This window comes from Enhydra lutris, unplaced genomic scaffold (genome assembly GCF_002288905.1).
Source record: "Enhydra lutris kenyoni isolate GAN:26980312 unplaced genomic scaffold, ASM228890v2 scaffoldscaffold3, whole genome shotgun sequence".
Lineage (NCBI taxonomy): Eukaryota > Metazoa > Chordata > Mammalia > Carnivora > Mustelidae > Enhydra > Enhydra lutris.
In genome coordinates, this window is record NW_019154087.1 from 71,954,261 (window position 1) to 72,235,875 (window position 281,615).

The 281,615-nt window shown below is 44.5% G+C and overlaps 3 protein-coding genes across 5 annotated transcripts; all 3 read right to left on the reverse strand.

The window, feature by feature from the left end:
* Window positions 1–4,613: 4,613 nt before the first annotated feature.
* Window positions 4,614–30,191, reverse strand: LOC111155419 (PDZ binding kinase). 3 transcript variants are annotated; one of them, XM_022515565.1, is made up of 8 exons: window positions 30,042–30,191; window positions 23,988–24,065; window positions 19,650–19,743; window positions 15,159–15,301; window positions 14,484–14,653; window positions 12,475–12,604; window positions 5,949–6,122; window positions 4,614–5,457 (listed from the first exon to the last, which is right to left on the reverse strand). In XM_022515565.1, the coding sequence occupies exons 2-8, from the start codon at window positions 24,043–24,045 to the stop codon at window positions 5,258–5,260; spliced, it is 969 nt and encodes a 322-aa protein (XP_022371273.1). In that variant the 5' UTR covers window positions 24,046–24,065; window positions 30,042–30,191; the 3' UTR covers window positions 4,614–5,257. The 3 variants fall into 3 exon arrangements, with proteins under 3 accessions (XP_022371273.1, XP_022371291.1, XP_022371282.1); XM_022515583.1 differs by having other exon boundaries at window positions 4,614–5,460; XM_022515574.1 differs by lacking the exon at window positions 30,042–30,191 and adding an exon at window positions 29,423–29,452.
* A 40,882-nt stretch (window positions 30,192–71,073) lies between these two features.
* Window positions 71,074–198,046, reverse strand: LOC111155460 (scavenger receptor class A member 5). Its single transcript, XM_022515626.1, has 9 exons — window positions 197,693–198,046; window positions 193,547–193,664; window positions 169,031–169,159; window positions 125,504–126,178; window positions 115,989–116,069; window positions 113,815–113,913; window positions 111,951–112,007; window positions 81,504–81,701; window positions 71,074–72,847 (listed from the first exon to the last, which is right to left on the reverse strand). The coding sequence occupies exons 1-9, from the start codon at window positions 197,744–197,746 to the stop codon at window positions 72,711–72,713; spliced, it is 1,548 nt and encodes a 515-aa protein (XP_022371334.1). The 5' UTR covers window positions 197,747–198,046; the 3' UTR covers window positions 71,074–72,710.
* Window positions 198,047–224,071: 26,025 nt separating this feature from the next.
* LOC111157424 (nuclear GTPase, germinal center associated) lies at window positions 224,072–269,361 on the reverse strand. Its single transcript, XM_022518814.1, has 18 exons — window positions 269,337–269,361; window positions 265,675–265,779; window positions 264,740–264,848; window positions 263,697–263,919; window positions 262,983–263,213; window positions 259,762–259,971; window positions 254,969–255,144; window positions 253,558–253,576; window positions 253,185–253,274; window positions 244,568–244,673; window positions 243,185–243,318; window positions 238,682–238,846; window positions 235,303–235,460; window positions 233,418–233,556; window positions 232,238–232,346; window positions 231,401–231,537; window positions 229,270–229,360; window positions 224,072–224,211 (listed from the first exon to the last, which is right to left on the reverse strand). Exons 1-18 carry the CDS (start codon window positions 269,359–269,361, stop codon window positions 224,072–224,074), a joined length of 2,367 nt encoding a protein of 788 aa, XP_022374522.1.
* Between the last annotated feature and the right edge of the window lie 12,254 nt (window positions 269,362–281,615).

Consider the following 281,615-nt stretch of genomic DNA (forward strand, 5'->3'; position numbering starts at 1 on the left):
CCTGAGCCAAAGGCAGAGGCTTTAACCCATTGAGCCACCCAGGTGCCCCAATATATATATAGATTTATTCTTAAGCATTTGATCCTTTCTTTGAAAGGATCTGGAAGTAAAGTTGTTGAAGTTTCATTTGTTTGCTGATAAAATACAACTGACTTTTCTATATTTGACCTTGCATTCAGCAGCCTTTCTAAACTTATTTAATCCAAAGATTCATCTGTAGATTCTTTTGGATTTTCAGTTTTGAATTAATGTCTCATTCCATTTTTCATAGGAAAAGCTTTCAGCATTTCACTCTTGTCTTAGTTGGGTGCTATAACAAAAATACCATGGCCTGGGTGGCTTAAACAATTTATTTCTCACAGTTCCTGAGGCTGCTAAGTCCAAGATCAAGGCACTGGCAGATCCAGGGCCTGGGGAGATCCTACTTCCTGCCTTGCAGCCTTGCTGCAGCCTCACAGGACAGAGATCATATCTCTGTCAAGGACACTAAGTCCACTTCTGAGGGCTCTGCCTTTATGACCTAATGACCTTTCAAATGTCCCTCCTTCCAGACATTAGCACGTTTTGGATTGATTAGGCTTCAACCTGAATTTTAGGGGGACATAAACTTTCTATCCATAGTAACTATAAAATGTTAACTTTGACTCGTTAGATGTAGACACACTTAAGGAAGCTCCTCTTCTCTGTTTTTAGGGGGTTTTTTTTGTTTTGTTTTGTTTTTAAATTTATTTTCAGCATAACAGCAGTATTCATTGTTTTTGTACCACTCCCAGTGCTCCATGCAATGCGTGCCCTCTCTAATACCCACCACCTGGTTCCCCCAACCTCCCACCCCCCGCCCCTTCAAAGCCCTCAGATTGTTTTTCAGAGTCCATAGTCTCTCATGGTTCACCTCCCCTTCCAATTTCCCCCAACTCCCTTCTCCTCTCTAACTCCCCTTGTCCTCCATGCTATTTGTTATGCTCCACAAATAAGTGAAACCATATGATAATTGACTGTCTCTGCTTGACTTATTTCACTCAGCATAATCTCCTCCAGTCCCGTCCATGTTGCTACAAAAGTTGGGTATTCATCCTTTCTGATGGAGGCATAATACTCCATAGTGTATATGGACCACATCTTCCTTATCCATTCATTCGTAAAAGGGCATCTTGGTTCTTTCTACAGTTTGGCGACTGTGGCCATTGATGCTATAAACATTGGGGTACAGATGGCCCTTCTTTTCACTACATCTGTATCTTTGGGGTAAATACCCAGTAGTGCAATTGCAGGGTCATAGGGAAGCTCTATTTTTAATTTCTTGAGGAATCTCCACACTGTTCTCCAAAGTGGCTGCACCAACTTGCATTCCCACCAACGGTGTAAGAGGGGATGTGGAGAAAGTTTTTTTTTTTTTTTTTAAGGTTTTATTTATTTATTTGACAGAGATTACAAGTAGGCAGAGAGGCAGGCAGGGAGAGAGAGGAGGAAGCAGGCTGTCCGTGGAGCCAAGAGCCTGATGTGGGGCTCGAACCTAGGACCCTGGGATCATAACCTAAGCCTAAAGCAGAGGCTTTTAACCCCCTAAGCCACACAGGTGCCCCTGTTTTTAGGTTTCTAAGAGGCTTTTATTTTTATTTTCTAAGCTTTCAAATGTCTTTAACTGGATTTTTTTTTTTTTAAAGATTTTATTTATTTGACAGAGATCACAAGTAGGCAAAGAGGCAGGGAGAGAGAGAGGAAGGGAAGCAGGCTCCCCGCTGAGCAGAGAGCCCAACTTGGGGCTCGATCCCAGGACCCTGGGATCATGACCTGAGCTGAAGGCAGAGGCCCTAAACCGCTGAGCCACCCAGGCGCCCTTTAACTGGATTTTATCAAAATTTTTCTTCTTTGGAGATCACTGAATTTTCATTGGGCGAATATGATGATTACATTGTTCTTTGAATGTTAAGTCAATCTGGTCTTGCTGAAATAATTCTCAACTTGGCCTTGAAGTTTTTATATTACTGGTTTTGGTTTACTAATACTTTTGGATTGTTTTCAGCTGTTCATGAATGAGACTGAGTATCTGTAGGGTATGCACTGTTTCCTTTTTGCATTAGTGATGCCTTTTTTACTCTCTGATGACTCTTACTAAGGCTTATTAGGCTTACGAATTTTATTTGTATCTTCAAAGAACTTTTGACACTGTTGATTCTATTATAGGTTTGTTTTCTGTTTTATTTGGTAGATTCTGTTTTTAAATTTATGCTCATTTCATCCCTTCTATTGGGAGTTTTGTTTTTCCTATGTACTTAGCTTCCCAGTTTTTCAGGGTTTTAATAGCATTTAAGACTATAAATCTCTATAAAGCACCACTTTAGCTGCACCCTCAAGTTTTTAGGTATAGTATATGACTACTTAAAAATCTCTTCTAGGGACGCCTGGGTGGCTCAGTGGGTTAAGCCTCTACCTTCAGCTCAGGTCATGATCTCAGGGTCCTGGGATCGAGCCCCATATCAGGCTCTCTGCACAGCAGGGAGCCTGCTTCCCCCTCTCTCTCTGCCTGCTTCTCTGCCTACTTGTGATCTCTCTCTCTCTCTCTGTTGAATAAATCAATAAAATCTTAAAAAAAAAAAATCTTTCCTAGTGGGGTGCCTGGGTGGCTCAGTCGTTGGGCATCTGCCTTCGGCTCAGGTCATGATCCCAGGGTCCTGGGATCGAGCCCCACATCAGGCTCCCTGCTCAGTGGAGAGCCTCAGTGGAGACCCTCTCCTTTTGCTGCTCTCCCTGCTTGTGCTCTCTGTCAAATAAATAAAATCTTTAAGAAATAAGAATTTGTAAAAAAATGAAAAATTTTCTAGAGGCACCTGGGTGGCTTCATGAGTTAAGTGTCTGACTCTTGGTTTCAGTTCAGGTAGCGATCTCAGGGTTGTAGGGTTGAGCCCCAAGTCTGGCTCTGTGCTCAATAGGGAGTCTGCTTGAGGATTCTCGATCTCCCTCTGTTCCTACCCCTGCTTTCTCTCAAATAAGTAAATCTTTTTAAAAAAAATCAATTTTATTTTAAGCAACAAATTGTGGATAAAGTAGGAATCAGGAGCCAATGAATAATCCACATTTCTTTTTTTTTTTTTAAGATTTTATTTATTTATTTAATAGACAGAGATCACAAGTAGGCTGAGAGGTAAGCAGAGAGAGAGAGGAGGAAGCAGGCTCCCTGCCGAGCAGAGAGCCCGATGCGGGGCTCGATCCCAGGACCCTGGGATCATGACCTGAGCCGAAGGCAGAGGCTTAACCCACTGAGCCACCAAGGTGCCCCAATAATCCACATTTCTTGAGCAGCTACTGATCTCTATTTTCTAGAGGTGCAAACCGGTTCTTGGAGGCCTTGCCCTGATAACAAAGGGAAATTTTCTGGGAGGTGAGAAAGCTAGTTGGGAGAAGGCTGTGTAGAATTGCCAATTATAATTAATTCAGCAAAAAGATTAGTCCTTCACTCAGTCACATTACTTTTCTGAGAATAAGGCAAATGGTCCCAAACAAGGTAACATCTGAGACTTACAGAGCAAGTTCCAGAACAGGATAAAAAACTTTCTTGGAGTTGGCAGCAGATCACCTACAACTTTGTGTTGAGGACTTTAAGACCCCCATCCAGACACAAAATGCCAGGAACATTTTGCATTGTCTGCCATTGACAAGTGACAAGTGCTGTGAATTTGCTGACCCAGTTCTTGGGTATTAGTTTGTTCCCATTTAGATATTCCAACTATAGCACCCGAAACAAATTTCTCAAGGGAAAAAAAAGTTTTGGATTATGTATTAAAAAGAAAGCTGCAATTCATGAGAATGGACCAAGAGACTTGTCAACTTGGCAGACCTAATGAGATCATATAAAAGTCAACGTGAGGGTAGCTACATACAGCGTGTAAACTTGTATACTAGATTTTTCTATGAGTCAGCTTTCAATTTGCTTTAATGTCACTTTACTGGTATGTTGATGGAACATACACCCATTAATATCTGTGTACTATGGCTTGGTACAATCTCATTCTAAAAGGAACCTCCAATGAATTCTAGAATTGTTTAAAGCTCAGTGTGTAATGGTTCTTCCTCTGTCCACAAGAAGGGACAGTAACTCTTCCAACTCTTTGTATAGTCAAGTCCAGGTGTATCACCTGGAGTCACAAACACAGCTCAGTAACTAAAAATGCCCAGGCAGGGGGCACTGGGATGGCTCAGCTGGTTAAGTGTCCAACCTTGATTTCATCTCAGGTCATGATCTCAGGGTCCTGGGATGGAGCCCCATGAGCCTGCGTTGGGCTCTGTGCTCAGCGGGAAGTCTGCTGGAGAGTATCTCTCCCTCTCCCTCCGTCCACCCCCTTACTGTCTCTTTCTCAAATAAATGAATAAATCTTAAAAAAAGAAAAAATGCCCAGGCAGCTGTGGCAGAGAAACTGCTGATCCAAATCACCCTTGTTTTATAGGCCACAAGAAACTCACATTCACTCAATACATTTAATGATGACACTCAAATTAATTACGTATAAAATAAGACAAATTCTGGTAACTGAAGTCTCCTTTATTCTATATCATCCTATTCAAATTTTATTGTTCTTACACTGGAACTATGAAATGCTTAAGACAGATCACTAAATAAAAATAAAAAAGGGATCTCCATGCAGAAAATACATTTAATAAATTAAAGCAAAAGCGAAAGACCTGGGGAGATCCAAGAAAGCAAGACAAGCCTGAACCAAAAATACCTATAAATACCCAAGGAGCCAGTCTTTTGAGCCCCATTCTCTCAGCTTCTGGGGACCATATTTAGTAATAATCACATCAGCCAAAAAGGCCAGGAAAAAGTTTAATGGTTTAAAAAAATAAGCAAACATAGACTTATTTTGTAGTGCGCAAAGTGCTAATCTCAATAGATCCATTAAAATAAAGAATTTTTGAGCATTAATAAAAGTAATGGTCACTCATCTAAATTGTTAGACATAGAGTTTATAGCATTGTGTTATTGCTTGTGTTTTAAACTGTACAAACAAGTTCACATACTTAAGTAGCTAGTTTCTTAAACTTAATAGAAAACTTCTACAATCTCAAATGCTTACCATCGTAAACATGTTAAGTATAAATAATTGTTTAAATGTTCTAGGAGCTATGGTCCTAAAGCTGGTCACTTCAAAAAGTATAGTAATTACAGCTTATCACAGTAACTATATAATGTATTACACTAAACAGAACAGTTATATACATGAGCCAACTTTAAAGCTCAGGAGTCACAAAAATGAGGGGATCACTGGACATCTATTTCCAAAGCTTCCACGATGTGTGCGGCAGAAGGGCGATCTTTAGGATCTTCGTTGGTGCATACAGAGAAGAGTTCAATTACTTTCTGGTACGTTTCATCTAGTTCTTCCATATTAACAGGCGGCCTCGTCCCCAGAGCTGCATAGTATGCTTCATCATCAAAGTCACTTTCATCAAAAGTTTGATCTGCTCAAGAGGAGTTGACACAAACAAATTAACACTAAGTCATGGAAAATCTTAGCATCTGCTCAAACTCACCCTCCAAAACGAGAGTTCATCACTTGGGAGGCAGGTGGTCTCTTCCATTACCCAGCCATGGCAGAGATCAGCTATCATCATAGTTTACAGGTCACGAACCCCTCCCTTTTTACTATATGACAGCTCTCCAGTCATTTCCGTAGGCGAGGGGAGTTTCCAAGGAAACTTTCTGCTCTGCAGGATCTTCTCAATTTATCTCCCTATTTATTGTCAATTAACATACATCTCATTTGTAGGAGATTAAACTGAGATCGTGCCAAATTAGTCCACATTAATATAATCCATTATCTCATGCACTAGATCAAACAACTTCCTCTTTTAAATTTTAACTTAATAGAAAGATGAAATATAATTTTACCAGCTAATCTTTAGTTCAAAATGAAGAGACTGGGGTTTATGGTAAAAATATGTAGTTATACCTTCATCGTCATCATCTGGGAGATTAATGTGTGGAATAGACAAAGTCATCATTTCCCACAGAGTCAGGCCAAAGGCAAATATATCTGCCTTGTCAGTAATAATCCCATTCTCTTCCAAAGCTTCCTTGGGTTTCCAAGGCTCAGTGCCAATGTAACAGGCCTCAGGGTCAGTCACTGAAACAAGTAAAATACAAGAAAGTCGGTCTTTAGGGCAAGCACTAGAAATCACTAAGAAAGGCAACCAACCTAAAGAAAACTGGATAAATGTTTTAACAGGTAGTTTAGAGGTTACTAAATGTAGGTAATAAACATGAAAATACACTCAATCTCAATAAGAATTACTTTTTGCTTATTAAATTGTAAAATATTCAAAAAGCCGGCCAGTTGGCAAGGGTGTAGAGAAACAGCATTTCTCTTAGAAGGTGGCAGGAATTGGGGTGCCTGAGGGGCTCAGTCACTTAAGGATCTGACATGCCTTCAGCTCAGGCCATGATCTCAGGGTCCAGGATCAAGCCCCAAGTGGGGCTCCCTACTCAGCAGGGAGCTTCTTCAGATTCTCCCTTTCCCTCTGCCCCTCCCCTCTCTTAAAACAAAACAAAACAAAGAAGAGAAGTGGCAGGAATATAGACTATAGATACCACAAAAGACCTCAAATAGCCAAAGCAATCTTGAGAAAGAAAAACAAAGCTGGAAATACCAAATTACAGATTTCAAGATATACTATAAAGCTCTAGTAATCAAAACAGTACGGTACTGGCACAAAAGTAGACACACTGAGGGACAGAACAGAGCCCAGAGTGAAACCCATGCTTATATGGCTAATTAATCCATGACAAAGGAAACAATCAATATATGGTACTAGGAAAACTGGACAGCTACATGCAGAAGAATGAAACTGGACCCCTTTCTTACACCATAAACAAAAACAAACTCAAAATGGCTTAAAGACCTACATGTGAGACCTGAAATCATAAAATTCCTAAAAGAACACACAGGCAGTAATATCTTTGACATTGGCCTTAGCAACATTTTTCTAGATCTGTCTTCTCAGGCAAGGGAAACAAAAGCAAAAATAAACTACTGGGACTACAACAAAACAACGTACTTTTTTTGTACAGTGAAGGAAACCATCAACAAAACAAAAAGACAACTTACTGAATGGGAGAAGATATTTGTAAATGATATATCCAATAAGGGTGAGTATCCAAAATACATAAAGACTCATAAAACTCAACATAAAAAAACCAAACTATTAATTAAAAAATGGCCAGAGAATCCGAACATTTTTCCAAAGATCACACACACACAGCCAATGGGCACATGAAAAGATGCTCAACCTCACTCATCATGGGGAAACTGCAAATCAAAATCACAAGATAACCCCTCACACCAGTCAGAATAGCTGGTATCAAAAAGACAAGAAATAACAAGTGTTGGTGAGGACGTAGAGAAAAGGAACTCTCGTATACTACTGGTGGGAATGCAAACTGGTGCAGTCACTGTAGAAGAGAGTACGGGGGTTCCTCAAAAAATTAAAAATAGAATTACCGTATGACCAGTAATTCTACTACTGGTATTGACCCAAAGGAAATGAAAACAATAATTCAAAAAGAAATATGCCCCCCTCAGTTTACTCTAGCATTGTTTACAATAGCCAAGACCCAGAAGCAACCCAAGTGTCCATCAATAGATGAATGGATACAGAAGATGTGGCTTACACACATGTACATATATGCCTGTGTGGTATGTATGTATGTACACACACACACACAAACACACAATGGAATATCATGGAGCCATTAAAAAAAAAAAAGAGATCTCACCATTTCCAACAGCATGGAGGGACCCAGAGGGTATTATGTTAAGTGAACTAACTCCAAGAAAGACAAATACTATAAATTCACTTATATGTGAAACCTAAAAAACAAAACAAATGAACAAAAGACAGAAACAGACCTATAAATTCAGAGAACAAACTGATAGTTACCAGTGGGATGGCAAAAGTGGATAAAAGGGAGTGGGAGGTGAAGATTTCCAGTTATAGAAAGAATAAGTCACAGGATGAAAGGCACAGCATAGGGAATAAAGATGGTACTGTAACAGCGTTGTATGGTGGTAAGTGTAGTTATACTTGTGGTGAGCACAGCAGAACATACAGACTTGTCAAATCACTGTTGCATACCTGAAACCAACATAATATTATGTGTCACCTATACATTAATTTAAAAAATACATATAAAAATTTTAAGAAGGGGTAAGAACTGTGTCCATCCATTTTCCTCTACATTCATAGTACCTTGCACAATACCTGACTGCACTCAATACAAAAATATTTGCTAAATCAATCAACCAATCTAGAGATAACCATTGTTAAAATTTGGGCTTGTCACAGAATACCTCGTGTATAATTGACGTGAATATGTCTCCTATTAAAATACAAAACTTAGGGGCACCTGAGTGGCTCAGTGGGTTAAGCCTCTGCCTTCAGCTCAGGTCATGATCTCAGGGTCCTGGGATCAAGCCCCACATCAGGCTCTCTCCTTGGCGTGGAGCCTGCTTCCCCCTCTCTCTCTGCTTGCTTCTCTGCCTACTTGTGATCTCTCTGTCAAATAAATAAAATCTTTAAAAAAAAAAATACAAAACTTAAAAATAAGTTTTAAAGATTTAGATGTATTTTTTCCAAACTTGTCTTAATATATACATATTTAAGTGCTATTTTAGAATGTGTTCATTTCACTTAATATATCTGGACATACCATTCTTACAAATATAAACCTATGTAATTCTAATGAAATTCTATTGTGTGGTGGTACAGTAAATTAAATCATCCCTTACTGATGGACATTCACTTAAAGTTCTGCAGTCTGTTCTGCTACAACGCATATTTTTGTACGTATATTAACACAAATTAGTGCAGAAACAATGAGGTATGAAAAGATTAATTTTGTTTTCCCATTACCTGTTATTTTTAAACTTCCTCACAAAGAGAAAGCCTTAGCTCAAGAGAAGAGAAATGCCTTCTCTTAATGCACGGCTGGTCTAGCAGCTTTAGGAACTGCTAGGCTGACTCTAACCTTAAATTGTCTCGTGAAGCTGAGAGTTCCTTCCAGTAAAGGAGCTGCCCAGACACTTCCCCTAAGCTTGCCAATATTTTTTTTTTCTTGAGAAAGCCAGATCAAATTTTAAAATTTTATTTTTTTATTTTGTAAAGATTTTATTTATTTGACATCACAAGTAGGCAGAGAGAGTGGGGGAAGCAGGCTCTCCACTGAGCAGAGAGCCCGATGCGGGACTCCATCCCAGGACCCCAAGATCATGACCTGAGCCGAAGACAGAGGCTTAACCCACTGAGCCACCCAGGCGCCCAAATTTTAATTAAAAGTATCTATTGAAAATAAATGCCCTCAAGGAAGCGCAAACCCGGGTTTATGTTTACACAGGATAGACTGAGGCTGAGGGTCGGCCAATATTCCAAGTGTTCGTATTTTTATCAGGATAGTTACTGTTTTTGTTTCTGCTTTGCTTTTAAAGCTACATGGGTTTTGATTCTTCTGTCTCAATTCTATTTCTTCTATAAGCCTATGTCTCCTTTGGTTTTGCTAAGTTAATATATCATGTCATTATTAAAAATACCTACTCTGAAAAAAAAAATACCTACTCTGCCCAATTATTTTTTTGGAATACGTTCTTGGGAATGAATTATAGGATCAAAGGGCATTTTGAAAGGGTTTTCTTCTTTAAAAAAATGCCCCTTTCCAAATTGCCCAGTGTAGCAGTTACCAGTGCCGTTCATCAAGTAGTTCATACTCTCCCCCCTCAGGACACATGTAAGGATTGCACTCTCTGGCCTGTCAAGCTCGGATGGAGCCATCTGCCTGGTCCTGGCCAGCGAGTTGTGAAAGAGGGGACCTATGTCATTTCTAATCTTGAGCATCTGTTAACACAAGACTTTCTAGGGCGGCACTTTCCAACAGAAATTTCTGTGACAATAGAAATGTCCCATATGTGCCCTGTCCAATATGGTAGCCAGTAACCATACATAGCTACTGAGCGCTTGCAAAGTGGGTGGGTGGGCTGAGAATGGAATTGTTTAAAATGTTAAAATATTAATTTAAATAGCAAGATGTAGCTAGTATCTACTGCAGTGCACAGCCAGAGAGCCTTTTTTACCCTCCATACATACAACGATGACAATATTCCATACAATGGATGTTCGAGCAGCTTAGGTCCTCAAGTGAGCATGCGTGGAACGCAGCCATCTGGACGTGCAGCCTGAAAAAGCCTTGGTTGTTGAAGCCGCTGAGTTTTTGAGGGTTTGCCGCCACAGCACAACTTAGCCTAAACTGAATGGTACACCAGTCGCGCTTCTACATCACATGAGAGTACACATTAAAGCTATCCTATCACTCGTAGTAGCATTGAGAAATTTTTTAAAGAATTTTTCATAGTCATGGCTTTTTTTTTAAAATCGTGTCTAACTTCGGTGTCCTTCTTAAGCCCAATATTAAGGAAATATTTACTTACAATTTTTTTCCACTATTTTTTTTTACATCCTCAATCTACGAGGATGAGCGTGAAGATGGAAAACAGCTTTATTTTTCTAAAACATCCAGACATCATCATTTATTGATTCAAACCACCTTTCTCCCACTAATACTAAATTGTCACTTTTATTATAACAAATTTGATATATTTGGGAATACCTGACTTTATATTTTTCTGCCTTTTTTCTCATGAGTATCACTGTGGCTTTATAATACTTCTTAACATCTCCTTGGGAAAATTCCTACTTGTCATTCTTTCATAGAATTTTCTTGGCTCATTTGAACATGTATCAAGGATGAACTGTTAATATGTTTATGAACTGTTTTACATGTTTATAAACTATAAACTTTGACATGTTCTAAAATAAAATAGATCATATTGGAATAATGCAGAATTTATGTGTTAATTTATTCACTTTCTGCTTTCTGTTTTTTAGGGCTTCATTTTTTTTCTGATGAGAGTTGAATACTCAAACTTAACTTCATAAAGATTAAATAATGAAAATGTTTTAATCTGTGTAGTGTTGACAATATCAAATAGGTTTTGGTTTGTTGTTACATTCTCATCATTTTGTAAACATTTGTGTAGGTGGAATTTGATTTCAGCTAAGAATTATTTACAAATATTTTGAATTCCTAAAAAATGCAGGTGTTTTGTTTCTAATCATGTCATTAATTTCTAGATTTTTAGTGCTAAGGGATAATGAATGTCAACTATTAGACCACTTACACTTTTTTTTTTAATTTTTTTTTCAGTGTTCCAAAATTCATTGTTTATGCACCACACCCAGAACTCCATGCAATACTTCCACTTTTTGTAATCTGAGGTTTTCTCTTATAACTTAATACATGTTCAATTTTAATAAATACTTGGATACATAGAGATTGACCTTATTATCTACTCAGAACTTCTACATCTGAGTTTTGTCTATTTGATCTATTAAGGACTGAGAAAATTATGCTAAAAAAATCTTATTTTTATTGTTTCACAATTTCTCCTTTAATATTTGAAAGTTTCAACTCTGTAGCAGTTATGTAACCTAAAGGCTCATAATAGGCCTACCTTCATGAATGATTACAAACATCTTTATAAAGGTGCTCTATTCATCTTGGCTTTTTCCTTCGATCTAACTCATAGATTATTTTACCTTAGCTAGAAATTAAAGTGTGCAAAAGTTCTTAACAGCATTCATTAATCTTTCTTTTACCTTATATTCATATCAAGAAGCAAATTTAAATGTTATTTATTAAATAACATGTTGAAAGCAAAGGCTTTCTTTACAAGGCTGGCTTTCAGTTCTCATGGAGATCTTAAATTTTCTGAGGATGTCAGTATTTATATTAGAGAGAAAAGAATGAGTAAAGACAGGCCAAGGGACAAGAAGCAGAAGGCCTTTAGTAGCACCCCACTTTCCTACTTCTACCCCGTTTCTATCAGTTTCTCCAATCTTGTCCTAAATGAATTCCTTTATAAAACCTTATTAAAAGAAAACTTAGTTTTCTAGTCTCAGATCTTTTACCACATAAAAATCCCAATCCTGGTTAGAAATAGTTCCTAAAGTCATCTTCAGTTAAAGTAGATGTTAATAAAAATGAAGTAATTTATATTATGGGTGTAGCAAGGGAGAGGGCTGGAGGCTAAGTGGAAGAAAGAAAGGAAGGATATTGTTTACTATACACTTTTTATACATGGTTTTTGATTTGTGAAGTACGTAAACTTACCTATTAAAATACATAAAATTAGAAATTTAAAAATCGCATAAGAATAAAGTTTAAAAATTCAAATATTACTGGGGCGCCTAGGTGGCTCAGTCAGGTTAAGGGCCTGCTTTCCGCTCAGGTCATGATCCAGGGTCCTGGGACTGAGCCCCCAGGGAGTCTGCTTTGCCCTCTCCCTACCGGCTGTTTGCGCTCTCTCTCTCTCTCTCAAATAAATAAATAAAATTGTTTAAAAAAATAATAAAAATTCAAATACTACTTACCAGTCATATTTTCATCCAGTGGTAGAGAGACTCCTACATCACAGATTTTAATTGTTTCAAAATCACCTTTAATTACGACATTTGAAGACTTTATGTCTCCATGAAGCAGTTTCTTTTCTTGGTGTAGATACTAAAATAGTGGGAAATTTAACACATCAGAGCAAACACATCAACTGATAAAAATACATATGGTATCTTTCAAACACAAAAAAAACAACTGAACTCCCTTCCTGAACTACACGCAGGATGGTATCTGTCCATCATTTCAGATTACTTGAAGTCAGACAAGAGAACATCCCAGGTTACTTCAGTCTGCCATACTGACCAGTCTGCCATAAAGGAGGCTTTGGAAATCAATGTCTGTTTATAGATAAGTTAACTTTTCCTTTTCAAGTGCATTTCATACTTTTACAGCAAAAGAGGATACTGTGGCTTTTTTTTTTTTTTTAAAGATTTTATTTATTTGACAGAGAGAGATCACAAGTAGAGAGAGAGAGAGAGAGGAGGAAGCAGTCTCCCTGTCTAGCAGAGAGCCTGATGTGGGACTCGATCCCAGGACCCTGAGATCATGACCTGGGCTGAAGGCAGAGGCTTAACCCACTGAGCCACCCAGGCAACCCGGATACTGTGGCTTTAAAAATTTATCACAATTCTATTTGAGACTAGTAAGTTTTAGAAATGAATTTGGAATCTTCAAAACGAGGCACACTTTTCACAAACAAGTTGTCAAGATAATGCAGAACAGATAAGGGCATTAGTTACAACAAGAAGAGGAAGCAGAAATGTCATCTAAGACTAATAATTTATTTTACACATTAACCCTTAGTAATGATACTCATTCATAATCAAAAATAATCCTATCGGGACGCCTGGGTGGCTCAGTTGGTTAAGCAGCTGCCTTCGGCTCAGGTCATGATCTCAGCGTCCTGGGATCGAGTCCCACATCGGGCTCCTTGCTCGTCAGGGAACTTGCTTCTCCCTCTGCCTCTGCCTGCCATTCTGTCTGCCTGTGCTCGCTCTCTCCCTCTCTCTCTCTGACAAATAAATAAATAAATAAATAAATCTTAAAAAAAAAAAAGAAAAAAATAATCCTGTCAAACTCTTATTTGTTCATTCATCGGCATTTGAGCAACTACTCTGTGAGCTGCTTGAAACTAGTACAGAGACAATTTTTGGTATATACTTCCAAACACCTACTGTGCTTAATTTAAATGTTGATCATAAATTGAGTATGCTCAAATATATATATAGTGAAATTTATTAATTCTACTATCCATATATAAAGTTGTTATTTATTAAATAATTCAAATGATTAATTTAGCTTATCCTATCCTAAAATCAGTTTTTCTACATACATATGAAAATATGTACTTAGAAATATTGCTTTTATGCAGTTTCATATTTCACAAGTCAATTTTATATGAACTCTTAACATGCAACTTTGACGTCAACACCAATACATGCTCCACTTTGCAGTCATCCAACAGTGTTCCCAAGCCGCTGTTTCTCCTGTTCGGTTACCTACCATAACAAATTCTTTTCCTTTTGTTGTATGTATTCAAAGGCACAACAATTTATCTGACAACACTAAAAGAGCTTTTTTTTTTTTTCACTTGACCTATAGATGTATACTGATATCCAAAACTTAACATCTCACAAAGCAATCTTTAAGAAGTTTGTTTACATCCACAGAGGATTAGGTTACCCCCCCAGGAATAATTACTAAATTTGTGTTAAACTGATTAATCCTTTTAACCAAACCTAACATATGATCTCTATAAACAAAACTACCTGACTTGGATTATTTCAGGCTCTGTAAAGGCCTCAAACAATACTCTGCTCATCAGATAAGGAAGCCCTGCTCGCAGCAGTATGAGAGTCAATGAACACTTTCACTTAGCACATCTACTTCTTTTGGGGGAAAAAAAAAATCCCACCTTGTAATTAGGTATATAAGGTAGTTCTTTTATGTTCCACAAAAGCCATTTAAAATATAATGGCCTGCTTACCTTTAACCCTCTCGCCATGTTCAAAGCAACTTTTAAAATTATGGCTGCTGGAAAAGGATCTTGGCTGTCTTTATTTCGTTCTTCTATTAAGTCATTTAGAGACTTTTCACCTCCATATTCCATAGCAAGACAAAGACTACCATCACTGGCTTCAGTGAAAGCACGATAACCTTAAAGAAAACAGGACATTTTCTTACAGGAATAGGAAAAAATAACAGTATTTGAGTTTTTTTACAGTGATGTGATTGGAAACTGACAAAATACAATGAAACAATTATTTATAAAGCTAATTCAGTAGATACAATTTAAAATGACTTCAGTGTTTGCCAACAGTAACACAAATTAAAATATTTTTGAATGTTCTATGCCTTCCTAAATATAATGGTTTCACTAGTCTTATTTACATTAAAGATGAAAATAAGGAAATTACCTAAATGAAGGTCATTTTATATTCCTGAATTCTCTACAGTGCCAGCATCATAATGAGTATATCTAGTCCCATTAAATTTTAAAAATACATAAGCATCTAAAAATATAATTCTTATTTTAGAACATTCACAATAATCTAGTTCTTGCCAAACTCCACCACCACCTTCATTTTGACACTGGTCAAGAGACTTTATAAACTGTTTCTGAATAAACACATGCACTGCTACAAGATAAATTTAAACTTACCTACAATGTTTGGATGATGGAGGTTTTTCAAAATCTTAGCTTCATCTATTAGTCTCTTTTGATACATACTTTGATAATGATCATTACATCTAGGGTTAATCTTTTTCACAGCCCAAGGAGAATGAGACAAACCTCTGGGAGATCTTAAAAAAATAATCAAACAATGTATGGAAACAATAATAACACAATGCATTTCAAATAACTAACAAGAACATTCAGATTTTGGAAAGTGTTCAATAATAATTTGTTTAAAATTTTTTTACAAATATTTTCCACTACTTGGACACCTGGGTGGCTCAGTCACTGAAGCATCCAACTCTTGGTTTCAGTTCAGGTTATGATCTCAGGGTCATGAGATCGAGCCCTGCATTGGGCCCTGTGCTCAGTGCACTGTCTACTCAGGACTCTCTCTCCTTCTGACCCTCCCCCGCCTCCACGCACGCTCTTTCTCAAATAAATAAATCTTTAAAAAAATTTTAAGATAAAGTATTTTTGATTATCGACACCTCTGCTACATATTTTTTTTAATTGGAAGATATATAGCTCATATATCTATTAGTTACAAGAGAAGTCTGATATCTATTGCTGAAAGGGAGGGGTTAAAAAGAGACAACTAAAAGGAAAAAGATGAACATTATAAATTCTAAACTTCAAAATTATTATACTATTTTCTAATTTTTCCATTTCAGCATGTCAGACTACCAACTACTTATCAAACATTGAACTATGTGTACCAGAGGTAAGTTATAGAATGCTAAGTAATAAAGACTACTATTCAAGAAGTTTAAAGAAGAGATGTATGAGAAACATTTGGCCCATATACGATTGTGCAAAGAGTAACAGAATGCTCCTTACCAACAAATATTGTGCCTCCACAGTAACCAATCCGTCCTATACCTTCCACCATATACTCAAAGACACAAGCATAAGGAGATAATAAACATACAAATGAGAAAAAACATAAACTGTCTGTTTTCTAGGAAGAGTCAGTCATTTTCAGAATATTTAAGGGGAAAACATTCTAAGGCTTAAATAAACAGGTAGAACAAAGTCAGGGAAAAGGTTACCTGATAACGTAGGTAGTTATTCATGGGACAACGGCAAATTAAGGACAAAGTGTATGCAGCATATGGGCAGGAAAGCTAATGAAAGAGCCTCGAAAGTTAGAGATAAAACATTTTACCATAAGAAGATAAAACAGACTGAACAAAGAATCAGGAATCCACTTAGTTTTTTACTAACTCATGAACATGGCTCCACGATTGCAGGATCTTTTTTTTTTAATAATCAAAAAACATGCACTCAAAGGATCACTAGATTTCTTAATTCACATCGATCTATCATAAGTCTATCCAAAGTATTCTTAAACCTCCAGTTTTAGATAACAATAGCATTGGGGATGACCTCTTCCATGTGATTTTATTATGAAAAATATATTTTTCAAGTTTCAAAGGGTACCCCTCAGCTTCTGAGGATTTAGAATTCAGTGAACAAATCCATCTTCACCTTTTCCACAACATATCTGAATCTACCGAACACCAAGAACATATTTACGAAATCTGAATAAAATATTTTGCCAAGCTAAAAATTGGTTCATTGAAAAGACAAAACAGGCAGATTTTTAAATGAGATTGCACAAGGGAAAAAAATGAGACCCAAAAAATATTGCCAGCAAAAATAGAGACATAACCACAGATTTCTCAGAGATAAAAAATTATAAGTGAATAAATACTAAAAATTTTACCCCAATAATTTAAAGGACAAAATGGATAAATTCTTAGAAAAATCTAAGAAACCTGACAAAAGAGAAAATGTAATCAAGAGTTTAAAATATTCCCATAAAAAAATACAAAGCCTAAATTTTATAGGCCAGTTTACTAAACTTTCAAGGAACCTATCATTCCATCTTATACAAATTGTTCCACGGAATAGAAAGAAAAGGGACTATGAATCTAGCATAACCTTAATAAACAATTCAAATAGGGACAACAGAAAAAGGAAAATCACAAACCAATTTCACAGACATAAAAATCTTAAATAGCAAAATGAATTCATCAAGTTTATTAAAAAATAATAATGTGTCACAACTAAGTTAATCTAGGAATGTTAATTTAACATAAAAAATAGACTTCTAGGGGCGCCTGGGTGGCTCAGTGGATTAAGCCGCTGCCTTTGGCTCAGGTCATGATCTCAGTGTCTTGGGATCGAGCCCCGCATCAGGCTCTCTGCTCAGCAGGGAGCCTGCTTCCCCTTCTCTCTCTGCCTGACTCTGCCTACTTGTGATCTCTCTCTCTGTCAAATAAATAAATAAAATCTTAAAAAAAAAAATAGACTTCTAGGTTAAAAATATAGATTTCTAGCTTGTACTTACACAATTATGATCCGTCCCAAGCCCCATTAAAATAAGAGAAAATGGGTATTTTAAGACCTATACCCAATGAGAGGGATAGAAATAATGAAAAGGAGACAACAACACACTTTCGGAAGCTTGGAAGAGCATGGGGAAGCCCATGAAAGTAACAGACTAAACAGGCCTACTGACCTTCTTGAAAGTCTCTTAAAAAGCAGGTGAATTTCTAGACACACCCTCCCCGATTCTGCATCAGCTGTCCAGCTACTTCCCCAGCTTCTGAACACTGGAGACCCACTTTGGAAGGGTTAAAGCAGAGGACTTTAGCCTGAGGTTTACTGCCATAGTTGAGAACTCGTGAAGCACACGGGAAGAGTAAGCCATGACCATATGCATATTAAATGCTGAATGTGTTTTCACATGTGTTATACCAGTTTAACATCCAGACCAGGATACAGAGCATTTACAGCACCCTCAAAAGACTTAGGATGCCATCTGAAAATGGAAAACGTTAAGATAATTAATGAAAAATAAGACAGACAAAAATGAAAAAAATAGAAGTATCAGAAGATGAAGTTGGAGAAAGCTCCCAGAAAGCAGAGCAAAAAGAAAATCAGCCCCGCACTCAAAAAAGAATAGGAATTCCAGATAGAGAAGAGAATAATGGGGGTGAAAATTATCAACAAAGTAATTTTAAAAATAATTTCCAAAGATTTAAGAGTAAGAATTTTCAGATTCCAGAAGGCCCACACCCATGTATGTCATTGTGAAATTTCAGAACACTGGTGACAAACAGAAGATCATACGAGGTTCCAGGGCAGTGGGAGGGACAAATAACCTAAACCAGATTACATAAAAAGAAGCAGCAATCAGAAAGGCTTCAGAAATCTCAATAGTAACACTACAGGCTAGTAAACAATGGAACAATGACCTCAAAATTCTAGAGGAAAATTATTTCCAAATAAGAATTCTGACTCAGAAAAACAAAAAGGCCCATTCAAGAATAGGAGTAAAATGAAAACATATTCATAAATGCAAATTTGCAAAAAAGTTATTTCCTGTACATCTTTCAATGGGGAGCTACTACGTGCCCTCAGTTAAAATAAAATATAAATCAAGAAATAGTAAGATAGAAGATACAGAAAAACAGAGGGCCCAATTCACCAGAGAAGTGAAGGAAATCTCTATCAGTAAAAAAAAAAAAAAAACCCAGGTGCACAAGGCTATGTTAGGAGGAGTGGTAGGTCAGTAAGTGACTACTATTGTTCAGTATCAACAATGTGAAGTTTTCTAATTAAGTCTTGCCTACAGTAGAACTTTGTTGGTAACGCACACTTTACATTTAAGGATATTTTTTTAAAGGGAGGGAAAAATGAGACTAGCCATAAATCTGTGAGAATTTTTTCTTACAAAATAACAAGCTTTTAGACATTAAAAAAATAAAGGTCTAAAAACAAATAGCACAAGGACACACGAAGGGGGTGTTTAAACTACAAATATTCAAGAATAGCCATTTACTAAAATAATTGCTATGCTAGTCTCAATTCATTACTTTTTTTATTGAAGAAAGCATTTCTATTTGGAAACAATATAAACCTAGATAAAGCTAATGATATGCTGGTAGTCAGGCTGATTCCAAGAACGCAGTGAGGAATATATACTGACTTAAGTTATTTGCCACTTAATAAATAAAAGTACAGAGTAATGGATAAAAGAAACAACTTTAAAAAAATGTTTATTGACACCTATAATTTCATTCTTCTTTTAACATAATTTTCCTACTTTAAAATCATGCGTATACCCTTTTTTTAAAGGTTTTTATTTATTTAATAGAGAAAGAGATTGTGTGTGTGTGAGCAAGAGAGCACAAGCAGGGGGAGCAGCCGAGAGGGAGAAGCAGACTCCTCACTGAGCAAATTCCTTCTCCTTTAATAATCCATCAGGAGGAAGTTAAGAGAAAAGTTAACCAGGCAAAACTCTGGCAAAGTTATAAAAGGTTCTAGGACAGGAATATAGCAGTCAGATAAGATCAGGAACATATCTGGGATCAAAATATTTGAATTTTCATCTTCCTTCTTGTCTTCAATTACAGAGCAACTAGGGTTCCATGTGAAAAGTTTACTGTGGAATGTTATACTCACCTTTTCATAAGGTAGACATTTACCCCAGTGCCAAAGCCAAGCTTCTGCATAAATGGAGAGGCAGGAATATTTATACATGGAGTTGAGCATAATGCTAAATGTCAGAAAGAGAAATAAAAAATATAAAATGAGTATTTGAAAAGACCTCAACAAAAGCATTAATTGGCATAATCTTCTAGAGAGCAATTTGATACTAACTCCCCTAATTTTAAGTGGAAGCCCTTTGACCAAATCTACTTTTGAGGCCCTGTCTTACAATAACACCGAAGCAGGGGTCAGCAAACAGCCTATTTTCGTTTGGCTCACAAGCTAAGATTTGTTCTTAGATTATAAAAATGTTGTTAAAAAACAAAGAATAATAATCCACAGAGTCCCTATGTGGCCCACAAAGCCCAAACTATTACTGTATGTTGTTTGCCAACTGTGTACTACAGCACGTGTGCAGACATCATACACATATGCATGCACACATATATATTTGAATATTGGTATCTGATTTTGTGACTGCAAAAAAACAAACAAAAACCTAAGTAGGCATCATTAGGGTCATAATTACACTGTATCTGTATTGCAGAGCTTTATGTAGTCATTAAAGAAGATGATATGGAGGAGTTCTACTTTTGTTCATGGAACAACTGAACAGCCTTCTTGCCATGAATAACTAAAACACTTGACAAAATGTAAGTTTTCAGACATTTGACGACAGGCAGAGCAGGGTTGTGAACTCTGAGTGAAGAGAACAATGATGTGAACCCTATCATAGCCCTAACTTGCTGTTTTAAGGCAGTTTCTGGGCTGCAGTGTAAAGAAACACAGCCCAGAAGTCTTGTCAAACTCAGGAGACAAAGATCAGAAGTCCAAGAGACCTAAGTAGCTAGAATTTGTGGAGTAGAGAACTATAGAGAGCCACAAAATGAGAGAGAAAGCTCCAGAGACCTGAAAAGAGGTCTCCCTCTTTTCAGTGTTGGTTATAAGCACATCCAATGGATAGACCCCCCCGCCCCCTGCCAAATCAGGGAAGACACCAAGTGTAAGCAGTAAACTAAACAGCTGTCAGGGAGCACACGGGTCCAGGAATGGTTCAGTTACCAACAGCCAGGGTGTGGTAACTCGGTTAATACCCAGGGCATTGAATAAAGTCCTCTAAACAGTCCAGCTAAATTGTACCCCAAGGAAAAGGTTTACAGTAAAGCTTAAAAGCAAACCTCAAAAAAAACAAGCTAATGTGCAGGTAATGTTAACTGGACCATCACAAAACCACACAGTCCTCCAAGGAATAACGAAATCTAGCACTCGACAATGCAAAATGTCCAGCAGCCAATAAAAGAACTACCACGCATGAAAGAAGAAATATGACCCACACCAGGAGAAAAATAAATCAACAGCAACATACCATAAAATGACAGTGATGTAGAATTAGGGGGTAAGAACCTTAAAATAGAAATCTTAAAAATATGCTCAATAATGTAAAGGAAAATGTGAGTGTAACAATAAAAAAAAAAGATGTAAAAAAATCTTCTAATGGAACTACAAGAAATAAAAAAGACAATGGATAAGAATTAGAGCATCTAGAGATGCTGTTAGAGAAGCATCTAGAGAAGAAGGTAACTAAATTTTAAGACAAAGCAACAAAAACTACCAAAAATGAAGTACAGAAAAAAAATATTAGAAAAAACACAAAGAAATCATCAGCGAGCTTTGGGACAATGGCAAAGTAGTAGATTTGATCCAACCACAGAGAATTACATTAAAGGCTGTCTAAATACTATTGTCCAGTAGAATTTTCTGTCATGATGGAAATGTTCTCTATCTGTGTTGTCCAGTATGGTAGCCACTGGCCACATGTAGATACTGAGCACTTGAGAAGTACCTAGTACAACTAAGGAACTAAATTTGTAATTTTATTTTTAATTCATTTGAACCTAAATTTAAATCACCACATGTGGCTAATGACTGAACAGTCCAATTAAAGGCAGAAATTGTCAGAATGGATAAAAACAAAACAAGACATAATTATCTGCTATTATAAACTCACTTTAAATATAAAAACATAGATGGATTAAAAGTAAAAAGTTGGAAAACATCCTATTCAAACAGTAATCAAAATAAAACTGGACTGCTTTTATCACATAAAAGTGAACACATATCACATAAAATGAACTTCAAAGAGTACAACACTGGATAAAGACATTTCATAATAGTAAAGTGGTAAATCATCAAAAGAAATAACCATCCTAAATGTCAAAGTATCTAATAACAAGCTCCAAAATATATAAACAATCACTGTAGCACTCAAAGGAAAAAGTAGGTAAATCCACAATTGTGGTTGGAGATACCGCTCTCAAAAACAGAATAAGTAAAATTAGTAGAGATACAGAAGACCTGAACAAAACAACGTACGTCAATCAGCTTGACCTAATGATAGTCATGGAACACTGTACCCCTAAGCAGCAGAAAGCATGACCTTTTCTCTCTCTTTTTTTTTTTTTAATTTGACAGAGATTACAAGTAGGCAGGGGGCGGGGGGAAGCAGGTTCCCCGCCAAGCAGAGAGCCAGATGCGGGGACCAACCCCAGGACCCCAAGATCACGACCCGAGCCAAAGGCAGAGGCTCAACCCACTGAGCCACCCAGGCGCCCCAGCATGACTTTTCAAGTGCCTGAAACGTTCACCAAAATAAATAAACCTCAAGTCAAGAAAGAAAATGTAAAATACCAGTATCAGACATGAAAAAGGAGATATCACTACAGATCCAACTGACATTAGAAGGGTAATAAGGTAACAAAGAGTATATCACAGGTAACATTTTGCCAGTATATTTGACAATTTTAAAGTGAAAAACTTTCTTGAAAAACACTAGCAAAGTTTACACAAGAAGAAATAGATAATTTGAAGAGCCCTATGCCAATTAACTGTGAAGTCACAGTTAAAATCTTTCTCCTAAGAAAACTTCAGGCCACATACATGGCTTTACTATCAGTAGAAGAGGAAAAACCAGTTAAGGAAAAAAAAAATTATCAACTCCACATATACTTTCCAAGGAAAGAGAAGGAAACACTCCCCATCATACTTTATGAATATAAAATATGCTGATATCAAAACCAGAAAGACATTCCAAAAAAAAAGACTATACAGTCCAATATCCCTTATGAACACAGAAAATATTAGCATACTGAATCAAACAATACATAAAATACACCAGGAGCAAACTGACTTTACCCCAGGAATGAAGGTTGGTTTAACATTTGAAAATTAACATAAGTTACATTAAAAGATTAAAAAAACCAAACTATCTCAATGGATTCTGAAAAAGCTCTTGATAAAGTTCAACATCCATTCATAATAACCTTCAACCTGATGAAGGATAATAAAAGGAAATCCCTCACCCTGATAAAGGATAACTGAGGACACCTGGGTGGCTCAGTGGGTTAAGCCTCTGCCTTCTGCACAGGTCATGATCTCAGGGTCCTGGGCTCGAGCCCCTCATTGGGAGCCTGCTTCCACCCCTCCCCACTACCTGCCTCTTTGCCTACTTGTGATCTCTCTCTCTCTGTGTCAAATAAATAAATAAAATCTTAAAAAAAAAAAAAAAAAGATAACTGAAAAACCTACATCTAACATAAAACTTCACTAGGAACAAGGAAGGTATGTCTAACTCACACCTCTTCCATTCAAAAATATACTAGAGCCAGTGACATAGGGAAAGAAAAAAAGAAACTAACACAGACTGGTAAAAAAAAAAAAAGTAACATTATCTTCATATATTCATCTACAACAGTACCAACTATGTATGTAATAGCCTAAGGAACCCATAAAAAGCTAATAGAAGAAGTGACTTTAGCACGGTTGCAGGACACAAAGTCAGTACACAAAAATCTATGTCCTAGAAATGAACAAGATAAGATTTTCTCCTAAATTATCTTCCAGAAAATGTATAATTTTAATCATTTTTGTATGATTAAAGTGGAGATCAATTTGCATATGAATATCCAAAAGCTTTTATTTGTTGAAAAGATTACCCTTTATTCACTGAATTGCCTTAGAAACTCTTCCCCTCACAAGAGCACTGCATGTACCAGAAGGAGAAAGCTAAAGTACTTCAGGGTTCAAATTAATTCTTTACCAGAGAGAACCTCCAAATCTGTTAGAATATCAATAAAATTACCCACTAGATGGCCAAACCCTGGCCTACAAAACAAGTCTTATTAAAATCAACATTACAAAGAGGACTTACGCTAAAATTGTATGTGTATGATAAATAATAATTAAAGGATCAAACTCTAATAATGCTAAGACATTTCTATAGCAATAACAATGAAAAAAGATTTTATATCTTACCTGATTTCTTTTTTTCAGATACTTTGCTTGGTGTCTTGAAATTATTGATTTCTTCCATTGTAATCAACACTTTAGGTCCTATTTGAAAATAAATTGAAAATTACACTGCAGTTATACAGAATACAACTCTCGTTCGTGAAGGAAAAAAAACCCTGTAACACTAACTCATTTTATCATATAAACATAAAATTTGAGAACTGAAAAAAACCATGACAAATATTTAGTCCAATTTTATTTACAATGAGAACACTGAGACCTAGAGAAGTAGAACTACTTACCCAATGTCATACTATTAATTATTAGGTTTTTATGCTTGTTTGTTATTAAAAAGTAATATACACACTAGGGAAAAAAAAGTTATATATGAACTTGGTTAAAAAAAAAAAAAAATCACCTAGTACATAAAGTTTCCCTCTCACTTCCCGGGGGTCATTGTTAACAGGTCTTTCATACATTTTAGAGAAACCATCTGTGCAAGCAGCATTTATTCATAACAGCCAAAAAGAAGAAGCAGAAGTATTCATCAGATGATGAATAAACAAAATAAGGCATACAATATACACAACAGAATATTATTCAGTAATAAGGAGGAGTCCTGATATATACTACAATATGAATGAACTTAAAAAGATTATGCTAAGTGAAAGAAGCCGGACACAAGAGGCCACATATATGATTCCATTTACAGAAGATGTCCATAATAAACAAATCCACAGACAGAAAACAGATTAGTAGTTGACAGGGGCTGGGGAGAAGGGAGAACACAGAGTGACTCCTGGTGGGTGTAGGGTTTCTTTTTGTGATGATAAAAGTGTTCTAAAATTGGGTAGTGATTTAATATACTCAATTCAGACTATTCCTAAAGTCGCTACATCATATATTTTCAGAAAGTAAATTTAATAATATGTAAATTATATATCTCAATGTTATATAAAAATTACCTATCAACAAAAAATATACATACTGTGTATACAAGCAAGTTAATCCAAGCTTTTTATTTCTTCTGTAATATATCTGTTAAAGAATCCTTTTTAATAAAAATTTTAAATATTACTTTTTCTTTTTTAAAAATAGTTTGGTTCATATTAGATTTATTGTAAAGCAAACTGTCACTACATGTCTGTAAGATTGTTTGGTTTGCCTATTAAAAAAATTGGGAGGCAGATTAAGGGTTTGTATTCAAAATATATAAAGAACATAAAAAAATCCAATTAAAAAATGAGAAGACATGAATAGACATTTTTCCAAAGAAGACATAACAGATGACCAAGAGGAACATGAAAAGATGCTCAACATCACCCCATCAGGGAAATGCAAATCAAAATCACAGTAAGACATCACCTCACACCTGTCAGAATGGCTAAAATCAAAACCACAAGAAACAACATGTGTTGGTGAAGATGTGGAGAAAAAGGAACTCTCATGCACTGTTGGTGAGAATGCAAATTGGTGCAGCCACTGTGGTAGACAGTATGGAGGTTCCCCAAAAAAACTGAAAACAGAACTATTCTATGATCCAGTAATCTCACTACTTGGTATTTGCACAAAGAATACCAAAACACTAATTCAGAGGGATATATGCACACAAATGTTTACTGCAGCATTATTTACAATAGCCAAATTATGGAAGCAGCCCAAGTGTCCATCAATAGATGAATGGATAAAGAAGATGTGGTACATATATATAGTGGAATATTACTCAGTCATAAAAAATGAAACCTTGCTGTTTGCAACAACATGGATGGATCTAGAGAGTATAATGCTAAGTGAAGACAAATACCATATGATGTCACTCATATGTGGAATTTAAAAAACAAAACAAACTGGAGGTGGTGAAACAAAGACAAACCAAAAAACAGACTCTTAACTATAGAGAACAAACTGATGGTTACCAGAGAGGAGGAAGGGATGAGATGGGTAGAATAGGTGAAGGGGATTAAGAGTACACTTATGGGGGTGCCTGGGTGGCTCAGTGGGTTAAGCCTCTGCCTTCAGCTCAGGTCATGATCTCAGGGTCCTGGGATCGAGCCCCACATCGGGCTCTCTGCTTGGCAGGGAATTGCTTCCCCCTCTCTCTCTGCCTGCCTCTCTGTGATCTCTCTGTCAAATAAATAAAATGTTTAAAAAAAAAAAAAAAAAGAGTACACTTATGATGAGCACTGAGTAATACACAGAACTGTTGAATCACTATATTGTACGCCTGAAATGAATATAACACTGTATGCAAACGACACTGGAATTTAAAAAATAATAATAAAATAAAATAAAAATTGGCAGGCAGAGAGAACATATGTTTAAATTTTGAATAGAGGGAGCGCCTGGGTGGCTCAGTGGGTTAAAGCCTCTGCCTTCGGCTCAGGTCATGATCCCAGGGTCCTGGGATCGAGTCCCGCATCGGTCGGGCTCCCTGCTCGGCGGGGAGCCTGCTTCCTCCTCTCTCTGCCTGCCTCTCTGCCTACTTGTGATCTCTGTCTGTCAAATAAATAAATAAATAAATAAAATCTTTAAATTTTGAATAGAGCTCTTAATAAATAGTATTTTTAAAAACTCTGCCAAGAAAAATCACCTCAAAGGCCTACCTTTAATTGTCTATTAATGAGAAGTTTGTTTTTTTTAATTAGTTACAATCACCACTGTTTTCAGACTTGCCTGAATTTTGAACACCAAAGATCTCCTTTTCGTGCAAAAGTACACTAATTTTATCAAGTGAAACATTTGACTAAAAGGAAGGAACACATTTTTGAGGACATTTCAGGTCTTTCAGGAAGGATAAACCATTTTAACAGAGGGGTTGGAGGAGCTACTTCTACTTGGGAAATAATTTCCCCATATGGTTCTGATTGCCCTTCTTCCATCTTCATTCATTTGCCCTCAAAAGAAGTTGTGAAGGAGCACTCAATGAGCTTCTAAGATTCCTATGTACCTATGAGAAGCCATTCTTCATTCACTCAGTTAACACACATACTTATTGAACATGTACTATGCACCAGGCACTTTTCTAGGCACCGGAAACCCAACAGTGAACAAGACCCAAACAAACAAGAACACAAATACAGAAGATAATGGTATAGAAGCTGGGGAAATATACACCAGTGAGGTGAGATGGGCTGAGACAGGAGCTCCTTTCAAGGAGCTTGAAATTTGAACTGGGGTGGTCAAGGGAGGTCTCCTTGAGATGTTGTTTTAAAAGAAGTAAGGGAGCTAGTCCATGCAAATATCTAGGGGAAGTCTGCAGGACAAAAGTAGTAAATACAAAGGGCCTGAGGCTGAAAGTATTCAAGGGAAAGCTAAGAGGGCAGGGCTAGCAAAAGGGAGAAAGAAATGAAGTCACAGAGATTGGGCATGAAGGAGAGCAAACCAAGTGCAGCACTGAAGCCACAAAGACCTCATCTTTTCTTCATAGAGCTTCGTTCCACAGTAAGGATTTCAGCTCTTGCTGAGAAAGGGGAAGATATTGGAGGGTTTTACAAGGAGGAGTGATATACTCCATGTTATGTTTCGACAGGATCACTCCCACTTGTGTTTATTAACTGAAGGGGAACAAGGACAGACACAATACTGCAATAATCCAGGAGAGATATGGTGGTTTGGATCAGGATAGTAGCAGTAAAGAGATGGTGAGAAATGGTTGGGTTCTGGACGTATTATGAATCTGGAACCAAGAAGAATTCCTAATGTTTGGATTTTTGTTAGGAATGAGAGAAAAGTCAAAGACAGCTCCAAGTTTTCAGACTGAGCAACTGAAAGAATAGAGGTACCATTACTCAGATCAGGAAGTCATTTTTTCTTTGAACTTTTTTAAAAAGGTTTTATTTATCTATTTGACAGAGAGAGAGCACAAGTAGGCAGAGCGGCAGGCAGAGGCAGAGGGAGAAGTAGGCTCCGCTGAGAGGGAGCCTGATGAGGGGCTCAATCCCAGGACCCTGAGATCATCACCTGAGCTAAAGGCAGCCGCTTAACCAACTGAGCCACCCAGATGCCCCAGGAAGTCAATTTTGAATACCTGATTAGACACCTGAATAAAAACGTGAAATAGGCAGCTGGATATAGGTCTGGAATCCAATCTGAAGGTACAAATTTGTGGCATATCAGTATATATATGGTATTAAAGCCAAGAGACTGGTTAAGATCATCTAAGGAGTAAGTAAAGATAGGAAGCACAGAACTCTGAGGAATCTCAACATGAGAGATGAAGAACAGAGTAAACTGACAAGGAGCCAGAAAACTAGGATGCAAAAAATCCCACAAAGTGAGGTATCCTGGAAATTTTACTGCCTCTTAAGTCTCATTGCCCTTTCCCTCAGCATAAAGAGGATCTGATACTCAGAAGCAGCATAAAATCTTCCTCCAACTAAAAACATCTAAGTTTAAACAAGCTTTTAATATTACATTCTAGAACACTCGAGGACTCTGTCCCAATTCCCGCTACAGCCTACTTGCACCTAAACACACTACACCCTCTCCATCTCACAGTTGCCTGAGCACCTATTGTTATGGCAAAACAGTTCAGGCCTCAGGCAACTGAGAGATGGTTTCTAGCCACTAGTCCAAACTCACAGATTTGATATATGTAATCTATATACATATAGATCTATCTCTTTCTCTATATATAAATTGCTAAATAACCATAGTGCTCCGAATCACAAGGTTCTTACAAAGGAAGCAGCATAAAACTGTGAATATCTTACATGACGATACATTAGAAATGAAAGTATTATGACTGTGCAAAATTTCATTGTCTATGGAGCATTTAGGAGATTATTTTAATCAAGTACTGTTTAAGAAGCAATATTTAAAAATTAACAGAGCTCAGCAAGTTAATCAAAAGATCTATTGGATCAGGGGCGCCTGGGTGGCTCAGTGGGTTAAGCCGCTGCCTTCGGCTCAGGTCATGATCCCAGGGTCCTGGGATCAAGCCCCATTGGGCTCTCTGCACAGTAGGGAGCCTGCTTCCCTTCCTCTCTCTCTGCCCGCCTCTCTGCATACTTGTGATCTCTCTGTCAAATAAATAAATAAAATCTTTAAAAAAAAAAAGATCTATTGGATCAGATGTCAATAACTTTGGTACCTGGAGCCACTGTAGGACTAAACACATGGATACTACTAGGCAGAAATGAAGTATATAGACAGGCAACAACAACAAAAAAACAAAAAAGAAACAAAGAAAAAAGAAAAAGCAGAAATAGAGAATTGGTAAGGATAATGAGAAAAGGAAATAGAGGGGGAAAGAAGCCTGAAAAAGAAAGGCAAAGTTCTGATCGGATTATTTCTAAGGTCCTGCACGCTTTACATCCCAGAGCTTCCTGGAGGTAGAAGCACAAACCGTTTAGACACCCCGCCCGTTCCCTGCACCGCCCCCACCCCTCCCCACCAATCCAGGGGCTTCCAGAAGGCTGGTAGTTAAAATCCTTCTTCCACCAGCTCAGTCACCTCACCTGAAAACTGGAAGCAACATTAGACGTGAAGTTCAAAGGAGGGAACCGTACTTTCTCAAGAACCCTCTTCCTCAAGCCCTACCCTCTCTGTTCCCACCAGAAATCCCTCGCCAATTCCAGCCGCCCCTAAGAGCTGGAACTGAAATTCACTGGGCGGCGGTAAGAAACCATCGTTCCCACCAAGCGCAAGCCTGTGCTCGGATCTGGTGCATCTAAGATGTCCCTAAACCCTGGGGTCTCGCCTGGAGCAGACACCCGGGCCTCTTGGCGTCTGTCTGTGAAACCAACCGTAAAATAAGGGCAACCCGCTAGATCCATTATCTTGTCCTACGGATCTTCCATAAACAGTACAGACTGTTAGGCTTCACTTCGAGGAAAAGGGGAATTTCTTTCTTGAAATCCCCACCCTACCCTGCGATTCAGATGCGCACGCGGGTTTGGGTCGAAAACACTTTTCCTAAGGGAATTCCCCGTTGAACGCCACATTCCCAACGTCACCTTTCCCTCTGGGCCCCGAGCTGTCACCAAGCAAACACAGAGGCCGCGGCTCCGGGGGGAAGGGGGTCCTGCGCCAAGCCGGGCCCACGCGCGGTTAGGGGTCCACCAAAGCTCACCTTACCTCAACCACCCCGGGGTGGAACAGTCCAGGCCAAGGCTGTCTTGAAAACGGATCCCGAGTGGCCCTCAGCACAACCCGGGCTGCCTCAGGGCCTGCCACCAGCCAACACAAGTACTCCGTAACAGTCGTTGGGACCGCACCCTCCCCGCTTTCAAACCCGCGCGCGCCGCCCCTGCACGGCGGCAAACTACGGGGCGGCGCGAAGGACATAACAAACCGTATTCTTCGTTCTAGGCGTTCCCTCCTCCACCCCACCCCCCGCTGGCTTTTCCTATCTCAGCGATTCCATCTTACTATTAAATGCGGACGCCTTGAAGACAAACGAAAGAAAGAAAAGACAAACTGATTTTTATACCTCCTGTCAGCCTTTCAGAGGGACAACTTCGGTTAAAAAGAGTATTTATCCATGCATGTACTTAAGGCCGAAATTCTTCCCCAATTACAAACACCATTCTCAAAATGTGTAATGATAATTATATAAATTTTTATTAGAGATTGATTTGGCCTTGACACACTCTAAAAACACATTAGCCTAGGGTAACAATCATTTTTGGCTACGAAGACAAACAGATATTTGGTAACTCTTGCAATTACCACATTCAGTTCAACATTTGTTCATCTCTTTCTAGAGCATCATTGGGAGGGCAACTACCATTGGCGAAGTGTGTGTTGACTGTCCACTGCATGGTATGGACTATAGTAGTTATACAAGAGGCACAAAGATGATGATCAAGTCATAGAATGACCTCCTGCTCAGGAGGAGCTTGGACTCTATGGGGTGGGAGAAGGGGAGGGTGAGGAAATGCCCTAAGAAAACACGCACACGCATATGCACACAATATAATACAAAAAAAGACTATTTTGTAGGTTATTATGACCATAAACCCCATCTTTCTTTTTTTTTAATTTAAAATCAATTAATTAACATGTAGTGTATTATTAGTTTCAGAGGGGGAGTTTAGCGATTCATCAGTTGTATATGACACCCAGTGCTCATTCCATCATGTGCCCTCCTTAATGCCTATCACCCAGTTATCCTATCCTCACCCACCTCCCCTCCAGCAACCCTCATTTTATAAACCCCATTTTTCAAATGAGGACTCTATGGCACAGAAAGGGTCATTTGCCTAAAGTCACAGAGCTAGTAAGCAGTAGGATCAGAATTTGAACCCATGTTGAGCTTAGACTTCCTCTTTTTTTTTTTTTTAATTTATGTATTTGACAGACGGAGATCACAAGTAGGCAGAGAGGCAGGCAGAGAGAGAGGAGGAAGCAGGCTCTGCTGAGCAGAGAGCCCGATGCAGGGCTCGATCCCAGGACCCTGGGATCATGACCTGAGCCGAAGGCAGAGGCTTAACCCACTGAGCCACCCAGGCGCCCCTTCCTCTTTAACAAATGTACTCAAAATCTCTTCCAACACATACACACGCAGACACACACACACACACACACACACACCCCTCCACCTCCAGCGCCTTCTCATTTGGGCATCCTCTCCTAAACATAGATGGTCTTATTGAAACTTCCCTCAATTTGCGTGCTTTTTCTGTGGAGGTATAATATAAACCTCATCACCTTTTTAAAAAATCTATAATTTTCTTTTTGGGGGCATAAAGATTTATTTATTTATTTATTTGAGAGAGAGAGAATGGGGGGTAAGGGCAGAAGGAGAGGGAGAAAGAATCCCAAGAAGACTCCCGATGAGCACAGAGCCCAACGTGGGGCTTGATCTCACCACCCTGAAATCATGACCTGAAGGGAAATCAGGAGTTGGATGCTTAACTGACTGAGCCACCCAGGTGCCCCAAAATTTATAATTTTCTACATTTTTAATTTAGTCCAACATTTTTACAGTTCTCTATTTTCTATTCTTATTGGCTAATAAAATCCTGCCTAAATCCTGAGACTGAGAGACACTTAATTAACCAGTTTTTGTGAAAAGAAACTCTAGGGAGATGAGGGTATTGACACAGATGTAATACCAGGCAGAAAATATTCACAAGAATGAAGGCCCTTGGGTAAAAACTTATAACCATCTTGTTCCCCATCTTGTAACCAAAAAAGTATCTCCAGAGATTATCCCTAGAACCATCTGAACTTTATAAGCTTAATGTCATTGCCTGTGAAATGGAATCATTAATCTCAAAGTCTTGCATGCCAGTCAGTTGTCATGGAAACAGCTGCCAAATTGGATTGGCCATTTCTTCCATAAATGGTCTGGAATCCTTGGTTTAGGCAAAAGAACCACAAACTCTATTTGGCTCTGGGATGGTTGTGCCCAAAGGAATATCTCTATTGTCACCTTTTTTAATGGCATAAACTCCAACTTCTGCTCTAACGAGGGCCTCTCCTTCTGGCTTTCAAGAGCCTAGTTTGAAGCAAAAAAAGAAAGAAAGAGAAAGAGGAAAGAAAGAAAGAAAAAGAATATTAACATTTTTTCTTCTTTTCTGCTGCTGTTACATTTGCATTTTTTTGAGGCCATATGGATCTACTGATTGACTAGAAGAATGGTAAGAATATTTTAGGACAAGAAATAAAAATAAATTTCACCATTTCATCTTGTTATATTTGTATATACAACCAGTCAGCTCCACATGTCCCTCAGGTGCTGTCAGGCTTCTTGAGATGTGAATATGCCTCTGTGTCACCCCATTCCAGGGGGAGGACTTCAGATATTCCAAGCAACCTGTTTCTTCTCACACAGGTCTAGTTTTTGGGAAATTCTTCCTCATTTTGTGACAAGAATGGACATATCACAAACTTTAGCCTAATGACAACATTTAACTAATATATATTTTTTAAAGTCCTCTCTACACCCAGCATGGTGCTCGAACTCACAACCCCAAGATCAAGAGTCACATGCTCTACTGACTGACCAGCAAGGCGCCCCTTAACCAATATTTTTGATGCAACTACTGTATGCAAGCCACAGGGCTACATACTGAGGAAGCAGTGTGGGCAAGATCAACAACTTGGCCCCTTTAAGGGGGAAGGCAGACAATAAATAAGTAGTTAAAGCATTTGCAAATGTTGATCAAAGCTGTGGAGGAAATATGCAGGCTGCTGTGACAGAGAATGATGGGCAGTTGTGTAGAAGGTTCTACTCTCACAGGGTAGTCAGAGAAGTTTATCGGAGGAGATGATTTTAAACTGAGGCTTCAGGGAATAGAAAGAGCCTGTCTCTTGTGGAACCAGGGAAAGATCCTTCCAAGCAGAAGGAAAGGTGAGCTCAAAAGCAATTGGATTGTATAGGGGGCTGAAAGGAAGGAAAGCTGCCTGGGATATAGTGGAAAGGGGTGGAAGTTGGTACAGGATGAAGCTGGAGAGGTAGGTGTCCTCTTAGTGCAGCAAGAAGCCATTGCAGAATTTTAACAGGAGAATAGCATGGTCTGATTTTAGTTTAGGAGGATCTATTTGGCTGGAACATTAAAAACACCTGTCCTGTTTTTTCAAAAAATGGTGCTGGAACAAGCAATTGGACATCCATAGGCAAGGAAGGAAAGGAAAGGAAAGGAAAAAGAAAAGAGAAGGGAAAGGAAGGGAAGGGAGGAAAAGGAAAGGAAAGGAAAAGAAAAAAGAGAAGGGAAGGGAAGGGAAGGAGAAAGGAAAAAGGGAAAGGGAAAAAAAAAGAAAACTTTTTTTTTTTAAAGATTTTATTTATTTATTTATTTGTCAGAGAGGAAGAGAGAGAGAGACAGCACACAAGCAGGGAGAGAGGCAGACAGAGGCAGAGAGAGAGAAGCAGGCTCCCTGCTGAGCAAGGAGCCCGATGCGGGACTCGATCCCAGGACCCTGGGGTCATGACCTGAGCCGAAGGCAGCGGCTTAACCCACTGAGCCACCCAGGCATCCCAAAAAAAGAAATCTCTTTACCTAAAACTCACCTTATAAAAAAAAATAAAAATGTCACTTTATCCACACCTACATATATACCCAGCTAAAATGCACATAAGTGTCCCAAAAGACATATACATAATTATTTATAGCAGTATTATCTGTAATAGTCATATTGGAAAAGGACCAACCATCAACCGTAGAAAGGCTAAAGACACGGTGACATATTTATACTGTGGAATACTATGCAGCCATGTCACTATCTGCACTGTCTGGATTAACATCACAATGCTGAACAAAAAACTGGACACACACAAAAAGGCATGTCACTTTATAAAGTTCAAATGCAGGCAAATGAAACCATAGTACTTAGGGATATGTTACTTTAACTGGCATATATATATATATATATATATGTATATATACATATATATATTTTAAACCACCAAAACAATGACGAAAACAGGTTTGTTGTCACTTAGGAGGAAGGGAGAAGTGATTGGAGAACCGGAAGGGCTCTCTAGTGCTGATATTCTAGCTCTCACCTGGACGATGCTACATGAGGGTTTGCTTTGATCAATCATTGAGCTCAACATTTTGCTTGAGTACATTTTTGTTCTCTTTTACCATAAAGGAGCTTGGAAACAAGAGTAAAGGAAGGAAAAGAAAGTGTATGATGGAAGGTGGGCCTGAGAAGTTTGGTAACCTGCTGAGGGACTGAGTGATTGGGCTCCGATTATGCATTTGACTCCCCCGACCGGATGTACCCAGTGTGGTCTGGAAGGCAGAAATGAGATGGATCCTCCTTCCCGCCCCTTCGCCTATGTCCCCAGGCAAGCAGAGCTGTGGCATTTGGGAGCTTTGGCAGCTGTGTTCTAGTGTCTAGTCACTCACTCACTCACTCACATTAAAAGACATCTGCCTGGCGATGGCAGTCTCTACACCTGTGGGTTACAGCTTGGGTGGTTATCCTTGAACCTGACTTTCCCAGTCTCAATCTCCTACCCGGCAATGGGCACAGATCCTCATAGAGGAAGGAGGGAGAGCGAATAATGCAAACAACAATACAGTCCACTGCGGTAGAAATCTTAGAAATCTTCATAACTGGGTAATAAATTTCATCATGGCAAACAACAGGAAAACATGGATTCAAAGGAAAAATCAACAATGCTAAAGCTTTTAGAAAAAAAATGTAAAACGTAAAACCATGAAACTTCTAGAAGTAAACTAACCGGTGCTCCTTGGGAAAAGAAATCCAGAACCAAGGGCGGGATGAAGGGTTGGTGGCTCTGACATTAAAAGCGTGCTTTGTAAGGGGAAAAAATGATCAACTGACCATCATCACAATGAAAAACTTTTGTTCTTCCAAAGACCCCGTGAAAGGAGTGAAAAGACAAGCTAGAGAATGGTGAAAAAAATATTTGCAAACCACCTATCTGCAAAGGATTTGTATCTAGACTGTTAAATAGAACACTCTCAAAATTCAACAGCAGAGAAAACAATCCAGACAGAAAATGGGCCAAAAGCATTCTAACAGGGCTAAATAACAGCCTCCAAAGCCCGCAGGTCCTAATCTCTGGAATCTGTAAGCGTGAGCTCATTTGAAAATCAAGTCTTTGCAGATGGGATTAAGCGAAAGGATATTAGATGGGGAGTTTATGCTGGATTATCCAGAGAGCACTAAATGCAATCACATGTGTCTTTATAGGAGGAAACAGGTGACTTCACACACACACAGGGAAGGCAATGTGAAGATAGAGCCCTGTGGACACAGACCAAGGAGGCTGGGAGAGGCAAAGCATGGATTAACTCTCCTCACTCCCACTGTCTTCCACAAGGACCCACAAACCTGCCAAAGCCTACCGCTGCCTCTGAGACAATGTTTCTGAGGACCATGTTTGCCCTTTGCACTTAATCTCCCAAAGAAACCACCATGGCCTAATGGTTGTCACCTGCTTTTTTTTTTTTTTTTAGGATTTTATTTTTTCATTTGACAGAGAAAGACACAGCGAGAGAGGGAACACAAGCAGGGGGAGTGGGAGAAGGAGAAGCAGGTTTCTTGCAGAGCGGGGAGCCCAATTCGGGGCTCAATCCCAGGACCCTGGGATCAGGATCTGAGCCGAAGGCAGACGCTTAACCCACTAAGCCACCCAGGTGGCCCATGTCACCTGCTTCTTGGATGCATCTATGGGAAGTAGGGAAGTGATAGAACATGGGGCAAGTATAACATGTTAGTGCAGTTTAATCACTTTTTGGCTTCATAGTCTGCCCCGTCTCCCTGAGGACAGTAAAAGGGCAAGTTAGTGCAGATGGCTTGTGATCAAGAGATGGAAACGTTTGAGGAGAGAAAAGAGAAGACAGGAATGGGAGTATCAGCAAACTCTAAGAGAGACTGCTTGCCCAGAGCAGCGCCCTAACCCTGGGGATCTGGGCGAGGGTGCAGCTGTAGCCTTGGAGGCCAGCAGGAGCTGGGAAGTCCTCCACACAGCGGCCTCCTAGCAAGGCTGAACTCCACCAGCATTTCCTCATCGTCAGTGGCTAAAGATTTCCACTTGCAACTCTCTGATTTTTTTTTTCCTACCGCCCAATAAGAAGGGAAAATTGGCTTGTTCTGGGAATATGAGCTTGAAAAACAAGAAGGGCTTTGGAAAAAAGTGCTGGGATCTGAGTGGCCTATAATTGATGAGTTCCTTCCTCCACTGTGGTCCAGAGAACTGAGAAGATGTGACAGAGAATTCTAACCTCCCTCAGGGAAGACGCCTACTTCAAGCCTGACAAAGATGAATATTCCAGCCTCGGGGATGGTAGGAGACTTCTGGGCTGGCCCTGACATCTGGCCATAGTTTGGACACCCTGACACTGTTTTTGCTTCACAGTGTTCTTTGCTTTCTAATGCAGCCAGAAAACACTTTCTTGACTCTCGGCCTCTTGGGAATGAATCGATACAGGGAGCGGCAGGAAAGAGGTTTTGGTGGTTTTTATTTTACTCACTCAATACTCCACCTGGAATGTATCGGGAACTTAGAGGGAATGGAAGTCCTGTTCCTTTGTGCTACTGGAAATTATCCCGACTCTAGGGCCACAGCATCTACTGACCAGATTGTGTCGTGAGAAATAGACCAGATGATCTCAAGGCATCTAAAAATCCTAGGTTCAGGGCCTTTCCCCCAGGAAGACAGTTACATGGAGAGGCTGGTCAGTCTGTACACACATGTGCTATATATTAAAACCAGTGAAGCAGAACCACAGAAACAAGCCCAGAGCTTGTTACCACCAGAACACCATTAACCAGAGATCACTTTTCCAGTAATATGATACACCCACTTTTTGCAATAATTATTCCTCCAGAGCTGTGAAGAGCTAAGTGGGTATCAGAAGGGAAGGACCTCCCCCTTCTACCCCGAAATCCCCAAAGCTATGACGCTTCATGGACCTATTAATATTCTCAGCACAAATTCAGCAGTCCTGAATCTGAGAACGGCCCTAAGCTAGATCTATGGCTTATTAAGAAGTGGCCATTGTAGTGAATAGGAACTAGTTGTTTATTTATTTATTTAAATTGTAAAGGGGAACTAAGTAGACTTTGATGAGGCTCCTTCCTATGTGTGGAGAGATTACACTTTAACAATTGGTTATGAAGGGGACACCTGGATGGCTCAGTTGTCTGATTTTTTTTTTATTTACTTTTTTATTTTTAAAAAAATATTTTATTTATTTATTTGTCAGAGAGAGAGAGCACAAGCAGGGGGAGTAGCAGGCCCGCTGCTGAGTGGGGAGCCCTATGCATGGCTCGACCCCAAGACCCCGGGATCATAACCTAAGCCAAAGGCAGACTTAAGGGACTGAGCCATCCAGGGTGTCCCTGTCTGATTCTTGACTTTGGCTCAGGGTTGTGAGGTAGAGTCCTGTGTGGGGCTCCGTGCTCAATCAGGGAGTCTGCTGAAGATTCTTTCTCTGCTCCTTCCCCACCCTTGCTGGCACACAGAATTTGTCCCTCTTTTATTTTTTTTTTTTTAATTTTCTTATTAATGATTTTATTTATTTGACAGAGATCACACGTAGCCAGAGAGGCAGGCAGAGAGAGAGGAGGAAGCAGGCTCCCTGCTGAGCAGAGAGCCCGATGTGGGGCTCCATCCCAGGACCCTGGGATCATGACCTGAGCCGAAGGCAGAGGCTTTAACCCACTGAGCCATCCAGGCACCCCCGTTCCTCTTTTAAATGAATAAATCCTAAAAATAAATCTTAAAAATAAAAAATAAAAAAAAAGTATTCATGAGAATTCCAGAAGTGGGTGAACTCATTCATCCCCTACCTCCTTCCCTTATTCATTTTATTTCTTCATTGAACACATGATCCTGAGCCAGATGCCAGAGATTAAAAAGATGAAAACAAAACCCAAAAACACCCTGCCTCCAGGGAGCACACAGACAACGGGTTAAGTAGAAAACTAAGAGCCTGACTGTGCTTGAGGTGTGGGGAAGACTTCACTGATGTGGTCTTGCAGAATGCAAAGTTTGGGTGACCCTCCTGATGGGTGGGCAGAAGGGGCGTGGCAGGGATCTGCCCCCAGAGGACAGAGCATGTGGAAGATGATAAAGGCTGTATAGTATGAGGACAATAAATAGCAGGGAAAGTGACTGGGAAAATAGGTAGAGGTCAAATCATGGCCTTTTCTGATGGTAGGAATTTGGTTTTGTTTTGTAGGTAGTAGGGAGCCACAGAAGGATTTAAAGCAGGAGAGTTGTATGATCAGAATCACATGTTAGATGGAGAGATCTCCTTGGTGTGCACTGGTGGGGCGGACAATGGGAAATTCTTTCGGAAGTCCAGGTGAAAAAAATCAAGAGGGTTAAACTGGCTGGTGATGGTGTGCCCGGAATGGACAAAATTAATCTGCAGTGTTTGCAGCGCAGAATCCACTTGCAAAATTTGTGAGACTTTCAGAAGCCTATTGCCAAAACAAAAGGAGGTTAGTCCCTCGGGAAGAGTATTGGAAAATGGTCAAACGAGGGAAAAAGGCCAAAAGGGCTTTCCCAGATATTGCTCCCCTGTGGTAGGGAGAGACAGAAAGCTGGAAGGAAAGGAAGCTAGGAAAGGCATCCACCAAGCTAAACTGACATCACATTGAATTCCCTTTGTGGTTTAGGTCAAAAAATCCATTAATATATAGTAGAAATTCCAGGCAGGATCAAGACCGAAAGCATGCCTTTTTGCATCTTCTTTTAATTTCTTTCTTTCTTTCTTCTTTCTTTCTTTTTTAAAGATGCTTTGAAAAATGCGTTTATTTTCATTCATGTTGAATTGAAATTCACATACAGTGAAATGCATAGATTTTATGTGCACAATTAGTAAGTTTGACTTATCTCTCATACAATATGCAAATGTCTACCTCTGGGTAATAAATACTACAATCAAAATAATATACATTTCCATCACCCGGAAAGTTCCCTCAGCCCCCTTCCTGATAATCACCACTATCCATAGATAACCATTGTTCTAATTTTTATCATTGGATTACTTTTACCTGTCTATGAGTTTCACATTAAAGAATCATACACTATTAACTTTTTTTTTCATTTTTTTGTCTGAATGGATATATGACGATTTGTTTCCCTAATTTTCTCTTAGAGCTGGTTTCAGTTTGGGACTATTATGAATATAACTGCTATAAACATTCTAGTACAAGTCTTTTTGTGGATATATGTTTTCATTAGTCTTGGATAAATATTGAAAGTGGAATTTCTAGGTCATGAAGTAGATATGTATACTTAACTGTATAAGGGCTTGCCAACTTATTTTTTCAAAATTGTGCCATTTTACACTTCCACTAACAATGCATGATTTTGTTTCTAGTACAAAGTAGTATCATATTGTGGTTTTAATTTCTATTTCCCTGATGGCTAATGATGTTGAGCATCCTTTCACATGTCTATTGCTCACTCACATTCTTTTCTAAAGTGTTTATTAAAGTGTTTAGTCCATTTTTTCAATTTGATTGCTTGCCTTTTTATTATTTTTTTAAAAAAGATTTTATTTATTTATTTGTCAGAGAGATAGAGAGAATACAGGCAGGCAGAGTGGCAGGCAGAGGCAGAGGGAGGAGCAGGTTCCCCGCGGAGCAAGGCGCCCCATGTGGGACTCGGTCCCAGAACGCTGGGATCATGACCTGAGCCGAAGGCAGCCACTTAACCTGCTGAGCCACCCAGCCATCCCTACCTTTTTATTATTGAGCTGTAGGAGCTGTTTATGTACTCTGAATACAAATCAGAATACAAATCTGAATACAAAATACAAATACATGATTTACATGTAACGGAAGTACTTTCTCCTAGTCTTTGACTTGCCTTTGATTGTCTGGACACCATTTGAGGAACAGATTTTAAATTTTTTTCTGAAATTCAATTCAACAGTTTTTCATGGTTAGTGCTTTTATGTCCTTTCTAAAAAGACTTTGCTTAACCCAAAGCTGCAACGATATTCTCCTAAGTTTTCTTCCTTTTTTAGCTTTTAATTTAGGTTTCTGATCATCTCAATTTTCGTGTATGACATGAGGTAGGGCTCAAGGCTCGTATTTCCCATATACATATCCAGTTCTTCCAGCACTGTTTACTGAAAGACTTTCCCCCATTGAATTACCTTGGTGACTTTGTTGAAAATCAATTGGCAGTATGCATGTAGGTATATTTCTGAACTTTCGAATATAGTTCATGGGTCTGTTGTCCTTATGCCAAAATCATATTGTGTTGATTATTATTAATATTATAATATTATAGCAAGTCTTTAAAAATCAGATCATCTGATTTTGGACATCTTCTACTGTGTTTGTTCTTTTCAATGTCGTTTTGGTTATTCTAGGTTCTTTTCCATATAAATTTCAGAAATATCAATTTAAACAAAAAAAAATCTTAGAATTTTGATTGAGATTACATTGAATCCATAGATCGATTTGACATCTCTAGTAATATTGTATCTTCATGTGAAGATTTACTTCACAAAGCATCTCTCTCCATTTATTTAGGTCTTCTTGGCAATACGCTATAGTTTTTTTGCATAGAGGTTTTATATGTTTCTGTCAAACATGTTCTTAATATTTTATGTTTTTTGATGTTACTATAAGTGATTTTGTTTTCCACTTCAGTTTCCATTTTTTGTTGCTAGTATAAACAATACAGTTAATTTTTGTATGTTGAGCTCATAACCTGCCACTTACCTTATTTATTAGTTCTAGTAGGGTTTTTTTTTTGAGATTCCTTAATGTACACAAAACAAGTACATGTATTTCTGAATTTAATTTGCTAGTATTTCATTAAGGATTTTTCTACCAATATTCATGAAGAATATTGGCCTGCAATTTTCTGTCTTGTAACATCCCTATTGGGTTTTGGTATCCAGGTTATGCTGACCTTGTAAAAAATATAGGGAAAGTATTCCTCTCCTTCTTTATTTTCTGAAAGATTTTAAGATGAGTATTATTTCTTCCTGAAAATTATAAATTTAACTCTTAGCAGATATGGGCTATTCAGATTTTCTATTTGTTTCTGAGTTAGGTTTGCTAAACGCATCTTTCAAGGAATTTGTCTATTTTTCTAAGTCCTCAGATTTACTGAGAAGAGAGTTGCACATAACATTCCCTTATTATTATCTGTAGGATCTATAGTGATGCCCCTCTTTTTTTCCTGATTTTAAAAATGTAATTGATGTTTTCCCTCTTTTTTTAAAATCAGTCTTACTAAGAGATAATAATCAATTTTATTCTTTTTTTCAAAGAATATACTTTTGGCTTTGTTCATTTTCTCTGTTGTCTATCTTATGATTCATTATTTATCACTCATTGTTTTAAAATTTCTTATCTTCTAGTGGTTTGGGACTTAATTTTCTCTCTTTTTAAAAATTTTAATTCTTCTTCTAACTTCTTAAGGTGGAGATTTAGATCATTAATTTTAAGTTTTTTTCTTTTATTATGTGAGTATTTAAAGCTATATATTCCCTTTAAGCATTGCTTTAGCTGCATCAGATAGATTTTGACATGTTGCATTTTCATTATACTTTAGTTCAAAATATTTTCTAATTTCCCTAGTGATTAATTTTTTAATTTAGGCTTATTTAGAAGTATGATTTCTAAAATCTTCTTAATTTGTTTGAGAGAAAGAGAGAGAGTGTGAGCACACAAGCAGGGGAAGTAGCAGAGGAAGAGTGAGAAGCAGGTTCCCTGCTGAGCACGGAGTCTGACACAAGACCCAGTCCCAGGACCCCAGGATTGTGACCTGAGCCAATGGCAGACATGTCAAACCAACTGAGCCACCCAGATTTCCCAAGAAGTATGATTTTTAATTTCTGAACATTTGAAGACTTTTTTGATATCTTAGTATTATTGATTTTTAATTTAATTCTATTTAGTCAGAGAACATACTTTATAAGATTTTTTTTGTAATTTATCAGAATTTATTTTTATGACCCAAAACTCAGTCTGAATTAGAGAAACTTTCAGGTTCATGTTTAGAAACAGTACATTTTGAAGTTTGGAGTGTATTACCCTATGAATGTCAGCTGATGAATTTGTTCTAAATGTAGAACAACATATATTCTATTTATATAATGGCTTCTAAATCCTTACTGATTTTCTGTCTACTTGTTCTATCAGTTATTTAGAGAAGGGTGATAAAATCTTGAACTATATAGATTTGTCTCATTTTTCTTTTTTAGTTCTGTTAGTTTTTGCTTCACGTGTATTAAAACCTAAGTGGTTGCAGGTTTTTTCATGAAGAGGCACAGAATGGGGGTATCTTGGTGGCTCAGCTAGTTAAGCATCTGACTCCTGATTTTGGCTCACGTCATGATCTCAGGGTAGTGAGATGGAGCCCCATTGGGCTCTGTGCTCAGTAGAGAATCTGCTTGAGGTTCTCTTTCTCCCTCTTCCTCTGCCCCTCCCCACTGCGCTTACTCTCTCTCTCTCTCTCTCTCTCTCTCTCTCTCTCAAATAAATAAATACATCTTTAAGGGAAAAAAAGAAACACAGAATGTCTGGTTGTATCCCTCTTTATGTTAGTAGTTATTGACGTCCACTCCCTAGATCCACTAACTTCTTGGAAGTTACATAAAGGTCACTTTTAATTCTATCAGTTCTTTTTCATTTAGTAGTTTCTTCTCAGCTATTATTTTTATGTAGTTATACCATTTGTATAAATGCCTCATTTTTTCCATTTGTTTATCAATTTTCAAAGTAATGAGTTGGTTGAAATCATCCTTCTAAAGTGACCACTTAAAGTTTTTCTGAAAATATCATTATAAATACATGGATTCCAACAGATCTGATGGATTTTTAATCCACTGCAACTGTTGTCCTTACACACTCATCCTGTAACATCTTTGGCTTGCAGAAGCCGCTTCAAGTTGGCTTCTGAATCTTACTTACATGACCTTAATAGTTTTTGGTAACTTCATCTCTAACTGATGTGACAAGATGTTTCAGATTCATCTTGTACATTTCTCACCCAAGACTTGATGTTGGCCATTTTTCAAAAAAACCCCTGTGTTTTTCTTTTTAAAGTGGGAAACAAGGGGCACCTGGGTGGCTCAGTTGGGTAAGCATCTGCCTTCAGCTTAGTGCATGATCTCAGGGTCCTAGGATCGACCTTGGGTCAGGTTCCCTGCTCTGCAGGGAGTCTGCTTCTCCCTCTTCCTCTGTCCCTCTGCCTCTGCCACTGTCCCTTTGCCCCTCCCCCCAGTTCATGTTTTCTCTTTCTCTCTCTCTTGCGAATAAGTAAATAAAATCTTAAAAAAGTAAAGTGGAAAATGATGTTTCAATGCCACAATCTTGGTGCTCGGGATGATCTTTTGATTTGGTCACTGTTTTAAGTCTGTTTTTTTTTTCTTTTCTCTTTAAAATGATTTTTTAAAATTTTATCTATTTATTTGAGAGAGAGAGAGAGAGAGAGAACTAAAGAGCACAAGCAGGGGGAGCAGCAGAGGGAGAGGGAGAAGCAGGCTCCCCACTGAGCAGGCAGCCCTAGTTGGGGCTTTATGCCAGGACCCTGGAATCATGACCTGAGCCAAAGGCAGACACTTAACTGACTGAGCTACCCAGGTGACCCTTTACTTTTTCTTTTCTTTTCTTTTCTTTTCTTTTAATTTTATTTTTAAGTAATCTTTATGCCCAAAAGGGGCTAAAACTTACAACCTTGAGATCAAGAGTTTCATGCTCTACTGACTGAGCCAGCCAAACACACCCAGGTCTAACTATTTCTTAAATAGACTTAAACAGTCCTCTAGTTTAGCCCACCTTTATCCCCTCTCCAAAAGTATCTACTACCACAGAATCCTAAGTTTTTTGGGAATTCTCCATTTCATTCAGCCTTATATTTGGCCTTCTCATGTCTATTAAGTCAGTCACTACTTCCCCATCAGCTTTCTGATTTCAAAAATGGTGTTGCTTTTGTCTCCCAGCCTATTATCCCACTCTTGTAGGTTTGTGTCTAGAAAAGACAAAATAGCTTTATTCTTATTTCACTAAGATTTGGGGAGGGAGTAAAAGGAGGTACATAGGTCCAATCTACCATTTTTTTTAGTTCTGAAAGTCTCTCCTGGTATTCCTGGTCCTTTGTATTCCTGGTCCAAGCATAGGCTTCATCACTCCTTGGTAAGTATTTATAAATGAGAACTATCCTCTCACAAGCCTTGCTAGTGGCAAGATAGGCTGGTCCAGGACACGCTGGGGACAAGATGTCCCTAGACATTTTTCACTTCAGTCCCTGACTTTACCTGGCCTCTTCTTGGCAATCATCCCATCATTTAGGTTTTAGATCCTAGACTTGTGTTCCCCTGAGGACTCCAGGTCTCAACACGTGTCTAGTTGATCTAGACTTTCTGATTCAGTCAGGGTTAGAGACTCCTTTCTTGCTTAATAACCTTGCTAGTGACTGTCTGATCACCAAATCTTGACCCACAGCTCTTATTCCCAAAGGATGCCTCTTGTGAGCTGTAAGTTGCAACAGAAAGGCTTATGGAGAACAAGCCCTGATTACACTGTCTTTTAAGGCAGTTAGGCTTTCTCAAACAGGAAAACACTTCAGGAAAGGACTGTTGTGATCTGTCTATGAGCATGGAATATCATCAGCCCAGATCTCCCTTTGGCTTGATGGAATCTGAGCTTTCTTTCCCACCCTAAAGTCCAGGGAAGAGACTTCTTTCTGTCAGAATTATTATTTATTTCAAAACATTTTATATTTTGGAAAGGGAGGGAAAAGACACTTACATTGTTTGTTTTGGAAGATATTTTGCTCTGCCCCCAGGTTGTTTCTCATCTTCCAAATAATTTGTGGGATGAATGGATTACCTGATTTCTCTTGTGAAAGGAAAAAAAAAGGAAGAGAAAAATAACTCCTAATTCTCTGGAGAAGCAACATGGAATTAAAAATGGAAAAAGAGGCACCAGTTATACATTCCATTTACCTCCAGCAAACACTGTGTAGGGGACGCCTTGACCACAGAATCCACAATGCCAGAAATGAAAGCCGGCTCCTTTTTTCAAATGTGACATATTTTCCACAGCATTCGATTCTGATCTTTGCTATTACTGCCTGTGGCCGCTCAGTTACTGGAAACCTGAAATGCCAGCTCTTTGCTAAGTGGCTTTGGCAAGGCCTTTCCTAGCATTTAATCTCAGTAAGAAGGCTCCAGAGACTTTATTAGCTGTATAAAGAATTATAGAGATATTAGCATAAGTTGGATGAAGCCCAGAGCAGCTGTACTGCTCTTTAAGTGCAGGAAAATGTCTCAGAGATATATTGTGCTAAGAGAAAAGTATCCTGGGACTTAACCATAAATTATGTGACTAATGAACATAAGTACTCTTAAATTTTACAAAATAGCTATATTCCTGAAAATCGTTGTGTTAAATCTAATGTTTCATACCCAACCCTACTTCCTCATTTAATACTTTATAATTTCAAAATTGCTTAATCTCCATTATGGTTGAATGTTAATGTCACACTGCTATCTTTTAATCCCTCTATTCTCCAAGTTTCTTTGACAGGTACTTGAGTATAAAAAATGTAAATATAGGGCGCCTGGGTGGCTCAGTGGGTTAAGCCGCTGCCTTCAGCTCAGGTCATGATCTCAGGGTCCTGGAATCGAGTCCCGCATCGGGCTCTCTGCTCAGCAGGGAGCCTGCTTCCCTCTCACTCTCTCTGCCTGCCTCTCTGCCTACTTGTGATCTCTCTGTCAAATAAATAAATAAAATCTTTAAAAAAATGTAAATATACTGTGATAGATAGCTATGTATTTAGAGGAGAGTTTGTTAAATATTTTGGTAAAGAGAATATTCACCCAGAATTTTGTTTTTTATATATTGACAAGAATTAAGTCTTGGCTTCGTCCAAAATATACAAATGGGGGAGGGGTAACTTACCAAAACAAAGTTTGCCATTTTTATTTGTTTAGCTTACAAATTTTGATGGTTCCAAAATGCCAATTTTCTAATCTGCCTGTAACAAATTTCCCACATGAATACCATACTTGGAGAAAATAAGGAGAATAAATATTTTAGAAAACTAAATGCATTTGATTTAAAAGATTATGCTTCATAATCCTGAGATTATGACCTTTTTTCTTTATTGATGCTTAAACACCCTCTTCGATCTGAAATTGTGCTGGTTTGTATAGAAGGTTTTTCAATGATGTCCTTATACGACAAATATTAAAAGTAGGCAACTGTATGTATAACAGTCTCCTGATTTGAGGGGCGGGGGTAACTAACTGGTCAGTAAAATTCCAAAGTGTGGAATCCACTGGCTGGCTTAACTTTCTGAAATGTATTTTCCTGTGATGAATATGTACTGTCATGAGGTGGTGATAACACTTTGGCCATGCATACTTTATCAAATGACATAAATAAGCTCTTCCTTTTAAAATCCTATATGAATCATATTTTACTGTTGAAATAGGTATAGTCTATATGTTTTCCATTAATCATTAAATACCATCACTCTCATCTTACTCTAATTCTCTGTTTATTCCAATGCTTGATTAGCCTATGTCAGTGTTTTTCAAAATAAATTTTGTATAGCACTAGTTCCTTGTATACTGAACACATTACCAGAATCCTAGCAGCTTTAAACAACAAACATTTAGATTTTTACTTCTGGAATGACCTCTCGAAGAGCTCCACAGTCTCCAGAAAAACAAACATAACTAGTGAGAATTATTCTTAAAATCCAATATTTAAAGCCTTAGAAAATTGTCCTTAGGGTATAAAAAAAATAGATATTCATTCAAGAAAATCCAGCAAAACTTGGGTAGAACAGTGAGAGTCTGTAGCATTTGAACAGTGACTCATTGGCTCCCTCCTTACTCCTGGCTCAGTGTGACAGAAACTCCACTCCAGGCAGGTGAAGCCAAGAACACAGGGCTCTCTCTTCTCCTAGTTTTCACTTAAGGGATATGGATCTTCCTGGGAGGGGGAGACCACCAGATTTTTCCAAGCACCCCAGCTACATATTGGCAAAGATCTGGAGAATCAGAACTCTTGTACACTGGTAGAAATGAAGACGGCGCAGCTGCCTTGAGAAAGAGTTTGGCAGTTCCCCAACAGTTCAGTCACACAGTTACCGTATGACCCAGCGGTTCTACTCATGCATATATTCCCAAGAGAAATAAAAATATCTGTCCCCATGAAAACTCGCTCATGAATGCTCACTGCAGCATTGTTTATAATAGCCAAAAGGCAGAAACAACCCAAACATACAGCAGCTGAAAAATGGATACCAAATAAGGTGTTATCTATACCATGGAATATTATTCAGCAATTTTAAAAAGTTAGGTACTCATCCATGCCATCACATGAATAAACCTTAAAAATGTTTTGCTAAGTAAAGGAAGCCGGTCACAAGACACTGGCTTTTACATGATTTCATTTATGTGAAATGTCTAGAATGGACAAATTTGTAGACACAGAAAGATTAGTGGTTGTCTAGGGCTGGGGGAATGGGAGAATGATGATTGACTCCTAAAAGATGTGAAGTTTCTTATGGGGATGGTCAGCATATTATAAAATTGATTGTGTGATGGTTTCACAGTGCTTGAATAAAAACTACTGAGTTATACACTTTAAATGGGTGAATTGTAGGATATGTGGCTTGTATAGCAATAAAGTCGTTACCAAAAAATCTACAAAAACCTACGCATTATCTCATATTTTCCGTGGATCAGGAGTCTGGGCATGGTTCAACTGGGTACTCTGTTTAGGAGCTCACAAAGCTGCAGCAAAGGTGTTGGGCAGGGCAGTGATCTTATCTGAGGTTGGGATCCTTGTCTAAGTTCACTGGTTATTGGCAGCATTGAGTTCCTTATAATTGTATGACTTAAGTCCTCAGCTTCTACAGGCTACCTGCCATTCCCTGCACATGGCCCTCTCTGTAACAAGGCCATTTATTAGCTTTTGTGATTTTGAACAATTACTCTAGCCTATATATTCCATATTCTTTATTTGATATGGTAATAATAATAATAACAACTGCTTATTATGTTTGTTGTAAAAGTTGAATTTCATATCCAGTCAATTAATCTTAGCTAATACTATTAATAATAGTATATTATATATTATATTATTAATAAGATATTCATAGATGTTGCGTAAAGAGTTCTATTAAAAAAAAGTTTGAAGAGTCCAACTTCTAGAATGATGTATTGAAGATCTACAAAAACCCAATCCTCCATAAATCAGTGAGAATACTGAAAAATTGCCAAAATCAACCTTTTTATAACTCTGGATATTAAAGATTTGCAACAGTCTGAGGAGATTTTATTAGGAAAAAAAAAAAAGACAGCTGAATCTCAGTAAAAAGAGTGAACTGTGTAGCACTTTAACTTGCCCTATCCCATTCCCTTCTCCTCAGCTCCATGGTAGCCTTGAAAACCAACAACCTCACAATGATGGTATCCATGAATCAGCAGGCTAGCAACCACTGAAGGGGAAAATGTGTTTGCCTCCCCTTAAAGCCCCATTCCCAGAGCATTGTCATTATTTGACCTGACTGGAAGTTCCCTGGAAACACCCACTTGCAGGGCTTGTCTTTATTTGATCTGACTCAGAGTTTGCTCGGTGTGAACAGCCTTTTCCCTAGGGAATTTGTTGAAAACAATTAGTGGCAATTGCTTAACATCACAGCTGGCTTTGGCAGCACTAACAGTTGGGGCAAACAAATAGCTGACCAAAAATTATAAAAAGAAAAGCTGGGAAATGAAATTTCCACAGGGGCTTTGAAAAGCTCTGACACATTCCTGGGAATCTAGAAAACCACATACATACATGTGCAGGGCTGTGAACATGCTCAGGAAAGTCCTGTGAAGACTGTAATCTCTCACCTCTGCTTGACCTTGAAGCTCCATGCAAGCAGGGAGTGAAGGCAGAGGCAGTGTTGCAAACTGCATGCTAGAACACTGAAAGCATTTCCCAAATGCCACTCAGAGCCTCTGGGCAAAGACTGGAAGACTTGTTGGTTCAAAGTATTCCTATCTGTCCATTAGCTGACCACTAAGGTAACCTACTAGAGACGTCCATGGTTACACACCAACTGCAGGCTTTACAGAATTCACTTAGGAAAGTCACTAAGCAAACGGTCACAATAACAACAAACAGCAACAACAAAAAACCCTGTGGAATGGAAGGTGGGAGATCATGTGAAAGAATTTCAATTTAAAATAAAACTAAAGAATATAAAATGGAGAATTTCACTCATGTGCCCTCAGAAAGACAAAAGTTAAGCATTAAGATATTGATTTCCTATATATGTCTGATTTACAGAAAACTGATAGTGTTGGAATTTTCTTAGATGGTGAGAGGGTGATCAGAGGTTGTCTTATGTCAGAGTGCCTGGATGGTTCCATCACTTAAGCCTCTGCCTTTGGCTCAGATCATGATCTCAGGGTTCTGGGACAAAACCCTGTGTCAGATTCCCTGCTTAGCTGGGATTCTGCTTCTCCCTCTCCCTCTACCCCTCCCACCTGCTCTTGCCCACTCTCCCTCCCTCTCTCTCTCCCTCTCTTTCATAAATAAAGAAAATCTTAAGCTATATCAACCTTGGGAAGTTTTTCCAGGGCATGAATGGGAGATGACCCAGGTCAGACGGATCTCACAAAGTGGGCTGAATTGAGTTTTTAAAAAGATTTTTATTTATTTATTTGCCAGACAGAGATCACAAGTAGGCAGAGAGGCAAGCAGAGAGAGAGAGAGAGAGAGAGAGAGAGAGGAGAAGGCAGGTTCCCTGCTGAGCAGACAACCCGATGTGGGGCTATATCCCAGGAGCCTGAGATCATGACCTGAGCTGAAGGCAGAGGCTTAACCCACTGAGCCACCCAGGTGCCCCCTGAATTGGGTTTTGTATGTTTGACTGAACTGATTCTGGCTGCTTGGGAAATTTTCAAGGATGGTCTCCACTTGTTTTTTATTTTTTATTTTTAACTGACTCTAAGTGAACTGTTCCTTTACATTCCCTGCCTTAGTGGACTCACCTATAGCTTGCTGCAGTTCACTTGTTCTGAAATGCAATTCCTCTGCAATTCCCATATAAACTCATCTTTTTGAGTTTGCCTCAGTTTACCTCCTTATTTAGGTCAGCACCAATTTCCAGAGTTGCCGTAGTGTATTACTTAAATGTCCAATTTTCAAAAAGAAAAAATTGTGAGGAATGCAAAGAAATGGGAACATGTGGTCCATACACAGGGGGAAAAATAGCAGTCGATAGTAACTGTGAGGAATACCAGATGTTGGAATTACTGGACAAAGAGTTTAAATCAGCTATGATAAGTATTTTTAACCAACTGAGCCACCCAGGCACTCCCAGTTATTATAAATATTTTTTAAAGAACTAAAGACAACTGTTTAAAGAACTAAAGGAGAGAATGAGAAAAATGCTCAAGAAATAGTGAGCATTAATGCAAAGAAAATATAAAAAAGAATGAAAACAGGAAGAGAGCAAATGTGGTCTTCAAAAAATACTGAAGGAAGTGAGTCTTTTAGGCTGAAATGAAAAGACACTAGACAGTAACTTGAATAAAGAGCACTGGTAAAGACAACTGCATAATTAAATGTAATGTGGCCTTTATTCATAAGTCTTTCTTTTTTTCTACCTGATTAAAAAAAAAAAACAATTGTATAAAGCAATACAGTTGGCCCTTGAATAGTGTAGGGGTTAGGGGTGCAGTCAAAAAATCACATGTAACTTTTGACTCCCACAAAACTTCACCACTGATAGCCTGTTATGGACTGCAAGTCTTGAAGATAACATAAATGTTCATTAACACATATTTTGTATGTTATATGTATTATACACTGTGTTCTTACAATGAAGTAAGCTAGAGAAAAGAAAACATTATTAAGAAAATCATAAAGAAGGCATGCCTGGGTGGCTCAGTCACTTAAGTGTGCAACTCCTGGTTTCTGCTCAGGTCACGATCTCAGGGTCCTGGGATTGAGCCCCATGTTGTTGTCGTGATTGTCCTGTCAGGTTCTGTGCTCAGCAGGGGGTCTGCTTGAAGCTTCTCTCTCTTTCAAATAAATAAATACATATTTATTAAAAAATAATAAGAAAGGGAAAATATATTTATAGTACTGTACGGTATTTATAGTACCGTACTGTATACTGTATAATCCCCATATAAGTGAACCCACACAGTTCAAACCCATGTTGTTCGAGGGTCAACTATAATTATAACTCTGTACTGTGAATACACAATATATAAAGATGTAATTTGTATGATGACAATAACAATACTAAGAAAAGTGGAGGAAATGGAGTTGTGTAGGAGCAGTTTTTGTGTAATATTGAAATTAAGTTGGTATTAATTCAAACTGCATTGCTGTAAATTAAGATGTTACTTATAATTTTTAGGGCAACCACTAAGAAAGTAACTTTTTTTTTTTTTTTAAAGATTTTATTTATTTATTTGACAGACAGAGATCACAGGCAGAGAGAGGAAGGGAAGCAGGCTCCCTGCTGAGCAGAGAGCCTGATGTGGGGCTCGATCCCAGGACCCTGGGATCATGACCTGAGCCGAAGGCAGAGGCTTTAACCCGCTGAGCCACCCAGGCGCCCCAAGAAAGTAACTTTTAAAAGAGTAAAATTTTTCAAAAAGGGAGTTAATATGGTATACTAAAAAATATTCAACAAAAAGGCAGTAATAGAAGAATAGGAAAACAAAAGACATAAGATATGGAAAACAAATATAGCAAAATGGCAGACTTAAATCCTGTCTTATTAGTAATTACATGTAAAAGGATTAAACAGCCCAACCAAAGGCAGAGATTGGCAAAAACAGACTTTTTTTTTTTTTTAAGTTTGGGGAATAATGGCCAAAATAAAATTAAACAGATTTCTTTACTTTTCTGAACCTGAATAAGCTTTAGGATATGCTGGTCTGCATCATTCTCATGAGTAACAAATCCTATCTTGGAGTCAAATTTTTTGCACTTCTGGTCAATTTTGAGTCAGAAGTGGTTTGTACACAGCATTGCAGATTTTGTTGTCAAAATTTCTTTAGTTTCTCTAACATGGTGATTGGGGTTCTGGATTTTTTTCCCTTGAAGCTCCCCCATTTTAGCTACTAGAAAAATATTTCCTTGAGTGGAACACATTATGTCTCTTTTTAAAGATTTTATTTATTTATTTTTCAGAGAGAGAGCGAGCACAAGCAGGGAGAGTGGCAGACAGAGGGAGAAGCAGACTCCCTACTGAGCAAGGAGCCTGATGTGGGACTTGATCCCAGGACCCTGGGATCATGATGTGAGCTGAAGGTAGACACTTGACCAACTGAGCCACCCAGGCACCCCACAATATCTCTTTTTAGTTCTCCTAGTTTTCTTTCAAGTGGCATAAATAGGAGAGCAAAGAGTCACTTAACAGTATAATACTCTTGATGATGAGAATAACCTGGAGATAATCCTTAACTTTTCATGTCTCTATTATAAAAAAGTATTTTCAATGTCAGCTACCAAGGTATCATTGTACATGAAAACATTTCTCTACAGCTCACTGAGACAAGGTATTAGACTAGAAGCCAGAAATCTTTTATTCTAATTTTGTTATTTACCAGCTGTCTCAGTTCATTTGGGCTGTTATAACAACACACCATGGACTGGGTACCTTATAATACCAAAAACTTATTTCTCACAGTTCTGGAGGTTGGATATCCAAGACCAGGGTTCCAGCTCTCTTCAGGTGTGCAGATTTCTTACTGGGTCCTCACATAGGGGAAGAGGCTGGGGAATTCTGAGGGGTCTCTTTTATAAGAATACTAATCCCATTCGTGAGGTCTCTACCCTCATAACCTAGTCACTTCCCAAAGGCCCTACCCTCTAACACCATCACGTTGGGCATTATGATTTCAACATGTGAATTTGGGCAGATGAGTGGAGCACACACAAAAATTCAAACCATAACACAAACTATGTAACTTTAAGCAATTCACCTAACATTGCTGTGCCTCAGGGTCTTTACATAATGGAGATCATAACTGCCTCAAGAACCTCACAGGGCAGAGGGTACCTGGGTGGCTCAGTCGATTAGGCATCTGCCTTTGGCTCAGGTCATGATGCTGAGGTCCTGGGATCAAGCCCCACATTGGGATCCCTCCTCAGCGGGAAGCCTGTTTCTGAACCCTCTCCTTCCAGCTCCTGCTCCCTCTCCCTATCTCTGTCTCTCTCTCTCTCAAATAAATAAATAAAATCTTAAAAAAAAAAAACCTCATTGGGCAATTATGAAAACAAAATCAAATAATACACATAGCTGACTTAAATTAGGTTATACTGTAACCTAATAATACTATAAGGGTTTATTTTTATTGATGATGATAATCATGATGATTAATCACTGATTGGCTACAAATGATTGAATTAGCTTTAGAAAGCATGGTTATTCCAGTGAGTTATCCATTTTTAAAAAGATTTTATTTATTTATCGAGAGAACGTGAGCATGAGTTTGGGAGGCAGGGAGGGGCAGAGGGAGAGGAAGAGAAGCAGACTCTCTGTTGAGCAGGGAGCCCAACAGAGGACCCTGAGATGATATCTGAGCTGAAGGCAGACGCTTAACCAACTGAGCCACCCAGGTGCGCAAGTGAGTAATGCTTGATTAAACAGGTTTAACCCCAGTTCTTGTGGTTATTCACTAGCACCGCCATAGAATAGTCACTTATTTACTAAGATAGTGGCTCTCAAGCTTTCGTGTGTTTTGGAATTACCCGGAGAGCTTGTTGAAACACAGGGTTCAAGACCTCTTCTGCAGGATTTCTGATTCAGAAAGTCTAGATTGTGTCTGAAAATCTGCATTTCCAGTAAGTTCCCGGGAGATAGTGATTCTCGTGTTCCAAAGACCACAATCTGAGAACCATCTTAGGAGGATAGGAAATTTTCATTCTTGTTACAAATTGCTAGAAGTGCTCTGAAGGAGAATGGCAGGGTAATACGAAAGCATTAAAAAAAGAAGCTGGGTGCCTGGTGGCTCAGTTGGTTGGGCATCTGACTATTGATCTTGGCTCAGGTCTTGATCTCAGGGTCATGGGTTCAAGCCCGCTGCTGGAGCCTACTTAAAAAAAAAAGCTCCTTCATTTAGAGGGATCTCAGAAGTCTTTAAGAAAGAAAGGACATTTGAGTTGAAATTAAACAAATGACTAGTAGTTTATCAATGCGACAGGGTGGAGAGTGGGAAGAACTGCTAGCCTCAAGGAAGAGTGAATCAAAGACTCTGAGGCCTGATAGAGCTGATGCTGCTGGTGAAGGGAAAGGTCAGCATGCTGGAATGCAGGGGGAGTGGGGAGGAGAGGCACCAGCTGAAGCTGGGGAGAGAGGCACAGGCCAAACCAAGCAGATTCTGAATTTAATGGTAAGAGCAGAGGGAATTTGTTGAAAGATTTTTCTCAAGGGAATGAACAGAACAAGTGTGTATTTTTTTACGTTCTCTCTGCCCACTGTATGGGAAAATGGTTGCAGGCAGGCAAGAGTAGAAATGGTGTGATGAGCTGGGAAGGTACTGAAGCTGCACAAGGGAGTTGGGGGCATGGGCTGAGGAGGTCTAAGTGCGGGGGGTGGGGGGGGAACGGGGGGGGGGGGGGGGGCCGGGGGGTTGGTAATGCACTGGATGTAGTGGCAGGAGAGGACTGTCAGCATGCCAACTGGACAGTGGTGCGATGTTCACTGCACTAGAGAGTCCTAGAAGGCAGTGGGCCATCACGTGATGGCAGTCACAGATAGTTGTGGATCCTGGATTCGATTTTAGAATTATTATATTATAATTTTAAAAAATTGACATACATAAAATTCAGGGATTTTGTGGGGGGAGAATATACATTTCTATGAATTTTGGCAAATGGCCAGATTCACATCACCACCACTAGTATTAGGATACATACTAATTTCATCTCCCCAAATTCCTGCCTGTTGTCCTTTGTAGTCAAATCTTTCTTACTTCTAAAACCTGACAACCACTGATACAGTCTTGGGCCTTATAATTTTACCTTTTCAAGAGTGTCAGATAACAGGAATCATGCAACATATAATCTTTTGGGCCTGGCTTCTTTCAGTTGGCGTAACACATACGTGATCCATCTGTGGAGTTGTGTGTATCAATATTTCAACTTAAAAAATTGCTTTTTTTTTTTTTTTTCAAAGCAGGTTCTACACTCAGCATGGAGCCCAATGCAGGGCTTGAACTCACGACCCTAAGACCAAGACCTGAGCTGAAATCAAGTGATGGGTATTCAACTGACTAAGCCACCCAGGTGTCCCTAAAAAAAATTCGTAAGTTGTATTGCACTCTATGGGTATATCACGATCTGTTTAACCACTCACCCACTGAAGGACATTTGGGTTTCCAGTTTGGGGCATTTATGAATAATGCTGCACGAAAGATTCGTGTGCAGTTGTTTATGTGAACATAGGTTTTCATTTCTTAAGTAAATTCCCAGCTTGGTGTTGCTGGTTTGTATAAGGGGATGTTTAACTATAAAAAACTGCTAAGCTATTTTCTAAAAATGTTGTGTCATTCTTCATCCCCACTGGTGAAGTTTGAGAATTCTAGTTATACCACATCTTCATCACCGTTTGATATTGTCATTTTTTGTTTTTAAAAAAATTTGGCCACTATAATGGGTGTATAGTGCGGTGATTTTCTTGACATTGAAAGTCTTTCCATGCATTTATTTCCATATGTTTATCTTCTTTGTTGAGGGGTTTGTTCAAATCTTTTGCCTAATTTTTAATCAGGTTGTTTGTTTTCTTTTGGTGAGTTGGCCATCCTGCTGGGCCAACTTTGTGACAGGTAGGTGATGGTGTAGGCCATTGGATATATAAGATATATTGGAGTTCAGAGGAGACATCTGGTCTGAAGATTTCAGTGGCGTATAGCTGCTTGAAAGTCCAAGGAGTGCTTATAGGACTGAGTCTTGAGGAATTCCAGCACTTAGTGGCCAGGGGAAAAGGTGAGCCTGCAAAGGAGACTGAAGATAAGCAGCCACAGAAGTTGAGGGAAACCTGGAAAGTGTGGTGTGAAGGCAGCCAAGTGAACATGTCACAACAAGAAGAGTGAACAACAGAGCTGGTGAGTGACCATGCTTAATAAACACTATAGAAGACCCATTTGGTTTACCAACTCTGTTCATAGCCCTTCTGATATGAAACATGAGGGTTTTCCACACCATGCAGTTCTTGAATTCTCTGTAGACACCAACGGGGGGTCCTGCAATTTAATTTGATTCTGCTAACTACCTGGGGTTAACACAGACTCTGCAGGTTAGGGGCTTAGGGTGTCAGTCCCACAAGCTGCCCATAGCAAGTCTTAACCTCCCATATTCTGACCAACTGGCTACAAATCAGGGGTTCCCGTGACTCTCTCCTTTGGACTGATAATTTTCTACAATGGCTCACAGAACTCAAGGAAATACTTTTCTTACAATGAGCAGTTTGTTCAAAAGCATGGAACTCAGGAGTAGCCAAATGGAAGAGATGCATGGGGCAAGGTAGAGTCAAGGGTCCTGGAGCTTCCATGGCTTCTCAGGGCATGCCACCCTCCAACCCAGAAGCTCTCCCAGTCCCATTGTTTAGAATTTTTATGCAAGTTCCATTATTAGGCACGATTGATTGAAATCATTGGCCATTAGTGATTGACTCAGTCCCTACCTCCTCTGCCCCTTCCCAGAGATCAGAGTAGGGGTAAAATTCCCAACCATCACATCAAATGGTTGGTTTCTCTGGTAACCAGTCCTCATTTTCTAAGAGTCACCTCATTAGCATAAACAGGTATGGTTGAATGGGGTCTTATGATGAGTACCAAGAGACTCCTCCTCTCATCCTTATCACTCGGGAAATTACAAGCATTTGGGGAGCTCTTTCCCAGGAACCAGAGACCAACACCAAGTTTGCCTATTTCACAATATTGTACCAACTTGGAAGCCACTGGTGAGCTTCAGATTATTTCAGTGTCCCTAGAAGGGTAAATGTCAGATTGGAACATGATGAGAAAGGGAGTGGGAACTGAGGAAATGGAGTCAGCAGGTCATTTTTTCTTTAATTGATTTTTTAATTTGAGTATAGCTGACCCACAATGTTACAAATTGCTAGAAAGGTGTATGACATTGCAACTTAACTTCTAATACATTACACTGTGCTCAGCACAAGTGTAGCTACCATCTGTCACCATGCATCACTATTTTTTTAAGTTTTTTTTTAAGATTTTATTTACTTATTTGTCAGAGAGAGAAAGAGCACAAGCAGGGGAAGCAGCGGGCAGAGAGAGAAGCAGGCTCCCCGCTGAGCAGGGAGCCCACTGAGGGACTCAATCCCAAGACCCTGGGATCATGACCTGAGCCAAAGACAGACTCTTAACGAACTGAGCCACTCAGGCTTCCCAGTCATACATCACTATTATAATATAATTGAAGCAAGTCATCTTCTCAGATTTGATTTTGAAGAGGATCAAGGAAATTGTGTTCTTACACTTTGTGAGAATTTTAGGATTTCTAAATTAAGACTTAACTCTTCATTCACTTACTCAACATTTCTGAGGTCCCGCTCTGTGCCAGGCACAGTGTTGCTGATGCAGGCAGGCCGGATCCCAGGGGGTCCCACAGGACCAGTCAAGAGGGTCCTTCGCTACATGCAGGATAGCAATCAAACCCGAGCCAGCAAGAAGTGAGAGCAGTGTTTATGGAAGATGGAGAGAGAGCAGATAGAAAGAGAGCATCTGGGAGATGCAGAAAGGAGGAGTCTCATCTTTGTTTGGGCTCTGGGGCTTTTATATATGATGACTGTGCTCCAGGGCTCATGTCCTCTCAGTCATCCCAGAGGCAGAACAAGAACAAGTGCTCAAAGGTCTAGCCCCCTCGGTCATGTATGCCCTGGAGCCAGGGATCTTGGGTTAAGGTGGAAAATGTACATGATGACCTGGCCTGATCACTCCTTAGACGGTATCTGTTATGCTGGAGGACTCCAAAGAGATCATTGACTTCTTGACCTCTATAAGGAGGACATTTTATTACAGGTACTATAAGCCACATGTGGGGCAGGGGTTCATGTCCTAGCAAGAACAGAAGCAGGAAAAGGAGCAAAAGAGCCATTTTTTTTCAGGGCGCCCTTCCACTTCCCTGTCTCACCATTTGCCAAGGAAACAGCTAAATATGATCAAGGTCCCAGATGACAGGCAACTGGCTGTGTAGACAGTTCTTGGGCAGAATAGACATTTCTGTGCACAGCATCAAGGTACAAGAGTGCTCTTACTAGCAACGTTTTTCTTGTGTAGAAATTCCGAATTGTCTTTTGCAGGTTTTGAGGTCTGAAATTATTGGAGCTGGAAGAGAACGGAGAGATCATCTAATACAACCCATTTGCCTCACAAATGTAGTAGATTTGAGCCCCGGAGAGGCTAAAGAGCCTGCCCAAGGACACACATCTAGTAAGTGGCAGATTCAGGGAAAGAGCCCTTATCTTCTGCTTCCCAGATCAGGGAATTTTCTACGACCCACGCCAGATCATACACACAAGTGTCAACTTCTGCATTTCTGAATTCATAGAGCTTAACCGTTACTTTACATGATAATGTTAATGAATTTCATGAGTCAGTGCTTCTTTTCCATGTTCTGCCAATTAACTGTGGTCTGGGGGTAATCCATTCCAAGGTCCTGGATTATAAAGTGCTGTGTCAGCTGCTTTCTCAAGGTAATTCATTCCAAAACTTGGACCAATTACCCCTAATACAATTGAGAGTTTGCTGAATGTGTTTCTAAATGTCCTTGAATTAAAAATCAATAGTCCTATTTACCTCTCCAATAACGAGGAGACAGAGAGCAATTTGCAGCATGAGCTGGGGTGTCCACAAAACCCAGAGAAGAGAATATTCTGGCTGATGTTAAGGGTCAGGCTTGAGGCAACCTGGCAGTTGGTAGATGATGCTTTGGAGTGACTGTTTTGGGAGTTCGTCTTCCTTTGTTGTTGCGGTCAGAGATGACAGCAGGAAGAACCTGTGGTGACTTCTGACCTTGACTCCCCTTCAGCAAACTGGACTGGGCTCTTGCCATCTGGGAAATAGCAATTTCCTTTGGAACCAGGAGCAACTTCTACTTCATCTAGAACTGGTTACTCCCCCAGCCAGGAGCATGTCAAAGAGAAATGGAGAAAAAGGCATCCTTCGTACGAAATAGCTGTTTTCATGTCTAAATAGTGTAGCTTTGGGCAAGTGATATTGTCATTAAATATCATAGCTGGAAAGTCTTTCTCAGCTCCATCATTTGCCAGTACAGACAAGAGAGCCAGGTGTAGAGAATGGAAACATCTTAAGTTATACACATTTGTGGTGGTGCCTGCCTTCTCTCTCTGTTCTCAGCTTCCTCACCTGTAAAATAAGGAGATTGAAAAAGAGGACCTTTAATATCCTTTCCTCCCCTGACACTCAATGTTCTCAAAGTCCTTTGGAGCCTTGCTACTTGACATGGTGGTGGCCAATCAGCGTCGCAGCGTCACCAGGGAGACGGACCTGCAGAATCCTGGGTCCACCCTAGACCTACCGTATAAACAGCCAGGTTTGAACAAAACACCCCAGGGGATTCATGTACACATGATGACGGGCTTTAGAAGTCTAGTGGATTTTGGCTCTAGACATTCCCTTCTTTCCCTCAGGCTTTCAGTTCCCATTCTCTCGTTAGCCTGAAGATGTCACCAGAGAGCCAAGAGTGGTCTCACTGGAGCGGTGGGAACTACAGAGAGCGTTTCTCTCCCCCTTAACTCTCTATCCACTCTATCCTCCAGCCCATCAGATTCCCTTCAGTTCTTTGGCCTGTTACCCAGTAAGCTGCAGTGCAGTGGGCTACCAAGTGTATTCTGAAGCTGTACACACCACAAATTCCCAATGTCTGCTTTTCCAGAAAAGAACCAGACCCTAGAACCCCCCTTGTCTCAAGTAGACTCCCATGGAGTGACTAAAAAAACTCGAAATCCTGTGTTTGCCTAACAATTCTGGTAAATAGGTGATTGATATCACCTCTCTAACAATGTAATACGAGGAAATAGGGTTTATTTAGGTCCCAGAATTTATTTATTTAATAGGGCATTTGTATTGTATCACATTATCCATCAATTTCCTATAATTTTAAATTGGAATGACCATCTTTCCAGTAAACCAAAGGCCAAAGTGTTCCAAGTTATTATATAAATGTCATTATTTGCATAGCCCTTTAGAATTTGTAAAAGACTTGCGATTTAATGTGTATTTCCGAATCTTCATAATATAGGGTGTGTAAGAATATCCCGGCTTCTAGATGATGATCCTGAGGCTGGAGGTTCATTCAGTAAGTTGAGGAACTAAGACTTGGATCCAGGTCTTCTAATTCCATATTCCATAATCTTTCTATTTTACCAAGTGGCTCCCCTAATTATAGTCAAATTTCTGCCCAATGAATGATGTCAAACTGTAGTTATTCACCATTGAGATATTTTATTTGGGAATTTTAACATTTCTGCCTACCGATATTTTTTTCCAGCAGTGCAAGTCACCAGTAATAACAAATTAGATAATGGAATTTCTAGAGAGGATCCCATTATGTCTGTGGTTGGGAAACTGCTACTGGGCAATATGGACTTTAGAAATAATAATATTCTAAAATACTGTGGGATGAGAATGTTTCCCCAGAAGGTAAGCCCACACTGGCTTCCCCCGCCAACCATCTGCCATCTGTCTACCCAGCCCCTAACATACAAGTTCTCTTTCTTCTCTCTCTAGTGCAGAAAGGAGATTTGTCTTCCTTCCTCTCTATCTTCCTTTCTTTCTCAGGTAGTAAGCATCCAGTGTTTGCAGGCCCTCTAGCAGGTGTTCATGACCTAGTGGAGAACTAGTTCTTGCCCTTGTGGAGTTGACGGTCTACTGAGGGAATTAGACAATGGACAAATGGGAACAGGAGTATGGAAGGGAAAGAGCTGGGGAGCAGAGTAGCTGATTATAAAGGGGGCATACTCTAGTGTGGGGACCAGGGAAGCCTCCTCGAGAAGTCCTGCATAGGCTGAGACCTGAAGGACAGTACTAGTGAGGGTTGGGAGTGGGGCAGGGGAGGAAGAGCTCTCTCTGCAGAGGCAATGGCATTGAGCCTGTCAGGTAGAGAGAGTGGAGGGGGTAGGAGAGTGGGCAGTGGACCATGGCACAGCTAGAGAGATGGCCTGTGCTCTAAAGTTATTGGCGATAAGTCCATCTGTTTAAACATTTCATGGAAGCAATCAGCTGCTACTTGTATCTTCCGAGGAGCTTAACAATTAACACTGGATTATAACTTTTCATTTCTGTAAAATTTCAGAATTAGGAGTACACCTGAAAGTGAACAGACCACAGAACAAAGGACTGCACGTTTACCTCTCTTTTGATCTCCATTTGACTCCCATATTAATTCTAATGATTCAGCCGTAGTCTGGGTTTTCTGTGTAAAGATCATGTCATCTACAAATACTTAGCTTTGTTTCTTTCTTTTCAGTCCTCACACTTTTTATTTCTTTTTCTCTTCTCACTGCGCCGGCTAAGAGGTCTGTTGTGTTGCTGAGAGTTTGCAGAGATAGCTGACATTTTTACCTTATTTTTGATGTTTAAAAGGAACCTTACCAATATTTGCATCTAAGTATGTGTGTTACAGGCTTCTGATGAATACCTTTAGGAGAAGTTCCCATCTATCCTTGTTTGCAGAGAGTTCTCATTATTAACAAATATTGGATTTTCTCTCATCTATTGAGATAACCATACACATTTTCTCCTTTAGTCTGTTGAAGTGATGATTACAGTAATGATTTTCTAAGGTTAAACAAAGTTTGCATTCCTAGGATAAATCCAACTTGCCATCATGTAGAATGTGTTTTACATCCTGCTGGATTCCATTTGCTAATATGTTGTTAAGATATCTGCATCTATGTTGATGGGTGAGATCGGCCTGTAATTGTTCCTTTTTTCATACATTTTTGCCTTGTTTTTGTCATGAAGGTTGTCCAATTTTCATCAAATGAGTTGAGGGAATGTTCCCTCTTTTACCCTTCTCTGGAAGTACTTGTATAAGACTTGCAAGCTCTGTTCTTTGAATGTTTATTGGAGCTTACCTATTAAACCATCTGCAGATTCTATTCCTTTAGAGGTCATTGCACTATTCAAGTTCTTGATGGCTTTTTTGGCACTGAAAAATTATCTCTAATTTCACTTCAATTTTCATCTATATTTCATCTGAGTTTTCCAGAAACTTTAAAGCAAAGGTAGAGGAGTCCATACCATGTGTCTGTGTTCTCTCATTGGTTCCTCTAGCTTGGCCACAGCTGATTAGATCAAGTAGTGAGTGGCTCATTTGAGACCTGGCTGGAACAGACTGTCTTTTATAACTTTATGTTTCCAGAACCTGGCAGAGTGCCTGTCTTCAGGAAAAGGTCCAATAAGCATCTGGATGTGTTATTTCCAGCTATTACACAAGTTAAGAAACCTAAACGTAGACCATAATTTAGTTTCTTAATATAAATTAGGCTTCTCAATATACATGAGGCACAGCATAGACTGTTTAAGGGGAGGAAGGAAAAGAAAAGAAGGGGAAGGGTCAATTAACTGGCTGTTAAGAGGTGTAAGGAGCTCTTGTTATATACCTTGAATAGAGACCTACATGACCTTGAATGTATTTGTTCGGGAGACTGTTCATTTACTAACAGGCCTGCCTCACCTATGCAGCTCAGAAGTACTACTATCGCAGGGTGGGGTTTTCAGCACCTCCATCCCCTTTATTCCTCCCTGCTTTCCCTTCTGGCAGGGAGGGGATCTTTTAGCATTATGCCAGCATAGTGCTATGAGAGCGAGTCGAGATAAACAACAGAGATGTGTTGGTGTTTATTTACATTCTCTGTGAACAGAAGGCATGAGGGGGACCATCCAAGATAGCCTTGGCCCACGCATCAGCAATCAGAGGCAGTGAAGACAGGTTTTGCAGCAATATTTGGATTCGGGGTGTATTCATGATGGGCTATGAGTAAGAGTGGGACAGATATACCATAGGTTGATAGACGTACTCTTCACTAGTGTAAAAGAAGATTTCAAAAAGGAGCAAGCAAGCCCAGCTAAGAGAGTCTTTTTAAAAGTAGGGTCAGGAGGCCATATGGGAACAATTGATGCACATCCTCATAGGAAGAGTTAGGAACTTTTAGAACTTTAAAGACAGCCACAAGCCCTCAGTCTGGACTTGACCTCCTCTTTACCCTGGCAATTGGATCCTCCCCATTCTTCACTCTGAAAGGGGTCAGTTCAGCTTAACAAGCTTCAGTCCCTCATTTGCATATTAGCCCAAAAAACCCCACTTGATCTAATTTCAATCCCTGTTTTGCATAGTGGACGTCAAGGAGAACTACTCTTGTAACCTTTTGCCTTATTACTCTACCTCTCTCTGTCATCCTCAGACACAGTTTAGGTTTCTACCTGAGTCTCTGTCTCCTGAAATTGCAATTCTGATTGCCCAAATAAATGCCCATTTGCTTAAATTTTCAGCAAGTTCTTCCTTATTCTACATTCCAAAGCACCGAAGAACAGACAGTCTCCCCCTTCCTAACTCGGTAACACAAATGTCAGCAAGAGACTGAATCTAATTTTCTTACCCTAAGGAACTCCTATCTCCTTCTCTGTAAGCATCAGCAGTGTGCCTGAGGCATCGATGAGGCATAAGATGCTTGGTTTATCAACTTCCTATCTTCCATCTTGCTTTACGGAGAGCCAGAAGCACCAAGGGTAAGCATCATTTCCTAAATCTCTCAGGTTCAACATCTTGTCTCGAGGCCTGTGGCTCCGGCCTTCATCTAGATAGGAGCTTAAAACCCAACTCTACCCCTTTGGAGTTACATGACACCAGGCAAGTTACTTGAGTCTAGTGAGCTGCAGTTTTTACATCTGTAAAATGGGAATAATAATATTTTACTCCTTATAGGGTAGCTGTGAGGATTTATTTAATAAATTAAATAAATAAACTTATGTTTCACATAAGTGAAACATGTAGCACACTGTCTGTCAGCTATTAGGTATCCAATAAGTAGAGTTTCCTTTCCTTTCTCGATTTTCTTTCCTTTTCTTCCCCCCTCACATTCCACATTCTTGATATTCCATATCAGAGTCAATTATCGACTACCGAAGAAGAGCTGGTAATGACCTGTTTGTCCAAGGATCACTGTTCCTCACACCAGCCAGAAGAGAGGTCCGTTATTACCCCATCGCAGTTTCCCCTACTCCTTGGGGTTGCACTAATGAAGACCACATGGGCATTATCTTGTTTTTCCCACTAGAGTGAGAGCTTTCTGGAGGCAAAGAATGCTGTTTTCTTCATTGTTAAGACCGGCTTTCCTGTGTTCTAGAACTGTACTATATGGATTCAGTTTCAATTAACTCATTTCCTTGCCTTTGAGAAGGGACGGGTCCATGCCATCTAGCTTGTGGAGGCAACATGGGATGCCTTTGGATTTAGATCTTGAGTGTTAAGTCCCAACTCTGCCACTAACTGGTTGTCACCCTGGGGTCGTTACTGCCTTTTCTCAAGGTCGCTCTCTTTATAAAATGGGAAAACTAACCTACAGAACTGGTTTAAGGCCATTGATTGCTTTGCTTTCATTGATTGCTTTGCAATCAATGCAATACAACCTTGCAAGTTGTAAGTACTTCCTGCATTTCAATTCCACTTCTTTGAGTCCAAATGAGGGGAGAGCCAATCTTACTTATTGCTGTTTATCAAAATCTTGGGGTTTTGTGTTTTATTTTTTGATTGTTTAAGTGTTTAAAAATGCAACTTGGCCAGAGGAAATGGTGGCTTTCGGTGGCTATCTTGAAAGGAAGGAGTCCCTGGCAATGATTTTTTTAAGCTTCGATTGCTGTAGCGATCGGGGTCCAGCCAGAGGGCAAAGCCATACCAGTTACTTGAAAGAATATTCAAGATAAAAAGCTGTTAACCAGGAAACTGAAAGTGCTAAAGGGGAATTCTATGAGACCATGGTGGTAGCAACTGTAGGAAGCAACCACCATCCGTTGTAGCTAGGAAAACCAGGGGAACTAAGGGGGACCCTTAGAGAAGGGTCTTGCCAAGCTGCCGCACAGAGCCCTGGATGGGATCCCAGTGGCCAGTGCTGGTGTCTCTGAGAGGCCGTGACGAATTTGGTTCTACAGTCCTGGGAGAACTGTATTCTAGATCCAGCTGACGCTACAGGAAGGTCCCCCAGATGCTCTGGGAAGATGTCTTGCTGGGGTGATGCTTACAAAAACCTCAAGCCAGCAAGAAAAGCTCAGAGAGGAAACAGATTTCTCCCTGGAATGGCAGAGAGGAGCAGACAGGATCAAGTCCTTCTCTGTCCTCCGGCTTCGCAGTCTCCCTCTGGTGCTGCCTACGTGAAGAGGACCACAGGGAGCCCACAAAGAGGAAGTACAGTTTGCCGGGGATCACAAAGGATCCCTAAGCTGAGCGTTAGGATGGGTTTGGAGCTGAGAGAATATGAACTTCATCATCGACACACACGTTCAGAGCGGCCATTGCAAAGTACCAAGGGCTTTGGAGGCCAAGCTGGTCTGATATCCCAGGTCCATAGGTTCAGGGTTTTGCACTCTAAAGGAGGCAAGGAATCACTACGGAATCTTTGTAAAAGGTGAGAGTTTGAGTGGGCATTACACTGAGAGAAGCAGGTACATGACTGGACAGTTCGTCCAATGTTGCTTGTTACGGTCATCATTTTAGTGCAATGAGCAAATATTCTATGTAACTGTTTTAATAAAGACTACTGGTTTGACATTTACTAGAATGCATAGAAAGCTCATGGCTCTGGATTTTATATTGCCAGTGTCGTTCCAATGAAAGCTCATCTTAAGGCGTCTGATGGGAGATGATCCTAAATGAAAGCACAGTGTCCTAGGAGATTAGTCAACTAAGTATACAAAACAATCACCAACCAACATTCTCAAACATCCAGTTTCTTACATGAGGAATCTTGCCATTAGAAGGTATTACTGCCTGAAATTGTAGACAAGAAGTTGACTGTAGGAGAGGGCCTCCTGCTATTTATAATAAGAGCCCTGATTCTAATTGAGTCTCTTTTTTTGTTTGTTTGTTTTTACTTATTTTTTTAAATTTTATTTTATTTTTTCAGTGTTCCAAGATTCATTGTTTATGCACCACACCCAGCACTCCATGAAATACGTGCCCTCCTTAATATCCACCACCAGAATCACCCATTCCCCACCCCCTCCCCTCCATAACCCTCAGTTTGTTTCTCAGAGTCCACAGTTTCTCATGGTTCATCTCCCCCTCTAATTGTCTTTCTATGGGTTTGTTTATACCACTGAATTTAAAGTTTCTGGTTCCTAACTTAAAACTCTAATTCCTCACCAAAAGCTTGGTTTCATCATCTCTAACAAACCCAACTCCTGTTCTGAATTTCCTACTGTAAACCAATTTTATCCCCTACCATTTTTTTAAAAAAGATTTTATTCATTTATTTATTTGAGAGAGAGAGAGAGAGACAGAGAGAGTGAGCATGAGCAGGGGGAGGGGCAGAGGGAGAAGCAGACTCTGCTGAGCAGGGAGCCCAACTTGGGGCGCAATCCCGGAACCATGAGATCATGACCTGAGCCGAAGGCAGTCACTTAACTGACTGAGACCCTCAGGCCCATTTTCTCCCACCATTTAAGCTCATGTTCTACTCTGACACCACTCTCTTCTGGCACACCTTGTTCTCTGTAAATGGGGAGACATCCCATCTGCCTTTTGCCTTCTACTGTCCAGGAATAAGCTATCCGGGAAGGACCTCAAAAGACTGGACTTTAAGAAAGAGTCCTTAACTTTCTGGTTTTCTTTTTTTTTTTTTAATTTAAATTTTATTTTTTAAACATATAATATAACTTTCTGGTTTTCTATGCTCATGCACTATGTCTCAGAAACACATGGAAGGAATAAGATATTTGTCTGATTGCAACTGGATGGCCCAGGAAATCTGTTCAGCATAAATAGTAAATGGTTCTTAATCTTGATTTGGGAAATGATTAGCGTGTGCTGTGGTGGGACCTGCTTGACATTCTTCTTTGCATAAGGTTATATAGTTCCAAATGTCAAACAACTTCCTCTTCAGTCTGATTTGTGATACAAGCATGAATAAATATGTAAAACTAGTGTAAAGAAGGAAGAAATGATACTCGAAAATGATTTGGGTTGAAATCCTTTGCTGTGAGGGAAGATTTTAGGAATCATTTCAGAAAGACCAAAGGTGCTGAGTAAAATGGGTAGAGAAAGAAAGACACGCAAAGCATTTTGGATCACAGATGGACTCCTTTTATGACATAGCAGGAGGACAGAGACTAGGAGCTCTGTAACTTCACCCTCTCTTGACTCCTTCAAAGGCTCTGAAAACCTGAGATCTTCCAGAATCAGCCAGGAAGGAGGAGTCTCCAGCCTCTTGAGAGAGTCCACTGGGGGTCAGAGGAAGTCTGTGATTGCTCTGTGTGGGTTGGTCTTTGTTAAAGGGCTTGCTGTGAGTTCCCTCTGTGGGGGTTTATTGGGATCATTTTAGTGTAGGTAACCAAATAGAGAACTGTGTATTTCAGTAAGCAGGATACTGACTCAAGGGTGGAAATATTGTGTACTCATAATTGAGCTATGATCTCCATTTCCACCATCCTCGGATTAACCTCTTCAAATGCTTGTACCATGACTGCTTCTGTCACATTTGATGTTGTGTTTAAGATTTCTTGGATTCAAATCCTAACTTCTGCATGGGATGATCCTCCCAGGACCTCAGTCTCCCCTCCACCCCCAGAGAATTGGGATGATTAGAACAGAACCAGTGCTTAAAAATTCAGAGAGTTCATTCATTCTTTTTTTTTTTTTTTGAAGATTTTTTATTTATTCACCTGAGAGAGAGAGCACAAGCTGGGGGGAAGGGCAGAAGGAGAGGGAGAAGCAGGCTCCCTGTGAGCAGGGAGGCCGAGAAGAAGGCAGACCACCCACTGAACCACGAAGGTGCCCCCCCGGGGTTCATTCTTGTAAAGCCTTGAAGGTAAATGCTCTAGGGAGGTTTGCCATGGTTTCCGTCATACGATCTCTGCTTATCTACTACGATTTTGAACAAATGGCATGACAACTTACCTTTTACTCTTCCCCGTTTCCTATTGATGATAATTTGTATAACCAGTGTCAGTTGTGCTACTATTATCTCACTAGCAAGGAAGATGCGTTTTTAAACAATTGAACCATATGTGTTCTGTGTTAATAGCTTGGCAAACAACTACTGTCCCTTTCAGCTGCACATTTCTTGTTGGGGACATTATTATTCTGTATGGTTAATGTCATGCCGAAAGCCTGTTAAAAGGATAAAAGCCAGGTGCACCTGGGTGGCTCGGTGCATTAAGCAACTGCCTTCGGCTCATGTCATGATCCTGGAATCCCCAGATCAAGTCCCACATCGGGCTCCCTCCCTAGCAGAGAGTCTGCTTCTCCCTCTGACACTCCCCTTCTTGTGCACTCTCTCTCTCTTTCAAATAAGTAAAATCTTGAGGAAAAAAAAAAAAGGATAAAAGCTAGAATGTAAGCTCCTTTCTGAGGGCAGAACCAAATGGTCTGGTCCACAAAGACACCCCTGTGTGGACATAGGTGGGACTGAGAGGGAAGTGGGCCAGGCAAGGAGCCCAGGGAATGCTTTTCAGCTCTTTGGGACTACAACTCAAGTGGTTATTGAAGAGACCAAGACTTCTGTTTTGGTGACTTGTCTGTTTTAAGGCTGTTTGTTATTTTTCTGTAATTTTATTTCTTCGTTGCTCCTCTTCAGCTTCTCTCAGCCAGTACTAGGAACAGTCCTCATGGAGGAGGGCAGTGGTCTCTCTCTTTCTGCCCTAATGTCCCTAAGGCGCCACTAATGTCCTCATCTCAAATGCTGGTGAGAACCAACCTTTAGGGCCTATGTGTGCAGTAGTTAAGCCAACCACTCTAGTGGACTCGGTATGTGGAAAGGATCCACAGCTTTCTCCAACCTAAGCACCCCTTAGTGTCTCCAGTTGCATTATGACAGTCATGCTAACATTTCTATAAAATGTCAAATGTGTGAATCATTTGTCTTTCTCTTCTTGGAATGGTTCTCCCTTCAACCCTCCATAGAATACCCCACTCCCTTCCCTCCTTTTCTTCTTTCCCTCCAACTTCCACTCCTTTTTGGGGCGGAGGTGGGGTTTTGACTGCAGCTTTGTTATTTATCCCTCTCTACCAGCTCACCCTCCCCTCCCCCAACTAAAATAGGCTAAAGAGCTTTCAAGAAGGACTTTTGAGTCCCCTAGGTAATTCTCCCACTCAGCCTGGAAGGAACTCAAATGATTCTCAGCTCTGCCTGAGCTCTGATAATGGTACTTTCCTCAGAAGCTGTTTTAGCTGGTCTCATGGGCTTCACACAGATTGTTATTCAGCTGACACCCCGAGGGAACCCTATGAACCTATCTGGAAATTTCTATGTACTGTTCTCTACTCTTGAACACCATGCCCTGCAAACTCCAGCCACCCTGGCCTCCCCTATCTCCAATCTTTATTTCTTCACCTTATTGAGATTCCTGGACTCAGGGCTCCCCTCAAGTATGCCACAGTTGGACAGAGAGCTCAAGTCAGGGTAGGCTTACCTCACTTGTTGTCATTTCTCAAGGATCACAGTCTTGTGTTCCACGTTGTCCAATGTTTGAAATTGTCTCAAGCAGTTTGGACAATGTTCTGGTTACGACAGAGGGAAGATAATTATAGTAAGTACCCTTTCATTCCTAAGTAAGAACTCTGGAGATGTGAGGAAATAGGTGTTCTTTCCTTGACTGAATAAAAATGCAATTCTCCTGTAAGCTGGGCCTTGATTTCTGTTGCCTGGGACACTTTCCTTAGATTACCTACTAAGGCTTGAGACGTCATGTTCCACCATGTTCTTGGTCTAGACTGTGTTTATTGTCCTCTAGAAGTACAAAGATAGCTTCTCTCTCTCTCTCTCTCTCTTAAGAGAGCAACAGAGAGTGAGTAGAGGAAAGGGACAGAGGGAGAGGGAGAGAGGGAGAATCCCAAGCAGGCTCCACACCCAGAACAGAGCCTGACACGAGGCTCGATCTCACAACCCCGAGATCATGACCTGTGCTGAAACCAAGAGTCAGAAGTTTAACCAACTGAGCCACCCAAGGCACCCCTGAAAGCAGCTTCTCATAAGCTGCCCATTCTACCAATCCCCAGTGAGAAATAATTAGACCATCCAGTTTTTACCAGTCCTTCCCACACTCACCAGAATTTCAGGAGAAAGAATGGGACACAAAAGTTGTTAGTGACATGTTCTTAGCTTTATTGAAATTCTTTCTTACAAAAGGTCTTATGTATTTTAGGCCAGGCCTAATTTCTTTTAGTCCCTGAAATCCAGGTCCATGGTTATTTCCATGTCCTTTTAAGTAAATATGTAAACTAGTAGACTTTTCGATTAAAGACTTTTCGATTCACTTATCTTTGTGATTTTTATTTGATGTAAAACGAGACTTGTGTTTCCCCAAATGAAAAGACCAAGTAAGAAAGTTTTATGGGTCTTCATTGATGGGAAAACTGGATTCTTTGCCAGAACTGAGTTGGAATTTATTTTGTTCAACGTGACATCTTTCTACCTTCAGTATTTTTTTTTTTTAACGCAAACTTTGTAATGCTCTGAGCTATGTAGTAAAGAGTGCCGTGTTTATATATGAATACATATATTGGTTCTGGAAAAAGATGCATGAGTACATGCGTGTTATGTAAACATAGCAATTGATCAGGAGAGTCTCTGATCATTAGGACATTAATGGATAACAAGCATATTGTAAGCAAAAAACCACCAATAGCACATATTGGTTTAGTTGTCCGCCAGGAACTTTGCTGGTCCTACACCTGGAGGGTCCCAGGTGTCACTTTCCCCAGCTAAGATGATGCTCACCCCATGTGACAGGTATTTGTGTATCTAAGGCCTGCCTCAGTCTGTGACTCCCCAAGGGAGGTGAGTCTGTGCCCACTTACTACCATGTAACTTCTCTAGTCCTAGAACATGTATATGGCTTGCTTTGACCTCCTCCTCCTGTCAGAAGCAGAATATGATCTCCCTGTCACTAGGAGAATGGAGCCGATTGAGGACTAGCAGAGCCCAATGGCACCTTCTTCTGCCAGAGGTGATAGGGAATCCCCATCTCCCTACAGGATCCACTAGGACACGTGTCCTGATCACAGGAGCACACCCAAAGCATCCTGGAAGCTTCAATACCATCGCCTCCAAACAGCTCCGAGACTCAAGTAACTTGGCCTTAACCCTGACTGCCAGAAGGCTGAGTATTGGTCTCAGTTTAACCCAGACAGCCCCCATGTCACCCTCCAAATAAGCCTTCCTCCTAGGTCAGCGGTTGGCCTGGAAGCCAGTCCATGTCTGATTTTATACTCTGTAGGTTTGGAGTATGGAACCCTGTTGTCCCACATGCCTTATACCCCAAGCTCCCTGCTCAAGCCTAGTAAAGACACGCTAGCATTTGGGTAGAAACAATGGTTATAGTCATTCTCAATCTTCCAGCTTACTGGCCAGGTGAACGGGTCAGCTGAGTGCTACCTAGAGGTAAGGTCTTACCCCAGCTAACAAACCTTGTGGGAATGCTGCAAAGTGGATAAATGAATTTAGCACCCAAGATACTATGTAGTATGCACAATAGTCACTCCGTGGATGTCAGTGTCACTGCCCTTCTCCAAAGCCAGGCTGTCTCCTGCAGAGGCTGTCATTTCCCTCTCCCTCCTACATGAGAGCACGTCCTCTGTCACTTCCTGAACTAACCAATGGTGTGCAGAGGCAAAGAGGAAAGAATGAGTCATTTGGTATAGTCTCTTGCTGGGAAGGAAGATGTTGAAACTCTTGGCCTAACTAAGGGAATTACTCTGAAGAATAAATGACCTGTTGGGTCTCCCTCCTGTCTCCACCTGCTGAATTTCTCTCCAGCAGACTCTCAGCCTTGAAGCGACAGACCAAAGGTGAGCATGGGTATCGGTGGATGCATGGTGCTGGGAAGGCTGGGCAAAATGACTGTCCAGTTGACCAGGGCATCACAGGCAGGGACCCTGGTAGAGGGAGAGACAGGCAGTAGATCCCAGAGTTGCACTTTGGAGCTAATGTCCAAGAGGAGAATGACGACAGGCCACCATGGTCCTGGGACAGGGATATGGGGGTCCGGGGATTGCCAGGCTGGGGAGGGCAGAGATGAGGTCCCAAGTGATGACTCCGCCCCAGGAATGCAGGAAGGAGGCTCGGCAGCAGGGCCCAACCGTGGACCGCGCCCACTCTCAGTGTCTGTTGCACGTCACCCCAGCATCCTCAGCGTGCCCGCAGTTTGTCACCCCCCATTTGGAGAAACTGCAGCGGAAGAGGGAATCTTCCGTGCCCTTGCAGGCGACGTCATCCATCCAAATCCTCCCTGTGCCTGTGGGGACAAGTCAACACGGTTTCTTAGCAGACATGCGGGAGAGCAGGACAGAAGACAAAAAGGGGCATTGCCATGTCTGTTCTTGATGAGAGTGTCCCAGGCTCTGCCAGCAATTCTCAAATATAGTGGTGCCTGCCTGCCCTCTCCACCCCACCAAGATCAGATACTCATTTTCTAGGCTCAGTTTCTTGAGGCCAGGATAACAGTAACTGGGGTGATGGCAGTATTTATCCTACGTGTCAGACATCTCACGCCTGATCCTCCTCCATCCCTATCATGGAGCTGTGGGATCAACATTACTGCACCCATTTTATAGATGGAAGGCTGAGGCTCAGGATGCAACTGGTGCTTGGTTGCTCAGCTCCTAAGTGGCAGGATCTGAAGTCAAGTTCAAATTAGTATGGTCCATGCTTTAGTTGCAACACCTCATGGCTTTTGAGATGTCATTCTCTATCAGGCTTTGTTGATGAGTACTCAAGCATGGCCTACTCTGAGGGACAATGTCCGACAGATCCTAGATGAGACAGAGTCAGTGCCCCATATCCAAATAGGTCAGTGTCAACATTACCTCCGATGTTTTGAAATTTACAGCAGATGGTTCCATCCTACGAGCCCAAAATAGTGGTGCTAGAATGGCAGGGGATCCCTGAATTTAACATTATAGTCAAACATTTATTTAATGACAGGCAGAAGCATCCCTAATCAGAAGGAATTAGGTCAGTTCCCAAAGTGTAAGGTCCCTAAGACAATCTAATGGAGTTTTGCCCACAGCTAGTCTGTTTACCCAGATCTTAAGGGGACACCCTTGCTGGTCTGATAGCACGCTTTAGTTAGCTTTCCCAGGAATGTTCCAGAGCCTTGGGAGCTAGAAACTTGGCATTGAAGTTCTTCATTGAATGTCAGAGAAATAGGACAGCTGGGTGAGGCCCCAGGAGGGAATAGAGAGGGCCTGTCTGGGGTCCGAGGGGTCAGTGGAGAGGGGCGTGGGCTGCACCACAAGTCACCTGGAGCCCCCACTGATCAACTGGCAGGACCATCACTCATGGTTCTGGCGTGTTCTCTGTGCTGAGGGCCATGCTGGGCCCCAGATGAAGGGAGCTCATTTGGGAGCCCTCTGGAAATATGACTGAGCCTTAGGACACCCATAGAAGCAGTGGCCTAGAGCCTGGTTGCTCCAAGTGTGGTCCTGGACTAGCTGCAACAGCATTATCTAGACCTTATTAGAAATGCAGAATTTTGGGGCCCACCTAGGAATACTGAACCAGAATCTGCATTTTAACTAAGAGGTTATGCACTGAAGTTTGAGAAGTAGGGATCTACAATAAGTAGGATAGATCTTGATTCAACTCCCAGCCCCTGGGACCCATTTCAGTTGTAAAACTGGGAAGGGCTTCCCAAGATGTGAGAAATTCAGTGCTAAAACCAGGTACATTCTAGGACCCTAGCTCGTTAGGTCTATGAGCTGGCCTCCAAAAGCATGAGGTCAAAGGTCACAAACTAGCAGCATCAACCCGAGCAAGTCGGATGAGGCAATAAATTGTTCCTGATTTTTAAAGGGCTTTGAAATCTACCAAAAGGTAGATAAAAAAAGGTAGCTCAGGGATTGGCACTAGCCCTGTCTCCTCCTCGCCCCATCTCTCAGCACCCAGACAACTTCTCCTTTCAGAGGCACTGTCCGGACAACTACAAAAACCTTCAAACCGCCATGCTCTCTTGAACTGCATGGGAGAATTCTCTTCACAAAGAACATCCAGGAAACATCGAACCCATTTTGCTGCCCACAAAGTCTACCGTGGGAGCTATGTAGTTTAGAAGAATTTTCATTACGCAGAGATTTCCAGAGTCTGTTGTCATGGGATGGCTGAGCGGTTGGTGAACGTGGGGACAGAGCTGGGAGGGCGAGAGGCCTCCTTCCGCTCTCTTGGCCATTGCTTCATCACAAGAGCCTCTTCGCTGGCCCGGATACCCTGTGCATCTTACACAATAAGCCCTTTGAGGCCCAGCAATAATTTGCAGATTAAATGTCTCCTGGAAAACACATCAGTTTACAAATTACCCAGGAAAAGCCTGCAGGCCCAAGAGCTCTGTGGGATTAGTCACACCCAAAACAAATAAAGAAGCCAGTAAAGGAAACCGACAAATACAGAACAGGCCCAAGGTAACCCACGCAAATGCATACATAGGCTCAGGAAACTTCAAACTCTGGTGGGTGTTTTTGCCAGGGAGTTCGGGCTATTGTTCAGTCATGAAGAGGTCATAAAATAAGAGTAGGGTCATTAAATCAACAGCGCTGGATAGCGATGGCCGGTTAACCTGAGAACCAGCCCCGCTGTTTGCCATGTCAGAGCCTGGAAATCCCACTCTATGCACCGATCGTCACTTTAGCTTTAGAACTGGTATCTGAGGACTTAAAGTGTGGCCCCAAGACCAGGAGCGGTCAGCATGACCTTCGGAGCTTGTTAGAAATCAGAGGTCTGCATTTGCCCAGACTTGAATCAGAATCTTTTAAAGAGGATCTCCATGATTTACACACGCATTCAAGTCTGGGGAGCCATTCTCTAGATGAGGTCTGTAATTCCACATAGATGTCTCCACAAGCTCCCGAACAAAGCCCTGGGATAACTAAGCAGGGTAGGGTGCTCTGCACCCCACTGCTGGGGTCAGAAAAAGGAAACAGTAGGGTGACATTTTATCTTGAGGAGGCAAAGTCGGGATCAGAGGCCAGGTCTTCTGACACTCAGACACTAGGGGCTGCTTGAAGGTGATATTGTTGGGAATGAGTAGGTGGAGATTTTATTTTATCCTCCTCATTCATTCATTTGTTCATTCATTCATTCAACATATACTTGAGGGTTTATTCCAAGCTCAGCGCTATTCTGGGTGTTTGGACTACATCAACAAACAAAAAAAGATGGAACAACAATAAAAATCTCTGCCCCACAGAACTAACTTTTGAGCTTCTACATGTTTATTTGCAGTAATATTAATAGAAGGACTAAGTTCAGGCTCCCCTCAGAGCCTCACACAGAGGTAACGAGGATGGTTTATCTAACAGATATTTAAGAGATGGGAAAACTCAGAAAGATTAAGTGACTTGTCCCATAATGATTAAGGGCTGGACATCATGACCCAGGCCTCTGAGCTGCAGGCAATCTAGGACTCGTGCCTTACGGGGATGCAGTGCCCAGCATGAACACCAGGCCAAGGGTGGCAAACTGTGGGTCACTTTGGCTCACTGCTTTTGTAAATAAAATTTTATTGGAACATAGCCCCACCTGGTTGATTATGTTTTGTCTATGGCTGCTTTCCTGCTACAAGAGTGGAGTGGAGTAGTGAGAGAAACTATTGGCCCACAAAGTCTAAAATATTTATTTACCCGGCCCTCTCATGTTTGCTGACTCATGCACAAAGCCGTCTCCCAGTATTTGGATTTTGTCTTAGAGGTAATAATATGACTGGAATTGAACACTCCCAGTTCCATCCCTTGCACTCTCACCTACAAACCTGTCTGCATCTGGGCCCAACCTCACTTTGTCTTCTGTCTGCTGTCTTCCAGAAAGATTTTCTCTGCAGATCCAAGACTACCTTCAGCTGGGCTATGTGTGGTTCCTCCCCTGTCTTCTTGGACCTCCTTCCACCCATTCCCCCGCCATCTTCTCCATCTGCATTTCTTCCCTCTTCAACTATTCAAAATTGAAAAACACCTTTAGGATTCTCCCACACAGTACTTTCCTTGCTTCTTTCCCCAGAGAAACAGATACTTTGATGATTGAGCCCCATCCAGGGAAACTTCCATGGTGCCAGACCCCTAAGAGAAGGGCCAGGGATTGGAAGTTTCTTGTATTCTACTGGGGAGGACTCAGGTTAGGTGGGCACAGAAGTTCCTTCCTTCTTCCATCCCTTGTCCCCCCGCCCTTCCTCCCTCCCTCCCTTCCCACCCTCTCACATTTAGCAGGTACCCATGAAGTCCGAGTCACAGTCCTGGGTTTGGGAACTGTGAAGGTAAAGCCCTCAAGATGTTCTCACACACATCAGAGCTCAGGAGGTGCCATGATAGAGACAGGACACCAGGGGAGCTCGGAATAGGGTGGGGCTGGAGTCACCAGCAGAGCTCCCCTCAGGAGCTGATGACTGGGCTGATTTTAAAAGCTGAACAAGGGGGCGCCTGGGTGGCTCAGTGGGTTAAGCCACTGCCTTCAGCTCAGGTCATGATCTCAGGGTCCTGGGATCGAGCCCCACATCGGGCTCTCTGCTCAGCGGGGAGCCTGCTTCCTCCTCTCTCTCTCTCTGCCTGCTTGTGATCTCTGTCTGTCAAATAAATAAATAAAATCTTTTAAAAAAATAAATAAATAAAAGCTGAACAGGAATTAGCTAGACGAAGAAGGAGGGGAAGGCATTCCAGACCAAACTCGGGAAGATAAGGAAACGCAAAACAACCATGGGAGCTCAGAGAACACAACTGTCCGTGTGTCGCTGGGGGATGAGAGGAAGGTGGGAGGCAGAGGAGGAGAGTCTCATTTTAGAAAGGATTCTGGCAGCCATGAGGAGGGAGGTGACAGGAGCTGGGCTGGAGGTGGAGGTGAGGAAGTACCTGGCCTACTGGCACCTGACCTCCTCCCAACACAGAGCAGAGGAGCGAGCACACCGGTGCCCGCACTCTGTTTGCTGCTTGACACACGTGATCTCATCGAGCAAGTGCCACAATCCCTCTAACGTGGAAGGGCTCAAGCTGGGGGAGGCAATAAAATCTACTCCAGGCCACCAGCTAGATGGGGCAGACTGGAAATTCTAACCTGGGTTGGACGCACAGCCTGAGCTCCTAACCACTGCTCTACCCTGCTATGGCTCCTAAGGCAAGAACACCGAGAACAAAGAGCAAGGGACAGAATCAAGGGACACTGGAGAGTCTTTACCAGACGCTGGCAAAAATCTGTGGGACCCGGGGACTGGCCACATGAACGGGTGGGGAGAGGGAGAGAGCAGGATGGGGGACAAGCCAGCAGTCCTGGTGGGCAGGGCTGAAAGCATCCAGAGGGCAGAGAGAAGCCAGGCCATGGAGGGAGGGGCCAGGGCTTGGGAGACTGAGGCTGGGGATGGGCAGTCCCAGATTAGGAGTCGGGCCCTAGTGGGAAAGAGCACTGTGGTCAGAGGGGTAGTGCGATCTGAGGCACAGCACCAGCGATGCCTGGAGAGGTGGCATCCCCTCCCCCCACCCCCATAGCCACCACAGCACGAGAGCCCTTCCCATGCTGTTGGGAATCAGTAAATACACCTTCCCTTCTTCCCTCTATGCTGCGTGTGTTGAGGCTGGAGAGGACAGTTACTAGGCTTGTGTCCCAGCACTGAGCCTAGTGCCCACCGAGGGGAGGTGCCTAGAAGCTGCTGAGGAAGCAGGCAGAGCAGTCTGGCTTCGGGCAAGGACTCAGAGGAGCCTCAGCTGGGTCCGCCCCTTCTCTTCCCACCGTGAGTGAGCCCATTTATAACACCTGGCCAGCCTACCTGTCGAGGTCTCCAACATCACATAAGACTAGACCATGATGGGGAAATGACAATGCAGATATGATATGCGAGGGGAAGGGAGTCCGACTTTGCACTGACTGGTTTAAAGTGATGATTTCAGGGGCATCTGGGTGGCTCAGTCCTTTGGGAAGTGAGCTCTTGGTTTTGGCTCAGATCATGGTCTCAGGGTTGTGAGATCGAGCCCTGCATTGGGCTCCTCGCTCAGAGAGGAATCGGCTTGAGATTTTTTTTCCCCCTCTCTCTCTCTTCCTCTGCCCTTCTCCCCCTCAAATAAATAAATCAATCTTTGAAAAAAAAATAATAAAGTGGTGATTTCAGGGCTTCTCCACATGTCACATGCTACAAAGGTCAAGGGGGGTGAAAGAGGCCATGCATGGGTCTGTTTGGGACTAACACCGCCCAAGACCTAACGACCTGTCTTGGCTTCTCTGAAAGAGTTTCTGCCACTTCTTCCCTGACAAGGTTGGACTTCCACTCACTAGGAAGGAGTCCTCAGTGAAGCCAAGAAGGGAAAGCAAGTTCCTGTTCCTCCTGTAAACGGAGATGGCGTTTTTCCTTGAAGCAAGCGGGCGGCAATCCGGCCAGAAGCTTTCAGTGGGAGGAAAGCGCTGCCTCCCCGTGGGCTGGCCTCCGAGGAGCTGCACTCTGGGAGCTCCCCATGCGCCCCGGCCTTGGCCTTGGGTGGAGAGGCCAGGACGGGCGGGGTTGGACAGCTGCTCTCTGCCAGCTGTCACAACAGATTTTACCCAGAGTCACTTTCAGTCACTGGGATCGGCTCCACCTGCTCGGAGGGCGGTAACAAAGTACCATCGACTGAGCGGTTTCTCAACAAGAGACTTGGGTCTCTCCCAGCTCTGGAGCTCAGAGTGCCAGCCGACTGGGGTCTGAGGGGGGCTCTCTTCTGGGGTGGAGACTGGCTACTTCTCCGCGTATCCTTGGGGAAGGAGGAAGAGGGAACTCTTCGGGATCCCTTTTATGAGAACGCAAGTGCCATCATGTCATGACCTGATCGCCTCCCAAAGACCCCACCTCCTCATCCCATCACGCTGGGGGTTAGGATTTCTGTCTGTGGATTCAGGGGAGAGACAAACATTCAGTCTGTAACAGTGCCTGAGGTCTCTGGGCTGAGATTCTGAATCAGAGGGGCAGCAGCCCCTGGTGGGAGGAGGTGAATGCTGACTGAGGAGTGGAGAGTGCCACGTGGCTCTGTTTCTCTCTCTGGAGACAATGCGTCCGACCCGACCCTCATGCCACATTGCCACACCGTGAGTCCGTTTAGTCACCCGACACGGTGGGTCGGGCAGCCATGGTGTTGGGCACGACAGGGAACATGCCTGGCTTCCCTCCATGACCCAAGGAGGCCCCATGGCCGGGCCAGCTGTTCCTCCACAGGTCACAAGGGGGACCTGGCAACTGAGTGCTAGTGGACCATTCCAAATCCTTCCCCACACCTGTCAGAACTTGGGTCCTCCTGACAGGTGAGCAGGAACATTCCAGGTCCCAAGGGGCTTGAGCTGGAAGGCACATCACAGAGTCTGCAAGCCCTTTTAAGTTACAGACGGGGAGGCCAAGACCCACCGTGAAGGAGCAACAGGATCACATAGCCACAGGGTCAGCACACCCTCCTAGGGTGGGTGGGGAGTCCTGCGCGCGGTGCATTTGGGACTGTTGTTTTAGCTGGGAGTCCACACAGCTTTCTTGGAGTTCAAGGTCTGATGGAGGAAGAAGCGTGTGTGAACGTGAATTCTGTATTTGAATGTGGGGGTGTATGTGGTGCCATGGATGTTTAGCACATGTCGGTAGGTGTGTAACGAGTGACCCCATTTTATGTGTCACTCAGGCGGTGCTCACAGCAAGCAGGCCGCGGTACAGAGTGCTCTGTGCTCAGCTGTGTTCCCTTCGATCTTCTGTGTTGAAGTCCTAAGCCCCAGCACCCCCGAATGTCACTGTGGAGACAGGCCCCTTAAAGAGATGATTAAGGTAAAACAAGGCCATTGTCGGGGGTTCTAATCCAAGATGGCTCTGTCCTTAGAAGAAGATACACTGACACACACAGAGGGAAGACCTGGTGAAGACAAGGAGAAGACGGCCACAGACGAGCCGAGGATGGAGGCCACGGGAGAAACCAAACCCGCTGACACCTTGATTGTGGACCCTCCAGCCTCCAGGACTGTGAGACAACAAATTTCTGTTGCTTTAGCCCCACAGGTCTGTGCTATTTGTTACAGTGGCCCAGCGCACTAACGCAGAGAGCTAGCTTGAGGGACACACACGGTGCCATGGGTGGGACTGGAGCTGGGCAGAGCTGTCCTCCTCAAAGCGGGAAAGGGATGGATGGTTCAAATGAGTCATCTGCCCAGAGGAGGTCTGCACCGCTCCCTTACAGTGTCTTGTACCCTGGGCAGGAAGGGAGGCGGGCTTGAGCATATTGAAAGGAAAGGAACCAAGATGGTGAAGGCTTTCGAAATCCTGTCACATGAAGACGAGACAGAGTTACTGGAAATACTCATCTGAAGAAGCAAAGACCCAGAGGCGGTCAGGGACGGCCCGTGGAATGGATGAGAGCCTGGCCTCCTAAGCCACCTGCTAGGGTCTGAACCCAGGGTCTGCCATTTGCTAGATGTGGGACCCAGGGCAAGTTATTCAACTTCTCTGTGCATCTGCTTCCTCATTTGGAAAATGGGGATGATATCCCTATCTACTTCCTAGTGTTGTAAGGGTTAAAGGAGTGAATATTTGTAACATGTTTTGGACCAAGCCCGGCCCACAATCGGCACTATATAAGTATTCAACACTCGCTGTGTACCATCGGAAGAATATAACAGAGCGAAGTGGGAGTGGATTTGGACCTGAGACGCCGGGCTGAGAACTAGAGCCCACAGGGGAATCTGACAGGAGACAAGAAATAAAAGGAGGTCAATTCAAGGAAAGGAAGAATGTTCTAATAAACAGAACTGTGTGAGCACGTGCCAGCTTGCCTGGGGGACAGAGAGCCTCCCACTGCAGGAAGTATGGGGGGCAGAGGCCAGATGCCCCCTGCTGGGACTGCTGTGGGGGGCACTTGGGCTCTGGGAGGAGACCGATGAAGACTCCTGGGCCCTCTCCCAGGGTCCTTCTCCCCCAGAGGGCTTACCTTGCCCAAACCGAGCTGTCCTGTACACCTCCTCCACACCACGGAAGCCCAGCATGCGGCATACCACGTCGCCGTCCTTCTTGTCCCAGCCGTCATCGCACACGGTGCCCCAGCGCCGCTCGTGGTACACCTCCACGCGGCCCTCATGTGGCCCAGAGCCATTCACCAGCCGGATCATCACGGCCTCCATGCTACCTGCTGGGAGCAGCCCATAGTCACTGCTGTGCTCTGGACACTCCTGGGCCCACCCAGCGACCTGCCCTGCTTTCCCTCTGACCCCCCACCCCACCCCCTGCAGGGGCCAGAGGGGACTCAGACCAAGACCAGAACAAACCCGGCTGGGTCTCCCCTGGCCCCTGATCGGCCTGCTTCTTTCTACCATTCTTTTCTCCTTTTAATAGACTTCCTTTTGGGGGACACCTGAGTGGCTCAGTCATTTAAGCCTCCACCTCTCCGTTGTCGCTCCGATCATGATCTCAGGGTGGTGAGATTGAGCCCCGCATGGGGCTCTGTGATCAGCGTGGAGTCTGCTTGAGATTCTTTCCGTCTCCCCCTCCCTTCCCTTCTGCCCCACTCCCTGCTGTGGTGGACATGCCAGCTCGCTCTCAAATAAAGAAATAGATAAATAAACAAATACATACATACATATATACATCTTTTAAAAAAAGATAGACTTCATTTTTTCAGAGCAGTTTTAAGTTCCCAGAGAAATTTCCCATCTCCTCTTCGCCCCTACATAAGCAAGCCTCCCCCCACTATTACGAGCCCATACCAGAGGGTCGTATTTGTCATAATCGGTGAGCCAACCCTGACACGTCATTATCACGCAGAGTCCACTGTTTACCTTAGGGTTCCTTCCTTCTTGGTGGACATTCTATGGGTTTGGACAAATGTCTAAGGACATGTATGCAACCATTACAGTATCCTACAGAGTAGTTTTATTGCCCTAAAAATCCTCTGTGTTCCTCCTCTTCCTCCCTCCCCACTTCCCAGCCCCTGGTGGCCCCTGGTCTTCTTACCCTCTCCATAGTGCTGCCTTTTCCAGAATGTCTGTCATCCAGTTGGAATCACACAATATGGAACCTTTCCAGATTGGCTTCTTTTACCTAGTCGTATGCATTTAGGTTCCTCTATGTCTTTCTGTGGCCCAATAGCTCATTTCTTTAGAACACTGAAGACTATCCCATGGTCTGGATGGGCCCCGCTTTATGCATTCATTCACCTCCTATAGGACACGTGCCTCCAAGTTTTGGCAATTATGAATAAAGGTGCTTTAAACCCTCCTGTGCAGGTTGTGTGGACATCAGTTTTGAACTCATTTGAGTAAATCCCAAAGGAGTGTGATTGTTGGATTTCTCTCCACCTTTTGGGACCTGGTGACCAGCAGTCATACCTGCCAGGGAGGAGAGGGCAGGGGGAACAGAGAAAACCAAGGGAGGATCCAGACCCTCCCAGCAGGTGGCCTTGCTGTACAGCCCAGTAGCTGGGGACATCCCCACGGAGTGTCTTAGCCCTGAGTCCCGGCGTTCATGCCTACTTTCCCACTAGGCTGTGAGCATGAATGTGTGAAGCCAGACATACCTGGGTGTGAATTCTGTCTCTGCCACTCACTGTCTGTGAGTGGGGGACAGTAGTTCCTCAAATCTAAGATGCACTTTTTGGGGCACCTGGGTGGCTCAGTTAGTTAAGCCTCTGCTTAGGTCATGATCCAGAGTCCTGGGATCGAGTCCCACATTGGGCTCCCAGCTCCACAGGGAGTCTGCTTCTCCCTCTGACCTTCTCCCCTCTCATGCACTCTCTCACACACACTCTCTCTCAAATAAAGAAATAAAATCCTAAAAAAAATAAGATGTCCTTTTCGTAAGGCACATCACTACTGTATGTGCTACTAAGAAGGAAAAAGTTCTGCCAGTGACAGTGGCAAGTTACATCAATTGCGAGATGCTTCCAGACTTCAGAGATGTGAAATTGTGTGTCACAGAATCAGTGAGACGTGGCAACAATCCATGAAGAGCTCAGAATAGCACCTGGCACATAGAAGGCTCTTCTTTCTACCTGAATGACCTTAAGAAAGACTCACAGCCTCTCTAAGGGTATGTCCCCAAGTGTGACATGGGGACAACAGGTAGGGCTATTGTGTAGCCCAAATGAAACCATGTGGGGGCGCCTGGGGGGCTCAGTTGGTTGAGCGTTGGACTCCTGATTTTGGACTCATGATCTCAGTGTCATGGGACTGAGCCCCACGTTGGGTTCCATGCTCTCAGCACAAAGTTTGCTCATTCCTCTCCCTCTGCTCCTCCTCCTGCTTATGCTCTCTCTCTTTTATTTTTTTTTAATTTTATTTTATTTAGATTCAGTTATTTAACATAGAGTGTATTATGAGTTTCAGAGGTAGAGGTCAGAGATTCATCAGTTGCAGATGACACCCAGTGCTCATTGCATTAACGCGCCCTCCTGAATGCTCATCACCCAGTTACCCCCCCCCCCCCCCCCCCTCCCCTTCCTTTCTCTCTCTTAAAATAAATACATAAATACAATCCTGAAAAAACTAAGTGAAGTCATGTGTATAAGGCTCGGAGCATGGTGCCTGGCACACTGTAGACCCTCAGCAAACCCTAGGCTGCTCCTCCTTCTCTTGTGGCTGAAACTCTATCACCTTCATCTATAAACTCTACTTAGCACAGAGCTTGGCTCTAGGAAATGAACAGTAAATGTGCTACACAGATGAATGAAGACTCGTTCCTTTGCAGGACGAAGCATTGCGTTATTTCTCCAGGGGGCTACCTGGGGGGCTCAAAGAACACTGGAGCAGCTGAAACAAGCCTTAAGATCATCTCAAAACTGGGGAGGGTCTGGCAGGGAGGTCACAGTGTCGGGCCATTCATGCTGCTAGTGTCAGGGTCTCAGAGCAGGCCAGGCAGAGTTCAGGGTGCCAGGTCAAAATAATAATAATGCTGCTAGTGGGAGCTCGGATCCCCTCATGTGTCTTCTAAGGCCTTTTCACCATCCAGAGCGATCTTCATCCCTCGGGGACCAGAACTTCCTCCCTTGACAAGATATCGGAGTGGTCGTTGGGTCTTAAATCTAGTCACACATCAAAATCATTAAGAATGGCTGTGAAATGCAGATTCGTGGGACCACTTGGACCTACTGGATCAGCAGGTGGGAGTCAGGGATCTGTAATTTTTAGAGATGTCCCCCATGATTTCAAGGTATTACATGTATGCGCACAGGCATCTGGGAGTGACGGGAGTAGATGATCTGTAAGGTTTTTTCCAGCTCCAGTGTTCAGTGATTCTAAGGCCAGGGAAGAGATGCAAGAAGTCAAAGTTGCCTCTTTTTTGTTTTTCCTTTTGCAGCCAGAAACCACTTGGGACATGTAGGGCATGTAGGGTGGTGGTGAAATCATTGTACCCTGACACGGTGACACGTGAGTGCCATGATGGCAAAAAGACCCTTATGTGAACTGCCAGAGAAAACAGCAAATCCCATCAAGTTCCCTGCCCAGTAAGTACTGCACTCTCAGACCATTTTTTTCTTCTTTTTGTGGCCAGGTGGGCTGGGGCATCTCCCCTTCCAATGACTGTGACTTCACAGGCCCCTGGAGGAGATGGCAGGATTGATAAATCCCACGTCTGTACCACATGAGAAAGGACAGGAGTTAGAATTGGCCACAAGTCTGTTATGTGCTGCCTGGATTGGGGAAACCCCAAGGATATTCTGTACAGGGGAACCAAAGAAGTCACCAGAAAACCACAGCATTCTCAAGGCGCCGTAAGATCACAGATGGATGACTCTGGAAGGCTTCTTGAAATGTTAAATGGCATTTTCTACACATCCTTCATCCTCGACCATACTCCTCATATGGATTTGTTGAAAACACAAGCTCATACCAGGCTGTCAAGGCTGAGGAAGAGCAAGAGAACACAGGAGTCCTGGAGAAGGAAAACACGGAGAGAAGCTGGAAGGCAGAGACTGAGTCTGAGACAGAGAAACTCCCCAGGGAGTGGTAATGACAAGCTAAGCTGGAGGCAGCAGCAGCACATGAGGCCTGGCCCCTGGCTGGGGGCTTGCCCTGGGTGGGTTGGCCGAAGCTGAGATGTCAGCCCTGATTTCTCACAGACCTGCCTTGCCTCTGTCAGCAGCCTGTTACGGTGGCAGTGGGCCATGCCAGGCCAGCCTCCAACAGAAGCCTCAGTGTGGGGTCGTAAGTAGAAGAGAGAAGTGAAAGGAGAATGTTGTGGGTCTCAGAGCAGGCCAGGCACAGTTCAGGGTGTCAGGTCAAAATAACAGGAAGAGGCCACCTGCGACCCAGGAAGCCAAGGCTGACGTTCAGAGTTCCCCCATATCCTCCCTGCTCAGGCCAGCCTGAATTCACTTCATTCACGTCTTTGTTTAGAAAAATAAATGATTGGGATGCCTGGGTGGCTCAGTTGGTTAAGCGGCTGCCTTCGGCTCAGGTCATGATCCCAGTGTCCTGGGATCGAGTCCCACATCGCGCTCCTAGCTTGGCAGGAAGCCTGCTACTCCCTCTGCCTCTGCCTGCCACTCTGCCTGTGCTCACTCGTGCTCTCTCTCTCACACAAATAAATAAATAAAATCTTAAGAAAACCACAACGTTTAAAAAAAAAGAAAGAAAGAAAGAAAAATAAATGATTAACCATCTGTTAAAGACTTGGTCCTGTTCTAGGAGCTATGGATATACGCTACCCTCAAGAACTGGTATTTTATTTTATTTTTTTTATTATTTTTTATCATGTTATGTTAGTCACCATTTAGTACATCATTAGTTTTTGACATAGTGTTCCATGATTCATTGTTTACATGTAAAACCCAGTGCTCCATGCAGTACTTGCCCTCCTTAATAACCATCACTGGAAGGGCTGGTATTTTAGTGGAAAGACTAGCAGTAAAGCTGGGGGCAGGGGGAGTAACTATGGCCAGGTAATAATGAGTGCATGGACAGGAATGGAAGCACAGAAAGGGGACAGAGAATGAGAGGAGGTGCTGTCTTGGTTGAAGAGACAAGAAAGGAAATGGAGAGAGAGGCATTATGCCATCTTCGGTAAGGAGATAAGAAAGTGAATGAAGAGGAGTGCCTGGGTGGCTCAGTGGGTTAAAGCCTCTGCCTTCGGCTCAGGTCATGATCCCAGGGTCTTGGGATCGAGCCCCGCATCAGACTCTCTGCTCAGCGGGGAGCTTGCTTCCCTCCCTACCTCTGCCTGCCTCTCTGCCTACTTGTGATCTCTGTCTGCCAAATAAACAAATAAAAATCTTTAAAAAAAAAAAAAAAAGTGAATGAAGAGTGAGGGAAGGCACCATTTTGGACAGGGACACAAGGAAGGGAATGGAGAATGAGGGGATGTGCCTTCTTGGAGATAGGGAAGGGAATGAAGAATGAGGGAAGATGCTATCTTAGAGAGAGAGAAACAAGGAAGGGAATGGAGACTGAAAGGAGGTGCCATCTTGGATGGGAGGGAAGAAGGAAGGTCTTTAGGAGAGATCTGAATGAGCCAGAGAAGTACATGAACTTCCCCATCTCAAAAAAATAACCCCAAACCCTCGTGCTCTAGCCTCAGCTTTTCTTGTCCTTTAAATTTCAGCTTGCATGTCCCATCTCAAAAATCCTCCCTGCATACCCCACACCTGGCGGGGGACTCTTCTTTGGACGTATTTATCACTTCATCTAATAATTGCCTATCTGTCTTCTTAGGACGCTGTGAGCATTCTGGGGAGAGATCACAGGGCCTGATGCAGTGCTTACACGTCAAGATGTCCAAGCTCTGCAAAATGAAGGTGTGCATGAATGAATGAACTCAGATAATAGACCCAGGTGGGCGGGTCCTGTCTATCGGACATAGCTCCTCAGAGCCTAGGGCTTTGGTATGAGCCCAGAGAATCAGGCATCAGGGCATCCCACAGCTCCAACACCCACTTTATGACATCACAGCCCCTTCTACTCACTCATTCACTGATGGCTTCTTCTGGTGGGATGGTCCTAGGTCCTAGGTTCTGGACCCCAGGCCAAGGCTATTGGTACAATGACTATACATTCCCAATGAGAAAATAAGGATGTGGTCTGTCATATGATATGGTGGGTACTGGAAGAAATCTGGAAAATGTCATGTGGATGCTGAAATATTGGAATTCCCAGGAGTCTTCAATGTATATGGAAGAGGCAAAAGAATACTTGGAAACAGGACAACTTCAAAAAATTAGACACATGTGGTAACCATAATTATAAGACTCGCAGCATCAATTTCAAGGCTGTCTCTCTGGTTTATGCCCCCACAATCCGCATAAGCCAAGCAAAGTTGCGGCCCTGAGGACAACCCCACCCCCTATACCCTAGGTTTGCTCCTTGAGCCCTGGAACCTGTCCCCTGTAACTTTTTCTCAGATTCTCCAGATTCAGGGTTTCTCCTCACAATGGAGGCTGAACACAGTCACCTGCTCATGGGATGCAGCATGCCCCAAAAGAATTAAAATGATTCTGAAATCCACATGACCTCCCCCGGACTCATGGAAATGAAACAAAACGAAAATTCTGTCCTAGTTCTGTCTTGTAGAACTTGACACTCAGGCTGGTTTTTGCCTCCTTTTCTGTCATGTAATAAAAGCTCAGCTCTGTGGATAATTCCCTTGGGAAAACCACAGGCTGAGATTTGATCTGATTATGCTACAAACTGCCCCAATGCAGGGCCTTGGACCGTCCCAGGGGCTGTTCTGTGGACAGTATTTCTGGCCTCCCAAGGAGTGGCAGGGAGGCCACAGGCAGGCATGGCCACAGGCCTGAGCGGCCACCTCCTGCAAGGCTTTGGGGAATCACCAAATGACTGCAACAGGGCCCCCCTTTCTGGCCTGGGAAGGATGTGATGACTCGGTGTAAGGTTGGGGTTTCTGTGGGCAGAGGGTTTGAACTCTGCCTTTTCCCAGCAGTTTCTGCCCCAGGGCAAATCTTTCCCACCAAGCAACCAGCCATCCCTCGGAAACACTCTGACACAGATGCGTCAGCCCCCACAGAACCAGATGTGGTGCCTGAGAGGTGGTTTCAGCCTGGTTTGTGACCCCCACCCAGGACACTTCTTGTAAGTCTGGGGAGCGAGTGTCTTCCTCAGACACCTGCCCAGAGTGGTCCACGAGGAGTATGTGGGGCTACTTGAGGTCAAGGAGATAACCTCTCTGCACATGACAGGAAAGGAGAATGGCAGGCAGACATTTTGGATGGTACAAAACTCAGGCACGCCTAGGCCAACAGAAAGAGGGCTCGCCCCAGTGGAGGGCAAAGGGCAAGAGTGCTCCTGGCGACCACAGGCTTTGGTAATTGCGTGTGACTCCCTTAATAAGTGCCTTTGCATTGTCGGACAGGCCCCTTGACCTCTTTCTTTTTAAAGGTTTTATTTTTTTATTTGAGAGAGAGAGAGAGCATGAGCAGGGGAAGGGTCAGAGGGAGAGGGGGGAAGCAGACTCCCCGCTGAGGAGGGACATTGGGCTCATCCCAGGACCCCAGCATCAAGACCTGAGCAGAAGGCAGAAGCTCAGCAGACTGAGCCACTCAGGCGCCATTCCCTACACCACTTACCTCTTTCTTTACATCCCACCTCAGGGGGCCCTGAAAAATCCTTCCTGAGCAAAATGAAAATCAACAACCCCGCTGAAAACCCTGCCCCACACCGATCCTTACGTGGATATCTGATTTTCATTCATAGAGAGAACCCTCTGAGTTCTCTTGTTCTGGGGTCTCTACCCTGCAGACTGGACCCTACCTGGATATGTGCCCATGGCTTGCAAGCAGAAAGGGCAGTCATGACCACAAGTTTTTTGCAAAAGGAGCACACTCTGGAAAATCCGAGGTCAAGGGAAATACCAAGGAACTGTTCCTCATCCAAAACCTGCAGACAACCTGGAGAGTTTTCTGACTTGAGAGCTTGGCCTGGTCCCTGGCCCAGTAAATCTTGGGCAGAATGTATCCTAGTACAACCCCAGAACAGAGACATCCAGATGTTTACAGGATCAGGCCTCTGTGTCTTTTGGCTCTGCTGCCAGATTTGGGATCAGAGGTGCTCCTCTTTTATATAGCCTCTTTTATATAGAGAAGCAGACAGAGAAGAGTGCTTTCAAAAAAGTTCATATTGGAAGTGGTGACTTCTTTGTCTGGCTGTGTAAGCCTAGGGGAGGAAGCTCACGAACAGGAACCCAGGGCCGAAGACCAGCTCCCTCCAGCTGGGAAGACTCCCTGCCCTCTCCCAGATCAAAAGGATCCAACAAATTTTCTAGAGCATCAGTGGTGCTAATCTCTGCTTGGAGCTTTCTGCCTAGCTGCAGCTCCAGATCTCCAGATCATAGAACCCACCTCCTCATTCCCTCACCTGCTCTACTGACCCTTCCCATCACCCAGGCCACTGCTGGGACCTGCCATGTGGCCCTGGTCCATCCTCCTGTGGGACAACCCCAGACCCGCTCCAGTCTTGGCCTGGCCCCTCCATCAAGGGGCGGGGGTGCTGAGGCACAGATGGGGTCAGAGCGTGAAGAACAAGCCATGGTGTCCGGACTGGGAACCTTTACATATTCTGGGGCTATCTCTAGCAATGACTTCTCCAAGCTTAGTAGGGGCTACAGACTACTGCAGAGAGCTGCTTTTAGTCACTTTGTCCCAAACGATGGGGAATCCTAGAATTTGCCAGCTGCCAGGGACTTGGAGATCACAGAGTGCAAACTGTTTGTGTGATACTTGAGGATACAGAGGCTCAGAGAGGTGATGGATCTGGTCCATGGTCAGTCATCTCATAGCTAGGAGTAAGTAGAAGAACTGGGACCTGACCTTGAAACTTAACCCTTGAGCCAATTCTCTGTCTATACCATTCTTTCTTCATTTTTCATGAGATCACTCATTCTTTCTGAGCTCTCTCGGGGGGCCGGGGGGAGTCCCCTGATTCTGCCTTATGACTCTGATGCGAGATACCTTTTGATGGAGAGTCACATTAAAAATAATTCCTTTAACCCTTGAACTATAATGCTTCTACGCTCAATTCGTAGGAACAGTTTGGCTTCTCCTATGCCTTATGGGAGGACCAAGAATGCGGGGATGTCCTTGTGAAGCACGGCAATTGCCGAATTTGTATTTGAAGATGACCGTGTCTCTGTTTCCAGGGCAGGGGAAAGAGAAACCAGCCGGAGGAGTCAAGATGGCGGAGAAGTAGCAGGCTGAGACTACTTCAGGTAGCGGGAGATCAGCTAGATAGCTTATCTAAAGATTGCAAACACCTACAAATCCAACGGGAGATCGAAGAGAAGAAGAACAACAACTCTAGAAACAGAAAATCAACCACTTTCTGAAAGGTAGGACTGGCGGAGAAGTGAATCCAAAGCGACGGGAAGATAGACCGCCGGGGGGAGGGGCCGGCTCCCGGCAAGCGGCGGAGCAACGGAGCACAAAATCAGGACTTTAAAAGTCTGTTCCGCTGAGGGACATCGCTCCAGAGGCTTAACCGGGGTGAAGCCCAGGCGGGGTCAGCGCGGCCTCAGGTCCCGCAGGGTCACAGAAGGATCGGGGGTGTCTGAGTGTCGCAGAGCTTACAGGTATTAGAACGGGGAAGCCGGCTACAGAGACAGAGCCGAGGAGTGAGCTCTCAGCTCGGCGTTACCTTGAACCGGTTGCAGGCTCCGTCAGCTCGGAGTGCGGCTGGAGGCCAGGGTGATGGGAGTAATTGGGCGCTGTTCTCTGAGGGCGCACTGAGGAGTGGGGCCCCGGACTCTTGGCTCCTCCGGGCCAGAGACCGGGAGGCCGCCATCTTCATTCCCGCCCTCCGGAACTCTACGGAAAGTGCTCAGGGAACAAAAGCTCCCGAAAGCAAACCCTGCAAACCTGAGCGGATTACTCAGACCGGCCCCGAGTAAGGGCGGTGCAACTCCGCCTGGGGCAAAGACACTTGAGAATCACTACAACAGGCCCCTCCCCCAGAAGATCAACAAGAAACCCAGCCAGGACCAAGTTCACCTACCAAGGAGTGCAGTTTCAATACCAAGGAGAGCAGCGCAATTCCAGAGGAGGAGAAAGCAAAGCACGGAACTCATGGCTTTCTCCCCATGATTCTTTAGCCTTGCAGTTAATTTAATTTTTTTTTCTTTTTCAATTTTTTTTCTCTTCTTCTGCTAAATTTTTTTAACTTTTACCGTTTTCTTTTTTAACGTTTTTTAAATAGTTTATCTAATATATATATATTTTTTTTCTTTATTTGTTTTCTTTTTTTAATTGTTTCTTTTTTTTTTTTTCTTTCTGAACCTCTTTTTACCCCCTTTCTCCCCCCTCACGATTTGGGATCTCTTCTGATTTGGCTAAAGCATATTTTCCTGGGGTTGTTGCCACCCTTTTAGTATTTTACTTGCTCCTTCATATACTCTTATCTGGACAAAATGACAAGGCGGAAAAATTCACCACAAAAAAAAGAACAAGAAGCAGTACCAAAGGCTAGGGACCTAATCAATACAGACATTGGTAATATGTCAGATCTAGAGTTTAGAATGACGATTCTCAAGGTTCTAGCTGGGCTCAAAAAAGGCATGGAAGATATTAAAGCAACCCTCTCGGGAGATATAAAAGCCCTTTCTGGAGAAATAAAAGAACTAAAATCTAACCAAGTTGAAATCAAAAAAGCTATTAATGAGGTGCAATCAAAAATGGAGGGTCTCACTGCTAGGATAAATGAGGCAGAAGAAAGAATTAGCGATATAGAAGACCAAATGACAGAGAATAAAGAAGCTGAGCAAAAGAGGGACAAACAGCTACTGGACCACGAGGGGAGAATTCAAGAGATAAGTGACACCATAAGACGAAACAACATTAGAATCATTGGGATTCCAGAAGAAGAGGAAACAGAGAGGGGAGCAGAAGGTATATTGGAGAGAATTATTGGAGAGAATTTCCCCAATATGGCAAAGGGAACAAGCATCAAAATCCAGGAGGTTCAGAGAACCCCCCTCAAAATCAATAAGAATAGGTCCACACCCCGTCACCTAATAGTAAAATTTACAAGTCTTAGTGACAAAGAAAAGATCCTGAAAGCAGCCCGGGAAAAGAAGTCTGTAACATACAATGGTAAAAATATTAGATTGGCAGCAGACTTATCCACAGAGACCTGGCAGGCCAGAAAGAGCTGGCATGATATATTCAGAGTACTAAACGAGAAAAACATGCAGCCAAGAATACTATATCCAGCTAGGCTATCATTGAAAATAGGAGGAGAGATTAAAAGCTTCCAGGACAAACAAAAACTGAAAGAATTTGCAAATACCAAACCAGCTCTACAGGAAATATTGAAAAGGGTCCTCTAAGCAAAGAGAGAGCCTAAAAGTAGTAGATCAGAAAGAAACAGAGACGATATACAATAACAGTCACCTTACAGGCAATACAATGGCACTAAATTCGTATCTCTCAATACTTACCCTGAATGTTAATGGGCTAAATGCCCCAATCAAAAGACACAGGGTATCAGAATGGATAAAAAAAACCCATCTATATGTTGCCTACAAGAAACTCATCTTAAACCTGAAGACACCTGCAGGTTTAAAGTGAGGGGGTGGAAAAGAACTTACCATGCTAATGGACATCAGAAGAAAGCAGGAGTGGCAATCCTTATATCAGATCAATTAGATTTTAAGCCAAAGACTATAATAAGAGATGAGGAAGGTCACTATATCATACTCAAAGGATCTGTCCAACAAGAAGATCTAACAATTTTAAATATCTATGCCCCTAACGTGGGAGCAGCCAACTACATAAACCAATTAATAACAAAATCAAAGAAACACATCGACAATAATACAGTAATAGTAGGGGATTTTAACACTCCCCTCACTGAAATGGACAGATCATCCAAGCAAAAGACCAACAAGGAAATCAAGGCCTTAAATGACACACTGGACCAGATGGACATCACAGATATATTCAGAACATTTCATCCCAAAGCAACAGAATACACATTCTTCTCTAGTGCACATGGAACATTCTCCAGAATAGATCACATTCTTGGTCCTAAATCAGGTCTCAACCGGTATCAAAAGATTGGGATCATTCCCTGCATATTTTCAGACCACAATGCTCTGAAGCTAGAACTCAATCACAAGAGGAAATTTGGAAAGAACCCAAATACATGGAGACTAAACAGCATCCTTCTAAAGAATGAATGGGTCAACCAGGAAATTAAAGAAGAATTGAAAAAATTCATGGAAACAAATGATCATGAAAACACGACGGTTCAGAATCTGTGGGACACAACAAAGGCAGTCCTGAGAGGAAAATATATAGCGGTACAACCCTTTCTCAAGAAACAAGAAGGGTCTCAGGTACACAACCTAACCCTACACCTAAAGGAGCTGGAGAAAGAACAAGAAAGAAACCCTAAACCCAGCAGGAGAAGAGAAATCATAAAGATCAGAGCAGAAATCAATGAAATAGAAACCAAAAAAACAACAGAACAAATCAACGAAACTAGGAGCTGGTTCTTTGAAAGAATTAATAAGATCGATAAACCCCTGGCCAGACTTATCAAAAAGAAAAGAGAAAGGACCCAAATAAATAAAATCATGAATGAAAGAGGAGAGATCACAACGAACACCAAAGAAATACAGACAATTATAAGAACATACTATGAGCAACTCTACGCCAACAAATTTGACAATCTGGAAGAAATGGATGCATTCCTAGAGACATATAAACTACCACAACTGAACCAGGAAGAAATAGAAAGCCTGAACAGACCCATAACCAGTAAGGAGATTGAAACAGTCATCAAAAATCTCCAAACAAACAAAAGCCCAGGGCCAGACGGCTTCCCGGGGGAATTCTACCAAACATTTAAAGAAGAACTAATTCCTATTCTCCTGAAACTGTTCCAAAAAATAGAAATGGAAGGAAAACTTCCAAACTCATTTTATGAGGCCAGCATCACCTTGATCCCAAAACCAGACAAGGATCCCATCAAAAAAGAGAACTACAGACCAATATCCTTGATGAACACAGATGCGAAAATTCTCGCCAAAATACTAGCCAATAGGATTCAACAGTACATTAAAAGGATTATTCACCACGACCAAGTGGGATTTATTCCAGGGCTGCAAGGTTGGTTCAACATCCGCAAATCAATCAATGTGATACAACACATTAATGAAAGAAAGAACAAGAACCATATGATACTCTCCATAGATGCTGAAAAAGCATCTGACAAAATACAGCATCCCTTCCTGATCAAAACTCTTCAAAGTGAAGGGACAGACAGCACATACCTCAATATTATCAAAGCCATCTATGAAAAACCCACTGCAAATATCATTCTCAATGGAGAAAAACTGAAAGCTTTTCCGCTAAGGTCAGGAACACGGCAGGGATGTCCGTTATCTCCACTGCTATTCAACATAGTACTAGAAGTCCTAGCCTCAGCAATCAGACAACAAAAGGAAATTAAAGGCATCCAAATCGGCAAAGAAGAAGTCAAACTATCACTCTTTGCAGATGATATGATACTATATGTGGAAAACCCAAAAGACTCCACTCCAAAACTGCTAGCACTTGTATAGGAATTCAGTAAAGTGTCAGGATATAAAATCAATGCACAGAAATCAGTTGCATTTCTCTACACCAACAACAAGACAGAAGAAAGAGAAATTAAGGAGTCAATCCCATTTACAATTGCACCCAAAACTATAAGATACCTAGGAATAAACCTAACCAAAGAGACTAAGAATCTATACACAGAAAACTATAAAGTACTCATGAAAGAAATTGAGGAAGACACAAAGAAATGGAAAAATGTTCCATGCTCCTGGATTGGAAGAATAAATATTGTGAAAATGTCTATGCTACCTAAAGCAATCTACACATTTAATGCAATTCCTATCAAAGTACCATCCATTTTTTTCAAAGAAATGGAACAAATAATCCTAAAATTTATATGGAACCAGAAAAGACCTCGAATAGCCAAAGGAATATTGAAAAAGAAAGCCAAAGTCGGTGGCATCACAATTCCGGACTTCAAGCTCTATTACAAAGCTGTCATCATCAACACAGCATGGTAGTGGCATAAAAACAGACACATAGATCAATGGAACAGAATAGAGAGCCCAGAAATAGACCCTCAACTCTGTGGTCAACTAATCTTTGACAAAGCAGGAAAGAATGTCCAATGGAAAAAAGACAGCCTCTTCAATAAATGGTGTTGGGAAAATTGGACAGCCACATGCAGAAAAATGAAATTGGATCATTTCCTTACACCACACACGAAAATGGACTCAAAGTGGATGAAGGACCTCAAACTGAGAAAGGAATCCATCAAAACCTTTGAGGGGAACATAGGCAGCAACCTCTTCGACCTCAGCCACAGCAACGTCTTCCTAGCAACATCGCCAAAGGCAAGGGAAGCAAGGGCAAAAATGAACTATTGGGATTTTATCAAGATCAAAAGCTTTTGCACAGCAAAGGAAACAGTTAACAAAACCAAAAGACAACTGACAGAATGGGAGAAGATATTTGCAAATGACATATCAGATAAAGGGCTAGTGTCCAAAATCTATAAAGAACTTAGCAAACTCAACACCCAAAGAACAAATAATCCAATCAAGAAATGGGCAGAGGACATGAACAGACATTTCTGCAAAGAAGACATCCAGATGGCCAACAGACACATGAAAAAGTGCTCCATATCACTCGGCATCAGGGAAATACAAATCAAAACCACAATGAGATATCACCTCACACCAGTCAGAATGGCTAAAATTAACAAGTCCGGAAATGACAGATGCTGGCGAGGATGCGGAGAAAGGGGAACCCTCCCACACTGTTGGTGGGAATGCAAGCTGGTGCAACCACTCTGGAAAACAGCATGGAGGTTCCTCAAAATGTTGAAAATAGAACTACCCTATGGCCCAGCAATTGCACTGCTGGGTATTTACCCTAAAGATACAAACGTAGTGATCCGAAGGGGCACGTGCACCCGAATGTTTATAGCAGCAATGTCTACAATAGCCAAACTATGGAAAGAACCTAGATGTCCATCAACAGACGAATGGATAAAGAAGATGTGGTATATATACACAATGGAATACTATGCAGCCATCAAAAGAAATGAAATCTTGCCATTTGCGACGACGTGGATGGAACTAGAGGGTATCATGCTTAGCGAAATAAGTCAATCGGAGAAAGACAACTATCATATGATCTCCCTGATATGAGGGAGAGGAGATGCAACATGGGGGGTTAAGGGGGTAGGAGAAGAGTAAATGAAACAAGATGGGATTGGTAGGGAGACAAACCATAAGTGACTCAATCTCACAAAACAAACTGAGGGTTGATGGGGGGAGGGGTGTTGGGAGAGGGGGGTGGGGTTATGGACATTGGGGAGGGTATGTGCTATGGTGAGTGCTGTGAAGTGTGTAAACCTGGCGATTCACAGACCTGTACCCCTGGGGATAAAAATATATTATATGTTTATAAAAAATAAAATTAAAAAAAAATTAAAAAAAAATAAACATTTCTAAGTGGCTACAAAAAAAAAAAAAAGAGAGAGAAACTAGCCTTAGCTTTTGAGAACAGTGCTAATATTTACTGAAGTCCATGGTGATTCTACCTTCTGTGCACGGATTTGAGGTGCTGAAGATACATTATGTTTATTAGTTTTTTATACATGACTTCATCAATGTATGTATTTCTGTTTTTAATTATTCATTTACTTATCCATCCAGATGCATTTCTGGAATCCTACCACCTTCCAGAATTATACTAGGGGCTAAGGATGGATAAGTGTCATCTTTGCCCTCAAACCTGACTAATGAACCGATGGGCTACGACAGATAAGAGCACAGAATGTCAGAGCTGGCAGAGGTCTCCCGAGTCCAAACCCTCACCTAGAGATGAGGGAACTGACATTCAGAGAGAAGAAGGAACCAGCAGTCACGGGGACATCAGATCCTTTTCTTTCTAGACTACTGCTCCTTCCATCACAGGCCATTTTCAGTACCGCCTAAGCCATAACACAGTTAGCTAGTCTGAGGTTACACCAGTAACCAAGACGGTGGCAGGTTGGCACTCCCCAGACTGGGGCACTGCTTGAGAGAGCTCAAGCAAAGCCTGGTGTCTCTGAGAATTATGGAAACATAGCCCATGTTCCCTTGGGCAGAGAAATGGGGCTTTGTTTGTCCATGATCCCTTCATACTTAATATGGTGCCAGGTTGGCTGAAGATGCTGATTCAGTGTTGGGTGGGATGGAGGGCAGATGGGTTGATGGCTGCATGACTTTGCTAGTGGGTATGATTGGAATCCCCAGCTGAATGCCTCATGTTTCTTGTGTCTCTCTGGATCTTTCTTGAATCTCTGCTTCTAGTACCTTCAGTGCCTGACTATGCAGAATGGGCCTGTGCCCATCCACTGATCCCATCAGCTTGGGCAGGAATGGTGTTACCCCAGGATAGAGGCCATGTGCTCTCCATGCACACACCGACTGGGGCCCCTGGTCCTGGGTTGCATCTACTTGGGCTGTCTTTCTGTAATTCATTGTAGACTCCCTACTGCTGCTCGATCTCTAAGTATTGACCCAGTCCTGGGGACACTGAGGCATATACCCATGCTTCTCCTCAGGGCACAAAAATGCTATGAGGCGATTCCAGGCCATCCCTGCCAGCACCACAAGAGATCCAAGACAAGCAGTGTGGCATGGTGAGGAGGAGGAGAGGACTGATGGGGGCTGATCAAGCCACAGTGCTAATGTTCTTAAGTCTAGAGGCACTAAGATACTTTTTCTTCATGTCTTCACCTGTCATACTCGCTGCCCAGGGTTGTTGAGGGCACATCAGTGACAAAGATTCTCTGCTTGACGAAACCCTAGGCAGGCTCCTAGGAAGCCTCAACTTTGACCCATTAGGTCTTGAACGAAAAAGAACATAATTACTAACAGCTCAAGGCCATATCCCTGGAATGACCCCAGCCTCCTTTAACGTGCCTGCCTTAGAAAACTCAAGGCTTCCAAAAGAATTTAGTGTTTGTTCCAGGTAACACCTGAAGATAGAGCCCTGTCTCCCAGGCTCTGTGGGAGGGAAGAAGCCTAACTTGGATAAGAACCAGTTAGCAAACCCAGATGGGTTTTCTAGGGACCCACCTCCTTCCTGCTTTTTGTCATTTTTCACTTTTCTGACTCTTCTGAATCTCCACTCACTCACTCCCTCTTCACTCTTTCTCTCTTTAAATCACCCAGTCTCCTCTGTACATGTGGAAGTTGAATTCAGTTCCCACTGGCCTCTTTTCCCTATTGCAAGAGTATGTTACTAATTTAAGATCTGTCCTGACCACTTTAACTAGCATCCGGCTTTGTTTAACTCTGACATCAGATGCGATAAGACTGGCATTAGACAAGGTCAAGGTGTACGTCACACTCCCTGCTTGCGAGCACTTCCTTATACATGGGTAATGCCATGAATGACTGGTCTGGCTCAAGACCTTGGACCACTATGAGGATGATTAGCAGGACTACCCAGATTCCCTTAGGAATGTGAGTTGGGGGGATATGGAGATAAATGAGCAGAAGCAGCCTCAAGAAGAGGCTGGGGCACTGAAATTAAGAAGCCATGTTGGAGATGAGACATAGACTAAAGCCACAAACCCCAATTGCCGTGGCCCCCAGAACTGCCTTGGATTCTGGATGACCTTTGCATCCTAGACTCCGCAAGGCCTATTTGTATTATGATTCCTGATCTTCCAAAGTCTTCCCCAGTGGCCTTACTATAAGCCCCCATTACTTGAAGTGACCCAGTGAGTCTGGTCCTTGATACCAAAGATGCCCAAAGAGAGAACCTGGGAATGCCAACCGTCAGTCTAAGGCCTGGTGAGCTACTTGCTTCTTGGATGCTGGGTGGATATGGGAATTAGGATGGAGGAGAACACAGTGGTGATAATCCCCGAGGGGAGGCAAGAGGGGAAAGTAGAAAGAGCCTGGTTCTGGACTCAGGAATAGGGTTCAAATTCTGGCTCCACTATTGGCCAGATTCAACCTCTCTAAACCTCCTTCTTCTTAAAATGGGTATAATGGGGGTGGTTGGGAGCCACATCACATGTGACGACCTTGGTACATCAGGAGCACCCGTCAGTGGGAGCCCCCCCCCCCCCCCGGCTGTCCCATACTTTGCCCAGCAACTTGTCGTCAACCCTGAGAGGTCTTCATGGGCTGCTGAGGAGGGCTGGTAGACAGTGGCCTGAGCTGGGATCATAGCCTTGAAAGCTTCTTTGCGAAGTCAGCCTGCTGTGTGGGGAGTGGGGGCAGCGGGGCTCACCCCTCCAGTTGGATTCATCTCCTGACTTCCTCTGCTCTCCCAGAGCTCAGTTCCTGGCTTCTTAGTATATTAAGGGAGGGGGATAGGGGCGTCAGCAGCAGTCTGACTCCTGCTGTCAGCAACTTTCTGCTCACTAATGCGAGCTGAATGTGACTCTTGAAGCAAAGCAGCTTCAGAATGGTCCAGGAATGCAGCGCTCTGGCTGAGGCTGCTCTGGGGCTCTAAGCACAGACCTTACAAATCTAATAGGTGGGGTTTTGCTTCTTGAAACAAATGTTTCTTTGCTCTCTTTGCCTTATAAATATATACATAGGAAAAGCAATTTCCCAAAGCAGGCTGGGTCTAGTCCAGATTCGCCTGGCTCTGAACCCTTGAACCCCAGAACTGGAAAGAGCCCTGGATGTCAGTCTTGAACCCCTGATCCCACTTTAAACACAGGAATCCTCTCCACTCTGTACCGGTCTTGACAGGGGCTCATCCTGCCTCCCGTGGGAGCCCATTCTAGGAGTTTACAGCCAAGATCTGGTTTCATTTACAGCGTGCTGGCATCTCTGGATGGCTCCAGGGGTTTTCAACCAGATGACTCCCTACCTTGTTTTCCTCTATATGCTTCGGGTTTCACAGTTATTGGGAAGCAAAAGGCAGAGTATCTTCCTCTTTCTCCGGCATCTCGTGAGAGCACAACCAAGGGAGTGGTTTCATCACTGGATCCCTCAGCAGGTCTGAGAGGACAGCTTAATGGCCAGTGGCTGCCATCTCATAACCGGTTTCCAGGGCTGGGCTAGGCTTAGAAATGTCTACTGCCCGTGGAGCTTGTCTGCCTCTGGCTCAGAACTGCCCCAAACCCAAATACGGCCAAGCCATGCTCTAGACAGCACCCCCGCCCCCGGAGATTTCAAATCAAGGATGGGCTCTGAAGGGAACTAATACATACACAGGTCCTATGACATGCCAGACGCGGTACACAGTGATTCATATGTGCATTCTCTCATTGATTCTTCACGACAGATCCATGAGTTTATCATGGATCTCATGTCATAGAGGAGGAAATGCACTCAGAGAAGCCAAGCAATTTGCCCAGGGTCGCACAGCGGATACCAGGGAGAGCCAAGGAGAAGAGCAAAGGCCTTTCATTTTCAAACCACAAAGCCGACTACCAGGCTAATACTTAAGACAAAATTTAATAACGGCTGTCTTACGGAAAGTGCCTTTCACCTACCACCCAGCAGCCCCACGGGGTCTGTAGGAATTAGTGTCTTTAAGAGTAAGGGCAGGTGGGATGCCTGGGTGTCTCAGTTGTTTAAGCAGCTGCCTTCGGCTCAGGTCATGATCCCAGCGTCCTGGGATCGAGTCTCACATCGGGCTCCTTGTTCTGTGGGGAGCCTGCTTCTCCCTCTGCCTGCCACTCTGTCTGCCTGTGTTCGCTCTCTCTCTCTCTCTCTTTCTGACAAATAAATAAATAAATAAAATCTTAAAAAAAAAAAAAAAGTAAGGGCAGGAGCCTTGGTGTTGAGGTGGTTCTAAGGCCTGGGCTGCAGGTAGGAATCATGGGGTGGGGGGGATGCTTTAAAATCTAGCCCTGCAGGGGCTTTGAGCAATTTTTGGGTAATATCTGTGCACCTCGGGGTGGAGGTGCATGAAAGACTGATCGGGATCAAGCCCCGGCTACACAACTTATCAGTTGTCGGACCTTGTAAGACACATAGGAATCACCTCTTCCAGGAGGGCTTCCCTGATCTGTTGCCCCAACACACACTCCCCACATATTAGCAATATTATACCGTCATTCCCTCTTTCAGGTCTGTGTGTACTCATCAGGGTAAGCTCCGTGAAAGGGAAAGCTGTTCAGCACCCTTGTGGTCCCCATCTGTGGGAAATGTGGTCGGTCCTCACTTGTGGGCACAAGGCTTAACCCATTGTACCAAGTGAGTGAGTGATCGGATGTATGAATGGGATTCACAGCTTTCTGCTGGGCTCCAGGAACAGAACTGGGCTGGGCTCCGGGAGACCCTGCTTGGCTGTGCATCAGAAGGGCCCCCTGGAGCCCAGGGCACTTTGCTTCTAAAGACTAGGAGAGGAGGGAAACCCAGCCTGAGTCCAAAACATCACAGCTCTCTTCCGTTTGTTTATCCTGCCTTCTAGGCCAAAGCAAAACAAGTTAAAAGAAAGGAGGTTGTGTAGAATAGAAATAAACACACGGGGCTGGGAAAACAGGCTCTGATTTTCTACAGCTGCAGAGTAGAGCCCCGGGGATAATTTGGACCATCTGCCCATTAAGGAAGTTGAACTTTTCATTCTCTTGTGAAGAAAGAACTCCCCATGGCCCCCGCCAGCCCTCAGCACAGGGGCTCTGCACCCCACCTCCCTGAGGTGGGGGACGCTGGGCTCCGGCCTTCTCTAGACAGGACACTGCTCTCTTCCCTGACATCTGTGGGAAATGTGGTCCTTATGGGAAGGACAGAAGCCATCCCACAAGCAAACTAAGGAATTTCTGGTCAGGCTCTGCTGGAGGGCATCACTTTTAAAATGCGGTCTGGCCTGTGGGTGTGTTTTATAAAATGTTACTTCCCAGCGGTAATCTGCTCTTAATATGGTGCTTTGTGCCTCTTCAAAGCACTTTTATGTCCCTCGTTTCATTTTGATCTTTGCAGCCCTCCCCTCGAGAGGGTGGTATTTATAATACCCATGTTCCAGGGGGGGAAGCTGAGAGTCAGGGAAGGAAGTATTACACGATAAAGTGGCCACACTAGGGTCTGTCTCCAACCCCAGGGGCCACTGTACTTGGGGCTCACATGGGGTGCTTGGGCCTTTGCTTGGTAGAAAGAGTGGCACAGATACTCCCAAGTTAGCACTGAGCTTAGTACACTGGATTTTTTTTTTTTTAAACTGTTTTTAACGTTGGTCTTCCCAACTCTGTTGCCTGTTCTTCTGGAAACTGGGAGCTAGTCTGGTCTGATTTTCTTTCTCCGATGCCTTGCTCATGGCTGCCCAGCTCCTCGTAGAGGTTCACTCTGATGTGTCTGATCAAATAATAAATGCTTTTCCCGCCCAGCCCTGAACCAGGAGCTCACCCCATCATAGTGGGAATGCCCAGAGGGGGATTTATGGGAATTTACTGGGCAGCCCAGTGGAGAGGTAGAGTTCTTTGCCCTGCTTTTGCTGTTGGGCATCTCAAAGGGCAGTGAAGGGTCAGTGAGTGGCAACAGGCCTTTAGGAGGAAAAAGAAATGCAGTTGAGCTGGGAGAAAGTCAAAGCCACCGAACTCTCATTTTATCATGCCTGTAGCTGTAGGAGGCTCCAAAGTTTATATGGCATTCCTCTAAAGTCTTTGTGGACCTGCCACCTTTACCTCCAGGTCCCCTGTCCAGGACGAGTGGCCTTTGTTAAAAAGGTACTTTCCCCTCTGCCCTCACCCACACTGTCCCCACCCTGCCCTGTCTCCTCTCTCAGTTCCATTCTCCAAGTTCAGGGTCTGAGAGTCCTTGGCTGGGATGCTTCCCAGCACTACTATTGTAACTTCTTGAAGGCAGAACCTGCCTCCAGCACCAGGTACACCACTTTCTAGATTTATGACCTTGGGCGAGTAATTTGACCTCTCAGCACAATTTCCCCATCTGGTACATGCTTTAGAAAGTTATTCAGAAATACGTGTGAGCTCCGTGACTGGGGTGCTTGATTCTCAAGAAATAGTTGAACTCAACCTAAGACCCAAGGATCTTGCTGGGGGTAAGGGGGAATGGGGGGGGGGCGAGGACTGAGGCACTGCGGCAAGGGACTGGCCCAGCATTTGAGTCAGTGAGGAATCCAGCCGTGACCCCCGCCTCTACACCACACCATCCACAAGACCTCCCAGGATGTCCACAGGCTTGGCCTCCCGCTTTCTTCTTCTCTTTCTCCCATCAGAACTCTACAACAGTGCGCTTTCAGAGACAGGCAGAAGGCCAGGACTCAGGGAAGTCGGTCCCTCTCGATAACTGGTTCCAAGGACACCCCAGCGGTGTTCGCCGTTGTCCAAGGGCAGGACGGGAAGCAGAGCCACGTATTTAATACAGAGGCAGCTATGGCTGACTCAGTGACGTCACAAAGCCCCCACACAGACCTCCCAGGTTCAATCTGCAGGGCCTTGGGCAGGCTCTACCTCCAACATCAGAGCAGGGAGAGCAGGGTGGTGGGATTAAGAACAATTCCTAAGTTTGTTTGAGCTGCTTTCTCCATAAACAGTTCAACCACGCCTGGTTTTAATGTATGCCTCAACTGAAAACTTCTTCATACAAAACCCACATCAAAGACCAGAACTTCAGTTCTTCCGTGGTTCCAAGGTGGTGTTGTTACAGAAAATTCGCTGTTCACCTTCAGCCTGAGGTTTGTATTACTAAAAGAGTTTTCTTGGGGCGCCTGGGTGGCTCAGTGGGTTAAAGCCTCTGCCTTTAGCTCAGGTCATGATCCCAGGGTCCTGGGATCGAGCCCCACATCGGGCTCTCTGCTCAGCAGGGAGCCTGCTTCCATCTCTCTCTCTATTTGCCTGCCTCTCTGCCTACTTGTGATCTCTGCCTGTCAAATAAATAAATAAAATCTTAAAAAAAAAAAAAATAAAAGAGTTTACTTCACGGGCGTCTGGGTGGCTCAGCCGGTGAAGAGTCTGCCTTCAGCTCAGGTCATGATCCCAGGGTCCTGGGATAGAGCCCCATGTCCGGCTTCCTGCTCAGTGAGGACTCTGCTTCTTCCTTTCCCTCTGCCCACCCCCGCATGCTCTCTCTCTCTTTCTCTCTCTCAAATAAATAAAATATTTAAAAAAAAAAAGTTTTCTTTGGGGCAAATCCCAGAAACCACCATGTGTTTGCCAGGGAACTGGGAATGCCAGTCCTTGTGGGGGCTGCTTCTAGACTCCTCTTGGAAGGACGAAGACAGCAGTGTCAGCTAAATGTGGGTAATAAGAGCAACGAAGGCAGGGCATGTGACGCTCCCTTGCTTGCTCACCGTGAAACAAATAGGTGCTTCGGGAACAATCGACCTCCGCTGGCAGTATGAAAGAGCCCCACACGTGGTCAGTTAGAAGGAGCAAACCTTCCCAAATTTCACTGACACACCTCATCCCAAATTCCTAACATTAGCTGCAAACCAGAGCTTGCTTCTGTTCCAGCTCGCCCTTGGCAAGGCCCCCGGCTGGGTCCTGCTTTCACTTAGCTTGTCTGCAGAATTGGGGTATGGCTGCCCCTTGAACAACACGGGTTTGAACCACGTGGGTTCACTTAAATGCAGGTATTTTCCACTAAATACAATACCATTCCGTGTATATATGTTTATTCTCTTCCTTATAATTTTCTTTTCTTTCACGTACTTTATTACGAGAATAGAGCTTATCGCGAGCCTGCTAATGACCTCTTAGCACCCCTCTGCCTCCCAGAGAGCACCCATTCCTGCAGAGAGGCTCTGTTTCTCCTCACCCAAGCAGGTTTTCCTCACCAGACCCACATTGCAGCTCTTACTCGCTCCCCTTTTAGAAGACACCAATAACTTCCATGCCAAGCACTCCAGCACTTGCAGGCAGCTGCCCCCCAACCTCCCCCCACCACCCCCACTCTACCACCTGGTTTCTTAAAGGAGCCACATCTTTTGTTTTTTCCAGACCCTCTTGAATTTATTTTAAGCCAGTCACACCAAGGGCAGCACGGATTAATCTGAATTGAACTGTTTTCTGCATGTAGCGATTTAAAGCTCTCCTGGAAGGGGTCACTAGGAAGCTTTCAAGAAAAGTCGGTAGATTTGTTTTTGGAAGGCTTAAGATAAACTCTTGGCAAACCAGAATGTCTGGTAGGCCAGATCTGATCCTCTGCAGAGAATAGGAGGTTAAAAAAAAAAAAAAAAAAAAATGAGGACATTGCTGTAGTGGAGGCTGAGGGTCTGGCCTCTGAGCTGCCTTGCCAGTGGGGCCAGAGGGGACTTGGGTCTCAGGCTTGTGACTCTGCAACCTGTACTGCTCCTCTAGAGCTCACGTCTCATCTTCTCCGGAGGACTTTCTAAAAGGGGAGCAGCTCAGCCAAGAGAAGAAGCAAGAGCAGCAGAGAAACGTGGACTTGGAATACGGACTTTTCTAGTGGGAGGGAGAGTATGCCTACTGCGAGCCTGGCCTTGGTCTCAGAGTTGAGGGTTACTGCAGATGGCTGACGCTTCATTTTCATGACCTTGACTTGTGACCCTTTGGTCCCAGATCCAGTGTGCTTCTCCCCCTGGCCAGTCACTTCCTGTTGCAGCCGTGTCACTCCCTGCTTACACCCATTCCGGCTTCCCAGTGCCCAGAGGTCAACCCTAATCTTCTGACCACTCACACCCATATACCTCTCTGGCCATAAATCTCATCACACCAAACTATTTGGGTTGTTGGGCAATGCTGTCCTGTTTCATGCATGGTTCTCTTTACCTCAAATAACTGGGCCTTCCACACCCACCTGTTGGACGCCATTTTGTCAAAGACACCTCATCAAGTGATTCCCACAGGAGCAGGCAGGATTCACCTCCATACATAACGTCTATGCTGGTCCTCACCACACGCCACTGTGATCGTGTGTTTGTGAGTCTTTCTCACGTGCTAGACAGTGAGCTCCTCAAGATGAGGCCAGACCTGACTCCTCTTTGGTTCCCCAGCTGTCAGCCAGTTCCTCAGTACCAGTTTGCCAAAGAAGAGAATAAAGCAATGCTCTCCTCCCTAAATGTTTCCTTCCTGTCACGTTTCTGTCTTTTCTTTACGACGGAAGTGAGGGAGGTCAATCTGTCTCACCTCTGGTCCCTTCCACGGCCTGCTCCACACCAGCCCCAGTTTCTGACCGATGGGCTTCTGGCCTTTGCTGTCTCTGTCATTCCTGCTCAGTTTCTATCCTGTTCTCTCGTCTATCCAGGTCCTGGTTGTTCATTTCTGGCTCTCTGGCGCCTCCCACTCTGTCTCAGCCCGGACTGAAAGCAGGGTTTGCCGTGGGACAACTTTTCCAAGTGGACCCTGTGTCCCTGTGTATTTTCAGTCACTAGACATAAACTTAGAGGAGGAGACACTTGACTATCTCCACACACACAAACTTGTCCCCATCTCCACACATGCATCTGTCCCACCCACGCTGTGTGAGGATAAAGAGAAGGAAGGAAGGGTTATGTGACCTGAACAAGTGTGTGAGGGAACAGGGCCTGCTGTGTGCCGGTGCAGCCGTGGATGTTACGTCAGTCAGGCCCGTGGGCTCAGGTGACCCAGTCCGAGGGAACAGGGGAAACAGGCCAGGGCAGGGCTTTGCTGGTAGATGCAGAACCCCTGGTGTGAAAACTTGGCTCTGGCCTATTGTGGAGCCACAGGTGGCCAAGGTGTGGTGAAAGTAAGCAAACTATGAGACAGGAAAGAAGACCTTCGAAGTGAGAATTAGCACTTTCATATCAAACCCGCTGAGAATAGACAGTGGCCCGGGAGGACCCCAAGCTGTCAAAGGCCAGAGAGAATAAAAGGTAGTCCCAGGAGGCAGCAAAGGATGGAGAGTGGGCTCGAGGCCTGACAGGCCTGACTCAGAAGCTGGCTTTGCCCTTTATGAACTCTGGTGACCTTGGGCAGCTTCCTTCTTCTCTACCATTAGCCTCCCCCTCCCTCAAAAGCGACAGAGCCATGTCTCCTGAATACTACTGTGAAAAGTTAGTGAAATATTGTGCACAGAAACTTGACTCCTCTCCGTTCGAGTTATATGGCTGAGAGTAGTAGTATGTGAGTGGTTAATTTTTCTTAGAAATGCGGTTTACTTTTAGAGTGTGTTGTTGCTGTGGCATTAACGTTGTATAAGGAATTACAGATATGTATGCAGTTACGTTAATAAAGAAATGTATTTGCATATAAAAGGTCTAGAAGCTCTGTCTCTTCAGGCCAGCAAGAACGCTAACTTCAGGTGCCAAATGGATTCCCGGGGCACCCTGGGGCAGCTAAGTGTTAAGTGCAGGGATGGGAAGAAGGGAATTCAGGCACTGTGAAGGACTTTTTGCATTCCTTATTCTAACACAGAGACAGAAATATTTCAGCAGCTGTGGAAAAAATTGCCCAGAAATCACCTCCCAGTTAATTTCTTTTGAGCTTACATTACACAACAGGGGGCTCACTGCTCTTCCCCCCTGCAAACTTACTTCCCTAAATACTGAAAACACGTTACAACATGTTAAATATTTTTCGGGTTTTCTGAGATGCCACTGAGAACTATCAGCAAGCACTGACTTAGAATTTACCCCTGGGTCATTCTGCATATTTTTTTTCCACGGGAAACCAAATTGAGGAAAAGTTTTCAAACAATTGGAACTTATATCCTGCTTTAAATTCATGCTGTGAGACTTAAACAAAACTGGATCCTTAACCCACCCCTGAGCTGCAAAAATATTATTTATTTTTCCTGTAAATGGACCATATATGAGGGTAAAACAAATGTCTTTCTGTCTTGAGATATGTATATGTAACTTTTTTTTTCCTGGCCAAATTCCCAAAAGCCAAACATCTAACCGAATGACTGATATCAGCCTTGCCTAAAAAAAAAAAAAAAAAGAAAAGAAAACTTCACCTCTTATAAAGCAGAAATCAGGAGATCTGGATTCTAGACTCAGTCTGAACCATGACCTGGCCATGGAATGTGGGGATTCTCTCCAGCTCTCCATTCATGGTCCCTGTTCAATGAACAGGGGGTGGGGGAGTGCGGCGGGGGGGGGCGCTCAGGAACAGGAGAGGAGTCGGCCTGAAACCCCATTTGGCTCTAGAATCATATGACTCCAGATCAAAGCATGGGTAAACAATCGCAAGATCCTATTCTGAAAAATATTTTAATATTGACTCAAAACACGGTCCCGAGAAATCCTCTGTAACGCCCTCGTCAAAGGAAAGCCCCCAGTTTCAGATTCTGTCCTGTGGGGTGTGTAACTTGGGTCCCTCATCAATCCCTTTATGTAGTAATATCCCCACCTGCTGGAACTTTAGGTTTTTGCTGCTAAAGGTGGGAGGTGTTTGGTAAAGCTTCCCTAGGCCGGGTTACCTGAGGAAGGTTCCTCTTCCACCGTGTTCCTTTGTGGAGGAGGCCAGAGCTCTGGTGCTGCGTCCTTTCTCCCCACTGTTAGATCTTATGGTGGGGCTGCCCTGGGCTCTGGGAATGACAGAACCTCCCAGAAGCGGGTACTCGGTGCTCATCAGAATTTCCACACTTTCCTGAAAGATGATCCTTGGCTTCCTCCTCAGAGCCTGGGTCCCAGGGATCCAGTTAATGCCTGTTGGGCTGGAGATCCTTAAAAACCAAACCCAGAGTCTGGGTTTGGTGTGGTCAGAAGCAGGCCATGGGGTGGAGGCCATGGGAAAGCAGCACCCCCGCCCCTCATGTGGGGCAGTCTCTAATTAAGTCAAAGGTTTCCTTAAATCCGTATCTCCAGGTTAGGGACTCATTAGGGGCTGACTCTTCAAGATGGGGTCCTAAGATTTTATTCCAGAATTGGAGAAGCCAGAGGCCTGGCTTTTCTGTTCTGCCTCAGCTCCTGCCTTGGGAGAGTTTGCCTTCCACTGAAAGCCTCTGGAAGCCGAGGCTGGCTGGCTGGCCCACCACTTACGTCCTATGCGTCCTATGTGACTTCCATGTTCCTCTGCACCCTGTGTAAAGCCTCCCATCTGTGGAGCTGTCTCTGCCGAGCCAGCTCCCTTTCCAGGTCCATCACCCATGGAGATATTTTTGGGTCCTGTCAGGAGACTGCCATGTAAAGCTTAAAGCTTTGCGTCAAGGCCACCATCTGAGCTCTGGGCTCCAGGGAGGGCGTAGCCTCTTCAGGGCAGGAAAGAACGCTGTCATTCCCTGGGGACGGGCTGTCCTGAGCTGACATCAGCCTCTTGTGGTGCGGTCCAGAGACTCCAGGGCCAAGTGGACACGACGCCTTTCCCCCCTGCTCCCTACCCACGTCTATGGGAGCCCCACACCGCTGTGGCTCAGCTCCCCACACTGTGCCCTCGGCCCCACAGCCCAATCCCATCGCAGAGCCCAGCCAACCTGGCCCAGAAAAGCGAGGTAAATAGTAATGAAAGAGTCTTTTTTGGATTAATGGTGACTGGCAACCAGCACCTCTTCCCAGGCTAGCAGAGACCTCCTCTCTCCTCTCAAGTTGACTGAGGAATAGTTGCCAAAGAGTTGCTGACAAGAACCCCCTGCTATGCAGGCAGCATTGCCGATCTCCCTCTCAAAGGTCATCTTTCCACAGTTCCTCCCTGCCTGCCCCCCCATCGGGAATTTCTTATTTCACAGAGCTAAATGCCACAGTCCTCCTCAGCTATACTGGCAGCTTTCCCTCAGAAAGCAGTCACCACACAGAGCCGAAGGCAGCACCCCAAAGACAAAGTACAGTGCCCAGTCCATTAGATAAGTGTGAATCAGATCTGTCGCAGATGTCTTAGATCACAGCCAGACTCCCTTCTTTTGTCTTCAAAACTCTCCTTTTGGCTCCTAGCAAAGTCCACCAGGTCTCCTCATCAAGCCAGGACACTCCCACTTAAACCCGTGGCTGCCCTAGAAAGGGGCTAAGGACAATACTAGAAAGGCTATACCGCCTGAATTATTCTGTGGATTCTAGCATCTGAGGTAAGGTGGATGCAGTGAGCCCAGGAAGCCTAGGCATAGCTTGTCCTCAGGTATGGCCACCGCTTCAGAGTGACAAAGTGCTATCACGTACATTTTTCCTGTTTGATCCTTTTTTTTTTTAAGATTTTATTTATTTTGTACATTTTTCCTGTTTGATCCTTTTTTTTTTTTTTTTTAAGATTTTACTTATTTATTTGGGAGAGAGAGATCACAAGTGGGGTGGAGGAGGGGGAGAGGGAGAAGCAGACTCCCCGCTGAGCAGGGAGACCCACTCAGGTCTCAATCTCAGATCACGACCTGAGCTGAAGGCACGTGACTCAGCCACCCAGATCACATGACTGAGCCACCCAGGCACCTCTCCTGTTTGATCCTGAATCACTACCCTGGGAAAGAGAAGGCCAGAGGAAGTAGGAGGCAAGTTCAAGTTTTAGGAGATCTTGGAAAAAGGTGCTACTTGGGAGAGAGGTCTCCTTCCTGGTCCTGCATGACTGGGATGGAAGTGTCATTTTACTCCTATAACTAAAGACCAAACTTTGGGAAACGCTTGGTCTGGGTCCAGTGTATGAATGTGCAGTGGCATCGGTCCCTGAGTGTCACAGCAGAACCTGGGTGCAAGTGCTCTTTCCCCAGGCCCGATCTTCCTAGAGAGCCAGGACTGGAGCACAGATGCCCCAGAAGAAGATCATTTGCTCTTGGCTTCACCAGGAATGGCAGCATTCCAGAGTCCAGCAAATACCATATGCTGGTATTTTGTTAAAACTTGGCTAGGAGACTCATTCTTCTCTGATAATATCTTTGAGGTTCTATATGTAGCCCTTTTTGCAGGGGGGAAGTAGGAGGAGAAACCCTAGAAAAGAGTGTCATGACTAGATAGGCTGGCCTCCCTTTCAACATGTGAAGGAGAACCTCATCAGAAAGACCGCCATTTCTAGACTCGGTGCTCTGCCCAACTATGAGATCTCCAACATCACTGCTCAGTTCATGGCAAAGGAGGAAAACAAAAGGGATTCTGCTTTGCCTCTGCACCTTTCCCCATGTAAGCACCAGGGAAGTCAGCATGTCTGAACTAATTTCTGGGTATCACACAGAATAATAATATTCAACACATACAGTCCTAACCACAGTCCAGGCATTGTAATAAGCACTTTATGTGAATTAACTCATTTACTTCTCACAATGATCCTATGAAGTAAGGATTCCTCTTATCCCCATTCTATAGATGAGGAAACTGAGGTGCAGAGATTACTTAGCTATCTCGTGAGGCAGGCAGGAGGGAGCACAGGCAGCCTGCTTCCAGATCATTCCATACAACCACTGGGCTTCCACCAGTGGAAGCGTGGATTGTGTCCCCTGGAGTATAGCTGTCTCTTACTGGGCCAGCAGAGCCTTGAAACTGGGGGTGGGGGTAGGGAGCTCCTCTGACACTGGAGCCCTGGCCCATGGTTCCAACCTCCCATCTCCCAAACGTTTGGGGCTGCTTGGATGCCAGCTGCCCCAGAATCCAGTAACCCCAGTAGAATGTCCTTACCAGCATCCCCTGCTCTGTCCCCTTTGTCTCCTTTCTCTCCTTTTGGGCCTCGGTCACCTGACACAGAGGAGGAAAATTGACATTAGAGTGGAAATAAATCCTGACCATGGATAAAATATTATGTGCAAGAGATGAATTAACCCAAGACCCAAGACCTGAGAAATTCTCACCAGGAGCCCCCAGACCTGGAGGGCCTGGCAGGGAAGGAAAGATAAGAGCTTGAGTCAATTATGCTGCATGCTTTGGTCACCCCAGAAGGAGGCCAGGGGGTTCACCTGAGAAATTTCATTCCCTCTTAATTAAAGTGTGGAAGAGCAGGGTCTACCAGCACAGGCTAGAGTCATGGTATTCAATGGGAATTGACAGGGCAAAGCTATTTCTAGTAAGTAGTCAAGGTTTTAGAAGTACATGGCCAAGTTTGCTATAACAAGCACAGGAGGAAAAGATGGGGAAAGGTCTTCAGTTACTTTGGGAAGACAGAGGTTACAGGTCAGGCAGATTTACCGTGGGGGTTGGGAGAGTCTGGGAAACATGAGAGAGAGCTTCCGGGGAAACTAGAATTTCCTTCTCAGGATATGGTTGAAAGGACAGAGCTCTTTTTCCAGCTAGCATCTTACACTCCAAAGAAGTAGAAGGTCCTGACACCTCTTGAGGGGACACTAAAATGACCAGGGAATTCTATTCCAAGTACTTCCAGAAAGATATCTGCAAGTCAAAATCCTGTGGCATATTTTCTGGTGCACGAAGCCAGCCGGCAAGTTCCGGGGAAGGATGCCTATGTGATCCAAGTTTTGAAAACAGAACAAAACAAAGCACCCCAAGGCAATCATATATGCTTAGAAAAGCAAATATGAATATGCTTAGAAAAAGATCTGGCAGGGTGTGCCCCAAAGTGTTTACAGTAGTTACTCTAAAGAGTCATAGCGTAAGGGACTCAGGGAGGGGACTCCCTTTTTAGTTTATACTTTACATACTTCTGTATTGTCACATTTTTTTAACAAGCATGTGCTACTTTCGTAGTCTATTTTAAAATCATTTTTTAAAAAAATGTCCTTCGTAAAAGGGAGGAAAACCTCAGCCTGTTTAATCACTAGAAAGGAGCCTAAAAGTTCCCAGTGATCCAAGATGCAGAGATCCTCCTAGACACGGGGTGAGAATGATGAATAGTACTCTTTCTTTGCTTTCATCTTCACAAGGGAGGAGATCAACACGGGGGAACCAGCACCCAATTTCCTCATCTAGCCATGCAATTACGGTAGAAGTCTGCGAGTTCTTGAAGAGAATGTGGAAAGCTGGGCACTAATACCGTGGATGCCCCCTAACAATGAACGAGGGGACTGCCTTCAGGAGGAAAACCAATTCAGCAGGAACACTATTGGCAATGCAAATCTGAGAACTGAATTAAACTTTCAAATACTGGGGGAGTCAAAAGCATGGGATGGACTGTTGGGAATCCGGGGGTATGGGGAAGGAGGTGGGTATCCTGGGTCTGCAGCCCCCCATTTCTCCTGTGAGCCTAGTCTCCCAGCTTGGCTTCCTCTGGCTACACCACTGATCCGCAACCCCCAGGGACACTGGCTTGCATTTCTGTTGCACTGGAGAGCGGACAAAAGGTTTTCACACAAACATGACCCATGTCATCCTCGTGACAGCCCTGCGAAGTATGGTATCATGAGGATTTCTGGGTTCGGGACAAAGAAACGAAGGTTTAACAAGGCTAAGTGACTTGCCCAAGGTCACTGAGCTAGCTGGTCAGTGGCAGAGCCAAAAGGCAGACCCTGGCCATTCACTCCAGTGTCCACACTAGTGCCCAGAGGGCTAGTGGCGAGCAAGGCTACATGGGGACTCGGGGATTCGTTATTACCTTTGAACCCACGTATGCCCATGGGTCCTGTGGCTCCCATCTTCCCATCATCGCCCTTGGGGCCTGGAAGTCCTGGGGTGCCTCTCTCCCCTGGCAGACCTGGGAAGACAGAGGACAAGTTGTAGAGCATCAGACTCAGAAGTGGAAGGGTCTTTGCAGGTCATGATCTGGCCCACCAGTCTGCCTCAACCAGACATCCCGCTATAGCTTTTCCTTCCTGATTCCTTTTAGTTAACTTAAAGATGCTACCAAAGCAATTGTCCGAACGGTCAGCACAAGCCTTCCCCACCGGCACCTTTTATCCAGTTAGGCTGGACCTCTCCCTGCCACCCCCTGAAAGGTCCAATTCTATTGTGAGTGGTAGCAGTGGTGCCCTATCCATTTGGGAGACGTCCCTCTACCTCTAGCTATGTTGGAGATTTAAAATCAGCAAACTTTTTTTTTCTTGAGTACTTTCTATGTGTCAGACACTGTTCTGGAGTCTTCTCATAAAGTATCTCATTTTATCCTCACCATAAATTGAGGTATTATTTCACCTATGTGACAAAGGAGGAAACTGAGGCCCAGAGAGGTTAAGTATCCTGCCCAGGGTCACACAGCAGAAAGTAGCAGGGGTGGGATCTGAGCCCTGGCCTTCCTGAACTGAAAGCCTGTGGTCAGTCAGCTTCGCCTCATGCTGGATGAAAAGGACTTACTGGCATTTAGGGTAGGAGGAAGATGAAACAGCACCCCATCCTCCTTAAGAGAAAAACCATGAAGATCCCTTCCATGCTATACATCTAGAGAGATACAGCAAAGGGGATCGTAGGCTGAGGAGGAGGGAGAAAGTCAGCAAGGCCAGTAAATGGGATGGATGACCTGCTGGCAGATCAGGCCCCAGGGCTCCTGGCCACGAGGCCCTGTGGCCACTGCCTGCCTTTCACCACGGAGAGCCAGAATCAACAAATGCTTTCACCCAGTGAGAGCCCTGCGCCCCCAGAGGCCTGACCTAAGCCCACAGTTATCTCTGTAAAGCAGAGAACTCTTAATTAACTGATTACTTGTTCTTTCCTGCTTTGAATGTGAACTTGGCTTCCTCTGGTCTTTTTCCGTGACTTGGAAAAACCTGTCTTCCAGTAATTATTTCTCCAGAGCTAACATCAAATGTCTGGAAGAGGACGCATGGCCCCAGAGGACGGTGGGACCTCAGAGAAGGGCTGATTGGTTTCTTTTCTCCTGCCTAATGCAAGGTACCTGTTTGGAGTCCAGCCGCCTTGTTGCCTTAGAATTCTAAATCTAGTATGAGATATGCCCAGAGCTCCCCATCGTATAATTCAGTAAGGCAGAAAAGGAGATTCCACAGCCCTGTGAGTGTCTAGGCATCCTTGGTTCTAAATTTGGGGAGTTCCCCTGGAGGGGAGCCAGGGCTGGAGGCCAGGTCACAGGCTCTCCTTCCACTATCTTCTGCCCCTTCTCTGGTTCACAACCTCCTCAAGATTTAGGAAGAGGATAGTTAAGAGATACAATTCCTGACATGAACAGATATCTTTCCCCGAATAAACTTCCCCTTTTCTTGCATCGTTTAGAAGGCTTTGCACTCTTCTAGAAAAATGCTGCTCACAGCAGAGGCTCAGAAGTGAACAGACTGGGATGCCAAGTCTGATAGTCACAGGACAGGAACTTCTGACACAATGAGTCAAAGAAGAACGCCCTCTTTCCAGAAGGCCAGGAGCCACCCTCCCTGCCAGCCTCTGGACCTTCAGAGCTGTCACTCGCGTGTTCATTGATCTGGGCAGAATCAGCAAGCAGGAGGGAACATCCAGGGTCTGGTGACTTGGAAAACACTGCAGGAAACAACACACTTGCAGAACACTCTCCAATGCTTCTGAAGGCCTTGGTCATATGAACCCTGACTCTTGTGGTGGGAAGTGGATTCAGGGAACTGTGAGCCTCTCATGCACTCCTTTCCTTCAGATCCTGGTACTTTCTATGAAGAAGTGTTTGCTCCATCCTATTGTCACACCTACAACCTATCAGTCTCTTCACAGAACAGGGCATTTGAAGGTAGGTTGAGTGGGCACTCTCCCAGGGAACCCCATCACCAATGTCAACAAGAAAGTAGAGGGCCAGGTATGGAATGGGGGCACTCTCCCCTTCTTTGTATGTGCAGCTTCCTCCTGGGGCTTCCCAGTCACCTCGAAGTCCAGGTAATCCAGGGATCCCAGGCTCTCCTTCCTTCCCTTCATCTCCTGGATCACCTTTGGGGCCCGGTGGTCCTGAAAGGGTTACAAATGGCACCAAAGTTAGAAGGTAGCTTTCTGGAACAGGACACCTGTAGAAGAAACAAAAACTCCCTCTTCAAGAGAAGAAGAGTCAACATTATGCTTTGGGAGCACACAGGGCTCCACCTAGCCTAGTCTTATACGGGTGCAGGGGGAATCAGGGAAAGCTTCCTGGAAGAAGTGTTATCTAAAATGAAATCTCAAGGAGTAACAGAAGGTGGCTAAGTAAAGGGAGGACTGCATATCTCTGATCTACCCCCCACCCCAACAAATGCACATGCTGAGGCCCTAATCCTCAATGTGATGGTGTTTGGAGGTGGCCCCTTGGAAGTGATCAGGTTTAGATGAGGTCATGAGGATAGGGACCCCAATAACAGACACAAGACAGTACTCTTGCTCCTTCCTTCCCTCCCTTATCATGCTTGGAATGCTCTTTCTCCCTCTCCCTCTCCCTGTGCTATATGAGGACACAGTAAGAAAGTAGCCACCTATAAGCCAGAAAGAGGGCTCTCCTCAGAACCCAACCATTCAGGCACCCAGATTTCAGACTTCCAGCCCCCAGAGCTGGGAGACATAAAGTTCTGCAGTTTAAGCTGCCTGGACCGTGGTATTTAGTTAGAGCAGCCTGGACTGACTGAGACAGAATGAAAGGGAGAGCTCTGGGCAGAGGGAACAATCCCTACAAGAGCTTGAAGAAAGAGACATGTGAGCCACTGTGGGATTAGAAGCTGGGAGAACATGACAGGATGAGAAGGGTGAACAAGTGGGGGTCTTGGAGCCCTGGCTCAAGTGTTAGACTTGACCCTGAGGGCACCAGAAGCCATAGAGGGGCATGAGGGAAACAAGAGTGTGATCAGATCTGCGCAGGAAGAAGATGGCTCAGGCCGCCATGTTGGAAAACAGCTCAGGATGAGAAAGAACACAGACGCAGGGAGGCCACGAAGAGGCTGCATCCGGGTGGGAGGCAGTGGAACTCTGAATTAGGGAAGTGGTGGTCCGGAGGGATGTGAGCGGCTGTGTGGAGGCAGAACAGACAGACGTTGGATAAACATAGGTGAAGGCGGGGGAGAAGACCAGGTTCAGGTTCAGATTTCTAGCTTGAACACCTGAGGGAAGGAAACGGGTCTAACTATTCCTAAGCGGGGCTTTCTTCCAGGGCCAGGCACCACTGTGGCAGGGATTCTAGCCTATGTGACTGGATCCAGTCCCCACAACGAGGCTAAGTGTTGAAGTTACTTGTCTGAGGCCACACAGCTGGGTAATGAAAAAAGGAGCACAGGTTCCAACTCCGGTCTCTCTGGCCCCACCCCTGCTGCCTCACTTGTCACGGGAGATAGCTCCCCATTCCCAAAACACAGTTAGACCTTCCCACCCCCCAGCCTGCTGCCCACCAGGTCAATCTCGTGCACTTATCTCGCCCTGCCTTGTCCTCCACTCATAACTGTACGTGTTCTCTGTTTCCTAACAACATTGCCAGACGCCAAGCTCCCCACTCCTGCTGCCTTGTGACAGAAAAAGACCAAGGAAAATGCCAAAACCGTATTGTGCTGAGTTGAAGAGCGTCCCTCCAAAATTCATGTCCACTTGGGACCTCAGAATGTGACCGTATTTGGAAATAGGGTCATTTGCAGATGTAATTCGTTAAGAGGGGGGTGATCCTAGAGCAGGGTGGGTCCTAATCCAGTGCAGGGAGGGTCCTAAACCAATGGCGGGGCTTCTTAGAAGAAGATAAAGCACAGACAGACATCCAGGGAGAACGCTACGTGACAAGGGAGGCTGCATGTCTACAAGCCAAGGAATGCCAAAGATTATTAGCGACCATCAGAAGTTAGGAAGAAGCCCAGAAGAATTGTGTCCTGCAGCTCACACAGGGAATGTGACCCCACGGACACCTTGAGTTCAGGCCTCCAGAATGGTGAAAGAATCAATTTCTGTTGTTTTAAGCCACCCAGTTTGTGGTCCTTTGTTACGGCAGCCCTAGGAAACCAAAACATGTACGCTCACGGCATAGCAGAGACAGATTGCACAATAAATATTTGATGAATGAATGAGATCAGAGGGTGTTGTGTTAATACATAGAAAACAATCAGGCGGCCAAGATCAAGATGTACTGATACGTTCCAAAAGCTGGCACTGTCCTCAGACCCTAACCCAAGTTGACAGCTCTTTAATGATTCAATAGCACACACACGGGGGAAAAAGCAATCAACAACTTAAAAATGCATGTGTTGCACACACAAATCATTTAAAGGGGACTGGGTTCTGTGGCTATCTTCCTCTCTTCTACGAAGAAAAGCAAAGTGAGCCTGGCTATAGCAATCCCAGTTTTTAGGCGACAGCGTTTAGACACAGAACCGGCTTAGAACACATCTCAGATAACACGGCAAAGGAAAGGCATAGGGAAAGGAGCAGATGAGGTTCCCACCCCTCTTCTAGCAATCTCTGTCAGGTCAGAGGGCTGCCTGGATGTCTGCACTCCACGAGCTGTCCCTGGGAAGGACATCCTTCTCCCAGTGCCCAGTACACTCCACTCCTTGTCACTGTCCTCTGTCCCTCCACCCTTGCCACATGGAACTCAGTGCTTCCAGAATCAAGTAGGTCAAGGAGGCAATGGACTGAGCACTAGTACTCTATTTGTTCTCCTGTGGGCATGATTCAATGTATGGTCTTCCCAGGAGTAATGCTCTGCCCAGGGAATGGCCCTGGGGATGGGGCCTCTCGGGGTGGTGGAGATCCTTTGGAAGGTAGGTGTTGAGTATGAATATGAAGTGTCTTGGGTTCAGGTCCTGGTTCTATGAAATCTAAGTTAAAATTCCTTCCCAGACATTTGAGGAGTCAATGGATTACATGACATGCTGGATATAAAGGGGCTTGGTAACCTTTGAGTGGCAAGGCCATGCTGACCATCTGTACCCCAACCCCCTTTCAAAATGGTTCATCAGAACTATCCCAAGACTACCAGGTATGGTCATCTTGGGCTGCCCCTGAAATCGCCTTGCCAAGCTTAGCTGGCTCTTTCAAGGAGATGCGGGTCTGGAAACATCCTACATGACGTGGGTATAGTTTTTAAGACACGGATGAGTGGTTCCTGTGGGCCTGTACAGGAGATGAACTGGGAGGGAATGGGGTGAACAGCAGAGGTGACTGCTGATTTCTAAGTCATACCCTTAGATGGAACCAGCCCCGCAGACTCTGAAGGACCTAAACGGTGGCCTGTGTGAGCCTCATGGCACCAGGCTGCTGGGGGCTCCCACGACCAAGGTCTTCTTGAATCACTCCTGCCTGTGGGTAACGCACACCTGGGGTCTGACTTCTTATCATTTTCCTGGGAATCCAGGCCAAAAATCTTTTTTTTTTCTTCTTTCCAGGCCAAAAAGCTTGAGCCTGTTTTGACTCCTCCCTTTTCTCTGTTCCCCACACCCTCTTGCTCACCAAGGCTCACCATCGGGGTCATTCCCATGTCATGCCCCCACCTCCTTCCTCTCAGCTACCACACTCATCCGGGTCTTGCTCCCAGCCTTTTTAAAAACCTCCTTGCTTGCAGTCTCGCTAAAACCCATGAATCAAGTCAGAAGCTAGTGAACTCACCGTCTCTGAGCTCCCTCATAGCCCAAGGGGTCATAGCCCCTCTATCGGAGACCCCTGCAGATTCCCCACCCGACCCCTTCTGCAAACTCATTCTGATGCTTCTGGACACAAGCTTCCTTTCACCTCGGCAAAAACATTCTCGCTGCCCCCAGACATCCACCAAATCTTTTCTATTCCAAAAGCCCCATCCCCCTCAGGCCTGACGCTCACCTCCATGCATACCCGTTCTGATCTTTTAGGGCCCCTGGGCAGAGCCCCCAAATCTGAGAGCTGGAAGGCCCCTCAGACATGACTGTGGACAAACTTCTCAAGGGAGCACCCCTGAACCTGGGCAGGCCACCCTGGGCCCACTTCCTGGGACCCATCACTCATCCTACACCGTGGTCCCCGAGGAGTTCAGGCCCTCTGCTTCACTCACGGCAGAGAGTCCACTAAGGAGTTCCGGGCAGTCATAGAAGCTGTTACGGTATCAGCGGTCCTAATGGTACCCAGCTGAGTTTTTTAAGCTCTTGACTCTTGACACTCTGACTTGCTCATCTCTTCTATCACTCGAGCAGGCCAGAGCATGGAGGTTGTCTGGGACAGGGAGGAGCGGGGCCTACTTCTCTGTTGGTCCACCTCCTACATGGGGGATGGGAGGGAGGAAGAGGAAGAAGAGAAGGAGGTGGAGGAGGAAGTGGAGGAGGTTGGAGAGAACCCTCCGGCCCTGTGCCCAGAGTGCCCTCCCAGAGCCCACCCACCAGTCCCGTCCCGTCCTCCCCCACCCCCCTGTCCCTGTACTGTCCCCAGTACAGCTCTGCCCCCTGAGAGGGCTGCCTCTGGGCTACACCAGCTGGAAACTTCTCCTGAACAGAATAAAGCGTATGTGACTGAGCACTGGCTTCTTCTGGGGCCCAGCCAACAGGGAGGGAGAAGCAATCCATTCTCCCTTCCCGGATCTGGGCATGAGCGATGGGGTGGAGGACATGCCGGGGCTGGAAACAGATCAGGGACAGCTGATGAAGTGGGCCTGAAGCCAGCAGAACCAAGACCAAGATCATAATACAGACACTGCCTGCTGCACCACACAGGCTAATCCCAGCGTGGCTGACCAAGGTGGAGTCCCTCAGTTAATTACTCTCCTTCCCCCCTTGACGTCACTGGGGCCCTGGGCTGTCAGCTTCGCCTCTAGGATTTTGCACGCTCTCCCCCTTCCTTCACTGTGTGGGGGCAGTGCCCGTCAGCAGCGTTGCCCAGCCTGGGGGACACTCGGCCCAGACCCACAGGGGCTGCCCCCCACTTCAGCCCACACTGCGGCGCCAGCTCTCCTCGGACCTCACAGACTGAAGCTGAGGCCACTGTTTGCTTTCAGGCCAGGCTCTCCACTCCCTTTCCAGCAGAGAGGCTGATGCGGGAGGCGACAGGACAGAGTCCTCCCGTCCAGCCCAGGGAGCTGCTGCCCAGTCCATGCTTCCCAGGCCTCGGTGGGGCAGAAACGCTCTTTACAAATGACCCAATTCACAGAGATCCTTGATCCCTCCAACATGTCACTGCACACTAGAGGCAAGAGTTGGAGCCCAGGACCCGAGGCCTCCCTCCATCACGTCAGCCCTTTACAAACACTGCTGCGTTCTCCACTGCACGGTGTGCTTTCTTGAAAAAGTAGCTCACACATAAATCTGCCCTGCCAACAGCTTGTTTTCATGAACTTAGAGATGGATTTTTGAGTCCCAGCTGGACCACCGGCTTGGGCTTTGACTTGGACAAGTCATGTCCCCCTCTCTGGGCCTCAAGTCCTCAACTGTAAAACAAGAGGAATGGACTAGCTGATTGCAGAGCCTGTTTCTACTGTAAGGCTCTGTGATTCTGTAACCGTCCATCTAGCAAACAGGCCATCTGAAGATGGTGGAGAGTCCAGCCTTCCTGCCTGGCTCACACTTTCCTCCTCCTGGATGCCTCCCTTCTCTGGTTATTTCCCCCCTCCTGGATGCCTCCCCACTATGGTTATCTCCCCTCTCCTGGATGTCTCCCTTTCCTGGTTATCTCCCCGCTCCTGGTATGCCTCCTCTCTCTGGTCATCTCCCCCCTCTTGCTATGTCCCCCACTCTGGATATTTCCTCCCTCCTGCTATGCCCCCCCACTCTCTGGTTATCTCCCCACTCTGGGAGGCCTCCCCTCTCTGGTTATCTACCCCCTACCCTGGATGTCTTCACACTCTGATCATCTGAGTTCTCTGCTTCCTTCCAACCACAGACAGATTTCAACAGACATAATTAATACTGAAAATCCAAAGCAGAAAACAGAAAACACTGCTGTGAGTGTCCACAAAAGACAAGCCAGAGACAAAATTCATAGAAAACTGTATAACGAAGTGAGAGAATGAAGCCATTTGGGGTCAAATCCCAGAATAATATAAATAAGGTCGTGTTTGAAAAATACACATAGTTGAGTATTTGTGGATTCTGCAGCCAAGGGCAAAAAGTGGAAGAGTGTGAGTATATGTTTGTGTGTGTGAATGTGAGTGTGTGTGTGTGTTTAACGACTAAGAGAGGAACTGAACAAAGTCAGGGCAGAAAGGCCATTCCAGAGAGCAGTATGGAAATGCCTAGAAGTTTAGCGGGTAACACATCCCTTATCCAAAAGCCAGGGTAGAATTCTGTCTCATTAAAGCTGAATGGTAGTTACATAAGGTATGTCAAATAGAATCCTTGGGAATCATACCAGTTGGGTCCCCGACAACCACGAGAGAGGGAGGAGGTGGGAAAGGGAGGTGCCGATGTGGTGGTGATCCTGGGAGCCAGAGGGACTGGGGGGCATTCATCCCCAAAGTCCCGCAGTCCATCGAGAAGGCAAAGCTCGAGGACTGGAAGGCAGGCGTGGGCAGGACTGAGGTGAAACTTCCAGTTCCAGGGAATGGAGTGTGAACCTTAGTCTAAGAACCAAAGAAAGACTACTTGGAGGATCCTGCTGGAAGAACCTTCGTGAATGGATGCCCAGAGCTGCTTCAGTCCAAGCCAAGGAGAGGGCACTTGCAAATTATAGAAGCAGGCAAGCTGTGAGATGCTCAGAGAGGCCCAGGAGGAGGCACCCCCAGGAGGCATGGTGATGTCTGCTGACTGCAAGAGGAAGGAAGGGGCGGGGAGGGGACTACCCCTAAGGACCCCCAAATGGAGTCCAAGGGACCATGCTCTCCTCCCCCTTCATTGCTCAGAGCTGGCAACTTCCCACCACAGGAAGCAGGATGGTCAGTGACAAGAACATGGATTCCGAACCAGAAAGACTCACATTCAGACCTTGAATTTGCCACTTGCCAATTGGGTAAGAAACAGTGGGAAAGTTATCCAAGTTTCTCATCTATAAAATGGGAACAGTAATACCGTTCTACAAGATGTGAGGATCTGCAGTCTTTAACAGCTATTTAAAGAATTAATGTCTGGCTCAGAGTGGGTCATAATTTGGTACCATCGCTATTATTAGTAACTACCTGACAGACTGCTGTGGACAGAGGAGGCGGAGGAAGAGAGAAGGCAGGAAAAACTAAAATCCCAGTGGTGGGGATCTAGAAGAACAAATTCTACCTCCTGTCCTCCTTTGATTCCTGAGCATCCCAAGACAAGAAAACCAGTGCTCTCACTGTCCAGGTTCAAGATCTAACAGTTGCTTCACCAACATTTATGGGGGTCCCAGTTACTGTGCTGTCGGGCATTGGGGGAAGCAGGGGGAACCCGGGGGGTGGGTCGGGGTGGAGTGGAGTGTGGTAAGCACTGGCCAGTGGGTTCAACATCCTGGCCTGATCATTGAATTATACACTTCAATGGGTGAACCCCGCAGCATGTAAATTATACCTCATTAAAACTGTTTGAAAACAAAAAGTCCTGGGTCAGATCATTACCAGCTGTGTGGCCTTATGTAAATCAGGCATTTCCTCCGGGAGCCTCAGTTGTTTTTCTGCAGGAATCCTACCCTGCCCTCAATAACAAAGCCCTCCTTCAACCAACCTCATATTCGGTCATGGGGACCCACTTTAAAACAAAGTAATGTACCCTAAAGCTCTCTGTAGACTGGAAAGGACTACGCGAGTGGGAGACCCCATCATTCCTACTTTCCGCTCTAATACACGGAGAAGCTCAGAGGAGGGAGGCTTCAGTGAGCTAGAGGGACCGGCAGGGTTGTGGGAGGTGGGTTTGAGTGAGATCTGAAGGATCAGTGGGATCTGGATGAGGATGAGGATGAGGAAGAGGAAGAGGAAGAGGAAGAGGAAGAGGAAGAGGAAGGAGGCCCTGCAGTAGGAGGAAGAGCTGGAGTGAAGTTAAGGCTGTGGGAAGGGCAGGCTGTGTCTCTAGAGCAGTGACAAGACGTGTCCCACTGGATCAGATGCTTCCTACGGGGGAGGGGGGTGGAAATTGGCTGTTTATGGACCATACACGACCCACAGAATTAGACAAGTGAACAATTTCTAGAACATTCCATATTTCTGGTTTCTTACGAAAAACGGGAAGACTCTGTCAATGCCAGGTCCATATTCCAGCCTGGCCCAAATGAGGAGGACCTGCCCTAGCTCCTACTACTCCCTGGACACCAAGGTCACTTTACTCACGGGCATTGCTCAACCTGCCCCTACACACTATCCTTTTGTAACCTCTGGTAGATGGGAACAATCAGAGGAGAAGGCAGGGAAGTCAAGCTGGGGTCAGGTGTGCAATAGAGAGCACACCAGCTCTAGGATCAGAAAAGTCTGGGTCCACATCCTGGCTCTGTCACCTCCTGGCATGAGGCTGTGAGGAGCTTCACGAATTAGTACACTCACCGTTGTTTTTAAAAGACATTATATGGTGGTAGCTACACTCATGGTGAACATAGCATAAGGCATCCAGAATTATCTAATCATCATGCTATACACTTGAAATTAATGTAACACTGCGTGTCAACTATACTTCAATGAAAATGTAAAAAGAAAAGGCATCATACAAGGCATGGTTCATACAAGGCACCGTACCTGACACAGCTGGTGTTCGCTGTGATATCATTATTGCCTACTATCAAGCTAAGGAGTATTTATTGAATCTGGCAGAACCTGGGGGGCCATGGTGGAGTTCTGACCAGGGGGGTGAAGTGGGAAACGTGCATCTCACGAAAGGTGCCTCTGATGCGCAGGGCAGATAGCAGCAGGAAGGTATGGGGGAGAGGAGGGTAGGGGACCAGTTAGGCCTGGAAAAGAGGGAAGCTGGTTCTCGAGTCTGTAGGCTTGAAGCAAGAATACCAGTGGAGGCCTACACATTTCCGCCATCATATTTAAGAGTTATAAATGAAGCTAACAAATTGTTAAATAAAATATTTTCTTCCGTCTCGATGAACACACTTCATAACTTGGCCTGGAAGGCCAAGTTCAAATTTGGGAATTCTCCAATTCCTGGGCGCTCTATGCGTTGGAACACCATGACCCTGAAGGAGCGCCTCCCTGCTCCCCGCCTGCACCTACAGCCTGACCCCTGCTTTTCTGCAGCCAGAAACACTTGGAGGCTCTCGTTGGCACAGCCAAGCTCTTAACGACCTGGTCCCCCATTAGCCACCCTTGGCCATTAGGGGTGGAGCGGGGGTGGGTGGACGCTGAGGGTATTCTCCCAGAGGTGGAAGGGAGGTTAGTGTTAGCCAGGGGAGCGACCCACACAGGCTGGGAAAGGGGCATAGGTCATTTGGACAGAAAATTCCAGGGTTCTGTAGGGCAGCATTTAATAGATGGGGCATCCACTCCTCATGGCAAGTGGATTGGGGGAGGTGGGTGGGGGGCTCCAGAGCCCTTGGGGAGGGGCAGGCAGGAAGAAGGTACCAACAGGCAGGGCCCAGGCAGGGACACTGCGTACCTTTGGCGAGGGAGATGTTCCTCAGCGCGATGGAGTGCTCCCAGTCCTTGAGGCGCAGGTCCTCGGTGACCGTGTTGAGCAGGGCCAGCTCCTGCTTGAGCTGCAGCTCCATGCCCCTGTGCACCAGCCGCAGGCGGCGGGTGTCCTCGCTGGCGTTGCTCACCAGCACGTGCAGGTCCTGCAGCCGCGTGGCGTGCAGGGCCACGTCATAGGACAGGCTGTGGTTGAGGCCGCGTAGCGCACCGCCCACGTCGGCCAGCTCCTCGCCCAGGACGCCCACCCTGCGCGCCAGCCCGTCGAGCAGGCCGGCGTGGCGCCGCAACAGCAGCTGACTGCGGTTGCTCTCCACCTGCAGCTGGTACAGCTCCAGCTGCGCCACGTCGCTCTGCTGACCTGTGCGGTCCCGCAGCAGGGCCACCGCCTGCTCCGTCTGGGCCGCCTGCGCCTGCAGCCCCCAGAGCGCGCCCTCCAGCCGCTGCACCGCGCCCACCAGCGCCAGCAGCGAGTCCGACTGGTTCTGCAGCGCGTCCTGGGCTTTCCACACTTGCTCCGTCAGGTCCGCCTGCAGCGGCGCCTGCAGCAGCCGCAGCTGCAAGTCCCGGAAGCTCTCATTCAGCCGGTTCACGTTCCGAGTCAGCGCCTTCAGGTCGTCCGGGGAGCTCCGGGGCCTGGACACTGCAGAGGGGAAGGGGAGAGGTCAGCTCTGCTGGGGAGGGTCCCGGGTCCCAAGAGGCTGGCCTGGCATGCAGTAGGTAATCAAGAAATGACAGATGAAGGGAAAGCAGAGGGGGACTCTTAACAGATCCCAGGCACTGTGCTAAGCCAGTGGTCCCCAAACTTGTCTGCCCATTAGACTCACCTGGTGAGGTGTCCCGCTCACAAATACAGTAATTGAATTGGTCTGGGGTGTGACCTGGGGCTTTGGCGTTTCTAAAAGAGCCGAGATCATTCTAGGGGGCGCACTAATTGTACTCAGCTCCCGTTATGTCTGAGGTCAGTCCCTGTGCTATTGTCATTTCTGTATGCAGAACACGACTGGATATCAGCAGTTTCAGGTGGCTAGCCCTAAGTAAGATACTGAGTGTTAGCCTCTCAACGTTAGGAGGCAGATGCTATTCTTACCCCCCTTCAGGGCAAGAGCTGTTAAAGTCACCAAAGGTAGCACACAGCAAGTCAGTCATGGAGCCAGGACTCTACCCTGCAGGGCTGGCTTGCTTCAGAACCAGCGTGCTTCCCTACAAAGTCTGCTCCAGAACTGACTGAAGGAGCCACGCCCGCAGCGGACTCAGCCCGGTTCTGGGCAACACTGTACTTCCCAGTATCCGGGGTTCAGGGTCCCACCCCCTCCCCCCGTCCCCCCCCCTTGCCGGGGCGAGGGCCCCTCTGTGCAGGTAAAGATGCTTTTATATTCATCCGCTCTCTTTGCCCCCTCCAATCCTTTTTCTACATCATCTATTTCCCTGCTGAAGCAAAGAACCCATCTCAGTGACTTTTCGCCCTTTCCTCTCCAGAGGTTTCCTCCTTCTTCGTGATAAGCAGCTATTTTACAATACTGAGGGGAGGGATGTGCCTCTTGCTAATTGCAACCTGGTGTCTCCTCTAGAAGCTTGTGGACCGCGCTGACTCAGGTATACCAGAAATCCTGGTGCTAGGAGCCTCGGGATGCCTGTGGTCTGTTTGCTGTGCACTGGCCAGACCTGTACCCACCACCACTAGAGAAATGGAAACTACTAGTAGAAGTGGAACAGGGTGGGAGGTGGGGGCAGATGAGGCCCAGAGGGAATTCTGCCTTGGAAATCTTGGAACCAGCACAGCAGGGAACTTCGTCCACAGCCTGTCCAGACACTGAGAAATTGGGATAGGATAGCTCTCTTCCAGAACCCCAGGCAGGGAAGGGGGCAGATAGTTGTTCGGGTGCTTGAGTCACACGAAGACTGGCTGCCCCCATGCTTCTGGAGAAGCTAAGTCATTTCAGATTAGATCCAGAAACCCAAAGTGCTAGGTGGGGCCTCGAAGTCCCCATCTCAGCTTCTCCCTCCCCTGGAACTTTAATCTCCAAGAAAACCACATGCCAAGTGGTCACTCATTTGGCACCTACTTTTCTTGCTCCACAACATGATCCCCAATCTTTACAATCTGCTTATACCGCCTCTCTGTCTTCAATCATTTCTAACTGTTAGAATGTTCTGCATTCTCTTCAGACTGGAAGTTTGCCTTCCTGTAGTTTCTATCCATTAATCCTGCCCTTTGGGGTATCACATAGACATAGTGAAATATTTTTCCATAAGACAGGTCTTCAGAATTTCAAAATTTCTGGTTGAAAATCTGCATTTCCTTCATCTGTTCTCTCCTGACTAGGTTCTAAACCTTCATACATCCTGGCTGCCCTCCTCTGCCCGCACTTCAGGGTGTCCATATCCCCTTAGAGGCGGTGCCTGATCTAACTGTGGTTTTCCAAGATGTGGACACACTGGGCAAAGTATGGCAGAAGGATCGTCTCCTTCGTTCTGGGCATGACACATGTCCTGTGGCCAAAACTGGACCCTGTTGAGCTTCATCTGTTTGCACTTTTCAGACCTTGGCCATTGGATTGGGGTCTATGCAGTCTTCGGTGAAAATTTCCCCCAATTTCCAGTGAAAACACGGAGGCCAAGACAGTGTAAGTGAACTGCCTAATGGCAAGCTTTCTGCCTCCTGGTCCAATGGTTCCTGTCACTGCTCCATGTTCTGGAAGCGTAGCCGAAGCATTGTCAATAAAAGTAGAGGGTCTGGGGAAATGAACCCATGACCCAATCACCACCTAAGTAACCACAGGAACTGTCTGCCGAAGAAATCCTCACAGGCCAGGATTTGGTTTTAAAACCAGTGTGTTTGTCCAGTATTTGACCCAGATTGGTTGGCAAGTGTTAGAGACAGGGTGTCTGGAAAACAGAAAGGCCGATAATTTAGTTACAGTCCCTGCCTGTGATGCCCCTGGAGTTCAAAGAGACACTATAGCTTATCAGCTGCAATAAAGAACACTCTGGGCTTTGCCAATTCTGGTTTGAAACGTGGGATTTGTGAGTGACTAAGGGGAACAGGGCAACCTACTTGCTTTAAGTTCCAGGCCTGCCCACACCATGAAGTAGACAATCTCCTTTACTCCCCCTCTCTGTTGGCTCCCTGCTCCCTCCTTCCCTCCGCAGGTGGTGCCCATGCCTGACAGGTGTTCTGTGCCTTTGGATGGTCCTGGCCTTGCCCAGCAGCCCCCTCCCCCGAAACTGCCAGCTCTGGGGCCTCCTCTCTCTGTCCAGGAAACTGGGCTGACAGTTGCCCACGTGGTAGTGATTGACAGTGGGCTACCCCTGCCCTGAGAGTTCATTTGGGTCTTTTATTATTGTTCATTGCACAACCGGTGTTAACATACACCCAAATAAAAGAAAGAAAATAATTCCTCCACAATCCCACAGCCTCCAACAAAGCACATTGGTTTTCTTTTTCTGGCTCCACCCATAGGCATCCTCATTCTTTACAATTTGATTTCGGAGTTGTTTTTCTTTTTTTCCTAGTATGATTATTTCACAAACATGTTCCCATCATTCTCTCTCTCTTTTGTAATTATGATTTTGGTGGCTGCACCCATAGAGTCCATCAAGGAGATGTGTTGAAATTTACCCATTCTCATACCGTCGAATATTTTTTTTCAGTCATGGACAATAAATGCAGAAAGGTCTCTCCTTGTTTTGAAAATGTTCCTGACGATAAATTCCCAGAAGTTAAATTAGTAGATCAAAGGGTATAAACATTTTTGTGATTCTTTTTTTTTTTTTAAGATTTTATTTATTTATTTGACAGACACAAACCACAAGTAGGCAGAGAGGCAGCAGAGAGAAAGGGAGAAGCAGGCTCCCCACTGAGCAGAGAGCCCGATGTGGGGCTCGATCCCAGGACCCTGGGATCATGACTTGAGCCAAAGGCAGAGGCTTTAACCCACTGAGCCACCCAGGTGCCCCAATTTTTGTGATTTTAAAGAACTCCAGCCAAATCACTTCCCCCAAAGTTACATCTATTCATGTGTCCGTCATAAATGTTCTGGGGTGCCTGTTGAAACAGGCAGATAGAAAATCAGTGCAGCTGAGTACCCCAATCCTTGTATTGTTAATTGCACAGATGTAAAACAGTACCTTGTTATTTTTTATGTTAATATATTTGCATTTGAGAAGAGAAGTGGCCTTTTCAAGGTAATGCATCAGCTCAAAGGAATGGTTTTGATATTTTAGGTACCCATGCTAATCAGAACAGAAATTACTTGGAGGGGTAAATAGTATCTGGGCATCAAATCATGCTGCATAAGCCCAGAGCAGCCTCCCCTTTTTTTTGGGCTCACTTACCCACCCCAGAATGAATTATCTCCTTCCAACGGTCACAGCGTGTTCTCACCCCACACCACCACCACCCACCCTCTTCCCCCATTTAATTCCTTCCAGATGTTTGCTGTCCTCAACAGGGAACAATTCTTCCTTGAGTGTGACTCTCTTAATTCATGTTTATGCAAACAGTTCATTTATCTCTCTGCCCGGCATATTTTCTTTTAAAGTGCTTTCATTGTTCCTCGATGTTAATACTTTCACAAGGGGAACGAGAAATCATAGCGTAACAGTAATAACTGGCATTTCCCGAGGACTTGCGATGTGCTTTTCACATGAGTACACTCGATCACCTAACAACCCTATGAGATAAGTATTACTAGGACCCTCATATTCCAAACGAGGAACCCGAGGCACTTAAGGTTAAGGAGCTCACGAGGTCACACAACCAGGAAAGGGAGGAGATCACCTTGGGTCCCAGGCAGTGTGGTTCCAGAGTTCCTGGCTCCTGACCCCTCTGCAGTACCACTAAAGGAGGGAAGGCACAGAACCATTTTTTTAACAGAGACAGGCAAATGTGGACTAAGCTTGTAAGGTAGTGAGTTCCCCATTGTAAACCCAGGCGGGAGTCAGGCTGCTCGGCAGGAATCAGGCAGACATTCAAATTTGGATTCTGATGCAGCGCTGAGGGCTGAATCCTAATTTGTGTATTCCTGCATGTAAGAGTGTGCTAATATATGATGAATGCCTTGGGGGCTGCCTTAGGCTGCACCTGAGGCTAGGAGGCTTGCTCACACACATCTCCTGCAGCCTTCTTACCTGCACAGCCATCGAGACTTGCCTTCCCACCTATACCCTGGCCCCGAGTCAGCCCTCCGTTCTGTAGTTGTCCTTTATAGTCATGAAAACAAAAATCACATGCTGGTCAAGTGAAGGTGCTCCAGATGTGACTGACCTCAGGGCTGTCTTCCCCAAATGCCTCTGGCATACCTGTCATGCCGGCAAGGCAGAGGACCTGGTGTGGGCCGGGAGGAGAAAGCCAAGCATTCTGTTTGATGTTTAGTGGCCTAAACCTTGGACCACTTTCTCTTTGTATGAAAGTTCACATCCATCACCTCACTTAATTTTCAACATAACTCACCTTGGGAGGTAGGCAGGGCAAGTATTCATAATTTCATGTAAGAATGAAAAAAAAAAAAAAAAAGAGGCTCAGAGAAGTCAGAAGATTGCCAGGGGTGTAAAATACGGAAGAATCGGGGTCATGGGTCCCTTAATCCAGCCCACTGTCCCTCTCCACTTGCTGCTGGGATAGTCCAGCACATGCTGAACTCCAAAAGCTCTATGGGAAGGGGCAGCAGATGCCATTTATTAAGCACCTGCTTCCTGCCAAACTCAGTTCTTATCTCTTATAGGAGATTCTCTCTTCCCAACAACCTCACGGAGTAGGAATTACTGTGCCCATTTTCAGGTGAAGAAGCGCAGGAAGGTAGCAGAGCACGAAAGCAGGCTCAGCCTGCTCAGTCTCTGAAGGTCCTGGGGGCTTTCTCACTTTTCCTTCCTTGCACAAAACAGCACAGGGCATCTGTCCCTTATCTTTCTAGGGGAGCGTAGCTGGAGGGCTCTGGCAGGCCCTCTGGAGGCCCTACTCCAGCCTGCAAGGTGGAAGGACTAGTTAGTGGCTCGGGAGGGCACCAAGTGAAGTGGCATCTGAGCAGTCTGAGGGGAGGTGGCCCATGTAGGGGATGTGGGGGGGTGTTTTGGGGGAGGCAGATGTTAGAACAGGGCTGGAGGCCATGCAGTTCTCCTGTGGTCCTCCCAAGCCTGTGGGCAGGTGGTATCACCATTTTATAGAAGAAAACACCAACACCAGAGACAGTAAGTAACTAGCTCCTGGCTACCCTGCCGCAGGAGCCCACTCTTCTTCCATTGTGCCATGCAGTGGTATTGCCTTGTGTTCATTTAGGCTGGTGACACTGAAGACAGGCCGGCAGGTGGGTATCAGAATTCAGAGATCGTATAAAGCACACACACGGGAAAGGATGGGCTGAAATGAAACAGCAAAGCAAGCATGTGGATATAAACACCAAGGGAAAGAGAAGGGGCCTTCTTTCAGGTGGTCTGCAGAGCTGACTTGAATGTGCTGAGCTCTGGATACATGTGACTTTGACAGAAAATGAAATTGAAAGTGGAGCATAATATTCCTCCAGAATTGCCGAACGATGAGGATCTCAGTAGAGCTTTAGCACTTAGAGTGATGCAGTTTTATTAGGGTTCCCCTGACGTCGTGACGCAGGAGAGAAGCCAGGCCAGCCTCAGGGCATTCCCCCAGCCGGCCCACAGGGCTCCAGGCTGAAAAGGCACTGTGCTGGCGGCTTCATGCCCTGCGGTCGCCATCTTGGAATTTTGAGAATTTTTTCTTGGAGTTTTTGTAAGTGAAGTCTGATGGGGCCTTGGCCCCTCAGCTCATGTGCAGTCCCACCTCCCGCGAGCCTGGGATGAGGCCTTGGCCTCCCAGTCCCACCCCGGGGGACCCTGCAACCCTCACTTCTGCCCCCACGGGGATGCCAGGGTGCAGTCAGTTCCTACGAGGATCTGTACTCATGCCTGAGAATCTTTGCGCCTGTTATTGTCATTGTAAAGAGCACATAAAAACCAACATGACAGGTGGTGAAACAATAGAAGAAAAGAAACAGCTTCCCCCCCCCCCTTTTTTTTTTTCCTGTTTCTGGAACAGGGAACCCTGCATTTTCATTGGTGCCCTGGGCCCTGTGAATTATGTAGCGGGTCCTGGAGAAAACTAACAACCATTCATCTTCTGGGGCCTGTATAGCAGCCCTGAATAGTTAAATCCCAGGCAGGTCTATCTTAGTTGGCTCGGGCCACCATTAACAGAATACTAGAGCCTGGGTGGCTTAAACCACAGACATTTATGTTCCAGTTCTGGAGGTTGGAAGTCTAAGATCAAGGTGCCAGAAGGGTTGGGTTCTCCTGAGACCTCTCTCCTTGGCTTGCAGACATGTGTCTTCTAGTTACATCCTTTTCTCATAATGTGCATCCCTGCTGTCTCTTCCCTCTTATAGGGACACTGGTCCTATTGATTAGGGTCCCACCCTTATGACCTTATTTAACCTTAAGGACCTCCTTAAAGACCCTACTCCAAATGCAATCACATTGGGGGTTAGGGCTTTTACATACGAATCTGGGGCACAGGGTAATTCAGTCCATGGGGTGTCTTTAATATCCAGTTACCAGGAACTACACAGGCATAGAGAATGGGTTTCTGCCACATTCTTGGGGATACAGAGAATAATATTTATGTCCAATCTACTCTTCCAAGCAGCTGTGCAGTGAGAAGTGATCAGAACAGGACAGATCTGCAAGGTGACTATTGAGGGGAGCAGGTTTGGTTTATACTGCGTGAGGTTTCTAAGGTACTTCCAAGCAGAAGTATCCAGAAGGCTGTTGGAAGTGGGCCCCAACCAGGAGAGAGTTTGCAGCTGAAAGTGCAGATTTTGGAATCCCCAGCCCTACATATATGTTGATGTTGCACAAATCAATGAGGTCAACCATGATGACAGGACAAGTCTTGGGGTGGGACTGGTGTCCTGAGGGGAGAGGAGGAGGCCCTGTGCTACCGATGAGCATTAACAGACATTCTGTAATGCCACCTCAGACAATGAGCTCCCTTGATGCAAGGGAGGCACGTGGTCTCCCAGTCTTCTCCATATCTAAGCTCTCAGTTTAAAATACTCCATGAAGGTTTGTGCCAACACAGGAGATAGTCATGTGGTTTGGTCAAATAAATGTCCTCACATTTGTGGCTGGCAAAGACAGGCCAGGAAACAATGCTCAGCCTTTCAAGAGGCTCTGCATGGCTTATGTTTAATGGGCTATCCGCCAGGGACCAATCACTTATAGAGAGATGGGGGACCCTCTTGGCAGCCCCAACCCAGACACCAGGTGAACTGTTTACTTCTGTGGGGAAACTGTGAGGTCCTATAAGAGATCCTGAAAGGATCACCTCAAGAATTATGGCCAAACTGGTCCCTCTTCTTAGAATGCCTTGTCTTTCCATAACTATTTGTCTTAACCATCATTTAGTTCACACTTCTGAGAAGCCCTCCCAGAGCCTTCTCTACTCTCAGCTGGATAGAATTGTCGCTTTTATCTCTATTATACTAATAATCACCATAAAATGCAATGCAGGAGCTAATCATACCCATCAGCCTCTCCCGTTATCCTGAGAGCCCCAGGGGGGCAGGCACCGTATCTGTTCATAGACCCCAGGCACTTGTTCAAGGAATTGAGTGGGGAAGACACAGGCAGGAATTACAACAAAATAACCCCTTTTTTCAGTATAACTTAACATTAGAGTACTGTAGGGGGTTGAATAGTGTCCCCTCAAATTTGTGTTTACCTGGAGCCTCGGAATGTGACTTTATTTGAACCTTATCTGAAGATGTCATGAGTAAAGGTAAAGTCTTACTGGATGAGGATGGGTTCTAAACCCAGAGACTGGCATCCTTAGAAAAGAAGAGGACACACAGAGACACAACATGGAGAAGGTGGCCATGGGAAGATGGAGGCAGAGACTGGGGAGATGCAGGCACAAGAGTAAGAACACCAAGGACAGCCGGCAGCCACCGGAAGCTTGGAGAGATGCAGGAAATTTTCCCTCTGCGCCTGCAGAAAAACCCAACCCTGCTGGTGCTTTGCTCTCACACTTCTCACTTCCTGGGCTTTGAGAAAGTGGGGTACTTTGCCAGGGAGCCGCAGGAGATGAATGCCGGAAGCCCTAATCCTCAGTGGGAGGGCATTTGGGGGTGGGGACTTTGGGATGTACTTAGGATGTATTTTATTTAGTTATTTAGTTATATAAAAGTTATTTATTTATTTATTTGAGAGACAGAGAGTGAGCGAGCGAGAGAGAGAGCACGAGCTGGAGGAGGGGCAGAGGGAGAGAGAGAAGCAGGCTTCCTGCTGAGCAGAGAGCCTGACGTGGGGCTCGATCTGAGGACCCCAGGATCATGACCCGAGCCAAAGGCAGTCGCTTAATGGACTAAGCTCCCTAGGTGCCCCGGTGATTAGGTTTAGATGAGGTCCATGGACCTCATGCTGGGCTTAGTGTCCTTGTAAGGAGAGAAAGAGACCCCATGAGGACCCAGCAAGAAGATGGCCGTCTGCAAACCAGGAAGAGAGCTCTCACCAGAACCCGACCATGCTGGCACCTTGATCTCAGACCTCCAGGCTCCAGAACCATGAGAAATAAATGTCTGTTGTTTAAGCTGTAGCAGCCTGAGCAGTGTGACCCTGGGCCATCAGTGGGTGGTCTCAGCACAGCAGCAGGACCACCGGGGTGGGGAGGGGGGTCTTTAGCTAGCCACATAGGTGTCATCCAAAAGGAACACCTGCAGGATGAGGGCATCTCAGCCATGAGACAAGTCAGTGAGCAGGACTGTACGGCCTAGCCTCGAGGGGGAGAGCTGGGAAGGGCAGGCTCGACACAAGCACCAAAAGCAGGAGCCAGTCCTGGAGCTAGAGGCATAAAGGAATGGAGCCTGCTGAGGCAGAGAGAGTGTGAGGGGCTCAGGATCCCAGGACAGCTGGCAGTACAGTCAGGGTGAGCCCCAAGAGTCCTGGGGCTCTTGCAAGGTCACATCTGCATTCTAGACCCAGCCATTCACCAGATGGTGGGGGATGGGTTGCTCAACAGAGCCTGACCTTGGCCACATGTGGGCATGGGGAAGGACTGAGGCAGGGGAAGTGAAGCAGATGGGGAAGGGAAGTATTGGGGGACACTCATAAGAACCCAAAGAGGAGGGCAGCAGATTGGTACATTTTTGGTGAGATGGATCGATCTATCTATCTTTAAGTACTATATACCCTTGTTTCCAGCTCAGCAGGATGCTCGGGATAAACACATTTACAGGCTGGACATGAAATTTTTCTTTGCTGGTGTCCCCCCACCCCCAGCCCCTACAATACACAAGAGGGAGCCAGGAGCTTCGAGCTGCAGCTCAGAGCAACATGGGGCCCCTTGAGAAAGAAGCCAGACATGCTCTCTGTCCTTGGGCGGGTGGCCTGTATTTTCTGATGCCCTGTCAGGTTGGAGACTCATCAACCAGTGGCTCTCAGGGTGACAAGTTTTGTCTGATGAGGTCTGGTGTCCTGACTGCCTACCTGTACTAGCCTTTATCGGGTCACTGACAGGCAGGAGCAAGCAAAGATAGCCAGTTCTGAGCCTCACATGCAAGGTCCAGCTAACAGGCAAACGGTGAGGACCACCTGCCCACTGGAATTGGCTGCAACCCAGACGTGCAGCCTTTGCAAATAGATCCTGTCTCTGGCCCTTCGGTGAGCCCAAACTGCGAACTGGAGGGTGCACGGACCATGCTGGCTAGTGGCCAGCTAATGGCCACAGATGCTCATATTAGGATGGCCTGGTACAACTGCAAAGGAAGAAAAATATTTTTTTTCTACCAATATGTTTTTTCTACCAATATATTCATTACTTTCCGCAGAGGTGTGGCTGGATACCCTGAGCTCCTGGCACAAGGGTTCCTTTTGGTGGTCCAAGTAGATGGAGTCTCTGATAATTTACCACCTGTTACTGTGGAAATGAGATCCAAGATGAATTATAAATCAAAAGACTCCTTTTGAGGAGACTGTCACCAGGATTCCCATTTCAAGACTAAGAGCATCTGAAATCATGACCAGAGATGTCAGGAAACGCACTGTTTCGATGGCATGCGTACATCTAGGAAAGACTAACTCTTTGTGAATTCACAAGTGGAACTAGGGACTTGCTGTTTAGACAAACGCCTAACAGAACTGTGAACCAGGTAGGCGGTCAGTGAATAAGCTGTCAATGATTGAGTGAATGATTCGGAGGTGGAAAGCATGCACCTGCCTCTCTTCCCAGACATAGAAGGGCTTGGACGAGCAGTGATGGACGGAGCAGCCCTTGGGCCCTGCCTCACACTCTCAGCCCACATTTGATCCACCCAGAGCCACAGGGAGCCACGCACAGGCGAGTGAAAGCCGGCAGCACTTCACTGCATCTACGCTGTCCTCTCTTGCTCTCCTCCAGGCTTCTATGACTTCTCAGAATTGTGAAAACCACCTGGATGGCATCCATGAATGGCCTTGATCCTCAGAGGAAACCTGCCCTATGAGGTCAGGGGCCGGTGGATAAAAGCTCTTCACAAGACAGCACTTCTGCAGCCCTTGCTCATTAGATGTCCTCGCAGGACTGGCCCCCAGTGGCCATGGTGGAGACCAACTCAAGGATGCATCCTTGTATTAGCTTTAACCTTCTTTCTGATCTTCCCCATTCCCCACTCACTGCTACTTGCCAGGATCACTTTTCACAATCAACTTCCAAGCACATATCTCAGGCTCGGATATCCATATCCCAAACTAAGACAAGAGGCATCCCTTTCTCCCTCAGCACTAGGGGGCTGGCTCTCTTCCCATCTTTTTTTGTTTTTTCGTTTTTTGCGTTTTGGTTCCCTGTTGTCCCAAGAGGCCACAGATAAATTCGAAATTAGGATATTCATTTTTCATTCATGCATTACTTCGTTCAATACCTGTGTACAAGGTACTGACTCCCTATACGGGTCTGGGTGATAATAATACAGAGCAGTCTAGAATGCAAGCTTTGCTATCAAAAAAAACTTATCATTTACTTAGGGAGAAAACTGCACACCAAAAGAAACCTGTTTAAAACTCTTCTGTTCTACTGTGTTTCAAAATGTCCCTTGGGAACAGAACATGTTAAACCCAACATAAAGATTATCTGAAGAAGGTAGATAAGATTAGTGTAATCAGCGGACATTCTTCAGTAGTCGGGGGTAGGGGTGGCTTCTGTTTATATTTTTGTCAGATGCCCCCATCAGCAAAGCAGAGAATGAATTGGGGAGGTCAGGAACTCAAGGAGGAAAGCAGGGTAGGAAGGCTGTGGTCCAGGTGACAGAAGAGGGTCTAGAAGCAAGACCATGCCTGTCAGGATGGAGAAGAAGGGCACACAGAAGGCATGATGAAGAAATAACATTGTCAGAACTTGGTGACCTCTTGGAATGGGAGGCTGGCAAAGAGGAAGGCTTCAATACCACTGAATGACTTGGCATCTGGTGGCATGCAGTCCTCAGCCCTGTTGAGCCAATACGGAGCTGATGACCGACCGCAGATGACCAAAGCTGGCAAGAGTAACGTTGCAGATGATGAAACTGAAATCCAAAGTTACTGTAATAGATGTGAATGATTACACATGACAGAGGACTGCATAGAACAGAGACAAATGTGGTATTCTGCCTTTACGGTCAGACTCCAAAAGAGTCTGGAGTCCACATCAGTCCATCTGTATTTGTCAGATTTCTACCTATACCTTGGTCACTCCATACACCACCCCATGCCACTTAGTCCTCAAAACGACCTGTGAAATAGGCATTGTTTGCCCTGTGTTGAAGATGAGATAGCTAAGGCTTACAGAAATTAAATCAATCTTCCCCAAATCTCAGAGCCAGGGAAGGATGGACCCAGGATGGGAGCCTAGGTATTCTGATGCCAACTCCAGAGTTTTTCTCTCTCTACTAGACTCTCCTCTTGGCTTCACATCATGGTGGGGGGAAAACAAACAGGCACCATGGAAAAGAGAAGTGGGATGATGTTATAACCAAGTGTTGTAAGTGAGATTACTGCTTGTGGTTATCCTAACTTGCACCTGAAATCCCCCAGTAAGCTTCAATGGGTCATCTAGGGACAGGCAGGTCTACTATACATTGTCCCTGTGGATGACTTAGTTGTTGTTTCCCTCTCTCTTTCTGGTCTTTGTTTATTTTATTTATTTATTTTTGGTCAGAAAGATCAGTTTTTGAAAACACAAGTAAGTGGTGTCTGTGTCTGCTCAGGCCGCCATCACAAAATATCACAGGCTGGGTGGCTTAAACAACAGACACCCAGTTCTGGAGCCTGAAAGTCTGGGATCAAGGTGTCTGTGGGGTTGATTTCTCCCGTGGTCCCTCTTTTTGGCTTGGAGATGGCCAGGTTCACCCTGGGTCCTTACTTGGTCTTCATTCTCTGTGTGTCTGTGTCCTCATCTCTTATTATAAGGACACTAGTCATATTGGATTAGGGCCCATCCTAGCAACATTATTTAAAGACCGTATCTTCCAACAGAGTTACATTCTGAAGTCCTGGGGGTTAGGGCTTCAACAGAGGAATTTTGAGGGAAACACAATTTAACCTATGACAAGGTTGGAAAGTGAGGCCCTTTACTGGAGATGAACTGGGAGGAAGGCGGGGTGGACCGTAGAAGTGACTGCTGATTTCCAAGCCTTAGTCATACCCTTAGATGGAACCAGGCCCACAGACTCAGAAGGACTTAAACTGCGGCCCTTGTGAGCCTCATGGGCCCAGGCTGCTGTGGGCTCTGAGTACCAAGCACTTCTTCAAATCCCTGCCACCTGTGGGTAACACACACTTGGGGTCTGACAATTCTGCTTAGAAACTTAAAAAATCCTCTTGTGGGGAATCTTCTCCAGACTTAAGTGGTGCTTGTTGGTCCATTCTTGCAGTTAGTGCCAGGAAGTGGCCTTCAAAAACTTCGTCATTGAATATAGTTCTAGAAACAATAAAAACTTCTCCTGACAAACCCAAAGCCTATTCTCAAAGCACACATGGAAAATGGAGTCCCGTTTAGAGAAAGTGACAACTTGCCTGTGATACACTGATTTTTCCTAGTATAGCATTTCAGGGTTTAAGCTAAAGTCCCCACTGATAAACAATATAATCAAGCCGCCAATCTGTAATGACACAATGCAAGAATGAAGGGTGTAAACACCACTCTTCTAGAGCCCAGACTTGCTCTTATCCTCAGCAGTTTTCATCCTATTTGAAAAATAAAGGGACCCCCCCCCCCACCCTTGCTGGATTTCCCTTCACATGATCCTTTTTATGCAAACATGGTACCTACCTATCACAAAGCCAAAGCTCCTCTCTAAAATCTCATCCCATCCCTGAGCTAGCCAACTGACCAGTTACATATTTCTAGAAGCAAACAAATGGCTTGAACTTTATTAAGAACTGACATGAGATAATTTCAGCACTTACTGCAGAAATATCCTCTGCTTATGGAATAATCAGGCACAGAATATTTAATAAGAGGGAACACTTTCACCGAGCCAGCCCTTACTGACCGTCAGGCATCGTGCTAGACGCTTTCATTTTCATTTCATTTTTATAGCAGTCCTCAGAGATAGATGTCATGGGGAAACCTAGAGTTTCTGATCTACAGGCCCAAGACTCACATCAATGTGAATATTATATGCAGGGGGGTACCTGGGTGGCTCAGTCAATTGAGCATCTGACTCTTGATTTTTGGCTCAGGTCATGATTTCAGGGTCATGAGATTGAGCCCCATGTCAGGCTCCATCCAGGCTCAGCACGGAGTTGGCTTGAGATGCTCACTCTCCCTCTGCCCCTCCCCCTGCTCATGTGCTCCCGCTAAATAAATACATAGGTAAATAAAATCTTGAAAAAGTGGTGTGTATGTGGTAGAACAGACATTTTTTGTGTTCCGTGACCTTAAAGAGCATGCCCCTTCTCCTTGCCTCACCCAAGTCTGGGTCCATGGTCAGGAATTGGAAAGAATACTTGTGTGGCTCTACAAAGACTCTCCAGGGCTGGCCACTGTGTCGGAACTGAGGTCTGTGCTTGTGAGGTGTGGCCAATCTCTTTCTCAATCTGATGACATTGTTCCAACCTCCAAGCTCCCTTTGCTGAGTCCCCCAGAGGGACCCCTTGTCCCTGCCCTTCTGACCCACAAATGTGCGTGGCAGCCCTCAGCAGGAATCAAATAAGCAAGGGGAAACATCAGGCCTGAAAGTTATCTTGGCAAGCATCTGGATGCTGTTCCTTACTTCACAGTTAAAAGACAAGGTTCTAGACAGAAGGACCCTCTTGTCCCAGGTCAAGAGAGAGGTAAAAGATGGGCCATCTGTTGAGATGGATGGAGGAAGAGAGGAAGCTACTCCTGAGTACAGGCGTCTACTTAGTACCAGACCATGGCCTGCGTGTTGTTAACTATTTTATCTCATGTGATGCTCTGAGATCATTGTTCGTATGTCCAATTTTAGATGATATGTGTTCTGTATTGTATAATATATTACATGTACACATAATATTATATATGTATAATATATAATTAAATATACAATTATATAAAATATGAACAGATAAATAGATAAAATATTATATATGTATAATGTATACAGATATATAAATTAAATGTATATTATAATTATATAAAACTTATGTATTATATGTATACATATAATTGTTTCCTATAAATTATGTCTTGACATCTTAAGAAACCTTTCTAGGTGGGGAGAAACTGCTCCTCCTGGATCTAGCCAATTCTAGAGATTGCAAAGGGCCCAGCCAGGAGCACGCCTTTGCTATCCAATCTGGAGCCATACCTCCTCTCTCTGGCCCCCAGAAGCAGTATTCCTCTGCCTCCATCACCCCAGCAACAGGGAGGAGGCAAGTAGAGACCACCTCTGTAGCCTAAATTCCACCAAAAAGATCGAAACTAGCCAATCCTAAATTACGTTCCCGGCGCTGCCTTGCCTTTCTCACAGAAACCACAATAAAGGTCTTGCTCTCCCGGTTCCCACCATGCCCACCTTCGGCCTCCTGCTGCTTCCCCATGCGGCCTTGTGTGGGTGCCAGTGCCTCCTATCCCCAGGACCCGGATGTCCACTAAACTCTGCTTTCCTGAGCTTCTCCTCTGTCCCCTCTTGTGTCACCACCTGACAGACCAGTTCAGAATAAAAATACAAAACATGTTCACGTGTCCAGGTTTATAGGGAAAGCCTGTGGAGATTGAGTGGCTCATTGGAGACGACACTGCGGGTAGATGGCAGAGCCTGCTTTCAACCCCAGCTATCCAACTCTGCCCTACCCTAGTGCGCGGCCCACCCCCCTTGCTCTAGCAGGAGCCTATTCCAGGAGTTATGGGAGTCTCACTCCAGCTCCCCCGTCTGCCCCTAGCCAGTCACATGAGGCCCTAATCTGACATTGGTGAGGGCAGCAAGCGTGTTTCTTCGTTTCTATCTTTCTGGACAATTTGTTCCATAAGTGCTTGTTTTCAAACAGCTCCATATCAGTCCCCCAGGGTTTCCACCCGGCTCTTGGTTGGACGATTTTCTCAAATCCATCTTTCTTCCCTTGTTGAGCCTGTCGTAAAGTACTTTAAGGAGGTTGGAAATGATTCTCGCTAAGAGGCATGTAAGGAATCTGGGCCACACTTGCCAGGAATCTAGGCACTTACTGGGTTTCCTCTTCTCCAAACATGAGGCTGGCAGCCCCGTGTCAGATCTCTCATGTTGCTGTTCTTCCAAAATCAGACTCACGGTGCAATAAGATGCTTTGAGCTGAAAATGACCTGAATAATCATTTACTTCTCATTTTCAGATGAGGAAATGAAGGCTGAGAAAGGGGATATGAAATGGTCCAGGTCATCTAGATGTTTGGCAGCAGAACCAGGGCTAGGACTCATATTTCTTGAAACCCAGGTCCCATCTCTTTCTATCAGACCACCTGCTCTTCTACCCACCTACCCGCTCATCCATCTAATCCATCCATCCATCCATCCGTCCCGCATATTGTCACTGACAATAATGCAAAAAGCATTTCCACCTAAACAGAGCTTTTCCAGTGAAAAACCTTGACACTAAGACAAAGAGTTACATTGAAGTATTTATTGGTCCCCAGAGCATCTTGAATTATTAGCTTGGGTATTTACAGTATTGCAAAAGAGGCATCTGAAATCCTGCCAGTGACAATCGTCAGTTCCAATCATGTGAGTTCAGAGCCTTCCTACAATAGGGAAAAATTTTAATAACAACTTTAAACATATTGTAATAAAAAAAAAAAACACTGCCTACATGTCATGTTTACAATGTCAGTTTCAAAAACTGACAGCTTTGTGTGAAGGACAAAAGATGATATAAAAGAAGCAGATTTTAGAATTTCATAGATACTAAGAATTAGGTGGGCCCTTAGATGCATTAGAAAAGAAGGAATATTGAACTTACGATCCAAAGGCCTGCCCATCACTTAACTAAGATTCATCACTCTGAGTCTGTTCCTTTCCATCTAAAAATAGAATTAACATCATCTACCGTAGGGTATTGCTGTGAGGACTAAAGAAAAGAATAAACTTTAACTGAGCACTTACTAGGGGCCAGGCACTCAGTTATGTGTTTTACACAGATATTATCTCATTTGAGAAAAACGCTGGAAAGAAAACCCCACCTATACTGCAAAGCCCTGTTCAAGTTCAAACTATTAGTATTCACATACGCCCTCTGCTCCAGCCTCCCTCTCTTTCTTCATGGACTGTCAGATCTGTGGGCGTTCGTACTCATTACAGAACATCAAATAGGGGTTTATATTTCACAAAGCACTGTCATGCACTTGATCTTTTTTGTGTTTGTTACTTTTTGGTGACCTGAACACACAGCTCTTCACCTTCTTTGCCCACAGTGTCCCCCAGTACTGTTCACCCCAGGACCTGTAATCATTTGGTACTTTTACAAGAGATCCCAGAACATCGACTCCCCTCTTTTCAAACCACCCCTAAGCTTGTTGGGTCTCTCACAACTGATCCTGGTAACTTAACCCTCCTCCATTTGCTCCCCTCTGGCCATACTTGAATCACTGTTGGACCTGGATTCAGAGCTGCTTTCCAATGTCCCAGGCCTCTGAGGGAGTTTACCTACCTTTCTACACATCAATGATAAACCCAACGCAACTGCTTGTAACACCTTTCCTTGCTTTACCTCTTGGACCACACAATACTACTGGAGAAGTGTGCGGACTTAGCCCAGGCTCATGCTGTTTGAACATTCCTGGCATTGAACTACTTTGAGTCGGTTGGTGGGCTGGGAAAAAAATCCCTTAGCTGTCATTCTAAACCTCCTCCAAGCCCCCTAGTGCCCAAGCTGGCTGTAGCCCTCACTGCTTGAGTTAAAGTTGTACCTACTTTACCAACATGAAAGCCACTTAGCATGAACTCTATGTCCTCTGCACCTCACACCTCTCTGCATCCACAATGTTTCCTCTGGAATCAAAGGGTGAAGCATCCAGATCCCTTCTTGAGGTGACCTACAGCTTCTGTGTTCTTTACCACACCACTAGCTTCCCACAGAAAGCATGTGGGGGAGATGCCTGTGATTCCTTCAAGGACTAACGCACAGCTGGAGTGCCCAGTGGGAGGACGGGCGGGATGTGTTATGGAGTTACCTCCCAACTAGGGAGGATTCCTCACAAGAGAGTCATTTAAATATCTGAAGACAGATCTCCTTTCCTTAAGGTTTCTAGTCCCTCCACGAACAGAGTCGTTTTTTGAATGTGTTTCAGCTTGTCTGCATCCAATGTAAAGGTTTAACAACTGGTCCTCCAGGGGAACAACAAAAATCTCACTCTATAGCGTTTGCCAATTTCTGAGGTGTAAATACTCCCACTATGGCTGATTTCAAGTTCCCGACGTGATGTCACTAAATATGGAGTCGGGAAAAGATGCATACAGTGGGAGCCAATTCCAGCACCCCACAGTCTACATCCAGCTATAACTGTGCCCAGACAGGAAAACAACACTGAGGATGGTTAGAAAAAAAAGCCCTCACCTTAGGACCAGCTTTGTAATAGTGGAGTCAGGAAAGCATTATCCACAATGCTAAAATCATTGAGTGAAAAAAGATGGTTGGTATCCACACAATATCAAAGGGAATAAAGATAACTTACAGTAGATAAAGACTTTAAGCAAGTGATCATACTGAATGTTACCAATAAAGGGAAAAAAATGATACAGTATGCCCCCTGATGTGATGCATTGAGCAGGCTTTATGATGTATTTCCACCATGAATGTGTAATCTACATCCAATCATCGGGAAACAATCAGACGCACACAGATTGAGGAACATTATAGCAAGCAGCTGACCTATGTTCTTCAAAATTATTGATGTCTGAGAAACAATGAAAGGCTAGAAGCCATTCTAGATAAAAGAAGACCAAAGAGACATGGTATAACTAAATGCCTGACACTGGGTCGGATCCTGCTTCAAGATAAAACAAAACAAAACAAGCAATGAAGAACATTACTGGAGCAATTGAAGAAAGTTAATTATGGATTATGTGTTTGTAATTATATCAAAGTTAAGTTTCTGAATTTAACAACTATAAGGGGTGATATAAGAGAATTCCCTTGCCCTTGGGAGTAAATACTAAAGTATTTAGTTTCTTTCAAAGGATTTACTTTCAAAGGATTCCACAACAATAGAAACAGTAATAACAAGGGAGGGGGGACTCGCAGAGAGGGAGAGAGAGGGAGAGGGAGAGAAGGGAAAATGTAGCAAAGTGTTAACAGTTGATGGACCAACATGAAGGGTATATGAGTGCTTATTATATGTTTCCAACTTCTCTGTAGGTTTAAAATTTTTTAAAAAATGGAAAAGAAAAAAGACAAATACTGAGAAGTTGTGGAGTTGAGGACTATCACCTCCCTTATTCTCAATACTATACCTCTATTAATATGAGTACTACTGTGATCGCTTTTGGTGAGCAGCCACATCATACATTTACTCATGCTGCCAACCTCAAACCCTAAACCTTGCTTTAAAAACTGCTATCAAGTGCATCTTCCCTCTGCTGTAGCACAGAATCTCATGACTATCCATATTAGATTCGAAGGTCTAAGCTAACTCCCTGGGTCTCAGACTCATTTTGGATTCTGGTTCTGCATTCCTTTGAATTGAAGGCAGATCTCTGTGAACCGCAAAGAACATAAACATATTATCTGGGATTGAACTACATTCAACAAAATTTATTGAGCAAAACGTGCAAAGCAGGGGATCAGGGACAAAGAAATCCGCAATAACTAAATAAGATGTGATCATTGATTGTACGTTTCTGGAAGGTTAAGAACTAGGCCTTACACTTCCTTGGTCACCCATAGCACCCGGGGTAGTGAACAGGTGGTAGATACTTAATAATGATCTGTTTTGGCCTCACATAGGTAAGCAGGCAAAGGGCTTAAAGAGACAGTTCCCTTAAGAGGTGATATAATGAATAATCAAATATATGAAAAACATTATGAGATCATTAGTTATTGAAGAGATATAAAATAAAACAAATGAAATCTCTCTAAAAATAATGGGACAGTGCTACATCATGCTGGCAAGAGGACAGTGAAAACTAGTATGTTTATACATCGCTGATGACAGTGTAAAATGCTCTTGGAAAGCAATTTGGCAAGATGCATCAAGAACCATAAAAATGCTCACATCCTTTGTGAACATAATCTCACCGCTGGGAGTTAACCCTAAGGAAATAATCCCAAAGAAGGGAAACTATATAGCACAAAGAAACTCATTGCCCTTTTATTTGTATAAGTGAAAAATGGAAAAATCATGAATGAACAAATCAGGAATAATTAAACCATGGGTATATCAGTTAGCTGGACTTAGACAAAGCCCTACAAATGACAGCTATGAGGTCTGTTATGCAACAGTGTGGGAAATGCATGCGCTGTTAAGACTGAGCAAGCACCCATGAATACCCCCCCACACACAGCGGATTAAATGAGAATTGGGATTGCAGGGGAGCCTGGGTGGCTCAGTCGGCTGGACATCTGACTCTTGATTTCAGTTTAGATCAAGATCTCAGGGTCTTGAGATCAAGACCCCCATATGGTTCTGCTCTGGGCGTGAAGCCTGCTTAAGATTCTTGCTGCTGCCCCTCGGAACAATTTGTTACTTAAACTGTAACCCCTGGAGGATTTTACTAGTTACCAAGCACATTTAGATATGGCCTTAAGAAATACATGTACTGGCAACAGGTCTTTGGGGAGTAGGACGATATACGACCGTGAAGCTGGGCAGCTGGGGATGCCCGGCTCGCTCAGGGCGGGAGGCCGCCCCTTCACAGAAACCGGGCAGCCGGGAATGCCCGGCCCGCCCAGGGCGGAACGCTGCCTGCTTCAGGGAAGCTGAGCACCCGGGAACGCCGGTCAGCTCAGGGTGGAACGAAAACCGCCTGCTTATCACTCCTTTTCTGTTATCGCTCCTTTCTCTTCCCAGAAGCGCCCGTTGTTGGTTAGATGTGTCCTTTGAATGTGCCTGGTTAACTATAAACTTCATCTTCCTCCTCGCTCGTCCGCAAGACGTGACTGACGTTTGACCTTCATCGGTCCTTCTGTTGGCTATTGTTTCTATCCAATAAAAGTGAGACTGTGGAGTTGCTTGTGGCAGCAGTCCTTTTCGACTGTTGTCCCCCACTCCCAATCTCTTGCAGCTGACTTGTTTGTGCCTAATTCTTCTCCCATCGATGACTGGAAGCTGGAAGCGGCAATTCTCTCTCTTTCTTCCTCTGCCCTTCCCTGCTCCTCTTTCCTACCCCTGGACACAGGTCCATGCACACATCCTCTCTCTCTAAAAGAAAAGAAGGAGGAGGAGGAGGAAAGAAAGAGAAAACGGATTGTTGAAAACAATTGATTTCTTAGAGCAGTGGAATTACGAATAGGTTTTTACTCTATTTCCTGACGGTATTGCTTTGTTTGAGCAATACAAAGAATTTAAGATAGTCAAGAAAGGAATGAAGGAGGAAAGGATTGTGTTGTGGGCTAAAGTGTGTCCTCCCCTGGCAAAAAAATTTTTGTATATTGAAGTCCCAACCCTCAATACCTTGGCATGTTAACAATATTTGGAGAAAAGTTCTTTAAGGAGGTGATTAAATTAAGATGAAGTCATTAGGGTGGGCCCTGATCCAATATGACTAGTGTTCTCACAGGAGGAGGAAAAGACACAGCTATAGCCCAGGATCTGATATCCACGAGGCTGGATGTGCTGGAGGAGTCCTGGATGACACCCTCAGCGTACCCAGAACCAGAGACTCTAATGAGGTCCCTTTTGCCATCTTCATCCCAGTGAGTGGAATGTCCAGTTTTCAGGCAGTAGCTCTAAAACTTGCAATGAATCAGAAAAGTACCCAAGTAACTTGAAGATTACAGCCGGGAGGTTCTGATTCAGGAGCAGGCGGGCTCTGCAAATCTGCATTTCCGAAAGCCACCCCTGCCCCATTCCTGTTTTAGTGATGTAGTCCTGTGAGAGCTGTGGGATAATGGGAGTTCATGATCCCGAGTGCCTTCTTTCCTTCTCTATGCTCTCCCAACCTCTTCTGTCTCTCCCAAGGAAACAGAGGTCTCAGGTTGGTCAGAATGTCCCGTTGGAAATTCAAGTGCAAGCTGATTTAAAAATCAGAAGGGCAAGCAAGGCCACTTCTGAGTATACACCCAAACGAATTGAAAGCAGGGATTCAAACAGGTATTTGCACACCCGTGTTCATGGCAGCATCATTCACAATAGCCAAAAGGCTGACGCAAACCTAATAGCTGAACCAACCCATTGATGGATGAATGAATAAACAAAATGTGGTGTAGACACATAAAGGAATATTACTCAGCCCTTAAAAGGAAGGCAAGCCTGTCACAGGCTAAAATATGGATGGACCTTGAAGATAATAATCATGCTAAGTGCAATTAGCCAGTCACAGAAGGAAAAATACGGTATGATTCCACTCACATGGGGTACCCGGAGTAGTCAAATTCACTGAGACAGGAAATGGAAGAGTAGTTGCCATGGGTGGGAAGGGGGGCAGGGAGGAATGGGAAATCAGTGTTTAAAAATTACAGATTTTCCATTTGGGAGGATGAAATGCACTCTGAAGATGGATGGAGATGATGGTTGCACAGGTGAATGTACTTATCACCACCTAACTATACATTTAAAAGTGGTTAAAACGGTAAGTTTCAGGTCTATTTCACCACAATAAAAGCAATTCTAAAAGGAACTAAAGAGAGGAACTGGGGTAGGGTGGAGCCAGGAAGATGGACCAGGCCTGGGGCTAGGGGCCCCCTAGGGTGAGGGTGGGACTTGGGGGGAAGAGTCTGGCTAGGTCCCGGCAGGCAAGCACTCTGGGCAAACGTTACTGAGGCTCTGCCCGGTCCCACCCAAGGCCACATGATAAATGGGCCCACTGAGAGCCACTCCGGGCAGTCCTACTCCACTTGCACAACTGGAGTTTCAGGACCTGGCCTGGGGCCCGGGGGCTGGAATCTTCTTTCCCTTCCCCCACCTTCTCGGTCATCAAATATCAGGTGGAGTGGTCTGGAACTGGCCCTGCTCTTTGGGGACATCTGGACTGCCCACCAGCCTTTCAGCCTCCAGGAGGAAGAGTGCAGCCTGCGGCTCATGTGTTTGGGGTTTGTGTGTTTGGGGCTTGAACGCCCTTCAAACTGCCCATTCCCCTATGGGGTTTGGTGGGTAACGTTCCCAAGTCCCTCTCCAAGGAAGAAAAACAAACAGCTGAGAGCTCACGGTTCCAGCTGTGGGATGCTTTCCAAGACAGAAAGGAGGGAAAAAAAAAAAAAAAATTCCAGCCCCAAATGCCTTGTTAAATCAAAAGCTTTGGGCTACAGAAAGGAATGGGAACTTCTCCATAACCTCCAGTTTTATCAAGGAAATTTAAAAATCCATCCTTGACTTACTTCATAGTGGGCAATGTGGTACTATAGTCCTTTCTGTCGATCTGTTTGGCTAATATGCACGATGGAGGCCGACATCATGAAAAGCCACATGGCTTGGCTGTGGGAATCAGTATACATGGGTAGAACAGAGAACTGGCTTGGAACTAACCTTCTCTGTGGAAAGTCACCCTCCTTGTCCCTCAGGTTTGCCTCAGTTTCCCTCTCTACCTCTTGCCCCAAAGCCAAGTGTGTGGCGGACAGAACAGGGGACTTCGGAAGACTTAGAGCCAGGCCTGTTTTGATCACATGGGAGCAGAGCCCTTCCTGCCTAGCCCAGAACTCTGGTTTCGAGCTGATCCACATTCCCTCGATGCAGGGGCAGGCAGAAACCAGGCAGGGGCAGTGGGGGTTCGGGGCATGAGCTCTCTAAACCAGAGACTGAGTCCCAGCTCAGACCCTAGCTACAGGTGCCATTTACATTTAATGAACACCTGTTCACCTATGAAGACTATCAGGCTCTCTGAGCCTCGATCTTCTCACCTGTAAATGGGGCTCACTGTCTCTAGCTCACAGTATTACGTGAAAATCGAGTGACATAACAACGTGAAATAGTACTGTGATATCATGGTGGCGGTGGGGGGTGGGGGACAGCAGTTGCCACCTTTGGGAAGGCGGTGGAGGGTGGGGGCGGTGGTGCTTGGGCACTGCACAGAGGGTGGCTGGGGGAATCAGGCCCTGGGGCTGCAGGAGAACCAGAGAGGGAGGGAGGCAAGAAGAGTGCAGATGAGCTGATTCACCCCCAGCTGACCTCCTTCAGCCTCAACCGCTTCCCATTAAAAGTGCTTTTCCCTGTGGAAACTGCTATGCTCCCAGCAACCAGAGCCAGATGGGAAAAGCCCCTGCCTGACACACAGTGTTCTGGGGCTGCATCCTCCCCTGCCAGGGCCTGGGGTAAGGAGAGGCTAGTGGATGTGGGTGTGGCTCCTGAAGGGGAGCTGGGGGCTGCACAGGGGTGGGATGGCAGAGGAGCTGCTGTCCCAGCCACCAGAAGGAAGCTGCTGGAAGTCCTGGGGCTTGTGTGAGCTGGTGCCACACAGGAGGGAGATCAGGCTGCCACAGGGCTGAGCTGGGCAGGCTGGGGAGCAAGCTTTTGATATGCAAACTAACCAGGGATGAGGTTCACTAGGGGTTCCTAGCAGCACACCATCTTCCTGCTCCCCCAGGCCAAGAGCATCACCTTCCACTGGCTGCCCCAGAGCCGAGTCCTTGGAGCAGGGGGAGGTCCAGAGCCCCCAAGGAGGGAAGGGCTTAGCACACTGCCACTGCCAACTGGGGGCCAGCTCCCTGGTCGAGGCAGTGACACCAAACGCATTCATTGCCATTAAATGACCCGTGTCTGGGCTTCGCTGACAAGATCCCAACACTTATGCCTACCCAGAACCTGGTCCAGGCCCCCTTCCATTCCCTGTGTAGTCCTGTACTACAGAGAGCCTTACGGCCAAGGTTAGGGACACCAAGCTTGGCTGCACATCCAAGTTCCATCCCCCTGCCCCCTGACATCTGCCAATGGCTCCCGCTTTGCCGCCCTCTGGCCAGCAATGTGATGGACCCTCGGCAGGATGACCTGGTGTCCCGGAAGACAGCTGGACCTGCAGGACAGCGAATTCCATGGTGCCAGGTCCCCGGAGCACGGCCCAGGAGAAAAGGGTGACTCTGGAAGGGCAAGTTCTCGTAGTCCCGAGGACTCCTCCTCACCTCGTGGGATCGGATGTGGCCAGCTGGGACTGAGGGGGGCCTCTAAAGTATGGGGAAGGGGTAGGGGCTCCAGGCCATTTGCCTGGGTCTCAAGGCAGCACTAACCTTGTCCATCATTGGAGCCTCAATTCTGATCCCACCCCCCCAAATATATGTGAACAGATACCATCTATGCACTCATTCAATCAATCCCATTGAGATCTATTAACAAAAGGCCTACTCCAGTGCTCAGCTCCATGAGAAAAGAATAGGTTTGCATGGACTAAGCCGCTTATTATGTACCTCCCACCAAGCATGACCAGAGGATTCCCTTGTACTGGGATTCCTTTCCAAGAGGAATGATGGTGCTTGAATCCACTGTCTCATTCAAGGGCCACCATGCACCTCAGAGGTTGGCATGAAGAGCCCCATTTTACAGAGAAGCAAACTTTAACTCAAAGAACTTCAGTAATTTGCCCAAAGTCACAGAGTAAAAATGGAAGAGTAAGGGATTAGAACCCCAAGTCTGTGTAATTCCAAAATTGATGCTAGTGTGGATGATATAAAGGTATTCAAAGATGGCCCTGAGCTCAAGGAGGTTGTGGTTTCCTGGACAGCCAGATGTAGAAACCACCGGCCTTTGTATAAGACCAACATGAAAAATGCACCAAATGCACACAAAAGGGGAACAGGGCAGGATCAGGTAGCAAGGATGCTTCCTGGGACCTAGAATTTTCACAGTTGATGGGACTTCAAAAGTCCAGTTCAGAAACTGTCAACCTGGAGTCCCTCTAAAGGGACCATAACCTCTGAAGAGTAGAAAGGGGCTTTGTCGGAGGCCAGTAACTGGTGACCGCCAATGTGCCAGAAGACCAGGTCCTGAGGCTCCCAGAGGCAAGGCCTCCTGCCTGAGGTCACATAGCCAATGGCAGTGCGGGAACCCAGAGCCAGAGGCTGGACCACCAGTGGGGACCAGTGGGGACCTGTCCTCCCTGTGTAGCCACTGACATTCCTGTGTCCACAAGGGAAAGCAGAAGATGAAGTCCCTTCTAGAATGTGAGCATAGGCCTGCCAGAATGCTCAGAAGACTGCATGAGTTTATAGGAGCTGGGGACCGAGGCAGCCAGGTCCTTCCTCTTTCCCATGAGAGAGAGTGTACTGGACATATTTTAAGTTTTCTTGTATATTCTAATGTTCTGACATCTTAAAACACCTTCTTGGCAGGGGAGAGACTGCCTCTCCCTAGGCTAGCCAGTTCTTAGAGATAGCAAAGGGCCCCAGCAAGAGCGTGCTTTTGATAGGCAAACTAATCCATCCAGAGGCACACTTCTTCTGGAGGGCTTGGTGCACCCTGGGAGGCAATTTTCCTCTGTCCTGAGCATCTGCAGGTCCAGGTCCAGGTCCAGGCAACTGGAGACCACCCAGATAGCCAAAACTATTCACACCAGCCAGACCTGAACTGTTGTTCATTTTTTGTTACCTGCAGAAACCCCAGTGAAGACCACAGCCTAACTCCTCCTCCTGCTCCTGTCTTCTACCTCCTGCCCACCCTGCTGCTTCCCCCTGTGTCCTTAAGACTTGTGAGTACTATTAACTCTGTTTTCCCGAGCCTCTCTTCTACCTCCACTTGCCACACCTGACTGACCATATGATGAAAGAATGCAAAACCGGGAGGTTTCTTGAGATTCTGCAGAAGAAGGGCAAGTCCCAAATGCTTTCTTCCTTTCAAAGCTTTTCACCAGGAAAAATGTACTTTCATTCCCTGGTGTACTGGATTGAATAGTGCTCCCCATCCCCCCCCCCCCAACCAGTTCTTGTCCACCTAGAACCTGTGGGTGTGGCCTTTGGAAAGAGGGTCTTTGCAGGTATAATCCAGTTAAGGTCATAATGGATTAGGGTGGGCCCTAAATAATACCACCGATGTCCTTACAAGAAGAAGGGAATTTGGATATAGAGACACAGACACACAAGGAGAAAGCCATGTGAAGACAGACACAAATTATAAAGATGTATCTCTAGGACAAGAGAGACTAAGGGTTGCTGATAACCACCAGAAGCTAGAAGAGATAAGGATGTATTCTCCCCTAAAGTGTCCAGAGGAAGTACAGTTACTTACACCTCGATTTGGGACTTCTTGTCTCCAGAACTGGGAGAAAATAAATTTCTACCGTTCTAAGCCACTCAGTTTGGGGTACTTTGGTATGACAGCCCTAGGAAACTAATACATGAGGACAGTCACTTTCTGATCAACCCAACTTTGAATATGAGGGTCTAGCTAGGGATCCCAGTTTGTATGGACCAAAGTCCTTGGAAAGGTGGTGAACAGTGACTCTCTGCCTTTGCTGCCACCACCTAAGGTCATGGGCTGTAGACCCAGCAAAGCACTGCTGACCTTGGCCCCTGAGCCCTCAGGCTGGTGCCCAGTTTTGCAGAACAAGGTCTGATGCACACAGATATCTGATTCCTGAAGTAGAACTAGTGGGGGATTTTTTTTTTTCATCCTTGTTATGAACTGAATTATGTACCTCCCTCCACCACTACCCAATTTATGTGAAGCCCTAATCTGCACTGTGATAAGGGCCTTTGAGGAAGTAATTAAAGTTAAATGAGGTCATAAAGGTGGGGTCCTAATCCAACAGGACTGGGTCCTTATAAGAAGAGAGAGAGAGACCAGAGATGTATATGCAGAGAGAATATCATGTGAGGACATAGAGAGAAGGTTGTTGTCTGTAAGCCAAGGAGAGAGGCCTCAGGGAAAAAGCAAACCTGCCACCATCTTCTTCTTAGACTTCCAGGCTTCTGATGGTGAGAAAATAAGTTTCTGTTGTTTAGGCTGCCCAGTTTGTGAGACTTTGTTACACTAGCTCAAGGAAACTAATACGATCTTGCTCCCTCTTTCTGCAGCCTAATCCAGAGGGAAACCAGATGGCCCTCAAAGATGATAACCAGGACCAAAGGCTATGAGGAAGCAGTAGGATGAGAGGGGGGTGGGATGGTGAAGTAGGTTGCCAAGAGGAAGGATCTAAAACACCTAGGGGGAAGGGGCCTATGGAACCAGGTAGTCAAAGCAACAGGGAGGCTCTGGCAAGGGTCAGGAAAGGGACCCTTTGAGTGGCTCCAAAGCCCAGAGTGAAGGGGCATGGGTGACATGCCGCAGGAGCCCTTTCCTCTTCCCACACCTTTTCCACTGGACCCTGGGCTAAAAAGGGCAATCCTGCACCCTCCTGGCCTTGGTCAGCCACAGAACAACATCTTCATTAACCAACTGTTGCGTCCCAGCCCTCAGGCTGAGCTGGAAACTTTAGCATCCAACAACAGGAATTTGGTTAATAAATGATAATATATCCGTAAGATGGACTTGAGTTTGGGTTTGGGCGTGTTGAATCGGAGGTGCCCAGGAGTACTGCAAAGGAAGCGCTTCAGAAGGCAGTTGCCCATCTGGGTGGGGGGTCATGGGGAAAGGGAGAGAAAAATGAAACAAGATGGGACCAGGGAGGGAGACCAGCCATAAGAGACTTTAATCTCAGGAAACAAACTGAGCGTTGCTGGCAAGTGGGGGGAGGGATAAGGTGGCTGGGTTATGGACATTGGGGAGGGTATATGTATGGTGAGTGCTGTGAATTGTGTAAGACTGATGATTCACAGACCTGTACCCCTGGGGCAAATAATACATTATATGTTAATAAAAAAAGAATTAGGGACTTGAAGTCCTCAGAACATAATCGAGGGGGCAGGATCTGTGAAAGGAGGTACATACCTGAAAACACGGGTCACAGCACTAAGGTATGCTCCTAACATGGATGGAGGTGGGCAAGTTGTGGGGGAGGGGGTAGTCAGAAAAAAACAACAGTCTGCCCTGTGCACAGCTGATAGGAATGCAAACTGGAGCACCATCTATGGAAAACGACTTAGGGAGGTTCCTCAAAAAAATTTAAATAGAGAACTACCTTCTGGACCAACAATCCTGATGAGGGAGCAGGAGGCTGGCTGAAGACAAAGCAAAAGCTGGCACCTTGGACCCCTCTCCACCCGTTCCCCTTGGTAACGTGTGTGACATTCCTCAGGCACCCCTGACCGCCTTAAGCGAGAAACAAATAGTTAACTTGAAGAGATCACAATCCTGCAAGACCGGAGTCTCCCTTGGTTTACTAATGTCCTAGAGATCTACAAACAAAGAAGTTACCTTATCAATAGCACAAATTTCCAGAGGAAAATAACTCAGTTCCTCAAGCCCTAATGTCTCCCTCCCCACCATAAACAAAACTGGAGGAGGCTGAGGTAGAAGGGAATGTAAATATAGTTAAATCTCTTCTAAACCTAAATCTCACTAACAAAGACGATTGATAGCAGGATTGTGACATCCCACCAAGAATCTCTCAACTATCTTGATGTTAATGGTTGGCCTAAAGACAACATTGATCAAGCCGCAAGGGCAAGGCCTCTGGTAGGCCCTCTTTAGCATATGAAAGTTCCGTTGAAACCTCCCTTCCCCTCCCCTTCCCCCAACCCGCACGGTACAGAACCTGCCATCCCTCACAACCCGGAGCAGCAGCTCTTCCTGCCCACGGGTCCTGTCCCCGTGCTTTAATAAACCACCATTTTGCACCAAAGATGTCTCAAGTATTCTTTCTTGGTCATCGGCTCCGGACCTCAGCCCACCGAACCTCACCTAGGTTCTAGAACTTCATCAATCCCACTTCCGGGCACATACCCAGAGGAAATAAAATTAGGAACTTGAAGAGACAGGTATCCGCAGCCGCATATTTATTGCAGCCTTATTCACAATAGCCAAGATATGGAAACAACCTCAACCGTGTCTGCAGACAGATGAAGGGATAGAGAAGATGTGGTACAGACATGCAGTGGAATATCGTTCAGTCCTGAAAAATAAGGAGATCCTGCATTTGCAACAACATGGATGAACCTGGAGGCCGTGATGCTGAGTGATGTTAAGTCAGACACAAGAAGACAGACTGTAGGGTCTCGCTTATATGTGGAAGCTAAAAAAATCCAACTCATAAAAACAAGGAGCCGAGCAGTGACTCCCAGGGGCTTCGAGTGGGGGACATGGGGAGCTGTTCGTCAAAGGATACAAAGGTGCAGCTATACAGGATGGATAAGCTCTGGAGAGCGAATATATGGCGTGGAAACTATAGTTAACAAGATGTAGTGTATACCTGAAATTTACCAAGAGGGTAGACATGACGTTTTCTCACCACACACCAAAAAATCCTAATTATGTAAGGTGATGGTTAGGTTGATGAGCTTTAACTAGCTTGACAGCGGTGGTCATTTCACAATGCCTATGTAAATAAAACATCACGCCGTACACCTGAAACAGTATCATTTTTATTGGTCAATTACCCAATAAAGCTGGGGCAGGGAGCTAAAGACAGAAAAGAAAAAAGAAAAAGAAAACCAGTTCAGAGAGAAACTTGGAGCATTTTACTTTATTCCCATTACCCTGGAAGAATGACTTCACCCCCAAAGAAGGTAGAAGTTATTAGAAGAAATAAATAATCATTTCGCCAAGCACTGAGAGCTTCAAGAACCAAGGGAAGCTCCAGAAAGCATGTATCTGGGTGGAGGTGACAGCTGGGACCCCTGAGGAGGATGCCTGGGAAGACAGAGGCCTCCCAGAGGAACAGGAGTCTGGGGGCCTCCGAAGCCTGGGATACAAGTCCCCATCAGTCCCAGAAGCAAGGGGAAGGAGGAGCAGGACACTTCCCCGCCCCGGCCTTGGTCTCATTTACAAAGTTGAGGCCAGGACTAATCCTTCCCAGCTCTGGTTTCCTTTGTCATTTGGCCTCTCCCTTTCTGTGTGCCCCTGGGGCACTTGCCCAGCTTCTCCATCTGTTGCAAGGGTGTCCTCTGGTCCTGGACTCGAGGGAGCCTCTGTTGGCAGCACACCCAGGTCGGGGCAGCACATGCACACAATTGGGGAATAAATAAGGAGAGACCCGGTGGCTCCACCTGAGAGTAGGCTGATGGCTCCAGGACAGTGAGAGCCATGCTAGGTGCCATGTTCTCAGGCTTGCAGGAGGATTCCTGTGGCTTTTTAAAAGGATGGCTTTATTAAAACACCAACGTTAGAGGAAATTGAAAGAGAAGAATGTATACCAATAAGCCTCTCACGCCACCAGCAGTTTTCATTTCTCCCAGTACCCCCCTCCCTCCTTCTGTACCGTATTGCACACTGAGGGCACGAAAGCAATAGGGCAGTGTGTTTTCCCCTAACATTACTTCATAAACACTCTCCCATGCTGCTTATTAGTCAGCATTTGGAATGGCTATGTAATATTCCTTTGTGTTGTTTTGTCATAATTGAGTTAAACAACCTGCTGAGGTTGGACATTTAGTTTTTTTCCAGTTTTGAGCAATCATGCATAACGTTGCTAAGAGTTTTATATACATGTCATTTTCCTTCATTGTAATCATTTCCTTCGGGCCAATGGAGTAGGATTTCTGAGCCAAAGGATATAAACTGCTTTTATAGATCCTGACAGGACATTGACTTCCTTAAGGCAATCTGCTTGTTTATTTGTGCTCAGTGGCCCCAGCTAATGGTCAGGGACAGTGTTAATGGGTAAATAAGAGATGCCTTTCCTCAGACTCCTCCCGGAAAGATGCAGTTTTTCCAAAACTCTGGCAGATAATATGCTGAAATGTTTCACAGAGGACAACTGGCCTTCTCATTGTTGACAACAGCAAGAAGGAGCAACAAAGCCCTGTGCAGAAGAAACCCCTCCCAGGGTCACTCAGGGCGGCCCTGTATGAATCCCTGTTTCCCGTCCTGGGAACTGGCACTGTTGCCTCCTGGGAGTCACTTCGGTCACCTTCACTGCCCTCCCCATGTTCTTGCAGATGCTAAGTCAGGGAGAGGGGTTCCAAACACCCCTCTTCGAAATGGGGATCTCTGGAAAAAGGGGGTCTGGCTCCAGGTTGCTACTAGATGACAGCTGAGCTCAGACAGGTGCTCTCATTAGAGAGAAGCACAGCGAGAGACCATTGGGAGAGGCCACCCATGACTCCTGAGCTGGAGCAGAGCCTGGGCCAGCCTTTCTTCTGGGATTTCCCAAGGAGGGGAGGCTGTGGGATAGAACTGCAGGAGGGCTTCCCACCCTCCCACCGAGTTCCCTGTATCCCTTGAATGGCTCTAAAAAAGATCTCAGGGAATGGGGCTCTTGCAAAGTTGCACATGGAAGGGCAGGAGCCCAGAGTTGCCTGGCAGCCATCAGACCACAGGGGTTCCCAGCTGGAAGGGCATTTGGGGCTAAGAAGGCCGGCTTCCCATCTCTGAGGAACTTCTCAGAAATGGAGGCCATGTGTGAAAGGTGGACATTATTCTAAGAAGACAAAACATACCATCTACTGGAGGCCATAACAATGGGCCACCACCAACCTCTCCTGGAACCAGAGAAAGACAGGCAGGGCCATGACCCACCACCAACACCAACACCACCACCACCATCAACATCCCCACAGACTTGAGACTAGCTGGTTATGTGAGAAGCTCTCTGCTTTGCTATTCTTCCTCATGGGTCTGGAAAACTATTCAACATTTAACTGAAATTCAAATTTATTAGGGCATCCTGTATTTTTATTTGGTAACTCTCCACAATTGGGAGGCAACTGGAAGGGTGCAGGTCAGAGATGATGGGGTCCATCAGAGTTTGCTGATAGGGTGAACATGGGAGGCAGGGGAGAGAAATCTAGAAGGATGCCTTGGTGTTTGGTTAATACAACTGGGTAAATCTTGGTGTCATTTACAGAGATGGAGAAGAATTGGGGAGAAACAATTTTGGGAGGGAAAATCAAGAGTTCTGTTCCCATGTTGAGTTTGAAATGCTTATGAAATAGCCAAGTGGGGATGGTACAAGTAGGTAATTGAACATTTTAGTCTGGGATTTGAGGCAAAAGTCAGTGGTGAGGAGAGAGATGAAATATGGAATTTGATGAAAGGCACCAGCAAGAGAGCTCAATGAATGAAGGGAAGAAGGCCAAGGACTGAGCTCCTTGTTACTCCAAGATTTACAGGTGAAACGGGGGAGCAGAGCACCAAAGAAGACCAGTGGATTGCTTCCCTGAATGAAATGAGAACTTCTCTGAATATGTTAGTACCTCTTTTTTGAGATTTATAGGGAAACATTTATTGAGCCCCTGGCATAAGTCAGGCATTGTGCAAGGCATTTTATGTGTTAGCTCAGTGAATCGTCACAATACTGGCAAGCGATCATTATTGTCCCCATTTTAATGTTTTTTTTTTTCAATGAGTATTAAATCATTTCCCCAGATCACAACTCACACGTGATCAAGCTGATGTTTGAATTCTGGTTTGCCTCATTCTAAACCATCTGTTTTTTTTGAACTGCACCATATTTTACAGAGTTGTTTGTTTTTATTTTTTCACATCTGCTCTTCCGGTTGGTAAGGTATTTATGTCAGGGACCGCTCTTTATTTCTCTTCATATCTCCCTGTGCCTCAGTGCCAGGCACATTGTTGGCACTCAACAAATGCTTGCTGTTTTGGATTTAATGCAAGAGGGCTCTAAGCCCTTGGGCAGGGGCAGATAATGCACAATGCCTACAAAATCCTAACAGAAATGCTGAGAGTTTCTATCTTCTCCCCAACAGGGTGGAGAACGAGAGCCTGTGAGCGGCTCGGCTACCATCCCAGCCCAAACCCAAAGTCATCAGTTAGCGACAACATCTACTTGATAGCTCGGGCACATGCAAGCAGAAGATAGAACTATAAGGCAGACAGAAAGGCAGGTTTTGAAAGTATGAAGGCTGAGCCACACAGAGGGAAATGTGAGCTGCAGAAGGAAGCAAGTCCATCGCCATCCACTCTTGCTTAAGTAAGAAAGTTCATCTTCTGAGCAAAATCCGGGTGCTGCATTCACAGTGCCTCCAAAAATCCCTCCAATCCTGGCTCCTTGGACAGAAATCAAAGCAGCTGACAAGTCTCTCTTGATGTTTTCTATACTGCATAATGAAATGAGGGCTGGATTATGATACCATCGGAGGGAGTTATATTCCAATTAAAATCACCTAACAAACACTGATGACTCCTACTCTGTGTTGTGGACGATTATAAGCAGTTTCCATCAAAGAACTCATTTCATCCTCATCATGACACTTAGAAGTAGGAAGTGTTATCACTTCTGCTTTATAGATGAGGATGCTAAGTTTCAGGTAGTTTGAATAACTTGCCCAAGAGCCCACAGTAAGTGGGAAAGCCAAGATGTGTAAACTGGCAGGCTGACTTCAGTGCCCAGAAGCTTTGTCATTGGACCACAGATAATGCCTCCCGCAGGAGACTGGGTAAGAGAAGCACACAATCCTATCATCCAAGGTCCAGGCTCTGCTCCCCCGCTGTGGGACCAGGAGCCAGCACGCGCATCTCCCCTGAGCCTCAGTTTCTTCAGTGATACCTATGGACTCTCTTCTGGATTCCTTCAATTGTTAGGAGAATTAGATGACATGTCATACGGGAAAAGTCTTTGAAAACCATAAAGCACAATCCAGAGGTGAAAGATTGAAGGGCTGCTTAGTGGTCAGTATAAACCTAAAGGCAGGTTGGCAAACTTTTTCTGTAAAGGGCCAGGGAGTAACAATTTTGGCTTATTAGGCCATATGGTCTCTGTTTAAGTTACTCAGCTCTGCCGCTGCAGTGCAAAAGCAGCCATAGACAATATATGTCATAAATGAATGAGCACAGCTGTGTGCTAATAAAACTTTATTGGCCAAAACAGGCAATAGCCAGATTTAGGCCTTTGTCTAGAGGAAGGATACCAGGGAGATGTAGCTGAGATAGGTCTTCTGCACTGTCCTCTATCTTATTTTCTAACAGTTTGACTGGAGACCCAGACAGCAAGGTGTCAGATTTGCAGGGGACTTTCCCTCATGCCCACTTCTCTCACCTTAGGGGTGGTCAGAAGCATCCGCACAAGTAAGAGAGGTATGACAGGTTCTTCATCCTGGGTCATGGAATCTTTTGTGGAGAAGTCAGGATGTCAAAATTCTCTTCCTCTTTCTCCATCTCAGTTGCCTGGAGCTAGGAAGAGCCCTGAGTCCCTTCCACTGGAAAAGCGCTGATGGCTTGGGAAGGCTCACACTGCCAAGGTGGGATGCAGGAGGAAAGGTAGTGTCTCAGGTGAGTGGGGTCTAGGTTGAAGAAAAAAGGCTGGTAGAGGGGGAGGGGTCTTTGAGGGGATCCCACCTCACAGGACAATAAAATGTGTGCATGCTGGTGTGCCTTTGGTCATATCCTGCACACGTGGCGGGAGGCTATGGAACGGAGGCGGCGTTGGGATACTGGCTCAGATGGGACCGATGACACAAGCCTGAAAGGGAAAACTTAATGACAGCTGTCCAAATCCAGATTCAGACTGACCCAACAGGCTGCAATACTTGGCAGAACCCAGTGTGATGACATTTAATTGGGATTCCTAACAAGATCTGCATGGAAGTTAAGGCAACAACAAAACCAGCAAAAGCCAGTCAAACTGACCTGGGATGGAGGAGCCCCCACTAGGCAGTATCTCCTTCGAAAGAGATCTGGCGTTGGAGAACGGCCGTGATTATTAATGACTGCATAGTATCCCATCATTTGGATGCGGTGTCGTGTCTTACTATGAGTCACCATGAGCAAGGCTCGTGCAAATTTAGGCTACATCAGCATACGTGCAGTGTCCAGATCAAAGTGAGCCACCGCCCGGCACACGGTGCCCTCACCAGACCACACTGACAGTGCTGTGTCTAATTGTGTTTTCAACGAAAATCTGTTGGATGGAGGTGGGAGAGGGAGGATGGCTATTACATGGAGGCCAAATGTTAGCTGAGTATCTACTATGTGTAGAGCTTGATGTCAGGCACCGGGAGCACAAGGCCAAACACGACACAGTACCTTATCCTAAAGGAGGTTTGTTTTGGACCACAAAGGGGAGCAGGCACACAAACTGATGATTTCTACATAACGCGCCAAGTATGATTTCTACACACGCACACGCACGCTCACACGCACACACGCAGGTCTCCTAACCAGATCTAAAGAGCCTCTGTGGAAAGAATGAGGCTCGCTTAGCCTCTTTACTCGCTGAGGAGCAATCATGAAGATGAGGAGGAATCCTCGTTAGGAGCTGTTCCTGCAAGAGGAGCTGGAAACAGCGTGCGTGGGCCATTGGAGGAGGATTGGGCAAAAGTTCCTGTCACTTGTGGCTGCTCTTCAATAGACATGCAATACTTCATCTGTCTGGGAAGTCAGGAGGGAGGTTCTTGCCCTGGGAGGGAGGGAGGTCATACAGGATGTCCTCTGAGACCCCTTCCAAGGCTGTGTTCTCGGGGAGCTACGGGTGGGAACAGCACCGTGGAGTTGGCTGGCTCCTTCTCCCCCACCCCACCCAAGGAGATGCAGTGCTGGAAACCCTACCCTGTTTTTTGGCATGCTGAGCCCTGCACTGTCACGGCAAGTCCAGGATCCCTCAGGATCTAGGAAGTTCTAGGCTTCCCCTGTGGGTTTACTAGAAGCAGGTGGCCTATGGGTGCACACCCTCCGACCACACCAAGCATACCAAGCTCTCTTTATAGACTAAACCAGTGGGTGCTCAGTCTAAATAAGCATGCTTCTAACCCTTGGCAGTTCAGAAAACAAAATTCCTCTGATTGTCTAATAATGATGGTAATAACAATATTGTTAAATAGCAACACTAATAATGATGATATCTAATGTCACTGAGTACTTTTTATGTGCCAGGCACTAAGAGTTTTCATGCATAAATTAACTTACTTAATCCTGACAACAACTCTATGGGGTAGGTATACTATTGTCATCCCATCTGATAGATGAGAAAACTAAGGATTTGAGAGGTTAAATTTTTTGCTCTAAGATTCAGTCAGTGGCACAGGCCGGATGTGAACCCAGAAATTTCCCCTCAAAGCCTATATGTTATAGCTATTCACTTAGAATATTTAAAAGACCCATGGAGCCCATTGTTTTTCAGATGATGGCTTGTATCTCATTTGTGGATCATGACATGAATGCAAGGGTTGTCAGTATTTTTTTAAAAATAAAGAGTATAGAATAGACTAGAAAATCATCAGCATTCATCACACATTTAGGGTTAGTTGGATTATGGGTGGGATGTGTGAACTAGTTGTGATGTAAAATTTATTAACGTAGGTCATGGTCAAAAAGTCTGGGAAACACTGACTTAGTCCAACCTGCTCACTTTACAATTAAGTGTACTAAGGTTCAGACAGTGATTTTTCCCAAGATTACAGAGTGTTAGTGGGTGAGCTGGGACTAAACCCAAGTTTTTTCTGACTCTCAGTTTCCACTATCAAGCTTAACTGACTGCAAAGAAAACCAGGAAGAAAAAAAAAAAAAACCCAAGAGTAACAATACCCATAGTAGTGGTAGTACTCCCACTATAATAACAACAGTACTCCTTCTAGCATGCCTATTGGGTGCCAGGAGCCACTTTTCAAAGTGCTTTTGATATGTTAACTTATTCCAATCTCATAACAACCCAATGAAGCAGACATAATTATTTTCCCCATTTTCAGATGATGAAAGTCAATTAGAGAAAGATCAAGTAACTTGGTCAATGTCTCATAGTTGGTAACAGAGAAGAGGTCATTCAAACCCACCCAGGTTGTCTTCAAAGTCCATGGCGTTACCCAGTATACGGTACTGTGTGAGACTGCCTGTCTTCCTCTTCTCCCTAAATGCTATAATGCCAGCACAGTATACACCGTGATTATGTGTAATGATATAATTAATCACACACTTCTTCCACCAGTCCCATGTCCTTGAGTGGTGATCCTGTATTTACCATGCCATTTAAATACTTGACTAAAACTGAAATAATCCTATTTCACCCCAACAAATAAGATCTCCTCCAAGGTTCCATGTCTCTGTTATTCATTCATTCATTCATTCACTCATTCATTTATCATTTGCATTTTTAAAAACATCATGCACTTGCAGAATTGAAGAGAGTAGGCAAAATTTTTTTCAAAAATTGTGCATAATGCCCTACTTTGTTCCAAAAAGGATAAAGGCAGTTTACAAGGATACAGAAAATACAGTAAGATAATAGATGTGAACAAGATAAAGAAGGACGTGTGTGAGATGCTAAATAGAGGTAGGAACGAGACAAACAGAAAAATGCTTTCTGGAAAGTCTATACAGTAGCTGTAGGAGGACCACAGTTCTGTCTCCAGGTTTTCATTTTAATTACCTTCAAATTCATACATCTTGTAGTGGGGTGACAGCTCACTCTTGGTTTGCATTAATTGCCTCTTGAAAGCAACTTTAATTACTTTCAGATTCACAGTCTCCTTGGGTGAAAACAAACTAATTCCTCAAGGCGAGCATACCTCCTTCTGCAACTAAGACAGAAAATAATTTCTGCATGTGTTGATGTTGTGTAATGGAATGAACAACGTCCTCAACAGCACCCCTACAATAAGCACAGAGGAGAATTTCATGGCACTGTTTCCAACAGGTGGTCCCAATAAAGTCCAAGGGCATCACACTCTCAATTCCGAGATGCATAATGAAATCAGTAATTGGCCACATAAATGGCTATGGGCTCTGAGCACACTGTTCTCTGATTTCAGAGTCAAAGACCTGTTTGGAATGAGGTGATCAAAAAAAAGGGGTGTTCAGTTCAAACGACATTTGGATCACTTAGTGTTCAGCTGTCTCCAGCCGTTCCATCTCTTGGGAGTCAGAGCCTCCCCCCTCCCCCCACTTTACACAAGCAGACGCTCCTCTGGCAAATAGCATTAGCTACGTCACACGTCCTCACGTGCATGTGTGCTGATTGCTGATGATTTTAAACCCTCCCAGAGCAGAAATCACATCTCATTATCCTTTTTATTCCCATGCTACAGACTGAATGTTTGCATCCTCCCAAATTCATATGTTGAAATCCTAACCCACAATATCTAACCTAACCCATTTCATAGGAACTCTCCCTGTTCCAGCTCTGTAGTCTACATTACCATAAAACTCCATCTTCCCGAGAAATCAAAGACCTAGGTGTTTGCACTTCCCCCTTCTATTACATTTTTACAGCAAGAACTGCAATTCCTTAGTAGTGTCATGACAGGAGCAAGGTGGAAGACATTGTTCTTCATGACCACCCTTTGTCACCACGGTGATGTCCCTGAATAGTCATGAATAACAGTGAACCTCCTCTAACACTTTCACTCTATCACATCTTCCCTAAAGTGCTGCACCAAGGACCTCATAACCCCACGACCAACCATTCTCAACTCTCTTGTTCATGAACATAAGCCTAATGGTCAATATTGTCCCAAACTGAACGTGGAACACAACAAAAACATAATAGGGAACCATCAGTCCAGGTCATAAGCAATGACTTGAAGAGATAGAAAATCTTAGAGGAATTTCAGGGTGGGAAGAAGGGACTGACGGAGCCTCCTTGAGAGATGTTGGAAGGCTGTGTGCATAAAACCTGGCAATATTATGGGAACATCAGTAAAGTTCCTAAGAGGATGCTGGTCAGGAATGGATAGGTAGATGGTGGGTAGAAAGCCCAATTGAGAAAATAGTTTGGGTGAAAATAATTTAAATCCAGATGGTTGGATCAGACAGGGGAAGCAAGGCTGATGCATAAATAGGATGTATAGTATTTACCTTCTATTTCAAATACTTGGATGAAAAGATGAACTGAGACAAGTCTCCTAGGAGGTTCTATAAGAGTAATATTGTTCTGTGGTTAGGTTATAATTTCGCAATATTGAAACATGGTAAGAGCAAGCATTTGTCCCCCTGTTATTTTTTACCAGTTATTCAGACACAGTACTTGGTTGCAGTGGATGATTTTGTCATCCAATTGTAGGATGTATGATCTCTGTGTCAACAAGGAGGCCTTGAAGTCTGAGAGTGGTTCAGAGATCCTCCCGTGTCAGTCAGTCTGGGCTACTAAAACAAAATACCAGGTGGCTTAAACAGCAGACATTTATCAGTCACAGTTGTGGAGACCAGGAAAGTCTAAGATCAAGGAGTGCGCTGATTTGGTTTTTGGTAAGGGCTGTTTTCCTAGCTTGCATATGACTCCTTTCTTCTGTGTCCTCACTTAGAAGATCTTTCTCTCTCTCCCTCCTTTCCCTTTCCACCTTCCTCTCCCATCTCTTCTTATAAGGGTACTAATTTATCATGAGGCCTCCGCTCTCATGACCTAATAACCTCTCAAAGGCCCACCTGCAAATACCATCATATTGAAGGATAAGACTTCAACATATAAATTTGGGGGCGGGGGCACAATTCAGTCCTTAGCACCTCTTGTGCAAGGCAACCTCAGCAGGACAATGAAGAACATGTTCTATCCAAGGTGGGGAAACAGCCACAGCAGAAAGAATGCAAGGTCAGGCAAGCTCTGGTTTACACTGAATCATGGATCTCCTCATGGTCTTGATATTTTCATAAAAGGAGCACCAGTGGAGGTCTTCAATCAGGGTAATCTGAAGAAACTTCCTACCTAAGGTCAGGCAGGATCTCCCTAAAGAACCCTAGACTTGTCCACCACATTCCTAAGTCCCCTCCCTGGGGGAGAGGCAGCTGGTGACTATATTTTTCATTGGCCACCCTCACCGAACCCCTCCCAGGGGCCCACATGATTTTCTAGACAAGGACCTGGGGAAGGGACAGAGCCAAGAGATAAAGTATGATGCTCTGTTTCATCAGATTAGTTCAAATCTACCCAAACTATCATGCCACACAGGCAATCTGGTACCCAGAAACTTCAGGCTCAAAGGTAATCACAATGATCAATATCCTTCCCAGGTTTCCACATGGAATAGCTAATGAGGCGTGGCAACATTTTGGTTAGATTGGAAAACCATGTTCTACCCTCCCTTCTGAAACTTCCAGGATGTCATCATAAATCCCATTCAACCTCCGAGTTGACTAAGCCAGGAGGAAAGTCTTTCTGCGTCATGCCAGGCAGCACTACGTGTTAGGAACTCTCCTCTGTTTTGAATGGGAATCTGTGTCCTTACAATATCACCCATTTGTCTACTTCTACCCTCTGAGGCCACACAGAACATGCCTGCTCTTTTCCATATGGCAACCCTCCAGGCACTAGACGAGAACCTTCCTTCCCTGGCAGGCCTCCTCTTCCCAAGAGATGATGCCTTCCAGGCCTTCCAGGCTCCAGAGACCTGCCCCAGGGTCCCCATCTGTCTGGCTTTCTCTTCTAGACCCTCTTCTGTCACCTAAAAGTTCCTATTCAGCAGAGGGATTGTAATACCATAGCCTAGCTTTCCTGCTGGGCTGAAACAGTTTCCAAAAATTCTGGAAATTTGTTATGGTTGTGGCTGCCAAGACCACAAAACCCAGATCCCAATCTCCCACTGAGAAGCCCAAGAACATGTTCAAATCATCCTCTGGCTGGATATTAGCCCTGGGTCCTTGAGATGAATCATGAGTTTCTCTCATTGTTGCTGTTGGCCGCCCCCCCTCCAACCCCAGGTCAATGGGTGGTGGGACACACAACACCTCTAATGATGCCCTTTGCCCTGAGTGTAGAACCCCGAAGGTGAAGGCAGCATTGAACATCCCATCACAGGGCCCAGCTGACTATGCTCACTTGACAGGAAGTAGGACAAGACCAGTGAGGTCCAGGGCATCTGCCTCATGATGTCCAGCGAAGGGTCATCTGTAAGTGCTTAACCTCCAGATCCCTGTCCTAGAGTTAACTCAAGGACCCCACCCTAAACAGTCGAAGTCATCTCAGCCTGGCCAGCAGCCTTGCTCTGACTAACCCCCCTCCGTGCAACACCCACACTTGCACCACGTGCGCCTCCTGTAGATGACCACAGCATTTGCTGTGTCAAAATATGGTCCCCGTCATCAACCTTATCACAATCTGCCTTAGGACAGGGCTCTATCTGTGTTCCTTTGCTTTGTTTCCCAACTGGGAGCTCCCTGAAAGAAGCCCATGGGTCTTATTAGGCTGTGTCTCCACTCCTAGCATGGAACCTGACACAAAGCAGGCACCCATGTAGGACAGGTGAGGGTGAAATAAATGATCCCTTGGCTTTACTTTGTCAACACCTACACACCTCCATTGAGAATGGTGGGTGGGAGTCAGGAGAGACTACCACAACCTCTGTCTGTATCTGTTACACCATCTATAGCATGGTGGGGTAACCTGTGAGTGGTGAGCTGGGCTGCTCAAAACATGGGAGTCCTCCATTTGATCCCTTTCTAAGTCCATGAGCTCTGCATTGTCTTGCCATAGAATGTGCTCCCAATTCTAGCATATGACCAGCCTGTCTTATAGATGGAAACTGGGGAGAAGAACCCAACTGGCCTGGGGCAAACCCATCCCACTCCCAGTAATTGCAAAAGGTGTATTATGACAGCAGGTATATTATGACTCTGATTAGCCTCAGCAGCAAAATGTCTCATGACTATCTTCATCATCCCCAGGAAAAGGGGCTTAGCCTGCTCTGTGCAAACCACGGCACAGTGCTCCACGGAGGACCAGTGTGATGGACAAGTCCCAGGGTGATGTGGGAAAAGCCAGAAGCCACTGGGAGCAGACAGGTCTCTGCTCCTGGACTCGGGACATCCCAAGATCACATATCCCCTGCCAACTCCTAATCCCACATGAAATGGTCAAAGCGGCTAAGAGTTCGCTGGTCTGAAATACCAGCCAGTGTCCTTCTTGGTGGTTTCCATGGTGACAGGAGCAGTGGTCAGGCTTATGACCGGGGAAATGAAGAGCAGAGGCTCCATCTCTCAGGCTCCCATCTGTTTTTGCTCCCCACACACCTCCTGCTGCATCCTTAAAGGCCAGACCAGGAGAGGGTGCCCTTACCTGCTAAGATGAAGATGCCCACAAGAATCAGGAAGACCAGAAGGTAGAGCCCGAGGACAGCATGCTTCAGGGCTGACAGGGAGCCCAGCTGGGTGCAGCAGCCTCCTGTTCGTCGCTTGTGGCATGGACCTAGACAATAAAAGTAAGAAGAGGAGAGGAAAATGAAACACTTGAACACCCCACAGTGTTTTATTTTTTTTTTCTTTTGGTCTCATCTCTCCTGATGTATGGAGATGCTCACACAGAACCTCTCATACACCTTCTGCACATCTGTAATGCAGCTGTAATGATGGGGAACTTTCAAGAACATGACAAGCTTTTGAGCTTTTGACTCTCCTCCCACCTTCTGCATTCATAAACAAGCCAGACAGGCATGCCCACCGCTCATATGCCCAACAAACCCACTCTCCTGGAGCCAGTAAAAAACAGGAGAAAAAGCTCAGATAGGCTGCAATATGTGTCTTTTACAAAAGCATCACTGTCCCATGGAACCCAGAGAATATGGAGGAAATTTAAAACGGGGGTTGCAAACTTTAACTTCTACGGAGGCCAGAAAGGGAGGGAAATGAGCAAAGTGGGTCACGTGGGCCTGGGGAATCTGACAGCTCACACCCAGTGTGGTAGAGGTTGTGATGGAGGCGTAAGGGCCAGGTGTTGCCGGACAGAATTTTCAAGACAAGCCAGAAGCAATTTTGAGAAATTGCCCTATTTTTAAAGTGTTGACAACTAAAATAATAATAATACAAAAGACAAAAAACTTACAAAACACTAGGGACTGTAAACAAAACATGCTTACATGCCAGATCTGAACACGCGTTAGCAACCACAGGTTTAGATTAACAGGAAGACATAGTAACCTCATTCCGTGAAACTACATGAGGTTCATCGGCTTCTGGCCAATACGGAACGGCAAAAAATATCAGTGCTCTACAGGACCTCATGGATCTGTTAGTACAACCCCTTCAGTTTACGGATGGACTCCTCCTTCGAGGCATGCTTCTCAGATGGCCAAGGCAGAGGCTGGGAAGTCACTAACTTCCATCTGCTTCATCCATGGACTGTGGAAAGAAGAGAGGTTGTCTTGCCCTGACTCCCAGCAGGGCAGGCAGGAATTGGTAGAGGACATTTTTCCCAAAACATGCATGCCTCTATTATGCTTATTCTCCCTCTCCTGGGATGGACAACGTTGCTAACTAACTGGAGTGTGCTAAACGTGGAGGAAGATGTGGGAGGAGAAAAAAGTCAAAATAATTGATATTAAGAAATGTTTATTTATTTTTAAATTTTTTTCAAAGATTTTATTTATTTATCTGAGAGAGCGAGAAAGTAAGAGCACAAGGGAAGAGGGGGGAGGGAGAAGCAGACTTCCTGCTGAGCAGGGAGCCGGATGTGGGACTCAATCCCAGGACCTTGGGATCATGACCTGAGCCCAAGGCAGATGCTTAACCAACTGAGCCACCCAGGACCCCTCTGAAATGTTTTTAAAGATGTAATGATGTTTGTGATTCCTTGGCAACTTGGGGTTTGCCAGTGAGATGCTTCAAGGGCTACTCATTACCTCTCGGGTACCATGATCACCTCTGGGGCCTTTGGAAGGTTTGGTTACCGGGAGCAAGAGGATAGGTGACCACACTCGTGTCCTGGCTCCCCAGAGGTAGTGTTGAGTGAAGAACATTTTCCCACTCACTTACTCCATTTCACTAAAAATACTGCTGCTCAAACAGCTAAGTAGAACAATTACATAATAATCCCATAAAATATCGGGTACAATTTGGACCAAGTTGTTAAAGAAATACAAAGTCAAACACCATTCTCATCACCCCTTAACTGTTAGCAAATTTTGAAAAGTTAACCTGCTTTTCCACTAAGACTCGAGAAGCGTACATCTTTTTAACTTCCCCTAAGTCTCCTTTTCCACAATGTTCTATCCCTTTTACACAACAGACCCTGTAAGCTGTTTTGCTCCTGAATCTGAAGGGTTCTTGTTGCATTTTGCCTTTTGTTGTTGTTCTCATGAGAGCTGCTGGGTCCCTGGTTGCAACTTATTAGAGATGAGGCTGTTTTCCTAGAGAGTCAGAACGGGAGGCACAGCATTGGATACTACACAAATACAAGTTTTTGCTATCCTGACAGCTGTCCCAGCCCTCCTGCTCTACTCCCTGCTTCCTCTTTAGATGATGCCAGTGGCCACCTAGCTGCTGCAAAGGGTCAGAAGATTGCCATGCTGAAATGCCATTATCCTGATGTTTACCCCAAACCAATCTTGGGCTCTTCCTTCGTTGCCTTTGTTGGGGCAAACTGCAATGATCTAGTTTTATTTTTTCCCATCAAGAAAGAAAGGTTCCCTTCCCCTTTATCTGAGGCTTCTGTTTAATAGCCAGCACTCACTGGTGACAGGTCCCTTCATCAACTAATGCACAACACAGGCCTCCCCTTCTTAGGGGAGGGATGCTTAGAGAGCATCATTTTTTAAGCAAATGTATATTAAACAAAATCTGCCTTCAGTATAACATATAAGAATTTCAAACAGAGGTTTTCCACAAATGCATTAGACAAGCAGAACATGAATGATTCTGGCAAGTTAGCTAGAGAATGTGATTGTAAGGGGGAAAAAAAAGATGATTCAGGAGAAAGACAAGTTACTAAGTCTGCTTAAAACACATTTACTGACTTTTTAAAGTAATGTGGCAGCAGCATGTTAGCTGGGTAAACCATTTAAATTATTTAGGCTTATTGGAAGATTAAAAACACTCCAGAATGATACAGTCAGTAAAACCAAGGCAAAAAATATGTTCACTTATTTGTTAAAAAAAAAAAAAGAAAAGAAAAGAAAAATGTAAAAACATGGAGGACACTTACATGCATATTACTAAGTGAAAGAAGCCAACCTGAAAAGGCTACATGCTTTATGATTCTACATGACATTCTGGAAAAGGCAGGGTCTAAAGGGAGGATGAAAAGGAAGAGAAGACAGGATTTTGAGGGTAGTGAAACTACTCCATATTATACAATAATGATGGATACATATCATTGTATGTTTGTCTAAACCTATTGAATACATAACACCAAGGGTGAATCTTAACATAGACTATGTGGACTTTCAGTGATAGGGATAGGTCAATGTAAGTTCATCAGTTCTAGCAAATGGACTACGCTGGTGGGGGATGTTGAGAGAGGCTGTGCATGTGTGGAGGTAGGGAGTATAAGGGAATGCTCTGTACTTCCCACTTAATTTTGCTGTAAACCTAAAACCACTCTGAAAAAATAAAGTCTATTTAAAAAACAAAAGGGTTGACATGGATTCTTGAGGTAAAAACTTTCACAGGCATTTACTGACCACCCACTATCAATTGCCCTACTGTGGTAGCCAGCTTTCAAGATGGCTCTCGTTGAACCCTATCCCTTATCTAGTCTCCTTCAGCACTGCACCAGGATTTGGTTGGTGTGACCCACAGAAGTGATAGGATGTCACTTCTGAGATTGCACAAAAGACACAGCGGCTTCTCCTTACTCACTTTCTCTCTCTTGGAACATCCATTCAGGGGAAAGCCGGAACTATGTCATGAACACCCAGTGAAGGGATTACTTGGTAAGGAACTGAGACCCATGTGGGTAAGCCTGGGAGCAGACCCACCAGCCAAATCAAGCCTTTGATAGCCACACTCTGACCAAGATCTCGCCAGCAGTCTCACGAGAGACCACGGGCCAGAACCAAGCTAAGCTGCTCCCAGATTCCTGCCAGATTATATGTAAACACATATATATGTAAACAAATAATTTGGATCTGAAAAAGTAGACAAAATCTTGGCTTTCCTTGCAAACCCATGGCTTCCTCAGAAACTGGGATAATAAATCTTTGTTATTTTAAGTTGCTAAGTTCTGGAGTAACTTGTTATGTAGCAACAGATAGCTAATACACTTCTGACAGACACCATAAAAGGCAAAGATGAAAAGCTGCACGAAGGAGAGACAGTGTCATCCTGTTTGCTTCCACCTTCCCAGTTCCTAGCCCAGGGCCCAGCACATAGCAGGCATTCAAAATATTTGTTGAATGAGAAATTAAAATATGGCTGCCGTCCCTCAGAGCCTCACATCTGAGGGGAAGAAGGCATGTCAACAGGCATCAGTTACACAGGTGTGAACGAAACTGGGATGGAATAGAGGGATGGCACAAGTCCAGTGTTGCATGGCAGAGACAGTGACTCATTCTGTGTGGGGTTCCCAGATTGTGCATGAAGAAGGCAGCCACTCAGCAGGGCTGAGAAGGACAGGCCTTTCTAGATGAGTTAGAATCCACTATCTTCCCCATCAGCATCATCGTCTGATTTACAGCTATTATAAATTTGAAAACTGTGACTTTAAGAAGGGAACTTTCTTCCTCCATGTGAGAACAGTTATGAGCAAAGCGGCAGGCAAAGCTGTTAGTTATTAAACATAGCTGTTGTTTGCTGACATGGTCGCACACAAGACCAGATCGAGGGAGAAAATGGCACACACACAAAACAAACAAACAAAAAACTCTTCCAAGATCTAGGGGAATCAAGAGAAAGGGTTTTCCATCTTGTCGGAGCCTCCTGAAGAGAGGGCGGCTTTGCAGGAGATCAGAAAACCAAGAGAAGGAGGCTTGGGGAGGGCAAGACCAGTGGCTCCAAGGAAACACGTAGAAACCAAAAAATAAATGCACAGTGACTTGCAGAGCGGGCCCCTGAGTGCCGGGCTGGAAGATGTTGTTTATCTCAGCACGGGGCCTATGGCTTCCTGATCAGCTGGAAGCAGATCGATGGTTTCCCCACCTCCACACACTCTGTCTGCATGTTGCCTGCACGATTTTGCCACAGTCCAGTATCTCTGGGCTGTTATTTAATTTGTCACTCTTTTTTTTTTTTTTTTGAGCTTTCACTTATTTGTGAAGGACACTTTGTATCATTGTAAGTGGACAATTAGTATCTTCCTATGACACATTAAAATAAATCCCCTAGCTATTGAAAAAAACAAATTTATACCTGTATATCACTTAAAGTCCTCTTGAGCATGACTGTACTGTATATAGCCACATTCTGAGAAACACCGACTTCTATAAGAGTAATTAAATCACAGTACAATGGTGAACTGCAAGACGAAATTGGTTTCATTTACAGAGAAGGAGAATTCTTTTATAGAGAAGCAACGCCAAACTTTTTAGATGTTCAAGGTTAAGAATATTCTAGGGGCTACCTTGGTGGCTCAATTGGTTAAGTGGCTGACTCTTGATTTCGGCTCAGGTCAAGATCTAAGGGTCCTGGGTTTGAGACCCACATCGGGCTCCTAGCTCAGCATGGAGTTTGCTTGAGGATTCTCCCCCTCCCTCCGCCCTCCTCCCTACTTGCACTATTTCTCTCTCTCTCTCTCTCAAATAAATAAATCTAAAAAAAAAAAAAAAATACTCTAGAAGGTAGAACATTAGGGATTAGGTGCCACTGAAAGAATGATGTCAGAACCTTGCCCACATCGCTAGCACTAAGCTCATTATTCACAATCGTCTATTTACACCTATTTGCCAACGTGTCTAAAGGTATTCTGGGGGCAAGGTGGGTCTCATTGACTGCTCTCTACCTCTCAACCAGCACACAGCAGGACCACAATAAGGTTCTTTGCAGGAATGAAGACGTGTAAACCATTTATTTTTGCTGCAAAGGTCCTGTCTTACATTTGTCTTACGCGAATAGTTGATACATTTCCGATGGCTGTGAAAACACATTTTTGAGCAAAAATTTGGTCTTAAAATTAAATTAAACAAAATCTTGGCTTTTCTTGCACACCCACAACATCAGATTGCCACGTAGAGCCCATGTAGGTAAACTGTGGGAGCAATTCATTAGGGCTGAACTGACGCTAATCCTGGCTGAGTAGGGCAATCATGCATGGAACTTCTTAGCCATCCTGGGGCCTGAGCCCCACCCCTGTATCTTCTGATTCTGATTCCAGATGAAATCACACATCTATGGCACTGAGATACACAGTTTGGGAGTAAGGCATTTATCATATCAAAGAGAATGTGAAGACACATTCTTGGAAAATCCATGAAAGCCTCACTATTTTAAGAGCTTAGTTTAGATTTTTAATTTTGATTCCTTTTTAATAAGACACATTCAAATGCGGTTCTCTCAAACAGCTTTATTATTCCCAGGTTAAAATTGTGAAGGTTCCTTTTAATCATGGCAACGGGAGTCTCCCCGCCTCCCCGACCCTGCAAAGAGTTTGGGCTAAAGTACTGTGTGCTAAGGGTGGGAAGGGGCATGGAAGCAAGGGTTAAGGAACAGAAAAGGAAAGTTTATCTCTAAGCCACTCATCCCCAGACTGCTGAGCTGAGAAAAAGAGACGGTCCCTGGTATCAGGGACATACTGTGGTGAGAGCCTTCGCAATTCTGATTTCCCCTTTCTTCATACACTTGCAGGGGGAAAGCATGAGTTTGGGGCCCTGTAGAGGTGGGTTCAAAGCCTGCCTCTGTCTTGTGTTAACTGTGAGACACGGGAAAACATTCTGAGCTATCTCTGTCATCAGTTTAGCCTTTCCTTGAAAAAAATAGGTTTTCAATTTCTTAATCATAAGTATAGTGCATTTGAGGAGTTATCTGTTTGAATTTATTTTCCTCCCATTTAAAAAAAATACAAATTGATAAAAGTGAGTATTTACTTCATTCCAAAGAACTGGCTTCCAAACAACATAGAAAACAGGATGCAAGTGATTCAGCGGTCACCTACTTCAGTTTTACCAACAACAAACAGTCATTTTCCTTTTGTTCTCTTTGGTCCCACAGTTCATAAACAGTAGGTGGAAATAAGGGTTGATTGCTGGGAGGGACCTCAGGGCTCATCTCATCCAAGGATCTTGTTAAAACCACCCAAGGCTGACTTCATCATCCTCACTCTGGTTACTCACCACTCACATTGTTCATTGTACTAGGCAGCCCCAAATAACCTCTGTCTTTGAAGCTGCTGTCCCTTTCTGGCTTGAATGTGCACCACTCTTTGCTTTCCCTCGGTAAAGGGAAGAGGAGGGTGTGAAGCAGAGTCACCACGGGGGAGAGCCATGCACCAGCCCTCGAACCTGACCTAAGTCTGGGAGGGTCCTGAACCACCAGCTGCTGTCCAGAGAACAGCAATCACCTGTGCCTGGTGGCCCCACAGATCTGAGTCCCCGAGGCAGATAAGGGTGGCAGGCAAAGGTGACCATGGTCTTCTGCGTGATCAGATGGGTCTGAGACATTCACATCCATTTCTAGGAAATGGAGCTGCGTGGAGGGCAGGATGGCCAGAGCTAATTAAGTTTAGATGTTCTGATGACCTAGGACAGTTTCTTCTTGTGCTTTTAGAGATATCTTGCAATTTTGTAATGTCCCTACAGTATTTGTTATTCTTCTCAGTCCCTATCTATTTCCCAAGTTACTCTGCATAAAAATTCTTGAAAACAAGGGCTTGTGTGCTTATTTTCAGTAGGAGGAAAGTGGGAGGAGGAAGGGACTCTGGCTGGGGTGCCTAATATTTTGCAGCTGGGCTGAGGAATGGAGAGAGAAAGCCAGGTGGGAGGGGAGATGAGGGCAGTCAAGGTGAGCCGGCAGGTCTCAGGGACCCAGGAGGAAGGGAGGGGCCACGGAGTCCCCAGGAAGCAGCAGTGGGTCCTGGGCCAGGAGAAGATGCCCCACTCTTGCCCACCATGGCAGGGCATGGATTAGAAGAAATGCTGTCAGTGCAGTCACTCAAACAGCGGGCTTAGGGTTCTGCCTAAATTCAGGCCAAAAGACACTCCTACAGAGTGGCCCTGGGTCCCTCTCGAAAAGATTCCCAATTTTTCTCCTGGCCCCTTGTCAGAGGAAATAAGTCATCTGATGATGTGTTTGCAGTGTGGAAGCCAGGGCTCAGTTCTGCTCAGTTATAAGTCCCTACTCTTCCCCGGTCGCTGGTGGAACCTCCCTCCCATCACCTGGTCGCCTTGGTCTGGCGAATGGGTCCAGCCTCAGGGCAGGAATGGATACATTTAACAACCTCTGTCTCATTCCCCCAATGCCCCCAGTTGAGTTGGGAGGGCAATCTGTGAATCTGGTTTGGAAGAGGAAGGCTAAGATCCCAACGCATGCCACCTGTACGGGACCGAGGAGGAAGTGTCCCTGAAACCTACAGGCTCAGCAGCCTCCAGCTTGTGGCTTCAGCTGGAAAACAGAGCTGGCTGAGCCACCAAAGGGGTTCAGTGGATCGGAGCGAAGACAATGGACCTCAGATCCACTCACCATTTGTCACCTGCTAAGGCCTGGAACCAGCAACAGTTATCATCACAGAGCTTTGTTGGGAAACTGGCCAATTAGGGTAGGTAATAATGTGAACAGTCATATCCATAAATCAATTCACAAAAATACAGATTGGCGGGGGGTCAGCTTCCGGAGAGCAGCGTCTGTGACTCATTTCTGCATCCTACAGGTCCTGGCCTATAGAGCAGGAGCTCAGTTAACATCTATTGGCTGTTTGCGGTCAAATGACACTCATCAACTAAATGCACATTTACTGGGTAAACCAAACCATTATTTAGGCTTTTGTAATAACCATGTTTTCTAGTTTCTGTATTTGATACTTAAACATCCTGGGGCCTTGCTGACTGCGGAGACTGCCCCTCCCAGGGATGGCCCAAATAAAGACACTCGCCTGCCGGCAAGCCCTTCCTGTGCAGACCACCCAGACAACAGCCCATATGACCGACCACTACCTCCTTTACCACTTCCTCCCTCCAGACCACTGAGCACCTGCCCTTTCAGCCCAGAGCCGGGTACCAGACAACCAGGGACAGCTGTAGGTTGCAGAGTCCGATGAAATGATTCAAGCTATTGCATCCCAAGCTCACTCACACTGCCTCACCCATCCAAGCCCTCCCGTGGCATGGGGTGGTGTGAGCAACAAACTATCTTTTTTTTTTTTTTTAAGATTTATTTCTTTTTAATTTTTTTAAAGAGACAGAGAAAGAGCAAGTGGGTGGGGAGCGGTAGAGGGAGAGGGAGAAAGAATCTTCACCAGACTCCGTGCTCAGCTCAGAGCCTGTTGCAGGGCTCCATCTCACAACCCTGAGACCATGACCTGAGCTGAAATCAAAAGTCAGATGCTTAACTAACTGAGCCATCCAGGTGCCTCACAAGCCATCTTTTCAATGGCAGTCCTCCCCTGACCTGTTGGCCTCACCATATGTGAATAATAATAATGCCTACATTTTATTTTTTTTAAGATTTTATTTGTTTATTTGACAAAGAGAGAGAGCACAAGTAGGCAGAGCAGGATAGAGAAGGAGAGGGAGAAGCAGGCTCCCCACTGAGCAGAGAGCCCAACGCAGGGTTCGATCCCAGAACTCCGGGATCATGACCTGAGCTGAAGACAGACACCTAACTGACTAAGCCATCCAGGCTCCCCAAACCCTACATTTTAAAATTGCTTTGGAACCTCCAACAATGGGACACAACAGAATAACATCTTCCATCCCCCAAACACCTATTTTGGGCTGAGCGCTTAGATTACATTAATTCTAAGCACAACAACACTCACAAAAGCAAGTATTATTACTTTTGTCTTATAGATGATACAGCTGAGCCTCAGAGAGGTTAGGTAATTTACCCAAAGTGGCAGGGCTGGGATGTTTTGGCCTTGTTGAAAGGAGATGTGAGGTCCAGGGCTGGGGTCCTGGTGCACACAATGGGGAACTTAGGGGAAGGAGCCTAAGGACAGTTTATTCATTTATTCAGCAACCATTTGAGCAAGAGGTAATGGCTAAGACTGCTGATTTCTGGACTCCACCTGCATGGACCAGTTAGTCCGGCCATGGAAAAGGAAGCTCTGTTTCCCTCAGCTAGCCCATGCCAGGCCAATGACAAGTGCATGCAGCAGAATCCTGTGGCTGTCTCCCTCATCTCAGCTGTACCCCAACACAGGAACTACAGCCAGGGAGCTTGCGGCAGGACTGATCCCCTAACCACCCAAGTCACCTTGGTACCCGAGTGCTGTTCCATCTCTGGGTTTCCTTCGCTGATGGAATTTTGCCCCTCAAAAAAAGGGCATGTCACCTCCTAGAATCAAGGATCCAAACTAGCTACAAACAGGACGTTGGAACTTTAAAAACTTCTCTAGAAATAGAGTCGTGAGAACAACCATTTATTTCTGACCATAAAACAGAACTCCTTTACCAGGAGGACCATCTGCAGAGGGCAGGGAAAGGGCACACTCAACAAGCCAAAGTCCCAGGGGCAGCCCTGGGCATCTGTAAGGCAGGCCTGCAGGCTCTTCTCATGTCCACATCCGTCCACTGGCAAGACCATGCCCTTCTTATCTCTGTCCATCAATGCCCTTCAGGGACCCCTAATATAAGCCTAAATGTTAGAAGCAACTCCCCCTGGACACCCTGGAAATGGTTAACATACTTCAGATGTTGCATTTACATCTTAATTGATATCCTTAGGTCAGAGCTGCGGGATCGTCATAACTCTGGAATGAAGAGATGAATTCCCACACTTGGCAGAGTATATGGAAGTTAAACGGTACTGGAGAACCCAAATGCCAAAATACAACTCACTGGGCAAGTGGGACAAGGTCAAGTTCACTTTCACTTATGGACAAACCATGAGATAATCTTCAAACAAAGAAACTTTTTAAGAGCAAATTATGCTCTATTAATCACTATGCAGAAAGAGCAGGCATACACTCTGGAAAACAGCATGGAGATTCCTCAAAAAAGTTGAATATAGAGCTACCCTATGACCCAGCAATCACACTACTGGGTATTTACCCTAAAGATACAAATGTAGGGATCTGAAGGGGCATATGCACCCGAATATTTATAGCAGCAATGGCCACAATAGCCAAACTGTGGGAAGAACCTAGATGTCCATCAACAGATGAATGGATAAAGAAGATCTCTCTCTCTCTCTCTCTCTCTCTCTCTCTCTCTCTCACACACACACACACACACACACACACACACAGGAATACTATGCAGCCATCAAAACCCCCCAAATCTTGTCATTTGCAATGACATGGGTGGAACTAGAAGCTATTACGCTAAGTGGAATAAATCAACCAGAGAAAGACAATTATCATATGATCTCTCTGATACAAGGAATTTGAGAGGCAGGGCAGGGGGTCATAGGGGATAGGGAGGGTAAAAATGAAACAAGATGGGACTGGGGGAGGGAGACAAACTGTAAGAGACTCTTGATCTCAGGAATCAAACTGAAGGTTACTGAGGGTGGCAGGGAGGGATAGGGTAGCTGGGTGATGGACATTGGGGAGGGTATGTGCTATGGTGAGTGCTGTGAATTGTATAAGACTGATGATTCACAGACCTGTACCCTGAAGCAAATAATACATTATATGTTAAGAAAAAAAAGGGGAGAGGGAGAGCAGGCATAAACCAAGACCGTTCGTGCAAACTGGGGTGTACGGCCCTCATCAGGAAAGCCTGTCCTCAGTTTCCTTTGCCCTTAGTAACTCTCTTCAGTCTGCCCCTGCTGAGCCGATGGCTGCCATCTATCCCCTTTGGGTCTCTGGTATGTTCTTTTCTTAGTCCATCAGTTAGATTCCTTGTGCTCCCCAAGGTAACAGGTAGATGATAGAAACTAGCCCACACCCCGGTGTCGGGAGAGGCCAGCAGCCAGACCCCTTCCTGCATCCTCCTCTCTTAACTGCACTTTCTAAAGACAAGGCTTCTGCGTGGGCACTGGGAACATCTTGGGTTTCTTGACTTGAATGGATCTCAAGCTGAAAGCAGGAAAAGTGGGAAGGCCGAGGAGCACAGAGACTTGGGGACACTGTGCAGAGGCTGGGACCATCACATGCCCCCTCCCCCCCAGCAGCTCTGTGAGCCTCACGTTAACCAGCAACCACGTCTGCAGCCGGGGCCCTGTCCTCACAGCTGTGTTTATATCTTCCAAACCCCACGGCGGAATCTGCATACGACAGTTAGACTCCAGGCCAGAAGTCCCACAAGGTAGTAGGGGCAGGGGCTCTGGGGAGGACAAGGCACTTCTTTGACCTGAGAGGTTCGTGTCTGCCTTGAGGTTTGTGTCCCAGGCTTCCCTCTGAAGCCATTTAAGACCCTGTCCCTGTGCTCTTGTCCAAGCCTACTTGCACTTTATCTATTTCCTGCCAACGTCACCTCTTGGAATAATTCATTCCATCTGTCTCCTGCATCGCTGCCATTTATTCCCACGGCCCCACCCTGGCTTGGTCATCCTCCAGAATGTCTCCACCTCTGAAACCTTAAACTCCAAGAACCCACGCTCCTAGCCCTCACTGCCACCAGCAGTGATCGTACAGGGGCCCCAAATCCGGGCAGGGAGGGAAGGGTTGAGCTGCACAGAGGGTGGGGTTTAAGGACCACAGCTGGGTGTATTTGAATTAGGCTCCTCCTCTGACTGCCTGGGTGACCTTGGGCAGTTGACCTCATCTAAGACTTCACCTTCTCATCCACAAACTGGGGATAATAATATGTACTGAGGTTGAACGGAGACAATATACTGAGGCCCCGAGCACAGGGCCTGCCTGTGCCACATGCCCACCCAGGGGGAGCCCCCATATAATCCCTCCATTATGATCACTTCTCACCATCCTGCTACCAGCCCCAACCCTTCCTGGGCCTCCCCTGGCTTCCTCACCTTCACAAGAGCAAAATGAACTCCAGAGCTGCTGAGGCAGTAGGACCAGGCCCCCAACCCTGTCCACATGCCACCTTGGTGGGCAGAGAGGTTGCCCTAGGACTCTGTGCGCTCCTGGCAAGACCCCTCCTACAAACACAGCCTCACCAACCGTATCTGCTGAAACCAGCATGACCAGTCTCACGGAGTCCTGAGTCCTGACTTCCAGCAGCCCCACAGAAGCCCCAGAACCCTCCGGCCTCCCCATCACCCACACAAATCCCCAAACGGCCTTGTTTATCCTCCTTTGGCCATTTCTCTGCCCAGATACTGAAACCTTCCCTTGGGGTAGCCCTTGGACCTCCCAGCCTGTCCTCTAAAAAAATCTCTAATGTTGTCAACTTCTGCTTTGACTATTTCTTTCACTTTCTTCTTTTTGTTCTAATTGAAACCTATTTCCTTTGCCTTCCCAAGTGTGGCTTTCTCCCTCCTATTCTCATACAACTGGCCTAAGGGTGCAATAGGTGTTTTTCTTTGCTTCTCACTACTATTCCAGAACGTTCTCCCCCCCCCCATCTTGGACTCTCACATCACAACTGCACACTTCTTCTTGTTACTAAGGGACATCAGCTCACCCCTCCCCTCTCTGCTCTCACTCTCACTCTCTCAGTCTCCATTTCAAACTCCTCCTGACCTCCTTTCCTCTCTTGATTTCAACCTCCGCCCTGACGCATTTGAAATGTGGGCCAAACTGAGCCGGGCTTGAAATGCAAAATACACAGTGGATTGTGAAGGCTCAGCATGGGAAAAAAAATAGAAATACTTCAATCTTTTTTTATAGTGATTACATATCAAAATGATAATATTTTGGATATATTAGAGCATATAAAATATATTAATGTATCTAAATTATTTTCATCTGTGTCTCCACATTTCTATGCCACTACTAGAAAGTTTAAAATTGCATATGGGGCTCACATTTCATTTCTACTGGTTTTGTCAATAATCGAAACTCTTTCTTAATCTCCATTTCAAATGTCCCACATTATTGCCACCTCTCTTGTCTTCCTGAGGGGGGCTCCCTCAAGAACTCTGACTCTGGCGCTCCCTGACTTCACCTGGACCCTACTGCCTGCCCCCCCCCCCCCCCCCCCTCTCCCCCCTCAGTCCTTCCTTCCCTCTTTTTCCCACTTACATTTCATGATTTGTGTTATTTGCTTGCTAGACACACCTTCAATCTCTTTGCCTCTTTCTGGCATCCTTGGCAAAACTAAATCTGATTAGAGCTAACTCTCTGGTTCTGCCCTGCCTTTCACATAGCTGAGCATAGCTGGGAACAGAAAACCACACCGCCAAACTTGCTGGGCTGACTTTAAGGTCGTGGCCATTAGACCCAAGTGGGCTCTGATACTAACCAGGCGGCTTGCCACCTGTTCCTAGGCCAACCACACGTTCATCCCCGGACACCTGTCTCATGCCGCCTCCTCCATCTTCACTTTTGCTTTCCCAGTTAAGAAAACAGAAGCAATAAGAAGAAAGCTTTCTTTAAACTCTCCCCACACCATAACCATTGACCTGGGTCCAGGCCCTAGCACTCTGCCTTCCCTTTCATCACTGTAGTCGAACCGTGTGTGCTCTTGCCTGAGCCAACCCCTGACTCACATCAGATTCCTTCTCATACTTTCTCAAGGATATAATTCCAGCACATCTACTTAGCCAGTGTTTCTCTCTGCAGAGCATCACTCCGTCGCATAAACCATACTACTTCTTCCATCTTAAAATAAAACAAAACACGTTCTTGATCACCATTCCCCTCCACTTCTCTGTCGTCTTGTACAGCAGAACTTCTTAGAAGAATTGCAAGTACACACTGCATTCTGTTCTCTTCCTGTTCTGTCCCGAATCCACTCCATTCAGCCTCCTCCCATCTAAATTTGCCAGAATCGCTCTTGCCAGGTATAAGGGGCTGAATGGTGTCCTCCCCAAACTCCTGTGTTAAAACCCTCGCCCCTACTGCCTCAGAATGTGACTGTATTTGGAGATAGGGTCTTTAAAGAGATTATGTTAAAATGAGGCTGTTAGGTTGGGCCCCAATCCAATTTGCCGGGTATTCTTATAAGAAGAAAGGCAGACACACAAAGAGACACCAGGAGCATGTGTGCACAGAGAAAAGACCACAAGAGGACACACCAACAAGGGAGACAACTGCAAGTCAAGGAGAGAGACTCCAGAGGAACCGACCCTGCCTGTACCATGGTCTTAGACTTCCAGTGCCCAGAACCGTGAGAAAATCAATGGCTGTTGTTAAAGCCATGCAGTCTGTGGCCGTTTGTTATGCGGCCCAAGCTGACTGATACGTCAGGTCACCATGGATCTCCAATGGCTCAGTCTAATGGCCAATGCTCAGTGCTCCTCCAATTTGACCTTTTAGCAACACTGGCACCATTGGTCACACTTCTACTTGGTTGCATTTCCAGGGCTCAACACTCATGTGATTCTTTCATTAGCTGTTCCTTTTCAGCCTCCTTTGCTGCCCCCTCATCTCCTGAGCTCTTAGGCCTTTCAGCATGGCGCTCAGCAGAGCCCCTTCCCTGGACCTCCTCTCGTTTCCCACACACTGTCCATCTGTCAGCACTAATCTAAACACTGCATAGCCTCTCCCCTCCTCCACTGCTTTCACCACTACAGAGGCACAGAATTTCTCACCTAGATTATCTGACCTGACTCTACCTGACACTCCCCACTACCACCCAGCTGAGTCTTTCCCTCACCTCCGGGCCAGGCACTGGGAAAGCAGAGTCTGCATTGGGTCTTCACTCTCTCTTTCAATCCAGACTTAATCCACTGCACCTTGGCTTCTCCCCCCACCCACCGAAATGGCTCAGCAGAGGTAACACTGGAAAAATCGAATGTCCTCCTGAAGCTAGAGTGACCATTTAAAAATGGAGTTCAGACCTTCTCCTTTCATTTTTTTGAAACCCTTCACTGGCTTCCTATTGCCTCTAGAGACCCAAATTCCTATGGATTCGACAGAAGACCTTCCATGGCTTTAGCTTCAATATAATTAAGAGTGTGGGCGGTAGATTCAGTTAATCCTGATTCCAATCGCTATACATTGAATGTTTGTATCCCCCCCAAATTCATCTGTTGCAACCAACATGATGATACTTGGAGGAAAGGCCTGTGGGAGGGGATCAGGTCATGAGGGTCAAGTCCTCCTGAATGGGATCAGGGCTCTTATAGAAGAGACCTCAGAGGGCTCCCTCTCCTCGCCCACTACATGAGGACACTAAGAAGATGATCATCCATGTAGAGGCCATCTAACAGGGTCTTCACCAGACATGGAATCTGCCTGTGCCTTCAACTTGGACCTCTCACCTCCAGAGTGAGAAATGTGTGGTTCATACGCCACCTGGTCTGCGTGGGACTGCCATGGCAGCCCCAGTGAACAAAGACACCAGTCCCTCCTAACTGTGAGCTCACGCAAGTTACCAGGTCTCTGAGCCTTGCTTTCCTCATGTATCACTTGGCTATAATAATGGGACTCATCTCACTGGTTGACGTAAGGATCAAATGAGCTCATACCTGTCAAATGCTCAGAGCAGTGCCTGGCCTAGCAGAGCTCAAAAAAGTGAATGTCCAGGACCTCCCACCACTGTCCCTCCTCAGCCCGAGCTCTGTGCTACTTCCCTTGACTGGGTAACCCTTCTCTGCCCTTTCTAGCAGGCATACTGCTCTCTGCCCTTCCATATTTCACTCCAGCGGCTATCCTCGCAGGACACTTTCCTTCCTCCCCCAGGCCTCCTTAGGGCCCCTTCTTCTCCTCTTTATCTACACTTTGCACCCAATTCCATTAAAGCATGAATCAAATTACAATGCAGGACTGGTCTACCTATCTGTGTCTTCTGGGGACTTTAAGGCCCTTGAGGGCAGGAACCATGACCTTTTATTTCCGCATGCACCAGCAGTACCATAAAACCTGCCATCTTAGGATGAATGAAGTCACTGTTGCTTTTGTCTTAAACTCACCTCTTTAAGCATTCCTTCACCTGGTACTTACGGATTTGGTGAACAGGGATGCATGCATTCATTCAACAAGCAACAGTGCCTGCCATACGCAAGACACAGTGCTGGGCGTCCTGTGTCTATGGTGTCTTGTGTCTAGGTGTTCATGTTGGGCATATTAAGATGAATTCAAAGCAGACAGCATTTGCACTCAAGGGTCTTATGGTCCAGAAGGACTCAAGTGGACACAGCTGCAGCACAGTGTTAATGGAAGGGCTGACAAGGACCATGGGGGCCTGGGAAAGAGAAAGAGAGAAGCTGGGGCTTTTAGACTCAAGGGGCAGCAGTCATGCCGTTTATTGTCTGACACCAGGAAGCAATACCAGATAAACTTGGGAACAAGGTGGGAATGAAGCTGACTGTCCTAGAGACTGAGAACACACAATGTGGAGGAAGGAGGGTGCCTTGGGCAGACCCCAGGGCAGAAGCAGAAAAATAGAGGGATGCAACCATACTTCTCCTACGATCAAACATGGATGGAGGGCTCCGTATGTATCAGGTATTGTTGAAAGGACCTGATGTGGAGTTACTCAGGTAGCCCTTACAATAACCCTGGGTTGGGGGCTATTATTATCTCACGGTCTAGAGGAGGGGAAGCTGAGGCTAAGGACGGGCTTGGGGTTTTCCACCAGCATGCAACAGAGGTGGGGTTGGAATTCAGCCTGTGGATTTGGGGTGTGGGGCTTCACCATCATGCAATGCCATCCCCGCAAAGGCAAGATCATTAAGGATGTTAAGTTTGGTATGTGTGCTGCCGAAGCGAGCACAGATGTTAAGTCTGGACTAGGATGCCTGGGATGAGTGAAACTGTATCTGCTCTGTACCAACCACATGGTCCAAACCCTGAATGTCTTTCCCACCGGATCATCTCTAGGTAAGTACACTTTGCTTATGGATCGATGTCTTGCTGGTCTACCATGGGGGCGGGGGAAGGAGCAGGGGACAGACTAACCACAGTGACAGTGCAATGACACAGGACAGGGTCATGTCTCATGCCTCCTGGCCCCTCTCCCTGCATGTAGCCAGGACAAAGCCCCTGTAGGGGGCCTGCAGAGCACCTTTCTTATTGAAAGATGAGGATTAAAAAAAAAATGAATGAGTGAATGAATGAATGAGCAAGGGAATGAAGGCCAAGAACCACCTGAGCAGGGTCTCTGGGTGGGGAAAAGTGGGTGATGTGATGAGGAATCGCTATGCCCGGTCAGCACCCTTACTCAGGGCACATTGTGCAGCTTCCTTCCCACATGTGGTGCTGCTGACACACAGACCTCCTCTCAGCACCCCTACTCCAGAGTGTTTCAGGCCAGGGGTCAGGTCAGCACCATTTCCCTCAGAGCCATCCTCCCTGCCCTCACGCCCTAGAGTAATGCTGCATGGCCCCCTAATATCTGAAGGAGCCCTTGGGGCCTCTGGGCTCCTCTCACTCTTCCCTCCACAAGACACCAGCCTCCACCCAGGGACAATGAAACTCATCCCTTGATTCTTCTGGTGGCAAACCTCAGGAAGGCCCTTGGGAGCCTCCTGCCTCTGACCAGGATGGGGAATGGATAGACTCACACATGCCCCAGAACCAGCAGCCCTCAGGGTCCAGAACATTGCCTACCAATTCTACTAGCTGGGGACCAGGACGAAAAGACTTTGTTCAATTTCCCCGAAAATCTAGGCTTCATGAGGGATCCCACTAACCAAAACTGTGCTTTCTTCAGCAGAAGGTAAGAACCAGCCTTAAGACACCCTAAGAAGTAATGTGGGTGTCTCCGGGAGACCCTGGGGGCGGGGGGGGGGGACTGCAGTTGCTCCTGACCTCCTCTTTCACTCTCCTTCCTCCTCACTTCCCCAGGATTTACAGGGAACTCCCCAAAGGGCAGGGAAGTGAAATGTGTATCTTGAGTCTATTGTGCACAAGGTGCTTTACGTGGGTTATGTCACCTGATTCTCCCACAGCTCTCATGAGATAACATTCCCATTTTGTAGATGGGGACACTGAGGATTAGAAAGTCAAGGCCCAGTGAAACAGATGGCCCAGTCAAAATAAGACACTTTACAGGATTTAATCAAGGAATGTGTGCAAAGCGTGGCCAGGGTGTGAAATGCCCACCATGGCTAGAGCGGTGTCCTCTGGATGCGACCACCTCAGCCCCCACAGTCAAGGAGGGGAAGAGCTGCTGGACCCTGGAAGGAGAAAACCGTATGGAGAGGGTGGCTGATACAGGGCAGTGACCTTGGGTGGAGGGACACTGGAAGCCCAAGATGACCCCTTAAGGCAGGCCCTGGGGGAATAAATATTCCGCCCTCCCTGCCTTCCATCCTTCCACCTCCTGCCAGGGCTGCTCTCCAATAGCCAACCCAGCGAGGCAGGGCGCCCGGTGAATGAAGGAGTGGGGAGCAAAACACAAGACACCCTTGCACTGAGCCCAGACCGGCCAAACTGCAATGTCCTCACGCCTGTCACCTCCCCAGGCCGTTCCCCATCTTACAGAGGGACAGCCCGTTTGGGCAAGAGAGACCCAGCATCTAGACCCAGCCTGGCCGCCCCCGGGGGAACACGGATAGATAAAGCCCGGCGTCGCTGCACCAGTTAATACCTCGGCTCTCCTGCTCCACGGAGGAACTCTCCAACCTGTAGAGGGCGGTGACCCTCCGCAGCGGAGGCCCTAGCCAGACCCGCCCAGGAAACCCACCCTTGCCCCTGGGCGGCTTCCCGCCAGCGCTAAGCCGCGCCAAGATGCACCAGGGCGATCTGATTGGTAAGAAGGCAGATGAGGGGGTTCCCCGAGGAGAATAATTGAATTTCATGGGGGAAGGAACGCCGGCACAGGGGCCTCGGGCCCTCCACTTCGCGAGCAGCCTGGCTGCAGGCGTCTGGGCGAGGCCAGGAGCATGTGTAACTCATTACCTCCGCAAACCTCCCATTTGCGGCCGCCTGATGACGCCGCGAGCGTGGTGGAGTGTCTGAGGCCACGGGGTGAGCATGACTACAATATTTTTCTGACACTAACACCTCTCTCTGGCCCTCAGGAAGGGCCGTGGAGGAGAAGCCAAGCCGGGCCAAACACCACCCACACGCGCCCTCCGCCTTCTCCACCTCCCGGCGCCAGAAAGAGGAGGCCTACAGCTAGGCAGGCAGGAAAGGAAAGGAAAGGCCGCACCACCGGGGAAGGTGAGAGCAGAGGGAAGAGGGGAGAGGGGCAAGCAGGTCCAGCTGGCCCCCCTTTTGGGTTTCTGTTCACAGGGAGGTAGAATTGGTCGTGGAGGTCACGGGAGGTCGCATTCTGCCATCAGCCCTTCCATGCAATTCCAGGGAGACAGGTGGAAGGGAAGCTATTCCCCTGGGGTGGCACAGAGGGGGTGCTGCCCTGCCCTTGGGGCTTGTCTGTCAACCGGGGGGGGGGGGGGGGGGGCTCCGATGGGGAGGCTGACAGCTCAGACCCAAGGGAGCAGGCAGGGTCCTGAGACATGGCCCAACAAGGGGTGCAGAGAGGGGAGAGGTCCCTAGACGTGGGGAAGCAGGGACTGTGGGCCTGAAGGGTGTGGCAATGCACAATTCGGGAACTGGGCCAGACGGCCTCTTAGGGAGGGGACAGTAGAACCAACGCAGGTAACAGCCCCTCCCCTTCTCTTCTCACCTGCTACAGGGAAAGAAGGGGAGAGATAAAGACAGGGTGGGAGGGAAAGAGAAGACAAGTTAAGAAAGGGGGGAGGTAGAGGAGGGGAAGGGGCTTCTCAGTGTATTACCCCTGAAATAACAAGTTGAGGCCCTAATGTCTTTAAAGTCCCACCTGCATTCAAGTCTGAGTCACACCTTAATATCGGGGCTGCATTTTTGCTACTTTGCTTCAGCAGATCCTAATAACCCCAGGGCTAAGAGGAGACACTCACCTCTCTTCCCCATCTACTTTCCTTTAAGGGGAAAATCCTGGAAGGGACTCAGAGCCCTGCAAGTCCTACCAGACGTTACTGTTTAAATCTACTCAGGGCCCCTGAGGCAGCTGGGGCCTCCCTCCCTTTCCCCATCTCTGCCCCCCTCTGCTTTCCAATCAGCCTCCCTCTCCAGTTACACTCTCCAGAGATGAGGATCAAAGAAGAAAATCCTGGGGAAACAGATCAAATCTGGATTGAATTTCCCCAAGTCAGAGCTCACTGGTTTCCTCTTAGAAATGAAAGGGAAGGGGGGGAATGTCAAACCAGAAACCCATGAGCTTAGGTGGCTGATTTCATCTCAACATTGGGGTCTCTCTGGGTTCCTCACACCGACCTCCCATCCCCATGCCTGGAGGCCAGATCACTGAAGAGTGGGGGAGACCAGACAATTTAGAGATCAGGCTTAGGATGTATTTGTTTTGCCACCTTTAGATTTCAAGAACCCAATGTCCATTCATTCAGCCATTCATTCACCCAATCAAGAATTAGTAAGCACCTACTATGTGCCAGGCTTAAGAGCCATCAGTCAGCAAAACAGAGGTGCCTGCTTTTGTCAAGCCTATATTCCTCTCTCAAGGAACAGACAATGAATATAAACGTAATAAAATAAGAATTACATAGTGTGTTGCGGGGGGGGAATAGGACTGTGGGAGAAAGGAAAAAGAGAAGCAAGGGCCGGGAGTGGAAGGAAACCTGATGGGGAAGGTGATATTTGAGCAAAGACTGGAAGGAGGTGGAAAAGCAACCTTCCAGGGAGCACAGGCCCCAGGTGAGTATGCCAGCAGGGTCAAGGTGAATGTCCGCAGCCTCCTTGGCTACTGTTAGCACCTGGGTTATTACTCTCATTGAGGGGGGATGTTTTGTGAGCTTTCTCAGGGCAGCATCATGTTCTGATTTAAGTTTTCAAAGGACCACACCCTGAATGCAATGACCAGATCTGTTTCGACACACAGAATTCTAGAACTGGACAGAACCTCACAGAGACCTCCCCTCTGCCCTGCCCCCATTTGGCAGATGAGGACACTGAGGTCCAGAGAGGGATGTGACCCAGTCAGGTCACATGGTGACCAGGGTCTCCATGGCCCTGGAGGGGTGAGTCAGCCTCCACCTCTCATCTTCCAACTTGTGTCCGTATTTCAGGAGTGCCGGGCCTCAGGAGACCCCTGAGAATTCTTACTGGCAGGGCTCTAAAACTGTTCTCTGATGGGATCTCTGCCCTGGGGGGCCTGGAAAGCACAATCGCTGAGACTACTATTATTTTCAGTCCTTCTGGTCCAAATGGTCTTTTTAAATCTGGCGTGCAGAAAAAGAGCAAGATGATGTAAGGGGTATGAGGCCTGGTGATGCTTCAAACCCTTGGCCTCTCCCTGCCCTGCCCCAACTGGCACCCCAGGCTGGCCCTAATAGTCCTCCAGACTCCCCCACCGTGCTGTACCCCCGTTCTTCCTTGCCAAGCCAGTCCTCTTTCCTGAGGGGCTGGTAGGGAGTAGGCAGGATCAAGGATACGAAAGCCAGCTTGGTCTATGCCGATGGGGGAGTGCTGAGCACTGGCCAGCGACCTGGCCTTCCCAGAAGACAGGAACCTGACAGAAACATTGACCTGGCTTGATGTGACACAGCTGGTGGCTCCCTTCCCCACCCTCCTCTTCTGTTACAAAATTGTGTTCAGTCTTTAAAGCCTTTTCTGGAAAGACTACTCCTAACTTCAGTACCCAAGTGCCCTCCTTATCCATGGGGGATACTCCCGAGACTCCCAGTGGATGCCCGAAACCACCAAGAGTACCAAACCCTGTATGTACTCTGTTTTTTTCCTATTTACACACACTGTGATAAAGTTTAATTTCCAGATCAGGCATAGCAGGAGATTCACAACAATAACTAATAATAAATAGAACATTCCTAAGAGTATGCTGTAATAAGTTATGTGACTGTGGTCTCTCTCTCTCTCTCTCTGTCAATATATCTTATTACACCGCACTCACCCATCTTCTTGTGATGAGGCTAAAATGGCTATGTGATGAGATGAAGTGAGGTGAATGACACAAGGCACCGTGATGGCATTAGGCTGTGGCTGGCCTTCTGATAATAGGTCAGAAGGAGGGTCATCTGCTTCCAGACCACAGTTTGGTGTGCAGAACAGACTGTGGAAAGCAATACCACAGATAAAGGGGGGACTACCATGCTGACACATATTTTTGCCTACTTTATGTTATGGGTAGTTGTCCCTAGGCCAGTCCCTTCCGCTGAGATCATAGCCCTTGGAGGGCAAGGATGGTTTGATTTCACTTTGGAGCATCCTTGGCACCCCATCCGTGGCTTGACACATTGAAGATCCTCAAAATATGTTTGTTGAACGGAATTCAGAAGAAGAGCTACAGTGGTGGGCAGTTTACTAGGGCAGGCTGTGGGGGCTTATTGGTCAGGAGCCCAAAGCTTGTCTCCTCTCCCTGCTGAGACTGTCCCCAATCCCTGCATCTCTGAGCTACCCAACTTCCCTTCTAGCACTTGGCGCCTTTTAGGAGGAGAGACACGGTTACAGCAGGATGGGGAGGTGTTTCTGTCTTTGAGTAATTTTGAGACAAAGGCAGCTAGCAGAGTGGAGAGAAAACATGGTGTTTGAAAGAGCCTTGAACAAAGGCCTGCGTAGTGGTTAATTCCTGTCAGCCCGACTGGTTACAGGGGCCAGATGAAACATCATTTCCGGGTGTTCCCAGATTCGATCAGCATTTGATTTGGTGGGCTCAGTAGAGCAGATTACCCTCCCCAGTGGGAGTGGGCCGCATCCAATCAGTTGAGGGCCTTTAGAGAGCAAAAGGCAGAGCAATTTGCTTTTTGCCTCCTGCCTGCCCACAGAGTTGGGACATAGCCTCTCATCTTCTCCAGCCCTCAAACTGCAGTTTACACCATTCGCTCCTCTGGTTCTCAGGCTTTCTGACACAGATCAAATTATACTGCCCACTTTCCTGGGTCTCCAGTCTGAAGTTGGAGATCATGAGGTTCCTCAGCTTCCATAATCATGTAAGCCAATTCCTCATAATAAAACTTTGTATATACATATATATCCCCTTGGTTCCATTTCTCTGGAGAACTCTATGACAGCTTGTCTCTACCTAATTGGCCATAAGTCTTTATGAGACTCTTCTGTAAACTTCATTCTATTCAGCTTTGAAGTGGGAACAATGCTGTCCTCCCCTGTGCTCACTGCAAAAAGGAGTGTGTCTATTGATATAGCAAGCATTTATTAAGCACCTACTAAGTGTCAAGCTTGGTCCTGGGAGTACAGGATTCTGTCTGTTGGCAAGGTACTTTGGGCTCCTTTGGAGGAAGCATCTGTTGAATTTTCAGTTTTAGCAAATAACCATTTCCCACAGATGCAGTGGGTCACTGCATGGGGAACTCCCTCCTGCGGGCCTGATCTGGAGCCTCAGACCTAGAGGGAGGTTGAGCACCTTGACGAGATATGCTTTCTCCTCACAGATGCTTTGGGAAATGGACTGGGGGCTCCTCACCTGAGGTCTGTGCTCGCTAGCTCAGATGCCTTTGCCTGACCCCAGCCTGACCCACTAAGAGGAGAGGAAGGCAAAGAGGCAAAAAGCCTGCCCTAGGAGTCAGGAGACTCAGTGCTGGAATGCCTCTGTTACTGACGGGCTGTACGATCCTTAAACACCAGCCCCACCAGCTCACCTGTGAAATGGATACACATCTTGCAGGTCACATAGATATGTAGAGATGTGTCAATTAAAAGACATTTCAAAGCATGAATTTCCACATAGGAAGTATTAGACTTCCAAGGCGGGGGAGGGGGGAGTCATTGCTGCCCTGGGGCAATGATAGGTGTGGGTATGGGGGCAGGGCAGGGCATGCAGTGTAAGACGAAGCCAGATACACTCACCGTCCTCACACAGGTTCAGCTTGGACAGGCTCCTGCCGTCAAAGGGCTCCTCAAAGATGGAGCTGGTGTCCCGGTCGCTCACTGTGTGCAGGTACATGGCTTTGTTCTCCATTCTGATCTGCAGCAGCAGCAGGAAGGACAGAGAAGGGAGAGGAGAGGGAGGAAGGGTGCGGGGAGAGAGAGAATAAACTATAGGCAGACAGAAATGAACGCACAGAACAAGGCACCCATCCCCAAGATTCTGAGCCTGAAAACCAGTGGTCCCTCATGGACGGGTACCATCTACCAGGTCCTCGGGATCCCAAGTCTCCGCCCAGCTTCCTCGGTGCTTGGGAAGGCCGAGGCCCTTTGGACCTTTCTGATCACTGGATCCACCCATTCGTCTCAACAGCCCTTGGTTGGGGCCAGAACCTGAGCCAGAGGGGCCCTGAGGGCCATGCTCGGTAGGGCCTGGAGGGGCCTCTTGACCCCAGTGGAGTGATCTCCTAGTCTCTGGAAATTTGAGCACATTAGAGAGACTTGGGCTCCTGCTCTGTGTTGCAAATGTGCTGACCAGGCTGGCATGTTCCAAAGGAGCTGGGGTGCTGCTCCCACTTTGGGGTGCTGGAGCTGCTGCAGTGGGATCGCAGCAGGGATTCATCTCCCAGGCAAGCCTGAGGAGCAGGTGGCCTTGGTGGAGTCCCCTGGACACTAAGACCTGGGCAGCCTGAGACCAGGGGAGGGGCCAGAGTCTGCATGGGCTCCTGAAGCCAGGTCCCTGGGGCTCAGAGTCTACCCCATAGTGGTCTAGGAATGTACCCATTGACTTGGGAAAAAGGCATCCGATTTGAAGTAAACCAGCACCATTTCCGGAGTGTATACAATGCCATCCCATTTTGTAATATATACACGTGTCCTGAGTACGTGACAAGAAAGATTATATTTGGAGATGTTCCGGGTTGTTCTGTATCAGAAGACTCTGGTGGGGATTGTGGGGATTTTGTGCTTATTTTTGTTTGCTGGATATTCTGGGTTTTCTACAACGTGTTTGCATTCTTTGTGTAATAAGAAAAACCTACTTTGGGAGCCAAATTAAAAAGTGTTTATTTAACATAAAACACTTGCTACTCTCTTTTTTTTCATATATGCTCAGTGATTTGACAAATTACTTCCTAATTTCAGCTCCGTTCCAGCCATAAGTTTAGCTTGACCTTTGGTCCTGATGCTCTTGGACTCTCTGGATATTGAACCAAAAATCCATTTTTAAGAGCAAATTCTTTGGAAGATAAAAGCTGCTGGGAGGATGAATGGGTTCCAGGACTGGTGTGGAGCAAATTCAACTTGAGGCCCAGAGAGCGGAGCCAGGGGTCTATCGCTTGAGAAAAGATGACAGGGACCTAGCAGGTGGTATGGGGGGGCACAATGCCTGAAGGGAGAAGCCAGTCAGTTCCTCTTCAGAGGCAGTGGGACAGGAGGCATTGGCATCGTGTCAGTAAACAGGGATAATCAAAGAGGAGGCTGGCTGAACCGCTCTGGCAGTTAGAGTCAAACCTAAACCCCTTATTTTCATGGCTTGACGTTTGTCTCCAGAGACCTCTGACTTCAGGGCTGAGAAGAGGTTAGACCGGGCCAGCTACCATACAACTGTCCTTCCGATGGCCCAGGAAGGACGGACAGGGGCTTCTTCAAGTAAGGAGAGGCCGCCCGGCCTGCACGGGGTGTGCACACACACACACACGCACGCACGCACGCACGGGCGGGCAGGGTGTTCACAGCCTCTGTGGGCCTTTTCTTCCAGCCTGCAGGAGACGGGGGCAGCGGGAGCTCGCAGCTCTGCCAGGATCTCCCCTCCCAGCCCCAGGGGTTCCCTAGAGCCCCCAAACCTCTCCCACCCAGCTTCTATGTGCTGCAGTTATGTCCGGTTTGCTAACCTCCCAACACCCGTGCTCCATCCAAGTTCTCCACCCACTATGAGCCTCTAGGTGGGGCCTCCTGAGCGACTCCACTGCTGCTAAGCTGCAGGGGACCCTCCCTTGTTTCACAAGCACTAAGTGCTGCACCCCTCCCTCTGGCCTGGGGAGCTGCAAAGCAGGAGGCCAGTGTCTCTTCTGCAAGCGATAATCCTCTCTCTGCCAAAGGCAACAGGCGCTGCTGCCCAGAGGTCTGCTCTGTGGGGTGCTGCCATGCTGGCGGTGGGGTGTGGAGATGAGCTCGGGCCAGGTTAGCCCCATCTTCATTTCCACCTTCCCCTCCGCTGATCAGCCCCTGGGCCACAGCTGGAATGCACGGCTCCTTATCTGGAATGTGTCTATAGGGCGGCCCCTTCTCTAGCCCTCTCCCCACCCCTGGGCTGGTGGAGCAGGAGCCCTGGGGAGCCTGTTGAGAAGAGAGGCCCCGGGCCGAGCAGAGGCCAGATGTGAGTGAGATGAGATTGGAAGTGTTTGGCCAGCTCTGCTAATGTTTGTTACTTGGGAAGGAAACCTAAGAATGTTCTGTCTGCCCCAGGTTTTATTTTGAGCTATTTTTCTTTCTTGGGAAATGAGGGGCAGGAATTTGAACCCTTCGATCATTGGTCTTACTGCCTTTGGGGCCAAGTTTGTGCTCTCAAGCAAGGTGCAAACTCACTGCCAAGTGTGGTGATAATAGAGACGATGTGTACGCCTGCGTGTGCTCATGCCCCGTTGTCATCTGGGATCTCTCTGCCCCCCAGGACCACTGTGAGGGGGTCAGGGAGCGTCAGTGTGTTGCTTCTGCTTTAAAGATAAGCCAGTCCAGGCCCCAAGAGGCAAGAGGCAATGATGTCAGGCACGGGTGAGGCACCAGGGAAAGGCGTCCCACCCAGGGCACGGACCCAGCCACAGGGCTGTTTGTCCAGAAAGCATGTATTTGTCCCTCTCAGGAGCCACCTTTAGGGGTTCCAAACCAGGCAGTGAAGAGGGTCAGTGGGAGCCCTGGGGCCAAGGAAAGGATCTAAGAGCAGGAAGGGAGGGGACCAGGACAGTAGAAACATGAGCAGGGTATGGATGCCAAAGTGACATAAGGAGAAATCTCGAGGAGCTTGGAATTTTGTGTTTCAAGTCAAAGGATGGGGCCTTCCTCCCCCAGGGACAGGACACCTTACTGTCCTCTTAGGGATGCCTTGATGCTACATACACATCCATAGCTTCACTCCACCAGGTCTGGGTGGGGTGGGCGGGGTGCTCAGAGGATACGAGGTCCTGTCCTGGAGTCACTTCCTACTCCTCGGGAACCTGGCCCAATCCGCTCGTTCAGCCTCAGGTCATCACCTCTGTGAAGGGGAGAAGCGCATCTGCCAGCCACTCAGTTATTTCCAGCCTCCAGTGGAATAGTGCACAGGGAAGGGCTTTTCGAGCAAGGGTACACAGCAAGTTGGAGCTGGGAGTCCAGAGAGAAACACCCCTCCCCCACCTCCAACCCTGGCATTTTCTGATCCTGCCAAGTAGTTAGGGGAGAGGGGCGTGGTCTCTAAGTTCCCGAGGCTTCCCTCCTGCCAGTCAGGCCCAGAAACAGTGCTCTTTGGGGTTCCCTTTGCAAACAACAATCATGAATACGGACCAGAGCGAAATCTGGACCCTTACTCGGGGCAAGTCACTCTTGGGGCAGCAGAAGGGTTCGACTGATTCTTCCTGCTGAAGGTGGCATGAGCCTCACCTGTTGCTGCAGAGACAGTGTGTCTGGGTTCCAGCATCTAACTCTGCTGGGCTCGCATCTTCTCTTTGAATGGCATAGCTTCAAACTCACTGAAACCAAGTAAAAATCAGGGGGCCCTCTCCTCTAACAGTTCCCCTAAATCAGAACCCGAAGCTGGAAAGGTGCAGATGTTAAGCTCTCCCTTCACACGTCCCACCAGTGGCATGCACAATGCACACACACTTCACACACTTAGCCGCACAGTCAGCTCCCGCCATAGGCTCCAAGATGTGACACCGACCAGGTAGAGTTGCCACTAAAGCAACGGCGTCTGCAAATCCAGGCTCACACCGGCTGCATCCCCACAGGCCCACAGCTGGAACCTTCCCACCTGCCGCAGCGACCTCGGGTTGCACATAGTGAGATGCCTGCACGCAGCGCCCTGCTCCGACGGCCACATCCAGCCTCTGGGACACTAGGCTCAGGTGCCAGGACAGAGTTAGTGCCAAGACTCACCTGAGCGCCGCCCGCGGAGGCCGCAGAAGCGCGGGTTTGCTCAGTTCCGGGCATTCGCCATGGTGACCGAAGAGCTGGCCGCCGTCACTGCACTGAGACCCAGGCAGCCCCGCACAGCTCGTCCCCACAGCCAGCCAAAGCCAGACGGAGGCATAGAAAGAGGCTGCCCCGGTGCTCAGTCACTTGTCTCAGGGGTCACTTCTCCGGGAGGGTCAGGGCAGGAGGCAAGACTCAACCCTGGGGCCTGAGTCAGGCCTGTGGTTGGGGAGTCCCTGTGTTGTTGGTGCCTCGCCTCAGTCAGCCACAGGCAGCGCTCGGGAGGTGTTCTGTGGAGGCACCAGCGGCCGTGCTAGATGCTGACTGAGATGGGAACTGCAGCTGCTTGGGCCGCCGCGGATCTTTATAAATACAAAGTTCTGGGAGCAGTCGCGGAAGCTCCCCTGGGGTCTGGAACACATCCCCCCTCTGGTGGCCAATCTCAGCATTGCAGCCCAGCCGTCCTCCCGGCCCAGTCCAGAGCCTGGAAATCCGCCTCAGCCACGGACTCCGCACTCCTCCTAAAACCCGACGCAGAAGAATTTTTGGAAAGCTTCTACAGGAATGGCAGCTAGACCTGGCTCAGGAGCCACCCAAGATACCAGTCTTACAAACTTATTTATAGGATCGAATTTGCATTGCTCAATTCATTCACCAAACTTGGCTTAGAATGAATTTATGTATTTTTCTGTGGTCACATCCACCCGCAAAGGACACAGACTGGCCACACTGGAGCTCTGCAGAAGAGTGTTCTGTGAGTGCTGCAGGAACTCTGCAAAGACAGTCTCAAAGCACCTTGGTAACAAAACCAGAGCTTAGGGAGCAGTGACACTGCATGAGGACTTGGGGATCCAGGAGTAAGAAGGGCTCCCTGACCTCAAGGGGGTTGCAATCCAGGAAGAGGGGGCCCTCAGGCACAAATAAATGTAAACCTAAGCAGGACCGAAAACATTTTCAAGAGGCAATCTCTCCAAAATGTTAAGAGAGTAATTACATTCGGATTGGGGTGGCGATAGGGAAAGGTGTCAGGAAAATTGCAAAAATAGTTTGAGCCACTGGCCAACACTGTCGATTTACAAGGCACCCCCCCCCCCAACTCCCTTCTATCACCCCCCCCCTCCCCACCCTGAGGATAGAGCTCTGAAGGTTATGGTCACGAAGACACCTCCCCATTTATTGGTTAAAAATTCAGTCTCGATACTAGGTCAGACCTCGTACAAGAGGGCAGTTTGCCAAGGCCCAGCCTTCCCCACAGTGTAGCTGCCAACCCACAAGTGAGTAAGAAATGTCCTCATCATTTTTAGTGACTGAACCTTCCGGTCATCTTTGGGAGGCAGCTCTGATTTGAGGCTCCGTTTCACAGAGGGAAAACACAGGAGTAGTAATAATAATAAAATAATAATAAAATAGCTAGGGGATGAGATGGAGGAGCAGGCAGGAGGAGGAGGAGGAGAGGCAGGGGGCTAAGGGTAGGGGAAAGGGAGAGGCAGGAAGTAGAAGAAAAACACTTTAGAGTCTATACCATGTGCTAGGCCATTCAGAGGGCTTTCCATATATTAACCCTGTGAGGTAGGTCCTGTTATTATTCCCACTTGTAGAGACAGAGACACTTAGTAACTTGTCCAAGGTCAAACAGCATAGAGCAGCAGAGCTAGATTCTGCCCTATGCAATGTTTCGTGCCCTAACCATGAAAAAGTATCCTTTAGTGACCCATCAATTCACAAACATCCCTAGGAATGCAATCTTAAAAACAGCTAGAACTGTGCTCAACACTTTCTGTCCACGAATCTTTGATGTGGGGATGTGCATATTGGCAAGAAATGCCTGTGGGTTAGTAAGACTTTGGTGATGTCCTCCTTCACCTAAAACAAAGAATACTTTTTAATACTCTCCCACACTGGTGTGCCCTTGCTTGGAGGGAGGGCAGGAGGGGGACCCAAATGCAGTCCCGGCTATTGGCTGAGCCTCTCCTTACCATTGATAATCAATGATACACAAATGGCAGAGTCTGGTGTCTGCCCATGAGACCCACAAGTAGGCACAGAAACGTTAAACTGTAACATTTCAGGAGGAGCAAATCTTATCCTTTTAAACCCTGTAGCTTCAGGCAAAGGGCCATTTCTGTCTTTTGTTTCTGGTTCACTGCACTTCTTATAGTGGTAAGATTTGTCCATGTTGTTGCATATACAGTGGTTCCTTCTTTGATTTTTATTTTGTGCTGAGTAATATTCCATAGACCACAATTTGCTTATTCCCCTGTTGAAGAGCATTTGGGCTGTTTCCGATCTTTTGTCTACTCTGAGTACAGTCACCCAAACAAGCAAGGGCACATTTGATAGTGAAGTACAAGAATGACCCGCAGGCCAAATTTTCTAATGGCTGAGAGTCCTTCAGACAGGTGGTAGCTCAAATGACGCCTCCTTGTCACCTAAAATCAGAATGGCCCCAAAACTGGTTTGTTTCCATTCAGTCACAGAAGGCATTTATAATAGGCATTTTCCCCCCAGAAAGTATTATGAAAATGTGATTGCATTGAAAGAGAGTTGAACACACTTCTGACTCTGGCTGCGGAAGCCAGTCAGGCCCACCGGAACACAGTCCCTATGCTCACTTTTCCTGCAGTCTTTGAATGATTTCATTTGATTGACCCAGTGACTTTCTAGGGTGGGGGTGGAGAGGGAGTTATCATCCCCTGTCTCCGTGGGGAGGAACTGAGCAGTGTTGAACCTGAATGGCATGATGCTGGGCTCCTGGACACAATGTCCACAACTGTCCTTGACCTCCAGAGCATCTACATCTGCAAGGAATGCTTCCATACATTCCATTATTCATTCAACAAATATCTGTTGTGTACCTTTAGGCAGGGTATTCCAAATCTTCTTACGAACATGAATTAGACGCAGAGCCCACCCTTCAGCATCTGGCCCAGGGGTCAGAGTCAGTCAGAGTCAGACTAGTGGCCTAGTCACTCTAGTATTTTTTACCTGAAGTCAGAGTCTGTAATTCCTGCTCTCTGTGCCTCTCCATGGACACCAACTGATCTCTGCCTGGTGGATTTCCGTGGGCAGTTCCATGTGCCTGGAATGACTCCCCCAGATGTTTGCAAGTCTCACTCCTTTGCATCCCTCCAACTGTTTCTCCAATATCACCTTCTCAGGGAAGCTAAACCTAGTGGTCCAGTTTCAAATTGCTGTCTAGCCCCGAGCACAGCTGATTCTCCTTACCCTGTTCCACTTTCTTTTTCTTTTCCATCACCCTCATTGACTTAACTTACTATGTAATTCGCTATGCTTGACAGTGATCACTAATGTATTATTTATGGTCTGTAGAAGATCAGCTCCATAAAGGCAGCTCACTTACACCTCCCAAAGGCCTGGAACAGTGGCTGGTGCATACTAAGTGCTCAATAAATATTTGTTGGCTGAAGATCCGTGGAAAGTGCATCCTAGGTCCTGGGAACAAGGTGGTTCTAAGGTCCCAGTATGGAAACACAGTGGACATTCTGGAGGGGCAGACAAGAGGCCCGTGTGGCTGGAGAACAGAAAATTCAGATGAAGGCAAAGAGCCACAGGGCCTGAGTCTTATTCTGGGTAGAGCTAGAAACCCAGGCTGCTGCTCTTTCTATGTGACTCCCTCTTCTCACAGGGCACACAAATGTTATTATGTTATATCTTCACTCTAATTTGCTATTTCTTTAATTTCTAAAAATTTTTAATTGTACTAAAGTACACATGACATAAAATAGACCACCCTAACCATTTTTAAGAGTACAGCATAGAAATACGTTGACGCTGTGTGCAACCACTACTCCTACCCAACTGCAGAACTCTTTTCATCTTATAGAACTACACTAACTGAACTAACTACTCACTAACTAACTACACACTGAACACTAACTCCCCATTTCCCCCACCTCCTGGCCGCTGGCAGCCCCCAGTCTGCTTTCTGTCTCTACAAACTTGACTGTCTAGTAACATTGCTGTTTCTTCGTTTGAGGATTTGTGGCCCGCTCCATAAAACATATATATATATATATATATATATATATATATATATATATATATTTTAACACATATTCTTTTTTTAAAAAAGATTTTATTTATTTATTGGACAGAGAGAGAGCGAGCACTGGCAAGGGGAGCTAGAGGCAGAGGGTGAGGGAAAAGCAGGCTCCCCACTGAGCAGAGAGCCAGATGTGGTGCTCGATCCCCAAACCTTGAGATCATGACCTGAGCCAAGAGCAGATGCTTAGCTGACTGAGACACCCAGGTATCCCCAAAACATATATTCTTAATTTTTGTCTTTAGAATTTTCTTTTTCTCTAGTTTTTAATGCAATGTATGTGAAGTATAAATATTTCAAAAACAGTTTTTGTCCATTGTTCACAAACCAGTGTTCATCTTTTTCTGTTGTTCAGCTTTGCAGAATATCCTGGTGACAACTATGTCATTTCTCAAAACCCAGAATTTGGAGTTGCCTATTTTTTTCAAAGTAACTACTGTTTAATGATACAATAAATCTCATCAACTTAAGGCTTTTTAAGGAGATAGTTTTGGTAAAAAGTGGTTATTATACACACAAAGTGATATCAGAATTTGGCTTTTGTGACTTTATAACATTTTGTATGCCTTCTGACTCGCCATCTTATTGTTTTTCTGAAATCACTCATCTGGTCTCAACTGAAACCCACTAATCACCCCAGACAGCAACCCCCTGCCCTCTGCCAATAAGAGCTAAATGTGAGGGAGCGAAGACAGATCCAAAGAATAGGGCTTCCAAGTGAAAAAACAGCCCAAACCTCTGGGAGAGTCTACGCCTGATCAGCCTGAAGTCATTCTTGGTGATTTTTAGTTCCTCCTCTGGAACTTCCTATATCTTCCCCCACAAAATAATTATGCATACTCTATTAATTGGAAAAAATACAATAACCTCTTAAAAAGATGGCTCAGGGCACCTGGGTGGCTCAGTGGGTTAAAGCTTCTGCCTTCAGCTCAGGTCATGATCCCAGGGTTCTGGGATTGAGCCCCACATTGGGCTCTCTGCTCAGCAAGGAGCCTGCTCCCCGCCACCACCCCCTCCGCCTGCCTCTCTGCCTACTTGTGATCTCTGTCTGTCAAATAAATAAGTAAAATCTTAAAAAAAAAAAAAAGATGGCTCAGACTTTGTAAGGCTGAATTAGGGACAATGCCCTAGATTTAAAGTGTCAAGTCCAAACTCTAATCTGACCATTCCTGGTTGCATGTCCTTGGGCAATCACCAGACTTCTTGGTCTCAATATTCTCAGTAGACCTAAAGATAATTATCTCTTATCATGGGGTAGTTGTGAGGATCAGTTGGGATAAGTTAGATGATAGTATGAGCCTACAAGTGTTGTAAGATGTTCCTAGGAGGGTCCTGAAAAAGGATTCTCTGGTCAAAGCAAAAGGTGTTCCTTATTTACAGAACTTACCAGAGCCTTTAAAACACTATTGAGCACGGTGACTCTCCACAAAGGTAGGGGGAGGGGGAATGTAGTCTTAAGGCTTTTCCATTTTTAACTGAACACAGAGAACAGGGCTAGTATTCCACAGGATGCACTGAAGGAAGTTCTGAGCTAAGGTAGTCAGGTGACTTGTTTACAATTTAAACAAAAACAAATTTTAAGAAAACTGGAAGGCCTTTCCTCTGAGTGCCAGTCAGTGGAAGATGTCTTATGCTACTGGAGTGTGGGGAGAAGCCATTTATTCTGAAAGGACAATAATACAATCCTGCCTGTCACCTTCCTGAGGGAGCGACCACGTCGCACTTGTCCTCATCGTCCCATCCTGTAGTGTAGCGCAGAAAGTCCGTGAGCTGGACACCCAAAGCGTGAGTTTCAGTTCTTTACATCAGGCCAATGGCTGTCCACTCAGTCTTGTTTTCTTTCACTTTGACCACCACCCCCTTCTTTCTTGGCACTTAGGCCCGTCCCTTCTCTACACCCACCTACCGAGACTTCACCCGCTGCCCAGTATCCAGCTCTATCTTCCCGGACTTTGAAACACAGCTCGTGCCTAGGGGCCAGCCCAAGTTCTGTCCCTCACCTGACACCTTCTCCACTGACTGGGCCTCCTCTTCTTTGGAGGACCATTGTTTTCAGAGACTGTTCCATCTGCTCAGGTCCTTGAAGAGACTGTTTTAGGTTGCTCAGAGCTCACTGAGGTCGGAGTTCATGTGTTATACTCTTGCACGTCCCCGCCGGTAGCATGGAGCCCAGTGATAGGCCCAAAGCAGCTGACAGATCAACACTTAGTTATTGGAGATGGGGACAGTAGGCTTCAGAGATACCATGTGGTGAAGAGAGCAGATTCCCAAGCAGGACAGCCAGTCTGGTCTCCCAGGTCCGCCCCCCACCTCCAGCATCGTGGGTATAGGCAAATCACTAGACATCTTCGAATCATCCTTTCCTCATCTGTAAAATTGGGTTACTGCTTCCCAGCCTTCCCATCTCCAGGGTTATTGCAAGGAAGAGGGATGTTGAAAACTCAAAGCACTTCACGAACGTTAACCACCGTTAATATTTTTCACGGTTGACAGCCCCTGACAAATGGAGTATTCATCGTAATGCGGTTCTCACTCTAGCATCCAGCTGCTGACAGCTGGTGCTGAGTCTAAGACAGTGGGAACAAGAGCCTCCGCCTTGTGGAGTTCCCTGCTCCTCCTGCATCATGGAACCCACCCAACCATCTGCTTCAGCTCTATGGGCTCGGCTCATTTTTATTCATTTCCCAGAAGGTGTGGGGATGATGAATTACATCAGACAGTCCAGGTTTTCTGACGCTGGTCCAGGGTTAGAGGCAGCAAGGCTAAAGAGCCCTCTCCCACCATGTGCACAGGCCAGAGACCCAAGGGAAGGGCTTGCCCGCACCTCTTTCTGTTATAAAATTTAATGGCCCAGTGTACTCGTAACGGGTCATAGAGTGAGGGGCTCCAAGAGGATCTGTCCTGGAGCTGAGATGATGTAAATTTTGTTTGGGAATTGGATGATGAAGTAATTTGAACGTATGAGCAATTTTCAGTTTGTAGCCAGACGTGTTCATTCAAGTGAATCATAAGAAACTTCTCAAAACTAGGGTGAGAATGTGGGCCAAAACCGCGAAGGAAAGATTTAGCGGAATAAATGTACACCAGACAGCAATGTTAGAAAAATTCATCTGCTCACTAACAATATAGGAAGCAACAGGTTTCTCAGGGGCATGTAAGAGAAACCTAAGATTTTAGGTGACTGAGGTTCATGTGAGACTTGAGAGAAATGACAATTTCAAAACTTAGGCTGTGTTAATAGAAGCATGGCGAGCAGAAAAACGGAGGTGACAAAGTTCCTGCAGTCTGCACTGGAGAGCTTATACCTGTTCAGTTCTAGGTGCCTCTGGCTGAAAAACTAAGTTCCAGCTTGGAGGTTGCCCATGGGGGTGACCAGGGACATGAAGGATCCAGAAACCAACAGGGAAGAACAGTGTTTAGTCCAGAGCTGACCCAGTCAAGGGGACGTGATTTCTGTTTGCAGATATATTGAGGGCTGTCATGGGAAGTCATGTTGGGATTTTTTTTTAATCATAGTAGAGAGAGAGGCAGACTTCCACTCAACATATAGAAGCTCTTATTCCCAGTAGAGCCATCTGGATCCGGGTGTCTTGGCTGATGACTGCAAAGTCCCCAATCACATTGTTTAATCAGAGCCTGGGTAGTGTCTGCCAGACAGAATTACCGCAGCAGGGTCTCCTACATTAGGGGACTGGTTGGACCCAGTGACCTTTGATATCTCACCCAAGTCTAAGAGAGCTTTCACACAAAAACTTTCTCCACCTTAATAGAAAATACCTTGCCACCAATATTGCTTCTTAGATTGCTTCAGGTGGGGGAGAAAAAGAGCAGTCCATGCGTGCTCTTCACATTAAGAACAAAGAACAGGAAACATTATATTCAGTTTATTTAATAAGTAATAATAATAAAGATATTTCAGCTGCATGTTATGCCAGGAGGAGAGAAAAGGGGAAAAAAAAGTTGGAGGAAAAATTGAGAAAGAATGATGGAGATAAAGGAGAGGAGAACAAGGCAGATCAGTGGGATAAGAGAGGAAGAGGAAGAGGCAAGAAAAGGATGAAGGTCCAGAATATACAGTGATACAATATTTTCCTTTCTTTTTCTGCCTTCTTGAAGCATGATACATATCACGATTAGTGCAAGATGGAGCTTTTCTGTTTCTAATTTAGATTTTACATTTATCAAAGATATGCATGCATTTTAATAATCTCAAATAATCTGCTCAAATAATCTTATATCAAATAGTTCTACAAGTTTATTATGGAAGCAACAGCTCCTAACCTCTCATACCCATGTCCTGTTTAACCACCGGCACCTGTTTCAACCTTTAAACAGTTACTTTTTATATTTATTTCCACATTTGTAAATAAGACAGTTATACCACTATTTCTTAACTTTTATTCTGTTTTATTAAATGGATTGGCTCTTCCTGCTATGGAGAAAAGAGTTAACTTTTTTGACTCTATTTCTCATTTAACACACATTCTTTCCCCTATCTTCATGGTGCAGTTACATCATGCTTTCTTTTAGGTTAATTTTTAGTTTACTTTATTAGGATTGTACAACCAAGCCATGCACTGTATTTTCTTATGTAACATTTTATTTTCCCTAGAGTTCATAATGATCTTCTTTTTCTATTTATCCATCATCAATTCTTCTACCATTTCCTCCACCCCAACCCCTATACCATTTTCTTCCATCTCCTCTAGATATAGTCAAATACATCAGATATTCTAATTTATATTTTTGCAGATGTCTCCCCTAAATGTTCTGATTTGCTTTATACTGGACCCATTGCTCTCCACATCCAGCTCATAGATGTTATCCAGAGATTTTGTTTCACCTTAATCCTGGAGCTTCTCCTTGATTCTGCCTTGGGTCGGAGACTTTGTCTTCTTACTATTCTGCCTTTCTCTTTCTTAATTTACCTCCCTGTTTTGGTGGAGCACATTTATCGTGGGATACATTTATGGAGACCTTCCATGTCTGAAAATTTCTTCACACTCTTACCATTACCCTTGACTGATAGTTTGTGTGGGTATAAAATTCTAATTGAGATTGCTACAGATTTTGAAGGCATTCTACCTTTGTTCTCTGCCTTCCAATAGTATGAAGTCCAAAACTTATTCCCATTCCTGACCTTTATATAGGACCTCCTTTTCCTCTCTAGAAGTATTTGAAATTTCCTCTGTTCCCACTGTTTTAAAACTTTTGCAAAGGTAAGTGTTGGTGTGGGTCAGTTTTTATCTTTTATCCTGGGTACTCAGTGAGACCTTTCAATCTGGAATCTCGGGTTCTTTATTTCTGGGAAATTTTCTTGAATTATTCCCTTCATATTTTCCTTCTCTTCCCCCCCAACTCCCCTTTCTTTTCCCCAAACTCCTACTATTTAGATATTGGACTTCCTGGTCATGTTCTCTCATTTTCCTAACTTTTCTCCCCCAGCTTCCATCTTTTCATTTTTCCTTTTTTACTCTTGGGGAGATTTCCTTGAGTCTTTTTTAATTTTTAAAAAAATTCCTGCTAGCATCTTTTTTTTAATTTCCAAGAGTTTCTTATTCTGTAATAATTTTTTCATCATACCACTTTCTTGTCTCATTGATGCAATATCTTTATATCTCCCTGAAGATACTGTTTTTAAGGATCAGCTTTAAGGAATATTTTCTTTTCCCAGCAATTGCCTCTATTTCCTCTAAGTTACTTATATTCTGTTTGTTTTGGTCTTTATCTTTCACATGAGAGACTCTTGTCTAAAGTATTGGTTGTCTCCTCATATTTAAGAGTGAAAGGCTAAAAAATCTATTTGAAAGCTCTGTGGACATGGGCAGGTCAACTCAGGGTTTCACTATGGAGAGACTTCAGATGGGTTGTTCTACTAGCAAATCCCCAGTGTTTGTCTTTAAGATTTCTTTCTTGTTGTTTGATCATCTTCAGTCTTCTGTTTGGAGAGTCTAGGAGTGGCAGCCAATCTTCTAAGAGCTGAAGGGAGAAAGACAGCTGGCAAGTCGGTCTGAGCATTCTGTATGTCCACTTAATCAACTTGCTTTCAGTGTGGCATAACCAGGCTGATGCCCCTCAGTCCAGACAGCTTCCAGAGGGGAAGGAACAGTTACCCAGAAGTGTGCAGTCAGAGAGGCTAGCTGGGAGAGTTGAAATGCTTAATAAGCCTATTCTCAACAAATCATTTGGTTTTAAGCCCCACCTTCAACCCAGTTCAAGAGGCACCTGGTGCTGTCTGTTCCTGAGACTTTGGGGAGTTTTATAGTATGCACCAATTACTATTTCTGTGTAACAAATCATCCAAAAACCCATTCTAGTAAGTTCCTGGGTTCCATGGGTTGGGAATGTGGACAGGCCAGGCAAGGGCTTCTTCTTTCTACTACTCAATGTTTGGAGCTTCAGTTGGGCAAACTCAAATGGCTAGAAGTGACTCAAATGGCTGCAGGCCAAAATAGCTGTGGTTGGAAGACCCATTTCCAGGATGGTTTCATCATCATCTACCTAGTATTTGGGCTGTGATGACCTGCAGAATGGGTTCAGCTGGGACTGTCGACTGGAGCAACTATACACAGTCTCTTCATGTGGTCTAGGTCTCCCACAACATAACAGCTGGGATGTGAGAGCAAGTATTCCGAGAAGACCAGGTAGAGTTTGCATGACATGACCTTTTATGAATTCACTTCAGAAGTCAGGGGCACCTGACCAGATGGCTCAGTTGGTTAAGCAGCTGCCTTCTACTCAGGTCATGATCTCCAGGTCCTGGGATTGAGCCCCACATGGGGTTCTTGCTCATCAGGAAGCCTGCTTCTCCCTCTCCTCCCCACTTGTGCTCTCTCTTGCTATCTCTTAAAAAAAAAAAAGAAGAAGAAGAAGGAGTCAGACAGCATCATTTTTGCTATACTCTATTGAACAAAGAAGTCACAAGCCCTTCCAGATCAAGGAGAGAGGACGGAGATGTGTCAAGGCATTTGGGGGCTGTTTTTAAATGAGATTATGTTTCAAATTAGATTGTTGCTCAGCCTCTCTGCCTTCCCCACTCCCAACTTAGGGTTCCATTTTCTTGAACTGTCAGCATCAGGTTCGACAGCAGTAACAACAAAATATCAAAAACCCTTTTATGGTTTTCTTAATAGGGTTCTAAAGGCAGAGGAGATAATTGTTTATATTCAATCTGCCATATTTATCCAAAAGTCCCATTTACTTAATTGATAGAATTCTTTACACATACAATTTTATACTAAGTCATTGATTTTATCACCCATGATTTTTTTCAACCAATTTTTAACTGTATTTATCATTTTACATATGGCATTGTATTGAGACCCTTTACCATTTTGGTCACATTTCTCTGGATAACCTATTCTTTCTCTAAGAGCTTGTTGAGATGAACCACCCAACATTGAACCCAGATCTGTGGGAATATAGCACCTTGAGACAATTGCCTCCTTGCTTTGGATGCAAGATTTTGCTTTGCAGCCTGAGACCAAACGATGTTTCTTGGCTGCTACCCCACACTGTTGACCAAGTCACCCATACCACCTTTACACATGGGCTATTAAACCAGGTTTTCTCCCTCTTGTTCTTGTGCAGTTGACTTGCAAATTCTGAGTGAGAGTCTACTTTACATTTATCCCTAGTTATATTTAATCTTGTTAGCTTCAGTTCATTACTCCAATCTGTTGAGTTCTTTTGAATTTTTATTCTATCTTCCATACTATTAGCTAATTCTAGCTTTGTGTCATTTACAAATCTGACAAGCCTGCTACACGCTATAACAAAGCCACCGATAATATGCTGAAAAGCTCAGGACTAAGGCTCTGGGTGACTTCACCAGCCTTCTCCCCAAGATAATGCCGAGTCACTGAGCAACTGTGCTTGGTTCTTATAACTCAACGTGTTTATATTCCTGGAATTCAACCCATATTTCTCCATCATGACCACAGAAATGTCATGAGTCTTTTTGTTTCTCTATGTCAATGGAAAATTTTCAAGATATAAGGTATCAGTGGACTTGAAGTACACTAAGGCCAACAGATCAGGGCATAATTGCCACTGAAAAGATAGCTTGTTACTCAGAGCTCTCAAGAAGGAGCATGCCACACCATGGGGGAGGGGGGCACCTGGGAAACACCAGGGTTGGTTAGGAGGCAAAGGAAGTGAGGAGAAAATGTGGGGAAGAGACTTTGTTGTGATTTTCTTGGAAGGAACAAATTAAACAGGGTAATCAGGTTTAGGATGGGCTAGTTTGAGTAATTCCAGCATGATTTGGGGCTTGGGGACTGTCCCTAGTTGTCTGGTAACTGCCCCTGGGATAATTAGTGGAGGAGGACAGTGGCCCAGAGTATGAGAACCCAATAAAGAAGGTGGTTTGCGGGGCACCTGGGTGGCTCAGTGGGTTAAAGCCTCTGCCTTCGGCTCAGGTCATGGTCCCAGTGTCCTGGGATCGAGCCCCACATCGGGCTCTGTGCTCTGCAGGGAGCCTGCTTCCACCTCTCTCTCTGTCTGCCTCTCTGCCTACTTGTGATCTCTGTCTGTCAAATAAATAAATAAAATCTTTAGAAAAAAAAAAAAAAGAAGGTGGTTTGCAGTGTCAGTTCTGGACTGATAGGTTTGCATTTGAAAAACCCATCACACTTACTGGAAAGCAAGTTTTTTACTATCTCTAGGAATTGGGGTGGAGCATACTCCCTCCAGAGTCATCAAGGTCCCAGATGTCAAAGAATCAGAATATAGAAAATAAATGGTGTGATTAATACACAAATATAGTGTGTTAGTACACAAATACAGTGAGCTAATGTTGATGCAAGGTGAGTCTGTGGACAGTCTCTGAAGAGTCCTGCCACAGTGCTCATGACACTATAAATGCCCCCAAATATTTCCTTCTACCTTCCTCATCCAAAAGAAGGAGAAGAAAGGGTCAGAATAATCTGGCCACTATTTCCACAGACTATTCCTGACTCCTCTCTACTCATCAGCTTTGGGGGTGCTCCACGGAGGGGCACAGCAGAGGTTCAGCATGCAGGGAGTAGCCAGACTGAAGATCCCTTCCCTGCATCCCTCAGCCTGCTCTTTGTAAAGCACGTGCACACGTGGGTGTATTTTTCAAGATGGATTCATTCCTAGATCAATAGTTTTCCCTTTTCCCAATTCCTACGGAATCTTATGCATCAAATCCAAGTTAAAGGCAGTAAGTTAGAATTAAAACTGTCTGGGATGAAGTGTCTGCTCCCTAAGCTCCACCAGGATGAGCTTTTGGCAAGGGCGAGTGAGCATCCTTGCCATAAGTCATCTCTCCTTTTCCTCGTTGGGTAACTTTTGCCACTTCCCCAGCAGGTCCTGGCTCTCTGCCACACACATGCCCCTGTGCCCCTGACAGGGCAGATCACATCTGCCAGAATTTTAGCACATGCGAGAACAGACTGTGAAGCTCATTGTCTTTCTCTGGAAACTCTTCCCGTCCCTTGAATGGGTAGAGGGAAGCTGCTGAGGACACAGACTGAAGATGGCCAGATCTCAGCCAGAGGCAGGAGCTGAGCTAGGAAAACTTTTCAGGAGGAATTACAACTCTTCCACCCTGGAAAGACCCTTTCCAGGTCTTTATGTGTCATGTCACCAGATGAAGCCAGGGTGCCAGCAGGTGGCTTATCTGTGTGAGCATAATCCACTCTCCATTTGGTCACATTTCCTTAGGCCACTGTCTATTGCCACAGGAGATGGAGAGACACAGCTCATCCAGCCCCATCTCCCTCCACACCCTTCCTTGGAGCCTGCCTCCCCTGCAGGTACATCTTGGATCAGAGATTCATCAGAATCCCTTCCACCTCTTCTGCTCTCTGTGAGTTTTGATTGTAAGATCCCACCTTTAGAGGACACCCTCTAGGGAGGAAGATCTGTTCAGATTTTCTTCTTTGCAGGGTCCTCTATCCAGCCATGTCCCTGACTTTGGGCACATAGAGAGCCCATTCCACTGCATAACTGATCTTCAGAGTGTGTGACAGTAGCTCCAGAGACAACAGACACATTGCTGAGGGACTGAAGCCCAAGCATCCAGATGCTGATATGCCAAGCCCACACCCTTGGCCTCTCTGAGCCCTGGTGGCTTTCTGGATCCGTTTGGTGGTGACACTACATTATTCAGTTCAGCCATTCAAGCATGCAGTCTCCTATGACTAGCATAGCTTGGCACACTTTCAAAGCACTTCACAGTCACTCCCAAGCTTCCCCTTCTAGACACCATGTCCTCTTCTGTCTAATCTTGTCTGGTGGAAAGGGAAAGGCCCTTCTCAGGGTGTCTGGGGACCTGCCATGGGTGGGCTATTGGAAGAGTATTGATCTTCCAAGCATACAGCAGTCTGCTTTAAAATTGCCAACGTAGTCTACATGGAAAGGAACTTTTGTGGGCACTCAAAAGTTAAAAGAATAAACAGAGCTAGGAAGGTTTGCCTGGCAATCCCAGGGCTGCTCCATTGTACAAATCTAGGTGGTACCACTCACATGGGATTTGCTGGGATTTGCACTCTGTGGAGTTGAGCCCTGCTACCTGCTGATTCTTCATCTGGTCTCATTGCCATTTGGGACACAATGCCCTACCTCTTGGCAAACTTCAAGTTAGCCTCTTAGGCTATGAGAGCAAGATGGGACTTAGAGCTTAGCGACACACTATTAGCTCATTTTGAGATGAGGAGATTGTAACCCAAAGAAGTGAAGTAACAGGTGCAGGCATCCCAGGAAGAAGAGGCAGAAGTGGCTCCCAAGGCTCTTGACTTCCTCTTTACCTTTGCTCCCAAAGAATGGTCTAGAGACCAGCATCATGAGCAGATCCAGGAGCCTGCTGCAAAGGCAATGTCTCCAACTCCAGCCCTAGCTGAATCAGAAACTGCCTTAAAGTCTTCCTGGTCACTCGCATGTGCACATGAAATTTCACCAGACCCAGGAAGGACCAAGTGGAGACTTCTAAGCATACTCTCATTTTTAATGTGACCCAAACACCCCACTGGGGAGGAAAAGGATGGATATTATAGGTGGAGAAGGACAGGGGGCTAAGATGTGTGCATTTTATGAATCTGTTCATCTGGAGAGACTTACCCTTCCAGGTAGATGGCCTCAAATGGGACATCTGTGGGACAGGCTCCTGTAAGTCTGGGGAGCTGTGACCTCACGTCCTCTCTCATTCTCTTACTTGAGTAGGTTTTTGTTTTGACTTCTGCCTGACTGAACAAAGGCTCAACCTTTTGGCTCCTCACCCTCTTGATATCAGGAGCATGACCTTTTGCAGAGGGGGAGGCCCTGGAGAAGTAAGGGGCTTGGGCTCTGAAGCAGCTCAGCTCAGCTACTGTCTCCTGGTGCCATTGCTCTGCAGGAAGAAACTGCAGCTTCTGGGGGGCTAGAGACTGCATGTTTGTGTTCCCCCAAATTCATAAGCTGAAACCTAATCCCCCATGATGGATTTAGGAGGTGGGGCCTTTGGGAGGTGATTAGCTCAAGAGGGTGGAGCTTTTATGAATGCGTCAGTGCTCTTATAAAAGGAACCCCAGAGAGCTGCCTTTCCCCTCCTGCCATGTGAGGACACAGTGAGAAGACAGCCATCTATGAACCAGGAGGCAGGTTCTCACCAGACTTTAAATATGCCAGCACATTGATCTTGGACTTCTAGCCTCCAGAACTGTGGAATAAATTTCTGTTGTTTAGAAGCCACCCAGCCTGTGGCATTGTTACAGCAGCCTGGATGGACTAGGACACAAGACACATGCTCCTCTCCCCACCAAACTCCATAACTCTTTGGACCTCTCTTTAGGATCTGTTTGGTTCCTCAAAGTCATCCCCACGTCTCCACTACACTGCAAGCTGTTTTGAGGGGGGACTGCTTCCAATGCATTGTAGACTTAATTGGATTTAGCAGATAGGCAGTGCTGACCACAGATTAGTGGAGGGACTGGTGAAGAAAACATGTCTGCAGGATGGGATCAGCCACCTCCAAGAGGCCAGCATCTGTGGACTTGACCAGGTGTGCCCTGGGCCTCCCTTGGTTCTGGGAAGACTGGCCCATTGTTATGGACTGAATGGTGCCCTACTCACACACATTCATGTGCTGAAGCTTAATACCCTCCCCCCATGGCCTTAGAATGTGACTGTAATTGGGGATAGTGCCTTTAAAGGGGCAATCAAGTTAAAATGAGGTTAGGGTTGCCCCTTATCCAATCTGACTGGGAGCCTTATATAAAGAGGAAATTAGGACCCACAAAAGACACCAGGGCATGCCGACAGAGGTAGACCATGTGAGGACACAGCAAGAAGGTGGCCATCTACAAACCCAGCAGAGAGGTTTTACCAGAAACCAACCCTGCTGACACTTTGCTCTTGAACTTCTAGTTTCCAGAGTTGTAGAAAGTACATCTCTGGTGTTTCAGCCACACTGTCTGTGGTATTTGGTTACAACAGCTTCCACAAACTAAGACACTCATGAATATGCATAGTGACCCAGATCCTGAATCACCAAGAACTAAATATCTAAGCACTTACCATAGTCCATTTCCATGAAGAACAGCGATTTCTAGGCTCCAAATGGAAAAAATGACTTTGATATAAACAAGTGATAGAAGGAAGTAGAAATTTGTGGACAAAACATAAAACGTTCTCCCCACCGGAAAAGAATCCACAATGTTTTGGACTGTCTTATGGCTGTGGTCTTTATTAGCACATTTTGCAACAAAGAGTGTATATGCTCACTTTTCCAGGCATAATTAGATTTCCTTTAAAGCTGGAAAACCAACAGTCTGGATCTGATTTGATGTTTTGCTTATCAGCCCATTACCAGTATTTCTAAAACTCTATGCCCAGAAAGGCAACACTTTAAAAAAAAAAAAAAAAGTAGTTTTATGCAATCTCTTAAGTGCATGGCTGTTTTCAAATATGTGGGTCATATTTGTACTTCCAGGACCCTGAGATCATGACCTGAGCCTAAGGCAGATGCCTGGGCTCAGAGGCTGACTGAGCCACCCGGTTGTCCCAGGCTTGAGAATTTTTTTAACTAACAGTCATGTTACAATGTCAAAGAGGCTCCCCATCCCTATTATAGAAGGCCATTTCTTGCAAACCTGGAGCTGTTGGCGAGTTCTGTATTCATGGCCCCTCCTTAACCATCTATTTGTAGATACCAGGTGTGATTCTAAGGTAATGGGGTCACCTCTGACTTCTTTCCTGACCTGAGATTCTAAGTTTCCTCCTTTCTCATCCCCATGTCCTCAGTGGGGACAGACTTGGAGACTCAAGAGACTGAGCACTGATTTTCCTAGCAGGGGAAGAACACAAACTCCAAGTTCCAAGAAGATGCCCATCACTGAGGGAGTGGGAACCCTCACCCACAGATATGGGCCAAACAGAGTGCTATTTAAAAAAAAAAGAAAAAGAAAGCTCTTATTTATTTATTTGTCAGAGAGAAAGAGAGAGCGAGAGAGCGAGAGAGAGCACAAGCAGGGGGAGCAGTAGGCAGAAGGAGAAGCAGGCTCCCTGCTGACCAAGGAACCTGATATGCGACTCAGTGTCAAGACCCTGAGATCATGACCCAAGCTGAAGGCTGACATTCAACTGACTGAGCCTCCCAGATGCCCAAACAGAGTGCTTGAATCCACCCACGGTGTCTGGGTCCTTTGGTCAGCACCCCTCTCTTCTACCCTATACATCACCGCCGGGTTATCCTTTTCCTCTGAATCAGTCTTTCTGGACCCATAACCCACACCAGTCATCAGAACAGAGAGAATTTAAAATTGAGACTTGTTTACTAGGTATAAAGTTGATAAGTAGGTAACAGAAAGAAAAAAGACAAACCCTGCATACAGTTGCCATCAGTGTGTGTATGAGTGTGAGTGGGGTTGGGGGGCCCTTCCCCTTCTCTTCATACCTGTGTGGGAGAGTGAAAGCATTCTCCTTCCCCTCTGCCTCAACTCAGCTCTAATCTCTGTGCAAACCTACACAAGGCCTGCCCTCTCCATCATCTGCTGAAAATTGCTCTAAAATTAACCTTCGAGGATAGATTTTTAACAATCCCTGCAACCTAATGGGGGCTTGAGTAGGAATGTTTTCTGCATCCTGAACTCTTTCTAAGACACAGGTAGTTTCAGAATTTAAACTATTCCAGCTTTTAAAACTTTTTCCTACTATAGGTTTAAATTTCAGGGGAAGAGAGGGAGAGAGAGAGAGAGAGAGAGAGGAGCAATTGCCTTGAACTTGTCTCCCAGACAGCCGTCCTCAGCTTTCTTCCTGCCAGCTGTATACAGCCGTACAGCCATCTCTTATCTTCTAGCTCGAGGCAAAATCTGCCTTTTCCCCCCACATAATGCCAAAAGATAAAGATCATGGTCGTATAACTTGTCCCCTTTCCAGCAGCAAGAGCCCTCATGTTTCTTCCAGGGTGAAAAATAAGTGAAAGAACTTTTATATAGGTTATGCGGCAAGAGTTTAAAATAGATTTAAGGTGGTTTTTATCACTGATGGGATCTAGGATACAGTCTTACTCAGATTTTGTGAATCATTATCAACTCTCTCTTAGTCCTTAATCAGATTAAACTGTGAGGTTTAGGAGAAGGGGGGATATCCTGAGTTTTGACGTGATACTTAGATAGAAGAAAATTCATCCTACTCTGAGTAATTCAATTGGAAGGGAGAGAAATGTTATTATTATTATTGTTACTATTATTATTATTACTATCATTATTTCAACTCAACACTGCCTTAACTCATAGGAGGAGAGTGTATTTTTGGATTGTTTCTTGGTGTGATTGCGCTAAGGCCCCTGTATGCCCTCCTGTTCTGGGCTGATGTCACTAAAGCCCGAGACAGACTCTGTTCTAATCTATCATTCATCCATCTATCTATCTACGAAACCAGTGTTATTAACTGACCTTTTGGTCTTTTGTTTCTTTTACATTTCTTGATTTCTTGATTTCTGCTCAGGTCATGATCTCAGGGTCGTGAGACCGAGCCCCATGTCAGGCTCTGGACTCAACAGGGAATCTGCTTGAGATTCTCATTCTATCTCTCTCCCTCTGCCCCTCCCCTTACCCATGCTCTCTCTCTCAAATAAATAAATAAATCTTAACAAAAATTACTCTCAAGAAAAAAATCAGAGATAGGGACAAAGATTTCTATACAAGAATATTCTCTACAATGTTATTTACTATGGGAAAAAATAGCACCTTCTAAATGTCTAATGATAGAATAACGGTAGAATTAATGATAGTGCATCTATACACCTCACAGTCTTCTGAGCAGCACACCTGCTTCCCTCCTCTCCTCTAGAACTAAGGCCTGCCCTGAGCCACAGAGCCTTGCTGTCTCTGTCGGTAGCACACTGCTCAACCCTTTCCTGGGAACAGGGATCTGTTGTGACTTAGAACCCATGATGGAACTCATGGGCTAGACCAAGGAACACGATGAAAGACTGTTTCTCCTAATATTACCTTTCCAAACCTAATATTAACTTCTCCTAATATTAACTTCCCAAACCATTACATTCTGAGGTTCCTGTATCCCTCTTGAATCTACCCTTGGTGTCTAAAGTTTTTCCTTTCCTTTGGCATCAGTTCTGACCTTTCTTGGATTCGTGTTTGTATCAGTCTGATGCCTCCTGCCAGGACTTAAAGCTCTGCCTCAGTTTCCTCCCCATTTCCTCTTCTCCACCAGTCCTAGTGCCTGTCTAATGGACAGCTCTTGGTTACATCCTTCAGGCAGTGACCATATAGCCCTATTGCCAGGGCCAGCTCTGACTCACTTTCTAAGCTTTGGCTGGAGTTAATGCCATTGCTCCTGACAATAACAAGGTAATTTCATCTGGGCAAAACTGAGATTTAGAGAAGAGTGATTTAAATCCAACACGATGTTAATGAATGGCCCATACTTGGCATCAAGGTTATGTAGAAGTATGTTCTTTACTTTCCAAATATTCAGTAATTTTACAGATTTCTTTCTGTTATTGATTTCTAATTAAATTCCACTGGGATCAGAGAATAAACTCTGTGATTTCAATACTTTTAAATTTATTGAGATTTGTCTGGTGGTAAATGTTCCAAGGACCTAGAGATGAATGTGTACTCTAATGCTGTTGAGTAGAGTGTTCTGTAAATACCCACTTATAAATGTGGTTGATAGGTTGTTCAAGTCTTCTATATTTTTCCTGAGTTATCAATAGAAGGTGTTGAAATTTCCAACTATAATTGTGGATCTGGCTATTTTTCCTCTACGTTCTATCAGCTCTTGCTCCATGTATTTTGAAACTTTCTTATTAAGTGAATAACAAGGTTGTTATGTCCTCTTGATTACTTTACAAGTTTGCCACACATAATGTCTCTCATTATCCCTGGAAATACGCCATGCTCTGAAATTTACTTTGCCTGATATTAATACAGCTACTCTTTAGGTTAAGATTTGCAAATATGTATTTTTCATCCTTTTACTTTTAACCTACATGTGTCTTTACATTTAAAGTGGGTTTCTTGTAGACAATGTATCATTGGATCTTGTTTTTAAAAATTCAGTCTGATAATATCTGCCTTTTAATTAGTGTTTTAGACTATATACACTTAATGTGATTATGTGGTTGGTTTTAAATCTACTATCTGGATATTTTTTTTCTATTTTATCTTCTGTTATTTGTTCTTTTTTCTTTTTTTCTGAATATTTAGGATTTTGAGTATTTTTTAATTTCCCATTTATCTTCTTAAGTGGTTTATTAGCTATGTCTCTATTTGTTTCTAGTGGTTGCTCTATGGTTTCTAGTGTACATCTTTAACTTATCACACTCTACCTCCAAGTAATATTATATCACTTTAAGTACAACATAATGACTGAGAATTTTTCAAACAACAATATACTACCATTTCCTCTGGCCTTTGTTTTATTGTCATATATTTTACTTCTACGTGATATAAACCTCATAATATAAACCTCATTGTTATTTTTGTTTTAAACAATATTTTAATTCTTTTAAAGAAATTAAAGAAAAATAAGAAAAAGTCTTTTATGTTTACCCAGATATTTACTATTTCCAGTGCTTTGCATTTTTTAATGTAGATCAAAATTTTCATTTGGTGCCATTATCCTTCCAATTGCAGGACCTCCTTAACATTTCTTATAGTACTAGTCTTCTTGTAATAAATCCCGTCAGCTTTTGTATGTCTGAATCATTTCACTTTTGAAAAATGTTGTCTTCTGAGTATAGAATTCTAGGTTAACAGTTTTGTTCAGTTCTTTAAAGAGATTCCTTGTTTTCTGGATTGCATTTCTGAAGAAATGTCTGCTGTCATTCTTATCTTTAATCCTCTGTGTGTAATATTTCCTCTTAAAATCTGCCTGATTTTAAGGTTTTCTCTTCATCACCAGTTTTCAGCAATTTGATTATAATGTGTCTCGGTGTGATTTTCCTATGTTTCTTGTGCTTGGTATTCACTGAGAATTTTGGATCATTGAGCATCTTGGATCTATATGTTTATAGTTTTTATCCGGTTTGAAAAATTCTCAGTCATTATGTTTTCAAATATTTTTTCCGTGTGTCCCTATCTCTTTTATCTTCTGTGATTCTAATAATACATGTTTTGGGGGTGCCTGGGTGGCTCAGATGGTTAAGCATCTACCTTCAGCTCAGGTCATGATCCCAGGGTTCTGGGATCAAGCCCTGCATTGGACTCCCTGCTCCACAGGGAGCCTGCTTCTCCCTCTCCTTCTGCTGTGCTCCCTCCTTGTGCTCTCTCACTCTCTGTCATATAAATAAATAAAATCTTTAAAAAAAAGAAAGAGTAATACATGTTTTAGGCTGTGCAATGCTGTCTTATAGTTCATTGATATTCTCTTCATTTTTAAAACTTTTGTACTCTTTGTGTTTCATTTTTGCTCTTTTCTATTGCTCTATCTTCAGGTTCACTGATCTTTTCTTTTTTTCAGTTTAATAAAGTATAATTGACAAGTTAAATTGTAAGATAATTGAAGTGTACAAAGTTTTATTTTATTTTTTGTTTTCATTTCAATTTTTATTTAAATTCCAGTTAGTTGTCGTATACGTTAACATTGGTTTCAGGTGTAGAATTTAGTGATTCATCACTTACATAAAACACCCAGTGTTCATCACAACAAGTGCCCTCCTTAATACCCATCACCCATCTAGTCCATCCCCCACTCACCTCTCTCCATCAATCCTCAGTTTGTTCTTTATCACTAAAAGTCTCTTATGGTTTGCTTTCCCCTCTCTGTCTCACTCTCTTTTTTCCCTTTCCCTTATGTTCATCTTACAACATCTTACAACATGATGTTTTGATACAATTTCACAGATGTATACATTGTAAAGAATTTTCTCCCATCAAGTTAATTAATATTGATTACTTCAAAGATATCAATTTACCTTTTCTAAAGTAATATTTTCTTTTTTAGTGTCTATTCTATTGTTATTCCCATCTGAACATTAAATCTTCAATCTCTAGAAGTTCTCTTTAGGTCTTTTTAAAGTTTTTCCATTTCTCTCATTATGTTAATGCTTTATTCTATCTTCTTCAGCTTTTGGAGTAAATTTATGATAGCCATTTTAATATCTTTATCTGTTAATTCTATCACCTGTGTCATTTCTGGGTCTCTTCTATTGATTTTTCTCTTCATTATGGGTCATATTTCCCTGTTTCTTTGCCTGCCTGATAATTTTTGTTTGGATATTATATATTGTGAATTTTCTGTTGTTGGGTGCTGGAATTTTTTATTCCTTTAAATGTTTTTGTATTTTGTTCTAGGATTTAGTTAATCATAGACTTTGATCCTTCCGAGGCTTGTTTTTAATCTCTGTTAGGTGGGTGGACTAGGATTATCGTGGACCCACTACTAAGACAAGATTCTTCTGAGGACTCTATTTGATGCCCCGTGTGTAAGGAGGTTTGTCCACTCTAGCTACTCCTAACCTGATGTAGGATTTGGGGATTTTTCCGCCTGTTTCTTTCCAGTGGTTCTTTCTTGGTAGTTTTATGTACTAATCAGTATTCAGTTAAAGATTCAAGAGAGTTCTACTTCATATCTCTGGAGCTTTCTGTCTGTATTGCTCTCTTCTCCACAGTAATCCACCCTATGAATTCTAACCATCTTGGGCTTCCCAAACTCTGAACACTGTCTTTCAACTCAAGGAGACTGTCAGGCTCTGTATAGATTTCCCCTCCCTGTATAGTGGCCTGGAAACTCTATCTAGGCAACAGGAGGGGGTAATTTTAGGGCTTACCTTGTTTGTTTCCCTGCTTTCAAGGATCATTGTCCTATACTATTTTCCTATACCTGAAAATTGTTGTTTCATAAATTTTGTTTGGTTTTTTAATAGCTTAACATCAGAGATAAATCTGGTCCCTGTTACTCCTATTCCTACATGGCTGGAAGTACAAATCTTCCACATCCCTCACTTGAAAAATAAAAAGTGAAACTATACAAACTACAATCAACCTGTGTGTATAGAAGTTTAAAATGGAAAGGGTCTGAGACCCAGTGAGACCCACCTACATGGATGAATACTTTTTTTTCTTACTCAGGCAAAAAACATTAAAATAAAAGTGAAAGGATTTAAAATCTTAGAATATCAAAGCAGCCAAGACTTTTTAATCCTCTAGTTCACTTCCTTCATTTGGTATATGAGGAAATGAAATCTTAGAGATGTTAAGGAACTATCAAAGGTCTAATTAGTACTAAGCAGAGGTGGGATCAAAACTCAAGTCTCCTGACAAACTACCATTAAACCATGCCACCTCCATTCTGCCCCAAAATAACCACTTATCAGGTGCCATTAAGTACCACATGTCAATATTTTGTAAGCATAATTTCAAACTTCCTGACAACTCTAATAGTGTCGTTGTAGGTATTACCATTATCGCCATTTTACAGATAAATAACCTGAAGCTCAAATAGTTCAAATAATTTATCCAGTAGTTCTCAAAATGTGGCCCTTAAAACACTTCTCTGGGTCTCCTAGGTGAGGCTTTCTTCATGATAAGATTAAGATGTTGTTTCTTTGTTGTTTTTACCATGTTGACACTTGTGCTAGAGATTTAAAAACAAAGGTGAGCAAAACCACTGACATCTTACCATGAACCAAGGTGATGGCACCAAACTATACTAGTAGCTTTTGTTTTTTCACTGTGTACTTCCAGTTTTTTTTTTTTTTTTAAGCAAATTTCACTTAAGAATGCTCCTAATGGGGCACCTGGGTGGCTCAGTGGGTTAAGCCTCTGCCTTTGGCTCAGGTCATGATCTCAGGGTCCTGGGATTGAGCATCACATGGGGCTCTCTGCCGGCAGGGCGCCTACTTCTCCCTCTGCCTGCTTTTCTATTTGTGATCTCTGTGTGTGTGTGTCAAATAATAAATAAAATCTTTTAAAAAAAAGAATGTTCCTAATGGAACAGTAGAAGTTATTTGTTCCATTAATTATTGATCCTTAAGATGCTGTTTTGTTATTTCATGTGACAAAAAGGTCAGTACAACTTAAGGCACTTCTACTACCTTAAAGGCAAATACTTGTGTGATTGAGTTGTCAGCTGTACTTGACTTTTTCCCCACAAAACATTATTTAGAATTGAAATAATAATTGACAAACTATGGTTAATCATACTTGATTATGTGGTGGACATTTTCTCAAAAATAAACAAAAATGAACTTATCACTTCAAAGAAAGCAAATGACAATATTTATTGCCAATAATCAGATAAACTTTAAGGGAAAAATTGAGATTTTTATAAAACTTGTATCCTCTACCATGAACTTGACAGCTTCTTGAAGAATACTTCAAGACTTTCCTGATTAAGTTGGTAGAGATATTAACAAGTCTGATTTTGTAGTGTATTATATAATGAAATATGTCATTTGGAAGATCTGCATAATTCAGTGGAATATTTTCAAAATGACCAATGCCACAAAATCATGGATGTAAAAGATACATTCAGATTGTGGGCTAGAAATATATTTTAATGTAATAGAATATCAAACAGTTCACCAATATGATTTCAGATTTTATATGGCAACTAACCTTTAAGAAACCATCTTTTATCAAGATTGGATCAAAGAAGAATATCCAGAAATTATTTGAAAAGGCTACAAAGTGCTCTTCCACATTCCAACTCTATATCTGTGTGAATCTGTATTTTCTTCATATACATCAACTGAAAACATGTGACAATGCAGAAACAGATAAGAGAATCCAGCTGTCTTTTATTAAACCAGAGAATAAAGAGATTAGCAAAAGTGTAAATAATGTCACTCTTCTCGCTAAATTTTTTTGAATATAGTTTTTCCATAAAAATGTTTTTTATATTAATATATAAAAAGTTTATTAAATGAGTTAGTAAATAATTGTTTCCTATTTTTCTCAGTTTTAATTTTGAATACAGTAAATATCTTGAAAGAAGTTGCTGTGGCCGATGTCAAAAAGGTTATGTTCTCCTATGTTCTCACCTATGTTCTCCTCTAGGATTCTGAGGGATTCCTGCCTCACGTTGAGGTCTTTTATCAATTTCAAGTTTATCTTTGTGTATGGTGTAAAAGAATGGTCAAGTTCCATTCTTCTACACATAGCTGTCTAATTTTTCTCAGCACCATTTATTGAAGAGACTAGACTGTCTTTTTTCCACTGTATATTTTTTTCTGCTTTGTCGAAGATTAGTTGACCATAGAGTTGAGGGTCCCTATCTGGGCTCTCTACGCTGTTCTATTGGTCTATGAATACAATAAATATCAATCCACATTAACAAAAGCTCTTTAGGTTTCTCAATAAATTTTTACCAAAATGTTTGAGAAGTACTGATCTTAAATAACACCCCTGGGAAGTGGTAAAGCCAGGTCTCTTCTTGTCTGTCTGGCCTTAAACCCCTGTTGCTTCCATGGCACGCTGTTACCTTCTTACCCAAAAGTCTCATTAGTATTAAAATGGGAAATAGAATTGGGGCCCCAAAGCTTTATTATGCAATGTCTTTTTCCATAATATTTATTTTTCAATGTTTAGTATTTTTCTTTGCTGAAGCATGAGTTTCTAGACCCTAAAATTTTAGAACTCTGTTAGGGACTCAAGATGATTATTTTTTACTATTGAATAAAAATGAAATGGTGTTTCTCAGCAGTCAGCTGATGCCAGAAGTAACAATATTTTGCATTTTATATTCTATATAAAGGCCAAACAATTGGAAGATGTTCTTTATTAGATTTTTAAAAACAGAAGTGATTCTGGTTCTTTGGCACCAGGCTTATTTTTCATCTACTTGGTGCTAAGCCCTGAGAATTAAATTTAGGCTTTGGGGGGAACAGCTTTGCTTGGGGACATTCTCAGAAGGAAATCTTGCATGCCTCTCCGCAGCACTGCATTTTCAGCAACCTCCTGCAGGCTTCTGTGTAGCTTTTCCATCTCCTTGTATTCACTTTTGACATCTACAGAAGAACAAAATGCATACATCAGGAATTAGTGTCCTTTTCAGAAATGTCCACAGAAAACAAATCTCCTAAGGATCTCATCGCTTGTCCCAGAATGTGATATCTGGGATGAAACTTAGAGATCAGATAGTCTGATCAATTTATTTTATTAAAAAACCTGATCAAACTGGGCATTCATGCTCTTACCTTAAGGCTTATCTCAGCCTAGGGGTCACCCTCCAAAGAAACACAAACCTACCCATAAAAAGGTCCAGGAGATCACTGGGTCTTTACTAAGTCTTTGCAAGAGCTCAGTGAAAGGAGATACAAACCCCAGCACACAATAAACCTCCCCTAAGTCCTCTCCAGGCTTCTCTCTCCTTCCTATGACCCTCTGCTCTCAGCAGTTCTCATTCTAGGTGAATTTCTCTGTTTTGGCCTCTTGGGTTTTCACCTCATGAATGGCAATCAAATTATATCCTTACGATGGTGAATTTTAGGTGTCAACTTGTCCGGGCTGTGGTGCCCAGATATTTTGCCAAACATTATTCTGGAAGTTTCTGTGAGCATATTTTTTTAATTTATTTTTTATTTTTTATAAACATATAATATATTTTTATTCCCAGGGGTACAGGTCTGTGAATTGCCAGGTTTACACACTTCACAGCACTCACCATAGCACATACCCTCCCCAATGTCCATAATCCCACCCCCTTTCTCCCAACTCCCCTCCCCCCAGCAACCCTCAGTTTGTTTTGTGAGATTAAGAGTCACTTATAGTTTGTCTCCCTCCCGATCTCATCTTGTTTCATTTATTCTTCTCCTACTCCCTTAACCCCCATGTTGCATCTCCACTTCCTCATATCAGGGCATATTTTTGAATAAGATATTCATTTAAATCAGCAGACCTTGAGTAAAGCAGACCATCCTCCACAACATGGATGGGCCTCCTCTAATTAGGTGATGGTCTAGCCATATCAAATGTTGGTCTCCCGCAAACAAGAGGGAATTCTCCAGAAGACCACCTTTAGACTTCATCAGCGATGTTAGCTCTTCCTTCTTCTACAGCAAACTGCTTTGTACTTGAACTCAATCAAGTCTTTCCTGTGTGTCTAGCCTGTTGGCATCCCCCACAGATTTTGGACTAAGCAAACCTTCACATTCATATGAGCCAAGTTCTTAAAACAAATCTATCTTTCCATCTGTTTATCTATCTCTTCACACATATTCATATCCTATTGGTTCTGTTTCTCTAGAGAACTCAGATTAATATGGCCCTCTTTGAGGGACACTTCAGACTGGCCCTGGGGTTGGTTCTGGCATTGCTCCTGAATGCTTTTCCAGTCCACCTGGGCTCTACATGTTCCATAGCATTACCCAGACTCACCCACCCTGAGCCTGGCCGGTGATGATACTCATGACCAAGAAGGGTATTAGAACCTTGAGTCTATCTGTCTTGCTCCTGAGTCTGGAAAGTCTCCCTTCTCCTCACTGCTTCATAAATCCAACCTATCTTTTCAGGCTCTACTCCAGGACCCAGATTATATGAAACTTCCCCCAAGATCCTGGTGCTGAATAACCACTGTCTTCTGAATAATCTGGTGGCCAACTGCGTTCCCTCTGTCAGGTTTTTGGCTTTTTTTAAATGTCACATTCCTAGTGAGACCTTCCTTGATTACCCACTCCCAGCCCTCCCTCTCCCCTTCTCTGCTTTATTCTTCTCCATAGAACTTACTACCTTTTGCATGTCACATATTTTATTTATTGTTCTGCTTATTGCCTGCCTTCTGCTCACTGGACTGGAAGCTCCATGAAGGCAGAGATTTTTGTCTTTTTTGGTCACTGCAGTATTCTCGACACTGAGAATACTACTCAATACCTAGGAGGTCATTATAATCACTTGTGCAGTGAATGCATACTATCTTCTATTTTAATTTACATGATCACACATCTTGTTTTACCAAGCAGGTAAGACTCAGAGCAGGGACTGTTATAGACCTCTTTGGCCCCTGGCACAGTACGCCCTACATAGTATATATCTGCCGTTGATGGAAAGAAAGGGAAATGATCTTAAATTATGGCAGGAGCAATTTACATCAAATTCAGGGGAACATTTTTTTTTTGTGGGAGACCTGGGCAGTTGGAAGACCTTTGGCGAGTAGGAGTTCTTTATTCTTTTTTTAAAGATTGTATTTGTTTATTTATTTGAGAGGGAGTGAGAAAGCAGGGAGAGGGGCAGAAGGAGAGGGAGAAGCAGACTCCCCATGGATCAGGAAACTTAACAAGGGGCTTGATCCCAGAACCCTGGGATCATGACCTGAGCCAAAATCAGACACTTAACCAACTGACCTACCCAGGAGCCCCAGGAGTTCTTTAAAGAAGACATAACTGGATGACTATAATTTTGAAACAGTTTCCTGTGAAGGCCTAGTCAGAAGGTCATGAGAGAGTTCAATAAAGTATAGTATAAGGGAGTTTTATCACCTTCCTGGGAGACTATTGGGCACAGGTTAGATGTCTTTCTCACCAACCAGAGACAGAGAGTAGTAAGTTCCAGAGCAAGAGAGAAGTGTAAGATAGATGCTTAGAAGCAGCAGCTGTGGCTTTTACTCTGGAAATAGCTCTGACCACTTTCTTTTTTTTTATTATTATTATGTTATGTTAGTCACTATACAGTACATCATTAGTTTTTGATGTAGTGTTCCATGATTCATTGTTTGTGTATAATACCCAATGCTCCATGCAATAAGTGCCCTCCTTAATACCCGTCACCAGGCCAACCCATCCCCTCACCCCCTACCCTCTAAAACCCTCAGTTTGTTTCTCAGAGTCCACAGTCTCTCATGGTTTGTCTTCCCCTCCAATTGACCCCTTCATTTTCCCCTTCCTTCTCGTAATGTCCTCCATGCTATTCGTTATGTTCCACAAATAAGTGAAACCATATGATAATTGACTTTCTCTGCTTGACTTATTTCACTTAGCATAATCTTCTCTAGTTCTGTCCATGTTGATGCAAAAGCTGGGTATTCATCCCTTCGGATAGCTGAGTAATATTCTGTGCATATGGACCACATCTTCTTTATCCATTCATCTGTTGAAGGACATCTTGACTCCTTCCACAGTTTGGCTATCATGGACATTGCTGTTATGAACATTGGGGCGCATATGGCCCTTCTTTTCCCTACACCTGTATCTTTGGGGAAAAAACCCAGTAATGAAATTGCCAAGTTGTAGGGTAGCTCTTTTTAAAAATTTTTTGAGGAAGCTCCACACTGTTTTCTAAAGTGATGGCACCAAGTTTCATTCCCACCAACAGTGTAAGAGGGTTCCCCTTTCTCCACAGCTTCTCCAAAGTTTGTTGTTTCTTGCCTTGTCAATTTTGGCCATTCTAACTGGTGTAAGGTGGTATCTCAATGCGGTTTTGATTGAGTCTCCCTGATGGCTAGTGATGATGAACATTTTTTCATGTGTCTGTTAGCCATTTGTATGTCTTCATTGGAGAAGTGTCTGCTCATGTCTTCTGCCCATTTTTGACTTAACTATTTGTTTTTTGGGCATGGAGTTTGAGAAGTTCTTAATAGATCTTGGATATCCCCCTTTGTCTATAGCATCATTGGCAAATACCTTCTCCCATTCTGTAGGTTGCCTCTTTGTTTGGTTGACTGTTTCCTTTGCTGTGCCAAAGCTTTCACTGTGACATACTCAATGACATACAGCAATGACATCAGGTCAATTTTTTTTCCAGCAGGCAACTGTGCCCACAGTTTAAAATTTAAAAGGCACAAAAGAGTGGTGCCTCGGTGACTTGGTCAGTTAGTGACTAACTCCTGATTTGGGCTCAAGGTCATGATTTCAGGGTGGTGGAATTGAGCCCCACATCAGGCTCGACACTCAGTGGAGAGTGTGGAGAAGAGAAGGAGATTCTCTCCTCCCTCTGCTCCTACCCCCCACCACAATCATGCTCATACATGCATGCTCTCTCTCTTTCTAAAATAAACGAATAAATCTTTAAAAGAATAAAAATATTTTTTAAAAAGACACAAAACATACAGACTGCAAAATAAATTTCCCACCTTCCCTGTCCTCCAGGCTCCTGGTTCCTCTCCTTAGAGATAGCCAGTGTGGCCAGTTTCTTGTGTATCTCAGGAGATTTTTATGCCTATACATATGTGTTTCCTTTTCTTCCCTCACAGATGGCAACATATTACACACAGTTTTTCACTTTGCCTTTTTTCACTTTACCATATATTTTGGAGATTGTTTCATACTGCTACTCTGCATTAAAAAAAAGCCACTTTATTCTTTCTAGCAATTGCACGGTCCTCCACTAGTTGTGTACCTAAGTTAACCAGTGCTCTACTAATGGATATTTGAGTTGTTCCAATGTTGACATCATAAGCAACACTGCCCTGAATAACTTCGTCTACGTGCCATTCTGCACATGTATGAGGATACCATGGGATAAAATCCCAGAAGTAGGATTGCTGGGCCAAAGGATATGTGAATTTTTAATTTTACTAGACATTTCCCAATTGCTTTTTGCACTAGTTTACCCTCTCCAGTTTATACCAGGAGGTCTGTTGGAGCACACAGCAAGGAAGAGATTTGATTACATGCAACAAGACATAGGCAGCTGGTCATGCATCCCCAGTCTCCTGGGAGATGAAGAGAAACCTTTCTCTAGCACCACCAGAAAATGAGGCTTTTCATCTACTTCAAAGAATGGGTTTATGGAGGTGGCAGAGTGGAGTTATCGATTTGAATTTGCCACTTTCCAGCTATGCATCTTTGGGCACATTATCTAATCTGAGTCTCTGTTTCTGGACGTGCAAAATGGAGCATTACCATCTCCCTCTGAGGGCTAATATGAGAACGCTATGAGATGTTGCACACAAAGCCCGAGTATAACATGTGGTCTTGAGTGGGTGCTCCACAAAGGGTGGGGCAGCCATGACCTTCTCCATCCCACGCCCTGGAAATTCTTCCTAACTTGACTTTTTTAAATCCAGCAAAGGGCAACCACAGCTAGGGGGTGTCTTCGAGGTCACCGCTTATGCAAAAGTTTTATGTATTCACCTGCAAGCTCCTTGTAGAGACCATCCCCCTGGGATGAAGCGAGAGTCAGCATGGTGGCGATACTGCCCTTCACTTTCTCCGTGATTCCATTCTATACAACAAAACATGGTCATTCTGTTAGGATGGCACAGCCCAAGGGAAAGTTCAGATTATGAAAGGGAACCCACCTAATCCTGCAACCAGAGAGTGTATAGACTGGGGTTGCTAAAATCAAAGTCAATTCCAAGGGTGGGCCACCTTAGCACACAACGAATGGCTCAGGAGTCATCAGGGCAACGTTTCTGGCGGTTCCACTTGTCTCAGCATCTCCTTTCCTGCCTATCAAGACTTACAGGGGATTGGACCTCTGGTGCTGCCCAACTGAGTCAGGAGCTAAGGAGGCTTCATGGAGGTAGAGGGAGTGGGAGAGAACAGCATTTACAGAGATGGAAAAAGAGGGAAAGTGCTGGTCACTAACCACCAACATTTTGCTCATTTGGCCACTGGATATATGTTTACTGAGTACCTGCTTTGTGCGGCACACCACACTTGACATTCCTGATGCTCTGTCCCCGCTGCATAAGAAATGTCTTCTTTCTTATTTCAGTCCTGCAACCAATGAAAACCCTTTGCCCTCTTCTAACCATTTCTTGACTACCTTTGAAAAATACCTGACTCTTCCCTTTAGCCTCACACAGCCTCATTTTAAGGCTGGATCTCCTCACTCTTGCTTTTTGTCTTCAACACATCAGGCCAAGAACCCTAAGCTCTAGTCTCAGGTCTAGCTGTGAGCCTTGAGCTAGTAATGTAGGCCATCTGGGCTTCAGCCCCCTTGTCCATAAGATCAGGGAATGGGGATGCTCTGTGGCCTTGCCCAGTTTCAACTTTCTACATTCTGTCATTTAAGATGCATTTGTACATGGTCAAGGTACAAATCACTTTTTTTTTTTTTTAGTGGAGTTGTTTTTGGGGAGCTCCTTCAGGGCCAATTTCTATACACCCAATGAGGACCACGTGCTGTAGGGTTTGGCCAATTTTCTGCATGTGTTTGTAGACTGTGATAATATGTTAAATGACAGAGAGTAAACTGCTACTGGCAAATGAGATACCTCTTAGCCTATTCCAAGAGAAATGATATGCTTCATATTGTGGAGAAAGGTATTTTTCCAAAAGCACATTGGGGTGGGGGACAGGGGCAAAGGGCTGAGCAGAAGCGGGGTGGAAACATTTGAGGACGTAGGTTGGTTCAGAGGTGAATGGAAAAAACAACTAGCCTGGTTCCTTAGCTGTTTAGGAGAGAGTCAACTAAGACCCAACCGAGGCAGAAGACCATGGAAACTCACATGGCCAGGAGGGGCCAACAGTGGCTTGAACAAAAACAAAGAACTTGTATTACTTGGGAAGGTTGTGGTCTGCAAAGAAAACCAGAAATCAGACACGATGGCCCAAGGGTACTTGATAGATGCTTTAGTTTCAAGGAAAGTGTCAGGAACTGTTTTCTGACATAAACAGAATCAAACCTAGATTCTCTGCTCAGTGTCATACCTGACTGACCTATAATAGTTTATTGGCATTGATTGATTGATTGATATGTTTTGCAGACCAGACATTTCCCTCATTAAAAAAGGAAAAATCTGCCTGGAGATTAGCTACTGTGGGAGATCCTGGAGCCAGGTTATCTAGTCCCAGATCCTAGTGCTGCAACTTCATAGCTATGGGGCCTGTTGCTACATCTCCCTCTCTCTGCCTCAGTCTTCTTACCTGTAAAATGGGAACAACAATAGTGCCTACCTCACGGGCTTGCTGGGGGGTTAAATGAGCTCATGTACGTCAAGAGGTGAGGACCCCCATCTGGTATCACAGCTGATGACCCAGTAAGGAGGAAGGGTGTGAGAGAGAGCCGGAGGGGCTGCGTTTCTGAAGTCACACCCCACAGAGACCCTGTGCATTTGGGCACAGTGAAGGGACAACGTGCAGCGCCAGCTGGTCTTCTTTTTTGGTGTCATGGGCATGAATTCCACCTCCCCCACCCCCTGCAGAAGCCATCGGCTCTACATGGGCCCGAATGACTTACTACGTCTCCCATTTCTGTATCCTCTTCTTTGACTCCCCAAGGGGCCCGACTGGAGTTCAGACTATGAATGTGTCATACCTTCAGTAGCTGAAATTGGTGCCGCATCCTTTCTTGAGCTCTTTCAAACATGCCCTCGGCCACCTGCTGCTCCACCCCTCTTCTGAGGACATCTTTCATCCTCTCACATGCTTTTTTGCCAGAGATCTGAGCTGCCTCTGGCAAAAATGATAGCCATGGTCACACCACAGCAAGGACTTGCTCAGACATCTTTAGCATCAGAAAGAAAGGTAAGCAAACAAAAAATATATATACACAGAGTATACAGAGGTCTGCATCCATAAACACACACACACACACACACACACACACACACACACATTCACATACGCAGCACCATTTTCCACACAGTGGAAACTGTTTAATAATCGCATGGTAGAAAAAAATCAACACTCTCCATATTTAGGTAACTATCATTCAGAAAATCTAATGAGTGAATTAAACAGAAGTTTACAAAATTCCAGTGTCCCCCACCAGAAAAATAAATGGGACCGCCAAAATGAGAAGGAGTTGGAAAAAGGGTTTACAAATAATTCAGGGGCATAAGAATGAGAATTGGATAAGGGGTTTTATAGTTTAGTTAGCTGAGATGCAGCAAGGACAGGAGAAGCAAGATGAATTGACAAAGAAAGGGTGGTCAGAAAGTACTGGAAACATACAGATAAAAGATGACTCATGCATCACCTCTCCCCCACCCTTGCAATTACTTGGTTTTCAGTTCATGGAGTAAATGTCTGAGAAGGACTAAGGATACAGGAGAGCAAATGCTTTGAGGGGGAAAGCAGAAAAAGATGCTGCCGAAGAAGCTGACAGAAAGACCCCAGAGGGAGTGGACGGGTTGCCCTCCGGAGCCCCTACCTTCATAACAGGGCTTCAGGTCATTCTGAACAGAAGTGGTGAGAGATTCATAGATCCTCCTCTTCTTTCTGAGGATGTAATCCTCTAGGCCTCCCAGGATGGCGCTTATCTGCGAATCCGCGTTAACAAAAGGCCATTGGTGCCAATTCCTTCCACAGAAGCAGGTCAGGGGCTCCCGCGTGTGGTCACCTTTTCCCTCCACCTTATATTATGCTTGGCCGTCCACATGGCATTTCCTCCACTAGGCTGTGAGCTTCTCATAGGCAGGAGCTTTGTCTTAAGGGGGAGGCACAGGACTGTTCTCTAGCGTTGCCGTGTCATTTGGGCTGGGCCTGTGCTATGGGCCTAATATCTGTGTCACCCAACATTCATGTATTAAAATCTGAATCCTCAAGGTGATGGCATGAGGAGGTGGGGCCTTCGGGACATGATTAGGTCATAAGGACGGAGCCCCCAGGATTGGGACTATCCTCCTTACAGAAGAGATTCTAGCAAATTCCTCTGCCCCTTCCACTATGTGAAGTGACAGTGAAAAGACAGTCATCTATGAACTGGGAAGTGTACTCTCACCAGGCACCAGATCTGCCTGTACCTTGACCTTGCACCTCCAGCCTCCTGTGAGGAATACATTTCTGTTATTTATAACCTACCTAGCTTATGCTATTTTGTTACAGCAGCCTGAACAGACTAAGACAGCCTAAAGGAAAATGGGTCACAGAGAAGAATCTTGGCTACTCAGAATTTAAAAATGATCTGCAAGAAAAATGACATGTCTTTTAAGTTTCACTGCTTTAGATAATACTTTATAATTTTGGCAAAAATGATAGAAGGTTAGTGAAAGTGTTACAGGTGCATTCTAGTGTTTGTACATCTCAGGATTCTTTGGAGATTCTTCCTAGACACTGAGTCTCCTTTCCAACCTCAGCACTCCGCTGGTTGCCTCGAAAAGGCACAGAGCCCACCCGGTATCCCACCCCCCACACCCCCGCGGCAGTCTCAGGGCCACTCTTCCCCACCCCATCCCACTGTGCTTTGTGCCCCAGACCACCTGCTGTGAGACATGCCCAGACCTGGACACTCCAGGGGAACAAGGGGGGAGAGGCCCATAACATGTTCAAACTCCTGCTGGGAAGAAAGCACTGCCAACCTCACTGCCCTCTCCCCTTTACGACAATCTCACCTCCTGGATCAGGAAACTTTTTTTGTAGCTGTCATATTTCCAGCCATTTCTTACTCCAATTTCCATCATTTTCTCCAGTAGGGAGTGCTTAAAAGCTTCTATGTGAGGCAGCAAAGTGGAACCAGTGGGCATTCCAGCTCTACAGAAGAAACAAAATAAAATGTTAAGGGACAACAGTGGCTACTGTGGGGCTAAAACAAAGAAGGAACTAGCTGGTCCCCCTTTCATTCGCTTTTAAGCCAGGGGGATGAGAACCAACAGTTATGGAGTTCCTATCGTGTGCCAGGCACTGTGCTGGGCCAGGTCCTGGACATCAAAGCCTATGAAACCAGTGTAGTGATGCCCATTTTACAGACAAGAAAACTGAGGTTCAGAGACGATTGCTGATGTGTGCCCAGCCACATGGCTAGTAAGTGACAGAGCCAGACTTTGGACACTGATCTGTTCAACCTCAAAAGTCAGTCTCCCCGCTGCTAGGGGGTTTCCACTTGAAAGGGTGAGACTTCAGAGATGCAGAAGATTTGGGAAAGTAAAAAGGAGGAGGAGTTATTTCCTGTGGGGACAAGACAATGAATGAAATTTCAGAATCTCCCAAGAATAAGAAACAGCCGGTTATAGAGGAGAGGGCATAGGTTTAAAATCCTGGCTCTCTGCCCCTGAGCCAAGTGACCCTGGAAAAGCTACATCAAGTCCTCTGAATCTCAGCTTGTCCCTTGTAAATGGCCAGAAGCTACTTGGGAGGGCCATTGAGAGATCTAATGAGATCATGCATGCACAGCGCTTAGCACAGGTCCTCACACCTGTCAGTTGCTCTCTGCAACCCTCCAGGCTGGTTGGAGCTGGGGGCGGGCACGGAGCAACAGGGTGGGCAGAGGGAGGAAAGGCCAGCTGGAGGCAGGTAGAATGTCTTGAACTGCATCTTTTTTTTAAGATTTTATTTATTTATTTGAGAAAAAGAGATCTGGGGGAGGGGCACAGAGAGAGAGAGAGAGAGAGAGAGAGAGAGAGAGAGAATCCCAAACAGATTCCCTATTATGCATAGAGCCCAACATGGAGCTCGATCCCAGGGTCCTGAGATCACAACCTGAACTGAAATCAAGAGTCCAGACACTTGACTGAGCCACCCAGATGCCTGCCCTTTGAATGCCATTCTAAGGAATTTGGAGTTTATGCTATAGACCTGTAAACAGGGATAGGGTAGGCAGAATGGCATGAGCCCAAAGGAGTTTAAAGGAAGATGGGGGCAGGGCAGGGGAACACTAAGTAAGAATCCAGCAAAGGAAGAATGGTTTGAGCAGGAGCAGGTGGTGAAATGCCAGAGGTGAAGGAGGGGGACTGGGGGCAGGCTCCTGCACTGGGGGATGAGGACAGTCTGCTTCTGTTGATGGAGAAAAGGACTGAAGGTCAAGGAAGGAAGGCGGCACCGTGAAGCTCACACAGCTAGTAAGTGAGCGAGCTCGCGGTATGTCAAAAACAAACACAGAGTCATCGGTCAGCCTCTTTGCCTTTTTGCATTTGGGAAAATTTATAAAGGCCGTGTGTTTGCTTTAACTCCACACTCTCCAACCAAAATAACCTGCCCGGGGCTCAGATCCACAAGAAAATATATCTCTTGCTGTTTGTATGAGATATTTGAAAAATATTGGAAATCATAATATTAGTCTGAAAGCAACAACTCTGTCTGCACTCCAGGTCACCGTGAGAAGTGAAGGAAACTCAACCAAGAAGGCTTTTGTGTTTTTCCAGACCCTAAGCTCTCCTCCTCCAGTTGCAAGCTACTCTTTACACTTCCAGATCCAAAGCACAAATTCTTCTAACGATGAGACTCTGGCCCAGTGCTCTTCAGTTGTTTGTTCGCGAAGGAGCAAGAGAAAGAATCCTTTACCTAAAAATGCCTCCAAAAACGGGATCGATCTGGTCATAGATGGGCTGAGTGATGGCTTCATTCAGATCTATTCTTGCGAGGGTCCTGGAGGCATAGACGCCATTTTTCAGGCAAACAGCTTTCAGAGTCTGGTGAAAGCCCTGGTTTCCTCTACTCCTCTAGGTAATTAAACAATAAGTTAGTTGAGTTAGTACAGGTTCATTAGAATGCCATGGGATCAGAATCAGACTGCCTTTGGCCAAAGCCTATGACCAAGAATCACAGGGAAGAGTAGGACAACATGATCTTTTAACATAGGCTTAAGCTAGGCAGAGAGCACAGCGGTCATGCCTTGAGTTCCAGAGCGCCCTATGCTTCTTTGATCCCGACCTCCTCATACAGTTTATAATTGTCTGTTTACTCGTCGGGCTTCACTGCCCAAACACCAGCTTGTTGGGAATAGGCACGGCGTCTTATCCAGCCTGATGTACTCACCATCTGGCCGCAGTGTAAGTAGTACTTGAAGAACAGTTGTTAAAGGAGAAATTTTTAAATGAAAATGTGCTATGACTCTACCAGGGATATAGGTTTCACATTTTCCAAGCGTAGCCCAGGTTTTTTTTTTTTTTAGTACTCTTTGTTAAATGTCTAATGAAATGTAATTTGATTTCTGCATCTTTATATTTTTTCCCAGAGAAATAAATTCACAAATCAGAGGCAAAAAAAATACGATGAAGTGAGAGCCACAAGAGATATTGATAAACCTTACCAGATGGTGATCCCTAGTAAAAAGAATAAAAATACATTTGCACAGACCAAAATTTCAGTAGAGGTTCTTGTGATCAATGATATATGCTTTAAGGAACTCTGTTTCAAGTGCAAGGATATGTCACATGCTATGACTAGCATCATACCGTATGTATGTTTTAATATTCTGTCCTTTTCACTTAATATTATAGTAAGGACATTTCCTGAATTCATTGCAAATATTTTCAAAAATTACTTCAATATCCACAAAATATAATATCATATAGCTATAACCTAATTCATTTTACCACTCTCTTATTATTACACATTTTAGGTTATTTTTCTATATTATATAGCAATATGATGTCAGCATATAAATGTTTGCCCAAATTTCTGACCATAAAGGAAAGTGGCCTATCAAAGACACCTCAGACATGTTTGGAGTCACCAAGAAAAATGCCTCTACAGAACTGATGAGACAAGACAGTTCATGGGACGACATCCTTGTGAAGGTCTGGGGACAGCTGAACCGCTCCTTTCTTTCAGGAGACGAAAGGAATGGTCTCCACTTTGTGTCTTCACCTTCTCAGAACGCTTTTACTCACTTTTGGTGATCTGGGATCTTTCAGCATCATACAGAAGCCATTCTCCCCCAGAGTGACTTACTTATCTATTGCTATGAAACAAGTTACCCCAAACCTAATGGCTTAAAACAATGAAAAACATCTATTGAGTATCGCTCACTAGTTTTGTAGGTCAGGAATTCAGATATGGTTTGGCTCTTTCACGGTTCATGAGATAGCCAAGCTGTGAAGCTAACGTCAAAAGGCGGATAAAGGCCACCTAGAGAAGAGACGACGGCATGATTCAAGGTCACGGAGAACAGACATTCTGTACACTAGGCTCAAGTGGTACAGTGTTTACTGACAGCAAGAGGAGAAATGTGTGCACACGATCCAGCCTTTTGCAATGCATGGGTCCCTTTTGGCCAGCAGACCCATGCCATAGCCACTGTGGGTGACAGTCCTGCATACATCCCACATTGTGTGCAGTACCAAGACCCAAGCTTTCCCCCACAGAATCTGAGATACAGACAACTGGGAGCTTGCCTAAGGGCCTTGGACGCCTATACTAAGCAGAACAAAGAAGTATTCACTGAGCATAAAGCAGAGAACAATATTCCCAAGCAAGATGATAAGCCCAGTACAGGCTAAAGGCTCTTTTATCTCTCCATAAGGAAGTGTTCCAGGCCCAAAGCCCATTCTTATGTGGCCAAGTTGAGGGAGGGAGGGGTGGAAAGTCTGCATGTCCAGGCTGACTCTACCCCCAGCTGGCCAGTGCCGGCTCAGGGCTCCTCTGTGAGGCTCCATCCGGCATTGGCTGGGGGTATAGTCACCTGAATGGGGCTGGAGGATTTGCTCCCAGAGTGGCCTGCTACAGAGCTAGCCAGGTGTCACTGGCTATCTGTGGATCAAACTTCGTACTTTTATGGGGACTGACACATTTGAAACGACGTAACTGGTCAGCCATTACAAGTAGCTGCAACAGTTTGCCGAACACATTTAGGGGGTGCAACAGGCATGTGTGGGGGTTGGGCATCTGGGCTCTGAAGACAGATGGGCCTGTGGTAGATGTGGATGCCATATGAGGCCCCAGAGAGTTGTTCAGCCTCTGTAAGTCTGTAAAATTAAACAATAATAAGAGTGTTTAGCATCCAGAATTGCTGTGAGGATGGAATCAAGTAATGTACCATATCTGGCACCAGAGTAAGCATTTCATCCACGTTTGCTGGATGCATGAGGGAGTGCGTGTGCACATACTATATTCATGGACACTCAGCCCCCAGCCAGCCATAAGGAAGGCGCTCTTGTCTCTCATTCTCCTGTGTCAAAATTCTAACAGTCCTCTCCAGGGATCCCACGATCATTCCCACTGCTTTATTCCTTCAGCCCACGGAAATGTAGAGCTCCATTACACACCACCTTCTCACTGCCAACGTTCTAACTCTCTAATTCATATCACAACAATGGCAACAACATACAATCTATGCACTACTCCCAGGTCTAGAGACTTCTGTTCTGTACTTGTCCCATGAGCAGTGTTGTTAATCACTCCTTACTCTTAACTGGTGTCATGGAGTGACCTGTATTCCTCTGACTTGATCTGTTGAAGCTCTGAGCCCAGATGTGACTATGTTTGAAGACAGGGCCTTTAGGGCGGTCTAAGTGAGGGCACAAGTGTAGGTCCTAAGCCTACTGGACTGGTATCCTTATAAGAGAGGGAGAGACTCCAGGGATGCACACACAGAGAAAAGACCATGGGAGGGCACAGCGAGAAGATGGCCATGTTCAAGCCAAAAAGAGAAGCCCCAGGAGAAACCAACGTTATACTGCCTTGATCTTGGGCTTCTAACCTTCACAACTGTGAGAAGAAATGTCTGCCCTTTAAACCACCCAGTCAATGGTATTTTATGTTATAGCAGCCCTAGCAAACTGATATGAGAAGCCTCTTTTTTCAACAGTTAGCCTTAAATAAATACAACCTGGCACTTACATCTTTATCCTTCAGAAGCCATGGAATAGTGCAAAAAGAGCTTGGAGATAAGGTGGATGTCATTGAATAACACAGGTCCTCCCTGGAGAGGCTCACTCACCACCAGACATGCCCCAAGGATCCGTCGGTAGGAAGTCCTGGCATTTTGGACTCCTTCTTGCAGAGGCTGCTCTATGTGGGCAAAGCACTGGTCAATGGCCTTCTCCAGCAGCTGTATCTTTTCTTCCACAAATCTCCGCAGGCCACTCATGTGCAAGTATTCATTCTAGGGACAAGGGCCATAAGAATCATGAGGCCATCCCCTCCCTAAGGGCACTTTCTCTTCAAACTTTGCTTCCTTTATGCTTGCCCACCAACACAAGATTTAGTTTGAGCTAACCATCCTCAGTTGACTTCTTTCCCCCCAATAAAGCATCCCTCAATGGAGAGACATCCTTAAGCTTTGTGAGTTGGAGGACATATATATATATATATATATATATATATATATATATATATATGTATATACATATATATGTATATATATTCCTCCTGCAACTTAATTTAGGTATCTAATCCATGAGGCTATTTGAGGGAGTAACTAGTTAAATAAAATCCAGTTGCTGTTAAAACATACTTTTTCAATGACATCTGATTCTACAAACCTTTAGCAGCCTTTGTGTACAAAACAGTTTTTGAGGATCATGTTTCTCAAACTTTAACATGTGTACAAATCACTGGCAGAATTTGTTCAAATCCAAGGACCCGAGATTCTGTAACTCTAGCAAGCTCGCAAGTGATGCTAGTCTTCTGGGCCCTGGACCACACTTTGAAGAACAAAACTACAGGACACAATAATAAAGACATTATCCTTTCTTCAAAGGAGAATACAGTCTAGTCGAGGAGGAAAAGATCTACTCAATTAATACAAGGGAGAGAGAGCCTTGACCTCTTGATTTCAAACTGGGAACTCTGTAGTGCTGTTCTCTGTGTGAGAACCTTGGGGACCCCACAATGCCTATAGCAGATGGAAGCCACACTACTTAGTCCAGCATTTAAGGGCCTCTCACAGCCAGGACTCAGCCAACTTCTCCAGCACCCCCAGCTCTTTGCCCAAAACGTCATCCCATCCCAGGGTAGCTGCTCCTGAACTTGCTACCATTTTCCAAATGTGTCTTCCATTTTGTACCCATACCTTTGCACATGCCTTTCCCATCCTTCCAGACAAAACTCAAAACCCACTCCCTGTGCGATGCTTCCCCTGACTCCACCGAGTGAAACTGAGGCTCTCTTTCCGGTGCTGTCACTGAATCTTGTACACCCCTGCGTTACAGCCCTCCTCTTGCTCTGCTATGTCTGTCTCATTCCATAGCTCCTTCCTTGGACTAGGAACTTGTGGACTGAGTTATTCGTGTTTGTTTATTCCGAGTTATGGCACAGAGTGCACAGTGGGTAAACATTTTGGAGAGAATGAAGACCAGAGAGAAACTGATAGATAATGTGAGCTTTTAAATTCTATTCTAAATCTGATGACAGAAATCGCTCTAAATTGATGTGTGACCTTATATAAATGACAGCTTTTCTAGATCTTGACTGCATTGGAGTGAATGAGGCTGAATGTTCTTGAAAACACCCTTAAACTCCTATACTCCTCAAGACTTAGAGTACATGAATTTTAGAGTTTATGGAGACTATTTCACAGATTCTCATAGTTTTTCCACTAGTAAGAATTCTATAAGCCATACTTTTCTTTCAGAGTGCCCTCTGGATTCTTCTGAGTTTGTGATTTCACTGGTGGTCAAAAGAAAATAAGAAAGATGTCATCAACAGAAACTTTATGGGCAGGGTACCTGGGTGGCTCAGTGGGTTAAGCCTCTGCCTTCAGCTCAGGTCATGATCTCGGGGTCCTGGGAACCGCATCGGGCTCTCTGCTCAGCAGGGAGCCTCCTTCCCCCGCCCCTGCCTGCCTCTCTGCCTACTTGCGATTGCTCGCTCTATCAAATAAATAAATAAAATCTTTAAAAAGAGAAAAAGAAACTCTACAGGAAAGATTCTCACAATGTTTCATACTCAACAGATCATTGTTAAATAAACAAAAGAATGATAAGAAGGAGCAAGTCTGGGAATAAAAGAACAGTAAGAAAGGGAAAAGCTTACATCTACTATGAATAAACACAGGGTTCATTTGACATTGAGATGTCATAATCAGCTTCCTACTGATTCATAAAAAGAATGACTAGATCCCTACTCATTTAGAATCACTAACTACCCAGACTCTTTTTTTATTTGTTTGAGTCATAATCTTAAAAAAATGACCAATCACTGCATTTTTTCAGAACGCAAAGGAACTGACAAAACTCTCGCCTTCCAACTTTCCATCAATGAACTAAGACTGAGACCAATATCTGAGGCCAAAGGATTTTGAGGAAAAATCCTGGCTGATGCTTATGTGAAGGGCTACCAAAGAAGTGCCAACCAGCCCCCTTCTCTGTGTTTTCTGCCACCTACAGCCTAGCCTCTAGGGAGGATGGCACGGAGTCCCTCCACAGGCTGCCCACCCTTCCCCCTTAGCAGAGAAGAGGACCAAGGCAGGCATTTCTCAGTTTGATTGCAAAATGCCTTGTCCTTGTGTTTATAAAACAAACCAACCACACACAGTACCACATCTGATTTGTTTTCCATCGGCACTTCCAAAAGCAATCTTTGGCTGGGCAGAGAGGCAATTTTCACCCTGAAGAACATTTTTGGGAAGTTAGAAGGTCAAATACTTCCCTGGTATTTCAGAGGACAAAGTTAAATTAGAAATTCAACTTGTTGCTCTTATTTTGTTTTTCTTTTTCCCTCACAGAACTAGGCCAAAATGAGGCATAAGAAATATGGTGAAAAAGACAGGGAACCTTGTTCTGTATGTCATTTTTATATAGAACTTTTTTAAATGCAGACATTTGACCAAAACTGTGACGACGATCTCCAGCTGGCATGTCTTACTTTTCACATTGAAGTCAGGTCTCCATTATCTGCCCCCCATGGCCACGCCATAGGGCCAGCCAAGGTATACTTTCCCACATTCTCAGGACCAGCCCCTTGAACTCTCAGAGAGCCCTACTGGTCCACTTTCTTTGCTCCCTCCTTGTCCAGCATAACAAAACGTTGGACAATTTGGTTGAACAAATCTGATGGTTGATAACAAGTGTGGAAATAAACACCAACCAAATGAGAACATGTGAAGCTACTGATTCCGAGCTTGCTAGAGCAAGAGAGTCAGCTCAGCCGTCAACACTTGTGCTGGCAGAGATTCAAAGACAGGCGGAGGAGTGGGAAGGCGTCAGATGCCCTCATCAGAGGCCACTGGCACAGGGGAGCTGTGGGCGAACAAACTAGAAGTGAAGATCCTATGTGATTCATCAGGGTGCATGTTTGACTTCTCTGATTGGAAGCAGGGATAAAGATGAGGGAAACTGTCAGTTAGTAACCAATCAGCCCATTTGGGTCTGATTATTACAAACGTTATTGCTTAGGTTCTTGGATTGTTACTAGAGATAGCAGTTGGATTCCCTATGAATCTACCTTACAGCAGGCCGCCCTCCTGAGCGGTTTATTGCAGATATGGAGTTGGTTTCCCAGGCAGGTTACTACAGGCTGTGGGTCAGAGTTCTGTTTTACAATAGGACTGCCCGTTTATATATTCAAATGCAATTCAAATGCATTCAAATGCCTCACAAAGAAGCAGTATAGTTGGTGATGGATTGGAATGACAGATTTTTCTCCAAAACTCTCCCTTGTCTCTAACTTAGCAGCCAATCCATCTTATTTTAGGGTTAATCATCAGGGCGGCTGGGTGGCTCAGTGGGTTGGGGCCTCTGCCTTCAGCTCAGGTCGTGGTCTCGGGGTCCTGAGTTTGAGCCCCTCACTGGGCTCTCTGCTCAGCAGAGAGCCTGCTTCCTCCTTTCTCCCTCTCTGCCTGCCTCTCTGCCTGCTTGTGATCTCTGTCAAATAAATAAATAAAATCTTTTTTTAAAAAATCATCTATCAAAGAGATAAATTTGCCTATTCCCATGAGAAGAGTGATTTGGAACTGGTCATTCAGAAGCCCACCATTCCAGACTGTGAAAATATATATCTAAACTCTGCTGAATGTCCCTGCTAGCTCCCTTCCTCTCACATTATTGTACGAGGCTGCTCTGAGTTTGAGATTCTGATAGCACTTAAGTATAAACGAAATCCATAGAAAGATGAAAAAATTTTTGGACATATGCATAACCATGTTTCTGTAGGATAACCAAGAATTGTAAGTATTCTACGAGGGTGAAACAAATCACTTCTGTTATCACTTAAACACATTCCATCTTATTCAAGTTCCCAGGAGAGGTAAAAGTAGCTGCTGATCATTTCTACATTTTCCTCTCTCAACCCATCTATCTCAGGCAAAATATCATTCCTTCGTTTTTTACTCAAATGTCACCATTGTAACCCTCGAATTATCTTTTTGTTCTCTTTAGATTTTCTGAGCTTAGTATCTTCCTTTGATATGAAAAGAAAAAAAATATCATAAGTTATTTTCCTAACTCAGTAAAAGGGAATGTTTTGCCCAGGCTGAGAGGCAGAGAATAAGTTTCTTCCATACCGGCGGGTTTTCCGTGCAGTTGAAACTGTCTGTGAGGAGCAATAAACCAAAGGCTTCAGTCACATACTTGGTCACCATCCTCCTCTTCTTGTCCAGGAGCCTTTTCCTGATATAGCCTCTTAACCTGGGGATTTCTGGAATTCACAAGCAGCACAAACAATTTTGAAAAGGCCGGAGTTCACAGCAAAGAGAATTCACAAAAATGAACAGATCAGAATGGGCAGTCAGCCTTAACTAAGGTCCTACGTGGGATGACTGCCCACTCCACCAACTTTTCTGGGGATGTTTTTTCTATGTCTAGGATCAACAATAATGAATGGTAGATCAGCAATGATGAATACTAACTTTTATTTAGTGGTACAAGCCCAACTAAGTAGAAAAGTGCAGGCTGGTTAGAAACATTGGCACTTCCCTCTGGAATGCTACTTACAAAGAATTGAACCAAAGGTGCTCACAGTCCCAGAGTCTCAGCTCTTCCCTCCCCCAGACTTTTCCATCTATATCAAAAAACCCATAATACAAAAATCACTCATGCTTGCTGTAGGAAGGATGAGAATCTCTGCTGAATGGGATTTCTGGATTAGAAATTCATCTCAGTCCTAACCTTTTGTTAGTCAGAAGATAAGAGGCGTCATCCGACTTTTCTTCCCATTATTCCCATAAGTGGAAATTCTTCTGTAACATTTCTTGCATATGCCACGCTGATTATTTCTTTTATATCCTTGTTCAAGAAGTTCCCCCATTTCTAGCAACATTTTATACTTTCTGCCCCTTTGCCTCCTCTCCCACACAGACGTGTATGGTAAAATGCCTGCACATCTTAAGCCATTTTAAGCTCAGATCAATGTCAAGTTCAGAGCCTGCCTGCTTGCCTACTTCCCACTGAATGCTCCAGTCACACAGACCTCTAGGTGTTCTAGGCTTCCATCATATTCACGGCACCATTTAACTAAGCCTTATTTGTACCTTGATTTTTACACATGGCTTAGTACAAGCTCCTCATTTAGGTTTTAAGTTCTGGGAAGAAAGGGGTCATGTCTTCTGCTTTTTCTTCCTTAGGGACAAAGCATACACCAGATGCTGGGTAAATACATCTAATACTTGCAGCTAGGTGAGTGCAGAATTGCAAACCAAATACTTAGGAAATAACAACCCAATCTCTGACCTCCACCAACTCTTGGTAAAAATTGGATAAAAGAGGAACTGTGGTCTCAGGCACCACAGCAATGCAGAGAGAAAAACGGATACATCTGCTAATATGTACAGAAACTGTGACAAGCTGGAAATGTCACACAGAAAATTCTAGAGAGGGAAATTCAGCATGCCAAGCTTCATCTTGAGAATTCCAGTAATTGAGATTAAAAATATATATATATAAATTACCAGTTTCCTCCTCAGTGAGGAGAGCCTGCTGCCAGTATTCCTGGGCGCTGACTGTATACACCAGATCAGAAGCCTCCAGAACCTTGGAGTCAGCGGGCAGTTTTCTCTGAAGTGAGAGAGACACAGGGAACAGAATAATTCAAACATGGTGAAGGAAACAACACACAGGCCTTATAAGAACTGTCAGCAAGCTTCAGCTCACTCACTTTCAACCCTGCGAGAGCCCCATAAGGAACACAGCACACCCGTACATCAGGTGTTCCCATCTGTCCACACCCCACAAGTTTGGACATTGTAAGAAAACCGCTGCAGAGAAACTATTCTCTTGGGAGTTAAGAATAACAATTCTAGGGGCGCCTGGGTGGCTCAGTGGGTTAAAGCCTCTGCCTTCAACTCTGGTCATGATCCCAGGGTTGTGGGATCGAGCCCCACATAGGGCTCTCTGCTCAGCAGGGAACCTGCTTCCTCCTCTCTCTGCCTGCTTGTCTGCCTACTTGTGATCTCTGTCTGTCAAATAAATAAATAATTTTTAAAAATTAAAAAAAAATAACAATTCTAGAAGGAAATATATAGAGAAAATAGTTCAAGATGTACTGAAATGTTCAGAGAAGGAGAAAGTACCGGGAAGCTTTACGGGAAAAACAAAAAGAGCTAGAGCCGGCTGTAACCAATTCTGCCTTTAGTGACATCACCCTGGTACCTTGAACTTGGTAACGGTGGGAGTATTACACCTTGGGAACCAACAAATGCTAGAAATCAGGGCTTTTTTGCTTTGTTTCTTTTCTTTTTAAACAGAGATCTGGTTGTTAAATATTTATCTACACCATACAACACGGGACAAAGGTGTTGTGAAAATGCAAGTTTCTTAGCTGGGTACTTAGTGAGTAATCAGATGCATTTAAAAGCAGAGCAATGTTTAAGTAAAGCATGGTCTTAAATGTCAAGGAATTATGAATGTGAGAAAATCTCTTTTATGGTTAGAAAAATCATCATCACAGAGAAGTCACACTGGGATTAGACACAAATATTGTTCCATAATCGCTCATTATTCTCACTTACGAGAAAAGAAGGGGCACCTGCGTGGCTCAGTTGGTTAAGCATCCGACTCTTGGTTTCGGCTCAGGTCATGGTCTCAGAGTCATGAGATTGAGCCCTGAGTCGGGCTCCATGCTGACCACAAAGTCTGCTAAAGTTTCTCTCTCCTTCTCCCTCTGCCTCTTCCCGCCTCACTCTCTCTCTCAAATAAATAAATAAATCTTTAAAAAAATGAAAGAAAGAAAGATAAGAGAAAAACCATAAAGGGTTGTGTGTGTGTGCATGGGTGTTTGGGATTGTTCATTAGAGAACCGTGGAGAATCGTCCATCTCTTTCTGATGCAAAGACCCAACAGAGCCGAGTGAGTAGTCCACCAGGAGAAGCGAGAGACCACATGTCTGGCAATCTGTGAGCCCGTCAGTCAAGGCTGGGATAGAGATGCCTGGGTAGGCTTCCAGAAGCCCCACACACAACAGTCAGGGCTGAAATTATACAAAAGATCTGCCAAGATTAACTTTTTCCCCCTTCTGATAGAGTTTTGACTCTAGCAAAAAAGTTTAGGGAAAGCTGAAACTATTTTCTACTAGGAGATGAAACGGATGTGGAATTAAATCTGAGTAGGGTTTTAGAACAATTGAAAGAAAGGAGTATGCCTCACTTTGCCTAGGTGTTTACATTATTTAAAATCTTGCTCTAAATTCTGTGTACCTCTTCTAAAAATTACTGACGATTAGTTAACACTTATGCTTGCATTATAGTACAGAGAAATATTTTTATAGTGCCAATGAAGTGACTATAGTATGCAGGTTCTGTGTCATTATAAAAGAGATATAGAAACAGTTACAACTGGAAAGTAGGATCCAAGAGGTGAGTGGATACTCATCAGATTATCGCATGGAAAGATGAGTCACTGTTATAATTTACACACAGTGTTTGTTAGAACAGTGTATAGCACCATAGATATTAAAGTTTGTAAGAAGATATGATATATGAGAGAGAAGAAAGCTTGTAGCCCAAAACAGGAGGGATATTAGATGAAAGCAGAATCAAAAGAGGGATAGTAAAGCTGGAGGTATCTTGAGATCAGTAATATAAATCATGACCCCATTTCAAAAAAAAAAAAAACTCTTTTATAGCTTTGCCATTAAAATAATTTTGCAGTGATATCACCCTGCCTACTGCTTTTGCTTTCATTTGATATGGACCCCTAGCACCACAACTTTTATTTTTAGCATGGTTCTTTACTAAAAGAAACCCAGGTTTATTTGAGAGTAGGAGGTCCCTATCTTGGGGCAGGGAAAAATAAAAGGAGCCTGAGTATCTTGTTGTTGCCGAAGAATAAAAATATTTTAAAAAAATGTCTGGGTAAGGCTAAAAGGAACCAGCTTAAATTACAGACTCCAATTGGCCAAGAGGTGAACTGGAACAATAAAAAGAACACAGTAATTCTGTGAAAAGCCATGAATCCTCAAACCAAGTAAAATAATAATAATAAGAAAAAATATATATGTATTGGTCTCTGCCCCCAGATCCTGACACAGGAATTCCTTATAAATTGGGGTGCTAGGACAATCTTTGGTTCTAACATTAATCCTGGACCCCAGTTCTCAGCACAGAGCTCCTAAAACCATTGTTATTTCCTAAGTGGTAAGAGCACTAGAACTATCTCTTGTTCTAATATTTGGTCTTTGACTCTAGTACCTGACGCAGATCCTAAATCCCTTAGAATTAGTCCTAAGTTATAGGAGTTTCTTCTTTTTCTAATGAGGCAACTCTGGGTGAGCTCCTAAATAGGGGCTGGTTACAGAAAGGTCAGGTCATTAGAAGTTTGGAATTTTTAGCCCTACTCCACCCACACCCCATTCTCCAGAGAGGGTAGAGGGGCTAGAAATAGAGTAATTGGCAATGCCTCTGTGAGGAAGCCTCCATAAAATCCCAACAGGATGGGGTTCAAAGAGCTTCCAAGTGGGCAAACACATCCCCATAACGAGAGGGTGATGTAGCCCAACACCGTGAGGACAGAAGTTCTTGCATTTGGACCCCTCCCAGACCTTTCCCTATATATCTCTTCATCTTGCTGTTCATCTGTATCTTTTATTCTTTTTGTATAAAAAAAAACTGGTAAGGGGCGCCTGGGTGGCTCAGTGGGTTAAAGCCTCTGCCTTCAGCCCAGGTCATGGTCTCAGGGTCCTGGGATCGAGCCCCACATTGGGCTCCCTGCTCAGCAGGGAGCCTGCTTCCCCCTCTCTCTCTGCCTGCCTCTCTGCCGACTTGTGATCTCTGTCTGTCAAATAAATAAATAAAATCTTTAAAAAAACCTGGTAAATGTAAGTAATTATTTCCCTGCATTCTGTGAGCTGTTCTAGTTAATAATCGAATCCAAGGAGAAAGAGATCATGGGGACCTTCAATTTGTAGCCAAGTCAGATGGAAGTTGTGGGTAAACTAGGGACTTACTATTTGCAGTTGGCATCTGAAGTAGGGGGAAGTATTGTGGGACTGAGCCCTTCACCTGTGAGATCTGATGCTATGTCCAGGAAAATATTTTCAACTAAATTTCAGTTAAATTGTAGGATGCCCTACCCCATGACCCAGTAATTGCACTACTAGGTATTTATCCAAAGGATACAAAAATAGTGATTCAAAGGGGGTACGTGCACCCTAATATTTATAGCAGCACTGTCCACAATAGCCAAAATATGGAAAGACCCCAGTTGTCCATCAACAGATGAATAGATAAAGAAGATGTGGCATATATATATATATATATATATATATATATATATATTACACAGCCATCAAAAAGGATGAAGTCTTGCCATTTGCAACAACGTAGATAGAACTAGAGGCTATTATGCTAAGTGAAATAAGCCAGTCAGAGAAAGACAAATACTATGTGATTTCACTAATATGTGGAATTTAAGAAACAAAACAGATGAACATAGGGGAAGGGAAGGAAAGGAAAAATAAAATAAGATAAAAACAGAGAAGGAGGCAAACCATAAGAGACTCTTAACTCTAGGAAATAAACTGAGAGTTGCTTAGGGGAGGTGGGGGGGATGGTGTAACTGGGTGATGGGCAATAAGGAGGGCATGGGATGTAATGAGTAATGAGCACTGGGTGTTATGTGCAACTGATGGATCATTAAATTCTACCCCTGAAACTAACATTACACTACATGTTAACCTAAAAAAAAAGAAAAAAAAATGTAGTGTCACAGAGAACTGCTCAGTGTGGGAAAAAAATCCCAACATCGATGTCAGAAGTGTTGTTAACTGTGTTAGTATGGACTGGAAGAATTAATATCATTAAAATGTGCATCCTGCCCAAAGCAATCTACAAATTCAAGGCAATCCCTATCAAAATACCAAAAGCATTTTTCATAGAACTAAAACCAATAATACTAAAATTTGTATGAAACCACAGAAGAGCCCAAATAGCCAAAGCAATGTTGAGAAAGAAAAACAGCTAGATGTGTCACAAGTCCAGATTTCAAACCATACTACAAAACTATAGTCATCAAAACAGTATGATACTGGCACAAAAACCAATACATAGATAATGGAAGAGAAAAGACAGCCCAGAAATAAACCCATGCTTGTATGGTCAATTAAACCACCATAAAAGAGGCAAGAATATACAATGGGGAAAACACAGTCTCTTCAATAAATGGTGTTGAGAAAGCTGATCAGATACATGCAAAAGAATGAAACTTGACTACTTTCTTAAACCATATACAAAAATAAGCTCAAAATGGATTAAAGACCTAAATGTTTAAGGCCTGAAATCATAAAACTCCTAAAAGAACAGATAGGCAGTAAACATTTGGACATTGTATTTATTTGGATCTCTTTCCTCAGGCAAAGACAACAGAAGCAAAAATATACAATTGGGACTACATCAAACTAAAGAGCTTTTGGCCAGAGAAAGAAACAGTCAACCAAACAAAAAGGCAACCTACTGAATGGAAGAACATATTTGCAAATACTACATAGGATAAGAGGTTAATATTCAAAATATATAAAGAGTTCATGGGAGAATACACCAAAAAAACAAATAATCCAATTAAAAATGGGTAGAGGAAAACAAAAAGATGGGTAGGAGAACTGCACAGACATTTTTCCAAATGTCTTCCAAAGAAGACATATAGATGGTCAACGGACAAATGAGAAATGCTCAACATCACTAGTCACCATGAAAATGCTACTTACAACGGCAAGATATCATCTTACACCAGTCAGAGTGTCTAGTATCAAAAAGATAAGAAATAATAACTGTTAGTGAGTCTGTGGTGGAAAAGGAACCCTCATGCACTGTTGATGGGATTGTAAATAGGTGCAGTCACTGTGGAAATAAGCATGGAGTTTCCTGAAAAAAATTAAAAACAGAAATACCATATGATCCAGCAATTCCCCTTCTGGCTACTTATTTGAAGAAAATGAAAACACTGATCTGAAAAGATCTATGCAGGGACGCCTGGGTGGCTCAGCTGGTTAAGCAGCTGCCTTCGGCTCAGGTCATGATCCCAGCTTCCTGGGATCGAGTCCCGTATCGGGCTCCTTGCTCGGCAGGGAGCCTGCTTCTCCCTCTGCCTCTGCCTGCCATTCTGTCTGCCTGCGCTCGCTCTCTCTCCCTCTCTCTCTGACAAATAAAAAAAAATGGAGAAAAAAAAAAAAAGAAAGAAAAGATCTATGTACCCTCCTGCTCACTGCAACATTATTCGTAGTAGCCAAGATATGGAAGTGACCTAAGTGTCCATTGATGGTTGAATGGATAGGGAAGATATGTTATAGACACATACAGTGGCATACTACTCAGCTCTAAAAATGAATGGGATCTTGCCACTTGCAACAACACGGATGGACCTACAGGAAGTTACACTAAGAGAAACAAGTCAGATGGAGGAAGACAAATACCATATTATTTCACTTATAAAGAATATAAGAAACAAAACAAATGAACAAACAAAACACTATGGAAACAGATTCACAAATTTGGAGAACAGACATGTGGTTGTGGGAGGGGAGGGGGATGGATGGATGGGCAAAACAGGTGAAGGGAATTAAGAGGTACAAAATTCCAGCTACAAACTAAGTAAGTCATGGGGATGTGAAGTACGGCATAGGGACTAAAGCCACTAACACTGTAACAACATGGGGACAGATGGTAATTAGCCTTACTTGGTGGTGATGGTTTTGTGATGTATAGAACTGTCAAATCACTATGTTGTACCCCAGAAACTAATATAATATTGTGCGTCGACTGTACTTCAATTGAAAAAAAGAAGTGTCGTGAGTGTGTTAATAGCATGAGAGGAAAGGAGAGACACACAGGAGGAGTGGGATGATTTTCATTCCAGGTACCCTAAAGCTGTGTCATACCTAGCTCCAAGGACGCACCTGAGAATGGAAACACCCAGCTCTCTTTCACCGGCCACATAAAATTAGTCATCCGGACTTGGGAGTGTAAGTTCCCTAACATCTCTCGAAGGTCTCTCCTCTCCTCTAGTCCTGTAGTGACTGCCTTGTTCAAGCTCTTAGCTCTTCCAGTGGGATTACAGGAAAAGCCTCCCCAACAGGTCTCTCTTGGCATCTGGTCTTCACTTGCTCCTCCCCCCATCCATTCTCCTTAACGCTGAGAAAACGATTTTCCTAAAATACATAGTATTTCCAGACTACGCGCTACAAATGGAGCCTCAGGGGTCTGTCATTTTTCTTACAATATGTTTTCCTAATTTTTATTTTTATAATAAAAAATCAGCATAGACATCTATAGGAATTATTGCTTTATAATCAACTTCTGCCTCCTATTTTCTATGATTAAGATTCAATTTGCTCCAATGAAGGCATGAAGTACAAGGGAAGGGTTCACAATAATTCAGCTGAAGTCAAGTGGTCAGAGAATTAAGGTATCACCTGGCCCTCAGAGGTGTAGGTGTGCAGACCTCAAAAGGACTTGTATGATAGAACCCTAGTCACCCGGCAAGCTGACTCACTGTTGTCCAGACCCTATCTCATATGCACCAACGCACCACATTTATCAGCAATAAATGTAGTTGTGAATTGCTTATTGAAGTACTTTGTGTTTTTGTTTCCAGAAATAAAATGATGAGGTACTCGTTAAATGCATATTTCTTGAATGCCAGCAAGAAAGCTGAAGAGAATAGGAACAGCTTTGCTCACTTATTGCCTCATTAAAAGCAGCATTTAAGAATTGGTTGGTCAGGGGCGCCTGGGTGGCTCAGTGGGTTAAGCTGCTGTCTTCGGCTCAGGCCCTGATCTCAGGGTCCTGGGATCGAGCCCCGCATTGGGCTCTCTGCTCAGCAGGGAGCCTGCTTCTTCCTCTCTCTCTCTACCTGCCTCTCTGCCTGCTTATGATCTCTGTCAAATAAATAAATAAAATCTTTAAAAAAAAAAAAGAATTGGTTGGTCAAAGATTTTGGCTTAAGTACAAGGTCTGATTATTCTGAATTAGAGACAAAAGTTTTGAAAATTTCAATTCCACTTTGTACATCAGATGTTTTCTGCATCAATGTAATTGAATTCAAACTGCAGAATGCAATTAAATATAGAACTGGACATCGGGCCATGTGTTTTTACTATTACCCAGCGCCAAAGATTTAGTTTCAGCAAAACCAAAACATCTATCCCATTATGCTGACCCCAATATACCACTATGTTTTGTTTATAGTTTATCTTAAAATCGGTTTTAGTTTTATCATTGCATAAGACAATTATAGTAAGGAGATTTATGTCTGTAATTTATTTTAGTGACAGAATAACAAAAAATAATTTGAGAAAATACAGAGATTCCCACAGAACAATTTCTCAAGCTTAGGGGGGCATCTGGGGGGGCTCAGTCAGTCAAGCATCTGACTCTTGATTTCAGCTCAGGTCATGATCTCAGGGTCGTGAGATCGAGTCCCGTGTCGGGCTTTGCTCTGGGCGCAGAAACAGCTTAAGCTATTCTCTCTCTCTCCTTCTGCCCTTCCTGTCCTCCATCTGCTCAACCCCTTGCTCCAGCTCTCTCTCTCTCTAAAAAATAAAAAAAATAGCTCCAGCCTTATCTCCCAATGCTTCTACAGAAGGCCCTTTCTCCCACATCCTTACCTTACTAAAGACTACTGGTTCTTTATAATTCTGCCCAAGGGCATGAGGAGTTTTCCCTGCACCTCTCTGCAACACCGCTTCTCTGCCTGCTAGTGAAATCTGGAGAAGATCGTGTGTCCCCGCGGCACCCTATGCATTCCTCCCTCGAATCATCCTCAAACAGTGTGATGATCTCTGATATCACCTGTGGGTATCTCTCTCTCAGTGGACCGTATGCTCATCCCATCCTTCCAGCAACCACGGGAGGTAGATGCTATCATCTCCCCATTTTATAGATGAGAAAGTGGAGGCTCAGGGAGAAGTAATTTGCCAAAAGTCACAAAGTTATTAACCAGGAGGACTAAGTTGACTCCAAACTGTTTGTTCCAAAGCTTTTGATGTGGCAACTACGCAAGACCCAGTAGACATCTGTTTCTGAAAACAGATGAGTGGTTGAAAAGCCAAAAAACACATTTGGAAATCTGTTAACTCACCTTGAGCTTTTCCTTGAGAATTCTATTCCTTTGTAGTTTTATCATTTCATTTCTTTCTAAAACAGCCTCCCGCTGACTCAAAATAGCTCGCTAGTTTGGGAAAAGAAATGAAAGCATGACAAAGAGTCCAAGGTTATCGAGAGTGATACGGTGATAAGCTATACAGTTATTTCTGGCATAACTTCATTTGGCCCAGACAAATGTGTATGGCTTTGAATTTTATAGTATTAATCATGAAAAGTATTATTAAAAATAACGAGTTCTTGCATATGTCCAGACTAATTAAGTTGTTATATGAAATGCGTGCAATTATTTGTGTATCAATTGTATACCAATGGAGCTTAAAAAATAAAAATAACTAGTCCGTACTTACATTTCCCACTTTTCTTTCCCTGAAAGGAAAATTGTAACAATTACTTAACTCGTTTTGTGTGTCACAGCAGTCTTTCAACTTTCCCTGAAAGTAGTATATACAGTTGTGCCTTAATTCCTTCACATAAGCTTTCTTTGGTCCAAATGTCCTCTCTTCTGATCTACCTTCAGTGTCCACTTGAAACAAGTGTCTTTATTTCTCATTGTTTTGTTGGTGCTGGAATTTTCTGTGGCCCCATCCCCCTGCCCAATCAAAATGCAGGCCCCTCTCTCTGGGTCCCCATAACACTTTGCTTGTCCCTCTCTTATAACCTTTAACCTTCTTGTAAGACAGCGGACTTGGTGACTAGGTTCTGTGCCCTTCTGAATGTGCAGCCCCTACCACAGTGTTCAATAAGGGCTTCATAAATCTGATGGAATAATGTTCAGTTGCAGAGTTGGCACTGGAAGGGAGCACTGGAGATACTATTCTGGGGCAGGGGGCGGGGTGAAAGGAGCTTGCAGGCCAAAAAAAAAAAAAAAAAAAAAATTGAAGCTGAAGTTCCAACCTAACCCATGAAAGCAAGAAGCCGGGGAAACATCCTTAGCCTTTTTCTTTACCCGAGTCGGTGTCTCTGCTTCATGAATTCCTGGAGACACGGGTGCAAGTTTCAGTGGGTGTGGGGGAAGGGCAGAGATGACAGGTGACCGGTAAGGATGCTCTTATTAGAGCAAGGAAGCATTAACAACATTCTATCTGGTGACCACAGGCCGATGTACCCAGGACAGACAGGTTGATACTTGCTGTAAGGGTTAAGAACACCCCCTTTCCACTTTCAAAGCATGCCAGTTGAGAAGGTAAGTTATGGCTCTCTTGGTTACAGAGGTACAGAGATCCACGTGGAAATGGGCACTCTTTAACATCTATTAAACTCTAAAATGCTTACCTTCCACTAAAATTTAGTCAGAATGTTGTTACTTTTGGCCAAAGCTCTGAAACATTGAGAACCTTGTTCCACAGGGGTTTAAAGCCTGAAACAGAATCTGACACTTTAAGGTTGTGCAATGTCAGATAGCACTCTAGACACTGCCTACCAGCTGTGGGGGCGTCTCCATGTCCCATATCTGTGGGGGACCAGCACAAGTCTGAGAGGTGTTCTTTGCACCTCCTACACACGAGTGGCACCCTGTATGGGGACAGCCAACTGGGTATTGAGCAGCTACTCTGTTAGAGGGCCCACAGTGTTCAGATTCCCAAGGCAATCTACCTAAGGCCCCAAGGGTCCTAATGTCCTCGGAGGTTCCCCAGACTTCTGTTTCATCCCCAGCAGTTGCTTCCGTGGGTCTGAAATGCCCAGGGGTCAAAGCTCTGTCATTGGGGCAGTTGGGACCCATAGAGGAAAGCCCACAGGCCCTCGAGCCCAGCCCTGTACCTCAGATATTCCGGCAGGTGGAGTTTGTCGGTCTTGGTGACCACCAGTGCCACGTCCCTGCAGAAGCCCCTTTGGCAGGCTTTGATGCTCTCGTTCAGCAGGTCTTCATGGGCTCTCCCTCCAGAAACTCTTTCGATGTCACTGATCACCCAGATCACTGAGCATTTATCAATGGTCTGTGAAACAAAACCACCATAGTTTTAAGAACGTAAGTGGCATCTCAGTTGTAGAGGACATGAGCCCTTAATGTATCATTTATGTCCTCCGCCCATTTATGTCACTCTGTCCCATCTCTCTTCCAGTCCCGCCTCTCAGCTCTCCCCACCACATTCTCCATGTACCAGCCAGGCTGAGCTTCTTGAATTTTCTCAGATGTAACTTGGTCTTTCATCCCTCAGGACCTTTACACTTGCCATGACCTCTGCTTGACCCCCATTCGCCCTTTGGATTGACCACCCCTCCTCTGCACCCTCCAGCACCTGGACTTACCTGTTATGGTATCTCTCAGACTTAGTGCATAGGCTGGGCTGTCTGTACCGCTTCACCCCGCCTGACCCTACACCACCCCTAGACTGTGAGGTACTTGAAGGGAAGAGGTAGCACTTTGCAGCTTGGAATTCACATCACCCTTTGGCACAGCGATTGACCCCTCCTGGAGGCTTCATAGCTATTTGTAGCATTACTGAATGATAGAATTCAAGAAATCAGACCTCCAGCCCCAGATCCATCACTGGCTTGCTTTACCTCAGTTGTCTCCTAGGGAAAATTATTGTTTTCCCAGAACTAGTTACTGGTCATGCATCGACCTCAAAATTACCAGCACAGGGCATCAGTTCCATGTTTGACTGCCCCTGTGTATGCAGCACACTGCCACTATGTGGGGGCAAGGAGCCCCTGGAGACATTTTTAATTGTTATGACTTGGGGTACGCTAGTGGGGGGGGGGTGGAGGACAGGAATGCTGTTAAAACATTCGCCAGTGCCCAGGTGAGCAGCCCCCCAAAATGTCAACAGTGCTGAGGCTGAGAAATCTTGGGTTTTGAGTTTGTTTTTACCAGTGGAACCTTTTTCAATTGAAATCTTAGGACAATTTCCAAAAGATTTTTTAAAATTGAACTGCTTTAATTGAATTGGAGATGGAGGGTTTGGAGCCCCCCACCTCCTCAGCATCCTCAACCCTCTGTCCATGCACCTCTTGGCTTTGTGGATCATTATTTTTAAACTGTCTATCTCCAGAGTTAGACAAACTTCACCGTTTTACAGAGGTAAAAGATCAGGAGGCTAAAGATCAGTTTGAAGGCCATACAACTATGGGCCCTGAGCCTCCTCCTTATGGATGGACTCCTGTTGAGGCAGGAAAATAAAAACAACTGGCTCCCTCCATTTCCGAAACTGTAATCTATCTAGGGAAGCTTCTAGATCTTCAGTCAGGTTGTGGAAGATCGCAGGATAGCAGGCTACCAGCTCCCCCAGGGCAAGGCCTCTTTCACCTTTGTATTCCCATGGTCCTGGGAAACTACAGATGCTTCCTAAATGTTTATTAACATAAAAGGACTGCAAATTTCTGGCCCTACACAAGGCTCTGACTGCCAGGACTTGGTCAAGTTATAGGCTCAGAAGAACGAAAAAGACTACCTAGAGCAACTAAATTTAGGAATCAGTAGGGTGATATCCGAGCCAGCCCAATCCTCCCTCCCATGAGGAGAACGGGGCCTCAGAGAGCTCAGGTGACAGGCTGAAGGTATCATGACTTCAAGGCGGCAGAGACACATGAACTCATAATAGTCTTAGCTTAGGGACAGCAAGGCGGGAAGCTAGAGGGAAGAGGGAAGGGGCATTGTGCTCTGTTCTCCCTAAAAAGTGGGAAGTCTTCAGTCACTCCACGTGAGAGAGTCTCACAAAACCACAGGCATGCAGGGGAGCTGAGGCCAAGCAGAATAGGCCTGGAACCATCCCTTCACTGTAGCCCGACCTCCTCAGAGAGGCTGATCTGGGCCAGATCTGCCGGCTCCTTTGTTTTGAGCGGCCTTTGATAGGCTGCCCAGCATATCGCAACTGGCAGCAGCCATGGCTCCCTCCAGGGAGAGAGGCTGGCTGCCTCCCTATGCTGCTCCTCCCAGGCCTAGCCTGCAACTAGCCAAGGCTGGCTATTTCACCCCAAGAGTGAGAAGAACCTCAAGAAACAAAGTCCCTCATGTCAGGACCTGAGCAGACTACCAAGGAGAAGGACGTTCAGACCGCCTGTATCTTAAAGAACTGTTGCGGGAGGTCCTGTGGTAGAGAGAGAGAGCCTCAGCTGGGAAGGTGGGGACCTGCTCTCGGGTTCAAATTCTGCCATTCAATAGCTGTGTGGTCTTGGGAAAATTACTTCCCCTCTCTGAGCCTTCATTTCCTCATCCATAAAATCAGGCTGATTATCTGTCAGCTGTCTTCCTGTCATCCCGATCTTGACTGCAAACTAGGCTCAAAGCTCCCCTGAGCCACAGTCATGCATTTAGCACAAATCCACAGAATTTAAAGTTTGCATATAGCAGAGAATTGATGGTTCTTTATGGATCCTTCTACAGTGCAGGACTGATCATGACTCACTGATCCCAGCCCTCATGCCCAGTCCCCTTCCAGCTCCAGTCCTATGCCTCATCTCCATGTTCCCACCCCATGCTTCTGAGCTCCTCGCCTGAAGACATCCCTTCTCTCTCTATCACATACCCCAGTACCTCTCGTCCTTCGAGCTTCCCCAGGAAGGGTAGTGTTTAAGCCCAACTCCCAAGTTTTCTGGGCTTGCCTTCTGTAACCCTCTCCTCTACACCCCACAATCCTTTCCTCCAGCCACCCCAAAAGACTCATCCTTCCCCCAACACTTGGCTCCTTTGTTTCTCTAGGTCTTTGCTGCTGTCTGACCTACAATAGTGCTCAGGGGTCCCATTCTCAACAATCTTCTCTGGTGACAACTGGGCTTAAGCACCCTTTCTGAAGCTATCTTCACATGCAAAAAGAATGCATTCTCATTGTTAAGTAACCTGGTTTGTTAAGTAATATAACTAATTAGATTCTCTCCCAGACTACAAGACTGCGAAGGGCAAGGACTTTGTTCCATCCACCCAAAACTTAATGCAAAATTGAGGAGAGGCTAAGTGGGTGTTTGCTGAAGGAATGAGGTCTCTTGTTGAAGGTAATTTCTATTTTTGAGTGTTGATAGCACCTCAGACTTCTCGTGTCTTACAATCTGCCAAGGATTTAGTCATCTGTAGGTGTCTTCTCTCCTGTTAGACCCTAAGCCCCTTGTAGGAAGGCTCTGCTTCTCGTTCAACATTGGTTTATTTTGCTTTCAGCTTTTTAGTTATGTAGGGATTACATGTTCATGCAAAATATACAAACAATACACAGGTGTGTGTAGTAAAGAGTGGTAGTAACACAGAAACTCTTGTTAACGGTTGGGTGTGTATCCTTCCAAAAGGCAAGAATCTACTTTTGCTGTTCATTTACAAACATTACACACACACGTGCGTGCACGCATGCACATGCACCCGTGCAATTCTTAACATTAAAGACCATGCTCTGCATCTTTTAATCTCGCTTTGTTTTACCACATAGGTTTATAGGGTTGAAGAGCAGAGAGGCTTTTGAGCCATCCTGCCTGGGTTAAAATCCCCAGGGTGATAATGGGCAACTTCCTTCACTGAGATCAGTACCTAGTATAAAATATATGCTTGGTAAATGTCTGCTATCCTTATTATTATTAGCTATAATCTTTGCATCCTCAGTACATTGTCTTACATATTATATGTGTTTGATGAATGAAAAGCAAATGAACAAAGAGATAAATTCTTAAAAGATGTTTCAACCTCTAATCATTAGGTACAGATTTCACCACCCCAATGCTTAACTCTCTGGCTGTAGACATATCCGGGGGTGCCCCATCAGCTCTGACTTCATTTGCTGAGATTTGAAACCCTACCCAAGATTTTGGCTGAAAGGACAGACTTTCAATCACCACTTCAGCCACAGGTGATTGCACTAAGGATAGATGCTTATGCCAGAGAGGGTTAAGCATTAGCTGGGAAGTACTTGATCCCATTTTCCTTCTTAGGAATTTGAACTAAAACACACAGAGACTGAAGTCAAACAGTCATAGGCGTATGAACTAGAGTGTCATTAGAGACGGGGGTGGGGGGTCATTCTCCACAACGTGGAACCTAAGGGCTAAATAGAGAAAGCTAAGTGAAAAGCAGGACTTTGCAAAGAGATGCTCAAAGAGAAATAGTCCCAAGAGCCAGGCAGAGGGTGAGAGAGACAATGGCAGCTTCTGTCCTGATAGGAGGTCCTGAGGCCTGGCTGTCTCAGGAGATGCTCAGATACTCTTTCGATTAACCCATCTTGGCTTGGGATTGCTTTATTGGGCCTCTGTGCCTTACAGCTAAACACCTTAGTGGCCTCCTGGTTCCTTGGTGCTTGGCTCTCAGCTTCTCCACTTTGTACCCACCCCTTGGCCTCCCTCTCCCCCTCTGTCTGCATTTCCTCTGCTTACTCCTAGACCGCACTACTTGGTTGCTGACCTTTCCCCTGTTCTTCCTACCCTTGTTCTAGCTTCCAGGCCTGCCTCACGATTCCTCCCTCCCCAGTTTCTCTGGCCACCCCTCTCCTGCCATTGACCTGGGTAGACCTAGCAAGTAGAAGAATCTAAGCCCCTGAGCTCCTACAACCCCAGCAGCTGAAGCAGAGCATTCTTTGTTGCTTTAGAAAGGGTGGAGTAGTTGAGGGAGGAGGGAATGAAGTCAAAGGAAAGAGAATCACCTTTTTCCACATTTCATCCCTCTTGCTGTTGAAGTCGCCTGTGCCTGGGATGTCCACCAGCACAACGCCTTCTGGAATCAGCTCTGATTTGGGAAGAGTCACTTCCACGTGTTTGATCAAGGGCCAAATTTGTGTCTCAGCTGACTCTCCATCCAAGTCTCTCCTCTGAGTCCGGATGTAGGGGTCCAGCTTGACAGACAGCTCTCCTGCCTGAGGAAGAAGGACAAAGTCACACATACCAGATGTTCTCCCAGTTCCTCGATCCCGGATCAGCTGTGATTTGGGTTCAGTGAAGGTACACTGAGTAATGGTAGGAAACAGCACTGGGCAACAGGCTCTGGGAGGCCTGTGATCCCACCTGCAAAGGCCCTATGCTCTGAGAGCCAGAAAGGACCCTGGAGATCAGAAAGTGCAAGCTCCTTAAATGTACATTGAAAAAAACCAGAACCAGTTAGAATGGGGCTTCAGCAAAGTTATAGCTTCACTGGATAATGAATTCAACCTCTAAATTCCATTTCAATTCTAATATTAACATTATTAATATGCAATTGTCTACATTTTGAAGAGAGGGCATTCTTCCCCCATGGCTAATGCAAACATTTGGATTACCAGAAAGCCCTGACTTTGGAAAATTGACGGTGACATAGTGACCCAATTGAAAATTAGTCTGAAATTGATCTTTAAAAAGGTTTTTTAAAATTTCTCTTCCAAATACAAAAAAAAAAAAAAATGATGTGTAGGCATTTCCAGAATGTTTTAATGATGGGGGGTGATGGGGACTTGTTCTCAGCCCATTGTCCTAGCATGGGACATATTCATGCCAACAATCATGTGTTGCAGCAAGTCTCTACCAGGATACTACTTCAAAAGACAGATGATTTGGGATATATGATGGTCATTTTTTAAAAAGATTTATTTATTTATTTTAGAGAGAGAGAGAGAGAGAGAGTGCACTGGGGGTGCAGGGGAGAAGGGCAGAGGGAGAGGGAGAGAGAGAATATCCAGCAGACCCCCTGCTGAGCATGGGGATTGATCCCATGACACTAAGATCATGACCTGAGACAAAATCAAGAGTTGGACGCTTAACCAACTGAGCCACACAGGCGCCCCTTTGGTAGTCATTGTTAATAAATATCTATAGAATAGTCCTGAAAGAAAGATAAGAACAGAAATTCTTAAGAGAGTTGAGATTAAATCAGGGGGTTTGTTGCAATCTGGGTAGGGAGTCCCAGAATTCATCAACTCTAATCAAATTAACAGGAAAATGTGAAAGAAAAGATGATAAAAGTTCTTTAAGATATTTAACTTAAAAATAAAACAGATACTGGTGGTGTCTAGGTGGTGTAGCCAGTTGGGCGTCTGACTCTTGGTTTCAGTTCAGGTCGTGACCTCATGGTCATGAGATCGAGCCCTATGTTGGGCTCCCTGCTCAGTGCAGAGTCTGCTTGGGATTCTCTCTCTCCTTCTGCCCCTTCCACTCATGGTCTCTCTTTCTCTCTCTCTCTCTCTCTGAAGTAAATAAATAAATCTTTAAAAGAATAAATAAAGCAGATACCCTAAAGACAGTGTGAAAGAAAAAGCATGTCCTTGAAAAGTCCCTTTGTATAAGAAGGTGGCTCAACCCAGTAAACTGGCTCAGGACAAACTATTCTGGAGGGCAAAAGCACAGTTTCCCTCAGTCCAGTCTAGAATCCTGGACTCAGACTTTGAATCTGTGCCCTCATGCACTGAGATGTAACTGTGGTATTTCAACTCCTAGTTTCAAGGGGTAAATTTGTAACACCAGGAAGGAATATTTCTAAATACAGGGTAGTGAAGAAATGGATACTATATTGGTACCTTGGTGTAGCTTACTTGGTGTAAGTTGTATGTATGCTGATAAAGTAACCAGTTTTGTAATCATTGTGTTTCTTTGGACATGCTCAGTCTATATTTTAGACAAAATAAGAGTGTAATTATTTTGAAGAGTGATATCCATTTAAATATAAGAAGTGGCTATTAGATGTGTTTGATTTCCTAGATTTACAAGAGCTAAGTGCCTTGAAAGATTCCATTTATTTGACCTCTAAATGTGCCTGGTCAAGTATTTAAAAATTTTGGAGAGAATGGACTATATTAAATCTGAACCATAACACAAAAAGTCTAAGGAAACTCGATTAATTATACAAGTAAGCATTAGCTACTTAAGGAGGACTCACTATGTTAACCTTGGGAGATAATTGAACATTAAAATTTAGAACAAGTTTAAGTAATTGTTCTTACTTCATACCAAGAAAATGTCAGATTTATATATAGAATAACAATATTTTAAACACGAATCTTAAGAGACAAGAAACACTAGGTTTTAAATGTATAATTGTAATAAAATTATGCATTAGTTCTACAAGTGTTTTACTTTACTTTAAAATGAAATTTAAATTTAATAAAATGAATATTGATGATAGATGTGAGGAGAGCATTGTTCTACTAGCTGCATATCCAACATCCATCCCGTGCTTCACCCATGCTAGCAGAATAGTGTTTGTTTGTTTGTTTGGGCAGTGGATTCAAATTGGCCTCAGCCAATCACAACATATTTGCTTCTCGCTTTAGACTCCCTTTCAGCTAGAAAGGCCATGTGACTGAATCCTCTGAACAGGAAATTCTACCCAGAAATTTACTGGGGATGTTTCTGAGAAAGTTTTTACTTTCCCAGGAAAGAGGAGATGTTGGTGCCAACTTTTTATCCATTGCTTTCTTCTATGAAGCCAACTGTGAAGTCTAGCACTTCAGTAGCCTCTTATGAGTATGAGGCAACAAGTCTGAGAGCAGGCCAAGGGCGCCGCAAGGTGTTGATCTTGACATTGATGAGCCACTGAACCAACCCACAACCCAGCTGCTTCCAGTCTTCTTATATAAGAAAATGAATAAATCCCTATTCATTTAAGCCATTATAAATCAGATGGTTTTGTTTTTAGACATTTGTAGCCCCAAGCATCCTTAATTAATCCTCAAGTAACTGTAAATAGTCTTCCCTGGGCAGTAAAGACCCCCCAGTCAGACACTAACATTTCTCATTTGACAACCATAAATAATGAAAAAGAACTTGGGCAGGGATACTTCTGATGCGGGTATCAACTCGTTTCCAACAAAAACACCATGCCGTGAGCAAATTTCCTCAATGGATTTGATTCTTAAACTTGTGACTCATGATAAAATGAAGAAAGAAATCTCAGGGCTACCTCTTCTGCCTTGAGGGTGATGATTCTGGAGGTGGGAATCTTTCCTTTGGGCCTTGCCCTTAGTAGCTCTTCATAGCTCTTTCTTTCCGCTCCATTTCCGTAAAACATCTGTAGCTTCCAGATGGCTTCCTCCACAGCATCGTCCCTGTCCCACATGTCTGCCTCTTCTCTGTCTGGTTCCTCTGTCCTGTGCAGGAGTTTAGTCAAGTTCTTCAGCTCCTCCTTCCACTCCTGCCAAGGGAGAGTAGGGCCAAGCCCCTCATGACACAGACATGGAAAACAAGGAAAAAGGGAGTCCATTCCTGGAGGAGCTGCATATTCAGAAACTCTAACATCATGGAATCCAGCAAGGAATCATCTAATCCAAACCCCTTGTTTTGTCATTCAGGAAAAAGGGGCCCAAGGAGGGAAATGGCTTGCCCAAAGCCCCATAACAACAGTGATAGGATGCAGGCTAGAACCCCCATCTTGCTCTACGGAACTTTCTCATTCTGTACTATGTTCCTTTCATTTGACAAAAGCATGAACTATATCTACAAGGAATATTATATTAATCTCTAATAGAGAAGGAAAAGGAAAGAAAGAAAAGGAAGGAAAGAAGAGAGGGAAGGAGGAAAGAAAGGAGGGAGCAAGGGAGGAAAACAGGGGTGGGAAAAAGGAAGGAAGGAAAACAGGGATGGGAAAGAGGAAGGAAGGGAGGAAGGGGACAATTACCTGGTCAGAGAGAAGGTGGATTTTGGCCTCATACTGCTCACAGCAGCCTGAGCTCACTTGTACAATACATGACGTACATATACTTTCTCCAGATACTGGTAGAAACATTGCTTGCTGGATGATAGCATTGATCAAGGAGCTCTTCCCAGCCCCTGTGCTTCCAAATAATCCAATGTAGATTGGGTCCAATGATGGTTTTTCAATCAAGGCAAGAAGCCTGTTTCTAAATTGATTTTTAAATGCACATGGTCAGGGTCATCAAAGCATAGTGGGAAGAATACCAAAATAGAACATGAAGGAACTGAGTTGCAATCCAGGCAAATCATACATCTTTTTGAATCTCTGCGACTTTCTTGATCAGAAGGGAGTATTAGTCCCCGTTTCCTACACAGAGTCGTCATGAGCCTCAAAGGAGATTATGCAAAAATACATGGTAGTGATAATTCTATACAAACTCTGTAATGCCTATCTGGATGCAAAGCATCCTCTTTTGTGTTCTATGGAAATTACATAGTCTTGATCCTAGAAATAAATTTTAGGCAGAGGTACAGTATTACTGGGAGCAACCTGGAGATTTTTGGGAGTAAGAGATTCAGCCCGGGCACCAAACAAGTGCTTCAAGTCAGCTCAGCCCAGTGGTTGAGGCCACAGGCTAGAGTTTCACACAGCGTGGGTTGGATTCAGGCCCTTTCGTTTACCAACAGTACGACCTTGGTCCATGTCTTGGTCTCTCTAAGCCACAAGTTCAGTAAAATTGGGAAGATAAAAATAGCTCCTACTTTATAGGGGTATTGGGACAAGTAAGTGAAATTCGATATATGTAAAGTATTTAACAGGTTACCTAGCAAGTGTGACAACACAATGAATGTCAATAATCAATCAATCAATCAATAATAATTAATAGCCCATAGCTACATAAATGTTCAGCCTTCTTTGCTTACTTTCTAACTGAAAATTCCTTTTCATTGATGGAGAAAAGCACTTACGATCACCTAAGGAAAGAATGGATGAAAGATTTGATGGGGAGCTGATATCAGACTCACATGAGATATTTGACTCCATTAGGAATGCTGTCATCCAGGAAAACAGACTGAATAAGTTTCTGATAAGTGTTGCTCAAAACCCTTCTGGTCCGTGACTCTAATTTTTCATCTGGAATCAACAGGGATGTATTAGCCAACACATACCTGGCAGAGATGAAGTACTACATCTCCAGAAGAGGAATGTGCTCAATACCACACAGAAAGGAAAGAAAGAAATGAAATGAAATGAAAAGCCAATTAAATATGATAGCAAGTTATCTGACACTAGCAATGATTGCTCATGGGAGATAGTAATTATTGATTATGAGAGCCTCCCAAGGGCCCAGTCTGCTCCGAAACCCCTTGTAACAGAAGTCAGCATATCTTTGCTGTGGGCTATAGCCCTTCTAGATTCTTCTCTCCTGTGGTCATAAAAAGAAAAATTGCCAGGGCATCATAGAAACACTCACCAAGGCACCAAACCAACCATTTTCACAGTCATTGTCCTAATCAGGAAGAGGTTATTTTGACAACAACCCTCCTATCCAGAGACTCATAGAGATGAACTGTCAAATTATAGATCCCTGCCCCAAGGCCTCCTTTTCTGGATCAGGATCATTTGAAAATATTTCATCCTTCTTTCCAACTGAACATTCTCCTCCTTTGAGCATTTTCACACATTTGGAAAAGAACAGAGCCACATTAATACAAGCCACACATCAGGGTCATAATACTCACATTCCTTTTTTTTTTTTTTTTTAAGATTTTATTTATTTATTTGACAGACAGAGATTACAAGTAGGCAAGAGAGGCAGGCAGGAAGAGAGAGGAGGAAGCAGGCTCTCTGCGGAGCCGAGAGCCCGATGTGGGGCTCAATCCCAGGACCCTGGGATCATGACCCGAGCCGAAGGCAGAGGCTTTAACCCACTGAGCCACCCAGGCGCCCCAATACTCACATTCCTTAAGAGCACTTTGTTCCACAGAGGGAAATGCGCGGAACCGCTGGTCTCTATCTGAACGTCTTCTTTTCTTCATTGGTTCTTTAAATACATCATCGTCAACTAGAGATAAACAGAGGTTATATAAAATTAGAGCTCTTAGGCACAGTATACTTGCCTGACCTCTATCAGAACACAAACCCAAAGAATCTAAGAATTCTTTTGCCACCTCTGTATGCCTGTAAACTCCTATCAGAGATAGGCACTGCTGGACCATTCTAGTCTGGTTCTTACTTCCCAGAGTCATAGGACTTCGCATCTAGCTGCAAATGCAGTCTAACGTATCTCCCCAGGACATATGTTGAAATGAAATGAAAAGTCTGGAAATCCCGAGCCACCAAAATGGCTGGATATTCTTCACTAAACGCCAACTGTGTACAGAGAAGCCCAAGATGCAACTAAGTGTGGGGTGAAGGAAGGCCTCTAGAAGTCTCTCCAGACTGGGAAAGAAATTGATCAGGAGCAGAATGCAGAAAAAAGAATGGACCACATGACCAGGGCAAATCACTTCTCCTTGACTACCTGTAAGATGAGAAGCCTGACAAGAATATACTCAGTGTAAGAGCATGGGAGGGTGTTCTATCAGTGGATGCCCTTCCAAGGTTAAATTTGGAAGAATTTTCCCCCTTCCTCACTGAAAGGCATTAGCAGCTGCTTCCTTACATAAAAAAGAAGAGAAATCCCCAAGCAGCAAATCTTTGTAGTACTCCAGAGATTTATTCCCTTTAATGGTTTCCCTCGGTTATGAAGTGAAGGGCTGGTAGGATCCATAATCATCAGAAGGGTACGACCAAACATTGTGCTTTGGATGTGTCTTAGAAAATACCCACTGGTGGTCTCCACCTGGTTAGAAAAGGGCCATAGGTGGGTCTTTGGAGTCAAGGTGATTGGCAAGGATCCTAACCCAGTGTTCTTAGAATCAGTTTAGGCCTTGGGAAATGGCCATGAGAGTGATGAGGGAGCAGAAGACTGGCTGAGGACAAAGCAAAAGGCTCACACCTTGCAATCTCCCCCTCACCCCCACCACTCCTGGGTGGGACAAATGTGACATTCTTTAGGAATCTCCCAACTATCTTGATGTTAATGGCTTGCTAAAAGGGAAAGACAACCTTGATCAAGCCGCAAGACCTCTGGTATCCCGGCACCTTGTAGGCCCTCTTTAGCATATGAAATCTCCGTTGAAACCTCCCTTTCCCTCACCTTCCCCCAACCGCATGGTACCTAACCTGCCATCCCTCACAACCTGGGGCAGCAGCTCTTCCTGCCCACGGGTCCTGTCCCCATGCTTTATAAACCACCTTTTTGCACCAGAGACATCTTAAGAATTCTTTCTTAGCCATCGGCTCTGGACCTTGCCCCACCGAACCTCACCTAGATTCTAGAACTTCATCAAGATGAACCCTTAAAGTTGATTCCCAAGAGTCATGGCACTCCAAGCTCATCCAGGAGTGTGAGGCCCCAAAACTGAGCATGACATTGAGAAGTCATCTTCCATGAAGAACCGCAGAGAAGATACCCAGGATGGCAGCCTGCTCAGAACGCCTAACCTCCACCATTGGGCTCCAGACAGCAGATGTTCCAGATGGTTTGGCTGTCCTTCCCCCTTGGTTCAGCCTTATGGCTTCCAGCACAAACCCTGCCATGTCCTGGAGCCTGCTCACCGCCCAGAAAGTATTGCAGTGAGGTTGGGTGCTGTTTGCCAAAGCCCGACTCTGAGCCTCCTCATGCTCCCACAGTGACAGGGAGTTGAAAGAGCTTGTATTCCAGACCCTTCTGCCTCAGACATTTTAGCTTCTTTAATTGAGCTCAACTCAAAGAATTCATCATGGCTTAGTTGAAGGACTGCCTAGAATTAAATATCAAGCTGCTGGCTCAGTGGTTGGAACTGGAGAAGAAGCAGGGAAAAAAAAAGAATCTACCACTTAGGCCTCCCTAGGCCAGCGATAGGCCGAAGAATATTTTAGTCCATGTTATAAAAGGTGTCTCAGGATTCCAAGAAGTTTCTACAATCTGCTGAGGAAAGTGAAGGATGTCGGGCTCTGATCTCGACTTTGGAACCCAGGAGCTTAAAAGGTGTCTCAGGATTCCAAGAAGTTTCTACAACGTGCTGAGGAAAGTGAAGGATGTCGACTTTGGAACCCAGGAGCTCTTTTTCGTAAACTATAGGTACATAGTATCTTAGCCACGTGTATAAAACAAGGGATGGGTCCATGCATCCATGGCATTTATTTCCATTTTATAAGCACTGGCAATTAATGTGATAAAAGATCGGGAGCTTATTTCTCAACTAAAGCAAAGGCTAAGAAGTCAGATGAAACAGCAAGGTTTAAACTTTGTCTTCAGTTTCTGAAAAGAAAAGCCACTTGGAAAGGAGAAAGTATACTATCTGGGATTTAGACCATTTCAGGTTAGTCTTGCTATATAGATTGTAACTGGAATGATCTGGTCTGAACCGGCTACACCTCATCTCATTCCCTATAACTGCTCAAGCACTCCCTCCCGCTTTTCAGCATTTTAAAGGGAATCACCCAAGAAAAAGAGCCCTGGGAGTGGGAGGGCATCCGAAGCTAGTCTACTGCTGCTGTTGCTTCTTGCTGCCACAAGGTGTCGCGTTTGAAATGTCCCTAAAAGCCGGACAAAGGATACCGGCTCGTTAATCCCGGAGTGCGGCGGGTCTTCCAAGCAAGCTCTCTCAGGGCTAAACTCAACCAAGGGAGCCCCAGTGTTATCTTTCTTTCCATTTACGTGCCCAGCCATGCCTCGGATGCTAGCCACCACCCCACTGACTCAGAAACTGCGTACCCCTGGCCCCTAAGGGTTTTCATCCCCTGTGAGTGAGGAATTTTTCCTCTCAAAACACAAAGGAGGTTATACTCCCTGTTTTCTGTACCTAGGGATTACTCTCCTGCATCCTCCTAGGGAAGGCTCCCTCCTTGGCTCTGGGGCCCGACATCAGCCTTCTAGGGAGGGAGGCCGCCCTCACTGACTCCAAAGGCATTCACCCTATAACTCCCCTTCTAAGAAAACCACCTGATATGATTCCAGGGGCCTTATATTGCCCATTCCAAGAGAGACTACCCTCAGAAAATCCAAGATGGCTTTCTGGAACCTCCTTTTAAAAGGGAGGGGAGTGGGGCACCTGGGTGGCTCAGTGGGTTAAGCCTCTGCCTTCAGCTCAGGTCATGATCCTGGGGTTCTTGGATGGAGCCCAGCATTGGCCTCCCTGCTCAGCCGGAAGCCTGTTTATCTCCCCACCCCCCCACCCCCGCTACCTGCCTACTTGTGATCTCTCTCTTTCTCTCTCTGTTAAATAAATAAAATCTTTTGAAGTTTTTTAAAAAAATAAAAGGAAGGGGAGCCTGGATATACAAATATAATTGCTGGTTGGACAGGCCACTACATTATGAATAGTTCTATTTTAAGCTATTGTTGAAATAATTGACATTCATTCACTATTATACCGTGTCATAAGAAAGCAGCTTTTGAATAAAGATGAAGGAACACTGACTATAATTAAATACAGTCTCAACCCATCAGCCCTCTATTATATAATGATAAATAGGAACTATTTACTCCATCAGGGGATGTTGTAGGGATATTACCTGGATGTGGCCCCTGACCCACAAAATCCTCAGTGTCTTCCATTTCCTGATAGGCAAACGTCTGCTTTTGTCCACTTAGGAGAACCAGCCTGAAAATATATACAAAGGACGAGGGTGGGGGGCAGGTGGATAACAGCAGAAATTGTAAGTACAAAAAGCAAAAGAGTAACAACAACAACAATGTGTCAATCTGCTTATGCTTTGTTTCTCCAACTAGATTCCAAGCTTCTAAAGGCCAATAGCCATTCTAATTTGTCTTTGAATTCCTCACAGCACCCATATACTACATGTCTATTTAAACACGACAAAGATCCATGTTTGGCCATTAGTTTTCAATTGTAGTTACATCTGTAGAAATTTAAACTGATATTATCTGAGATCTTTAAGACAGTCCACTCTGAAATCACAATCAGCCTCTGGAGACCAGAACCATAAAGGTGAGATGATAAGGTTTTGCTCCTTTGGGTGACATCAAGGGCCCAATTGGGTAAGCTTCAGGTTCAGTTGTTTTTAGTTCCAGCAGGTCTCAGCAAGAATCTGGAAGATGGATGGAATATTTGATATTCCCAGGGTTCCCTGGGGTTGCTTTGGAAGCTACTGAGTGGGGCAGTAGAGATGCGATACCCAGGTTCTCTGGATTTTCTTTTTTTTTTTTTTTTTAATATTTTATTTATTTACTTGAGAGAGAAAGAGAGAAACAAAGCACAAGCAGGTGGAGAGACAGAGGAGAGGCAGAAGCAGACTCCCCGCTAAGCAGGGATTCCCGATGTGGGGCTCGAGCCCAGGACCCCAGGATCTGTCGGAGGCAGACACTCAACCAACTGAGCCACCCAGACGCCCCTACTCTGGGTCTTCCTTGCCACCTCACTCCACTTCAACGAAGAACACACCCCTACTTGGCTCTATACGCAACCCCTCAGTTTGGGGCATCTGACGGGTTAGGGGGTGGGGGAAGAGAGGCACACCCCAAAGGAGAAGTGTCAGACCCCACCTGTCTGCAGTCCGCAGGCTGATAGAGCTTGGGCATGGAGGGAGAACGGAACCCAGAGAGGACCAGAACAGAGTGCACAGCACACTGGGTAGAGGTGTGCTATCTTAGAGCTTCTTCGTCTCCACACGTAGAGAGGAATTTGAGCAACACACGTGAGGAGCACCTGAAGGGCTTCCTCTCCTTATCTGATGTCACTGTGTGGATCACTCAGCCGTGTACTTCAAAAGCAGACAGTCACTGGCCCTTTTGAAAAATGCAAAATCTGATCTGTCAACTGCCACTAGCCCCCTGGGCTGTTAAGAGTCAAAACAGCCTCTTCTGCCTACCTTGGCTGGTGGATATTAACCGGCCAATGGTTTCTGTACTTGGTGGGTGTTGGCTGGATGTGGTGGAAATTCCTACTATGTGCAAAGTCCTGAGGTTTAGGTGGAGTTCCTCATCTCTCTATTCCTGATCTTGAGGCTCCCTCTCAGGATTCTCAAAACTCCTTACAGTTCCCCAAGGCAGGGTCTCCTATCCACGCAGTTTAGTGTACGCTGTTCCCTATGTGGAGTACCCTTCCCTTGTTTCTCCCAGTAAATTCCAACTCTTCTTTTAAGGTCCTGTTTTAGCATATCCTCTGTGAAATTGTCCTGATTCCCAGTCATTCCCCTCTTTTGTCACCACTGCTCCAAGCACACCTCTGTTATAATTCTTTCTTGCCCCTTCCTCCTTTCTGAACCATGATCTATGGAGGTCATATCCACATTTGTTTCAGTGTTGTGTTTCCATCATGAAGTACAATGACTGACAATAAATACTGAATGAATGAATGAATGAATGAATAAAATAATGGATGGGAAGCTTCTGATGAGATTCTACACCATAGGATGTTTTAAGCCAATTAGTTTTTTTTTAATTTTTATTTAAACCAGTTTAGTTTTTTATATAATTAGAGTCCCAGCTTTAAGAGTAAAGCAAAGAGTAGGAACAAAAGAACAAGTATGCAAATGGAGCAGCATCAACCACGAAGAGTGTTGGGAATCCTGAACTCAATAAAGGGATGACATGGCAAAGGCAGAAGATATGGACAGGACTTCATAGTTGTCTCCAAATACATGACCTTAGAGTTGCTTATACAAGAGGGATGATACATGTTTTCTGTGATCCCAAGGGAGGACCACGAGGGCTCTTAGTTTCTGTGGAAGGCATATTTAGCTTAACATTCTCTAGTAGTAGAGCTGTCCAAAATACAAGGAGCTCCTTTAGAAAGTAATGAATTTTCTGCCACTAAAGGTATCTAAAGATATGACCTCATAACAATGGCAACAGACTAGATGTATTATAAGACCTCTTCAAATCCCAAGATTCTATGTTCTTACTTGAAATGTTCACCAGCAAAGCTAGTTGTAGAAGTCCTCTGAGAGGTCACAAGAATTCACGAGAGACGCAAGCAGCTCCTGGTTTGTAATGCTGAGTTGGAAGTGCTAAACTACATCAAAACCTAGCTAAGATAGGAAAACAAATGGGTAGATGAGCTCTAATGTGTGCAAGTACATGGCAGTGCCTATCAATGACCCATTTTTTAAAAAGTAGGCTCTATACCCAACATGGGGCTCGAACTCATGACCCAAAGATCAAGAATCATGCTCTACCGACTGAGCTGGCCAGAGGACTCCCCTCATCAATAACTTTAGATACAGAACTAAGAATTACCCTAAGAAAGAAACCGATCTGTTGTTTTCTGAAGACAGTTGCTCAATGAGCCACAGCCACAGTCACATAAAATGCTAGGCACTGTATCATAGGGAGTGCTGGAAACAAAACAAAATATATGGTCCTAGCAATAGACAAATCCACTGTAGAACCTCTAGAATAACTTGTGTTCTGGTAGCCACAATCCAGGAAGAAATAAGGAAGTCAGATGAAGTCCAAAAAACTAACAATTTGGTAAGCGTTACCACCGTACAAATGCTGAGATGAAGGCCCTTCGGTCTGAGAAAGGAGATTTAGAGGAGAAGCAGACATGTTCACCAAATCCTGGGCACCGGTTTTGACTTCCTTTAGGGTCCCAGCAACTTCAGTTCATCTAACTTCATTTATGAAATCAACAGTACACAATGGCCAGCAAGGGCTGTTATCATGTAACTATCTGTGTTTGGGCTGGGTTTAGCTGCTGCATGCAGCAGAGACACCAAACCATTGGTCTCCCAATGCCGGGGCATCTATGGTACCAGTACATGAGTAATTTGTGATCCCTAAATGAAATGTGGAGAAACTGGAAGTGATTTGCGTTATGGTGTGGCGAATCAGGCTTCCAATTCCTTCTGCCAGTGTTCAAAGACTGGCAGGAAGAGATCATTTGATCGGCAAACCAAGACACTGGAAAGTGGGAAGGGATCAGCAAGAAAAAGGCTGAGAAAGTAGAATGAAAGAAACACCGCGCACTTAAAAGGAAAGATTTAAACAAATATATCAATAGGGAGGGTAGTATGCGGCAGACAGTGAGGATCTAGTCACTGAGCTCAACTCCGTGATGGTAGGAAGGGCAGTAAGCTACCAAGCAGGTGTTGTGGAACGTACAGCTCTGGTTTTGCTACCAGTGAAAGGAGCTGGTAGCACTTCAGCCAAGTCATTTTACCACCCTGGGTCTTAGTTTCCCCGTCTATGAATGAGAGATTGAACTAGTCCTTCTCGGATTTAGTTGGATGCCAAAAGGATTAAAATTCTTAATATGAAATGTCAACTGCCGTGTAATTAGGGCTCCCGTGTAATCAAAAGTAGCACAACCGAGATTCCTGTAATTTCGGGATCATTTCACTTTCAGGAGCAAACAAGCCACGGGGGACACAGTCCTTCCTCAAATGATGTAGGCATCGACTTTACCCCCAAGAAGAGACAGTGGTGATCGTTGCATTTTGTGAAAGTTTGGCTGCTGCAGAAAAGCAACTGAAAAGAGTTCAAATTGATTGCTCATACAGGCAAGGTTTTCACGTGTGGTTTATTTCACCTGTATTGCAACTATGCGGTTAGCACTGAAGTTTTGATTTTAGTACTTATTTACATTTATGTGCACTGAGCCTAAGAATAGCATCTTTTAAATGAGACTCTCTGCATATTTAGCTTGATATGGGAAAGTTGCACAGAACACATTTCCTGTTAAACAACTCTGACTTTTGACAGTTGTTCTTGCTTCTCCCACTCTCCCTCTCTTGTTTGTGTTTACTTGATGTCTTTTTTTTTTTTTTAACATCAAATGCACAAATGCAATAGTTATTCCTTTACTAGAACATCTTCATATAGTGGAAGTAAGTAAAGAATGCTCCTGAGCTCCTTCTTCTGCAGATACGAGCAATGAGGCCCAGGGAGGGTAAGGAACTTGTCCAAGGTCAGAGCAACTCCGAGTTCACTGTTCTCTCCATTCCACCAAGCAGCCTCTCACAGGTACTATATAAATAAAGCCTCTGGAGCTTAAATGCAGGAGAAGAGAGGGAACAGCACTCCCTTCAAATACATGACAAAGGCATTTTGCGAATGAAGGCTATTGTGTAGGACTAAGACAAGCTACTCAATAAAATTGTACTTGGGGCTCAAACTGAAGCTTTAGATTGAACATTCATTCTTCAGTGCCCTCAGAAGTAAAACAAGCCAGTGTGTGTGTGTGTGTGTGTGTGTGAGAGAGAGAGAGAGAGAGAGAGAGAGAGGTGGGCACGAGAGACTGAGTAGAATACTTAAACTGCATTCCGTGTCTGATGCAGAATTGAATGTGCATAAGAATTGCAAAATCCTGTCCTTGTCCCCCTAGCTCTTCTCCTTCAGCCAGAATCTCAGCTCACCCCTCCTTGATTCACAGCATTAACCCTTCCTGACATGATTCTTGTTATCCTTGCATTTCTGTCTCCTACCCCCACCCCCACCCCCAAGGAAGCACTAATAGGAAAACATCAAAATGCCTAACTTAATAAACTTCCTTTACGGGGCATTTTGATCATTAACTGGTTTACTTTCTACTTTTGTTGACTGTAGGAAGGGCTTGGTCCATAGTAAGCACTGAATAAATATTTGTTGGAGGAATGAGGTATTATCTTTTAAGTGTGTCTTAGATGGTAAGATCAATAATGGCAGGAATTACATTCAGTCATTCCTATAATCAAATATTTGTTGCATGTCCATTACGTGCCAGGCACTGTTCCTAGGTGCTGGGGCTACATCGGGGTAAAAAGGGGGAAGGTGTCTATACACACAGGGCTTACATGCCAAAATGTGAATGGTGTAGTGGAAATTGCTCAGGATTTGGCGTCAGAACATCTGGATGTGGGGATCATGTTCCAGGACTCCAACATAACACTGAACAAATCACCTGACCTCTGTAAGCCTCAGTTTATCTACATATAAATATGTATCTCAGGTACAAAGAGACCTATTTCAGGAGTTCATCGTGATGAGTAAATGTGATATTGCATGCACGGTTGGTCTGTAGGCACTTAAGCATCTGTAAAAATGTTACTTATTTTTAGAATATTTGATGAAGACAGTTAAATTAGAAATCAGTACAAGGATTCACCAGGGTCAAGTCTATTTAGTTTTGAGAGTACATATGCCACTTTCACCGATAATCTGACTCCATTCTTGTCCACATCGATCAGTCAATCACCTTGAGAGTTCTATCTCATTGTCCTTCGAGAGTCCTTGGTGAAATCTTAACCTCCTCCCGCAGAGAGTATGAAGGAGAGTCTTAATAAACTGATGGAATATTGGTGACATTTAGGATTTATTTCCTTTCTTCTTAAGTTTTAAGTACCTTTGGTATTACATGTCCTAACCACTTTATTGGACGTTGCACTGCTCTTCCAAGCTAGCTATGTGCCAAAAAAGCCATTTAAACACATGAGCTCTGAAGCAAAAGTGAAACAAAGGCCTTCGAATCCCCAAAGGTTAAGAACTACATTTTTAGCATTAACACACAAGCTAGTACTGCAACCTGAGAAGGGAAGCCCACAGAAGTACATACAGAAAAGGAGCTATTAGAATAACGTGATTTTCTCCCCCCTTCCCACTCCCACCATGAAGAGGTAAGTAAAATAAGCAGATATTTTCATAACGTGCATTATTAGAGTCTAACAAAATGAATTCCAATCCTCTCACACCGCTCCCCCAAGCTTACCAAAGCTAATGAGGCATAAGATGACATTAATAGGGGTGCCTGGATGGCTCAGTCGGTTAAGCGGCCGCCTTTGGCTCAGGTTATGATCTCAGGGTCCTGGGATCAAGCCCTGTGTCAGGCTCCCTGCTCAGTGGGAAGTCTGCTTTTTCTGCTCCCTCTGCCCCCCAACCCCACGTTCATGCTCTCTCTCTCTCAAGTGAATAAATAAATGTGACATTAATACTACCCCTAATGATGACTGAAATTGCTGTGTTTTTTAGAAGGGAGGAATGATTAGTAACTTGCCTAAAATCACATTCTTATGTAAAATTCAAGCAAAAACCTGATCCTCTGAATTCTAGTTTATTGGTCTTTGCATTATGATTCAGAAAGTGATACCCACTTTCCTTCATGAAAAAACTACTTTAAGATTATTAAGAGAGGGAGAAGAAACAAGTTTTCCATATAGAAAAATTCCAAATATTTTATGTAGATACTCTACCCTCAAGAAGAGGGAGCATAACCATCTACTCCTTAAGTGTGAGCTTTGCAGAGGGACTCCCTTCCAAAGAGGGCAATACAAAAAGGAGGCAAGAAGAGTAACATTACAGTAAAGAGACCTGGACACACATTGCATCAGCCAGGTGATGAAGGTCAACATGAACATTCATAGATCAAATCATCTGTATGTACCCTTGACCTGATGTGATGAGAGCAGCCCTTTAACTCTGTGATCTCCCTCCCCTAAACCCATCACTTCAATCTAATCATGAGAAAAACAGTTACATCTCAATAAGGGTTAAGCCTACAGAATATCTGACCAGCACTCCTCAAAACTGTCAAGGTCATTAAAAACAAAGTCTGAGAAACTGTCACAGCCAAGAGGAGCCTAAGGAGACAGAACAATTAAATGTAATATGGTGTCTTGGATGGGATCCTACAACACAAAAAGGACAGTAGAAAAAAAAAAAACAAAACAAAACTAAGACAACCTGAATAACTATTAGCTCTTAGTTAACAATAATGCTATAAATATGGGTTTATTTATTGCAGCAAATGTACCATTCTGATGTAAGACAGGAGAGAAACTTGGGTGTGGGTTATATGGGGACTCTTATCTTCTCAATGTTTCTGTTAATCTGAATTCTATATCTTTAAACCAAGCACACATTACAGCAAAAATTACATAAGAGAAATGACTTACCAGAAGTCGCTTTTTCTGCTTTGGCTCTAGGAGTCCACAGAGGGGATGGTGGCAGTTTCTCCACCTTGGTAGAGATATGTGAACCAGCTGGGGTATATAGCCCTTTGTGGCCACAGTCACAAGCCACATTCACACAAGGAGAAGTGAAACTGACTTGCCATCCGAGGGCTATTTATGATGATCTCCCCCTTCAGAAATTGATTCGTGCTATTTCCCCCTTCTCATTTAAACTTAAATTGTGTGTTAATTGGAGATCTTACATCCTTTTCGGCCTCATTCCTACAAGCAGGCAGGTATTAGTCATTCTTAGTCATTCTTTTCTTTCCAAATAAATTATAGCATCCATTCTGCAGCATCCTTTCTTTGAGGGGGAATTTTACTCTGATGAATCTTCATTTTAAGACTCATTTTATTTATTTATTTGAGAGAAAAAGAGAGATCACAAGCAAGGGGAAAGGATAGAGGGAAAAGCAGATTCCCCACTGAGCAGGAAGCCTGACTCAGACCTCAATCCCAGGACCCTGAGATCATGACCTGAGTGGAAGGCAGATGCTTAACCAACTGAACCACCCAAGTGCCCTATTCTGATGGATCTAACTTACTTGAGCAGATAGGAAAAATACCCCAGTCTGAAGAGAAACAATGCACTTATTCCTGCACCATACCCCAAATACAAGATCACTGCCCAAGATAGATGACATAGATGATAAAGATAAACTGACTCTTGGTAACGAAGCCTTGAAACTCACCAAAAAACAAACAGCACTGGATTGTTTATAGAAATGAGGGTCATACAGTTTTAAAGATCTCTTTGGAATTTAAATTTTACATCCATATTAAAAAAAAAAAAAAAAGACAGAAAAAGAGAGGTGCCTGAGTGGCTCAGCTGGTTAGACATCCTACTTTAGATTTCAGCTCAGGTCATGAACTCAGGGTCGTGAGATCAAGCCCCAGGTCAGGCTCCATGCTCAGCGGAGTCTGCTTGAGATTGTCTCCCTTCCTCTCCCTCTGCCCCTCCCCCCTATACTTGCCTGCACGCCCTCTCTCTCTCTCTCTGCAAAAATCAATCAATCAATCTATCTACCTTTTTTTAAAATCAGAAAAACAAATAGTTTTAGAATGCTGTCCAATGGAGAAGAAGGAGAATCTACTCTACTTTGCTATGTTTGGCCACCTAAATAAGCACATCATGTACAGGGAAAAAACGAACTTTTAACCTTCAGCTTCAGGTAGCATTTGACCTTCAAAGGCAGAGTCAATCATTACCAGGATTACTGTCAGTACCTGTAGGTATTTTTTAGTCCAAAGGGGGGATTCAGAAAGCAAAGAGGTTAAAAAGAATTAAAGATAAATATTTAGACTGTGATCTTAAAAGTTGCTTTGAAGCCTTAGCAAGATGGTATGCCTCGTCCATAAGAAAACCATAGAAATGACAGCATAAAGTTCAAAGCAAAGAACATCAACATGAATACCATCGTCAGTGTTGGATCTTCTGTTTCTGGGCAAAATCACACCTTAGTCTTATGTTCACGTCACATATGCTTAGGTCTCCCCCTACCGGCTGTTTCTTTGCTCCAACAGTTAACCGTATTCTAAATCAGAGGTACTACTAAAGTACCTAATAACTAAAATTAATTTTGATCATTTTTAAAGCTGCCTGGGTTATTTATGGTGGTCCTTCGTGCCTGCTATCAGACACTTGAATGCTAGGTCTGTTAAAAGTGTGGGAAATCTACCAGGCTGCATTTTCATTGAATTCAGTGGAAACACTGAAGCAATTGAAATAAAACTTGCTCAGAGTCCCATTACCACACCAACCATCTATCAGAATCTGCACCCATGTGCTCTGCCTTCCAGCCTGTTACTAGAAGAACTATCCATGCACCCATCAAAAGCAAATCCCTTCTCCTGTGCTCCTCTCTCCAAATTCAGGCTAGGAAGAGTAGCTTTCTCTTACAATTCATCAGATTTTCACTCTCCATTGGATTATTCCCATTGGCATAAAAACTGGCTATTATTTATTATTATGTTTTATTTTATTTTGAAAGATTTATTTATTTATTTATTTATTTATTTGAGAGAGAGAGAGAGAGAGAGAGAGAGAGAGAGCATGAGTTGGGAGGAGAGGCAGGGGGAGAGGGACAAGCAGACTCCATGCTGAGCACAGAGCCCAGTGTGGGGCTCTACCCCAGGACTCTGAAGTCATGACCTGAACCAAAGTTAGTTGCTTAACTGACTGACTCACCAAGTGTTTATTTTAATAAACACTTCCTTTGACACCATTTACCCTGGTGCCTACTATCCCAATTCTCTGTACTTCTTGAGGACAAAATCCCTCAATAGTTGTCTAAACTCACTGTCTCAAATTCCTCTCCTCTTGATCTGTCATAAACCTTCTCGAGACAAGCTTTCACATCTACACTTTCATAAAACTCTTGTTGTCAAAGTCCCCAATGATCTTAGTTTTCAGTAGCAGCATTTGACCCAGTGGATCACTCCATCCTCCTTAACACACTTGCAATTGGCTCCCAGGTAACCACCACTCTCCTAGTTTTCTTCCTACATCCCTGCAGGTACCTCCTCAGCTTCCTTTGCTGATTATTCCTCATCTCCTCAACCTGCTAAGAATCGAATGTCCCCAAAGCTTGGTCTTTAGTCCTCTCTTTCTTTTCCACTCTTACTCTGTTTTATAGCTTTAAATTTCACCTATGTACCTGTAACTCTCACTTGGTAGGTCCAGCCTGAACTTTTTCATGGCTTACTGCTCGCTAGGATCCCAAACATGACAAGTATGGATTGACGTCCTCACACACCCCTGCAAAACCCCACTCTGTCTACAAGCTTCTCCATTTCAGCCAATGGCAACTTCATGGTTCCAGTCCCTTTGTCCAAAAGCTTCAGTGTCAGTCTTGATGTTGAGGTCTTTCTTTCTTTTATATCTCACATCTGGTTGATCAGGAAAGCATGTTGAAATATTCAAAATGATTTCAGGTTCTGAACACTTCTCATCACATCTATAGCCTACAACCCTGACTCAAATTATAATCATTTCGGGCTCGTTTAGTAGTTCTCAAACTTTGCTTCCCATTGGAATCGCCCAGGGATCTTTAAAACCTGACTGGCTCCCACCCCTTGATATTTTTATTTAATTGGTATGAGATGTGATCCAGGTGATGGGATTTTTCACTGTTCTCTAGGTGATTCCAATGTGCAGCCAACTTTGGGAATCTGCAGCATAGGTAAGATAATAGCCACCTAACTGATCTCTCTGCTTCTGCCCATGCCCACCTCCAAGACTATTCCTAACACAGCAAATAGAGACAACGTTATTTTACTTTTTAAAAAATATTTTATGTATTTATTTGACAGAGAGAGACACAGTGAGAGAGGGAACACAAGCACGGGAGTGGGAGAGGGAGAAGCAGGCCTCCTGCAGAGCAGTGAGCCCAATGAGGGTCTCTATCCCAGGACCCTGGGAACATGACCTGAGCCGAAGGCAGGCACTTAACAACTGAGCAACCCAAGCCACCCAAGTGCCCCAAGAGAGATAATTTTAATTTATAAATCAGATCACGTCTCTGCTAAAAAGTCTCCAACAGCTTCCCACATCATTTAGAGTAAAAGGCAAGGGCTATTGGCCTACGGGGTCTTATATAAACTGCTCTGTCCCCGACCCCACCCCACCCCTCCTCATCACCTCTCTATTACACATCCCTCACTCAGTGCTCCATTGATGCTGTTTTCCTTACTTTCCGCGAACATACAAGGCACCCCCTCACCCCAGGACCTTTGCACTATTCCCTTTACCTGAAATATTCTTCCCCTTGATATCTGCATGTCAAACATTAGCTCAAATAGCATATTCTCAATAAGGCCTACCCTAACCATGTTTTAAAATTTACCACTGTACTTCTCACCTCACTTATTCTCTTGTGTGAAGCAAAAGAGTGATAAGGTGAATGACTGTGACTTCAGATAAGGAAGAGTGGGAAACAGGCAGATTTGGAATAAAAATAGAGTTCTGTTGTTTGAGATGCCCAAAATTAGGTACCAAGATCTAACCAGAGGTCAAATGGGGAAGCTGGCCTATAAAAGTGGAAGCAGATAGATGGTATTTAAAGCTTTGATACTCTTGGGATCACTTTGGGAAGAGACAAGGATGAGAAGTGAAGCCTGTGCTACACCAATATTTTGAGGTGAGGTAGGGGAGGAGTCCACCAAAGAGATGGGAAAAAATAGAAGAAAAACCAAGAGTGTGGAGGGTCCTATCATGAAAGACTTTCAAGGAAGCTAACATGTTCATTGGTACCAGGATGACAATAAGGACAAATACTACTGAATTTGGTTTGATGGGAAGTCACAAAACGGCCAAAACTGTTTCAGTGTCACCGTGGGATCAAAGTCCTGGGGTTACCTCAGTTCTAGTGGGAAGAAAGGGACTGGAAGCAGCACCTGTTCCTGTCTTTATGTTAATGAAAGAGTTCTATATTTCTGGCCCATGAACAAAGATCACGGATAGGTTTCAGGAAAGCGTTTTCCCAAGTCCTGTCTCCAAACTGCAAAACTTCGTGCGTGTGCTAGTTTTTCTGGAGATATCTTCATTGCTTTCATGATGTTTATCGATAATTTGTGCCATTCATCTGAGACTAAGGTGATTAACTGGTGTCAAAGCCTGACCTTCAGACTGATACTCGATTCCTGTATGGTCTCTTCCAGGCTCTGATTTAGTTTCCAACACACTAGGTGGTTACCCTCCGAGGATCGATCTCCCACTCGCCTTTCAGCCCCGCCTCCTTGGACAGGGCGCGCCCAGGGCTCCCTCTTTAGAGACCACCCACATCCACACTCCCATCTAGCGCAGCTCCTATTCATAAGCATTGTCCGGCCGCTCTGTTATTCAAGATTTTTTTTTTTTTTTTTTTTTTTTTTTGACAGATCACAAGTAGGCAGAGAGGCAGGCAGAGAGGCAGGCTCCCCGCT

Coding starts and splice junctions, on each gene's coding strand:
- LOC111155419 (XM_022515583.1), bottom strand. CDS start 24,045: ATGGAAGAAATCAATAATTTCAAGACACCAAGCAAAGTATCTGAAAAA. Junction 14,654..15,158: donor CCATCATCCAAACATTGTAG/GTAAGTTTAAAT, acceptor GTTTTCTTTAAG/GTTATCGTGCTTTCACTGAA. Junction 5,461..5,948: donor CCCAGATGATGACGATGAAG/GTATAACTACAT, acceptor ACTCCTCTTGAG/CAGATCAAACTTTTGATGAA.
- LOC111155460 (XM_022515626.1), bottom strand. CDS start 197,746: ATGCCCGGAACTGAGCAAACCCGCGCTTCTGCGGCCTCCGCGGGCGGC. Junction 113,914..115,988: donor TGGATTACCTGGACTTCGAG/GTGACTGGGAAG, acceptor CTGTCTTCCCAG/GTCTGCCAGGGGAGAGAGGC. Junction 112,008..113,814: donor GGGCATACGTGGGTTCAAAG/GTAATAACGAAT, acceptor CCTCTGTGTCAG/GTGACCGAGGCCCAAAAGGA.
- LOC111157424 (XM_022518814.1), bottom strand. CDS start 269,361: ATGGAAGACACTGAGGATTTTGTGG. Junction 244,674..253,184: donor TTCTCAAGGAAAAGCTCAAG/GTGAGTTAACAG, acceptor CTCTCACTTCAG/AGAAAACTGCCCGCTGACTC. Junction 229,361..231,400: donor ACCAATTTCAGCTACTGAAG/GTATGACACATT, acceptor TTTGTTGTATAG/AATGGAATCACGGAGAAAGT.